Below are 278,409 nucleotides of genomic sequence, written 5' to 3' on the forward strand. Positions count from 1 at the left end.
ATGGCTGCTGTGCCCTTTGAAAATCCTGATTGGCAGCCCTCCTTCCTGCTTCCTCACACAGCATTGGGCTTCTGCCAGGTCTTTGCTGCCTCCAGTGCGTCCCTGCCTCTGACTTACGCTGAAATAATGGCACTGCAAAGTGTGTGGCCACTACTTCTGCCACATTTGTGGGATCCCTGCCTTCCTAAGTGCCCAAAAGTTCCAGGGACCCCATGGATCGCAGCCTAGTGCTCACATCCTTTTTGCCTTCAGAATGGTTAGCTTTACCCAGGGAAAAAAAAACAACTAAAAAATAACTTAAAAATACTTGCTTTTTTGCCCTGCCCAAAATAACAGCATGTTTTCTGGGTTATGTCAGCTCACTGAGCTGTCAAATACGCTTGAGAGAAATCAAATGTTCTTCATGGATGGTGTTGCCACACACTTCACACACACACACAGACACACACACACACACTGCTCTTTAAATCACCAAAGAGTAAGAGTCAGTACAAGATGAAGGGGTTGGCGTGCAGGCAGAAGAGAATTTTTTACATGCTCTCACTCATCCTTCCTCCAGGTTGAATGTGTGGGCTTTAAAAATCCATCTGAGTCCTGATTCTTATCGGTATCAAGCTGAGTAAAATATTGGTCGATCAGAATTCAGTAAGAAACTTTGCTGAGCAGGCAAAAGAGGAGAGTGGGCCACACGCAGTGCTTCCCCTGCTCTCCTGTCTCGGCGACGTTAATGGGCCGTGCAGTGACAGAGAAGGACACAGAGTGACCTCCAGATTGGTGCTCTAGAGCGAGTGTCTTATTTGGGGAGCTTTATTGAATTTTAGGCAGGTGAGTGATAGCCTTCCCACATCTTGAGCTCCCGTCAAATGTTTCCTAACTGACGGATGTCTTCTCTCATTTTAGAGGCTCCCTGGAGGAATAAATCCCATTCAAAAGAGCAACACACACAGTTTCTAATTAATTAGACATGTTGCCTATGAAGCTAGAATTCTTTATTAAAATATTTAAGTAATGCATTAATTTGAATCAGCATAAATGCCATACTTAAGTAGGCTGCTTATTTCAAACTCAGATATATAAACATAGAGATATAATCAGATATATTGCTCACTGATACTTAACTTTCTGGAGGGGCTATTCAAACCAGCAGGTCTTTACCTTATGGATATTCCTGGACATTTTGAAAATCTCTTGAAAGTTATCAATCCCACCCTATAGAAGTCCATCCATAAACAACATGTTGCTACGTTCTGAAAGTATACATGGATTTCCTGCAGCCTATTCATGAACCTCTCTCCTCCCCACCCCCAGAGTCAATGGTCCCAGGTAGAGAACCCCTGACTTGGTTCTCTGCCCCCAGTCCTACCTTAGAAACTGCGCTTCTCTCCCCTTGAGTTTTTGTAACATTCGAGTGCGGGCAAAATCCCTTCCCCAACCCCAAAACTGTTTCCAATCCTCAGGTTTAGCAATGTTTGGCATCAAAGCTCACATACACTTTCCCTTATCATGGTTTCAACTGTCCTAACAAATATTTCTTCCAATTTAATAAAGAATGAATGAAGCGCTGAGCATTGCATTCTTCACCTGCAGAAATAAAGCTGCTGATTACAATACTGACCTCGCAGGGTTGCCAGGAGGATGAAAGGGCACAGTGAGTGCAAAGCCCCTAGCCCAGTGCCTGTCACACACCAGCTAATAGAAACTATTCAATGGGCACAAGCCCGGCCAACTGCAGCACCGTGGACAGCTCCTCTGGTTTGCCACTTGGGGAAGGTCTCCCCAGACTAGCTGACAGCGGCCTCATCAGGCAGCCTCTCTCTGTGGAGAAGGACCACCTAGTTCTGAAAAGGGCGGTGGCCACTTGAACTGTGTCTGGCTGTCTTTAACAAGGAAATCCCCCTCTTCTCCACCAGACAAAGGGGTCTAAGTGCTCGGAGGTCTGGCCCGATTAAATACGGAAGTTTCCTTCCCCTGCCCTGTGGCTAAGTCCCCAGCTGACCATTCTTCACAGGTTCTTCTTCCCTCAAGTGACTACAGGGCTCTCTGTTCTGACCCCATCCCTAAGAATGTGTTTCTTGACTAATACCATTTCTCAAGGTAAGTAATCCAGCCCCACCCTCTACCTTTCTTGGCCCGATTTCTGGGTTTGGGGGCAATTTTCTACTACATTTGGGACAGCCAACTCCTAAAAGTGAAAATACCAGCCAAGGCACTATCTTTCTAAATAAAACAGGGGCTAAATGTTAGCAGGCGTCTTTGTCACGATGAGGCAGGAGCTGTGAGGAAGGTTGCACAAACACGGGGGCCTGCTCTTTGATGACAGTCATCAGCGGCTTGAGTTCCTGTCACTTGCTTCCCCGTGGGGCTGTCCGCGTAAAGGCACGTGCATCTGGGCCCATCCCCCACCCCTTCTGCAGACGGAGTTCTTGACTCCTCACTGCCAGCACCACTTGGTGGCAATGCTGGTGGGCACTGCAGTTATGCTCCTGGAAAAATACACGTTAGATTCAGAATTTTGTAAAGTGAGTGTCACTTCATCACTGGTGGACCTGGAGATTAAGTGCCTCCTCTGAACTTCCCATTGTCCCTGACTCTCGGTGGCTCCGCCCAACACTTCTGCATTTCGAGCTACTCTGCCTCCTGCTAAACTAGTTTGGTTAGTTGTCAGGAGTTTGATTATTATTCATCAACTTTCTCCTAAGGCAGGTCTTGTTACTATTTCCCTGAACAACAGTAATAGTCTCATGTCTGTTTTTCTACCTTTTTTCCCACCTTAAACTCAAAGCTGAAAGATTATTTTAACTAAAGTTGACCTAAGCCTACATAGCCCTGCTTAAAACCCTTTTTTTTATATGGCTCTTCACTGTGTACAAAATTACATATAACAGAGGTTATGAGGATACGTCCCTAATCCAGTGGGACTGGTGGCCTTATAAGAAGAAGAAGAGATGCTAGGGATGCAGGTGCACAGAGGAAAGACCATGAGGGGCACAGAGAGAAGGTGCCGTCAGCCAGCCAGAGAAAAAGTCTAACAAGAGAGCCCAAACCTACCCACACCTTGATCATGGACTTCTAACCCCCAGAATTGTGAGAAAGTAAGTTTCTGTTGTTTCAGCCACCTCCTCTGTAGTAGGTTATTACGGCAACTCTGGCTGATCAATATACAGCAAGAAGGAACCTTAGAAATTATCCAACCTGACACTTAATTCGTAGAGGAGGGGTCTGAGCAGCAGGGAGGGACGTGCCTTCCCCAAACATCAGTCATTTCAAGGCAGGGTTGGACCGAAAGCCAGTCGGGCAGAATTCCATGCCAGGACCTTGACAAAAACCCAGGAACTCCAACCTGGTGATGAGGAGTTAAATTCAACTTGGAAATGTGTTTTGTTAGACTTGTATCCCAATATTGGCTTTTAACTGAATTAGTTTCTAACTCTGAAAAATAAGATTTCACATTAATATCTAGATGTTTAACTTCTCTTGAAACCTCCGAAGAGCTGGCAAGTCTGGGTGCCATTCCAGTGTGGCTGTAAACACACTGGCTAAGCCGCATCCATCCAATTCTAAGGCATCCACACCCACCATCATGCTTTCTTCTCTCATTAAGTTACTGTCTGGCCCCATAAGTATTGTAATTATCAGCCTCTGCCCACGCCAAGCTATGTTTTGAAGGGAACACACATGGATATCAGTAACTAATCAATATGCTAACCCTCACAGGAAATCCATGCAGCCAGTCAAGAATTTGGAAACGAGAGAGTTCAGCTGTGAAGTCGAGCCAGAGTTGTGCAGAACAGAGGTAAGGGAAGTTGTCTTAAAGAGATGAATGTCCCCCGGTGTGCGGTACAGGGTAGGAACCTGACCATGCATGCGACACAATGTAGCCAACCATGGAAGCATAGAAAGTCGAGTCGGAAGCAAAAACTGGTGACCGCCATCCAAGCACCCTTCAGGAAGAGAGGGATGTAGTCAGAAATGCAGCCTGACCATTCCCAGGACAGGTAAGGTCCACTGTGCAGAGAGTCACCTCATCCTGTCTGCCTCGGGTACACACGCACCAAACCACCTCCTCTACAGACTCCAGTTTCCATGTAGAAAATTGCTAGGCCTCCGCCATGTCCCCAGGGATGGGTGGGTACTAATTTCCTTGCACTTCCACATACTAACTTTCTGATTGATTGTGTCAGTTTTGGGAGCATGAAAGGGCTCATACCTCTGAAGATCAATTTGACTCTCCGTGCCCTGAAAAAATCTAGTTTCTGAGCCTGTAAGACCGAGAGCCAGATGTTCCCCTGGAGGCCTCTTGGAAGCCAGCAAGCTGGCCTCCTGGCAAGTTTCCTCTCCTTCCCACCCCCTCCAACCCCGCCCCATGCCCATGCATATGGCAAGAACCTCAACTTTGGCCACATGGTCTCCCTTAAAAATAATAATATTACATAGGCAATTTAACAGAGGTCTTCTGGACACAATGCCTTCATGAAAAGGAGATACACTTTGATCTGCATGTCCACATGTGGCTATTTAAATTAATTTAAATGAAATTAAAGTAAAAATTCAGCCACACTAGCCACTTTTCAAATATTTGATAGCAGCCAGTGGAAGCTGTGCTGGGCAGCTGAGCTACAGAACATTTTTATCCTCTCGGAAAGTTCTTTAGGACAGTACCGACGTCAATGGTGGAACTCTGGTAGGAGGGGGAGATATGTGTGAACAGATGCACTTTGTGAAGGCTCTCAAATCACACCTCCTGCGTGTCCAGATGCTGTGTCTCTAGGTGAGGCTTTGCTACTTGCAAGTCAGAGGAGTGAGTAGCAGGAGGTTTAGGGCAGCCTCCCAGAAAGAGAGGTTAAGGTCATGCCTCACTAGCCCCCCAACTAGGGATGTAGTGGGAGGATGTTCCCAGATGCTTCATTACTCTGGCAGCTAAGTGCCTGCAAAATGCTAAACCTTGCACCAAGCTCCAAACCCCTCCTCACCAGGACCTGACCCTCACTGCAGCTCCACAAAGGGGATCCCAAGGACAGACAAAGACCAAGCACTCTTATCCAGGCGACCCTGCCCAGGCTTCCCTGCCAATTAGCTCATTCACTCTGCATCAGAACTCGGTGAGGATGGCATGTCAGGATTACTAAGGCCATTTTACAGATGACACTGAAGCTCAGGGGATTTAGACTCATTGCTCTTGTTAAAAGGCTGAGGACTTTCAGTGAAGCCAAGATTTGAGTTCTGACTCCCCAAACCCTGGCGTAGAGCTCATGCTTCTTGTGACACACTGTGCCCCTTTAGAAAAAGCTCCCAAGATTGCAAACCATTTGCCCAAGTGGCAGAAGGCTGGGATGCGTGGAATGGGACCCGGAAGGAAGAAGGATGTCTCTGTGTCACTGTGCTCTTGACGGCAAGGCAATGGATGAGGACGCAGAGAAGGTCCAGCTTAGATTAGAGGCGATGAGGACGGGAGATTGGGGGAGGGGGGAGGTGGAGGGAGGAGGGTTGCGGAACATTTCCCTTACGACAAGAGTTCTGCTTTCCAACCCATAGTGTGGGGATGGTGCTACTTGTCCCTTTCCAGCCACAAAGAGATGCTAGAACGATAGAGTGAAATCACAGAGGAGAAAATCATTGGGAAGATGGTAAGAAGCTCTAGGATTCTAAGTCTCCTGCTTCTCAGAACCCAAACACAAGTAAAGCTAAAATAACAGGCATTTTTTTTCCTCAGCCTTTTACTTTTCATGAAAGAGATAAATGTCAAAGAAATCAAGCTTACATCAGACAGATTATATATAAATTTTCCCCTGGGAGTCCACATGTCAGCAGAGGTTCAACTCGGCCTCCTGTATTCGCCCAGTTGGAGTCCTAAATAATGAGAATTACTCATAATGAGCTAACAGGGCCCTAGCAGACCTCGGTGGTCCTCCTGAATCGCTGGAAGCAGTCCTCAGATTTTACACAGTAGATTTCACTGTACTCTGAGTATCTGGACATGAGGAATCTGTGTGTAGTACAGATGATAGCCCTCTTTTAACAGAATATTACATCTTTCTAATTACTCTGAATGATGAAGATTTTATTTATTGCTGTAAAATTATTTGTTTTTGTCATTGACTTTTTTGAAAGGGAAAAAAACTCCATTTTCCTTAAGTTTTAACTTTTGGTTTAGTTTTGGTCATCAGGGTGGGTCATCAGGGACAATGCCTTAATAATATGGATGTGGGAAGTCTCACCTAATGACAGGCTTCCTGGGATAAAAGAGACGAACAGAAAAAGAAAACTCTGTGTGTGTGTGTGTGTGTGTGTGTGTAAAAAGAGAGAGAGAGAGAGAGACTGAGCCAACTGTAATGCGTCTTCTGGTAAATCCTATACCATCAAGTTCCCACCTGTGAGTGAAAATATTTCTAAGCCCCCCAGAGAGTCTACAGGGCTTGATCCAATTCTCACAAAGCAAAAGGCTACTTATATCTAATAGCTTTCTCAGCCACACCAATTCCAACATAAAAGAGTCTTCCGGAAGCAAAGGCAGGGCAAGTAGCTGACAAGACCAAACTTTATTGAGTGTAATGCTGTCTAGTGCAATTCTCCAGGTAATAATTCTTAGCTTTTCAGATGGTTCTCATTTCAGCTCGAACCTATTGATCTCCTGCCAGATAATCTGGGCAGCTGTGTGTGCTGTTTCCTAAGGTGTTTCAATCAATACCCTGTATTAATTACCCTTTGGCCAAACAAGGGTCTTTCCTTCTCACCTCTCCAGTTTCCCCCTTCCCGTGTCGTTAGAACCGATGCACACCTGGAGGTTAGTGTTGCGTTTCCAGGGAAGCGACACTTGCCCTAAATTGCATTCCTATGGTCTAAATGTTTGTGTCCCCCACCAGACTGGTATGTTGACACCTAACTCCCAAGCGAGATGGTATCAGGAAGCGGAGTCTTTGGGAGGAGATAAGGTCATGTGGGTAGCTGCCCAAGAAAACTCCTCTTCTTGCCTCCGAGTGAGATATTATATACAGTCCTGGAAGCCCAGGACCCAATCTTAAAGATTCAGAGAAGTTGTCCAGCCAGGTTCATTCTTTCACAGCTGTCATTTATAGGAAAAATCTTCTTGTCTAACTGAAGGCCAACTTGCTGCATGTTAATCTTGTTTCCACTGATTCTGTACTTAAGCTGAAACACGGTGACTCCATTAGTAATGAAAAGCGCAGTGGGTTAAAGGTGAGAAGATAAATTTTCATCTTGACTCCGCTGTCGTTAGTGGTAACTGAGACAAATCTCTTCATCTTTCTATGCTTCTCTTAGCCTTTGAGTATTTCACCAGATGAAAAATTATTGTTATTTAAGTGGTCTACAAAAAAAAAAATCCACACTTATTCCAAGGAAAGAATTTTTAATGATTATATCATAAAAATAAATTTTCTCTAGGTATGCCTGAAGATAATTATTAAATACAATACTTGCCCTGGCTGCTGTGGCTCAGTGGATTGAGTGCCCGCCTGTGAACCAAAGGGTCACCAGTTCGATTCCCAGGCAGGGCACATGCCTGGGTTGCAGGCCAGGTCCCCAGATGAGGGCATGCGAGAGGCAACCGATGAATGTATCTCCTGCACATCAATGTTTCTCCCCCTCTCTTTCTCCCTCCCTTCCCCTCTCTCTAAAAATAAAATAAATAACATCTTATAATAAATAAATACACTACTTCCTGCCACCAAGCCATTTATTTAACATGGTATAACCTTACTTTACTCAGTTTTTCCTCATAAGCTTTGTTTTCAGCTTTCTATAATTCTCCCTGCTCCTCACCAAAATGAATTTATTTTTCATTAACTTCCTTTTAGTATCGTTTCTAAGAAAATAAATCTTAGCTGTTTAAAGCCTTCCTGGATGTTCCCGCCCTGAACACTCTCTCAGAGCACTTAAGCCACTTGTGATTTCCTCTTCAATTCGGTAGCAACAAATTCTCTTAAATTTTCTTCACTTGAGAATGTCTTGATTTCCCCCTTCAGTCTTGAAGGATATTTTCCACTGGGTATACGATTCTTTTCTTTCAATGTTTGAAAAAATATACTGTCCCACTTTCTTCTGGCCTTCTTCTGGTTTACTATGAGAAATCTATGGTCATTTTATTTGGTTTCTCCTATGAGTGAGATATCATTCTCTAGCCCCTTTCAAGATTCGTTATCGTTAGTTTTCAGAAGTTTATCCATTTTACATCTTGCTGTGGATTTCCTTGGATTGTGGTTTACTCAGCTCTTGAGTCTATAGGTTTATGTCTTTTGCCAAAATCGGGATGTTTTCCACCCTTATTTCTTTGAGTGCTTTGTTACCCCATATCTTCCTCTACTTCATCTGGGATTCTGATGACATGAATGTTAGTTGTTTTATCAAAATCACACAGGTCACCAAGGTTCTGTTTGTTTGTTTGTTTGTTTTCTATCTCTTGTTGTATCTTCCAGTTCACCGATTCTTTCTTCTGTCCTCTCCATTCTTCTGTTGAGTCCACCCAATCAGCTCTTTTCTTTAGTTATATTTTCATTTTCCTTTTGGATCTTCTTTATATCTTCTGTTTCTTTGCCAAGACTCCTAATGTTTTTATTAGAGTATGTTCATAACTGCTCATTAAAGCATTTTTCTCATGGATGTTTTAAAATCTTGGTCAGGTCATTCTAACACCTGTGTCATTTCAGAGTTGGCATCCACCAGTCGGCTTTTATCACTCAGTTTGTGAACTTCCTGGGTCTTGGTAAGACGAGTGATTGTCTATTGAGACCTGGACATGTTTGTATTAAGTTCTAAGCCTTGGGATCTTATTTAAACCTTCTGTTTTAACTGGCTTTCTCTAATACCACTCCAGCTAGGGAAGAGGTAGCACCTTCTGATTTCTCCCAGACAGAGGCAAACGCAGGTTTCCCACTCAGCCTTTGTTGACACCCAAAGTGATGGGAGTGAGGGAGCTCCTCATTACGACAAGGAGTGGCAGGAGCTCTGGTTCTCCACGGGGTCTCCGTGAAACCCATGGCAGCATGGCCTCATTGCAGCTGGGTGACTCTCCACAAGCCCTCCTCTGACACCATGTTAGCAGGGAAGGAAGGGGAGCCTCATTACTGCCAGGGGGAGGCAGAAGTCCAGACTCCCAAGCTCCACAAGTGGTCCCCACAAATGCCATGGTTGCAGAGGGGAGGAGGAGGGAGAGTTGGTCACCAGGTCAGAGGGTTGAAAGTTCCAGTCCTCTACTTGACTTTGTCTGACACCACCCCTCATGAGGCTGGTAGTCAAGGCTACTCACTTGGCCTGTGGTGGTGTGTGGGGGGCTGGAACCATAGTTTTTCTACGATGTTTGGCTGGAATGTAGGTTGGTACTCTCTAAAAGTATTCTGTCTTGCTAGACTGTCTTTTTCCTGGTATTTTGGTCAGAGAGAGCAGGCTTTTGCTGGGGCTTTGTGTTTATTGGTATTTCTGGGTTGCTAAATTCTTCAGTTCCAAACCTGAGATATATGACATATAGAGAAAACTCAGGGAACTCACCACTGTGTTGCTCCTTGAGTCCCCAAATCCCTAACCAACCTGTCCCCTCTCTACTTCTCAGAGTCTTCTTCTGCTTGTGTTATATGAGGAGGGAACCAAAAAACCCCACCATTATCTTCTGGAGGGTGGGCCTCTCATAGTACAGGTGCCCCCCCCACCACAGATGAGTGTTCTAGGAGCCCATCTATATCAGTGTCCCAGCTGGCGTTGTTGTGAGAGGCTGCATGTGGCTTCAGTGAATTTCTTTTCTTTCAACGTGTTTGCCCATTTCAGGACGGGTGATTACAAGCACACCTGCCCACACTGTGCTGAGTGTTCAGCAGTTTTTGAGCAAAACCGGGATGACCCCCATGACCATTCACCCTCCCTCTTCACCCAACCTCACCCTGAGCAACTATTTTTAGTTCCTCAAATGAAAAAAGTCCTCAAAGGGAAATGTTTTGTTGATGTGGAAGAGGTGAAACAAAAAACAGCAGAAGTACTAAAAGGCATCAAACTGACAAGTTCAAAAACTGTTTTGAGCCATGGAAAAAGGTCTTGATAGGTGTATTACATCAAATGGAGAATATTTTGAAGGTGACTGAAGTTTAAACATGTAAGAATAAATAAATAATTTTTATAAATAAATTAAGGGTTTTGGGAGGTTGCCCCTCGTATATAATATCCAGGTTTTTAGATGTACTTAGCAGGATTAATAAGGAAAAGTATGTTTACTACTCCATCTTTCCAGAGCTAGATATCACCTATGGTGCATCTTTAAAATTTGAATTTAATGACAATATTTAAATATCAGGTTTCAAATAAAAGTCCAGAGATCTCGCTTCTCTTAAAATTGGAATATCTGGTAATATTGGGCTTATACTTTCAGAATAAAAACAGCTAGAGCTGCATTGTTCAATATAATCATCTACAAGTTTATGGCTATGTAAGTTGTAACGCAAATTAACTAAAATTAAACATATTAAAGTTTCAATTCCTCTGTCACACTAGCTACATATGACTATCTACCATATGGAACATTTCCATCCTTGCAGAAAGTTCTATTGCACAGGGGTTGCACATGATGGTGGTACTTGCTGGGGACGTGCCTGCTCCGGTTTGCCAACTCCCCACCACTTGGAACATATTAGGCCACGGCATTCATTTACTTCACATGCTGACAAATTTGTGTTCACAACCCTCAGCTTAAAGGGTCAGTAGGATTTTTGACGTATGGAGATACAAAGGCAGGCATAGCAGGTGGAGAGCACAGCAGGAGCAACGAACAGAGGAGGGAGCGCTATGGTCCAGGAAAGTCAAGATTGTTAAGTTTGGATAGAGAACAGAGGCAGAATCGGGAGAAAAGCAGTATAAAGATTAAAGCCTGGGCAGAAAGGTAAACAAATTCTAGTCCCCTCTTTAATTTGCCTCTAACTTGCTTTGGGGCTGGGCAACAAATCAGCTCGCCTGACCTTGGCCTACTCTCTCTTTTGCTCTCTATGTTCCAGCTGAGCTGGCTTTCTCTCAGGTCCTTGGATGTTCTAGGCAACTTACTTCTTCGGGGCCTTCACACTACCAGAGCCGCTGCCTGGACCATTGTACCCCGAGTTTCACCCTACATGCTGGACCAACTCCACATAACCAGCTCACCTGGGAGAACTTCCCTAGAACCTCAGCCAGGTGAGATCCCAGCCATTTGTGCTTATAGTGCTGGATTCAGCTCCACAGCACTCATCACATGGATGTGCATCAGCTACTGGAGTGGACACCTAGCTATTGCCTCTCACCAGCCCCAGGACCGTTATGGCTGTCTCTGTCTCGTTCACTGCTATGTTCTCTAAACTAGCAGAGGGACTCGCGCAGAGTAAACACTGAGCAAACGTTGACTGCATTCAGATATGGAAGTTCTTTAAACCTTGGTTTCTGCATCAGCAAAATGAAGCAATAGTAACTACTGCCCCCACTTACAAACAGATTAGGAGGGTCAAACAAGACAGAGGTTATTTTAAAATTAAGGCCAAAAAACCTCTAAACATTTTAGCATTGAAAGGAAAGCTGTTAAGTGTTAGTTATGAACCATGAGACTCTGGTGACCCTGTTAAAAATGGATGCACTTTAGAACTGAGAGGCTACATCATAAGCCGAAGCTCCAGAGTTGTTAGAAACTGGCTTGACAGTGAACTTTCCCTTTGCAATATCCGATTGGTTGCCAAATGTTTTGCTTGGCGTTAAATATTGTATAGCTTAATTTATTTTAACCTACGGCCTAATGAAAGAACATTTTTTAGCTAATTACCTCCAAGTCAATCAGAGTGACAAACCTTCTAGATTAGATCTCAGTTTCCCCATCGGTTAAATGAGGATAATAGTTGCTGCTCTGTCTAACTCACAGGTTTGTGAAGACCAACCAAGACACCTATGGGAACGCGATAGATAAATCAGAGTGCGCTGAGTCAAGTGCTTCCTCCTTATCTGCAAGCAGTGCTTGGGCTCCTTCCCCCAGAGTGCTGTGTCTGCAAAAGCGACAGGAATGGCCCAAGGCCAATGTGGGCTTTACCTTTAAAGAGAATTCAGAGTGGCACTGGAAGAATTCTGAATGCTGACCCCTGTGAGGCCAGGAAGATAAGAAATGCTGTGGCTCAGCAGATTGAGCTCTGGCTTGCAAATCAAAAGGTTGCTGGTTCAATTCCCAGTCAGGGCACATGCCTGGATTGCGGGTGGGTCCCAGCTGGGGATGTGTGAGAGGCAACCAATTGATGTTTCTCTGCCTCTCTTTCTCCCTTCTACTCCCTCTACAAATAAATAAATAAAACCTTTAAAAAAAAAAAAAAAAAAGGAAGAAGGAAAAGGAAATGTACTGTGAGCTTTGCTAGCCCCACCCAGCAACTTCAGACTGTCCAGGAAGCCTTGGGGCAATGACTGCCTCTGACCCACAACCAAGCACCAGGGGCTTTTGCTCCACCACCTACAGCTAAGAATGTCCAAGGCGGAGTGGAATGACTCCAAGAAGGTAGATCAGCTGAGCCTCATGACAGGGACAGCCTTTTATTTTATTTCCGCATCTCTGCCCCCACTTGGGACAAGGTGAGGCAGGCACATCGGCAGCAGTCACCTCTGTACAGCAGAGGGCAGTGGTGCCCTCATCAAGGTCCACACCCAAGCCAGCGGCCTGGAGGGGCGGAGTGAGCCCCGTGGGTGTGTGCACAGGGCAGCAGCGAGGAGCTCGGCCCTGCCCCCTTATACTTGGGATTCGTCCTGCCAATCCCCCTCCTGCCCAGCCCACGGGAACCCCCTTCCTACCTACTCCAGCCAAAACACATACTCACACACAAAGCCATAGACACACACGCATACAGAGCCACAATCGTACACACACAAGCACACGTACATACACACAGCAGGGATTTTCGAAATTAATCCCTACAAAATACTGTAGCTTAAGCCATTTAACAACTACATTGAACCAAAAAAGGGGGTGGGTTGTTGTTTAAGGCAGGGAGGCCGGCAGGTTTTTGTCACTAAGAAACGAGATGAGCCCACTTCAGCAGGCAGCCAGGAGTTGGTGTGACCGAGGGGCCAGGATGCTGTTGTCTAGAGGTCAAAGAACCCCACTCCAGCCCCCACTCTGCCACTGTTGGATGCGACCTGAGGCCTGTCACTCCTCTCCCTGTGTTCCAGTTGCCTCTAATGTAAAGTGGGATGTCAGTCTCAACAACCCATGACCACTTGCATTTCTGTGGCTTAGTGTCCACCCCCCTCACCTGCTTTCTTCATCTTTCTAATGGAAATCAGGGGAGCTGTCCCTTCGGTCCCTGAGAAACAGAGGTGCTCAAGCATAGGAGGCCAGTTGGACCAGGAGAGCTCCCTCCCTCCTGCCCAAAGGTACTTAAAATGAGTGGAGGCACCGGTGGGGTGCAGGGCATGGTTTCAAGGTATGTGGGTTTATCTGACTAAATTAGAAATCAGGAAAGAGGTCAAGGGAAGTCAGATGATGATTTTAAAGAGAACTGAATTCATTCTGCCTTTTACCTCTGCTGGTGGGATCCCATAGGAGGCTGAGCGGAGTTGGGGTATGAAACCTGCAGGCTTTCACTCTAGGAAATAGGCTTTAGGAGGATGGACTAAGGGCAGCAGGGCCAGGATTTAGCAAAATTATGAGGTCGGTGACACTTCTGTTCTGCGTTCCTCTCATCGAGGGCACCTTCATGACCCATTTTCGGGACAGCCATCCAATGGCTTCGTGACAGACACAACTCCCTCCTGGCTCCTCCCAGGCACGCTCTTCCCACCCCCACAAAACTGCCCTGGTTAAGCCTAGTTCTCTAGATGTCACCTGATTTCAATATAGGGAAATGCCTTTGGGTCCCTAAAAGCCACCTCATTTCAACAAATAGGTGTCCCTGTCCAGGTGGGGCCTGATCTATGCTAGGAGACAAAATAGAACATGGCCCTGCCCTCAAGGGGCAGCTCTAAGGGCGACGCTTGAGAATGTACCTTCCTGCCTCTGTTTCCTGACAATTCTAGGCAGTGAACTTGAACACGAGGGACTTGTGATCCGAGTTGGCTTTGGGCCTACCCTTCCACAGTTCTGAGTTGTCCAGAGGAAGTGAGCATCCTGCCAGCACCTGCACCCCAACGACTCCTTCGCATATGGAATCGAACATCTGAACCCGAGAGCTCACTGTGTCTTCTCCATTTTCGATCAAAGGGTCCAAATGTCCTGCTTATCAATAGTGCATTCGGAAATCTGTTTTCTTCTTTCTTTTAGGGAATTGTGTAAAATGTCCATTTGCTCAAATCAAAGCATTTCCAAGGGAAATAGCCAACTTGTTGACTTATTAAAAATAACAGCATAATAAAGGAAGAGATGGCTTATATTCTGCAAGACAATCAAAAAGTCAAGTCTTCAAGATCTTTTAACTTTCAAAACACAGTGTCCTATTGTGACAGAGCAGTAACATGCTCCCCATTTGCAACTGAAGCAACTGGATTCCCCTCTGTCACTCAGAAGCCTGGATAATCCGATAATCATTCTCCATTGTTCTGAAGATTCAAGGATGGGCCCTCTTCACAGAGCTCATGTCTTTTTTTTCTTTTTTTCTTTTTTTTGGTCAATTGCTTAGGTTTTCTTTTCTTTTTCATTCTATTACAATTTCCCCAATTTTCCCCCTTTGCCCTCCTCTGCCCATCCCACACCCCAGCTCCCTCAGTCAATCCCCACACTGTTGTCCATGTCCATGGGTCATTCAAACATGTTCTTTGACTAGGCCCTTTCCCTTTTTTCCACCATTATCCCTCTCCCCTCTGGTCACTGTCAGTCTGCTCCATGTTTCCCTGCCTGTGGTTCTATTTTGTTCATTAGTTTACTTTGTTCATTAGTTTACTTTGTTCATTAGATTTCTCTTATAAGTGAGATCACATGGTATTTGTCTTTCACCGACTGGCTTGCTTCATTTAGCATAATATTCTCCAGTTCTATTCGTGCTGTCACAAAAGGTAGGAGCCCCTTCTTTCTTTCTGCCCCTTAGTGTCCCACTGCATAATGCACCACAGCTCTTTGATCCACTCATCTACTGATGGGCACTTAGGCTGTTTCCAGCACTTGGCTATTGTAAATAATTCTGCTGTGAACATTGGGTGCATAGGCTCTTTTGGACTGGTGTTTCAGGATTCTTAGGGTATATTCCCAGCAGCAGAATTGCTGGGTCAAAAGGCAGTTCCATTTTTAGTTTTTTGAGGAAATTCCATACTGTTTTCCACAGTGGCTGCACCAGTCTGCATTCCCACCAACAGTGCACTAAGGTTCCCTTTTCTCCACATCCTCACCAGCACCTGCTGTTTGTAGATTTATTAATGATGGCCATTCTGACAGGTGTGAGGTGATATCTCACTGTGGGTTTGATTCTCATCTCTCTGATGGCGAATGATGCTGAACATCCTTTCATATGTCTCTGGGCCATCAGAACTCACGTCTGTGAGAGTTACCATGTTACTGTTCCTAGTGTGCTGAGTGCGGCCGAGAGGACTGAGAGTCACGCCCAGTGGCTCTGCCCCACTTATGTTAAGTGGGAGGCACCTGGAATGCAGGCTTTCATTAGAGCCCCGTGGAGGGGATGCGACCAGACATGTTGAGAGTGAGTTCTAGTCTCAGCCGGGGGCTGCCTCAGCCAGAACCTGAGCCAAGCACCCTCCTCCTCCAGGTCTCAATGTCCTCATCTGTAAAATTATGACTTTAGCTTGGAAATGGGTTACTTCTGAGCTAATCCCGGTTCATAACAAAGTTCTCACTGAAATGAGGAAAGATGAGGACTCTGCAGCAAGTTCCTCTTAGAGCCAAATCTCTTCAGTCTAAAAGACTGTCCTCAATCCTGATTTTAGGACTTTCTTACATATGAAGTTAAAACTTCATTTAAAAAAATTAAGTGTCAGTGCAAATAAATGATAGCTTAGTTTGGCTTGGTTTTGTTTTTACTGTCTTAACTTGACAAAAATGAAAAAAAAAAAAAACCCCAAAACCCACAACTCTTCGTCAGTCCTCAAAACACCTTCTGAATTATACTGGTCCACCAAATTGACAGGACCTGGCACCGCTGGATCGGGCGGTCTCAAGGCTCCCTTGCGGCTTGCATCCCCTCTGATAGCTGCACCTGCGGCAGGTAAGCTCAGCACCGCCCTTACTGAGAAAAGGGGTAGCTGTTTGTCTACCTTAACTTATTGATAGTTCTCAACTATGGTTGCACTTAGATTCACAAGGCAGCCTTTAAAAAATACTGAATCCCCAGCACCCCCACCCCCAAATCAACTGAATCAGAGTCTCTGGGAGGGAGACCCAAGCCAGAGGGCTTAGATAAAAGCTCCCCGGGCAGTGCTGTTAACATGCAGCCAGGAATGAGAACCACTAACTGAAGTATTCACAGGTCTGACTGTATGACTGACTTACTCTGGAGAACACATATAAAAATTCAGATTCTGAGACTCCACTCTTGATTTACTAAATCAGAACCTTTGTTTTCATAACACTTCGTTGCAGCCAGGCCCCAGACTCATACTTAGGAATCGCAGGTATCTCTTACGTGTTAAAAGTTGAGGGGTCTCTGGAAGGCTCATTGCTCCTCTACATGTCCTTCTGCCATAAGGGTCACATGTGAAACATCGACATTTAGGATCCACTCATTGCCCCATAACCTCCTCCTTTGGGATGCCTCTGTCCAGGAAGTCAACGACTTCATTCAATACTTCCATCCCAGACATCTCTGAATTCATGGAACCCAAGGAGGGATGGGCAGGTGATGCAGAAAGAGAAGGAGAAGTGCCAGAAACACAGGTTTCTCTGCCCACTTCTTTTCCCTGCCCGGACCAGGGTATGCCCTGTACTTGAGTTGTTCTACAGAGTTGGTAGCTGTGAGGAAGACCACCACACACACTCCTGCACAGATCCCCACATCCCCAAGCACAGTCCAGCCAGGACACTGGCCATTATGGGTCAAGGTGACTTCCCAATGACAGCATTCACGTTAGACAACTTGCTCTGAATAACAAGAAGTGAAATGTTCAGCAAAGCTCAGTTGTCTATGATTCATATTTTTATCAGTTGAAGCCTCCCTTTGAGATGCCGAAAACTTTGTTTGCTATGTTCCTAAGCAAAGCCCAACGGAGTTAGAAACCTTCACAAAATTATATTAAGTGTCCAAAGGCTTTTGCATGAATGAAGTGGTTGAGACAAAATCTACTATAAAACAGACCAGTGATAAATGAAAGCAAGGAACTGTAGCCAGAGCTCAAAGACTGTGCTTCTGCCTCCAAATCCCTGTGAAATCCTCATGAAAGTTCCCAGGGTTGAACTAACATCCCAGAGAGCTGCTACCTCCAAAAGGCCTCTAACCAAAAACGTCAGCCCCACAGCTCTGCTCTTCTTAGTTCAGCCTCCTAGCCCAGGGTTAGGACATCGTTGTTTAGAAGAGGAAGTAACAGACTGGAGGACACCAAGCTGACTCCCGAGGGAATAAGCATAGAGTCATTCATTCATGCATTCATTCATTCAGTAATAAGGGTAAGAGCCAGCATTCACTGAGCCCCTACTCTGAAAAAGGCAATATCCCTATTACTTTCAATGTACTAACTCATTTACCTCCCACAAGTATCCTTAAGATGGGTGTTGTCGTTAGCTACATTTCATACAGAAGGAAACCGAGACACAGGTGGCTAAATCAGTTCTAAAAGAACACATAGGTAGTCCGTGTTGGAGCCAGGATTCAAACCCAGCCTGGCCCCAGAAACATGTGTCAGGCACTGAGCCAGAGACTGTTGGGGATACAATGGTGGACAACGCCCAGAGTCCCAGGATGGTGATGGGCTAAGTCAGAGGCCAGAGAGGCAAAGGGAAGGGTTACAGGGGTTAGATCCCTCGCTGATCCACTACTGGCCTCGAGAAAGTCTCCTCCCCTCTCTAGCCTTAGCTTATCCATCTACAAAAGTTGAGAATGATCTAGTTATTCCCTAACATCGTCTTAGCTCAAAAAAGACCAGAAACACAAACTAGTAAACTAGGCAATGGAATGCAGTGGGCAGGGGTTTTTGTATTAGGAAGAAGAAGTGGTTTAAAGAGGGCAAGCAAACCGCAAACCCCAGAAAAAGGTGAAACTAAAACATTCTGTCCTTCCCTGGGGGATGATGATCTGGGGGCACCCACATAAGGCACCTTTCTGTGCAATCTGGACGCCTCGTGCAGGACCCATGGGAGTGCAAAGGGGAAAAACAGTTGCGGCTTTCCCTCTGCTCCCCAGCGAGTTTCCTTTAAATGATGTATCAGCTGTCACCATAAAGGGACGTGGAGTTGCAGGGAGTGTGAGGCAAGGACTTCGCTGGTCATTTCAGTGTATGTGCTCCAACAGCCGGCAACATCAAATGCCCACCCCCAACTGAAAGCGATGCCGCCGAGGCATCAGGGGAGTGCACTTGCTAGATACATAAACGTCTGGGCTGCAGGCTTTCCAGAAGAAGCGGAGCCAGAGAGAGCAGAGCCGTAGCTCAGAGTAACAGCGTAACTAGTGTAAGCAGAGGAAAGGACAAAGGTAGCCCTAAAATGTGCCCGGCCAGGCCTGTCACTGAGTGGGGCAGGTTGGTACGAGGACACCAATTATTTGGCCATGAACCCCTTTTTTAGAGCAATCTCCTCGGCTAACAAACAAAATGTGTTGGTCTCTCAGTCTCGCTCCAAGGTCAAAAATGAACGTTTTGTTCCATTTTTATTCCAAGCAAGAGATCTAATTCTAGGCCACTCTTCGGGCTTGGCAAAGCATAGCCAACTCCCGTCAAGACGTGCCGCACTTCTGTAGATTAACTTGGATCAGTTCCCATGACATCAATCCGCCTGGCACCCGAAGCTCCTGGCTGCACCTAATCCAGAGCTCCCAGCGGCCTCACCGCCACACACACCCCTCTTCTGTCCTCCTTGCCTCATCTCTCCTCTCGGCTGTCTCTGTCTGCTTTGGCCTCTCACAAAACTATCATGAACACCTTCAAGATGAATATATCAAAAATAATTTGGAAGTTTCTCAAAAACGTAGGCATAGTTTTACCATATGACCCAGCAGCAATTCTACATCTGGGTATATGCTCACGAGAACTGAAGACAAACGGCCCCCAGGGGTCCTGCAGATGGACAGCCACAGCAGTATTATTCACAGCAGCCCCCAAACTGGAACCGACCCAAATGTTCAACAACGGATGGACAAATAAACAAAATGTAGCAAATCCATACGATGGAGTACTATTTGGCCATAAAAAAGAATGAGGTACGTATACACCACAAGTGGATAAACCTTGAAAACATGCTAAATGAAATAAGCCAAATATAAAAGGCCACATATGGTATGATTCTATTTATATAAAATTTGTCCAAAGTAGGTAAATCTATAGAGACAGAAGTGTAGTTGCTTAGGCCCAGGGTGAAGTTGTATGGGCCTGACTGTTAAAGACTATGCAGTTTCTTTGAAAGGGAATAAAAGCGTTCTAAAATTAGGTTGTGGTAATGGGTGCACAGCCATGTAAGTATACTTTTAAAAAATGAGCCAAACCCTTTAAATGGGTGAATTGTATGGCATATAAATCGTATCTGAATAAAACTATTTAAAATGAATATATTGCTTAAATATATCTTATAATACGCTAAAATAAAGCTTACAGAGTATTTAAGTGGATTATATTCTTATACAGTCTTACAGAAAATGGAAGTGAAATTTTCTATTACCTCCCTCCTTCCTTTTCTCCCCGCAAAGAGATGTTCTCACAAAAGTGGGAAATGCTTGCCTGGCAGCTTTCACCTCAAATTTCAATTTCAAACAGATGTAAATCAGATATTTTTATGGCTATAGAGGTCCCAGGAAAAGGATATTTGTTCAGCCAAAAACAAGAATGATGGAAATTGGTATATATCGGGGGATTTCTTTATTTTTGGTGTGGTGTGATAAAATAGAAATTTATATCAGCTCTAGAAGTTTCAACCCAAAGAACAGCAAAAAACAGGAGACAGCCTTCTGACCTGGCCTGTGAAACATCTGCCTGCCGGGAGGCACGGCGAGCACCCCGGAGCTTCAGGGTTCCTGTGGCCGCTTTGCCGAGTGGGGACGAAGCGTCCCATCTGCCTCTCAGAGCCCAGAGGCAGACAGCGACAGAGACACGGAGGGTCTCCTGTTTTGTCTTCTTTGTGGCTTCCTGACTCCTTGGCAGGGTTTCTTTCAGGTTCAGGTACCTTTGGCGCCACTGGTTCTGCAGAACCATGGGCGCATGACCCTGGGCAGCCTGCTTGCCTTTGGTGGAGCTCCACTTCTCAGCAGGAAAATATTTCCCACCGTGCCACGTTGGAGGCTTGTTGTGAGAATCAAGGGAGATCATGGATGGGGAATGCTTTTAAAATTATGAAATACTTTTCACAAGAGAAGGTTTGTTATAACTAACCTCCGTCTTGAAGTAATGATAGCATTGGCTGTCGGGCATTAAGTTTCAAACATGCCCTGTCCTCTTGCAGCTTTCAATGTGGTTAGAGAAGTAAAATTCTCATACAAGTATCGGGTTCAGTCTAAAAACAACTCAAGGCAGTATTTAAGCCAAACACCAGAAGGCAGGTAAAGTCCTTATATTCGTTTTCTGTGGCTGATGTAACAGATTATCATAAGCTTGGTGGCTTAAAACAAAACAAATATATTCTCTTAGAGCTTTGGATGCCAGAAGTCCAAAATATGTCTCAGTAGGCTAAAGTCTAGGTATTGGCAGGGCTGGTTTCTGCCATAGGCTCCAGGAGAGAATCTGTTCTTTGCCTCTTCCAGCTTTTGAGGACTGCCAGCATTCCCTGGCTTGTGGCTACGTCACTCCAGTCTCTGCTTCCCCGGTCACATTGCCTTCTCTTCTGGTGTCAAATCTCCCTCTTATAAGGACATCCGCGATTACATTTAGGCCCACCCAAATAAGTCAAAATAACTTCGTCATCTTGAGAACCTTAACTCAATCACATTTGCAAAGTCTCTTTTGCCATGTAAGGTAACATTACAGGTTTAGGGCATCAAGAAGTGGATATTTGGTGGGGCATTACTCAGCCTACCACAGTCCTCACTAGCAACAATGATTGAAGAAGGATAAATCAACTTTGGCCAGGAGAGATGACTTAAGGAGAACAGACTTAGGATAAATTTAACCACGGATAAGAACTTGATCAAGAAGAGCATTAAATTTATAAACAATAAAAATGAAAGTAGGCTGATATTAAACACCATTTTTGAGCTCATATTGGTGTGAGGTTTTTTTTTTAATCTGTAGAGTGACCAAATTCCTCAAATTCTTGGTCTCTGTCTCAAGAAGTCCATAACGTATAGAAGAAACATGTCATAAGGTGGTAAAGGTACTGCCCTGTGCTTCCCACTGAGAAAGTGGAGCTCAGCAAGAGCTCTCTGGTCAGGGCAGTCTTCCTGGGAGAGGCGGGCCTTGAGTGCGTCATCATCCACTCTTTCAAACAGCCACGTGGGAAGGGGAGGGGCTGAGGATAAAGACAAGGAAAGGGTCGGCAAACCTGGTAAGACAGACATCACTGCAAACCTCGCCCAGAGCAGTTACAGTAGAACAATGGGACTGAAGCCAGGTTTCGGCAAGCTGGGGAGAGAATGGATCAGTAATAACTGAAGGCACAGGAAAGAGAAGTGGAGAAAAATAAGAATGGATGACCATCAGGAAGAGAGGCAGGTCAGAAAAGGAGTTGGGGGGCTGTTTTAAGAGAAGAGAAACCTGAGCAATGTGTAAGAGAGAAAACGCCAGGGGACAGGGCACAATTAGAAATGCTGGAGAAGGTGACGCTCATGAACTGCAGCCAGTAAAAACAGCTTTGGTTAGGAACACGTCCCCAGGATAGGAAGGTGGCGGAGAACACAGCTCCAGGGTCAGTCCTGAGAACAGCCCTCTCTTCCGCATCCGTCCCTTGGTAAGGGTGGGAAGGCTGCGTCTGCTTGGTCATGTTGACATTTTCCTAAAGTTGGCCGAGTTTGTTTAGAAACACTTTTCAGGGGGCCACAGGGGTGGGAGCAGTGAGTGCTGCCTTCCTAACCATCTCAGCCCGTCAGTTCTAATGAGGTGTCAAACTCATTAACACATGAAGAAGCCTGTTAGCTTTGGCTTTGAAGTTTTTATAGATAGTAAAACACTGTTCTTAGCTTTCTGGCTCATTTGCCAGCTATCTCCACCCTTTCCAATTCTCTCTAGGGTACAATGGGCGTAGGCTCTGGCTGGAAACTAGCACATCATCACTTTCACGGGATTCTATTGGTTGAAAGAAGTCACATACATGGTCAAGCCCAAAAATCAAGGGATGGGAAATATTCCCCTCCCCTTGTGTGAGAGGAACTGTGAAGACTGAGACAAAGTATGTACATGCAGGGAAGAGTAAAAGATTGGGTACGTTGGTACAATCCCCCACACTAAAGAAAATGTGTCTTACAAAGCTAACTCAGCCTTGTGAAGAGTAGGTAGAAGGAAGGTAAAAGTACAGGTAGAGAAACTGGCCTGGATTACAGTTGTAATTTATGCAGGAGATGACCAGAGCGTGAACTAAAGCAGCGACCATGGCAATGGAAGGGAAAACACACGGGGGACGTCTCAGCTGCTGCTCCACTGGGAGGGCTCTGATTCAGAGAAAAAACTACATGAAACCCCATCCAAGGCCACTGCTCGGTGATATTGATTGAGCCATGGTAGGCTATCAATTCCTAACATTTCTCCTGCGGGTTATGAGACATGCTATTCATCTCCTGTCTTCGATCCTGGGCAGGAGGATTCTTTGTAGAAAAGAAAAGTCTAAGAAATGAATGGGGGCCTGCGGGCGGCACAGAGCGAGAAACACGATACTACCACTGCAGAGGCAGGGGTCATCTCCATGTCTTCACTCCTTCCCTCCACAAGCGCTACAGTACGCAGGTATCACCACTCCCGCGGCACCTACAGTCTCAGCCACACTTTACGACGCTGATTATGCTCTGCTGTATTGTCCTTTCACCGCTTTGCGGGTGAACCTGGTCTTATAAAGGATCTTCGGTTTCTCGGCTACTGAGATTCCAGCTTCTCTGGTTGAATACACAGGATAAGCACAGTGAAGGTTTTCTGGCTTGACTGTCTTTTGTTCCAGTCACCCTCCCTCTCTCATGACGTCGTTATTTACTAATTTCTCCCACCCATGGGACACCTGCTGGGAACTGGATTCGGCAGCCAGATTGCTGTGTCTCGGGAAAGAACAGGCTGATGTCATCCTCTCGGGAACAGGCTGCTGTCAGTCAAGCTGCCTTGGTGCTTCTGAGCCCAGGTGTTTAATTCATTAACAGTTCTTCAGTTTTGTGACGAAATTAATAGCTCTACTCCCTGTAACAGTTGTTATACCTTTTTTAAGATACTGAGATAAATTGGCATCATAGAAGTGCAGAAGGCTTAGGGACAGGTTCATGTCCTCACCATGCCCCTTACTAGCAATGAAATGTGCATTGAACATCACGGAGCCGATTGTCTGGTGTGTGAAATAGGGGTACCGAAAACATTTGCACTACCGAGTGGCTATTAGGATCAAACAAGATAAAAAAAAGATGAAATTTTTACACAAATAGAAATAATACACTAGTATATTGTAAACGGTTTTTAGGAAAACGACGATCTTTCCCCATACCCCGAGGCCCAGCCCCTTAAGCCCCAACCATAATGATTATCACCATGGAGGTCTTCCAAGCATGTCTGATCCAATCTAGTTTCACTTCTGTTCACTGTGTTTTTCTTTCTAAAACATGGGGGGGGGGAATATCTCAGCTTATACTTCTTTTACGAGCAAAACTTTTTGCTGGGTGTGACATTCCATTCTCAGCACCACATTTGAGAAGGATACTGACAAACTAGAGCCAGTTAAGAGGAGAGGGTTCAAGACCACAAACAGATCGACACTTTGAAGGAAAAGGAACTAGGAAAAAGAACACTACCTTGGGGTGGAGATACAATGACAAATTCTCAGAGGATCACTATGAGTTTGGAGGATTAGAGTTTTTCTATAGGCCCTGGCTTACCTCAAGTTTCCTAGAAGACTCTATGTGAGTCCCAAGACAGTGAGAGTGAGGGAGAGGGACGTGAGCAGAGAAGGCATTCCATGTGATGGGTTAATATACTGAGTGATGCTTCATAATGAGGCATAAGGAGGCACAGCTGGTCATTTGTTAAGTGCACTTGCTCAGTCACACAGATTGTCCCCAGAGGCTCTGGCAAAACTATGCCTTGGAGTAACCTGTGGAAGGAGGTTAAGGAAAGGATATTTACCCTCCTGTCACCTGCTTTCCATTGGTCAAATCTGGCCCCACCGGGAGCTGACCCCCTTGTATTTCCAGGTTGCATCACCTGGCCCCTCGACAGCCAAGATGTGCTCGGGAAGTCAGATCTCACACCAAATTAATGTCAGACACCAAACCACATACCCAGGAAGATCAAAGAACACCAAATTAGAGTAATCAAAATAAATTTTAAAAACCACCCAGCACCTAGGCATATCATCTTCAAACTTTACAAAATCAAAGATAAATAAAATATCCTGAAAATAGCCAGAGGGGGAAAACACCTTTCCTATAGAGGAACAAACATTAAGAATTATCTCTGTCTTCTCCTCAGAAATCACGCAAGCTGGAAGAGAGTGGAGTGAAATATTTAAAATGTTGAGAGAACAAAACCATCAACCTAGAATTCTATACCCTGTGAAGTTATCTTTCAAAGTGAAGGAGAAATACAGACCTTCAGACAAACAAAAATCAAGAAAATTTGTTGCCAGTAGACCTGCCTTGCAAGGAATATTAGAAGAAGTACTTTAGAGAGAAGGAAGATAATATAGGTCAGAAAGAAAGGAAGAGTATCAAGAAAGAAATAAGTAAAGATAAAGTGAAAACTTTTATTTTTCTTAATCTTCATTGATCTAACAGATAATAATTTGTTCAAAAAGTAATAGTAGCAATGTTTTTGGTTATATTGATTATGTATATATTAGATGAATGAATGGATAGATAGAAATGTTAATGTAAGTTTATAAATAAATGAAATGAATGACAGCAATCATACAAGGGACAGGAGGGAGAAATCAGGATTCTTTTGTCATTATAAGAAACTCAAACTACTCGTGAAATGGCATAATGTTATTTGAAAGCAGACTCAGATTAGTAATAAATGTGTATTGCAAACCCAAGGGCAGCCACGAAAAAAAGTTCTAAAAAGGAGTATAACTGATATGCTAAAGAGAAAAAATAAAAATAATATAAAATACTCAATTGAAATCATAAAACCAGCCCATTTGCGTGTACTCTGGGGTCCAACTATTTATCACAAACACAGTTGCTTGATACCATTGCTCTGATATACACGATCATTACCATCTCTCGTATTCCTCTACTGCACATCCTTCCAAAGTATATTCACAGCTGTGATCTCACTTGATTCTAACAACTCTGTGAAAGAGAAAAGGCAACTCAGAGAGACGTGGTACACAAACAGATGCACAAACAGAGTCCCAGGAAGAAGTGACTACTCACCCAGTGAGTAGGCAGGGGGTCCTAACCTCTGGGTCGCTGCCCAGCACTTGTTACTCAGAGTCCTCACATTTGACTAGCCCTGAATGCTGATAATACGCAGCCCTAAGTCTCTTGTACCACCTACCCTGCCCTGGCTCCACCCTCTCTTGGGAGAGCATACCCAGCATTTCACAGGTGACACAGACTCACGATCACAAAATAGGGTATTGCTTGAAGGATACAGATGAGACTTTAAAGATGGAGTAATTGTGATGATAAAATAATGAGCCCTAAAATGAATAATAATATTGAGCTCTAAAAGGGACAATAGTATTGATCCACATCATCAGGCCTATGGGGAGGATTAGCTCACTGGCAATTGTGAAGAACTTTGCAATGGAGGAATACAAATGACGGCACTTTGGGGAGGTCCCTTGTCTTCCATGGGCCGACTGTCCCTGGAGTGATATCAGTGATGAAGACCTTCATCCCTATATTTCCTATGCAATTCTGTTCTCGTTACCTCAACCATAAGGTGAAGACTTGCCCTTCTTTTAAAAAAAAAGTGCAGAAAGCTTTGGACTTTGAGGCTCCTGGCGGGAAGCAAAGGCATGGGGGACATGACAGATGTTTTCAAGAACTCCGACTAGATGCAACAGTCTTGTCTGTGGCTACGGAAGCCACAGTGGAAGAGCAATCAGAGGTGGCTGGGAGGGGCTCTGCCAAGGTGGGCTCAAGAGAGGTCATATAGGAGGCACTGAGTTTGCGGTTGTGATCTGGAGTTCCTGTTTATTGCCCTCGGGGAAGCATCAGCTCTCACTCACTACCACAGCCAGCCTGCTACACATGAAAAGCTGCTCTACCTGGTTTCAGAGTAGGTGTTCAATAAATGCTAATTGATGGGTGTTCTGGTGTTTGTATGTGCACCCTGTGCCTACTCACAGGAATGCTTTTCCAGTGTTGCTGATGCTTTTCACTGAGCCATGCTGAGCCACTCTGTATGCCAGGCCTCGTGAAAAAAATGTATGAATGAATGAAGTGGTTTGCCCAGGGTCACACTGCTCGAACGTGGCAGAACCAAGATGGCCCCAGAGCTTTGGACACCAACCAGAGCTCCCTCCACTCTGCTGCCCTGTCCTCCCTAGCTTTGCAGCAAGCCAGCCATGTGGCTTTGAGGGGACTCTGATAGAAAAACCACACCCCTGGGTTTTCGCCCTCACTCTCACATACTACCACACTCACAACGCCTCTGACACCAGCAGTCAGTGGGTTCCACACACCAAGCAATTATCTGTGACACCAGCTGAGTGTCCTATAATTCAGTTCAATTCAATTCTGACACTAACAGAAGTTAGGGCAGACCTCATAGGTTGAGGTCTTAGTCCCATAAGACTGTCTCCTACTTTAAACACCAATTGCAACTATTAGGTCCCCAAGTTACCCACAACTTCTGTCCAACTTGGGTACAAATCAGATTCCCATAACCTGCCTCCTCAGATTACATCATTTTCTAGAACAGCTGATACAACTCAGGGAAACACTTACTTGTGTGTACCTATTTATGATAAAGGGCATGACAGAGGACACAGACGAACCACCAGATGAAGAGGCACATAGCGTGAGGTCCGGAAGGGTCCCACATGCAGGAACTTCTGTCCCCTGGAGTTGGGGTGCATAGCCCTCCTAGTATGCGGATATGTCCACCAACCCAGAAGCTCTCTGAACCCCAGACTATTGGGATTTTTACATGGGCTTCATCGCATAGGCGTGGTCAATTATTAACTCCATCTCCAGCTGCTCTTCTCTCTTCCTTCTCCAAAAAATGGAGGGAGGAGGCTCAATTTCCAAGTTTCTAATCATGGCTTGGTCTTTCTAGTGGCCAGCCCTGACCCTTAACCTGTCCATGAGCCCACCAAGAGGCACCTCATTAGAACAGACGTGACATTCTTCTGACCAGGACATTCCAAGGGATTTAGAAGCTTAGTGTCAGATGCTTCTATCACTCAGGAAATTACAAAGGTCTGAGGAGCTCTGTGTCAGGAACCAGGGTCAAAGACTAAACGTTAGGATGAAAGATTCTCCTAGGACTCCTCTTTAGAAAGATGTTAGCTCTGTGCCAAGAACCAGAGGCAGAGATCGATATGGATACTTCTTACTATTGCAAAGGGACTAATCTGTTCACCCCCCCGCTTGTTTTCACTTTCTCTGTGCCAAGCCCCTAACAATGGTGAGCCATTCAAGGGAGCCCATTGCACTAGGAGCAGCCGTTACGGAGCCCAGCCTCCCCAAGCCTCCTTTTGCACAGAAAAATAAGGTTCACTTTGGTATTCCAGTTGCTTGCATTTCCTTCCTATTCCCTCAATTTCTCCCTCCTCAGAGGCATTTTAAGGAAAAGATTTAAAATTGCTTGGAAATTGAAGCAAGATTGCATGGTTATTGATTCAAATTTTGGCAGGTCTGACTCAGAGCCGTCTCTCTCATTCCTATTACCGATTCTGATGGCTGAAGAGGTATTCGAAGGAGTTGGGCTGTAATCGAATGACCCAAGGACCCTCACCCACTCCCCACACATTCTAGCTGAGGCCTCATTGCCAAAATGTTAATTGGGATTTCAGTTTGCCCCTCTCCATTCTAGGACTTTGCTTAAACCGGTATTTTTGGTTTTATGCTCTTGTATCTTAACAGCAAACAAGAAACAACCTCTAAATATTCACAGAATGGCAAGAGCTGAGTTTATTTGGCAGAAAAACACAGTAACAGTAGCCTTGGAAGCACTCCTATTGGGGATGTAGTAGGAGATATGGCAAAAGAAACTCTATACTTTATGTCATCCTCTGCATAGACAGAGTCTGGATCTACTGCACCTTATAAGAAAAAAAAGATATTAAGAGACAATAAGATAAGAGTGATAAGAGTCTGCTTGTGCATTAAAGGGTTTGAGACATAATCATACAGACCTGAATCTACTTATTTTCTAGGCTTCCTTTAGCAAATTTTCTTTGCTTCGTTTCTATGGAAACTGGAAACCGCACACGAGCTAGAGACACTCAGTAGTCTTCCCTGGCTGCTGTGTCCATTTTAGATTTCTCTGCTTTAAGTGATATCATGTAACTACTAAGATTTTTTAAAATACTAATCCATACACTGTACTCTCAGAATCATTGCCGAGAAGGTCAGTGTTGATAGCTACCATTCATCGAGCACTTGCTAAGTTGCAGGACACATGCTGAACAATTATAGACTTTAACTCAGTCTCCCAATAGCCCTCTAGGTTTGGTATCTCTGTCAGAGTCCATCTGGGACAAAGAGAACCACTCTGGGTCTTACAAATGGAAGGGACTGAATACAGGACAGTAGTTATGCATGTGACCAAATTCCCAAGAGGCCAAAGGGGACGCTGTGATGCAGCTCATAGAGTAGCAAAAGCAGGAAGCTGGTGGAAGGGATGTTTCTCTCCCACTGGTACCCTGAGGCCTTCTGGGGGAAGTGACGATGCATTCTGCTCTTTGCAGGCATGGGACACTGCTGGGCAGCACCCAGTCTTGATCCCAGGAAAGAAGCAACTTGTGGACAACTGAAGCAGGCAGAGTGTAATCCCTCCTAGTTCCCCTCAAAGATTTTTCCAGAATTACTAACCTTTAAAATAGCTTTGCTATTCAAAGCAATGGAGACTTAATGACCAGGAAGTCTTAGGTCCCACTTTTTCACCACTGATATGAGACAGAACACATCTGAGGAACAAAGAAAGGGTACCTGCTGATTTGGCCAGGAGTTGGGCTAAAGGAAAAGGAGAGAAATCCTTGACCTCTGACTTCCCTGGGTTTCCTCCAGGGCCAAGTCCAGGCTCTGGGGGGGCTGATATTTATACAATTGTAGGGTCCTTCTTTAAGAAAAGGAATGCAAAGTGATAAATACAAACTTAGGTATAAAAGTGGTATTTTAGCTGTGGGTGGTGTTGCCCAATGGACTGAGCACCAGCCTATGAACCAAAGGGTCACCAGTTTGATTCCTAGTCAGGGCACATGCCTGGGTTGTGGGCCAGGTCTCCGGTTGGGCGTGCAAGAGGCAACCAATCGATGTTTCTTTCCCTCTCTTTCTCCCTCCCTTCCCCTCTCTCTAAAAATAAATTTAAAAAATATTGTTAAATGACCTTTTAAAATGAAAAAAACAGTTCACAACAAATCATAAAATTATAGAAAGCTGACAAGTCTCAAAACATTATAAAACCTAGAATATAATATTTTGGTTAGTTAACTGGCTGACACCTTTATAATACTTTTCCCTACATTTTTCATACCTTTCAATCATCCCTTCAGATAATAATAGTTCAGTGTTATTGAGAGGCTAGGAAACTAAAACGCAGCCTTTTCTCTAGCATGGTTAAGAGAGTTTCCTTTTTATTTTTGACAGTTCAGAAAAGTTCCTTTCAGCTTTACCACTTGTTAATTTGTAGCGCTACGTCAATTTTTAGGATTGTGGTCCAATGCAGAAAAACCTCAAGAAAATCTCTCGTGCACGTGAGCTACGATTTCAGGGCATTGCAGGCTTTCTTGGAGACCAATCTTAACTACCCTGTGAGAAGTCAGCGCTCATAATTCCTTGCCCCTGGTGTCCTTGCTTCTCTGCACTAGTGACTTGGCTAGAGGACGGTGGAGTATCTTGGATGCCACAACTTAACTAGATTATGAATTAACTGAACAACTCTTAAGTACACCCACCAAACCCAAGCTAATGAGTCCCCGACTCGCCTTCCCCTTAGGTACCTCCTAAGGATGCCCATAGCTGCTACAGAGCCACTGAGCACAAGGGGTGGTGACAGAAGGGATGTTGGCATGAAGAGAGACAGCAGTCCTAACCGACTGCAGGTAAAAGCTTTTACTTTTGCAAAATTTACAAACTATGCAACCAGGTAACATTGTTAGGGCCTCTTCCAGGGGGCCTAGAATGGGGGGGGTCATACAAGTGAGGAGCTCTGAAATTTAAAATTTAAGGTTTCTTAACTTCATGATCAATCTGTCTCTAGTTTCTTCCTCACTGTCATCTTTATCATTTTCATCATCATCATCACCATCATCATCACCATTACCATTATCATTATCCCTACATCCTGAAGCCTTTGTGGGGGTTACAGTGAGGTGATGCATACAGAGCCCCTGGACCATAACAGGCTGTCAATCTGTTACATTGCCCTCCATCCTCATTATTGTAGTTGGCTGATTCTCGGGAAGAGGTGAAGGAAGACCAGCATGGTTAGGAAGCTTTGCGGAGGAGGTGGGCCTCCTGCGAGGCCTCAAAGGCACTCCTTTGACTTTTAACACCTTCAAGTGTCTCTAGTCCTTTCAGCCAGGGACACGCAATAACCAATGCCCAGGACTTGGAAATCCAGACTGGGGTAGAGGGTGTTGGACAGGTGCATATATGCTACAGTGTCAGTCTGGACTAACGGAATATTCAAGTTACTTTAAAACGGCTTTGATTATCTTGCTGAAACTCTAAGAGTAACAGAGTTGTTTTTTTTTTAAAGAAGAATAAGAAAGAACCTCAATACTCTGTCTATTCAGGATGGTTTAGTTTCAAGAGATGTTGGTAAAGTGATCTGGACTACCTGCATCAAATTATTCTACAGAGAAAAGCTTTCTGGGGGGACACATGCACACACAGACACACAGAAAACAGGTTGGAGCTTTCCTTCTCAGGAATGGCTAAGAATGCAATTCTCTTCCTTACATTTTGGGACATTGACACTCCTCAGCCCATTGAATTGTACCAAGAAGTGGTACCAATGAAGGAAAGCCACGTTTCCATCTTCCCACAGAAAATCCAGTTGGAGGGACAGAGGGCAGGTGCCTGCCCAGGAAGGCAGTCACACTGCCACCCACCTCCTTCAGCGGCCAGTGCCCTCTACCCTCACCCACAGCAGGCGGAGCACAGCCACAGAGGCAGCCTTGCTGTGGAAGGAGCGCTGTGCACAGTGAGGACAAAGGTCCCCAAGGCAACAAGCTCATCCGTCTCCCCAGCCTGAACTACTCCCTCAGCCAGTCCCCTGAGGAAAGGATGGAAGACTCCTCACACCATTGAGAGACCAACAGGGAAAGCCTGGCACCAGGCACTAGCACTCCAGCTGACAGTGGGCATCTGATGGCCTGGGCGGGCGGCAGGGTTTAGAAAGGAGGGGCAGCCCCAGCACTGTGTCTGAGCCTCCCCAAGTCTGGTCTTCCACTGTGATTGTTTGGGCCTCTTCCTCCTGGAGCTTCCACAGCCTCCACTGAACTCCCACGCTATCTCACAATTCTGTTGTCCCAATCCCACCCCTCAGCCCGCCTATGCCACCCACAGAGCCTTTGCAGACCCCACCCATAATGGTCACTCCTTCCTCTGACCTCTCATAGCTTTTCATTTATTTTAAGAAATAAATTACTTGTGGCGCTGATTCTTAGTGAGAGATGTCTTTACTTCCACTCTGCTGGTTGCTGTCTTTCTACCACATTTATGCTCAACAAACACTTGCTGAATAAGTGAACTAATGACAGTTTGGAATCAGAGAAGATGGTCCAGGCACAGCTATGGAGAGGGTATCTGAGGAGGGCCCCAGGAGCATGCTGGGAAGCTCAAGGGTGCCTGAGGTGCTCTAGGGCAGCAGAGGCCTCGACAGGGCAGAAGAGAGGTACGATATGCAAACCCTGACACCCAGCAACCCCTGAAGTCTAGTCAGAGCCCTTTGAACTGCAAGTCACAGAAAGTCAACTAAAATTAGCTTAAGCTAGAAGGGAATTATTGGCTTTCACGGGTGGGAAGGACACTGGAGAGGCTCACAGAATGGAAGCAGGGCTCTAGAAACCAAAACCCCAGGAGAGAACCCCACTAAAACCCAAAAAATGCCTCTCATTTGTCTTCCCCTCCCCTTTTCTCCCCTCCTCTCTTCTCCCTTCTCCTCCCCTCCCCTCCCTGTCCTCTCCCTTCCCTCTCTTCCCAAATCTGAATTCCAGGTATGTTCACCTCCCATCACCCCTCTTTCTCCTCAGCTCCTTCTCTTTCTTCCTCTCTATCTCAATTTCTCTATGTCTCTATTTAATCTCCTTCTTTTCCATCAGAGAATTTCTCTCCACATGTAAGAAAAAATTGCTCCTAGCAACTCTAGACATAAACCCTCAAGGATTTCAAACTTAGAAAAACCAGCCTTCCACCTCCAACCAGAAGATTCCAGGGAGGGGCCTCGATCCACCTGGATTCTGCGTGTCCACCTCTTGGACAAGTCTTTGCGTCCAGGGTTGTGACACCATTCTGGGTCCAACAGTGTGATGAGAGAGGCCAGGGACCATGATTGACAGCTGTACCAGGGCTACATGGAGGGGAGAAACAAGAAGAGCAGCAGCTCGCTTCCCTAGCAAAGACAAGGGCCCTGGAAAAGAGCTCTTGGGAGGGACGAAGGAGAGGACTTGGAAATAGCTCCAGGCAAGAACCATGTTAAGACTAGGGGGAGGGTTTGAAAGAGGGACGTGGGGGTGGGTAGGGCAGGGGAGAGTAATGGGGGGAAATGGGGACAACTTTAATTGAACAACAATAAAACAAATTTAAAAAGACTAGGGATATATTTCCAGGCAGCAAAAGAAAGGCCCTCCGAAACTTTTGTGGGCTTTTGTTTCCCAGGAATGCCCTGTCTAAAATGATCTCCGCCCAGCAGCTCACGTCACACTGATGCAGATATCTTAAAATATCATATATGCTCGTCACTACTTCAAAATGACAGTAGATCCACCTCTAGATCTTGTTTTTAATGTGCTCATAATTAGCACATATGTTACTATAGCATTGTTTTGCTTTTTAACATTTCAACAACTGCATTTCACTGCTTCCTCTGTACTCCTATGCATTTCCCCCACGTTATAAAATTATTCTGTGAAGGGGTCCCTAGACTTCACCAGATTGCTAGAAGGGTCTGTGGCTATCAGTTCCCGGGTGTGATTTATTCCTGCTCGTCTTCAGCTCTCTGTTCCCATATGGAAAACACACTACAAAGTTACTGGGATTTCTGTCCAAGTGCAGGGTTTATTGGCTGTGACTTCACTGGGGGGTTATAAAGCTGGAACCTGCTACTTCGTTGTGGGATTCCCCATATGTTAGAGTCTGTGGTTTACTCTTGGGGAAGTCTAGTATCCAGCACAATCCTCTCATCACCCAGGAAGGAGACTTAGGCCTTATGCCCTATTTCCATCCAGCTCAGGACTGTTCTCTGCTGTTTCCTGATGGAGACGAACTGCTGTCTGGCTGCATGGACTGGAAAGACAGTCCTCCTGAGACAGACCTTCAGTCCTCCGCCGGTGTTCCGGCCTACCCTCTCCCAGCTTTGAGAGCTGGTTGGTGCCTCCAATTTTCTGAGTCTTTCTGCAATTCTTGGATGCAAGCTGGCTTGCTTCTTCTTAGCTTTCCCCTTAGCTTTTCTCCAACCGAAGTATAGGAAGAATCTCCTATAGGACCATGGCCAGCGTGTAAGGATGTCCAGGGTGAGCACTGAACAACTCCAGGCCATCTTCCCATCGTAGGCAATGGCCATAAATAAAACATCCCATTTCCACGTGCTGTGGTCACAAAGTACCATATAAAACTTCCACAATGAACAAACATGCAGTACCAATGGATGTCAGCACTAACTACAGTCTGAGGTTCCACTCTCTGGATCTCCAAATCACCATCATTCTAGGCCAGGTTCTATCACCAGAAGCAGGGACCTGGGTGCTGTGGATGCTGCAGGGTCATCTCCTGGCTGTTCTGTTTCTTCATGAGCCTCCACTTCCTCCTAAGGCCTGCAGCTTCCCCCAGCCTCTCTGTGGACAGCCTGGGAAGAATGTGCATGCTTCTCTCCTGATCTGGTTAGGAAATGTACCAACCCCTCATGGAGGACACAGCTTTCTCCTCCAAGTGCAATGCAGCTCTCCGTCTTCTGGCAGCTGGCTGCCTCCCTTGCACCAGCTCTGCAAGTGTGCAGCCCACCACACCTGGGCACTGAGGGCCCTGGAATTAGAGCCTGGACATCGGTTGAGGTCAGCCCCTACTCTGGCTGGGTGCATAAATTAAATATACAGACTAACCTTGTCCTACCTGGTATCTATCTTGACCTGTTGGCAAAGCCATAGGAAATTGGTCTTCAGAGACGTACACCCCATTCTCCACGCAACCACAGACCACCCACGTGGCTCCTAAATCTCTCCTTCAAGCACTAGGGGCATTTTGGAGACTGAGCACGTCCAACTGAGCACACTCTGTGCAGACGTGATGTGATGGCCATTCAAACACATGTTTACATCAACATGCAGCACACAGCAACCATTCATCCCAGACGTAAAGACACCAAGACACGTGAGCATGGGATATTCTAATAAAAGTCTTTCAGACGCCAACCTCTAGTCCTCTTGGTCGTAATCACTCTCCAGCGGTGCCACTTGTAGTATTCCATTTTCTTTCCCCCATCTTTGTATTTGTGAAGATAAAAGCAGTTTGAAATGAGGAGTCGAAATTACCCATTTGAGACGACTCTGTTAGAAGTTGAAATCTCTTTGTTTTTCTTCTTCATTTGTCTTCATATAAATACAGTGTTATCTACAGTTGTCTTTCATGATCAAAGATAATGGTGATACTTTCCCAAAAGGCATGGGAGAATGCAAATCCCCATCTACCTGTGACGACAGTGAGCCTTTGTATCATTTTGGCCAGTCCCATCTAGTATCTGATAACCTCTGTCGGGGAGCTAACAGTCCTGAAACCTGCCTAGCCCTGGTCCCCTAAATCTGCCCCCCACCAGGCACACTGTGGAGTACTTTGTAACAACAACTCGTTTCCTTAAGCACCTGCTAAATGCCAAGCACTGTTCCAAACAGCTTCTGCATATTATCTCACTTAATCCTCCTGAAATCCCCCCACAGTAGGCATCGTCAATAGCCCCATTTTACAGATGAAGTAACCGAAGCACAAGAGACTGAGCCATTCGCTCACACAGCTGGTAAGGGTTCAGGTCTAAGCAGTCGACCTGCAGAACACAGGAGCTGAGCTCGGACATGACTTCACCATGAGGCTGTATGAAGAGCCGTCATTCAGTAAGCTGGAGGCCAAGCAAGGCACAGCTCTTCACAGCTCATCCACAAACCCCCTTGAGAGATGTAGGGTCCCCAGGATAAAACAAGTCCTGATCCTCACGGCCTGCCCCCCATGGTGGCATTCTGCTGCTAATCAAGCCAGTAGGTCTGCACACCAACAAAATGTCCCTCTGGCCTGTCCCAGTTCTCTCCCCCTGTGCAATGCCGCCCCTCCTCACTCCCACAGATTCCTCTTTGAAAGCCGGCCCATGCGCCATGTGTCCAGGCGGCCCTGTGAGCTTTGACAGCCCATCACCTCCCTCTCTTCCCCCACCCCCGCACCCTCACACCCTGGACCAGTCCACATGTCCCTATGCTAATTGCCCTTTCCAGAGTTAACATTTCCAAATGGCAGGATAAGTTCAGAGTCATTTAAAGGAAAAATAGGCTTACTTGAGACATATTATGAAAATGTTGGGCTCTTTTTTTTACTTTCTTAATCTCATCCTTACTCTCCCTGAGAAACAGTGAGCTCAAGTGGCCTCCTGTTTATTGTTTTCCCAGGGAAGACAACTTCAGTTTGGTTCCCACTGTTTCATAACACGAGAGCTCAACTTACACGCTTCCAAACAGAGGGATGGGAGCTCAGCTTTGTTTTCTTCTTCCCTCAAGAAAAAGCCTCAATCTCAGTTGCAGGCTTAAACAGACTTAACAGCCCTAAGTCCCGTAAGCTCTGGCATGCCATAAATAGTCCTTTTCATCAGAAACTGCAAATCACAATTCTACTGTAAAAACCAGAGCTACTCGGAGAGCTGCCCGTGGCCTTGAGCATGGGGCCTTGCATTTTAGTGGCACTTAATAAAGATTTGTTGATGGATCGATTGATCTGGGGCTCCCGTATCAGGTGTAGCCTGAGTTTATTAGATTTTTTTTTAAAGGCACTTGAATTAAGATTTAAAACCAACTCCTAATGCACTAACCTCTCCATTCCTGTAGTCCTCTAGGCTTAGAATCATAGAACCTATTTATAATACATGAGTTTCAAAGCCCCTGTGGGGACCAGAGGGAAGAAGGAAGGCAGGACGGACAGCGGAGGAAAAGCCCCTCCCACATCTGGGCTGCGCCGCAGTGGTAAGTGGTGTGCTCACGATGGCCTGGACAAAATAAGAAAGAGACCCTCTGGATCGTCAGAAAAAAAGGAAGCCAACAGTGTGGTCCTGACTCCTGAGAGCGGAGAATCCAGATTCCAGCACTCCAAGCTCTGGGGCCGTAGGCAGGTCCCTGAGCATCATCCCTGTGCAGGGCTCCCTCATCCGCACCAGCACCCAGCTGTCTGTCGGGATCAAGTGAAGAGACATGTGCTAAGCCCCTGAGGTACTTTCTGGCATGGAGAAAGCATCGCTCATGTCTTAAACAATCGGTTTAGCAATACAGCAAAGGCAATTTTACTGTGCTTTTAATTTCACGAAAATTGAGGGGGTCCATATATACGAAATAGGGTAACTCAGCCAAGCAGAGTCACGGAACATTCCACTCAGTAGAATACCCTGCTCTTCACAAGCCAGACACGTGGGAGCTGGCGGGACACGCCGCCACGCTGCAGGCAGTAGAAACAAGCAGGGGTGAGGAACGCGTGGAGGTACTGGGCTCACAAAACACCAGGGCCGCTACTCTAAAATCATGCCATACATTTTTTACATGAAGTTACAACTCTGGGAACAGGCATGTCATAGGAGCGATTCCACCTTGGAGAAAAGCCCTTTTCATAGCAACAGGGAAGAAAGAAGGCGGACGGGGTTACTGTGTTCCTGATTTAGTCAGCAGATTTTAGCAAGAAAAATAAAGGGAGAGGGCTATATACAATTAGGAAGTAATTAAAGCCATGTAAACACAGCTGTTGATGGAAACACAGGTAAGGGAATTTTTTTTAAATTAAATGTAACATATCAGCAGGCAGAATGAAATGGATCCCTAGGCAGTGAAGAAACTTGTTAATGAAGTTCCTGAACTACGAACAATCCAGAAAAGTAAAAGTGAGTGAGGGCAAGGCAACTTGGCATTAAGTGTTGAAGTGAGCCTGGGCGAGGCTGACTTTTTGGGCGGCTGAGCAACTAACTTTCGGAGAAAGAGGAGTCATGAAAGCACACGGGTGGAGGTGGCAGTTTCCCTTGCCCAGCCTCCCTCTGTGGTTACGCCATCATGTTTTGAGGATGGATTATTGTCAGAGTTAGGATGACCTGGACCACATAAAGAAATCAATTCTGCGAGCACTTATGGAGCACCTCCCACATCCAAGGCACCATGCCAGGTGAGACACAAGAGGAACAAGACTGGTCCTGGTTCTTTGGAAACACCCAGACCGTGGGGACAATAGCCGTGAACAGAAGGTAAAAAGCAACTGATGCTGCGGTGGAGTTACCCGCCAAGCACAGGGACACGGGAGGAAGGTGAATTTCACCAAGTGTATCAGGAAAGGCTTCCTGCAAGAGGTGGCAATTGAGCTGACCTTGAAAGGTAGATGGGAAACATGCTTCAGGCAGGGTAATGGCATTCATTCATCCATTCGCCCATCCACCCACCCACTCAACTACCCACCTAATTAATAAATGGTTACTGGGCACTTACTTTCTGTCAGGCATCATGCTAGTTACTGGTGACAGAATTTTGAGTAAAAAGAGACAGAATCCCTACCCTTGGGGGCTACTAACCAAAGTGTGAAATCATCAGATGTAAACTGCAGTGTGGCAAGGACAGTCGGGGTGGCCCAAGGTTTGGCCTGAGGCTCTGACAGGAATGTGAGGCCTGGCAAAGAAGTCGGGGAAGGCCTTGCTGAGGACGTGATGGTGGAAATGAGATCTGTGGGGAGTCAGAGGCATCCAGGCAGAGAGAGGGGCTGGCAGCACTCCCGAGTGAGAGAGAGATGCTTCCAGGTGGGAAGGAAGCATGATGAGAATGAGGGGCTGACACAGTCCAGGAGGCTGGAGCATGGCATGGGGAGGGAGGAGTGTGTGTGGACATGAGGCCACAGGGGCCAGCAGAGGAATTGTAGGGTCTTGGGGGGTCTTGGTGAGAAGCTATCACCCTTTATTCTGAGAACAATGGACAGTTTTAGGAATGTTTTATTGAATAATTGGTGCAATTATTTGGAGAGGAGGTAGGAGGTGGCATGGTGAGCATTTTACTTTGGAAAGATCATGAGGCTGAAGTGCAGAGACTGGATTAGGGCCAGAGGGGACAAACCAGTGATCCAGCAAGAGACAGGGAAAAGGCCAGGACTGGTGGGGCAGCAGTGGGGAGCAGGAGATATCTAGAGGTAAGTCAACAAGACTACAAGCTCAATTATGGAGCTTTGGTAAGGAAAAGGGAGGAGTCATGGGTACCTTTGGCCTTCAGAACTGGACAGATGGCAGTGCCAGTCACCTAGATAAGGACCACAGCAAAGGGCCACTGTGATAGATAGAGATGAACTGTGGGGATTAAGAGCTTTGAAGGTGTGATCAATATATGTCTCCCCAGCAAACTATACATCACCCAAGAGCACAGCTCTTGGACTTTTTTTACTTAAAATTGTGTCCTTGGCAACTAGTATATTGTCTGACAGATAGCAAGTGATCAGAAAATGCTTGTTAATCAAGTAGCTAGTTGGTAGAATGGATGATTTTGGTTTTGGACATGTAAAGGTTGAGCTGCTTTAAGACACCTAAGAGGAAGTGTCAAGTAAAAAGTGGGATAGGTGGCCTGCAGCTCAGGAGAAAAGTCAGGGTGGGAGCTATAGACGCATGATTACCCAAAGACAGTACTTCGAGGGAGAAGACAAACAGACCCTGGACTCAGCCTGTGGGAATTCCAACAGGTCAGGGCCCGGTAGCGGAGGGAAGGCACACAAAGAAGAAAGAGAAAGGGCAGCCAAGGTCAGAGGAAGTCTTTCAAGAATGAGAAAGTGGTCAACGGTGTCCATTGCAAGTAAAATGAGAACTGAAAAAACACCCTTTGGACTTAGCAACACTGAGGTCATCAGTGACCTCTGTGGGAGCTGTTTTTGTGGAGCGATGGGGTGGAAGCCAGATTGGAGGGGGTGAGGAGTGAGGAGTGGGAGGTGACGACACGGTGACAGGCAGCAGACACAGTCTTAGGAGAAATTTGGCAGTGAAGAGGAGGAGAGAGTTGGGGTGGAAGCTGAGCACAGGCAGGAATGTGCCCAGCAGGTTTGAGAAGGGACAAGAGCCCCGCGTGGCCAGAGTGGTGGTCTTGTCCTTTTGTTCCTGCTCCAACATCCCCTAAGGAACAGACATCCCAGATCATTAACGGAAATCAGGATCTCAAGAGAAGGAGTTGATTTCACTGGGGTGATGAGCTTGATTTTGGGAGCTGCTGATGGGAGTAGGGCCTGTGTAGGGTGGCTGGAAATGTGGTCTCAGGCAGCATTGTCAAACTGCAGCTACTGATCAGATTCAGCCCCCCAACCTGCTTTTTTATGGTTAGCCCATGAACTAAGAATGGTTCTTCCATCTCGGGATGGTTGAAAAATAAAAATGAGAATAACATTTTGTGAGATTTAAAATGTAAAGGAAGTTCAGTGTCCATAATAAAGTTTTATTGGAACTCGGCCACACTCATTCATTTACATACCTCTACGGCAGAGTCGAGTCACTGAGACAGACTCATTGCCCCACAGCCTAGGATATTTACTATCTGGCCCTTTATAGAAAAAGTTTGCCAATCCTTGGTCAAGGGCATAGGGAAGCAATCAGAGTATCTTCCTGACAGTCAACATTATGGAAAAGAATCGAGTTAAAGGGGACCAGACGACATTGCACATTAAGGAAAACATGTGGCTGGCTATTTGTGGGGTACAGAAGAGATGGCAACAGTCTAATACCTCTGGGTATAAGATGGACATTTGTTCCTCCTCCACCAGCATGTCCCTCCTCTTGCTGATGTCATGAACAGGCCCCCCCAGGGCTCAGCATAAAGGACATGTCTTCTGGGAAACATCCCCTTTCCTTTTCCCAACTGAGTCTCCCAGCCGTCTTAGACAAAGCTTCTTGTGTGCCTCCTTTCCATCACTTATCACCATGGTAATTGAATAAGTATTTGTAGAATCCTTGCTTTACTGCCTGTCTCTCCCCCTGGACCAGGAGGCGCTGTGGTGTAATGACTAACAGAGCAGACTGCAGAGATACGCTGTGTGGCTCAGTCCTGGCTCTGCCATTGACTGGCTGGGTAACTGTGGCTCACTTACCCTCTCCTGGCCTCAGCTTCCTCATTACCAAAGTGGGGACAGTGAGCATCTGTACCACTCAGGGTTGTGAGGATGAACTAAGATAATAAGATGTAGGTACAGGGAGCAGTGGCTGCAATATACTAAGAGCTCAATAAATATATCATCATTAGGAACTGCGTGGATGAGGAGACTGTGTAAAAGAGTAGGAGAGCCAAAGATGAAGCCTGAAGTTCAGGACAACTGGGCAAATGGTGATGTCATTTCCAGAGATATGGAACACGGAATGGGGTGAGGGTTTGGGGGACTTGCCATGGGTGAGACGTCTGGGAGAGCCAAGTGGTAATGCAAGGTGGATGGGTGGATGTGGAGCTCAGCAGAGCTGGTGGGTGGGCTAGGGGATCGGAGGAATATGGAGAAGACTTGAAAGAACTAGGAGAAATTGCTGAGGGAAAATTGTAAGACAATTGAGCTGGGCTGTGATCTGGGCCTATGGAAACATGCTCTGGCATTTGTCGTCACTGCTGTGAGCTATTATTATGGTTATGTCCCTTGAAAACTGGGGCTAGCTTGTCTTGTTATGGACTGGATCTTCAGTACTTCTAGCATAGTACCTAGCATATAGTAGGTGCTCAATAAATATTTACTGAAAGAAAAAGTAAAGGAATGAAGGAAAGGAGAGAGACATATATACATATTTACTTGATTATTGGGTTGGGGGTTGTGGCAAGCGCTGTGCCCCACCCTGGATATCACCAGAAATCCCCATATATGTTGACAGCAACACGGGTGTCTTTCTGCCTGAGGACATTCTTTGGTGACAGGAGCAGGCTGGCCCATGCATGGGGCAGGCTGGAAGTGCTGGGGAGTTAACATTTTCAGGAAGAAGCAACGCTCAGCCACTGAAGAATGGCAATTGGTGGATAAATACCCAGCACACTCGGCCCTCCATCGAATGTTCTGTGAGCCATGCTTTTGCCAAGCAATTGTGTCACAGTAACCCCTGTAGAGTTCTGCTCCATTTATGAGCTCACTGGGTCAGTGATCCCCCCAGCAATCAGAGTGCAGGATAACAGGACTCCCAAACATCTGAGCCCAGGTCTTCAGAACAAGACAGAGGAAAACGTCATCGCTTGAGGCACCTGCTTGGGTCATAGCCTCCAAGCCTAGCCACGGGGAACCAGCTTCTGGAAGCCAGGCTGGCAGCCGACCGAGCAGCGAGGAAGGTCTGAGACATCTCCAACATGAAGTACCTGGTCACTGAGGGCAAGCAACCTCAGAGTCAGTTTCCTTAGCCTTAATTAGCAAAGGAACCAAACAGGCCATACCTCCCTTTGAGGTTTCCACAACTGCATCCTATTCTCTCTCTGCGTCTTGGTGGTTTTCGTTGTCCCATACCCACCCTGGTTTCACTTTGCTGTGACCCTTTGCTTATTACAATGTACGTGTCTCAACAGACACTAAATTTTCAGTGTCTGACACACTACAGGCCCTTAAAATATTTAATGAATGGATCAGTAAACCTAATCCTAAAATCTCTCTAAACCTGAGAGATTTCCCCATTTTCCTGCCCAGGAGAGAAATCATGATGGGGCTGCCTGTCCCACCCTATTTTCTTTGACTTCTCAGCTCTGACGTCTTCCTGGGTTTGGCAGTCATCTGCCACCTCCTGCGCCTCCTTCGCCCTTATCATTCTCCACCCAATATCTTTTACTCCAGTGAGCATATTGGCTCAGCTAATTCTTTGAGGCTCCCTTGGCCAACCTTTCTGCTCAACTGCTGGGCCATTTGTGACCTGCATGTAGAATAGATTCAGAAGCTGCACAATCATCTCTCTCTCATAGAGAGACTCAGCCACATGCCAGTGACTGGGCTCCTCATTAACTTGGCCTTGGGTGGATCTGTTATGATGGTTCCTAGACACAGTGACCAAGCCCGTGCCCTTGGAGCTCACACAGAAAAGGAAGAACGACCTCCAAACCTTATAGCTACGGCGCTCTGTTCCCAAAGAAAAGGTACAACCTTTCCAGGGCCCTGTCCCAATGCTGCGTTCTATCCCAGAACACCAGCGAAACATCCCAGGTGAGCAGACCCACGGTATTTCTCTATTTGTTCCTGTTTCTCCTTTCCCCCCTATTTTTCCAGTTTGGTACTTAGCACTTAGTGACTGTTTTAACTGAAGAAGTTTATAAAGTGGGTCCTAGAACTCTGCTTTTTGTCATGATGGAATAACTGGTACCAATTAGTCCTGCTGTTATACACTTTTATAATACTGGATAAAATTTACAAAACACCTCTTTAGACATTGGTTCACAGGACTATCACGCCTGAGAGAAGGGAAACAATTGAGGGGAGTCCCCTGGTCATCCTGGCTTCCTGACTAAAGGCACTTATTAGATCCTGGGACAGGGAGGAAGAACCCAGGCAGAGGATGGGAGCGTCCCTGAGCTTAAGAGGAAAAGTTAAGGGGTTGGGGTGGCTGGAATTTGAGGGACAGAAGGCCAAAGAAGTAGCAACAAGGACAGCAAGCTCCAGATACCTTCATTAGGTGCCCTTGTTGGTGTAAATAATAAACTGCGTATCGGTAAGGTGTGACTCCATAAGAGCACACAAAGAACAACTACTAGAGGAAAAAACTACAGGACAGCTACAAGCTGAACAACTCTTGAACTTACACATGGTTGCAAAGCATTCAAGTTCCAACCAACCAGAATGAAGAAAACTTGTTGAACACCCAGGGAATTCCTTAGAGGCCTTATAAAAGCCAAGTCTTAAATGTAGGGTTAAACTAGCACCACTAACAAGCCTAAGTGAGTATTTGCCAATAGGTGAACTCAATCTATAATAATGGAAACCAAATGAACAGTTGCTTGGGGTCAGCAGGTGTAGGGACTGACCGATAGGGGCGCAGAAGAACCTTTGGGGTGATGGAAATGTTCAGTGTCTTGGTTGGGGTAGCAGTTACCTGGGTGTATACATTTGCCACAACTTAAATGGAAAACTTAAAACAGGTGCACTTCACTGTATATATAACATACAGCATACAGTATATTAACATATGTGTATGTATTATATGTAAAATATTGCATAGAACATATATTTTTATACCTCAATAAAGTTGACTTTTTAAAGAGGTTTATGATCTTCAGGAGACTGTGATTAAAAAGACAGTCAAGTACCCACAGTCACGCACCAGCCAGAAGGGCATTCTGCACTAATGTATCCCGCACCCTCAGGCGTCATGGAGACCTAGGGAGAGAGAAGCTGGTGAGGGACTAGTCAGCATACATTGCAGAGGAAACCTGTCCAGGAGCGGAAAGGAAAGGCAGAATCTGTGCATGGAGAGAAGACTTGGGGTCTCCAAGGACAGATTCAGCACATGGAAGTGGAAATGTGGATGGCCGGCATGGGGGCCATGCAAAAGACTGTGGCTAATTCAGATGACGTTAGATATAAAATAGAGTACACCACAGGGTCTTGGAAGCAAGGCAAAGAATAGTCAGGGCTGAACATGGGCAATCTTGTGGGTCCTGAGTAAGGCATTGGCAGCACACAGTGATCTGTCTGTGGGCGGGGAATCCATGGCCAGGAACCCATGAAGGAGGCTCTTGCAGGTGTACAAGTAGAGATTGCTGGGGACCTGCTCTAGGGAGGTGACCTGGGACACACAGGGAGGAGTAGATCCAAGAATATTCTAATGAGCACAAGCCATTGGGGATGCTGACCCTGTCTTACAAAACTTTCTGAACCACAAAAAGGCAGCCAATTCCAGTGGATGGAGCCCGGAGTCTGAAGTCCACAGCCTTAGTTCCCAGGCTGGCTCTACTACAAATTTGGGCAAATTCACCCCAGACCTTAATTTCCTCATTTGTGATAGGGAGTAATGATTTTCAACCTGCAGGGTTATGGAGGGGACTAGAGGTGAGGAAGGTGAAGCATCTGGCACAAAGTATATGTGATGGACATTTTAATTAGTCCTGTGACTGATCAGAGATTCCTGGGACCACTACATCAGGTGTCTCCTCCTTTTGGGTCTCAGGGTGGAGTCACAACTACACTGGATGAATGAAAAGAAGAAAATTCATATACACATAAACATACAGGTAGGTATATTGGTCATCAAGAATAAGCAACACCAGGTATAAGTGTCACTCACATATGTGTTGTGTGTGGGCCACAGAAAGAGCGAGGCAGGTCCCTTTCACTAGATAACAAAGGGTCAGAGGGCCTGATTATGGAAATGTGGGCCAACGGGTTCATAATTTGAAGTTTCTCCACTGGGAGAAGGATGCCTTTTTAATTTGCAGGTTGACCGAGAGTAGCCTACTTAGCCCAACGTCTCTGTCACTAAGTGGCCTCCTTGACATTTTGAAGCAGGTAATGGTGGCTCTTGGGTAATCCTAGGAGACCACTGCTCCAGAATCTCGTCTGCAGGTAGGGGCCTGTGTCGGGGGTGTCGGGCAAGAGCAAACTTAATATAGTTGCTCAGATCTAGGGAAGATAATTTGCCCTGTATTGAAAGACACAGACAGGCACTTACTGAGCATCTACTGTTTACAAGGCAGGCACTGTGCTAGAGGTTTTACCTGGATTGTCTGGAGTAATTGTTCACTTATTCAACAATTATTTTTTGAGTTCCAACAGGCACTGCGCAAGACTCTAGAAATGCACTGGGAGCAGGGAGACCTGAGTAAACATCATGACCACAGAATGACAAGCACCCCCTGAGAGCGGGTCCAGGGCAGACCGCCAGTGCCTAACCCGGCCTCAGCCAGGGAAGGGGTGTGTATGCAGGAGTGAAGCGCTCCAGGCAGAGGAAAAAGCAAGCCTGGCAGTGAGAGAGACCAAGAGTTGCTCATGTGCAGAATAGCCAGCAGTTCCTAAGTTTGGAGCAGAAAAAGTACGTAGCAGTAAGCCAGCAGCCTGATCATGCAAAAGACTGGTCATGATGGATTCATATGCCTGGAATTTAGCAAAAAAAAGACACAGGATGCTCAGCCTGATGAACATGACCTCAGGCGATCAAGGTCAACATCAAGAAGATAAGTCATAATGCATACCCCTCACACGGTAGAATGACATGGCACTTGGTCTCTCTGGTCCTCCTCCCCAAAACACATCACCCCAGTCTAATCATGAGAAAAACATCAGACAGACCCAAATTGAGGGACACGCTACAAAACGCCTGGCCGGTGTGCTCCTCAAAACTGTCAAGACAAGGAACGACTGACAAGATGTCACAGCCTCAGAGAGGAACCTAAGGGAGCATGCCGACTAGATGGGATACGTTTCCTGGACGGGATCCGGGAACAGAAGAGGACATTAGGCAAAGACTAAGGAAATCTAATAAAGTGGAACGTTAATGATAATATATCAACATTAGTTCATTAATTGTGGCAAATGTATCATACCGATAAAAGATATTAATGTTTATATAACTGTACTAACTTCATAATTTTTTCTATGAATCTAAAATGAGTCTAAAGTAAAAGGTTTATTTGAAAATACAGAATGCCCAATTAAACCTGAATTTTTGGATAATTTTTTTAGTATAAGTACATCCCATGCAATTTTTGGAGCAGAGTTACACTGAAAAATTATTCATTGTTGGAAACTCAAATTTTACGGGTGTCCTGGAAACTCTGGCCTGCAATGGAGTTCCCCCCGAGAATGATGAGAAGAGCGGTGAGGAGCTCCTGAAGGGTCACAGGCAGGAAGGTACACAGTAGGTACACAGGCGAGGAAACTGAGGCTCGATGACTTTACCAGAGTGCCCAGCTGGCTTAGTGGGAGTCAGGGTCTGATCGTAGGCCTGTCTCACCCCAAGCCCACGTCTATGCATTACACTCCGATGCCTCACGAAACTCTTTGTAGAAACATCCACCAGAATTTACTCTTGCTGGCAAAGCATAAAAGAGAATGAAGAGCAGATGTTGTATCTGGAGGACTCCAGCAAAAGCAGATGAGGACTTCTGAGCACCAAAACCCAGGGCTTCCCCCAAACACAAGGCCTGCTGGGTACCAGCTCCCAACTGATGTCCCCTGTCCCTTTCTCTCTGCCTCTCACCATCGCGGTCAAACCAGACACACTCAGAGCCATGAACTGAGAAGTTGAAGGGCCCTTCAGGGCCATTCATCCAACAGCCCCCTGTGAGCAGCGTTACCACCCACAGTTGTCTCCATAGATGTCACCTCCTTGGTCTGGCTCTTAACCATTGGTTCCAGCTTGTGGTGGTCTTTCCCCATCTTTAATTCCCACTTCCGATGTGCTTCAGTGTCAGGAAGCAGCTAACCAAGCTAATTAAGCTATGTGTTAAGTAAGAGTCAATGGTCTCTGAGCAAGGGCCCAAAAGGCTCTTCTGTGTGAAAAGAGAAACTTCGTAATGTGCACTCCAGCTGCGCAGGGATCTTTCTGTCTTACCTCCTCCCATCTTGTTCCAAATAAATGCTACTGTTTTATACCTGCCTTCCACAGAGATAAGGTGAAGTAACTGCATTTAGATGAGCACAGCCCAAGGGTTGCTTTAGTTTATTTTAGTAGCACATAAGAGAAGGCAGAGGGGCAACACAAAAGTGACGTGTACTCAGCCAGCAAAATCTCCTGCAGGAAATTATTGACACCAGCCAGCTGCTTCAGGCCCCTGCTGGGCTGTTTGTCCTCCTCTCCTATCTCTCAGGGGACAGCCATCCCGCTGTGGCTTGCCAGCTCTGGCAGACAAAGAGGGCAGAGCTCTGGCTTCCTGCGTGCCTACCTCCAACACATCCCCCCATGAAGCCACCGACACACAGGGCCCTGCCGGGCGTGGAGGGTGGGAGAGAGTGTCCAGCAATCCTCTTTTCTTTAGAAATGGGATTGGAAATGGGGTAATCGTCTAAATGGGCAGTCCTGATGAGTCGATAAAGATAACTCCCATTTTTATTACGGTGATAAGGCTGCCTGAGCGAGCGTAATCCCTCTCCTGGGCTCCGGGAGATTGCCAGGCAGCCAGCCGCCACCCCGCCCTCCACCAGGGCTGCATTAGTCTGATGGGAAGAGGCACTGAGCTCTATACAGACTGCATTTCATAATGGCATTTAAAAGCACAGATCCTGAGGTCACGCTAGGGTCCCGGACACTGCTGAGCGAGCTCCCTGTCCCCTTGACACTGCCCTCTGGCTCCCCCGAACACAGATGGGGCATACGTGGTCCAAATGCAGGGCTGCCTTCGGTCATGTGAGTGAAAAAGGTGACAGGAAGGACTTCAATTCAAAATGGCTCACGGTACAAAAAAACCTCTGGGTTCTAGCTCCAGCCAATCCACTAAATGTTTTAGTTTCCTCGGCTGCCATTATGTGATTACGAAGGTCGTTTCCTGCTCCCCCGTATAGTAGACCCACAGATTCCTGACTCTGCCGGCCAGCCAGGAATTCCACCCTGACAGAGGATGTTTTAGGTTTTAAAGACTATTTTATCTTTTATACTTCCCTACTGAATTATAAACCTCCACTTATTAATGAACACCTTATGGGAGAGGATGACCCACAGTAGCTGGCAGCGAGGCCCTGAGGGAACAGGACAGGCAGGGGACAGGTGGCCCTGTGCACCAGAAAGATGCAAGGGGCTCAGGAAGAAAGGTAGACAAATACCCAGAGCCCACCATGTGGGGCCCAGCATGCAGGCAAAGTCCGCCCTGGGAACGGCTGAGGCCAAGGCAGGCGAACCACAGGTTAGGGCAGCCGGCTCTGCTGGTGGAGCTCAGGGATGGGCAAAACAAGTCATGACCCTGTGTGCCCCCTTGGCCCCACACGGAGGGTTGACCTTTCCTGTTCCCTCATTTACTCAAGCGCCAATCAGCCAGGAGGGCTTGAAGTGCAGCAAAATTAAACTGGATTTAGATTCAAAAGCTGGGTCCCAGCTGCAGGGTCAGCCTGTACATGGTACAGGACACTGAACAAGGCATGTCACCATTCTGAGCCAGCAAAATAAGGCGAGTGCCTGCCTTGCACCCTTCGTGGCCCCGCCTCACATGCCTCCAGGGGCGTCATTCCCATGGGAGTCTACATGAGTGGCACCAGCCAGAACTGGTATAGCCAGATTCGACCCTCCTTGTAATTAATAACAGCAAATGACATAAGATACATTAGCCATGATCCCTACCAGCACAACGGTACTACTATATTGGTCATATTCTAGAAAAGGATGCTAGATCCACAAAAGACATTCCCAAAAAGCTAAAATTTTGTGGCACTGGGTTTTGCTTTCTATCCAATTCAACCATGGCGGGACAGTGAAACAATTCATTTTAGCCTCCTAGCGCTGTCATGGTGGTTCAGGTGAGAGAAACCATAGGAAAGAACAAGGTAAGTAAGAGTTGTGGTCCCAAGCCCAGGATGAGGCAAACACCCTTTACTATGCATCTCCCTGGTCCCAAGATCACTCTGCTCTTCTCACTTTGTCCTTCTCAAAAAACCCTTCGTTATGAGACGCTCCCGGAGTGTCGTGACAGACTTCCCAGATCGGGACAGAAAAACAGGGACCAGGAGTGCCCAGCCTAAAAGGAATTTCCCAGGATTTCACACCCCCTCACACACAAACTCACCATCGGCTCAGGGCAGCAGGTCCCAAGAGTGCCCTTTCCTCTCAACCTTCCATGGGCATTTCTGCCTGGGAAAGGGGAAAGCCCTCCAGATTCCCGACTCTGCCACACTGCCCCCTACACCGCCAACTCCAAACCCCTTCTCACTCTTCCCGTACATCAACATCGTTCAGGTCAGGCAGGTTAGAAACGTTAAAATTGTGTAAAGCCCCTTCACCCACTACCTTTTGCCTGGCGCATGGGGTGGGGGTGGAAATGAAAATAGGAAACACTAAAAGCTTTTGTCCCTGCCTCTCTCTTTCTCCTTTCATCTTCATCAGCTGCCTCCTAATGTGGCTCTCTGGTTCTCAGACGCTTTGCACTCCACACTATAGTCCTCTTAGAGCTACTGCTCCTCAACACAGCTCTTGGCTTGTCACATCCTTGCGTCACGGGCTGCATAGCGCTCCTGTGCCCAGATGACAATATCTCAGCCACAAGCGTGCTCCCAGCCTCACCTCCGGCTGCTTCCTCCCATGTAGCCTTCATTTCTGTCCCACAGGGTGGCCCTCTCTATTCCTGGGTCATGCGTCCATTCACCCAGTGCATGATCAGATGAGAGTGGAAGGTGTATCAGGCAGTGTGCGAGGCCCTCAACGTGTAGTAGAGAGCAAACCCAGCCAAGCATCCTGGAGCTCACAACATTTCGGGGAAAACAGACATCAAATGACTACAAAAATGAATGTGTGCTTAGAAACTGTGAGACTTGACCAGAAAATGTGCTGAGGTGGCCAAGGAGGAAGTGCTAAGTAGTCTTGGGAATCAGAGAAGTGTTTCCTGAAGAAGGAATAATTGAGCTGGTGTGTGAATAATGAGAAGCAGGAATCAGGCCGATGAGGTGGGAGTGGCAGCAGCGATGGGAAAGAGGGCCCCAGGCAGAGGGCGCTGCCTGGGGCTGGGCCTGGGAGGAGCAGGAAGACCAGTCAGTGCCTCTGGGGGTGCTGGTCTGCGATGGAGCTGGGGGGTCGCCAGGGGTCAGATTATGAGGGGTCTTAGAGGCCCTACTGAGGACATGGCTCTCTATCCTAAGAGAAATGAAAAAGTAGTAAGAGGTGTCAAGCAGGTAGTTTGGGGAGCATGAAACACGATCAGATTTGCATTTTAAAATGCTTGCTCCAGCTGCTGTGGGTGAAGAGCTTGGGGACCCAGAGTGGATGTGGGGGCCCAGTGACGAGGAAATCACATCCATCTCACTCGGCCTGGGGAGCTGGGAATGGACAGTGACTCTAGCAAATGAATTTCCCAAACCAGAGTTTACCAACCAGATGGATAGGCGGTGCCCTGTGGAAAGATGGAACACAGAAGGGTGACCAGACTCCAGTGAAAGGATCCTGAGGTCAGTTCGGTACATAATGGGTAGAGGGAGACTTTGAGACCTCCAGAGGAAAGACCAGTGACAGACGGGGCTGGGAGGAAGACACACATTTCGGGAGCCATCTGCACAGAGATTGTGATGGAAGACGCGGACGTGACTGAGACTGCTCTACGTCACCACTGGTGGTCACCTTCTCTCTCCAGCCGCTCCACCTGTGCACGCCCCCCTGCAGAAGCGTGGGTCTCTGCTGCCTCACAGAACCCCTTAGGACTCTACCTGTTCTCACTGCTCCGGGGCCTCTTGTGTCATTTTATGGTCACTCCCTTACATGTTTTCCCCAGTAATGGCCCAAGAACACACTGGGGACAGAGACACATGGCTCTCCTCCTGATGTCCTCAACACACCAAGCTGAGCCTGGCTCTCGAGTGAGCAGTAAGATACAGGCCTCCTTTTCTGGCCCACTGCAAAGCCCAGGGCGATGAGGTTCTGAAAGTAAGCGAGAATGCAGGCCCAGACCCAAGAGCCTCATCTAAAGTCCGGTCCCAGAGAAAATGGTCCCGTTCTTTATCCCCGCTTCCCAGAAACCAAGATAGGCACTGAAAATTTTTAGAAAGAGAATGCTATGGATGTTTTCCCACTGTTACTATAGGTAAGTGAGCGATCGGATATTTATTGGGTATGTATTTCTCTTTTGTTAAAGCCTGTGCAAGGCGCTGACAGGTAAAGAACCAAGTAAGCTCTGTCCTCAGCTTCTAGCACAATTTCTTACTCAGAACCCAGTGCTCTGATTAAAATTCAAAACAAAGTTGTGCATTAATCCACATGAGATAGCTGTAAGAAAATAACAGCCTGAGTCCTCAGGGTTGTTATAATCTTAAGAAATACGGGACAAACATAGATTAAAAAGTTCACTCGATCAATACAGGCAGAGCCACCCTGCCCTGCCCGTGCCTTCTTCCATTAGGAAAAAGTACCCTTCCTCCAAGCAGACACAGCCCCTCTCCGGGTCACATGACTTGGCTGGATTTAACCTTGTCCCCCTGCCCTGGCCAGATACCCCTGTGCAGGGCACACCCTGTACATGTATGTGTGATGGGTTTTGTTCAGAGGGAGGGATCAAATTAGAATGGGCAAGCCAGAGCATAGGTAGAAATGACTGGGTAAGGGAAGAAGAAACACCTGCAAGGAAGGTCCAGAGGCATGCCGGTGACACATCAGGTTTGACACCTGAGAGGTAAGAAAACGCAATTGGAAAGTTTGGTGGGAGAGCGATTATGGAAGGCCCCAAGCACCAGGCTAAGGAGTTATACTGACCCTGTAGGAGCTGAGCATTGCCTAGGGGCATACCCTCTGTGATGATTAATTCTATCTGTCAGCTTGAATGGGCCTCAAGGCATCCAGATTAAACACTGTTTCTAGGTCTTTATGTGATGTATTCAGATGAGATTAGCATACAAATCTGTGAACTCAGTAACCTGCACTCCCAATTCAGGGAGGCATCATCCAGTACCCTGAGCACCTGAATAGAACAAAAGGTGGAGAACGGAGGAATGTGCTCCTTTTTCCCTGCTTCTCCACATGAGCTCATTTTATCTTCTCCTGCCCTTGGCCGGGGATTTACATTATCAGCTCCCCTGGTTCTCAGGCCTTCTGACCCAGACTGAATTACACCTCTGGATCCACAGGTAGGTAGGTAGGTAGGTAGGTAGATAGATAGATCCCATCCATTCTGTCTCTCTGGAGAATCCTATTATACCATTTTTTCCCAAAGCAGTCAGCATTAGGGCTCACCAAAGTACCCACTTGCATCCCGAAGGTCCTTGAAGGATATACTTACTAGACAAGAAAACAACTATATATCTGCATTGACACGAACCCCCAAATATTAAGATATAATCCCTTGCGTTTGTGGCCTACCTAAAAAGTATATTTTATAACCTATCATTTATTTGTGCAATAGTCTCACTTGATTAATAGAATGAGAAAACAGAACAGTTAAGGGCCTTGGCAAAGGTCAAGAGGAAAATCCATAGTGGCAACATTGGGACTGGGACCCAGGTCTGTCATCCAGCATCCAGCGTTTGGGACACAGAGCCTCCGTGTACTTGCCTCGGCAGGGTCTCTCTTTCACCAGCCACCACACTGACTGCTTGAGTCTGCCAGCCCTGGGTCCTTTCCAAGAAAAGACGGAGCTTCCAAACAAGCAGTAATGGCATTGATTATGCCAAGCCAGAGGCAGGAGATTCTGGATCATTTCCTTAAAACACTTGCTCAGCAGCACCCGAGTCCTCACCCCCGCCACCCCTCATCCCAAGAAAAAAACGTGTGTTAGGTACTTCATTAACATGAAGGGAAAAATAATTCCCTGTGGATTTTTGCAGTCTCATCTTCCTAGCTTGTCAAATGCCAGCAGCAAGCCAGTCCGGCTGCATTGTTAGCTTGGCTCTATCTTATTTTGTAGTGTTTTGCAGATTGCAGCGGCCTTTCCGGCTGCCCCCCACACCTGGACAAAAACATATCACCTTTGAGCTTCCTGGTGTATCATTCAAAAGATTTCCCTGTTCAACTTGGACTTCATAATACAGTATTGTCTTCTGCTATCATAAGCCATATTTATTTCTCCAAGAAGGAACATAAGAAGTTATTTTTATCACCATACTACAAGATATGTGATCAAAATGTAATTAAAAAAAGCTAAATGGAAGACTTTCCAATATGCCGTGCAAAGCATAAAAAGCTTGCTGTTCAAAAGCTAATTTTCAGCTGCCACATGTACATGCTCTCCCCTCCTTTTTTTCAGCGCCACCCTTTTGTTACTAAGGAAGTTGGAATGAAAGGAGATTTGTCTCCTTTTCTCAAAGCCCCATCTCTCACTGCTGAGTTTCTCCACACCTGAATTCACACATCTCCCACATCATGACAATTGCCTCCATGGTAACCACTCATGACATCATAAACACAATGTGATAGCAGAAGAAATAAGAGCTACTTAAGATCCTGTTGGATGCAAATGTCCTTTATGACTAAGGCAGGGGTCCCCAAATCCCTGGGCTGCATACCAGTACTGGGCCAAGGCCCCTTAGGAACCAGGCTGCAAGCAAAGCTCACCTGAGTTCCACCATCCAACCCCCTCCCCCACTGCTCAACCCCAGCTTCCATGAAATTGGTCCTTGGTGCCAAAAAGGTTGGGGACCTCTGATCTAAGGGACTCACAGAAACAAAGGGAATTTTGTCTTATGATTTTAGCAGAAAAGTAATTTTGAAATCTATTCTAGTATTTCAATATTTATTGGATTTCAAAACTTCTCACTGCCCAGGAGCCTATGAATATGGACAAAGAGCCGTGATACCGCTGAAATGGCACCACAGCACCTGCCCCCAAAAGCAAATCTGTGGGAACAGTGGATCTCAGCCTAAAGACATAAATCCTTAACCATAGTTAGATCTCACAGGTATTTGATTGTCAAAAGAAGGGCTCTTGGCATGGCTCCATGGTTTTATAAAGAACAATGTGTTCCTGAAAAGTCTTTTTCTCCTTCTACCCTTTCTCACCCAAAATAAATGCCCAAAGGCTCAAGCCAAAGTTAACAGCTATTAATAACTTTGTGGACAGCAGCCAAAAGAAGAGTGGACACACCATGAGCATGTGACATGTATAGCACACATTCACAGAGAAGAATGGAAGTGCTTTGTAGTGAGACCGTGGTGAGATGTGAGTTGAATGTTAACATCCACTTCACAGGCACTCTTCTCTGCAAACAGTCCCAGCTTTGGGACTCAAAATTTAATTCCAGATGCTATTGGGTAAATCAGGGCTCTCCAAACATGGATTTCAAGATGGGAACATCAAAGTGCATTACAGGAATACCTTGAGTTATTGCGTTTTGCTTTACTCCACTTCACACATCCTGCATTTTATGCAAATTGAAGGTTTGTGACCACCCTGGATCGGGGCAAGTCTAAAGGTACCATTTCTCCAATGGCATTTGCTCACTTCAGGTCTCTGTGTCACATTTTAGTAATTCTTGCAATATTTCAAATTTTTTCATTATTACTATATTTGGTATGGTGGTCTGTGATCAGTCATCTTTGATGTTACTGTTGTAATAGTTTGGGGGCCCCACAAACCACACCCAGATTAGATGGCAAACTTAATCAATCAACAATGTTTGTGTTCTGATTGCTCCACCGACCAACGGTTCTCTGGTTTCTCTTCCCCTCCTTGAGTATCCCTATTCCCTGACACAAAACAGTATTGAACTGAAGCCAATTAATAGCCCTACAGTGGCCTCTAAGTGTTCAAGTGAAAGGTCACATGTCTCTCACTTAAATAATTTAAAAGTGAGAAATGATTAAGCTTACTGAGGAAGGCTTGTCGAAAGCCAAGATAAGCCAAAAGCTAGGCCTCTTGCACCAGTTAGCCAATTTGTGAATGCAAAAGAAAAGTTCTTGAAGGAAATTAAAAGTGCTACTCCAGTGAACACAAAAATGAGGAGAAAGTGAAACAGCCTTATTGCTGATATGGAGAAAGTTTTAGTGGTCTGCATAGAAGATTAAACCAGCCATGATATTCCCTTAAACCAAAGCCTAATGCACAGCAAGGTCCTAACTCTACATAAAATTCTATAAAAATAGAAAGAGGTGAGAAAACTGCAGAAGAAAAGTTTGAAGCTAGCTGAGGCTGGTTCATAAGGTTTAAGGAGAGAAGCCTTCTCCATATCATAAAAGTGCAAGGCGAAGCAGCAAATGCTTATGTAGAAGCTGCAGCAAGTCATCCAGATCTGGCTGAGATAATTATTGAAGGCAGCTATACTCAACAACAGTTTCTGATGTAGAATAAATAGCCTTACATCAGAATAAGATGCCATTCAGGACTAGATGCCAGAGAGAAGTCAACACCTGGCCTCAAAGCTTCAAAGGACAGGCTGACTCTCTTGTTGGGGGCTAATGCAGCTGATGACTTTAACTTGAAGCCAATGCTCAATCAACTATTGCAAAAATCCGAGAGCCCTTAGGAATTATGCTAAATCTACTCTGCCTGTGCTCTGTAAATGAAACAACAAAGCTTGGATGACAGCACATATATTTGCAACATGGTTTACTCAATATTTTAATCCCACTGTTGACACTTAATGCTCAAAACAGAAGATTCCTCTTGAAATATTACTGCTCAATGACAATGTACTGGCCACCAACAGTTCTGATGGAGATGGGTACTACAAGATTAATGTTGTTTTCACGCCATACAGCATCCATTCTGTAGCCCAAGGATCAAGGAGTAATTTCAACTTTCAAGTCTTATTATTCAAAAAATAAATTTCATCAGTCTATAGCTGCCACACAGTGATTCCTCTGATACATCTGGGCAAAGTAGTTGAAAGTCTTCTAGGAGGAACTTACCACCTTAGATGCCATTAAGAACATTTGTGATTCATGGGAAGAAGTCAAAATATCAATGTTAATGGGAAGTTGAAAGAAGCTGATTCCAACTTTCATGGATGACTTTGAAGAGTTCAAGACTTCAGTGGGGGAAGAAAGTGCAGATGTGGTGGAAATAGCAGGAGAACTAGAATTAAAAATTGAGCCTGAGGATGTGACTGAATTCTTGCAATCTCATGATAAAACTTGAATGGATAAGGAGTTGCTTCTTGTGGATGAACAAAGAAAGTGGTTTCTTGAGATGGAATCTACTCCCAGCAAAGATGCTGTGAAGATTGTTGAAATGACAACAAAGGATTTAGAATATGACATAAACTTAGTTGATAAAGCAGCACGGTAGGGTTGGAGAGAATTGAGTCCAATTTTGAAAGAAGTTCCACTATGGGTAAAATGCTATTAACCAACATTACATGCTACAAAGACCTCATGTGTGAAAGGAAGAGCCAGCGGATGTGGCAAACTTCATTGTTGTCTTATTTTAAGAAATTGCCGCAGCCACCCAACCTGCAGCAACCACCACCCTCAACTCAATGGTTATCAGCCACCGACACTGAGGCAAGACCCTCCACCAACAAAAAGATTAAACTTGCTGAAGGCTCAGATAGATGATGGTTAGCATGTTTTTTTAGCAATAAAGTATTTTTAAATTAAAGTATGTAAATTTTTCAGGCATAATGCTTTTAATTGTTTAATGAGCTACAGCATATAGTAAATATAACTTTTATATGCACTAGGAAACAGAAAAAGTATTCACGTGACTCACTTTATTGAGGTATTTATTCGCTTTACTGTTGGAGTCTGGAGACAAACCTGCAGTATCTCAGAGGTGTGCCTGTGTTTGCGAAAACCACTGCGACTTTTCCCCCGCCTCTGCTCTCACAGATGCTATGGTAAAATTCAACCTGCTTTAATCTCTGTGATTGAAGAAAAAAGAAAGAAAGAAATGAAATGTGCCGCTTGAAGAGGAACTGAACTCACAATCTAGGAGTGCAAAAGTAAACACTACCCGATGAGCTCCTCAGTTTAATTACTGACCTGAGAATTTCAATTTACATGTCTTTAATTAGCCACAGAAACACTCACCTATTATTCTCTAAATATGAAATTTAAAAAGCAAGCACAAAATGGCGGGGGAGGGGGGAGGTTTATTTAAAGGACTCCAAGGATTAATCTTTGCATTCCTCTCATTTTCCTCCCCAAATTTGGGGATAAAATTTGTCGCAAAGTGTTTCTGTGAACGAAAACTAATTCTGACCGTTATTTTTGGCAAACAGAATTTCAGAAACACGGGGCTCTCATAGAAAGCTCTACAGAATTTTGCGTGAACGAAATAACACAAGCGTGTTTCCTCCTGAAATGCAGGAAATCAAACTGCGTGAATAATCGCTTGCTGACTGAATGAATGAATGGGTGAGTGAGTGCAAGTTTTAGGGCTCCTTTGTGTACCATACCTTTTGACATCCTTAAACTTTTACTTACATTTTTAAAGGGCTTTTTTATTTTTGCTTATCTATGTTGTGTTATCAGTTTGAGCTAACAAAAAAGGAAGAGCAAAATTAATTTTAATTGAGTTTAATTTCAAAAATGTGTCACTCCAGATTTCCAACAAGTAGAATTCTATAAATGACTGGGCATTGCCAAAGCTTCAGGAATCCTGAAAATGGTTGTAACTGACTTGTGAACTCACAATGACACCCAGGGAGAAAGCGCTTTTCATTGTAAAAAAGGCATAAACTTTTGATTAAGGCTGGAGCCCCTTATTCAACCCCACTAACAAGGTCAACAATTGTTCAAGCAGGTCTAACTGAGTCCCTGCAATGGGAAAGGAATTCTGCCAAATGCTTCAAGGGAGAAAAAGATGTCAGTATATGGTTCTTAAGGAGCTTGTTAGGAGAGAGAACACTATAGATATATGGAGCCTATCGGTTACCATCAACACAGCTTTGAAAATTCTAAGAAGCAGGAGATCACTTCTAATAGGGAGACTATTGTGGCTTCAGAGACATATAATAGTTCATCTGAGAGGATTCAGCAGGAGTCAACGGAGAGGCATAATATGTGCAATGGCCCGGAGCCAGAAATTTGGGATATAGTTAAAATAACGAGCAGAGGACTAGCTTTGTTGAGCGAGTGTTGTGGTCGGGGTGCAAAAGAGAAAGAGGATCTTGCGGATCAAAACCAGGGACCCGAGACTGGATATACTGACCGACCTATCATTCCAGGATCTGTGTGGGGGTCAGAAGGAAGAAGAAAAGCGATGCTAAGGACCCATCACGAGAGTTCTAAAGTTTAAGATAGACACAGTCACTGTGAGTTTTTCTGGCAGTAACCAAGAGAGGGAGGAGAAACATAGTCAGTAACTAAGCTGGGCTTTAAGGACTGGTTCAACTTTGTCCTGTTGGCCTGGAAAGAGTGTTTTGGGGTCTCCATAGGTGCAGAAGCTTTCACCAGGGAGCATCTTAAAGGCATCAATTTGCTTCTGACACTTACAGTTAGAATGCATTGGCTGCTGCTTCTGGAATGGCCACAACCCAAAGACAACTTGTTAGAAACCATTCGCCAGCCAACTCCCAAGTCTTCAGGTCTTCAGCAAAGTTGGGGACACTTGGCAGGTCCTCTGTCCCCAAAGTAATGAATATAAGAGCTTCGGGCTGGAAGTCAAGAGAGCAGGTGCTGGCTGAGCCTGGCCTGTACGTTAACTCCCTGTAGACGTTGGGTGAGCCTCTTCCTCTCTCAAGGCCCAATTTCCTTCATGAAATGAGCAGATTGGACAAAATACTTGCTTCTATGTCTTGCATTCTGTGAGCTGGGATCAAGTGACTGTCTCAAATTCATGCAGCCACATAAAAGTGTGAGCCAGGACCAGACCCTGTGTCTCCTGATCCATTGACCCAGTGCTCTTTCCACACTGCTGGGCCACATGGGCAGAAGATGTCAATGGTAGCAACATTCCTCGAGTGGCTCCTCCTTGCCAGTGTGTCTATACTCTATCTAGTTAGTCCTCACATCAATCATTTGAATTACATAAATTTCTCAAATCCCTTTAAGGATAGAAAACAAACACATAAAGATTAAGTCATTTGCCCATAATCACAAAATTAGTAAATGCAAAGGAGATGAAGTCAGACAGTCCAGTTCCAGCATGCATCATCTCCATCTTTACTCTGCACACTATACAGCAGAATAAGAAGCAGCAGAGCGACACATAAGGGACATGGAATCTTAAAATAGAAAACATGGCAGTCTTCCAGTGGTGAATTCACATTGCAAGTATGAGAGCTTTCGGAAGAAATATTTTGGTCAGTGTTGCTTGCCTGCATACCTTCCTTTTCCCTCCCCACTGATGACCATATGCACAGTCCCCGCTGGTTCATTTACAGCCCAGGGGTCTTAATTGTGGTCTGAAAGGACTATGGTAATGACCACATAGAAAATCAGGGGACAGTGGCCTCCTGGCTGACTCCCCCAGCTCATAAGACAAGGAAAACCGAAACCACCACAGATTTATTTTACTATGAAATAAAACCCAAGAGAAAGCATCCTCTTGAAATCTTCAGGGAGCCACGCCGACATCACCCCTGGGCACACAGGCACACAGGCAGGCTTCTGCAGCAGAACACATCTCAGATTCATTGCTGGGCCACACTAGGCATTATTTTAAATAAAATAAAGGGACGTAGTACTTAAAAACTCTAACTCTATACTCTGACCTGTGACATCTAAGATCTCTATTCTAGGAGGCTTATGAGTTATTTTTGAGCATAGTTCCCTATTACTAGAATAAAAAATATGTTAGTATGGTTGCCAGAACTCTGGAATGAAGCCTAGTAACCTTAGTTCTAGTCCAGCACTTTTCACCAACTAGTCACTTGACCTTGGATGTTCATTTGACTTTCCCAAGCCCTGGTTTCTCATCTGCAGTGGGAAGGCTGATCTTCTCAGAGTTCCATAGTTCTGTGAGGCAGTCAAGGACCAAGAGCCCTTGAACCATTGTGTTTTCCTAGCTGGATCCACAGAAAATTGTGATCCATGGGGATTAAATCGAAATCAGATACAAGAGGCCGTGGATGCTCTTCTGAAAGAGGAACAAAGTTCAGAAAAAAATGTGCGCCTCTGTCTGGTTCTGGAAGCTTAGCTTGGCACTGACCTGCTGTCAAGCCTTGGAGGCTCCTCAATCTGTCTACACAGCAGGGAGAGTGAAGGCTCCTTCCCCGGGGGGATGTGTGCATGAAGCAAAGCACTGCAATCCTTGGTGACCTCCCTGGAGGGAAGGTTTGCCTCCTTCTCGTGAAGAGCTTCAGCAGCACAGATAGTAGAGTACATGCAGTGATGAGCTGGGCAGGCATGGCTGAAAGTCGGCTATGAGACCACTGAACCTTTCTGGGGTGGGCACAGGAGCCCCCTCGTTACACTTCATGCTTCTGCCTCATCAGTCTCTGGGTCTGCCCACAGTTCTGCCAGGAGAAAAAAAAACCACCTCTGCTGCATTCTTGATGGCCACACACCTGCGTGATCTCTGTTTCTTTCTGTTCTTTCCAATCTGGATTGTATTTGCCAAAGTTTGTCTCCTTCTGAACCTCTAGGATCTTTCTAATGCTGTCCTATGGAAGCAGGTTCCTTTATTCAGAATTCAGTGTTATTTTCAATGCATAGAGTTATACTTAGATACTTTAACAAGAACTTCACATTTCCAGCTGTCCAAGAGTGGAAGGCACTGCTCCTGTTCATTAGTGCACTTTCCCTGGGCTTATAAAATCAGAGGACAGAGGGCCAGCATTCAGTGCATTGTAGCAGGGCTCCCGCAGGTGATAAGAGGGGGACCACATGGCCCAGTTTCTGCCACTAAAATGTAAAGCTCACGAGGACAGCAATATTATAGTCACTGCGTAGACGCAGCAACTAGTACAGCTTCTAACACATAGTAGGTGCTCAGCATATGGAATGAATGGATGGGATGAGTGAATGGATTCTGACTCTAAAATCCTAAGATCCTCTGATTCTTTGGGCTGTATCAATTGTACTCTCACCCTATCTCTGATTCTCACTGTTCATCATCTCCTAAAATCTCTTGCTCTTATCCCATCTCCACAGGTATCTGGTATCAGGGGCCTCCTCACTGGTAGACTGGCTGCTTTATTTCTTGATATGATTTATTTTAAAATAAAAATAATGGCTATCACATGTTAAATGCATGAATACATTAAACACTATGCTAGGTACTTCAACTGTATCATTTCTTTTCATCCACAAAACAACCCAAATAAGTCATATTATGACTCCCATTCAACAGGTAAGGAAAATGAGGCAGAAAGAGTATATGTCTGGCCCCCCTGGAAAGCTTAGCTTTGAACTCAGGCAGTGTGGCTCCAGAGGTAATGCCCTTAAACCCAGCCTTGCTATGGAAGCTTCAGCCCTGCTTGTAAGCGGAACATTCGCTACAGATCTCTCAGCCAGAGGAAAGGATGCTCCAGGTCAGTCAGTAGGCCTTCAGAATCATCTGGGGCACTTCATGCTCCATCAGGCTCGCCAAGGCCCTACTGGCTTCCTCAGATGTTCATTTCCACCTGAGTCTTTGAAGAGTACTCTTCATACAGAAGAATCCTAAGTGAGGGCAGAAAGTCTATTCAAGAGCAGGTACCAAACTCTACCTGGTCTCAGCTCAGACCGACAGGTGGAGAGAACTCAGTCGAATCAGATATTTACAGAAGCCTTTCATCAGCGCGGTACACCCAACACTTACTGGGCTTGGCCTGTCGTGGATGCTCAACAACTATTTGTTGAATTACTAAATAATTTATTAACAAACTAATGAATGAGTAACTTAATAAAAAATTCAAGTTAAAACCCTCCTTTTGGTCAGACAAGATGTCATTATTCTTTTGAAACATATTATCTTCAGTGTCTACCGTGTGCCTAGTGTTCCTAGCGCTATTCTGACCTTGATAGGAGACTGTTAATAGAGACTCCACAACAGGAGTTGCCGTTGAAGTGTGAAGCAAGGTTGGAAAGCTGGAAACAACGAGGCAGCAACATATTATAACTTTATAAAGGCATCGACACTACCCTGTGTCACAGGATAGTCACCTGTGTGCTTCTAGATTTTTTCCTATGCACTTAAAATAATCTGATTTGGGCAATATTGTCAAATCCATTTTAGAGGTGGGGAAACGAAGCACAGAAAGGTTAAGTCACGTGCCCATAATTACACATGTAGTTAGTGCTGCGCCGGGACCTGAAGTTAGTATGACTCCAGAAGCCAGTTCCTCACCTCTACTCTCCACACTGCACGGTGTGACACGAGTGACATGGGGGTGTAAGACAACACAGGGATGTTACAAATTTATACACAGGTACATCGCACATGTACCTGTGGTTTTCGTTTCATTTCTGTGTGTTTTGTCACGGATGAGGTCATACATTAAGTGCTGCTTTGTGAATTGCTTTTTCACACAATCTAGGTCTGGGAACTATTTCCATGCAGTAGCCTAATATGTCCATCTTTCCCGTTTACAGTAGCAGTGTGTTCTGTGACGTGGGCATTTATTTAACTAACTTTCGACTGATGGAAAATTAAGGTTATTTCCAGTTTTTCAATGACAATGCCTGAGTTTACATTTGGGGCTGCATGCACACGTATGGATGTTCCTGCAACAGAGATTTCTAGTAGTGAAAGTATTCGGTCAAGGGAAATGTACAGTTTTGCCCTGGGTTATTGATGGGATTTTTGCCCCCTGGGCCAAGGGCACAGTTAAGGCCAGTGCGATGTGGACACCAGAGACAGGCAGCGTACGTGGGAATCCACCTACTTCACACTCATACGTAGTCCTTCACACTTCACCAGGAGCCCTCCCACACAGCATCTCATTTACCCTCACAGTAAATTATAGAGGATGCTGTTCTCATTTACATGTAAAGAAACTGAGACCTAGCAAAATTAAGACACTTATCCAGGGTCATCCCAAGAATTAAAATCAGAGCTAGAACTAGAAGAAAATCTCATTTGTAATTAAGGCCTTGTACTTTAAAACCGCATTGGTATAATAAATTATACGAGTATATAATAAAACGTTTGGCTTGTGCTCAGCTGTTAAAAAATTCATGTATCCAAGTTTTTAAAAGTGAACAGTGTGAGCACAGTTAGACATTGCAAGTATTGAGGACAGAATGTATAAGTGAAGATGGGGGTATTTTCTAGCTCAGAAATACTATAATCTTACGATACTTGGGAAGTAAAAAGTAAAATGAAGAGAAGAGCCCTTTGTTGATAAAATGAGAACAAAAACTGAAGAGAGTCCAGAAAGGTGGGGGCGGGAATAGGAGAGGCCTACAGATATTGGTTCCAGGAGCCCCCCCAAACATTTGTAAAAAAGGAGCCCTCAGAACATATTCACTGTCTGTGGAAGCCAGAGCACCTCAGGCTCCCCCTTCCCACCTAAGAATAGTATTCAGTCTAGGAGTTTCTCCCTGAAACTGAAAGGTAGAAATGACAATTACTTGATCAGCAGAGAATTCCAAGTTGAATTATTCTCAAAGATAATTTACTCCAAGTAAAACATTTTACTGTTAAATATTATCTATTATTGAACAATAGGTATCATTAGGTAAGAGAATTTTGAAGAGACATGAGTAAGCTTCTCTGCAGAAATGAACACAGACATCTGTTCTTGATCATCTTGATCAGAGTAATAACAAAAGGAGCAGGAAACCTATAATGATGTTTTGATAAACTTACTCAGTCAGAAGCCCTAACATTTACGTGTACATTTCAACTAAGGGTTCTCCAAGGACTTACGATATCTCAGCAGCTGTAAAAGACAGACTGCCCCTGCCTCAGCTCCTTTCTCTTGGCCAGCACATAGTTTATACATAAATTTCTACTCTCCCCCGGTTGTGACGGTACAAATTGCAGATGAGCTCAATTAGGACAGGAGCAAAGACAGGGACTCATGTTGAATAGTGTCTCAGAAGATGGTCATCTATCTGTTCCAACAAAAGCTTTTGAAAACACGTAAGCTTTCACTAACCAGTCCTTGGTTAGGAGGAAATGAAAAAGAGGAAATGTGTCCCTTCAAGACACGTATTTTCTGAAAACCATATGGTTCTTAAGGAGAAGGTCTTGGACTATGAAAAACAGTTGGCAAGAGATTGCACCCTATTGTGCCATACCACTGAGAGTCTGGGCTAGAATCTACAATTTTGGCTTTAAGCAGGACACTCAGTGTCCTGGCCACCCTGTATAAAAGGTTGGCTGTGAACTTTGCCAAGAACTTATTCATATTTCAGCTCACCAAAATTTTTAATAATCATCTGAATTCCAAGCCACCTATTCTAAGGTCTTCTGCAGCAAACCATGGAAGATGAAGGCCTTCATTTTCATTTCAATGTCTCCTTTGAATGGCTCCAGCAAAGAGCCTCCTCTCTCTAGAGATCCTTGATGAATATGTAGCTCAGAAGGAGAGCAAATGAGGGGTTCAACGTGTGACAGGAAGGATGGAAACTATGACACCTTCGTAGGACTCTCAACAGATGCTCACTGCACAGAGGGCTTGAAGGAAGCAGGAGATTGTTGTTGCTGTGGCAACCATGCATGCCTAAGTGAACAACCAAATTAATAGTCCTAACAGGCTTCAGTGGCATCAACAGATGACAACACACTTCCCTTTCCTGGGGAACATGGATACTCAGAAGTGATCCTACTTAAATATGGTTCTCATGTAAAGGAAAACAGTGGCCAGTAAGAGCAAACAGACGGAATAACCATCATATACTTGCCACATAAACTTGTCTAAGCCAAGGGCAAGCACCATGTTATTTTGCCTCCCTGCTGAAGTTAAGAGGCACCTTTCATACTCCTGGGCCTTTTTGTGACATTCTATTTAATTTTATCACGCTACCACTAGTCTCCTACTGAGCTTTTGTTGTTAGCAGATAAGGCTAAGGGGGAGCTGAGAAGGAGCAGAACGGGATACAAAAAGGAAAAAAGGAAAAAGGTAAAATTAGCTATAGCGAATAATTGAACCCTGCTCAGCCTTAGGGAAGACACAATATGTGTAATTAAGTAAATTAATATGTTGGTCGCTGAATGGGCTATTCTAGACAGCAGGAAGTAAGTTTACACCAGGTAAGAACTTTTTTTCTGGATTAAGGTTATGTGGGCCACTGCTCTGAATAATGGATGAATATTATCCTTGGGTGGAGATAGGGAATGAGGGAAAAAAGCCTTCTTGGGTTGTTATTAAAAATCCATTGGGCTAAGCAACTTTGAGATCAGGAGAGATTCCTCAAGCAATTGCCCAGGACTGCGCTCTTAATTGAAGTGTGCAGTGAAAATGTGATGTAATGGCCTTCCTGATAAGTAAAATATTCTGATCCAATTCTGGGCAGGAATTTTATCCCCCAAATGTTTGTTATAATTATGTGACAGAATTGGTTTTTCCAGTAGTTGGAATGAAGACAGTATTTTAGGTTAAATAATCTGTCCAAAGTTTTGGGCAATGTCTACGTCGGGAATGAAGATGTCTATCCGGTAAATAGTAAAGTGGACATTTGAAGCCTGGTGTGTTAAGGAGCTGGGTCACAGGCATGGGTTAGTTGGGTTAGAATAGAGTCAGGCCAGCTCCACAAACACACACACTAATGCCAGTCAGCCCGCTCAGAATTACATTGCAGCTTGCCAGAAAGAGTAAGCAAAAACATACGATGAGCTCCCTGCAAACCCACCACGGCTCAGAGTACACAGAGCTAATGATGATTCAAGATGTCAGCTTGTTTTAAAAAGAATGAAGTATACACACCCATGCTTACCAATCCCATGTAACAAATGATTTAAGGTGGGGTACAGGGGTGGGGAGAAAATGCAGACAACTGCAATTGAACAATAATAAAATAATTTTAAAAATCAGCTAAACTGTACAATTAGGCAGACGGCTATATGTAAAAAGTCAGGAATATCAAGTCAGAATACAAAAGTATTCACTAAGGTTACATTTTGTTAAATAATATGGGTTTTTTCATAAATGTACTTGGTTTTAAGAACGACAAGAAAAGACAACTTTCTATATGTTTACTTTATGAATGTTTTGGTCCATTGATTTAATAACTCTGTCTCAGGATTTCAATTCTAGATACTATTTTTTTGTTTGTTTTCTTCAGCTTTCTGCAATGTTTTTGTTTGTTTGGATGCGTTTTTCATATTAAAGAATTTCCTCGAATAAAAAAAATGCTTTAAGTAGAAATGTGAGCACTAGAGAATGTGAGTTAGATTCACACAGTATTGCCCTTTATGATTTTACAATATCAGCCTGGACATACATTCATTTTGCAAACAAACAGGCAAATAAGTAAATCACATCTTCATCACACAGAAGCAAACAGATACATGTTCTAAATACCACACATGGAGTGGTAAGAGTCACACATGAGGATGAAGTGTCATCTTAAAAGTTCTTCCTGTTATTCTAAGCCTGGGATATATCTTATAGCACATATTTAGGAGATAATATAAAAGTAATGATATATTATTTATAGTATATATCTTCCATTTTAATGTCCTCTTTCTTGATCTGGGTACTGGTTACATGGTTGTATTCACTTTATGACAATTTATCAAGCTGCACACAATTTTGTAAATGTATATTAGACTTCAACAAAGTTCTTTTAAATAGTTACATGTTGTTTTAGAGCCAACACATTTATGGGAAGGTAAAAAAAGTTAGTGCACCAAGTAAGTTCATTATTTATTTAAATAAAAGATGTGAATTATATCTGGCTTGGCCACTAACTGGTGGTTAATTTGAGGCTCTCTGTGCCTCACTTTTCTCCCCCAATTAAAAAGGGTTGGATGAGCTACAGTCCAGTGTTTCCACCAGCTTCAGTGTTACCTGCCACTGGGTAACAGGCCAAATGAGAAGTGAGAATCTTTGGGTGAATCTGTCTGTAAAGCAACAGCCACTTCCTGGATCCTCTCTTTTGGACACAAGAGTTTAATGGGGAGAGAAAGTAAAAGCCTGATGGAGTGACAGCCCTCACTCTCCTGACTAGGCTGTGTCAGCCACAAGAAAGCCACAGTTCAGCCACGTAATTCTGGAGTCCCAAAGAAAGGAGAAGCTGCTGAGCATTGAAAGTCTGAAAATTAGTAAGAGAGGACTAACTTTTTCCTGTCGAAAGAATGGTGCACGCCCTGACCAGCATGGCTCACTTGGTTGAGTGCTGTCCTGCAAAGTGAAAAGGCTCCAGTTCGATTCCTGGTCAGGGCACGTGCCTGGGTTGTGGGCCTCGTCCCCAGCTGGGGTGCAGGTGAGAGGCAACTGATGGATGTTTCTCTCCCTCTCTTTCCCCCTCCATTGCCCTGTCTCTGAAAACAAATAATAAATAAAATCTTAATTTAAAAAATAGAGTTGTGCAGGGATTTCAGTGGAGCTAAGTCTAATCAAAGGGCTGTAAACATTTACTGAGCTTCTGCTGAACACCAAGCTTCAGGTAGCTGTTGGGGATGAACTGGCACGAGAAGCAGAGGGATCCTGCCCTGGGTCTCAGGAGCTAGTGGGGAATACAGACAAGTGAACAAGCAATTACAGAGGGATTTGCATGATAAGTGCAAAAGGAGGAGAAATGGAAGGCAAGCAAAGGAAGGGCACCCTTGAGGGGACAGGGGAGGGCCATATCGGGGAGCGTTTCTGGAGCAAGTGATGTCTAAGTAATGAGTAGAAGTAATGGGTAAACATAACTGGGTTTAGCTCACATGCTGGGAGGCCGTGCAGCCTAGAGTGGGCTCCAGAGTCAGACTACTTAGCATCAACTCCCTGTGCTACCACTTACTAGCTTGGGCAGTGTGAGCCTGGATAGGGCTCTTACACTCACTAAGCCTCAGTTTCCTTATCTGAGAAATAGGAGTCATAATGGTACTCATGGCTTGTTGCAGGGTTACAGGAAAGAATCCATGTAAGCCCTATTTAACATAGAGCCTAACTACTGATGCTTCTATTATCAATTGTGAGACAGATGTGACAGATGTGGGGAGGTGGCAGGTCATATTCCAGGCAGAATGCCTAAGCATAGATTGGCCCAGAGGGGACAAAGACTATGGCCACTTGGTGTCCTGAGAGAAGAGAGAGAGAGGAGGCGATGAGAGGAGGCTGGAGCAGAAGGCAGGCACCAGAGAGCAGAAAGCCCTGCACACCATGTTAAGGAGTTTGGGGTTCGTCCTGACGGAGTGAGGCACACTGAAGGGTTCTAAAAGGAGAGGATAACTGAAGGGTTCACTATCCACCTGTATCAACAGAGGAGAAGTGTGCTGTCCAGCAAAGGTTTCTTTTACCCCAGACTATTTAAGACTCTACACCCATTAGCCATTTTCCTCCAGAGGATGAACTCTAGCTGGAATTTAACAGCTCACTAGCATCCAAGGATTCCCTTCCCTGGATGAGCTGGAGATGCTCGACACTCAAATAACTACAGTTAACTCAGGAGCGGTGTCACCAAAATAATGTGATTCCGCTTGCGAGACCCAGCTCAGAAAATCAACACAGTGTATCTTCTCATAAGCCACGAGCTGCAATACACAGCAGCCCTCTCTTGAGTCATTAAACTTGCTCTATTAGGTTACAGAAAATCCCAGACAGTTTGCCCTGCTCTGGTTGGATTTTTGTGGGTCACACATCTCTTTTTTTCTCGGAGGGGAAAAGCAAGCGCAAACCACAGCGGCGGAGCCTTGGGTAATAAGGGGCTCAAGACACGCACTTCTCCTGCACTTCCCCTCTCTTAAAACCAACAGACCAAGGCTTCTCAGAAAGGATGTGAGAACTGACAATTCCATACATAAATAATCCGGGAGAAGAAGTAAGCAATAAATCTCTGGTGCAGACAACCTTAAGTGCCTCTGGGTAGTTTAGTGCCAACGTGCCGTGGACCATTTGTAGGGGAAGTGAGGCAGAGAGAGAGTGCCAGATGTCGTGCAAGTGTATTTGGAAGAGAATAATTCAAATCCTCCTTGTGAAAGGATGAATGACCAGTTAGCAACCAAAACCACACCTGGAATTATGGTGTGGCCCCTATCAGGCTACTGAAGCCAGAAAAGGTGGGGTATCATCACGAAGAGTACTGAAAGCAAAGAGAAAGCAAATCACCATTCTTCAGCCCTCTCAGCCAAACTGGAGGCACATCTGCTCCTGAACTGCTGTGTGGCTTTATGGCTTCACACCAAGAAACAGAAAACAGAACCGGCTGGCGTATTCACCCGTCTCCTGACTGTCCACCAGAGTCAAAGAAATCGCATAGAGTATTTCTCACACAGCAATGAGGTTTAAGCATCAGTAACAAATACCAGTGTGTTCACGCATTTAGTATTTGCTGCAACCTGGCTAAATGCTAGACGCCATGCTAGCAAAGGCAAGCGATAGCAAGGGGGAGGTAACACGCACTGACCTTGAGTGTTGTACGGTCCAGCAGATGAAATGGGACCTGGACATTAATTTAATGCAGGGCACAAAGTGATAAAAACCACAATGAAGGAGCAGATAAAGCATCCTACATATATTTAAAGGATCTTATGTTAGTAAATCATATATATCTCTTTTTATTAACCTCATTCATTTTAAAGCTTAACTTGGACGGTGATGGTTGCTGTGATTTTACCAACTGACAATTCTACTAATGCCCAGAGCCAGTGGTCAGTAATGATCAGCAGGTCACAGTGGCAACAGGAATTTAGGAAGCTTCTGAATGGGGCTCAAGTCTGGGGCCACCTCCGACAGTGAATATTAAGGAGATAGATTTTTTTTGCTGATGGCCCAGGGTAGAAGGGAGAACTCGGTCAGCTTTTGAGTAAGATCCGCCATGGTTTCTGCTGCCTTAGCCCTCAGGTTGCTCCGACAACTGCTGCAAGGTGCGGGAGCCATGCCAGAAAATGCTCCTTAACGGAGGAGAGCAAAGTTCAGGCTCACTGTCAGAATGAAGTAGCTGACATCCTGTTTCCAACCAAGTCAGCTTAGAGAAGCCATTTACTATATTAATACCAACAACTCCATCCGCCCCTGCTCTATCCCACGCCAAAAGGTACACATTGGATTTAGGAGATTAATTCTGCTTGCAGAGCTGCCAGCTCTCTGCAACCCTCATAATCAGAGTTCAAAAGGGAAATTGGTGGTACTGCAGAGGGCTCGAGAGATAAATGTTTTGGGGAGTATGAAATTTCCATATGCCCGAAGTAAGATGCCCTGAGGAAGACAGGTACAGAAAAAAAGGGTTTTCATTTTGCTACTTAAATACCAAGCCTTCTTACTGCTCACTCTCTCTCTCTCTCCCTCTGTGAGCTCTGATACAGGACACAACCTTACGTTGTTAGTTATCTTTGCAGTTTTCAATGTTCCCTTCACAGACCTCTTTAATTAATGCAAACAAGTAGACTCGCCCCATGCTCCATCACTTCCACCATCATATTTATTTTTGCCTCTGTGTGAGTCAGTAGAGGAAGGGGCATATTTATACAGGTGTCTCTCAGTTAATAGAATGCCTTTAACTGGGAATCGAATTCTTAAACATATTTCAGGAGGAAACAAATCACTTAAGACCACATATTTAAAGAAAATGAAGATTTTCAAGCACATGACATTATTTAAAATATTAGCAATGAAATTAATGAAGAAGTATTTATCTTTTGGGTTTCCAATGTATCAAGGTATGTTACCAGATGCTATAAGATTTTTTTTAATTTAATATATTGTATTTTCCCATTATCATGTAGTCCCCTTATATCCTCCTCCCCCAGCAATCACCCCACCATTGTCCATGTCCATGAGCCCTTTTTCCTTTTTGCTCAATCCCTCCACCCCTAAACTCCACCCCCCAGCTGTCATCATCCTGCTCTCTATCTACAAGTCTGTCCCCATTTTCCCCTTATTAGTTCAGTTTTTTCATTAGATTCCACAGATGAGTAAGACCATAGGGTACTTGTCTTTCTCTGACTGGCTTATTTCACTTAGTATAATGTTGTCTAGGTCTATCCATACTGCCACAAAGGGTTAAATTTTCTTCTTTTTTATGGCCACGTAGTATTCCATATTTAAAGAAAAAGGTCACATGTTTAAAGAAAATGAAGATTTTCACGCATATGACATCATCTAAAATACTAGCAATGAAATCAATAAAGAAGTATCTGTCTGTTGGGTTTCTAATGTATCAAAGGATGTTACCAGATGCTATGTAAAACTTTTCTTCAGTTGAATACATGGCCCCTGTCTTCAAGAAGCTCATCAGCTAGTTGGGAAGACAAGTTTTCAAAGATACACAATGTAGAAGAAGAATTAAATAGAAGACCAGTCAACATGTCTGCTAAGTCCAGAAAGTTTAAAGGGTGGAAAAGAACGAGTGTGAATGTTAATTGTCATTTGTTAATTGTCAAATGACATTCAAAATGTCATTTGAAAAGAGCCTGGGGTTCTTGTGAATGACCACGGCTTCAGGAATTCCCACTGTTCCGCTGACCCCTCGGTGAGACCGCATAAGGTTGACAGCCCTACTGGAAAGAGGTCCAGTGTTTGGGCTCAGTTTGGGGTATTTTTAGCTTTATGATTTATGCTAAATACACTATGACTTTTTAAAAAATATTGTAAATATTCTCCACCATCCAATCCCTAAACATGATTATTTTTAAACAGAGTTTCAATTAATTAAGGAATAGTTGTACAGCTGAAATCACATTTCATCAGGTTTATTTGAAGGACACTTGAGGTGAGTATTACCTTCTCTGGGTTCTCTGTAACAGTGGGAGCTACAGAAATCACAGACCTATTCTGGGCATCGTAAGATAAGGATGCTGTTTGGGAGAGGGTAGAAATTCCATTTTGTGCGTGCTTTAATTAACAACTGAACTTCTACCTTCAGTTCAAAGAAAGTTGAAATCTTAATTGTTAACCAAGATTACTTTTAAACCTGAGTTTTAAAATGCCATTGTTTGGGTCTCCTAGTTCTTTCTCTCCCTTCATCTCCAGCACGCACGGAGCCCAGAAAAGTGCATTACTCGGAAGAGACATCAAAATCCAAGCAGACCATCTGACTCAAGTGGCCAAGGAAGAAAAGGAACATCTTGAAGAATCACGAGGGATATGGCTGTTGTTATTGCTTCAAATCAGTCCAAGCACATGCGGCATTTTAAGTAAATTGTTTGCCTGGTTTGTGTTATTTTTATAAATAAACATAAAACTATAATCTCAGATGCATGGTGAGAATCCAGATAATTGTTTTTACTTTTATAATTGGGAGTCAGCTGTGCCTCAAAACAGCGAGTCTGAAAGGTGCTCTGGGGACGAGGCATTGCATGCATTCAAAGTAAGGGGGGTGGTGAGGACTGCGTCAGCAAGGCACCCGAGCACCTGCGGTCCCGGCGTCAGAGTTCCAGCCTTCTGGAGTCCCTGAGACATGGACCACGGGGTTCATATGTAGAAACAATGCAGGCTCAATTCTTTTTGTTGCTAATAACAAACTAAAGTGTCCCCAAACTATCCAGCTTCACATCCACACATGGAAATTATCACATCATAGTTCAAAGCCTCTAATTCTAATTGCTGTGCCAGGATTAGGATGATAACACACCCCATTCTGGATTATTCAAAGACGAATTATCTAGGCCAGGCACTTAAGCTTGTCCCTATTCCCTTGGTGTTCTGCCATTTGGTCATTTTAAGGTCCACTGGCCTCTTCACATGCAGGGTGAGGGAAATAATCAACCTGAAACTCAAATCGGCGAATTTTAACTTCCTGCCTGATCTACTAAAAGTTGTGGGATAGAAAAGGAATAGTTAACCTGACAACTGAGATTCTCTGTGTATTTGATTTATTCATAGCATTCTCCTTCTCCGGTGATAAGCTGACCGTGTGTCTTGAATTTAGTAAAATAACACTTGATTTTGTCTCTCTTACCTTCCTATTGTTTCATTCTATTGATTAGTTTTGTCCCTCAAATCCCAGTTCTTCCTCTCTTTGTCCTTCTCCTTTTCCTTTCTCCTGTCAGCAGGAGTTACATTTATTTACCAAATGACAGCCCTCTTCTTTCTGAGTTTGAAGGGGAATCCCTAGGATTCCCAGGCCTTTGCCATCACTCTTACCTCCTCGAGCTTTCCTGACTAGACCCTCAGTTCTACACACTTAGATGCTATCCCAAGCAGAGAGTGGGGTGCAGCCCAGTTACCCCTCCCTCAGATGCAGTTTTATCATGTCCTTAACCCCCAATCTGAAGTACTCACATAGATATTTAAGATAATCCACTATCCAGCTCTCCTCTAAATCCCACTCCCACTATGTAGCTCTGTAAATGACAAAATCCCTAGACAATAAAATATAAATCAAAGCATTACTTCTTTCCATCCTTCCTCCTCACTATTGGCCGTTCACCAGCCAAAGCCACAATAATTTCCTGCAACTCAAACTGTCACGAATTCAATCACAAGCTCAGACCACAGGGAGGATAGCTCCCTAGGGAAGAATATGCCTATGAATAAGATCCCTACAATTCACAGGATTCATCTTCCATTAGCTCCATGTGGGCACCAAACCCCTGGTAAGCCAGTAATTTTCTGTCCAACGTTAGAAACCACAGGCTCCTAGACATAGCCCCAAACCTGAAGGGTGATGACCAGCGGTCCTCCACACCCCTAGAGCCTAAAAAGTGTATCAAAATTCCAGGATAATGAGGAAGAGCAGAAGAAATCTGGTTACAAGTCACACGCTCATATTCTATTACACCAGAGTTCATAGTCTATTCTAGGCTGGTCTATGGGATGTGATGTAATGTGATGACTCACATATATGAGGTTCATCTGGACAAAGTCCAGCCATTGTTAATATAACGAGAATGGTTTGCGTGACATCAACGTAACCTGGCAGCCAAGGAGAGTGGACTGGAATGTGCATGTGTGAATAATGACGCCTTTACCATACTAATCAATGGGGGTGGTAGACGTCATTGAGTGAGCGTGTGTACTGTGTGGTCGTCACATTCAAAATGACTGAGTGAGCAGAGCAATGAATCTGTATCAAATTTTGCATTAAGCTTGAGCATTCCTCTGCAAAAACTATTTGGATGATTCAGAAGGCCGCAGCTATGGGCCACTGGTGATTGGCAGCTTCATTACGACCACATGCCCACTCACGCATCACATCTCGTGCAGTTTTTTGGCAAAACATTAAATCACCCAGGTAACTCAGCCCCCCTGCAGCCTAGATTTGGCATCCTGCAACTTCTGGCTTTTCCCAAAACTAAAATCACCTTTGAGAGGGAAGAGATTTCAGACTGTTGACGAGATTCAGGAAAATACAACAGGTGACTGATGGTGATTAGGAGAACTGTGTGAGGTCTCAAGGTGCCTACTTTGAAGGAGACAGACCTGTCATTGTCCTATGTACATGTTTCTTGTATCTGGTATCTTCTTGAATAAATGTCTCTATTTTTCATAGCATGTGGCTGGATACTTTCTGGATACTTATATACATACTGTACATACATATATATACACACACATATATATGCATGTATGTAGTTCAGTTATATATCTCTATCTCTATCTCCATCTCTCTCTCTATATCTCTATCTAACAGACACTGAGTGGCTTATGTGCATCGTCTCCAGTCATCACAGAAGCCCTGAGAAAGGTACTACTAAGATCTATTACACAGAAGAAACTGAAGCTCAACTTGCCAGGAAATGGCAGGGCTGGCTTCAAACCCAGATTGTCTGACTCCAAAGTCCATGCTCATTCTACTACGTTACCATACAGCCCAGCCCCTGGCTTTTGGTCTATTTATGTAGTCTTATCCCTGCCTTTCCCCATATCCCAAGTTTACGTCAGTCAAATGTTGTTATGAGCAGTCTATAAAAAAGCCTTCATTCCTGTGTAACTGACCACATGAGACCACCTAGGACCTTCTACTTAAGACCACTCTAAACCCACACAACCCCACTAAGTAGGTTATAGCTCCTTCTCAGGATTCCCCAATCTAGGCCAGACCCCCCGTTAAGATTCTTTTCCAGGTAGCCTTTTTATAAAGCCTACAATGAAGAGGAAGGGGAAAGAAAATAAAATGGTACTTCAGAAATGTCTGACTCTTTGTCTGATTTATCTATCAGTGTCTGGGATGGTCATGTTAAAATCTCCCACCATAAATGTGTATTTACCCAATTTTCTTTGTAAAGTCATACAAGTTCACGAGTTATATTTTCTTATAGATTTTTAATAACTCATTTCAAAGTGAGGCTCTTTATCTCTGTTAATGCTCTCAGCCTTAAATTCTATTTTATCTGCTATCAGTATTGCTCACCAGAATTTTTTTTGTTAGCATTTGCCTGGTCTATTTTTAAAATCTCTTTATTTTCAAGTTTTCTGTATTTGTTTTAAGTATGTTTCTTGAAAGTAGCCTATTGCTGAGATTTTTTTGTTTTTATCCACAGTTATACTAAGTTTCTTGATTAGCTGAGTTTGTTTCCACTGACTGAGATTAATGACATAGTTGGACTTAATTTCTATCATCTTATGTTATTTTATATTTACCAAGCTTTTTACCTACACCTGGTTTTATTCTTTCTTGCTCTAGTCTGGATTTTACATTTTTTAATTATTCGTTCCTTCATCTCCATCCCAGCAGTTTGAGAATTTTAGATCCTGCTTTTTAAATTATTTCTTTACACTTTTAGCACACATATTAAGTTTTCTACCTGAAGTTTATAATTCTTCAGTTTCTCTATTTTCCTTCGGAATTAGATTAGGAATTTAGCAGGCTTTAATTACCCGCCCAGCCCCTTTTTCCACCAGCCCCTTCACTGCCAGGTAGACGTTCAGTTTTATCAGTGTTTAGATGCATAAAATCAGTTGGTGTTGCGATTATTATCATCAGCAACCATTACTTAAATAGATTTACCACTACATTTTGTTAATGTCTTTGTTAATTATGCTCCTTCCTCTGGGTTCATTCTTCTTCTTGAAGTACATCCTTTCACAATCTACTGCAGTTAGAATAGCACTGGTCTTGCTCCACGTACAATTCTCACTATTTTCCCCTATTATTTAGAGGCTGTTTTCTCGCTGTCTGCTGGCATCGATTCACCAACGAGAAGCCTGCCTTCTGTGTAATGACTGCTTTGTAGGTAATCCGTCTTTCCTCCTGGTAGCATCTAGAGTTTTCTCGTTACGCCTGCAGTTGTGAATTTTCACGATGGTGCGCCCGGATGTAGATATATGTTTGTTTTTCTGTCTTGGCAATTGATGTAAATATTTATTCGGAGGACTCATGTCTTTCTTCACTCCTCAGTCCGGAAAGTTCTTAACCATTCTCAGCCGTCACTTCTGCCAATGATACCTCTCCACCTCTTCCTCTATTTTGTGCTTCAGAAATTACGTGAGATGTAGGTGGGAGCTTTCTCACTCTGTTATGCTTTCCAGCCCTTTATCTGTTTATCTTTTTATTTAAAAAGATCTAAAATGTCTGTATACAAGTACAAGTAACCTACTTTTGCCCACCTTTGTACATGTGACATTTAACATATTAGTTTCAAGTGTATAGCATAGTACAATAATTAGACATTCATATAACTCATGAAGTGATCCCCCCAATAAGTCCAGTATCCACCTGGCATCACACAGAATTATTTAATACTACTGACCATGTTTCCTATGCTGCATGTTATACCCTTGTGACAATATTATAACACCAATTTGGACTTCTTAATCCCTTCAACTTTTTCACCCAATATGGCAACCATCAGTTTGCAAAATATATGAAAGTAATGCTACATATATTTTATCCATATTCTATATCTAGTGAAAATATAAGCAGAATAGGGGATGGCCACACAGCAGAATAATAAAGCGGTGACTCTGGTAAGGAACATGGGGCGGGAATGAGAATGAAAAAGGAGGAGATCAAAGATTTATCGATAAATCATTACTTCTTTAATTTTTAAAAAAACTGTATGAAGCAAATACAACAAATCCCATCTGGAAAGTCTGCTTGATGGCTACATATGTATTGACAGTATTGTCCTCAGCACTTTCCTGTGTTTCTGAAAGTTTTTATAACTATAATCATATAATGATTCTAGCTTTCTATCAAGTATGAGAAGTTTACTAGCTACATAGAATCAGAATATCTGCCATTAAAAGAACACTTAAAGGAAATGAAATTGTACACATAAAGATCTGTGTGTACACCTACAGATGGATCCATACATGTAAGTGGCAGAGGTCCAGTCTGGTGTCAGACGTGCAAGGCCGGCATGTAGAAGAGTGTCTGGCACTGGATCGGTACTAGTTCAATGAACACATGCAGTGTGTTGCACTGGTGGGCGGGACCTTTAAGAGTCGATTTGTATGAAGGGCAGTTTGCCTCTGTTGTGCTGTGATTGCTTAGGAACGAGAACTCGGTTTTGCAGGTACATCTGAGGGTTCACCATGGGGAAGAGAACATGGTGCCTCGCCCAGATATATTGGTCTTTAGTCCAATTGAGGTCATCGCTTCGTGGAAAGAGGAAGGATGTCTAGGCTACAGAGGAAGTGACTTTTCCCCATGTACCCTGAATACAGCAATCGGTAGCCAAGTAACAAAGCATGTCACCCACTGAATGAGCATGAGTGAGTTGGAGAAAGCACATTTTCCCTACTTCCTCAGACCCAGCATGGCTTTGGTTCAGCAAGGACTCCGAGAGACTCCGATTTACTTTGGCACCTCAAGGATTTGCTACAGAAGCAGTACGTATTTCCACTGACAGAGCTCCATGGTAACCTGACAGGGCATGGCAGAGTTCTCAGTGTCTCCACATCAACCCACTTGCTCACAGAAAACGTTTACATACCACCAAAGGTGATTCAACAATAATTTATAGAAAGATAAAAATAAATGAAAGATACGTGACAGAGAGATAAACAAATATGCCCAAGACTCATGAAAATTCTCTGTTCAAAAAATGTCTTCAGAAATGGTTTACAATTAACTATGCTCCCTGTATAACAAACCTAAATATGATCATGGCAAGCAGACTACAGAGTGGACAGAAGGGAGCTTTGAATGCTTCCCGTTGTCTTTTCTTGGCTCCAAGTTAAGACGACCAGGATGTGGTTTCAATTTTGGATGTGCTAATTATGTTTGTCAATTGTGAGCTTTGCTTAATTATTTAGTCATGCAAATTTAACTTTAGGACTTTTTGCACATCTAAATCATTACTATAGCAATTAAAAGGCTGCTTTGATTAGCTCCTTTCAGTGTGTAGCACAGCACACTTCTGTCAACTTCCTTCTGACAATCTAGCACTTGGGCACTGTTTAGAGAAACTATAATCTCTATTTTGGGGAAAAATAACAACCAAGGCAGGTGACAAAAAAAGGTGGCCTAGCCGTGGAAGATAAGTCAACAAATGCTGGCACCATAAAATCAGTGAATACAGACTAGAAATTGTAATAGCACATGATTGGGAGGAGCTCCCAGAGGTGGAAGGAGTTGGTGCACTGAAGAAACCAGGAACATGTTTCTTTTGGGGAATTAGGTGCAAAGAAGTGAGTAGTCAGAGATTTATTTGTCTGGAGCAAAATCAATGCCAAGACCTATAAAACACCATAGGAACCAGGCTTGTTCCTGTCTGGGAGACCTAGCCTGACTCTCGTAATCACTAACAAATACTGTGGCCAGGGAAGCCTGCGCCATGTCAAGCTCTCCCCAAGGGCCATTTCATACTTGAACAAGCCCAACTGTCAGGAACATTTTATGATATTAGGTTGAACTTCCTCTTAACTGCTAAGTAGGTGTTGCATTCCCTTCTGAGCCACCTGTGGATGCTGTGTCCCTCTCCACCTGACCCACAGTGGGATTTAATACATACTCTCCCACCCCGCACTAGAAACGAGTAGCAAATTCAGGAACGAACACAGGCTTTAAGCCCCCCATTCGGAGCTATGTGTTAACCAAATCTTCCCATCCCTTCCCCTCACCGCCAGCCCGTCAGGCAGGATCACAGCAAGTGAGAGCTCACAGGTTATTCTACACCCATGATGTTACCAACACACAGATATAATAGCAACTATTTAGAGAATATGATGCTATTTCTCATTTTAAAATCATCCCCAGAGGCTAATAACGTCACACATCTGGTTTGTCTCAGAAAGTCACCAGCAAGTCTGATAAAAGCCAGCTGTGGAATAGAAAATAATATTTCATCTAAGAAGTGGATGATCCATGAGTGGCAACTGAAAAACCACCATTGAATGTTGCAAGGTACATTAAAAGGGAGGGGGAAATGGCTTTGGGTGACTCATAGAAAACTCAACACCAACAAGAATTAAAGGATGGAGAAAGGCGAGAGAGGAAAGAGTTTCTCAAGGAGTCGTCAATGATGAAAATACTTCCTGAGCATTTCCTGAGCACTCCAGAAGGAATTATTAAGGTATTGGTCAGGCTTAAACAAAGGTGGCCTTGTGTTTCAGAAGTCTGTCCTCAATACAGAAATTTAATAACTAAACCAACATGATTTGGATTCCACAGTTCCGTGATACTCCAAATCCTCCAGTACCCTGATGAAACTGAAATGTATTTTCAAGCTTCCTCAATAAACTGTCCCCTAAATACCCCAACTATGTGGATATATGTACACATATGTACTTAATACATTCCTATTAAATTCTTGTATATTTAGGACTTCTCAATAAAGACCATGCTAGAAGCTAGCCCCTCCCACCTGCTCAGGACCTCCCTCAGCAATTGCATGCACAGCGAGATGCACAAGCGCAGCATTACCTTCAATTTCCCATCCCGGGTCCCTCTCCTACACGTGTTGACAAACTCGGGCCTCTCGGCCCCGCATTTTCTCCAGCAATCACGCTCTCTCCCCTTCTGCCTGCACAGCCCTTCTCATGAAGAAGATGAACTAGTCTGTCTCCGCTGCCTCACTTCTCAGCCCACTGCCGTCTGGCCGCCACTGAAGCTGGTCCTGCTGAAGTCACCCAAGCCTCCCCACTTGCCAAATCAAGGGAAGACTTCTTGTTCTACCTTACGAGGTCTTCCTGAAAGCGCTGGACTACTGATTTTTCTCCCTTCTTGAAATTCTGCCTCTCTCTCCTTCCCTTCCTTTTTCTCTCTTCCCCCACCTCAGCTTCTCTCGCTGGCTCTACTTTTTCCAATATCTCCCTAAAAGTTAAAAGCCCCAGAAGTTCTTCCTCATGGTAGGTACATTCATCTAAGCCAGCAGCCTGGGACATACCCTAATATGCCATTGTCTTCATCCTCACATTCGGCGTATCTCAAGTCCTATTGACTTCACACCTTCATTTTCCACCGAGCCTCTCTGCTCTCTATCCTATTACCCAAACCGCAACTACAGCGAGATTTCTGAGAAGTGGTCTGATCAGATCACTCTCTTAACTGACACCCTACAGTGGCCCCCCATGAATTCTACCTGTGGATTTCTAACTTTTTAAAAAAGGAATACAGTGGTACCTCAGTACTCCTCGCTAATTCACCCCAGAACTTGTGACGAGTGCTGAAACCAAGTACCGAGCAAGTGACCAGTGATGAAGCATTTTCTCTTGGGGGGCATGACCCATGCAAGTTCTAGTGAGTGCAGTGAGTCCCGAGCCAGTTCCAAGTGCTGAAATGCTTTTTTCTCACAAAATGCAATGAGTACAGGATCCAAACGAGTTCTGAAGCTGACAAGTACGGAGGTATGACCGTATTTTCTGCACTAGGAAGCTACGAATTATGTATGGCCGCAAAATGCCTGGTGACCAGTATATTCTCAGTAAACAACTGTTGAGTAAAATGGAGTCCAACTTAAAACATGCACGTTTGTAACCCTGGCCAGTGTGGCTCAGTTGGTTGGGGCATCGTCCTGCAAACTGAAAGGTTGTGGGTTTGATTCCATGTTAGGGCATATGCCTAGGTTGCAGGTTCAGTCCCCAGGTGGGGTGTATACGAGAGACAACAGACCCATGTTTCTCTCTCACATCGATGTTTCTCTCCCTCCCTTCCCTTCTATCTAAAATCAATAAGCACGTCCTCGGGTGAGGATAAGGAAAAAAAAATGCACACATGTAAAATTGAATGGGTCCTATTGACACAGGGGTGGGAGCAACTGTCTGCCTGCTTGCCCTGATCACATCCCCACCCTCACCTCAGGCATCTCTGGGCATCCCCTGGAGTTCTAGGGCACATCTGGAAAACCAGAGACCTAAGAGATAAAGTTCAGGCTTCTTAATTTGGCTATAGCCCCTTGACAAGTCGATTTCTAACCAGCCTCCAACATCACTTCTGACTGCTCTCCGTCTTCACCCTTCACTCCAGCCTTGCCAGACTGAATCACTTCCACTGACTGCATGCGCCAGGCCTTTGCACACATAGTTCTTCCTGCCCAGAATACAAGCAACCCACCTTTACAGCCTAGAAAACTCCAACTTACTCCTCAAGTCCAGCTCAAAGATCAAGCCTTTCCTGATCCCATAAGCAGAATGCATCATTCCCTCTGTGATATATATATATCCTATATGTATGATCATTGTATCATAAATAAATAGAAACAATAATATATGATCTATATATCATACATATCTTTATTATAAACTTGTCACATTCTGAATCAATTTTTATTTACAGTTTTATCTCCTCTACTGGGTGATGAAGGCAAGAATTGTTTCTGATTTATGTTTGTAACCCAGGGCCTAGAAGAGTACTTACTACTCAGGAGGGACTCCATATATGTTTGCATAATAAGCAGTATTCTACTGGAATAAGTCATTCTTTTATATCATTTCCTTTTGTGATGACGTGGAGAATAAACAATTTTTAATCCTTTCTATCATTTTGTAAGTCACAGGTTGTCCCATGTTAAAAATTGGCCAGCTAATCCTCTATTATCTATGTTTCAGCAGAAATGAATCAGGATTTAAAGCCTTGGGGATTCACCTAAATATTTAGAGCTAATGTTAGTCTTTTTTATTTTTTTGTTAGTCTTTTTAATTGAAATTGAGATGTCTAAAAAAAAAAAAGAAATTGAGATGTCTGAGTTCTAATGGATTATTATAACTGTCCTTCTCTTGGGCACTATTGAGATAATGTCTTGCATCTTAGATTTTATACAATGAAATAAACAAGAAAGGAAAACCATGTGGATCATATTTGTCTAATGTGGGCAAAATCAACAGAGAACCTGATCCCTTAACAGATTCAGCCATCTCTTTAATGATATAAAATCAGAAATGAGAAACATCAGATGCAGATTAAAGGATATTTGATGGCAAAATTTAATTCAAGCTATGTACATGAGACTTTTCCCAGGCAATTAAAAAACATCCTCTAATTCTCCGTCATTGGTCTCCATAGTCAGTGTTTCTGCATCAACTTTTGCATCAGTTTCCTTATGATTCTGAAACACCAGTGTGTTGGTCTTCTGGTAGATGACCTTGTCTTCCACTTCGGGGCAGTTTTGTAATTACGTAGTAGAGAATCATATTCACCTTTGACATATGTCATTGCACCCTACTACAGTAACAAGCAGGTTACCTACCGTCTTATTAACTAAAAACTCTCTGCTATAACCCAAGACTTCCGCATATACCAACATAATGTACTGGATGTTCACAAAGAGGGCATTGCAGGACCCCCAAAGTACCCTCTGAACCGTGGAAGAGACATGAAATTAATCCCTTGCGTCTTTTTTCAAATCCAAGAGTACTTTATTGTATTCTAATCCCCTGAAAAAAAAATCACAATTTCTGTAGAGCATATACGGAGTGTGGATGTGTGGATGGGTAGAATATTTATTTTTGACACTCAGTCCACCAACCACGACCCACCATAGAAAACTTAATCTAAATTAGAGGTTCGCAAAGTGTGCTCTAGGGGCCCTTGAGAAAAATGGAGAACCTTTTGGGAGTCCTACAAAGTCAAAATTATATTTGTAGTAAATACTAAGATCATTTGTCTTGTTTACTCTCATTCACTCACAAGTTGGAGTTTTCCGAAGGCTGCACGATATGGAATATTGGGACGTATTAAATGCAAAAGCAAATATGAGAACCCAGCTGTCTTCTGTTAAGCCAGACATCAAAGGTATTAGCAAAATAGAAACAAATCCCCCTAATTTTTTGTTTTGGAAAATATAATTATATTTCATAAAAACATGTTATTTGTGTTAAAACGCAATGAGAAAATTTGGGATTTATTGTGTCTCTTGAATCTGAGGAGTCACATCTTTGATATATTCCAGGAAATTTCCACCTATTATCTCTTCAAACATTCCCTATTCCTCTCCCATTCCCTTCTCCATCGAGAACGCCAGTACAGTGTATGTTTGTCCTTTTCAAGTTCACATGTTCAATGTCTTTCATATTTTCTGTCCTGTAACTTTGTTCTGCACTCTGGGTACTTCCTTAGGATCTTTCCAGTTTGCTAATTCTTTTTACAACGAAGCTGAATATTCTTATTTAGCCCTTCTATTGCATTCTAAAATTAAATCACCATTTTTTTAATTTTTATAATTTCTACTTTGTATTTTTAATATTAGGTGTTGTGTATATATATGTTCTTAGTAACATTTTACTTCTGGTATTATTTCCTTAAACCTTTAAAAAGTACAAAACTCATTTTCTATTCACTATCTGATTGTTGAATCATCCAAAGATCCTGGAGGGCTAATACTGTTGTTTCCTCTGATCACATTCAGGAATAGAAACCTGTTTCTTCCTGTAGGATGCAATTTTGAGTTGTGAGTCTATGTTCAGTCAAGCCTTATATCCAGGGGGATCTTACGCAGCCGGGGTTGAAGACACAGGTCTGTAGAGGACTTGCATTGGCCTCTGTTAAGCGTTCAAGGTGCCCGAGGTAGTACATCTATATTAGAACTCCTAATCCACTTGAGGGCAGGCTGGTTATAAATTCTCAGAAGACACTTTTTTACCCACTGTAGTACCAGGCCAAGCCAGAGATTTTGCTTTATTATCTCCTTTTGCTGGCCATTTTTTCCTAGCCTATCTTTTTGTGGCAGATACAGTGCTTAAGGATTCCAGTTTCACGTGAGTCTTGGTTTCACCTTCATTCTCTACTTTTTGGGGCCCAAGGTCTTGTCCTCACGTGGCCATTAAACACTGAACGTCTTGGCTACCTAGGGCAGAAAGCACCCCTGCACACTTGTGGCTTCGACGCTTGCTTCCTCCCTTGGTTTTCGGCTTCTTCTCTTTCGGCCCCTGGGGATTGGCCTTACTTTTTTTGCAAGCTTAGCTCTACAGATGAGATAGTTGTTATATTTAGCACTCTGTGTGTCTTTTTAAAGAAGGTTTTCAGATTGTCTAGTCTGATATATTCCCCAGGTACATAAGTAGGTACATTTCTGAAAGGTGAAAGGCCCCTAGCCCTTGCCCCACCAATTCTCCTTCAAGGAATTTACCCTTTGGATAGAAATTTGCATTAATTATCAAAGTCTAAAATATACATAAGTTTTAATCCAGCAATTCTGCTTTCTAGATATGTATCCTACATATATGCCCACACTTGTACCAAATGCCATATGAATGATATTATTTGTTGCAGCAGGTTTAATGAAAGAATAAAGATTATGCACAGCCTGACCGTCCATCGCTGGGAGAACAGTCGAATAAAGTATTTCCCACAGTATTCTGCAACACTTAAAAGGAATTGAAAAGACCCATATCACCTGATATAGAAAGATGTTTATGGTGCAAGCTGCATGACTTCTTTATGTAAAAAATACAAGATATGCTTATATGTACTTACATATTCCTACAAAGCTTCTGAAAAGATACACAATTAACTGTTAACAGTATTTTCCTCCAGGGGTTGGAAGTGAAGCATTGTTATATAAACACTGATTCTAAATGACAAATGTGCTAATTTGAAATGATTTTTATCCATTTATTAATATCAGCCCCGTACTGCTTTATTATAACGAGCGGTACTACTGGAGGCACTCGAAAACAAAGTCCTTCTCTCCAAACTGTTCTGTAGCTCGTATCATCCACTCCCTGTCTATCATTCCTTGCCTGTCCTTTACCTGTCAGTTATCGTTCTAAATAATCTGGTTCTTTCTTTCCACTGACTTTACTAGGACACTTATTACCTAATGCTCTAACTATGATGGTGAGAGTGAAACAGGTAGATTTCTTACTCTCATCTGCCCAGAGAAAGATTTACAGGGTACAAGAAACACTTAAATATTAAAGGTCACACGAGTGCAGAAGGAAAGGAGGGCTCACTGAGAATTAAGTGAGAAGCCAGCCCTATTACTTTAGTTGTGTCACAGCTTGATCAGCAGGAGATACTGATTTCAACATCTGAGCCCGGATGTAGCTTCTGGCGGAAGTTTGAATTTTCAGAGAGCTGCTTAATTTGTAAGGACTAGTAGCTGAGATAGGCATTTGTGCAGCTGGAAACATCTTCTGGCAGGAGCCTGCAGGTTTTCCTTTGAACGTCTTCATTCTTTCTCGTGGTGAACTCTGGTGATGACAGAGCACAGCTTCCGTTCTAAATTCCCCAGTAGGTTTGGATGCAGAAATATGACAGAGCCCTTGTCTCTTACCTAGCCTTTCAAACACTAAACTGCTGCTTCCTTTTCCATTCTCCTTGGAATAGGCTTCATATTAGTCCATGCCGAAAGCTGGCCCAGATCTCATTCTACATCTGGACGGCAATTTTCCCCATTTTGTGATGCTATGTCATGAGTTATGTGTTCGAGGTATTTTTGTAAAAAATAGGTTGTTTTGATTAGAGGGATATAGTTATTTGTTTTACTGTTTTTGGTTTTTTGGGTTTTGTTTTGTTTTGAAAAAGAACAAAGAAAATGACCAAAAGAAGACAGCAGTTTTTCTTGTAAGGTGGTTATTGCCCCTTTGAGGTTATTCTGAGTTGTACTGCACACGTGGCCTCTGGGTGCGCACAAGCACACCAGCAATAGAAGGCATTACCTGCCTGTGACCAGTAGGAAATCACAGGAGAGCCGTGTCTTGGACTGGGTCACCCCCAACGAAGCTTTGGACCAGGACGCGAGTGCAGGGCACTTACTGAGGGGCATCCTGGGAAATAGGAGTGAAGGAGCAGGGAGAGAAGAAAAGCCAAGGAAGGATGTGTTATGGAGGTCACTGCTTTAGGCAAAAGAGCTCAACTCCACAAAGGCCTCTGAGAACTATCTCCCCTGAGGGCACTTACACAAGGCTCTGTCCAGTCCCGTGATTCACGTCTCTCCTGAGGGTATTAATTCTCCTATACCCTTGTTCTCTGGGTAATAGTAGACTACATTTTCCTGACTTTTCCCCCCAGCTTTATTAAGGTATAATTGACACATAAAATTTTAACGTATTTAAAATGTACAACATGATGATTTGATATGTGTATGCGTTTTGAAGGGATTCCTGTCTTCGAATTAATTACACACCCATCACCTCACATACTGACCTTTTTCCTTTTTTTTTTTTTTTGCAAAAACACTTGTGCACAAGTTCTACTCACTTAACAAATTTCAATTATACACTACAGTGCTATCAGCTGTAGTTGCCATGTTGGACATTAGATCCTAAAACCTCCTGTGTCTCACAATTGACAATGTACACCCTTTCACCAGCCTCCCTGCTATGCCCCCCATTCCTCAGCCCAAGGCAACCACCATTCTACTCTGTTTCTATGAGTTTGATTTTTTTTGTTTTAATTCCACATACAGGGTGGGGCCAAAGTAGGTTTAGAGTTGCTTATGTGGAAAGTAATACAATAGTTAATACATGGTAACACAAGAACAAACTCTGTGTTGCACATACACACAACCGTAACCCTACTTTGGCCCCACCCTGTGTGAGTGTCAGATGCCATGCAGCATTTGTCTTTCTCTGGCTGACTCGTTTCTCTATCCAATAGTCTGTTGTTAGTGTGCAGAAAGGCAAGTACTTTTTATATATTGATTTGGTACCCTACAATTTTACTGAATTCATTTATTGGTATTAAAAGTTTTTTAGTGAGGTCTTCAGGGTTTTCTACATATAATATCATGCCATCTGCAAACAGAGACAATGTTACTTCTTCCTTTCTAGTCCGGATGCCTTGTATTTCTTTTTCTTGCCTAACTGCTCTGGCAAGGACTTCCAGTACTATGTTGACTACAATGGTGAGAGTGGGCATCTTTGTCTTGTTCCTGATCTTAGAGAAAAGGTTTCAGCGTTTCCATATTGAACATAAGTTGTGGGCTTGTCACATATGGCCTCTATTGTTGAAATACATGGATGGCTTCTATGCCCAGTTTGTTGAGAGTTTTTATCATGAAAAGATGTTGAATTTTTTCAAATGCTTTTTCTGCATCTTTTGGGATGATCATACAATTTTCATCCTTCGTTTTGTTAATGTGGTGCATTATAGTGACTGATTTACACATTTTGAAACATCCTTGCATCCCTGGGATAAACTCCATTTGATCTTGGTCTGTGGTCTTTTTGATGTATCATTAAATTCAGTTTGTTAGTATTTTGTTAGGTATTCTTGCATCTATATTTATCAAGGATATTGTCCTGTAATTTTCTTTCCCTGTGGCTTCTTTGTCTGGCTTTGGTAACAGGTTAATACTGGCCTCAGAGAATGAGTTTGGAAGTATTTCTCCTCTTCTGTTTTTTGGAAGAGTTTGAGAAAAATTGGTTTTAATTCTTCATTTAATGTTTGGTACAATTCACCAGTAAAGCTACCTAGCCCTGAGCCATTCTTTGTTGGGAGGTTTTTGATTCTTGATTAAATATCTTTAGTAATAATTGGTCATTTCAGATTTTCTATTTCATCATGATTCAGTCTTAGTAGCTTGTACGCTTATAGAAATTAATCCATTTTCTCCAGGTCGTCTATTTGTTGGCACATAATCGTTCATTGTAGTTTCTTACTGTCTTTAGTACTTGTGTTATCAATTGTGATGTCTTTCACTTCTAATGTTTGTCTTCTTCTTTCTTAGTTGATCTAACTAAGATGGTCTCAGTTGGTCCATTTATTTTTTCAAAAAAAAGAGCTCTTAGTTTCATCTACTTTTCTATTGTCATTTTAGTCTCTATTTCATTTATTTCTTCTTTGATCTTTGTAATTTCCTTCCTACTACTGACCTTGGGTTTAGTTTGTTATTTTTCCAGTTCCTTGAGGGGTAAAGTGCGGTTGTTTATTGCTATAACTTCCCTCTTAGAACTGCTTCTGCTTCACCATACAAGTTTTGGTATGCCGTGTTTCCACTTTCATTTGCCTCAGTATGTTTTATTGCTCTTTTTAATTTCTTCTTTGACCCATTGACTGTCTGGAGCATGTGGTTTAATCTTCACATATTTGTAAAATCTCTAATTTCCTTCTTATAATTCATTTCTAATTTCATTCCATTGTGTTCAGAAACATACCTTAAGTGATTTAATCTTCTTAAATTTATTAAGACTTGTTTCGTGGCCTAACATATAAAATCTCCTGGAGAATTTTTCATGTTCCCTTGAAGAGAACATGCACCCTGATGTTGTTGGATGAAATGATCTGTGTTCATCTGTTAACTCTATCTGGTAAAATGTGTAGTTTAAGTCCAATGTTTTCTCATTGATTTTCTGTCTCAATGATTTACCCATTGTTGAAAGTCAGGTATTGAAGTCCCTACTACTATTGTACTGCTCTTTCTCCCTTCAGATCTGTTAATATTTGCTTTACGTACTTAGGTGTTTGACGTTGGGTGCACAAATATTTACGACTGTTATACCCTCTTGTTAAATTGACCTCTTTGTCTTTATATAATAACCTTCTTTGTCTCTTGTTACACTTTGGGCTTTAAGTCTATTTTGTCTAAGTACAGGTGCCCCTGCTTTCTTTTTGCTTTCACTTGGATGGAATATCTTTTTTCATACTTTCACTTTTAGTCTACGTGTTCCTCTTAAAGCTAGACAGTCTCCATGGACAGCATATGGTGGGTTTTGCTATTTATCCTTTCAGCCATTCTATGTCTTTTGATTATAGAATTTAGCCCATTTACATTTGTACTAATTATTGACAGGTATGGACTTGCTATTGCCACTTTTTTCATTGTTTTCGGGCTATTTTGTCATTCCTTTGTTTCTTTCTTTCTCTCTTGCTCTTGTCTGTTGTAATTTGATGTTTTTTTCTCTTAGTGGTATGTGTTGATTCCTTTCTCTTTATCTTTTGTGTATTTACTATTTAATTTTTGCTTTATGGTTACCATGAGGCTTACATAAAACATCTTATAAGAGTTTATTGCAAGCTGATAACAACTTAACTTCAAATGCATACAAAAGCTCTACATTTTAACATTCCCCCCACATTTTATGTTTTTGATGTCACAGTTTATATCTTTTATAAGTTTTATAAACTGTGAAAATATTTCACAGTTTATATTGTGTAACAAGCAAGAAATTATTGTACTTAAGGTTATTTTCAATATTTTGTCCTTTAACCTACCTTTATTCTAAAGTTATGTGATTTACCCATCACCATTACAATATTACCGTTCTGAATTTAACTATATATTTACTTTCATCAGTGAGTTTTATACTTTTATATGTTTTCATATTACTAATTAGCATATTTTCATTTCAGCATGAAGAACTCCCTTTAACATTTCTTTTAAGGCTGGTCTAGTGGTGATGAACTCTTTCAACTTTTGTTTGTCTTAAAAATTCCTTACCTTTCTTTGAATTCTGAAGAATGATTTTACTGGGTAGGGTTTTGTTGGTCGTCAGTTTTTTTCAGCACTTTGAATATATTAACCCACTCCCTTGTGGCCTGCAAAGATTCTGCTGAAAAATTGCTGATTGTTTTATGGGGGTTCCCCTGTGTGTAACAAGCTGCCTTTCTCTTGTTGTCTTCAAGATTCTCTCATCTTCAACTTTTGACATTTTAATTATTATGTATTGTGTGGGTCTCTTTTGGGTTCCTTTTGTGTGGACTTCTCTAGGCTTCTTGAATCTGGATGTCTGTTTTCTTCCCCAAGTCAGGGAAGTTTTCAGCCATTATTTATTTAAGTTTTCTGCCCCTTTCTATCTTCTCCTTCTGGGGCCCCTATAATGCAAATGTTAGCCCCCTTGATGTTGTCATGTAAGTCCCTTAACATATCTTCACTTTTTTTCTTCTTTTTTCTTTTTGCTGCTCTAAGTAGGCGAGTTCCACTGTCCTGCCTCAGCATTTGCTGATTCTTTCTTCCACTTGATCTAGTCTGTTGTTGAAGTCCTCAATTGAATTTTTCAGTTCAGTTATTATACTCTTCAGCAATGTAATTCCTATTCGGTACTTTTTAAATATTTTCTATCTCTTTGTTGAAATTCTCACTTTGTTCATGCATTGCTTTCCTTACCTCAGTGAGCACCTTTATTACTGTTATTTTGAACTCTCTATCAGGCACATCACTTATCCCTATTTCATAAGCAGTAATTTCTGGAGATTTGTCTTGTTCTTTTATTTGTAGCATATTCCCGGTTCATCATTTTCCTTGACTCTCTGTGTTGATTTCTGTGCGTCAGATAAAAGAGCCACCTCTCCCAGTCTTGACAGGCTGGTCTTATTTAGAAGATAAACTCTTTCAGTTAGCCCAGCCTGAGCTCCTGTTTATCTCTCAAACCTTTGTGATTGTCCAAGGCACCACCTTTGTTCCCAGTGGCTTCCAGTAGATAAGGGTGTGCCAGGAACCCTTAGTGTCTCAAAGGTGAGGATTGCAGTCAGCACTTAGATGCAGGCTGATGAGAAGCCATACCCTCAGGCAGAAGCGAGAAAAATATGTAGTTAACCCCTCCAGGGATACTCTGAGAAATGAGCATTTTTGCCCGCTTCCTCTGTACTGAGCCTGGGTGTACAGCCATTGGGAAAAGGAGGGCTGGTGTTTCTGCACCCATTTAAAAACTACTTCTTTGCTTGAAAGCCCTACTAGCCCTCAGCTAGGTGATCCAGGGGCTCATTCTTCAGGCTACAGCCACAAAAGCCGGGCACCTTTTTGGTATGTGTACAAGCTCATTCCAGATGATTTCACTTGCTCCTAGATGTGTGCAAATTAGAAATTGAACACTTTGGCAGCAGATTGTGAAGTTTACATCAATCTCCTTTCAAGGAAAAACTGAGAGGTGGGTATTTTTGTCTGCTGCATCTATGCTGGGGCATAGCCATAGTAAATGCTCACACATCCATTAAAAATGATAATACTTTGTTTTCCATAGTCCCATAGGTCTTGCAGACACAAGCGCTGTTGGTTTGGAGGTAGCTGTTTGGGGGGATCCATCCCTCAAGAGAGAGCCTTAAAATGGGGCACTAGATGTATGGTCCAAACCCTTTGCTCCCAAGGAAGAAGCTAGGAGTTGGAGATTGTATAGCAAGAATCATACATGGGTATGGGTATGATCTTTCATACCCATTTCAGTGTGGTCATTTTCTTAGTTGTGTAATGTATAGGAGCACTCACTTAGTTTCCAGATTGTTCTGACATAATCAGTGCATGTGTGGCTGTACATTTGGTGTACCCATGGGAGCAGGGATGTTCGGGAGCCTCCTATGTTGTTATCTCGGTCACTCCCACTTTGAGTTTTTGTTCATATCAAAGTCTGGGAGCACTGATACTGAGTTCTTTGGAGGATGCAGGTATGTTTAAACAGAAATAGCAAATTTGTCAGGGCATTTCCTAGCACACTGAGTAGAAGGAGAAGCCCTTTATGGGCTGGGGGAGGGTATCTGGAGGAGAGCAAGGAAGTAGAGACTCAGTGAAAGTCTACCTTCTGCCTTGCCATCTTAGACTCAAAACCCTGAAGTATGATGGAGACTCTGAGACAGACCTTGGGAAACATGGGTGGGCATGCGTGTGCTTCACTTCTCAGTCACAGTCCAGGGAGCTGCAATGTGAGCAGAGGGCCAAGGCAAAACATACTGAGAGGACAGCATTAATTTAAATCTCATTTCACTAATATCCAGTTAGAAAGGTGGGGAAAACACACAGTAATATGCTTCGGTTGCTATTCCCCCTAGATGGAGCCTTGGGTGCCACACCACCTTGGAACAGTAGTTATACGCAAGGTCTTTTATGGTAGTGTGGTTAGGGTGGACAAGGGTGGGGATGTGTGCCTGATTTGCCGGTCAGCGTTCTCAAGGCCTGTTGAGCTTGTTCAGGTTGGTGACACATTGCTGGCATGGCTGACGATGTGGAAGCTGGGCATGATTGAAGGCTGTCCACACAGGACCCCTTCCTTGTTCAGATAACACCGTCCAACTCCAGCTGGAGTGAAAACAGAGTTACTCTAGAACACAGTGGGCCCGGAGCAAACCTGCCAGCAGGACTTAGGTAAACAAAGCATCGGCGTCCTCCGCAATAAGTCAGACATCCTTTCCCCTCTGAAAGGTCTGAGGCTCTGGGTGCGGCATCCAGTGATGGCCTGGACCGGAGCTTGGAAGGGTGGCTGCTACCCTTTCACACCATTGGTGAGAATGTAAACTGGTACCGTGATTATGGAAAACAGTACAGGAGCTCCTCAGAAAAACTAAAAATAGATCTGCCATCTGATTCAGCAATCCCACTTCTGGATATACATCCAAAGGAAATGAAATCAGTATCTCCAAGCAATGGAATATTATTCAGCCTTTAAAAACAGATGGAAAGACCAAACGGGGGTAGGATCAAGGGTGGGAAGTGGGGATAGCTGGGGTGGGGGCAAGTCGTGGGGGGGGAATAGAGACAACTGTACTTGAATGACAATTTTAAAAAATGTGAAAAAAAAAGAGAGAAAATCCTGCCACGTGCGTGGCATGAATGAACCTAGAGGACTTGATGGTGAGTGAAGCAAGTCAGACACAGAGAAGTCAAACACTGCATGGTCTCACCGAGAGGTGGAATCTAAACTCACAGAATGGAGGGCAGAACGCTAGTTGCAAAGGACTGAGGGAAGGGGAAAATGGGGAGATGTCAGCCAAAGGGTACGAAGTTTCCATCATGCAAGATGCTTGAGCTCTGGGGGTCTAATGTACAGCACAGTGACTGTCGTTAACAGCGCTGTGTTGTACACTTGACATAAGCCAACAGCGTACGTAGATCTTAAGTGTTTCACCACACTCACTGAAACATGGGAGGTGATATATTAATTAGCCTGACTGTGGAGATTATTTCACAATGTATATGTACACCAAAATATTGCACTGTCTACCCTAAATATACAGTATTTATTTATTATTTGTCAATTATACCTCAATAATGCTGCAAAAAAAAAAGGAATGGGTTCTAATTTGTTCTCAATAACTAGCTCGTTGACCTTGAACCAGTCCCATCTCGTCTCCCAGCTTGTTGGCTTATCTGTAATTGACAGGGTTGCACTGCACCTTTGTCCTATGGTTCACCTGAGTGCTTCGGCAGGAAAAGCAGCTGGGCTTCTTTAGGTGACCGAAATGAATGAAAATTAGGTGGCTACCTAATCAGACCTCTCTTACATCCCAAATTAATCTGAAATGACTTGGACTGTAACTTATAGTCTCAAAGTGCTTGCTTCTACAGTTTTCCCCACTTGCTCCCTCCAGCCCATCTGAGGTAAGTAGGGCAGGTATTGTATCTCCATTAGTGCCCTCCTTGGGAGAACATACAACTCGCACCACGGGATCCATGGCAACAGCTCTCAAAGCATGGGCGTGGACCTTCTGCATCAAGATGTCCAGAGGACACCTGGGAGGTGAATTCTTGGGAGGTCCAGAACAGGCCTCCCAGGTCAGACTTCCTGTGACTGGGGGCCCGCAGTTTATTCACACTTATGGCAAACCATGCCCAGGTAATTTTTATACACCCTAATCTGAAAATCCTTAGCTTCCGGAGAGACATTGAAGGCCCTAATACGTGTCAAGCACACTATACTACCTGCTTTACATATATTCTTTCATTCAACTCTCATAAACACTGTTTTCAATAAACTTTTCATTTTGGCATAACTTTAGATTTATGAAAAAGTTGCAAAGATAGCAGTGATGGTGTGATCCTCAACCAGTTTCAGTTGCCTCATTATTGACATTACGGCAGTTAGCTTCTCTAAAAAGGAAACCAACATTGGTGAATTAGTGTTAACCGAACTCACATTTAGGATCTGGTCCAGGGCACCACATTGATTCAGTTGTCATGCCTTCTTAGTCGCTTAAGGAGACTTGGTCAGTGACAGCTTCTCAGTCTTTCTTTGGTTTTCACGACCTTGACACTTTTGAGGAGTCCTGGTCAGGTACTTTGTAGATTGTTCCTCAAATTGGGTGTGTCTGATGTTTTCCCTGTGATTAAACTGAAGCTATGGGCTTTTACAAAGAGTATCACAGTGGGAAGTGCCTTTCTCATCACATGTAACATCCACATTACATCGCTCGGCAATGGTAATACGTTTGTAACCCCCCTTCGACCAATTAGGAAACAGAAGTTTACAAACTCAGTGTCCCGCCGCTGCTGAGTGCGGAATTAGGGGAATGTTTAATTTTCTTTTTCTGCCACTTTGGTAGCAGGTAATTATTCAAGCCTTTTTCTCCCTCCGACCCCATAAAACTCTCCATTCCAGCTTAACTTGCCATTCCTCTGTGTTGTTTTATGCTCCTCTCAACCCCAAGTGGACAAGTTTTCCAAAACCTTCAGCGTTCAGCTCAAATCCAATCTGCTCTTTGAAACTCTCCATGGCCCCCAACATACTCTTCTTTGATGAAATCCTGCAGCACTTACTATCTGTGCCTCTAATTCTCAACTTTGCATATATTTTCTTAACCTATACCTTCCCAGGCTAAAGCAGAACGACAGTGGAGAGACACCAACCTGCATGCGAACCCATTTGCTCCTGAACTGAACGACCTTGGTATCCTAACAGCTGGTATCTCGCCCTTTTCAATCCTCCACACCGAAGTTGGAGGAATGCTTCCAGACTGCAAATCCAATTATACCATTACCTTGCTCTTCAATGACTCCCCCATTATTTATAAATTAATGTCCAAGTGTTTGACCCTAACACGTGCGGGTCATGATCTGACCCTTGTCCACAATTTACCTTATCTCTAGCCATCACCTCACACTCTGCCCCATAATATCCTGCATTTCGTTCATGGTGGACTGTCGGCAATTTCTAAGTTCCCTATGACCTTTCTGAGCGCTGTGCTTTGCACCTGCACTGTGATCAGTGAGGACACCGTTGCAGAGGACTCCAATTCAGACGGGCTGATAGAACAATGACAATTCTAACACCATGTAACAGGAAGCTGGAAAGTTGTGAGAGTTGTCCAGCAACTCAACAATGCCATCAAAGACCCAGACCTTTTTATCTCTGCCATCCTCAGAGGTTCTGATTTACCCTCGGGTTGGCTCCCTTGACAGTCACGAGATGACTGCAGTAGTTCTAAGCATCCCTTCCAAGAATAGCAATACCTAGAGACCAAAAAAAAAAAAAAAAAAGGGCTCTCTTCCAGTGTTTCCCTTTTAAGGGCAAGAAATATTTCCTAAAGCCCCCAGATTTCTTTTTATATCTCATTGGCTAGAACTAGTTCATATGCCTACCCCTAAGCTAATCAAACATGAAGCATGGAGCTATCATAATTGGCTTAAACCAATCGCCACTTACTCCTAGAGACAAGGACAGGGTCATCCTCTCTTGAGCCAAGTAGAAGAGGGGGCACCTGAGCAGAATCTCAGCTCCCCAAGAAAGAGAGACGGTAATGGGTGTTGAGTGAGCAGCCGGCCGTGTCTGTCACGCTGTTACTGTTTCCTTATCTTCCTTATCTTCCTCGTCTACTAGACAGACTCCTTCTCAACCTTTAAGATTCAACTAAAATATTATCTCTTCCAGGAATCCTTCTCTGATATCACCAAGCAGAATGGAATGCTTCATCCTCTAAGTTCCCGTATTGCTGGGTTCATACCTCTACTGTAGCACTTACCATATAGCTATAATTCTGACATCTTCCGGGAAAAAAAAGGAAACCTTGGGAGAAAGGTACCATGTTCTATTAAACTTTGAGTTTAATTTTGAAAGGAAGAGAGATGGAGAACAGTAGGGAGGAAGGAAAGAAGGAAGGACTTAACTACTCTGAGTCTCAGGCCGTTCATCTGTAAAATAGAGATCATTTTAATTCCTAATACGGTAGTTGTTTTAAAGATTAAATGGAATAATATACAGAAAGCACCCAATACAGCACCTAAGACATAGCTTCCTGTAAACTTTGGAGAACATGGACTCATCTCGTGTTTTTTAAATATCACCCTTCCACCCTTCATACACATTTCCCAACACAATACTTTGTACAAGTATAGTTGCTCAATGAATGCATTGATAGTACGTCCATCAAAAGAACACAAATTACTAAACAAATTAAACAACCAGCTCAGTTTTCCATGTCCAAATTTCTTCTATTAGACTGGCTAAGAGGACTTTTTAATAACATTTCCTAAATGTTCTATTAACAGAACTCTTAACTGAGACTCTCCTACAATCATCCAGAACGTTAGGTCTGCACTCTCCACCCCGGCAACCTTTCACTAGGCACTCTCGGTTTTCCACTTCACCCTCTTCAATATTCTGGGCTTCATTTCAGATCTGTCCTTCTGAGGTATGCCTTCCTCCCCTCCCTAACACTTCTTTGTTGCTAAAAATAGGTGATGTCCCTTTGGAGCAAAAACACTTGGCACATCAGTTGGCTTCTATGGATATAGCTTTATACCGGTCTCTGAGATTGGGGGATGGATGGATTAAATAAAGGAAGAAGCCCACAACCATCTCCTCTCCATGTATCCCTGCATTCCTCAAAGGAATTAAAAAATGTATGTAAAAACAGCAATATCATACTCATCAAAAATGCACAAGCTAAAGGTTATTAAGTGAGACTTTGCAGAATGCTAAAGAGTAAATAAAATAGCCAGCTCAGAAGATCACCAAAAAGTATTTTGAGGAAGCATTTGATTAAAGGGCCCTACAACCAACCCGACAAACTAGGACTGAGGCTGTTGTTGGTGACCACGATTTAATAAACACACTTCTAAAGGAAAACTGGAGCATATAATGGAGCCAATTTCCTTTAGATTATAATGGATTTCGCTAGGACTTCTCTCATCTAGGCCATCTCTTAGTACGATACTGTCAGCTTAGGTTCTGCCTGTACTCAGTTCCTTATACACCCTGTGCACTTTTGTGACATTAACCCTAAAACAGGCATCAGTATATTACCTGAAATGTTCCTCTCATACATCGGATATTCAACTGCTTTGAATTACTCTATCTCCCTGCAAGTGAAAATTTCCCATCAGGTACAATACCCAATCCTCTTTACATCTGCATATGTGTGAATGAGTGTGTTCACGGGGATGGATCCACGTCCCCATGGGCATCAAGGCGTGAACATGTTGTTGTGTACATTTACATTTCCATGTACAAATTTGTACATACTTGAAAATGAGTGTGCTTTTACCCCTGAAACTCATTTCTGGAGTTGCATTGTCCTAATTTCTTTGCATAAAAGTAGCAAAATTATAGAACAAACTAAAAATTGCTCAGAAGCCTAAATTTAAAGGTAACTAGCCCAATTTAGTACTCAATTAAATCCTATTCTGCTTAATCTATTAGCAACTATGTCAACCCACTTGTCAACTACTATCTTCTGTTTCCTCCATCCTCGACTCAAAAATCATTCCGCCTTCTCTTCCTTTTCTAGAGTCCATGCCAAGTTCCCTGACTGCTGGTCAGTATTTCACACATACCCTTAGGGCCATGGGTCTCTGGTTATCTATCAAAAAAGATTCCTCAGGTGTATAAATAGTCCAAAGAGTAAGTCACACAAAAATGAATGTGAGGGGAAGTAGCATAAAGCATTAGAAGTATTGTCTAGTGAAGACTGATAATGTCATGGAATCAGAGAGCAAAAAGAATAGATCAGCATCCTGATAACATTATCGCCGATGGGTTGTTATCCAGCTATTAGTCTAATATGACCAGTGGTGGGGAACTGAGAGCCATCCCAAGCATGCTTTCCTGATGTCAGCCCTCTCTCATACATCAAGGTCACATCTGTTTTCCTATAGTTCCTACCACCATCCAAGTATTTATCAAAAGCCCATTACAGTACTCAGTCTATGGAGAACTATCAAGCCACTGACCCCTTTGAGAATTGAATGAAAATGATGGACCATCTTCATAGAAAACTGAATGTGCAAAATAACTTTTCTTACGATTTCAACAAGTACACAGTCCTGTAAAATCCATCCATAGACTCCTTGGTTAAAAAAAAAAAAATCCTCACTATTGTTTTTGTATGAGAGAGAAATGGAGGAGAAATAAGCCATCATTTCCTCCTTCAAGGAGCTTCCTTTCTAATAGCAAATTCTTGTGACACATGTAATTGTAATAAGGCAGTATATGGGAAAGCACTAATTATACAGGGGGAACCAGAACATTCCACTCTTGCCTGTAAAGCCAGCTGGAAGTCCTTGCAAATGGTCACTGTGCAGTCACCTGGCACAAGAGCAATGAAGGCCTTTGCAGGGTTCTCAGGCCGTCACCTGGGGCCCAGCACCCCGAGAGCAGAGGAGGGTGCTGGTCATGGCCTGAGACATGGCACTCAATACATTTGGCTGAATACGTAAGGGATCTAAGAATAAAATGCTCATTGACCCGCCCCCCCAAAGAAGAAAGTTGAAGAGAACAATACAAATATTTGCATTAGCCTTCATGCTTCCTTAGGAATTAGCACTATGTCCACTTCACTTAATCCAGAAATGTCAAAGCATTTTTACCCAAAGCAAACCTCTATGAGGCATGTTTTAGATGAGCTAAGGAAGGTTAAAAAAGACGTATGCAAGGTCACAAAAGCCAAACCACAGATTAGAACCTAGCATGTTCTCCAAGCAAGTCTTCAATTTCTTAATAATAATGCCTTCTAACAGAGTAGTTGGACAGCTTTAAAAAAAGTGATTAATTTTCTCTGAAATCCAGATGTTACTCTGCTTTCTTTGTGTGAGGGTGACCTTGATGGCTCAGTAAGGAACTTCATCAAATAAGGTAACAGGAAAAACCTCTTAGCTGGTTCACAATCACTTCTCTTTGCTCTGTAAAACTGCTCTGTAATAAAACACAAAATGTTTTCTTTCAGCTGGGATTGTTGCTTTTAGTTCTTTGTATGTATGTTGTAGATTGTAAGGGTGGTTTTATTTGGGGTAGATTTTGCTTAAACAAAAGGATCTTACTTAAAGACAAATAATATTTTGCAAGGTCGTCAAAAAAGTTAATATTCCACCACCAATAAATGAAATATTCCTTTAATCCTGCATAATGTCTTTTCCCAGATAAATCAAAGAATTAGTAATATAACAAGAGATCAGAAAGCATGAGTTCAGGTCCTGGCTCAATGACACAATAATTGTGTGGCTTTGATCAAATTACCTCCATTTTGTCGCCAGTAAAACTAAGGTAATAAAACCTGCCCTATTGCCCTCTATGGTCGAAATGAGGTTTATGTGAGGTTATGAACATGAAAACAGCCATTTAAAATTCTGTATTAATGTTAAAACAATAGAGTTTCACCCGGGAGAGATGTTTACGCGGTGATAACTGAGTCTCTCTCCACTTGCGTAGTGTCAGAGTCTAGGGGTCAAGCTGAAGTGCTGGGAATAAGGATTGCGATGACCGCCATTCACACTTCTCTTTTACCTCCTACTGTGCTTCAGCCCGGCACTACGGAGTCCGAATCAGCCAAAAGGCATCCAAGGTGCCCCGAACTCCACAAACATTCCAAGCTATTTATTTTGGAGTAAGACAAAGGTAAGACATGTATAATCACTTGTTCTAAAGTCTGATGGCGGAGCAAAATCAGTCAGCAACTGAATTCAGAGATCCCAGGGTTCCCAGTTACTCAATAGCCAATTAACAGTTACTAGTGCACACCAGAACATAAGCACATCCTTACAATAGTGTTGATAAAGGAACTTGAGAAAGGGGGAAACAGTCCTTATTGTTAAAACGAACATAGACAGAATCGGGACGTTCAGAGAAACAGCAATTCAGAGGTGTAATCCTGAACAGATGGCTGCTCTCCACATGCCATCTCTGAAGGGGATTTTTTCAAGGTAAATAGAAACAAATGTTTCAGTGCACAGTATACCAAATAATAAACCTCACAAGAAGCATTTTCCAGCATGAAAAAAGATTCTTATTAATCACATTTTTATGACAAAGACGAAAACTGGTTTAGGAGCTAATTTAAGGGATTCGTTGTCATTCTATAATTACACTTATGAATAGACTATATGTTCTGTTACTTCTAAGATATTTAAGTCATTTTAAATCTGCCCATTCTATCCCTCCAGCTTAGTTCCTAACAACGTTAAGCCATAAAGGTAGATTGTCTACCTTTAAAATGTTTCTTTTATAACTAATAAAAGTCTGAGTGTGTTTAAGAGAACAGCATATGAGGTCTGTCCAGAAGATATCCAGCCATGTGATATGAAAAACGGGGACATTTATTCAAGAAGATACAAGATACAAAAAACATACATAGGACAATGACACCTCAGTCCCCTTCAAAGCAGGCACCTTGGGACCTCACACAGTTCTCCCAATCACCATCAGCCGCCTGTTGTATTTTCCTGTATCTCATCAACAGTATGAAATCTCCTCCCTTTCAAAGGTGATTTCCGTTTTGGAAAAGGCAGAAGTTGCACCTAATCTGGGCTGTAGGGGGCTGAGTCACCTGGGTGAGTTGATGTTCTGCAAAAAAACTCTGCACAAGATGTGACAGATGAGTGGGCATGTGGTCATGATGAAGCTGCCAATCACCAGTGGCCCATAGCTGTGGCCTTCTGAATCATCCAAATAGTTTTTGCAGAGGAATGCTCAAGCTTAATGCAAAATTTGATGCAGATTCGTTGCTCTACTCACTCAGCCATTTTGAATGTGACGACCACACAGTACACATGCTCACTCAATGGCATCTACCGCCCCCACTGACTAGTACAGTGAAATCGTCCTTGTTCACGCATGCACATTCCAGTCCACTCTCCTTGGCTGCCAGGTTACATTGATGTCACGCAAACTATTCTCATTATATTAACAATGGCTGGACTTTTTCCAGACAGACCTTATATACTGTTCTTTCATTAACTCATTTATTCAACAAACATATTTCAGGGGCCTACACTATGAAGGCATAAAAGACAGAAGTCACAATTCTGTTACTGACTGCATGGCATTAAAGACACCTTATAACTTCTCCTTGCCTCAATTCCACCATCAGTGATATTTGACCTGCTCACCTGACAAACCCTTGTACGAATACGCTCACTTATTAGTTCATTTATTCAACAGGTACTCGTGGAGCCGCTACTCTGTGCTGAGCACTGGCATGGTGCTACAGAGACGTTAGTAAATCCAACGGACGTGGGCCTGACCTCATGAGCTTAAGCTAAGAATTAGCAGAAGTAAACTAAAGTGAAAGGTCTTATTTGAACAGGAAAGTGAAAAGAGAGATATCCAAATGCAGGTGAGGTTCTAGAGAAATGGCAGGGATTACGAGAGAAAAACTTTATCAAATATGCAAAAAGGGACCACTTCCTAACTGCTTCATATCCATACCGACTCAAAACATGAGTTAAAGTACAATCCAAAATGTTTCTTCCTTAGGTATGTTTCCCCCCTAGGTAATTGTTCATAGTGACTTTGTTTCTTGGAAGGGAGTTGTTATGATGTAACGTTAAACACAAATGCACAAACAAAAGCAGCATTCTAAACAACACAGGACAATGTGACACAGTCTCCAGTCCAGTATTTCCCAAAAGGTGCTCACATAGACCAGTGCAAGACATGAAATTATTTTAGGTGGTATACAGATAAACTTTCTTAGTGGTTATTTATTTACTTTAATGCATCTCAGAGAAAACATACCCAACACATCAAAACCACAATTGCACTGATACATGAACTTAGTATGAGATGAGAGTATAGCACTGTAAAAGCCCACACATCATGCAGCCCAGGTGACTCCCGGGAGCAGGCTCAGGTGTGCACGTGAATGCTTTCAACCTGCCTTCATAACCTGAGGGACACCAGAAGTACAAGTGCTAGCAATAGCTATTGAATCTCTCATCCTGAATTCCATACGTATTGCTGCAATCTTGTCTGAGACAGGCCATACTGGGACTAAAAATAACAACAGCTCCAGAAATTCTTGGGAAAGGCTTCAGTGGCTCGGTCTGGGTGACTTGCCCCCTTAGAGCAAACAGTAGGGTCACTGGGATGAGGGTCACAAACTGGAAAGGCATAAAGCTTTGTTGCCCCCTCTGGAACCTGGGGCTGGGGTAACCCTACCTAACGATGGAGGAGATGTGCTTCCACGAGGGAAAACTCAGGAACTGCTCCTTCTGTGTATAATAAGGATAGCGACTGTTACATTATAGTATCAGGGTAAGGATTCAGTAAAATCTGAAGAATATGTTGCCTGACCGATTCAGAGACTAGCTCAAAGCAAGCGCTCAACAAACGGTGGTACTAATCCTAATAATAATTATTGTTTGTTAACCTGGTGATTATTTTGTTGTTGTTGGTATTGCTGTTGTTAGAGTAGTTTTCCAAAACAAATTTAGAGCCACGTTTGTTAACTTAATCGTTTAATCAACCCACAAACGAAGGAGAGTTGTTCGAATACAACCTTTGGGCAGTTTCCTTGCTTACATGTGTCAGTTAGGTCTCTGAACACTCAGGAGAGGCTCTTGCGGATACCGAGTCCTCTCTCCGTCCGCCTCTCTTCTCTCGTACTCTGTCCTCAGCACTCCAGCTTCCTCGGTCTCCCTGGATTCTCAGCTCCATCTCCCCACCCCGGGGAGCCTGCTGAGCTCCAGCAGGTTCCGCCTCCCTGTGCCCTAACCTGGAAACCCCTCAAGGTGGTCAGCCTTGACAATCAAGGGGTGACTTCTTTTGTTTCTGGTCTCCCAGGATTCACTGTCCTTTACCGCCTGATGTCCAGGGTCTTGAAAAACATTATTTCACATATTTTGCCTGTTGTTTCTCGTTGTGTCTGGGGGTAAACAGGCAGATCCGTTACTTCCCCTTGACCAGAAACAAATCTTCCCCAGGATCTTCCTGGTCCCCAGGGTTCCAAATGGCTCGGAATTTTTCTAAGCCACTGGGAGCACCTTATAACACATGTGACATAGCAATAGGAGGTCCCCAACATGCCCTCTGAAAAATTCTTCCCCAAAACGTTTAACCTGAATGTGAGGCCCAGGGCGACCAGGCCAGAGTGGGCCTCACAGAAGCTGCCGCCCTACAACAACAAGCGGCTCTCCAGCCCCTGGATTCTGCCTGTGCCCGGACCTCCTGTGTCCTCCTCTGTCCTCTCTATGGTGATCTGTACGTGAATTTATGGGGCTCATAGCATGGCATGCATAGGCACACTGGCGATGGCAGTATGGAAGCATGAATGCCAACCCCAGAGGAGGAAAACACTTTCCTCCATTGGCCTAAAGTGCACGTTGCTGATGGAGACATTGGTTTATGAATTTGTAAGGCACCCTGTTACCTTTGCCACAGAGACATCAGAGACAAAAGCAGGAGGCAAAATCTGGACTCTCCAAATTGCAGTGTGCTTAAATGGCTTACTAGCACAGTTCAGCAACCAGCGTGTTAGAACCTCAGTAGAGTTCTCCGTAAGCAGAAAGATAGGAACCAAAATGAGATTCTAAAACGTAGCAATGCTTATGATACTCAGAAATTCCTTATGGAAAAGTAATTTTCTCATGATCTGTTAAAATCGGGTTTGGTTGGTGATAGGATGGGCCTAGATCAGGCTTCCTAAAGTGTCACTGTCACTACCTACCAGAAAATTATTTAGGGGTAGATGTTTAAATGCAGATTTCTGAGTGCTGTTTTACAGCTACTAAGTCACAGTCTCTAAGGGTAGAGCCCAGAACCTTCATGTTCGGTAAGCACTCTCGGTGAGTTTCATGCACACTGATGTTTGAAAATAACTATAGGCAATCCCGCTGGGACTGGGCAGGATATCATGTCCACTCCATAGGCACTAAAAGGGGGAAAATCCAAATATGTGGGCAAAGCATGGGGGTCAGGGGAATCTGATGGTAAGCAGATGGTTCGGGTAGATCATTACAGGGGCAGAAGCAAGGTCCTTCGATGTCAACAGGTAGAAATCCAAAAGTGGAGAGACGTGTTAGGAGTCTGGCATTGGCAATAGGTAAAGTTCCCAACAGACAGATCTTAGCCATTAGAGACGTAGCCGCTTGTAGTAAGGATCTGGTTACACAGAGTTGGGTTTAAGGGTCGGGTGCTAATTTCCATGAGTTTGAGGGGAATGAAGTAGAAGTGCAATCCCAAAACAGGGTCAGAGTCAGATACAAGAGAACCTGAAGGAGGACTAGGACTGGAACCAGTCACCAGGGCCAAGGTGAGAGGCTGTTCCCTCGGGCCAGAGTTCGCTCAGAGAAGGACAAGCACAGAGACTGATTTGATGCTCGGTCACCAAGTAGCACATCTAGGGGTGCTGGGATTTTCCCTACTCGTGTCCTGGACCAGTCCAGGGCTTGTCACAAGGGTCAGACTGCCCCAGGGAGCTAAGAGTCCCTGCTGAAAGGATTGGAAAGAACCTCTCTGACTCACCTTCCCAAGCCCACTTAAATTCTGTTTCAGGCAAAGCCTCTGAATGTTGTCGAGGGGCGATGGTGCTTTCTCTCAGTATAACAGTGGTTACAGCTAACTGTGAACGACGCTGGTTCCTAAACAGAATAGCTCCCTAAAGGGAACCGGGGGCAAGTGGATTCTGGAGCCGACAGCAAGTTGTCCTCACCCCCAAGAAATTCTAAAATGTCAGCCTAGTCACTCTAGGGTAGAGAAGCCAGGTGTTCTCTGTTCAAATCTACGTTTCTTGAAAAGGGAAGATTACTTTTGTAGTGAAAGAAAAACTTTGATTTTTAGCTCCCTATTGAATAAACCCACACATCCTTGGTTCTTTCATGCTTAGAGACGGGCGTCCTTAGGGTTGTGGAAGCTTCTGCTGAATTCCTCCACTGACTCGATGAAACCCTCTCAGCAAGTAGGCAGGGAGCAACTAGTAACCACTAACCAGACACACTCAAGGGGTGTGGGAAGTGGAGAACTGGGAGATCTGTTAGAGCCGGTGCCAGAAGAGCAAGACCGAATGGATCTATGAAGCCTGCCGGCAGAAGGCCAGCCCCCTTGACAAGCTCGTTGCCCCTTTGGTTACTTACCCTTGGCTGTCTCATTCCTGGGTCCATGGAACCCCCTGGCTGTCCTTTCCCAGCATCGTGGATGTTCCCCACGTACCCTGTTCACCCATGAAGAAAGAGTGTGCTCTCAAAACCTACTGGGTGGTGATTATGAGCCATCACCTGCCTGCTGTGCCGGAAGGGACACAAGGCTGTCTGAAGAAAACCTTTCCTGATGGGCTTTAAAAGAATAAAGCCCAGTATATCTAACAGCGGTATCACTTCTAAGTTGAAAATCAAAGTCAAGCTACGGTCTTTTCATTAGATTGGATTGTTATGTGTACAAAAGTGTTACATTTTTTAAGCAAATGCCATAAGAATATGAAAGATTCATTCTTGGTTGGAAGGGAGGAAAAAAGAAAAGGGGACCATTTCAACAGTGGAACAGATGGGCTCCGATTCAAGGACTGAATAGATTTGTAATATTTTCTTGCTTTGCCCTCCAGAGGGGCCTGTAGCTCTGCCTTCTGCGGTCTCCCCAATGTCACTCTCTAGGTTCTCTGTCCACTCAACTCAGATTTAGAATTATGCATGCAGAAAGCAGAAGATGCCAAAAATTTAATTCCTTGATTGAGGAAACTGAGGCTTAGAAAGAGAATTGAGTTTCCCAAAGTTGGTTGAACCAAGACTAGAAGTTCTCTCTTGATTCCCAGTATGGTGTTCTTTTCACTCTGCTGCCTTTCTCTTTTTTGTAAGATTTTATTTTATTTTATTTTATTTTATTTTTTGCTCTGGATAGTATGGATTTTTTTCTTTTTAATTGAATTTTGGGGGTGACATTGGTTAATGAAATTCTATAACACATCATCTGTATATTGTATTGTGTGCTCACCACCCCAAGTCAAGTCTCCTTCCATCACCATTTATCCCCCCCATATCTTCTTCTATCCCCCCCCCACTTCCCCTCTGGTAATCACCATACTGTTGTCTGTTGCTCCTAGTTTTGAAAATTATTTTCACTTACTATTTGTCCAAACCTACAGGGACTGAAGCTTTCCAATATCATACTTTTTAATAGTTATATAACATCTTCCAACCTCTGGTTGTTATCTTTATGAGGGAGGGGTTGTTGCAAAACGTGGAGAACTTCGAATAATTATACACTACGATGAGAATCTATTCTATATTAAGAGCTAGAAATAATGCATTGGAATAAACATCACGGGGTCATGAATAGCTTGGATAAAGTTCATTTGTAATGATCACTAATATCTAACAAAGGGAGGTAAGATTACTGCGTAAACACTAACTACAATGTGAATGGTATAGTTGGCCTCGGTGCTATTTAAAAGAGTAACTTAGACATGATCCTCCAACCTTGGATCTTAGGGAAGTGGCATGAGCGGCAGAAAGACCACACACACTGTCTTGAAATTCAGAAAATTAAGGCGATCGTCCTGATTTTACAATTTACCAGCTATGTGATCTCGGGTAAATCATTTTACCTTCTCCAAGCTTGATTTCATTATGCATGAAATGTAAATAGAAAGCTCAGTTATTCCGAAGGGCTGTTAAAAGGGTCACTTCAGCCATGACTGGTGTGGTGCAGTGGGTTGAGCGGCATACTGCAAACCAGAAGTTCGCCGGTTCAATCCCCAGGCCTAACACAGAGTCCAGCACACAGTCAAGACACGATACATATGTATTACATACATAAAGGCAATAACAGGGAAAACATCATTCTTATCACTCTTTTTTGCTGAGAACATGGGGGCTGAGGATAAAGCTCAACATAGAAGTGGGGCAGGGGAGGCAAAAAAGAAGAAGGAAAGAAGATTAGTGCCACTCCTTCCCTAAAAGACACGCAGAGGTTGTGAAATCAATTTAAAAAAAAAAAAGATAATCAAGTCGACCAATCCCAAAGCCTGCCCTGTTTCTCTCCCTGACCCATTCATCCCCCCTCTCAACACGGGATCGCACCACTGACTTTTTTTTTTTTAAGATTGCCTGTGGGCATTTGCCTCATTAATTGCTGTCATTGTGATTTCACTGAGACACGAGTGGGTCCTCTCTTTGGTCATTAACAGGGCCGTTTTTAATCTACATTGGCTGAAACTAGTTCGAAGTCCTCCGCCCTCCATTTCCCTTTCTCTTCTCCCAGCCTCTCCAAAGGCCAGAGTGGCTGTGGGGAAAGACAACAGACTTGCAGGGACAGCTCAAGAGGAAAATCGGTTCCGTCCTTTTTCTACTTCAAGCCCTGAGTGATTCCAGCTAAAGGTCCTATGGGATAGATGCCTGGTTGAAAACGCATCTCTTTCCCAATTGCCCTTCTTCAATTTTATAGACGTGCTCCACCACACATAGGAATTTCATTGAAATGTTTTTCTCTGCCACAGCGGTCAGGGTTTTGCAGGCCTTTGGGGAACAGATAACACGCTCGAATGTCAGCCCGACTGAAGAACCACGCTACCCCACTGGAACACCATGTTCTTGGTACGAGGCAGACTTTGGAAACGCCCCAAACCACATGCACTTTAGACGACGCAGACAGGTCACCGAATTAAATCTGTTTAGTCTGGCCATACACCTTTAGCCTTCTCCTAATGAGTTTGAATTCATTGATAGCTTCACCCTCCCACCAGCCACACTTGTTACTGCCAATTCGAACTGGTTTTAACTGGGTTCAGACAAAATTCACCTATTCTTGCTTTCACACAGACAACTGACAGGAACAAACAAAAGCATTTCTATCTATAAAGAGCAATGCAGTAGTTAAGACTTTGGACCTTGCGGCTTACAGATGATTAACGAGATAATGTGTAACACGTATTTGAGCTACACGGGCAAAAGGCTCTATGAAGATAGAAAATACGATAAATAACGCAGGACACTGTTGTGCCACGAGATCTGTCTTCTGAAGGACTTCATAAGTATTAAATAAATATTATACAGACATGTACCTGCTAATCCCAGGTAGATTGAAAAGTACTATTATTCCCATCGATAAGTATCTCGGTTTCTAATGAAAGATTTTTCTAGGAAATCACAACAGGGACCACGGCTGTTAAGTAACGGCTTCCAACTTCCATTTCAGCTCCTGGTCAATCTTATCAATTTGAAAGCACAAACCCTAGCCCCCTCCAACATTCCACTCACTCAATTCAAGCTAAATGCATCCTTGTGGAATTCTCTCGCTACCCCAAATTGAGAGAAATCACGAAGCACACCCTCTCTGGAGTTCTTGAACCATCAAAGTACAACTAAAGTTTTTAAGACTGACCACATAATGGACTTCAATAACTTAAGAGCCCAATTCAATTACCTACAAGCCTTAATCTGTCCCTTCATTCAAGTCCCTTCCTTTAAAAGAGCACAAAACCTTCTCTTCCTTCCCACGGTGTCTTTTCGTCCTAACAATTATAAACAAAGAAACTATTTTTCTCATAAACTCTACAAAATAATAAACCAGATACAAAATTTAGCAAGGAATTTTCTGACGGGAACTTCAAAAACATTTGGCATACACTCTTCTCACACGCTCCTAAATGCCAATAAATCTCTCACTTGTGTGCTTAAAATCAGTTGGCGTTTCATTCCTCAGAACCTTACTTGAAAACAAGCCATTACCTCTTTGAACTCGCCCAATCTTCAACTTTCTCTGGAATCATTTATTCACAAAATTTCTATGAGAAAAATCAAAGAGTCTCAGAGCTGGGAAGAACTTAGACACACGATCTGATTCAGCCCTTGCCTCTAGACAGGCGCATTCAGTTTGGAATTAAAAAGGATGCTGTGGGCCATGGGCCACGCTTGGCTTTTGGGATATATGCGAAGTGATGACTCCTTTACCTCAAAGGAGTTTACAGACCAGTTATCACTTGAGGGAGAAGGTCTAATTGTAAAAATGACCATTTCCAGGCTTACCTCAGGCTTACTGATTCAGAGAGTCTAGGGGTAGGACCCAGGAATTAATATTTTAAAAAGCACCCTAGGTAATTCTTATGCACGCAAACATTTGAAAAACACTACTTCGGTACATCTGAGAGATACGCACAAAAGAATAGCAGTCGGAGAAATGCTGAACACGGGCTAACTAGGGGCCCTGTCTTCTAGGGACATAAAAAACATTTGATCAGCATCTTCCCTCATTAATGCCAGATATTAATCACAAAACCCTAAGCCATCTCTTAGTCTTACCCGGACATTCTTCTAAATTACATTCACCACTAAGTTAAATTGTGAGCTATCAATTTTATACTAGAAACCCTTAGCGCAGAAAACTAAAATCTCTAGTGATCTACCATTCTTCCTAAAATGCCTAATTCACTTGACATTTAGTTTGATTTCATTTGGCTCACGAACCACACATTTTAGCTTATTTTCTTCCCATGACAGTTGTGTTCATAAGGAATAGTGATTTTCATAATTTTTTCCTTTGACAGAAATACAAAAAAAAAAAAAAACCCAGTTAAAAATTTTTAAAAAATTGAATCCAGAAGCATGTGCAACATTCACAGGCTAAGAAAGCGGACTCCCAGCAGAGTCAGCTGGCTCATACAGATTCTGTGTAAGTCCTCGCACGTTGTGTGCGCAAAACTCACCTGGGGAACGGCTACAGTGCAGAATGCAGGAGCGTCTGACTCGGTCAGATAGGTAACTGAGGTTTCAGCACACACGCAGGTGATTCTGATGTGAATGGTTCTGAGAAAACATTCCAGGGATTTCAAGATATCAAGAATCCAAGCGCATACCTGTAATTCCCTTTAAGTTTAAATCAATATATTAAATACCGTAGGTTGTCATTACACGCATAGTTAACTAAAGTAATAACACAAAGGAACAAATAAATTAATTCAGTTCACCTAATGATGGCACACGTTCTGTAAGTCAGAGCTGGGGGGATTGTTTATCATTAATTACTTCCTCCTGAATTAGGAATCACATATAGTAAAAAAGCAACCTAATGTAGGCTTTTCCTAGTATTCCTCTTAGCACATAAAATATTCTAATTACCTTTTAATATTAAAAATATGTTGAACAATGTGTGTGGGGAGGCAAGGAGGAAAGCTCAGTGAGAACAGAATAAGGGAGCAGTATTCCCTGGCCAACAGCAATAATCAGAGAGATATAATTCTAAAGATCATATAAAATAAAACCAAAGAAATCTGATTATTCCTGATGTTAGGACTGTAATTTCCCTATTCCCACAGGAATTAGTCGTGGACAAATATTATGGTATTATCTAGTTACTAATAACTCACAGAGAACTGGGATGTTCTCAATGTCGCTTCCTTTGGGGGGAACCAGAATACAATCAAGTTCTAGAGTTGGGAGCTTTCTGTGAGTCTAGGAAGCATGGTTTATATGTTTACACAACATGTTCTTTCTCAAACAGTCCATGAGCCCGTAAAAGGTGCCCTGGCTTATTACTTAATTGATGACCATGTGACCTTGAATAAGTTATGCACCACCCCCCAGAGACTCAGTTTTCTCAGCTGTAAAATGGATGGCCAGGTTCATCTGGACTCATGGGTCAAGCTCTTTCCCCTGAGCCATGTGCTCCCCAACCACAGTGGCTAACCTAGCTTTATGTGAGAGCATCCCATGCGATCATTTTTACAAGAGTGCTCTGTAAGCTGCAAAGCACTCTTCAGACGAAGCGGATTACTAGTGTTTTATGAAGCCCGACTATAAAGATGCAAAGTGACCCAGAAAAAGAAAGCAGGGTAGGCAAACCTGAAATACAACATCTACAGTGCCTAGAACATTACTCCGTACGTGGTAGGTAGGTGATTAATAACTACTGCGTGAATAAAAAAACCACAAAAAACAGGTTTGCGTCTCTACCAGACTCGGGATGACCCCAAGAAGCAATCAACTTATCTCAAATCAAAGACAGTTTGATTCAACCATACAAGCCACCATGCCCAAAAGCTTAGATCTTAAATTAAAAATTCCTTGATGTGAATAGAAAGTATCAAATATCAAGATATAAAGTATAGCCCACTATCTCCAAAGAAAGGGCCATATTCTTACCTTTTCAGTCTTTCAGACGTAGCCTTGTAGGGATAGAAGACTCTCGGTGAGGTTGCTGAATTTTTTCCCTCTATCTGATAGTAACCCTAGTAAATTTATAATCGTCCTAGTCATCGTACGAGGAAATGACAAATTCTATAGAATGTGGGGTACCTCTGCTCTGGTTTGGATCTGGAAAGCTGACTTTTAGTGACACCCTAATTTTAAGCAAGCCGGGTTTATCCCCTAAAGCTCTCTAAACATACACCCTGGAGCGCAGGTGAGGAGGTGGGGTGGGGTAAGGATGAAGTTATTTACTTTATAAAACAATCCTTTATGAGTCCTTTGTCCTTTTCCTAGAAAAGGAAAATGTGCCTCAAATTTAAATACTAAAATTACATTACATACCACTTTTGACATAGCTATCCGTAGAATGAGGCAAACCCATACTGGGAAATAACAAATTTAAAAAAAAAATTCGGGGATAAAACTTTTTCTTCTGGGTGGGCCTGAACTGCCCCTCTCCCCTACTGCAAATGTATTTTTATGCAGGGTATCATTTCCAAAACAGGGGTGTGTTTTTTCTATTGTTAAAATGAAACAAACAAGTTTGCTTTCAGAGTTACACAAATGCCCAACTGTTAGGGAAAAAAAACGTTTTCCACTGGCCGCTTGCCTCTCCTGTCCCCAAGCAACCTTTCCTATTGGCCCCTTTCTTAGGGAGGTCCCCTGGGGCTGTGTGGTGGAACTGAATTTTGTGCAGTGAGAACTAGTTTCTCCCAAATCTCAGAGACCACCCAGAGCATGGCCCATGCTTGGCAAATGTGTGCATTTCCTCAGGACGCTGAGTAACTGACCCGCGTTCCTGGGTCTTTACTTGAAAAATAAAATAGATGGGGGAAATTTCTTTTAAAGATGAGGAAAGGAAGAAATTCATTTTATAAATTGCTGTTTCGGGAAGGGGAAGGACAAGAGAAATCAGTGCAAAGACCTCAACCAAGCTAAAGCATCCAAACCGTGCAAAAGCGTTTAAACTGTGTGTGGAGGGACTTAGCACTTGCTCGAAGCTCACTCACAGGAAAACCCGGCGCTTCCCCCCCCCCCCCCCCCGCAAAGCTTCCCGGGGTGGCAACTGTCCCCTGCGCGGACCCTGGGGCCGGGAATCTGGGAGCGGGGCTGCGGTGGCAAAGGGAGGCAGGGGCCCTTGGAGAGCAGGCCCGGGCTCCGTCTCATCCTGCTGTGTTCCTCTCTCCCCACAGCCATACTAGGTGCTCAATAAATGCTTGTGGGACGCAGGGAGAGACAAATCCGAGTCAGCCCCCACGCCTCAAGGGTGAAGTGTCCGGAACGCAGCTTTCCTGTGACCCAGTCCCGTCACTTTAGCTGAGGTCACTCGGCCTCGGCTGCTACGGCCCCAGCAGGAGAAGAGCACCCAAGAAGGCCAGCCGCTGGAGCCAAAATGGAGAGGAAGCCGGAGAGGGAGTGAGGCGGCGCGGAGCGCTGGCCTGGGGGCCCACCTGACCGCCGCCCTGCCCGGCGCTGCGGTGGACAAGAAGGCGGGCGCGGCAACAGCTCGGGGCTGGGAGGGCCCCGCCCTCGCCGGGGTCCGCACTCGACCACCGCGGGGAGCCGCGGGGCCGGGGAGCAGGGGAGGTGCCGCGGGAGGGCCGGCCGAGCGGTGCGCGCGCCGCCGCCAGCTGACGCGGACCCGGGCGCGCGCCCGCCCCCGCCCCCGCTCCCCCCCGCCGCGTCCCGGGGGCCCGGCGCGAGGCTCTGCTGACGTCAGCGGGCGGTCGGCCGTGTGGGGTGCGCAGAGCCGCTGGCGCACTCGCGCGCTGCGCTCGCCCCCTCCCCCGCCCGGGCTGTGGCGCGCGCGCTTGATCTCCCCTTCATTTTTTTCCTCCCCTCCCTCCCAGCCTCGATCTCTCGCTCCGTCTCTGCCCTGAGAACTCCCGGCTGCCCGCGGCTCCCCGGCCCTCTCCTCGTCTTCGGCAGGCTCCGCCAAGCGATGCGAGCTCTGGGAGACAGCGACACCGCCTCCCGCTAGAGATCTGCCCCCGGGGCCGGCCCCCTGCCCATCCCTGCCCAGCGCGCGGGGGTCGGCGAAGGCGCCGCGGACGCACCGACGGTTGAGGATCGGCGATGCACATGCACTAGCAGCACCCCCTAACTCACTCCCTCCACACCCCACGCCGCCGCCGCCGCCGCCGCCGCCTCCTCCTCCTCCGGCAGCAGCGGCAGAAGGACCCACCCTGCCCCCCACCCCACCCTCCGCGGGCTCCGGCTGCGGCTTCTGCCTCGACTATTATTTTATTTATTTTGGGTTGTGCACAAGCCTCAGTGCCTGCAGCCCGCGCCTCCTCGGACTGCGGGCGCCTCCTGCCTCGGCTCCCGAACCCCAGACCCCGGCCGCCCTCGCTTCAACACCCCCAGAGCCCCGCCAGCTGTCGCGAGTTTCCGCTGCTAGAATCTTGTTAGCAGCTGTCTTTTTGGGGGGTTCTGGTTTCCCGACATTTTTGTTTTCAGCGAAGCGGAAGATATCGTGATTTTTTTTTTCCCCCTTTGAGCCTAGGCTCTGCTCTCTGGGGGGGGTGGGGGGCGCGCCGAGCCGGGGAGCCTTGCTAGCGGAGTCGTGCGGGCTGTGGCAGGGAAGGGGCCACCATGGGATGTACTCTGAGCGCAGAGGAGAGAGCCGCCCTCGAGCGGAGCAAGGCGATTGAGAAAAACCTCAAAGAGGATGGCATCAGCGCCGCCAAAGACGTGAAATTACTCCTGCTGGGTAAGGACCGGGCTGCCACCCTCATCCCCCGACCCCAGCCACTCCGCATCCCCCCTCCGCCAGCTCCCCCTCTCCACTTGCGCCCGGGGAGACCTGGTCCCCGAGTTGGCACCACCATGTGCCAGGATCGCCCACCCTCTCGCATGCCTTACCCCTCTGCCCCCTACCGCGTTCCCCTAAACTGACACTCACCAGTTTTCCCCCCCCATCTGTCCCAACAGGGGCTGGAGAATCAGGAAAAAGCACCATTGTGAAGCAGATGAAGTAAGTCCCTGTGGCATTGAGATTTATACTTTTATTATTAAGAATATTTTTTAATCGCTTGTATTTCCTTGCTTACTCCACACTGCTCTCCAGGCCCGGTTTTTAATTCGTGTAGACACGCGCACACACACACACACGCACGCACACACACCTGGATTGGACTCCCCTCCCCCTCTCTGCGTTGATTCTGGGTCCCTCACCCCCAACTCCCGGGGTGGGTGTTTTGAGGGGACAGTGGGGGGAGGGCCGGGGAGCGCCTGTAGTTGTATGAATGACAGTGTCCGCCATATTGATCAGAACATCACACTATTGGCATGATTATGATCATTACTCTTGCTTGTGGAGAGTTTCGTTTGTATGGCAGCCTCCATTTCTGTCTCTGTGTCTCTGTTTCATTCCGTCTCTCACTCCTCCTCCTCCCACCCCACCCCCCCACTCCACATCCATAATCCCATTTCCCTTGCTCTTCTCCTGGGGCAGTGATTTTGAACTTGGTTAAAATATGGAGGGGACCCAGCCCTAGATTGCTGGGGTGGAGGATCAAGCGTGTGCTGTTCACGGTTTTGGTGCTGAATTGGAGGTTGTGGTTTCTGCCCCCCTCCCCACAAAAAGAGAATGAGGGTTAGAGGAAGGGGCGAGTGGTAGGGGAGGGGGTGGGTTTCTAAGTAGATGTGACTGGCACAGCTGTGTATCCAAAGCAGAGGTGGAAGGGGAACGCTGGCTGTGAGGCTGAATGCCCGCCCCTTACTGCCCCCCTTCCTCCCCCACTCTCCCCGCGTTTGCTGTCCTGACACTGGCAGTTTTCGTTTGCTGTGGCCTTTATCAGTGTATTTATTTACACTCTGCATAGGCCACGTTCCGTGTAATCTACCCACAATGCGGATTTAAGGCCCCACTTGCCGCCGCCCCCTTCTGCCTTACATATCAGTTTCCCCTCCTAATTAACTGGAGGTGGATTTGAGTGATGGTGGAAAATTAAAACAAAATGAGATATTCCTTCCCTTGCGCACTTTCTCAATAAGAAGCCTCGCCCTCCTTCCCACTCTCAGGCTCGCTTCTTGCCCCATCCACTAGGGCAGTTCCTGGTGAGCCCACAGGCAGCTTGCTTGGGGAGGGGGTGGCTTGCGGGGAAGGGGTGCACCCTCTGGAGCCTCCTGGCCCTGCTGCTTCCGTTGACCTGTCAGTTCCGGATGGCGGAGTTCATTAACACCATTTAGCGAGGATTCCACGTCGCTTTGCTGTGACACCTCCGTGCACACACAGCTCCTAATTAGGGGTTGCTGTGCAGTAAACAAAAATGATTATTTTTCAACTTGACAGAATAGCTGAAGTAATTGCATCCCGTAGGAAAACAATGGAAAATAAAAACCCCTTTCGTGGAAAGGTGGGTGGGAGACGAAGCGTGCTTGCGATTTCAGAAACAAGATGCAAAAATTCTTGCATGTGTAACAGGCATGACAAGCGGGTTCTAGGCGGCGCCATGATGGTAGGGAGTAGCAACTTGGAGACAATTTTCCCCATCTGCTTGACATGTTCTTATTTTTGTTCGAGAGGGCCCTGGGGCTTTCTTTTGCAAAGGCCCCCTCGGCTCGCCGCACCCCTCTGAGCCACGGGTAATTTGGCCTGGGGCTTCTCTGGAGCTTGTGCAATCCAAATGCATAGGGAGGCGGAGCCTGGGGAATTGCTTTTTGCAACAAGGTGCATGTTGCATCTGCCGGGAGCCCTTGCAGGTCGGTAAATGCAAGCACAGCCACCCCTTTCTCCCCAAGGGGGGCATTTGAAAACTTCAGAGTCTGTAATCTGCAGTGGCGGACCCAAAGCCCTGTAGAAGCCCCAGCTACCGGAGCTGGCTGAGGTTTCAGGCGTTGCGAGTGGTGGACAGCGCCCAGCCGAGGCCAGAAAAGTCGATGAGGCTCAGCTAGGAGGCTGAGCTGGCTTCGCAAGGCTCGGCGCCGGCTGGGCTCAGGGCTCGGAGGGACTCGGCAGTGTTCGGAACCCAGTCGGGGCTGGGCGGAGAGAGCCGAGCTGCTTCTTAGAGGGCCGAAGGCATTCGGAAATGCTCGGGGAGGAGGGAATTGGTTGCGGGAGTCGCGGGTGGTCTGCTAGTTTGCAAATTAACTTTGCATCTGCAAGATCATCTCCATCCCTGTGCTTCTTAAACATGCCCCATAAATTAGATTGGTTTAATAAGAAGTTTAAAAATATACACTGAGTCCCTCAAAGGGCGCCTAGCCTTTTTTATTCAAAGAGAGCTGAGGTCTCTGAGGAGATAGGTGTGCCATTTTAGAATGAAAATTCCTAGTTATGTACTGGGGCAGGAAATCTGAAATGAAGGCTGTATGTAGGCTTAAAGGTAGACTTTTCCTGGAAAGTCTTATGTGTCTCATATTTGGGGGCTGGCCGGGGGGAGGGAACCACACCAAGCTTTTAATGTTTGAGATGGTTAAATCAGGTATCTGAGCACGCCTTCTCTTTTTCCTGCACTTCCCCCTGGTCACCCCCCACAGGGGACCTTTTTGGAGAAAAATTTCAGGTAAAACTGAGTTTCTCTAGGTAAAACTATTATTATTATTATTATTATTATTATTATTATTATTATTATTTTAAACACACCAACTCTCTTTAGGAAATAGTCTCAGTTTGCCCAAAAGGCCAGTTGGAGCGATTTCTCCCCCTTGTACATTTTGCTAGGAGGGACCCTGGTGGCCTGTCCTCCTGAAATGTTCATGAATGGCAACTTTCCCTGTTAGGTCCTCCAGCTTGGCTTGAAATAAATCAGATCAGGGCCTTGTGCCAAGCTGGAGGCAGGACTTGTTTTATTAACCACAAAATGTGAAATTGGTGTCACTGTATCCTAGTGACAAATTCTTTTGAGTCCTCCCTTGCAGAGATGATTTTCCTGCTCACCCCTTGGCTGACAGTCCCTTGAGTTAGGAGGGTTGTCCTGTGGGTGGGCCTGGGCCTGAAAATCCAGATGGTACTCACAGAAAGCAGTTTCGGACCTGCCCGTACAATACGGTTGGTCGCCAACCTATCAGGCCATCCACACGAGTTACATAGGTTGCTGTTTTATTTTCCCCGGGCAGATGAAATTAGAGAGTCCTCCTTGGGTGATGCCCTGTAAGAACTTGATGGTTTCCTAATGGGGACTGCTGTTTAATAGCTCGGCCCATTGGATTGAGAGGGAGAGTATGAATATTCAGACATCTCCATATTCTTCTTAGTCAGCATTTCCAGGGGAGCAAAGAGCCGTTCCATTCAGCCAGTATGTCCATCCACGTTGTCGCGAGCTGATTAGGAGAAGGAATAGGCTTCCATACACACCTGTAATAACTGCAGCTACATGATAACGGACCGGCTGGCATATGCTGCTTCGAACAGTGTCAACACCCGTGTCGGCCTAGGAGCCTTGCAGAGAGACTGACCTTTGAAATGGCTTGGTTTGATACGTGTTGTAGTGAGGCACTTGCACCCACTTAAGAGAGATCACAGATTAGACTCGTTTTAAAAGCCTGAGTCTTAATACTTTATTAAAAATTTCATGTGCACATAGCTTTCTGGGTTGTTTTTGTTTGCTTGTTTGTTTTTTAATTTGCGTATGTGATTGTGAACTAATGTTTGGGGGGTCTGTGTCAGACCATCTAAAACATTTTCGTACTAAGAAATGAACTAATAATTGAAACAGCACAAATGTAACTCCACACATTCCGTGAGGAATCAGTCCCCTTTATGTGTGTGTGCCGTTGTAAGTAATTTTGCTTATGTGGAGGTTGCAGCCTCACCTGTAAATACAGTCTCACCCTTGTTGCAATCCGTGGAACTCTTTTAGTTATTCAGACTAATCAAGATTTTAAAAAGAACCAATTTTATTTAGTTACCAAAACCTTTACAGAGAAACCTCTTAAAGAATTATATTTTATGATGTGTGGAATCAACAGAGTATCGCTTTCAGCGACTTCCCGTTCTGAACAAATAGTGACAACTGCTTGGCCATCTCCCTGATGAAAATGTAGATGAACTGTGGGGTTGCCATGGGCACCACGGTTTGCCCTCATTTGAGGTGCTGCGTTGTCTGTCCAGGATGTCTGTCTCCGGAGCACTAAGTGGGTTTTTAGGAAGATAAGAGAGTTCGAAAGTGGCAATGAGGCATGGCCTCCTAGCTGCTATGCTTTACACAAATGGACACAGTAAATGGAGCACTTTGGATGCGTGTTCATTCCCAAGGCTCCTGCTCAGTGCCCTTGTAAAAGAGATTTAAGGATTTGCCTGACAAAGACATCTCGCTGGTCTGAAAACCCCAGCCCTTACCCTGTGATTCCCAGGACAGACCCCACCCTGTCAGGGAAGGCAGTCTTAAGATGTCACCTGCTGCCAAAAGCTGGTGGTTTTCTCCTACCAGCTCACCTTGGTATTGTAATCAGGTGTCTACGGTTTGGCTTGGGTTCCGGGAAGCTTGTGTTCCTTCAGCACAGCCCTGTTCAGCACCTACTAAGCGGTAGGCACGAATGGGGGTAGATGGCAACTTGTAGCCATCACTCTCTAAAAAGTGCAGCTGTCAAAAAGGGCGTTTCCTGCACATCCCCAAAGGGTCCCATGTTGAGGCAGCGTTCTGCTGAGAGCCACTCTTCTAGATCCATGGACCTGTTATTTCTGCAATCATCCTCTTGGCTGCTTTGTTCCCGCCCTCCCTCCCGTCTCCATGTTTATTCAAATGGATGCACCTTGCTCTCTGGAGGCGGCATGAGTGTGAACAGAATGTCAGATCAAGGAGCAGATGAGTTCTCCTTTGCTGATGGATGGTGCTCTCTCCCTCCTTGCTGTTCACTGAGCTGTAAATACCAGCAGACCTTCCTGCCAGAAGAGTAACAAACAGTCCACCTGATCTCCTGAGGAATCAGCTATGGAATTCTTGAGCCTCGGTTACCTGTTGGATTCTGAAATGGAGCCTGTCTGCTTGTTGAAAGTGTTGTTGCTGATTATATTAAATAGTGAGGTTTCGTGGGGGATCGACATGACTCAAAAGGAATCCAGAATTTCTGTTCTCTCTGTGTGGGGACAGACCCACAGCTGCTCAGCACCCTCTCTCTGTTAACACTGCAGATTTCCTATCAGCAGAACGAGGTCCCATTTTTCTGACATGTGCCCAGTGCATCTGGATGCAGGACTTGGCTCCCTGTCTCCCAGGGCGTTTTCAGTCTCGTTTCTTATGAAGCTAGACAGACCATTATCACAAGAGCACATCTTGAGCTGAAAGACAATAGACAAGCTGGGGAGGGGATGATTTCCAAGGGAAAATAAATCCTGTTGGAAAGGGTTAGCCCCAGCTCTGACCCTAGTGACGAACAACTTTGGATTTTGAAAGAAGAAAAATACATGTGCGTGTGGGTGCATGGACTACATGGATTTTCAAACAGCAGATGCTGTGAGAAGGGCACCGCGCTCCTGTGGCCGGCATCTCCATAAAAAGGCTGAAGGTGTTCAAATGAACTCCATTCTAAGGAGGGGTTCGAATTTGTATCACATTCTTATTTTATTGTGTGCCTCTCATTTATGCACAATCGTGGTTAGAAGAGAAAGCATCCAACAGATTAGTCATCAGCACAGAGGGGAAGGAGAAGAAGGAATAGTGGCCTGCTCCAGGTTCAAGGAAATGGGTAGTTTCTTCTTTAGAGAAGCAGCTCAGCACGCTTCTCTAAACTCCCTAAAATTGAAATGTGATTAAACGCATGCCCTCTGTAACCAAGCTGCCTGGCTTCACGCCTTGTCTCTACCACTAGTTAGATGTGTGACCTTCAACATGGTACTTACCTTTTTTGCGTGCCTCCATTTCTTTGTGTGCCTTTCTTTTTTGGTGTGTGCCTTCATTATAAAATGGGGCTGATAGTAAAAATAACTACCTAATAGGGTTCTTGTGAGCATTAAGTGATGTAATATGTGAAATGCCCTTATAACAGTTTTCTAGAAATCATACAACTCTACAATCATACAACTGTCAGCTCTAGTTTCTACGCCTTTGGTTGATTAGTGGGTGTCCCCTTCCCATGTGGAGTTCTCTTCTCAAGTACGTGGGACTGAGCTGCCCTGGCAGCTAGGAGGGGGGCACCGTGGGTCCTGCTCGTGGCTTCTTCCCCTTGCCTGCTCTGCAGCACCAGTTACATAACACCCTATGTTGTCATAACTGATGTGACACTTTTGATGGCGCAGCCGCTTCAGCCCAAGAGGCTGGACTGATTGTACAAAGAGTGGGGAAGAGCACTGGACGTGGAGTCCAAAGATGTGGCTCTGCTCCTGCCTCTCTGAGGGCTCTGTTTCCTGAAAAGTTGGACCTGGGCTACCCCAAGCTCCTTCCCTGTCCTCAGTGGTCGACGAAATTGGGAATTACCTTCGTTTTCAGGGTCTTTGAGGTCTGTAATGCAAGGTTCTAAATAGAAAAGCATCGATTATGGTTCCACCCAGCAGGGGTAGGGGTACCCATGAAAGCTCTTTTAAGGCCAAGATAATTGCAGAATTGCAGCCTCAACCACAAAGCTTTCTCAGCCAGGAAAGACATAGTCCTAAGAGGCATTTTGAGAAAACCACCTCTAACCAAACTTTTCATGCAGATGGGGTTCTCAGACCGAAGAGGAGGATCTGAAAGTATCCTGTTAGTAAGAAACAGGATGTTCTGGGAAGAGAGACCCAGTGACACATTAGAAGGAGAAGTTTGTGGCTTCCAGAACACTTAGAAATGGAGACGGCCCTGGTTTCCACCAGGTTGGCTGAACCCAGGAACCTGCCTGGGTTCAGGTGCCTACGGTCCAGCAACGTGAGGGATTACAGAGCAGTAAAAGGAAGGGATCAGGAGAACTGTGTTTTAACATTGACTTATTCTCTATTTTGACTTTGGGCAGGCCATTTAGCCCGTAATTCCTCTTTGAATTAGGATTCGGGCTTTCACCATAGAATGTCTCAGGCCTCTTTCCGGTTTCTAGCTGTAAGACACAGTAAATGCAGAGAGAAACCTAGAAGCCTGAAGTGCAGGGGGGTGATTGTGGGAGTATTTACCGCCCACAGCTTTTATCTGCTGAGCCATCTTTAGTTCTAATTTTCTTTACAGAGAAGAAGAAAAACACTGAGCTTTTCATAGCACCAAAAATTAAAGTAAAAGAAAATCCTGCGAGGCTAATAGTCAGTGCCCTGAATTTGTCCCCCTACTCTCCTGATTTCTCAACCAAGAACAGAGGAAAGAGAAAGGGGGGTATATAAGGGTAGGATATATCAGGAAATACATGGATAAGACTCCATGGTCCAGGATTTAGCCTGGGTTCTCTGCCTGTGTTTTAGCCAACAGACAGTAATAAAATCCCCATGCAGTAAAACCGACCCTGGGTCTCCTGCCTCCAGGATCTCAGAACACTCGTGTTTATTACGTGTTGTAAATTAACGAGTTGGTGATGTGTTTGTCTCCCTTGCTGGTCTGGGTGCCCCCGCCCTACCAGGGCTCCCTAAAGCAGGAATGGGGACTTGTTTTTGCTCATAATACAGCACTGAGCCCACTGTCTGGCACAAAGGAGGTACTTGACAAATAATAGGTTCAAGAAAAGAGAGAAAGAAGTGAGATACACCAGAAATGCAAACTCATTTCTACATGAGCCAGAATAATAACACTGAAAGCTCTTGACGCTCATAGGCCATGGTCGTCATTTTCAGTCCAATCCATTATCCCCATTTGTTTTTTCACACCAGCCTGTGAGGAAATACAGTCATCAGCTCCATCTTCCAGACGAGTGAGTGGGGCTCAGGGAGTAAGCGATAGCAATGCATTCAGATCACAGCAAGTCTAGTTCCAAAATTCACGTCCCTTCCATTCATTCTAACCCCACACAGTTCCTACTCGACCACCACTGGTGTGGGCAAGGGAGAGTATGCAGGCAAGGACCCAGTGCCCACCAGCAAGTGGGATGGCCCTGGCCTTGACGGAGGTTGGTAGCCAAGAATAGCAAGAATTTGGTTGGTGCTGGGTCGTCCTCATGTGTCCCACTGATTCTGACACTAGAGCATTCCCTAACCACCCTCTGTACAGCTCCCGAAATCATTTTCCATTCCTGCGTCAGAGGTGTGGGCCATTTGTAGGTGGCATCAGAGAGAAGCTGCCACCAAAGGCTCCGTCTCTGGTGGAAGCAGGTGGCTGGGAGAGACAGGATAGTGAGATATCCACCCATTCAACTATTCATTTTTCTGTCAGTCTGTCTTATGTTCATCCATAAGCATTTCCCGAGTGCCTACTGTGTGCAAGGCATATACGTGATGTCATGGAGGTAGAGAGGAAGGTGTCAGCCCCTGCCCTTGAGGAATTCAGCCTAAAGGAGGCTATGTGTAAAAGACGCTTACACTTCATGGCAGGAAGTGCCACGAAGCTGTGGGCGAACAGAGGGCACCTTCTCTGGGCAGGGAGTGTAGAGGTCAGCCAAGAGAAAACGACACACGGACTGGGTCTGAAAATCGAATGGCAGTTAGCCAGGTAGAAAAAAGGAATTCCAGGCAGAGGGACCAGCACATGCTAAGGCACTACAATCCGTCACCACGTGGAAGCCGCCAGGAATGTAAAATGATTTGGTTTGATTCCGTGTACAGTAGGCAGAAGCAGTGTCCAGAGGTGTAGGTGAGAGACAAGACAGAGATCAGACCACGAGGGGCCTTAACTACTGTGCTAAGGTCTTGGGACTTTACTCTCACTGTAACCAGATGCCCCCGGAGGGTTTAAGAAAGTGAGTGGTCGGATCAGTTCACACCTCATGTCTGGAGGTTAGGAGCCAGATGGGAAGTTATTTCTGTGACTCAGGTGGGAAAAGATTAAGAACTGAATTAAAGCAGTGGTAGCGGGGGTGGGAGAAGGAGACCGATTTGAGAGCTAGCTACTTGGGCAGTGGAATCATCGGACTTATTTGATGATAAATTGGAAGGGCATTGAGGAGGAACAAAATTGTCGAGACTGTAGACAAGAATGAGTCAGGATTCCTGGTCTGGGCCCTGGTGGGATGGCAGTGCTGTTCCCTGAGAGAGGGAGAATGAAGGAAGGAGAGGGATGGCTTGGGGAGAAAAACGATGACTTAGTTTGGTCACGTGGATGATTCCTGTGGATCGTCCAAGCACAGATTCCTGGCAGGCAGCTGCAAGGCTAATGTGTGGATTAGGAGACAGGACACACCTAGAGAGAAGGGTCAAGTGCAATTCTGTGGTGCTTGTGGGCAGGGAGGGCCACGGACACTGGTAATCTCACCAGGCCGAGTGAGAAGGCAAGGGAAGGCAGAGGGTGCATCCCCTGGCACATGCGCAGCCCCCTCCCCAGCTCCGGGAAATGGGAGTCTTTTAGGAAGAACAGCCTGTGAGAGAAACTGAGAGGGAGCCTTGTGTGAGATGGAAAGAAACCCAAGGTAGCGCAGTGTCCTGAAAGCCCAGGCAGGAAAGAATTTCAAGAAGGCGAGGAAGTGGCCAGTTGGGCCAGGTCCTGCAGTAGTCAAATCAGAGGAAGACTGGCAGGTGCCCACTGGGTCTGGGAAGTTGGTGGTGACCTTGGCAGAAGCAGTGCCAGTGGAGTGGTGGGAGAAAAGCCAGGTTGCAGTGGGAGCTAAGCAGCAAGAGGGACTGAGGAAACTGAGGCCCTGAAGGGAGACTCCTGGGAAAGGAACCTGGACTATACAGAAGGAAGGGGAGCCGGGGGGGGGGGGGGGTGGAGGAAGAGGACGGTATTAGGTTCAGGGAGGGTTTTGTTTTTATTGTTCATTTGCCTATCATGGAGGGCTATGGATCCACTGAGAAGCTATAAAGCAAGAGCCCGGGCAGAGAGAGACATCGAAGGCATAGGAGAGGAGGTGACAGAAGGCAGTAGAGCCCCTGCAGGGTGGGCAGAGGGGGACACAGACGTGGATGGTGGCCTGGTCGGGACCTGAATGTGCATGTCCTTCCATGAGACTGCCGGGAGGGTGGTAAGCCTGCGGAGGGTGTGGAGAAATCTGGGGGGTGGGAGGGTGGGGGCAAGATGTTGAAGGGGTTCCTACCGCATCGTTTATTTTTTCTCTGTGAAGTAGGGAGAATTAAAAAGCAGCAGCTTACCTACCTGCACGCAGAACACGGGTGATCTTTATTCTATTCAAAGTGCTCATTGATTCATTTACCCAATGTTTATCTAGCACCTAGTATGTGTTAGGCACTGATCTCCGTGCTTAGAGATTCGGCTGATGAGCAAGTCATGCCCCCAGGGGAATCGGGCAATAACTTCGTTAACAAATAATTGGGCATAGTAATTGCAGACTGTGAAGATCTTCTTGAGTCACACCTTTGGGTGAGGCCTTCTGCTGATCGAATTCCTGCCCTCAGAGAGTTGAATCATCTGGAGAAGACAGATCAGTGCCACAGGGCAGAGGAGACGCAGTGGTGGAATTTAATTTGCATGAGGGCTCAGGATTACACCTCGAGGCAGCCAGGTGGAGAATGGGAGTTCGGTGGACACCCGCTGTATTACTGTGCCCAGCTTCACTCACTCTAGGCTGTTCTGGTGGGGCTGCCCGTCACTGCCTCCTGTGGCTTGAAGATGGAAGTGGGCGTGACTCAGGGCTTGCCCTTCACAATATCCTATTCTCCTGGCCACAGTGACTGGCCCGGGGATGGGATGGGACTCAAGCCAGGCCAGTCAGAGTCCTTCTCTGAAATTTTATAGTTTCTATGAGAGGAAACTCTTTGTCTGGGATCCCAGCAACACCCTTGCTGGGTTGGACTGATGGGAGGCTGGAGCTGTCTGTGGCCGTGTTTCCACATCTCCATTGCTCTCTGCAAGGAGGAAGGTTGCTTATCGCAGGAGAGGCTGAGGCTTTGAGAGATCCGAAGATGGGTGAGGGAAAGGGGAGGGGGGAGAAAGAGAGAGCCAGAGGACACCTGGTGTTGTTGTTGTAATCACTGGTGTTGGCTCTGTGGACTGGACACTCATGTGAAGCAACAAATTTCTTCTTTTACATAAACCAATTTCAGCTGGAATTCTCTCTTTTACAACCAGAATCATCCTGATGAAAAAGGTCAGGGCTTCCAGGAAGAAAAAACAGTATGAGCTAAAGCACAAAAGCAGGGCACCGTCGGAAGTCGTGGGCAGCCTTCTGGAACCGAAGAGTGTGGGGGTCTGGGGGTCTGATTGGAAATGAGGAGCACAGCCAGATTGTAGCATTCCCTGGCCCTTTTGCTAAGGGGTATATGCTTTGAATACATTCTCCATGGTAGGGTAATAGGGTGCCAAGTTGGGGAAACTTGGAGATGGGATACCAGAGAAGAGGCTTAGGAAAAGAGAGATTTTGTTGTTGTTGTTGTTCAAATTAGGAAATTTGTAGGAACATCAGACGGAGGAGAGATTTTGGAGGCAGAAGAGATAAGACCCAGTGTCCAGTTGAACACGGGGAGAAGAGAGGAGATCAGGAAGTCCTCCCAGTTTTGAACCTGCGCGATGGAGTTAGGACACAGAGGAGCAGGGGGAGAGGCGGCAGAGAGAGAGCAAGTCAGACCACAGGTACGAATTCCAGGGCCTTGCAGGGCACCATGTGTGTCGTGCTCGCAATGTTCAGCGGCGTCCTCAGGAAGTCGTTGCGGCATTTAGAGGAGAGGTTGGGGCTGGAAGGAGAATTAGGCTCAGCTGCCCTACATGGTAGGGTCGTGAGAGGGGGTGCCACGCCCCTGGGGAGAGCACACCGGTGAAGAGGAGAAGGGGGCCCAAGAAAGGAGCCCCCATTGTAGAGGTGAGCAGGGGAACCTGCCTTCGGGAGACCCATGGGTACTTCCAGGTGGGGAGAGAGGCTGAAGAACAGGGGAGCAGGAGGAGTCCCGAGGTCCTAGTTTAAATCTTGCTGTCCGGCAAAACAGATGTTCTCATGGCGAAGGAATTCCCCGCCTTGTCCCCAACCGCGATAATAAATTATAACAAAATTAAGCTTTTCAGAAATCTAGTGCTAGTTGAGAAGGAAAACTGGGACATCAGCTCAGGGAATTGTGGCCACCAGTGCGTGTTGCATCCACGTGGACTCTCCACTGAGAGTGTGGAGCCCCGCAAGGTGGGAACTCGTCTCGTAACACGGTCAGGGTTTCCAAGTCCGGGATCCTGTGCTGCCCTCCGGCCGGCAGGGCTGCGGAAGACGATCCCAGAGCACAAAGACCAAACCAGCTGGGCTCCGCAGAGGAGCTCCAGCCAAGAAGAGCTGGGGGTCCCCTGCCTCAGGAGAGCAACAAGCCTGAGGGCACCGGGGCAAGGGCAGGAGAGGCACGGGCTCTGTCTCCAGAGCACTCTGTGGCCCCTTCAGTGGGGGGCTTTGGGGAAGGGCTGATAGAACGGCAGTGGGGAGACCCTGGTTCTGAGTAGCAGCCACTCCTCCAACCCTTCCCCCCACCTCGCCCCATGTCCTATGTGAGGCCTGTGTCTTCTTTGAATTCTTTCCTTAGAGTTTCAACCACGTAGACCTCACTGTTCTCTAACTTCTTTGGCACCTGCCTGTTTGCTCTGTGAATACCAATGACCGACCATGTGTTGGTGCTTTCTAAGTGTCTAGGGCTAGAGCTCTTAATAAGACCAACAAGGCCCCTGCCCTTGGGGACCTTACAGTTGCAGAGAAGGGCGGTAGGCAGTCAACAGATAAATGAGTAAGCAAGGCCGTTTCGTGTCACCATGTGTGCTGCCGGAGGAGGTGGGGCTGACACAGTGCAGAGTGGTTGGGGGAGGTGAGGGATAAGGAAGCGGGTCAGGAAAGATCCGAGGCAGCAGGATTCTCAGGCGCAAAGGCCCTGGGGCTGAAGCAAAAAGAAGGCCAGGGAGCCTGGACCACAGGGAAGGAAAAGTGACACAAAATGGGACTTAAAGAGGCAGAGAGGAGCCACCGTGCAGGGCCTGGAGGGCCAAGGGGAGGCACTTGGGTTTCACTCTGAACTCCATGGGGGCGTTGAAAGACAGAGCAAGTTGACCTGACTTATATATTAAAAAGATCCCTCTGCGTTCTGGAAGAGAGCAGAACCACAGGGACAGAAACCCCTTTCGTGGTTTCTAGGGGTGGCAGAAAAGAGAGATTGGCCACAAAGGGGCAGAGCGGAACTTTCGGGTGGGACAGAAACACTCCGTCTGCGCGGTCGCAGCGGTCACACACCGGTGTACACCAGCCTCTGTACAGCCGTGCGGAAGGCGGACAACAGGGAGGAAGTGTGGAAACGGGGCCACCGCCCAGTCCAAGAAGCATGTCCACTCCCTCTAGCCCATATTGTGTGCTGTTTCGGGTGGTTTCCTAAAATCAGTTTACTGATGTGTGTTCCTAGTTTTCCTGTTTACATACTTTCCTTGACAACTGGCGGGAACGCTTGATGTGGGTAGAAACCATCTGCTCTCGTGTGGGCCCATGGCAGATGCGTATTACATATTTCTTCCTTACATTCGAGTGGTGCTTTCAGGTTGGCAAGCTGCTTCTGCATTCACTGTCCCCTTCTAGCCTCACGGTAGCCTTGGCAGGCGGCACAGGCACGGCCACCTCCCCATTGCAGAGGTGAGAGAAAGTCAGCATCGCGGTGTCAAGGAAGCATGAATTTTGGCGATCTTGGCATTGACATTCTTTAAGCTGTGAGGTTGGGGGGGAATTACTTAATTTCTCTGAAGCTGTTTCCTAATCATTAAAAAGATGAAAAATAAACACGTCGCAGGTACACTGTGGGGATTGACGGAGGTAACACAGCTAAAAGCACAGAGTTGGAATTCACTAAGTAGGAGCCATTTATATCGTTTGTACTATCGGGGGGGGACATGGGGTTCTTTTAAGGTGATGTGGCCAGCTCAGCTCTTCTGGCTGCAGGTGCATCTCTGCTTCTGTCACATCACTCAGTACGTTCTTCCTGGTGCTCAGTTGATCGGTTCAGGACTGATCACTTTTACCAACTCCCACCCTTCCATGCAGCCATCGATTAATCCAGAACATATTTACTGAGCACTCACCGCGTGCTCGGCACAGGGTACAGCGGTGAGCCAAGACGGGTTCCGCCTCTGCCCTGGAGGGTGGAGCAGCCCTACAGGTAATGAGCATCGCAGCCAGCCAGCCAAGTGGTGGTGGATGCCGAGGGAGCACCCCCCTCGGAGGAACATGGGCAGGCTTCTGAAGGAGATGGCATTGACACTGTCTTTGGTTGGTGACATGTGTCAGTATGCATGCAAAATGTGTGTTCATATCACATGGTCAACAAGTGTTTTGAAAAGCAAAGGCTCATGTCACCGTCACTAGGAAAACAATCTAGGACATGGCTAGTACCCAAGAAGGACCCTCAATGTCCCTTCTTGGTCAGAGCTTCCTCCCTCACTCCCGTGACCTTGACTTTCGTGGGGTTTCCTTGCTTTTCTGTGGACTTTGTCACCTCAATATGCATCCTCTTGGAAAGGGTGTGGAGAAGTAGGGTGACAGTTGTGAGTACATGGTTTATTTTTGTATTATTATTCATAAATTATTGTGTTATTTTCCATATGAACAACTGTCAACCTACTTCCGCCGCACCCTGCGTATTCACTTCCTTGTTGTTTGGCATTCGTTGCTACGGACCAGCTATGATCATACCGCAGCTTACTTATCCACCCTACTGTTGATGTGCCATTGGGTTATTATGAGGGATGCTGCTGTGAGCACCTGTTTAGATATATATCCTGAGGCACATGTGTTTGTCAAATGTTCTTTGAGATGGAATTGCTGTCAACCGTATTAGATAATGCCCCAATATTTTCCAAAGTGGTTATTCCATATTATGCTCACGCTAGCAGAGAGAATTCCTACTGCTCCAAATCCTTGCTAGTATTTGATATTGCCACACGTCTTAATTTTTGCCAAACTGGTAGGTAAGTGGTAGTATCTTGCGGTGGTTTTACTTACTTATTCTAGATCACTACTGAGGTGACAGCTTTTTCTGTATTTATTGGACAGCGGATTTCCTTTTTTATGAAGCGTCTGTTCTTTTGTCACCTTTTTGTTAGATTGTAGTTTTCTCATTAATTTCCAAGCATGTTTTATGTGTTCTGGATACTAGTCCTCTCCCAAATGTATTCATTACAAGCATCACCTCCCATCCTCTGGTTTTTCCCTTTGTTAAGGGTGCACTGTGATAAAAAGATGTTCTTATTTTTACCGTGATCAGATTTTTCCACCTTCCCTTTTTGGTCAGTGTTTGTGTGTGTGGGTATGTGTCCAACCTAAGACATCTTCATCTTGAGATAAAGCCAAAGCTACGCTCTTTTTTCCCTCTTCAAAAAGCTTTGATGCTTCTTTTATTTTCTATTTTGGTGTTTAGTTCACCGGTAGTTGATCCTTATACATGGCATAAGATAGCAGTTCCAGTTTCCGCCCCCCCCCAAATTGTTAGCCATTTGTCCCAGCTCTGTCTAGAGAGATGGTCGTCTGGGCATCCCTGTGCCATAGAACCACCTGAATCTCAGTCAAGCAGCTCTTTGAACCCACTAATCGGTGTGGGTAGAATTGACATCTTTAGATCTTGCATCTTCTTGATCCGTGAGAATATTATGTTTCACCATTTATTCGGTTATCCTAATTTCTCTTCCAAATATTTGTGATTTCCCCTATAGAGGTTTTATATACTTTTTGTTAAATTTATAGGCTGGCTACTTAATCTTGACAATGGTCTTATAATTGCTTCTTTTTGTGAATTGCATTTTGTATCTGTTGCTGGTGTATAGAAATACGATTGTTTTTGTACATTGATTTTGTGTACATCAACCTTACTTAATTCTTGCACAAAGCCTAACGGTTACTCTGTAGATTGCAGGGCCCGGAGAAGGGAGTGACCTGCCCAGGTGCCCACGGTGACCTAGTAACAGAGCAAGGATGAACGTGCTCCCATTTCTCCTTAACGTCCCAAGGAGAATATTTAGGAAGGGTTGGGGGAAGCCATTGGGGGAGAAGGCAATAATATTTATTGAACGCCTATTGTTCAAAATGTTTAATATACATGATCGGGTTATTGGCTGTCTCTGTCTTGTCGATGAAGAACTGAGATTCAGAGAGGTTTTTTCCAAAGCCCTTGTTTAGGGCCACCTCTCGGCCCATCACCAAGAGGTCACCCCAGATTCGGAGCAGTCCTGTTGCCCTGTCACGCGTCCACCAGTCTGCACGCCTTCTGCATTCCGCGCATAGGCCCACAGAGCTCTCTGGGCCGCCGACCCTCCGCCGCGCTCTCCCCCAGGGCCCCAGCCCGTGCAGGTCTGGGGCTGCCGCACACAAGCTGCACTAGCACCCTCAGCATTGTGTAGGCCTGCTTATTTTCAGCTCTCGGGTTAAGTTCCTACGCAAGTCCCAAGATCAGTTTCCACCCCTGCCCCCCTACACAGTTCCCTCCCAACAGAGAAAATTTGTTCACAACTTGTTGGGTTCTAGGAACCAAATTAGGAGCTGCCCCGGGGCATCTTGCTTCAGCCCTGACTTGAAAATATGGCTGGGGTTTTATGAGCCTGCTGCGTAGCACAGCGGGCTGGAGAGAATTTATGGCTGCGGCCCTTCCCGGCACCCCTTCCCCGGGTCTCGCTGATGGTCTGGAGCGGCCTGCAGGCCAAGGGCAGGCTCGTGGTTGCCGGTTGTGCAGAGGAGTCGTGAAGTGGTCTGTTTGTGAACACAGCCCAGCAGGGCTCTCTGCAGCGTGACAGCTTCCTACTCTGGCCCGTCACAGGGTGACTGTAAATTATGCAAGCCCCGAGTGCAACAATGAGGGGGAATGGCAAAAAGAAAGGGACAAACTGGATGGCAGCCTGGATCCGAATGTGAGCGTGCGGCCCGAGGAGGCCTGGCCAGTGAGGGGAGGGACGGTCTTCAGCAATTGAGAAAAGCCAGGAAGTCCTGTCACAGGGCCACTGGTGAGAGTGGGTTTTACTCTTTAAACAAATGTAAATGTTCTTTTCAAACCCTGTTCACCAATTCTGGGAGAGTTTTAGAAACTGGGAGAGACATTTATGAAAGGAAGGAGTCATATGGTGCTAATAGAAGTAACTGAATGCCCTACACAGCATTTAGCCTTTGTCCCGATGGCCCCAAGTCATCATTTTTCGGTTATTTGTGCTAAAAATCAGCAGTGCCACTGAGGGCAGTCGCTGCGCAGACTCTCCTCCCTGCGCTCCCCACCACAGTCCTGAAACGATGCCGTGAACTTGGCTTTGATACGCTTTATGTAATTTTCCTGTCTCCTCACTTGCTGTCACCTGTCACATCTTGCTCTTTGCAATGTTCCTACCTCAAGCGCATTCCCCTTCTCCTCTGAATCTGCAGTGGCCTGGAAAACCCAAAGGCTGGGCTTGTCACAGCAGCGTGCAGGGCGAGAGTCGACAGGATAGAAGTGAGGACCCGAGGAGCTTCTCTAAGACTCGAGTGTCTGTGCTTTGGTGCCTGGGCTTGTCTGCATTTCTGCCGATTTGTGACCCGGGGTGAAGTATGTAAAAATGAAGTGACAACTATGAAATGCTCTACACAGATCAGGAACGGTGACAACGTGCTCCTGTTGTTCAGTCTGGTGCTCAGAGTTCTTCATCGTCCTTCGTGGTCCCTGGCAGGGTTTTGAGCCACAGAAATTGCTGGACAAATGGCTCCTAGGTCAGAGTGATGTGCTGTCATTTGTTACAAAAGATGCTGGGCCGGCTCTAGCAGCATGGAGGCTGGCGTGAAGAGTGCCCACAGCACAAGTGCTGTGCCGGGCCTTTCCTGGGAGATGACATGGGTGCCACACAGGGTCAGACTGGGTGACGGGCAGGGACGTCCCCAGGAGCCCTCCCCCACGGTGGGCACCCTGGGTATCTGCTCGCCTGCCTGAGAACTTAAGGTCACTCAGCTAAGCCAGGCCACACATGAATTTTTTCCAAGAAAGAGAGAATGTGAGCTCGGCTTTTTTCAGATGTTTGTGGCCCTCACACTCAAGTGTTTGAAACCACTTGGTAAAATTCTTTCCACTGTTATTGTTCATTCACTTTTTTTTTTTCACTCTGCAGATGTTTATTGAACTCCTACGGTATACACAGCACTGTTTTAAGTGTTGGAACTGAGCAAATCCCTGCCCTCGTGGAGCATTTTTACCTTCTAGTGGGGGGCGACGGACACCAAATAAGTAAAACAGTAGGTCACCTGTGATGAATTCAATGGGGGAAGGATAAAGCAGGAAAGGAGGTCAGGAATGGGGAGGGGATGTTGCAGTTTCTGAAAGCCGTCAGGGAAGGCCACACCGAGAAGATGAAACCAGAGCACGGAGCCGGTGGAGGTGAGGGAGCCAGCCCCGCACAGTGGGGAAGGGCGTTCGGCTAGAAAGTGCGGCGGCGCTAGGTCGGGAGCGGGCCTGGTGTGTGTGAGGAACTGCAGAGGTCTGTGTAAAAGGAGTCGGAGCGACCTGGAGAAGCGCACACCCCTATGGGTCCGTGGTTACTTGGAGTGTGGTCTCGCTCACAGGCGGGGTCAGAAAGGAAGCTCCATCACAAACCCACTTAAGCCTTTGTCTGGTGGGCGTGTGGACTGTCATTCGCCTGCAGCTATCCCCCTGGAGGGGTGGGGACGCGGGTGCCTATCTGTGTGTGCGGGGTGTGTGTGTGTGTGTGTGTGTGTGTATCCCGACAGGGGAGGGACACAGGAAGAAGGGAGTGACGTCGGAAGGACCAGTCACTTCCGGCTGGTCTCTAGGCGACAAGCACCCAGAGTATGGGCCGCCCTGTCTTGTTGGTCTCCTGGTGAGGGGGGCTTTCGTCGTGGACCTTGGCTCTGCCGCCTGCCCCCTCATTTCCCGTTCCCAGACCATGAGCAGTGAGGCTTGAATGAGCACAGCGGGGCTGGCCTGCAGACTTCATTCAGGGTTGCCGACCCTGGTGCGGCCTTGACCCTGGACACACTCAGCAAGCAAACTTGGGGGTCAAGATGCAAATTCCTGGGAGCCAGAGCCCCAGGGCCGGTTTCCTCAGGAAGTTTAGTGGCATACAGTGAACATGTATGTTCACATGTTTATTTAATGTGTTTTAGGACAAGAGGGCCCTAACACATCAAAGCCATGGTTTTACCGATAATTATGTTTAAGATGAAGTTAAAATAAGCAGGACACTTTTAAATAGGCAACAAAAACCATGGGGGCAAAAATGATGTTCGAGCAATACTGTCCTTAAACCTGCCCTCAGCATGGGGGTGCTGACTTCTGACCCGGGTCCCTGCCCTCTTAGGGACGAGCATGCTTTGCAAGAGCTCCTCCGCCATCCTGAGGAGGCAGGAGAGTGTCCCTGTCCCAACCCCAGGTCCATGAGTTGCCCCATAATTCCCACTTAGTCACCTTCTTCCCAGCACTTGCCTGCTGCCTGTCTGTCCCATTGCCCACACCTGACCTGGGTCTCCTCGCTACCATCTCGTGCTCGTCCTTTCTCTGGGTCTGTGCTGTAGAGTCTCCTTGGCTGTCTCTCAGAAATGTTGTTTTTGCTCTTCACTGCCCAGCACAGTCCCCTCAAATTATTTCTTTTCACCCTTTGCACTGGGTCTGAAACTCTCCTTGGTTTTGAGAGCATGCCGTAGTCCAGCCCCCCACACTGATGCTGAGCTGCCTCTCATCCGGTAGGATGCCTCTCTCCGGCAGCCGCCTACACCCCAGCCTCCGTATCTCCCCCATGCTGGAAGCTGAGGCAGATCCGGCCTCCGAGGGCCAGCTCAAGCCTCATCTGCTCCATGGGATGCTAACCCACAACAGTCTCTCCATTCTTTACGTTATTTTGTGTACGGTGTTTGCACCATGTCATCGGGGTTCTTAAAAATGTTGTCCTAGCCCCATAGAGATCATCCCTTCATTTACCATAGACCCGAGCGTGCGCACACGTGCGCCGTGTGACCAGTGCGGTCCCCCTTGCCACGAGCCCGGCAGAGGCTCTGCGCATGAGCTGTTTGGGGGAAGCTATGTGAGCGTCATGAAGTGACCAGCGCTGGCAGCAGCCCTGCCTGGTTTGAATCCTGGCCGTGCTGCCTTCTGGCTTTGCGGCCTCGCGCAAGTAGGTTTGGTGTTTAGAGGAAACAGAACAGAAAGCTTTTAGCCCGGCACCAGGAATATAATAACGAATAATTGTGGTTGTTACGTTGTACCGATTGGCAAACATTTGGACGGGCAGGCCTTGTTTCTTCATCTAGGCTGTAAGCCTCCCGTGGAGCGAGCTTCCATTCATACTCCTTTCTACCCCATAAGCCAGCTAGGTCCATGGTGCATGGTGACTATTCAGCGCAAATTTACATAACAAGTAGAGCAGCCCATTTATACCATTGTGGGCTTTCTCCTAAACTGACAGTTGGCCGTAGAGGTTTGCGCCATGCTCATATAAAGCTTCAGTAAACGTACATGGTGCATATTGTTTGTGTATTTAGGTCCCAGTAGATGAAGAGTTTCTGAGCCTATCAAACCCCAGCTCTTTACGGAGCGCTTACGGCGTGCAGGGTTAGGGAAGGGCTCTGCCGTAGGTCCCCGTGTTGAGGAGAATCCCCCGCTGACCACCCGGTGTCTTTTCTCCAGTCCCGGGCCTCTGCTCCTCTTCCCTCCAGGTCTTGGAACTTGCAGCTCATTCCAGCAGGTGCTGGGGCCAGTGCTAAGTGGTGAAGGCCCTTCCTTCCTATGCTTCTCCTGCTCGGGGCAAAACACTCTAGCAGACGTGATATCTTAACGGAGGCAGTGGCTTACACAGGACACAGGTCTACTAAAAATCCGCTGACTTGCACACCGAAGATGTACATGGCTTACTCTAACTAGATTATATCTGAAGTTTTAAAAAGGTAAGGTGTTTTGTTAAGCAAAGGAAGACCCGGGAACTTAAGCAGTGCCCCTCTGAGTCTCCCAGAGTCTGATTCTGCGGGGGGCAGGGAGTACTCTGCAGGGGAGGTGTTTGACCCCTCAAAAGAGAAAGGTCTGCCCCAGGCAGCCCCATTTCCCTGCTCAGCTGCCAGCATCGCTGCCTATGAACCTCCTTCCTCCTCCACACCTGCGCCTAGGAGTGGAGAACGGGGCGGAGGTGCCCCAGAGCCCACTTCAGACGCCCTGAACTGCCCTGCTCGGCACATGCACTCATGGCCTCAGCCCACTTTTTGGCACAAACCTGGCTGCTTCTGTGAAGCACGGGGTTCAAGTCCTGTCTCTGCCGCTGCACGGCTAGGAGTCAGCAAGTCCTTAGCCTCGCTGAGCCTCTGTGGTTCCTATCCCCGCGAAAACAGTGATAAGACCTTTGGCAGGGGTCTCACCCACCTGCTGGGCGTCACAGGGGAGGTCCTAGATGGCAAAGTCTTCCAGAGAACGTCGACAAAGTTTCATTCTGCCGGTGGAGAGCCCAGTTGTCAAGGGCAGTGCAGCCAGCGGTTCGGTGTGCAGCCGCCAGCGGCAGACTGCCTGGGTTCCTGGGCCCTGGCCCGGCCGCCTGCCGGCTCTATGACCTTGGCGAGCTGCTTGCCCTCCCGGTGCCTCAGTTGCCTCCGTTATAAAATGGAATGATGACAGCACTTCCCCACAGGCTTGTCTTAAGGACTGGCTGAGTCAATCCAGGTAAAACACTTCGCTCCGGCTCAGGTGTGCAGCTAAATCTGCCGCGGGCAAGGCTTTCTGCTAAGTCTTGAGAGCACGTTGTTATTAGACACAAACAGAAACGCAAAACAGAACCAAAAATCCAGAACAGGACTTGTTGAATATAACCGCTTCTTGCACTAGCTATGTTTACCTGGGCTCCTGGCTCGAGGTCGATTATTTGCTGTAAGTTTCTTTATCCCAAAACCTTTCGTCTTTCAAGTTTAACTAATAACGAAAGTTCCCCTGTGGCATGTCCTTGCCTTCACAGCTTTGCTACAGCATCAGCTGCGAGCTCTGTGATTTACAATTTGGGGGAAAAAAGTGACAGACTGGGGATTCTTGTTCAGTTCAAGGTGATTGCTGCATAGTCATTTTTAACAGGCCAGCCGATCTCGAGAACCGCTGGCAGCGAGGTCGCATGTGTATGAAATTCAGATCGCTGGCGACATGGGTGGAGCCTCTGCATCTTGCCGTTCTGAGCCCGCATTCCGAAAACTCCTATACAGCTGACGCAGTGGCTTCCCTGCTGCCTAAGGGGGCCAGTCGAGTGTAGGCTCTTTCTCGATCTGGTTTTTTCAGTGAGTATTTGTGGCACCCTGGCCTGGGTGCTGTGGGGAATGCAGGGAAGGGTAAGAGGGTGTTTACATGCATTCAGATTACTTTGTCATCAGGCATTACACCATGAGTTAGGCACTACGACTCCCTTTTTACAGATGAGAAAAGCAAAGTAAGGTTAGGTCAGTTGTCCAAATTCACTCTGTCGGGGTACAGGACCCTGGGTTGCCCTGTTCCAGGGTTACCGTTCCCACTATGTTACGTGTGAATGGCATCTCTTGGGTCTTAACCTTGAGTAGCTTAAAATCAAATGCGGTGGATAAAACATAGGAGTAAGTTGATAATAACACAAGGTAAAGCCTGATAAGGGGCAGAGGATGTGCTGTGCATGTTTCCAGGAGGGAAGAGCCACTTCCTCGGATAGAGGCAAGGGAGATGCCAAACTTCTCATAATTTGCGGTGAGCACTGCTGGGTTTTACATTTCAATCCAAGCATCCAAGTATTTCCTATATTCTAGAAATTTCCAAAAACAGCTACGAAGCTGTGCCTAGCCCCAGTGGAGCTAGGAAATCCTCTCAAATGTCTCGCACGGCTTCTCTCTTCATTTCCCCCCTGCCCTTCGCTGGAGGTGGAAAATGCCCCAATGCGTTCAGTAGAACGCTCTCTCCTGAAGCTGGATGCCCGACTGGCTCGCGCTTTCCTGAGCAAGGAGGTGGTTTGTACTGGGCCTCAAAGGCCTTTCCTGGTAGGTGGAGATGGACCACCACCCCCTTTTGGTTCTTGCAGGGTTTCGAGTTGTAGGGAAGAGCAGCAGAGGAGGCCGCAGAGAAGAGGAAAGTGGGGCATTAATGTTCTGTGGCAGTAAGTTTGGCAACAGAGGTTTCCAGCAGATAATTCTCCCATAAAGTGAGCGATCCTGATGAGGCCTGGTAGTGAACTTGGGGCCCAACCACACCATCCACTGTGATAACTGGCTCCACGAGCCAACTTGAGAAGGGCATTAGCCCTGTTCCCATCAGAGCTCAAGGGTGACTTGCTGACTCCCTGGTGCCCAAGCCCCTCGGACAGCCTCCAGGTGTGCCGCGGCCCTGCCTGCCTCTCCAGCCTCTTCTCCTTGCCTCCTCCTGTGCTTGAAACACACTGATTTCCCGTCAGTTTCTGAAACACACCCCATGAGCACCCTCCTTCATCCCTAGGCCTTTGTCCATGCTGTGCCCTTGTCCTGGAGCCCTTTTCATCCTGCTGTTTGGCTAAAGCCTCCACCATCCAGGCCTTGGCACAGATGTCCCTTCACAGAAGCTCCCTCTGAACCCATGGACCACTGGTGTTTCCTTCACACGTGGAACAGACCAGCCCTCCACCCCTTCCATCATCTTTTCCTTGCGGGAGTACACCCACACCGCTTTGCAGGTGTGAAAGACACCACTCGGAGGGAATGTGCTCAGTTCCTTGCCTCCACCCCCCAGCTACACCTCTGAGTTGACCTGCTCCAGAGAAAGGCCACGGCCCCCTAGGGAGACCGTCATGGGCTCCGTTGCTGGTGGCGATGCTGGTGTCCTCGGGGATGTATTGCTTGCTGCCCGATTACCCCGCCTGTTCCATCCCTCTAGGTCTTGGGTTGAAACCACCACATGGGGTTAAGATCAGTTATAATTAACCCTTTCTAGTCCCCTGCCTTTCTGTAGCTGCACTTCTGGCAGTGAGTACTCACCTAACCCACCCTCTCTGGCAGGACCCCGCTGTGGGAGGGAGCTCCCCTGTGCGGGAGAAGCCAGCCAGGCTCGGAGAGCTGAGCTGCCCTATGGCATCTTAGCTCTCGCTGACGCTTCCTCACAGCAAAATGCTTCCTGGGAGCCTGCGTTGTTCAGGTCACCGCATCTGCAATTGCTTTGAGAAAACCAGAGGTTGGTTGGCTTGTTTGTTTGTTTGTTTGTTTTACATCAGATAGTCAGGGATCTGTTCTTCTTTCACCCTGAGCCCCATCTCCCAGATAAAAACACACAGAGGAAAATTAACTCTTCCTAGGCCACACAACAAACCAGAAGTCAAGACCGGAGCCCACATCTGTCCATGCTTGCTGCCGGCCCTTGTCCCTTGCCATGCTCTGCTTTTTGTTTGGTTCTGATGTCCTCTGTTCTCTGGGAGAATCCTGAAATGAGTAGCCCCTGAAAGAGAAGCTCTGGAGGTGCGTACAGTAAAGGTCCCCAGGCAGTGGGGGACACCCGCCACGCGGCTCGTGTCAGTAGGGCCAGGCCCTGGTGCCTTGGGCTCTCCCAGGTCTGAGAATCTGAATTTTCAGAACTAGAGAAGGCCTTCCTCAGTCTGAAAACCCAACCAAGCAGAGGAAGGTTATGTGTCAGCCTGACGGTGAGGAATAATAGGGCTGCAGCGCGAGCCCCAGAAGCACAGCAGGAAGGGCAGACGGAGCCGCTCGCTGGCTGTGCTCCTCCACACCCACCACCTTCGTGAAGCCTCCTCATAGCACCCCCCACAGCCAAGCAGGGCACGTGCCTCTGGCCGCTTTTTGCAGGTAGAGAAACTGAAGTTGGAGGCAGACCCCACCTAGCCTGGGGGACTGCCGTCATACCCACCGGCCTGCAAAAACTCTCCCCCTCTCCTCCATGCGCTCTCTCCTCCCCCGTAAGGAAGTCACCTTGGAGGGTGCTTTCGAACGTTATTCTTATAAGAGTCTTTTTCTAGGAGCCTACTCAGGCCAGGTTCCATGGTAATTCCAGGTTTCTGGAACAGAATGATACTTGAACTTTCTCCTGGAGCTTTCAGAGCCTCCTGGAGGAGCATGGGGCTTTAAAACTGGGGTTCTTGATGTCTTTGGGTCACAGACCCTTTGAGAAACCACTGGAAGCTGTGAAGAGTCTCCTCGGGAAAAAAGGATCTTGCATCTTTGAATTTGAAGCAGCAAGTCTGCATGCAGGGGTTAGCGCTCTCCCAAAGGCAGCCCGCAGACCTGCCCCCCCCATATCCCCCAAGTACCCATGGATGGCAGATGGAGGGACTCTGGACCAGATAATGAGATGGTAGTGTTGTTCCTTGAGAACAGTTGTTCATTCTCCAAAGGCAGCTTGTCACCATGAACAGGGGATGGGAGCACGGGTATGATGTGGTCATTGTTATCATTTCGGCAAAGGCGTACACATGCCTGTGTCCTGTGGCCTTTAATTTTTCATCCCAGAGTTCGGGAGGAAAGCAACGCAGAAAGAAGGGTGGCCAGCACCAGCAATAGGGCTCCCAGAGAACATAAGCTCTCTGCTTCTGTGTGGGGCTGGCAAGACGCTGGCTGGAATGTGTGAGGACTTGGGGAAAGAGCTGGGAGTCGAGCACAGAAGTTTGCAATGGGCTTGAACAGCGTTTTTAAGAAAGCTCAATTTGAGATGAGCAGGAGGTTTAAAGCCTTTATAAGGTCTTCCTAAACGATGCTGACAGCTAAGAGTGGCATGCCCCTGCGAGTCTATGATTATCTCGAAGGAGAGATCTTTATGGAAACCTTATTAAGAACAGAGCATGTCAGTGGGAGGGAGGGAGCAGCAACGTGTTCACAGTTCTGGAGGGCAAGTGAGGCAGTCTCCTTGGTTTGCAACGTGCTTTGCAGTCCTTTTTCGTTATTCCTGCGGCAGACCCACGAGGTTGGTAGAGAACCCCCCGCTCCTCAGAAAGTATAGAACGCTAGGGTTGCTGCAGCAGGAGGTAGGGGGCTGTCCGTCTAAAATGTTCTTGAAATAGACCCGTGAGTGAGCCCAGGGTTTGCCCCTCCGCAGACAGGGTGATGTGATAATCTAGAGTCGAATGCTCCCCAAACCCTGGAGCCCTGCAGTTCCCTGGATTGGTGGCCTCCAAAAAGAGCATAAAAGCTATTTCCGCCCTGGCTGGTGTGGCTCAGTGGATTGAGTGCCAGCCTGCGAAGCAAAGGGTCGCCGGTTTGATTCCCAGTCAGGGCACATGCCTGGGTTCGGGCCAGGTCCCCAGTTGGGGGCGTGCAAGAGGCAACCACACACTGATGTTTCTCTCCCTTTGTTTCTCCTTCCCTTCCCCTCTCTAAAAATAAATAAATAAAATCTTTTTTTTAAAAAAAGCACTCCCCCTGTGAGATGTTATCACCCCCATGTCACCAGGCCAGCCCCACCGAAGGCCTGAGGCTCACGCTGGAGCCTGGGAGCCTGAGCTCCCGTCTCTGGTGGAAATTCGGAAACAGAGAGAGCCACGGGTCAGCCTAGGCGACCCCAAGCCTGGCAGAGCAGGCAGTTCAGTCCCTTTGCTGACACGTGAGAAACAACGTGGCACAGCTTTGCTGCTAGATTGCACGAACTGATGATGGGAACGCTGAGCGTAACCACTGTATTTTGAGCACTGGCGGCGTACCGGGAGGGCCAGGCGCGGTGAGCGGGTGTCCTGTCAGGCGCTGGCTGTGAGATGAGCGTCTTAGTGTGGCTGGGTGCACGTGCCCCCCACAAAGGCACCGCACACGCCGCGGCCCGGAGCCTGGCGGCCACTCCGATGCCACCTGGGTGTTTAGCCCCTCTCGTAGCCCCCATCGCTGCCGTTCCACATTACCACAAATGCCGTGGTTCAAAACAATACACATTTATGGTCTTAGAGTTCGTAGGTCAGAAGTCGGCTACAGGCCTCCCCAAACTCAAATCCAGGTGTCTGCCGACCGCCTTTCTTTCTAGTGTCTCTAGGGGACAACTTGTGGCTTATTCTTTGGGATTGTTGGCAGAATTCAACTCCTTGTGGTTGTAGGAGCGCCCGTTTCTTCCTGCTTGAACAGCTGAGGGCTGTTATAGCTTCCAGAGGCCGCCACGTGCCTTGGCTCGGGGCCCCCTTCCTCCATCCTCGGTGCCAGCAGTGGCGAGTGAGTCCCTCTCCGTTGCATCTCTCTGCTCCCTCTTCTGTCACCTGCATCTCTCTCTGACCCAGTTGGGAAAGGTCTTCTGCTTTAAGGACTCATGTGATTAGGTTGGGCCTATGTAATCGAATCATCCAGAAGAATCTCCCCATCTTGACCTCCAGAACCTTCATCGGGAGGCCAGTGGTCTGCCCATCACAGCGGCCTAGGGGCCGAACCTACCTTCGGGTGGTGAGGGCTGAGTGTGAGGCCCCGGCACAGGTCTGGGCGCGTCAGGGAACACTGACTTCGCGTTAGCTGTGGGAACTGTCACCAAACTCTTTCGTAGTTGAGGAAGCTGAGACAGAGAGATGCCAAGTAGCTTGTGCAAGGAATGAGACTCGCAGCTCCTTGAGAGAAGAGACTTCGTTTCCATCATCTCTTTTATTGCCCCATAGCACCTAGCACAGTGCCTGGCCCGGAAAGGCGCTCAGTCAATGCGTGTTGAGTGAATGACCAGAGCCGTGTTGAGTGACTTGTAGGAGCACCATTAGACTCGGAGGATGTCCAAAACAGAGGGACTGTCGGGAATCACCAGTCCAAGCTCCTCGTTTCACAGCTGGGAAGCTGAGGCTCAGTGGGGAAGAACCCAGCCTCAGGGGACAGGTAACGGCAGGCCCCCAGAGTGTAGCCTGTGCCTCCCTGGTCCGCAGTCTTCCTTGGCACCAGGCTGTGTCCACTTCTGCAGGGGCTTCTCCACCCTGTGGTCTCCACCAGACCCAAAGCCAGGCTAGTTGGATAGGGGCTATTGACTCTGGCCCCAGGCACAGGAACCAACGTTGAAGAGAGCCCCACCCTTCCTTCGCAGATGGCCTGTGGCAAGGCCTGTCAGCAGCTCTACCTGAGGCCTCTGTAGATTTCCAGAGGCAGCTCCCCAGTAGGACGGCAACCTGTGCTGAGGCCCAGTAGGGCCTGTGTGAATGCCCCTCTGCTCTGATGCAGGACTTCATGGCGTAGTCAGGGGACTTGGGTTTCATCTGCCCAGTTACACTCACAGCTTTATGGGACTGGGGACCGTTGGGCTCCTTGGAGCTCAGTTGCCCCACCTGAACCCATCTAGACCCCTCCAGGATTCCAAGTGACCCTGGGTTTCAGGCCCCTTTGAGAAGGATGGCTGAGAACATTCACATCGGCCTCAGGGACAGAGACACATGACTCTGTTGAGGCTGGGTGCAGCTTGGCAGCCAAGAGATCTTTCTGGGCAGCTGGTAGTGTCCTCTCTCTCCAAGGGAGCCAGCTAAGGCGGGATGGGGTGGAGCCCCGTGTCTCTGGGCCCCGAGGCTGTGCCAGGCTGCCCCTGACACGGGGCAGACACAGGCAAAGCCATTATGTCTTCACAGAGCAATGCTGTCGCATTGGAATTGGGTTTTGTCGTTGCATTTGCGTGTTTGAGGAGAACTGAGCAAAATCTGAATTATTCTTTCCCAGGTAAAAAAGTCAAGTGGCCCAATGTCAGGGGTGCCGGGCAACTCATCAGAGGAATGGAAGATGTGGGGGGCAGTATCTTGAAAGGGAAACTGATGTGTGTCCCTACTGTGCGCCAGGCCAGGGCGAGGCACTTTTGTATATTGCTTGCTTTGATGTACCCTACTCTCCTGAGGCAGGTGTGTTCTTCCCAGCTTTACAGATGAGGAAATGAAGGTTGGGATGTGGTGACTGTCCCTGTCACCCAGAGGGTACCAACTAGTTGAACCTGAGCTTCATTCGGTTGTCCGGTCGGCACCTGGGTGTGTCACTGTGCCCGGGCCTGATGGAGCTGGAGCTGACCTCCCTGCCTTCTGACGGGAAGATGGGGTTCATTCTAACAGAGAGGGAGTGGGGAAAACAGTGGCACAGTCCTGGCAGCCCCACGAGCCGTGAGACAGGACGCACTTATTGAGTGGCTGCTGTATACCGCTCCAGGCACTGGCTATATAGCTGTAAGTGAAAGGGGCAGAGGCCTTGCCCTCAGGGAGCTGCCGTTCTGGTTTCAGGCAGACAAAGACACAAAGAGTAGGTGGCAGGTTCCGGAAAAGAGCGGGGGAGCCGCTTTGGCCAACCTTGGCCAAAGTCAGGGAGGGCTTTCTAAGGAGTGAAATCTGAGCTTAGACTCCAGCGGTGAGAAAGCAGCAGCCACACAGGGGTCTTGGGGAAGAACTCCCAGGCAGGGGACATGGGAGTAGGAAGAGAGACAGTGGCGAGTGCGTGAGGACCTGGAGACAGGAAGGGGCGATGGGGCAGGCAGGGGCCCTCGAGGGTTTTTTCTGAGTCTGTGGAGAAGCCACTGGAGGGAGTTAATCAGAAGAGAGATGCGATCTGATTTATGCTTTAGAAGTTCGGTCTGGCTGCTCTGTGGAGGAGGAGCAGAGGAGGGGCAAGAGAGGAAGCAGGGAGAAGGCCATCGTGTCTTCCAGGTGGGTGAGAGGGGGCAGCTCCTGGGACCTGGGCTAGAGTCAGTACGCCTGCTTAGGAGCTGGACCGTAGGGTGCTGGCTGCCAGCGGGTGGAGGGGGGGGGGTGGGAGGGATGCCCTTGTGTGTGGAGTGCACTGGTTTGTGAGGTGTAACACCCCTGCCATGGCCGACTTGAAGCTGCTCTCTGACAGTGAAGGAAGCACGTCAGCTCCGGTGCACCCGGCGCAGCCAGCTCCAGCACAGTGCTGCTCAGCGGTGGAGGGAGGGCAGGCAGGAACCACGGAGCACTACACGGTCTTTGGTAGGAGCGCCTGGGTGGTTAGCAGGGACACCCACTGGGGGAAAAGACCAGCGATGCAGAGAGGGGGACAGGGAGTGGAGGGAGAATTCTGGTCTGGTGTGGCCATGTGCATTATTAATGCATATTACACATCAATTTCAGAGGTTCTGGTGCACTTTATCTTGTTTAAATGATAATCCTTCCAAAAGCCATCAGTTTGGTGGTTTCTTCTCCATTTACAGAACCATAAACTGGGGGTGAAAAGGGGCCAAGAACCTTATCCGAGCTTGCACAGCCAGGAAATGGCAGTTGAACAGGAACTTAGCTGGGTTCGCAGCCACGCCGAGAGCCTAACCACGGCACGTGCCGCCCCCAGAAACCATGTCATCGTCCGTCTGCGCCACATTTCCTGGGGGTTGGAAAGTGGGTCTTTAGAAAGTCTGGAAGCCTTCAGACCAAAGCCAAGACTGCTGAGTGGCTGCCCAGAGAGCACATCTTCCTCTCAGACATGTTGCGTGGGGCGTGGCTTTTTTGCGTTTCGTTTTCGTTCCTGTCCTTTGACGAGGGGGAGCTTTTCACTTTTCTTGTTTGTTTTATTGGCCTGTGCAGTGTTTTTAAAAAGAAAAACTACATGCAATTGCTTTAGATGTGTGTGTATTCTCTGGCCACCACCCCAGGCTCCCCTATTCCCTCCTGTCTCACCACCTGCCTGCTTTACACGCGTGTGACCTGGTTGGCCCAGGAGGCACTGCTCTGCAGGAGCCAGGTAGCATGGCCCCTGCCGGCTGGGTCTCTGCTTGGTCCTTGCATATCAGGGAGTGAGCCGCTTGGCTCCCGCCTCTACCCCCAGGTACCCTGCCCCTGGGGCCTGTGCTGTGTGCCTTGCACTCAGCTGCTCCCTTCCCAACCAGCACCAGCCACCAAAGGCATCATTGTTCTTCGGCAGTAAGAACTGATCTTTCTGACTCAGCAAACACTGAAACTCTCTCCCCGGCTGTATTACTGTTATTAGTTTGCTAACATAATGAGCCTTCGGGGTGTTGTTTCTCTCCACCAGCAGCCTTTTACCCTTTCTTTCTGGTCATATAATCAATGCTACAGCGCACTTCAGCATCGCCAGCTGAGTGGAATCTGTGGTCGGGAAGCCGGAGGGGAGCACCTGCCCGCCGTGGTGGCTGCCACCTGCCTGGCTCCCTTGGACCGAGAGGGCCGTGCTGGGCTTGATTACCTGAAGGGGCATAGCAGGGTTGACAGGGAAGTCTCACCCCAGAGTGGGCATGTCCAGGAGGTCCCGAGCACAGCTCCGGGGCTGGCGGCACTTTCCAGAGCCAGGGAGGAAGGCCCGCCTGCCTCATCTGGACAAGTCCGTGCATTCCCAGTGCAACCAGTTCCCCCAGAGGAAAGTTCCCCCAGTCTTAGGGCCCCAGGCAGGTGCACTGGGAACGCAGCAGGGCTGCCAGACATTTCTGATCAGGCACCTCTGTAGGGAAAAATGTGTCAGCCTATATCACATATATGTATTTATATATTTTAATATATTGATATTATGTATAAGTTATTATGTCGTAATTATGTTAGACATTTTTATAATATCATCAATATATATTTATAGTATGTAGATGAGGACAAATGGAAAACTGCAGGTTAACTAGAAACTGTGACGTCGTCTTCCTCGCCCTGTGGATCCTGGTGCTACACTCCCTCCCAGTCCACCCCCACCCCTGCCTCGAGCCCGCCGGCCTGGAGCTAGTGCAGCAGAGGGCACGCTGGGTGGTCAGAAAACTTGGTTCCAGGTCCCCGGCCTGCTAATTAATTTGCCGCATGCTGCGAGAACGTCTCCTTGCCTCCCTGCCTCACTCCTCCAGGCCTGTGTAAATGTCACTTCCATAGGTCTTTTCACGCCGCCCGCCCCCTAAATTAGGAGCCCACCCCACTGTTACCACGTCTTCCCTTACCTGCTTTATATGTGTTAACAGTACTCACTGCTACCTGACATATTCTTATATTTCTCCTTTGTTACCTGTCTTCCACCATGTACGCTCCGTGAGAGCGAGGATTATATGTTGTTCCCCGCTGCGTGTCTGGCACAGAGTAGGAACTCAACAAATACTTGTCGATGGAATGGATGCACCTTTTCTCTATATAACCTAATACTGCTTAGAAAACTTCTGTCATGGAAGAGAAATGAAACATGACCTTAATGCTTACAAGGAGGATGCAGAGGGTGGAGGTGACATCGTTTTGAGGAGTATCTGCTTTGATGGCAGATGCCGTTGTTGTCTTTACCCATGGGTGGGGGTCAGAAGCTGCAAGCAATTGGACCTCCGCTGACTACCAGGCACTATGCTAGGGATGATTGATAGATAGATAGATAGATAGATAGATAGATAGATAGACAGACAGATGGATGTAAGTGATTTCATCTTCACAGTAACCCAATGAGGTAGTTTCGTTATCTCTATTATATAGATTTTTTTAAAAAACAACAACATAAGGCCCAGAAACTCAGGGGCTTCTAATCCGAAGCACCTAAGGCCGTGGGTGGCACAGGGCGGGCACACGCCATCTGTGGGATGAAAAAAAAGCCCAACGCTTCACAATCCCAGAGCTTGTCAGGCTTTCCCACCGCGTCACCCTCGTGGAAGGGACAGCGAGTGTGTTTCCGGGAAGCTCTAAGGGAGTTGCCTGGCACAGCCCGCTTCACGCCCGGAGTTTCTTTGGCATCTGGCTTTTTATTATTTTAATTTCTGTGAATTTTCACCTTTCCTTCATATAGTAAAACAAACTCCTCTTGTTTGTTTTACTATAAAAATGATGCTTTTGATTACTTAGCCACTTACATTACATTTTTTTTTTAACCGTTAGTTAAAGCTGCCACTCTGCATGTACCCTGTGGGTGGTATGCTCCCGGAGTGAGCTTTGTGCACCAGGAGTCTCCAGCCCGGGGCGCAAAGGCCACAGTGGAGCCTCGTGTGGGGCCTGGTCTCTCCCCTGCCCGTCAGCGGGATCTCATGCCACTTGTCCCTGTGCAAACATGGCTTGTCCAGAGGACACGGGATGTTCACTTCCAAGCCTGAGCCATCTGTCGTTTCAGACCTGGATGGTGGCTGCACCTGGGCGCACGGGGCCTTCAGCAAACAGTGCCTGGCCCAGCCCCCTGATAAGGGGCTGCTTGCCAAGCCGAGTTTATAGCTCTGCCCTTCATCCCCAGGCAGAGAGTGTGTGAGGAGAGAATAAAACATCCCAGAAGCTGGTGGAACAACCTTGCTGATTCGTTTTATACAAACCAGAGGTCCAGTGTGGTATGTGAAATGGACCACTGAGAGCCCGCTAAGCTTGGATGTCAGAGAGCTAAGGGCCCTGGAGGAGAAGGACCCACTTCTCAGGACAGTGCTTCCATGACTGAGTTTCCCATCAACCTCCCTGACGAGGGAATAAAGGTGGGCCACTGACTCTCAGCTAAGGGTTCTTCATTCCTCAGGTCTTTGTTGGCCTCTTCCTGAAACCCGGCCCGTGTGTGTCCAGAGTCACATAGTGGTTTAGAACCAGAAGGGCTGTTAGACACCATCTGGCCCTCGAATTCCACAGATGGGAACCTGAGGCCCAGACACAGATAGGGAGGCCCTGCCCGTTGTAACACGCGTCACTCGTGCCCTGGCTGTCTGCGCCTTATAGAAACACCTGAGGCTGTGTTCAGCTGTTCCCGTCCAGTTGTCCCCCACCTGATGGATGTGTCATCAAGCCAGGACCCAAAGGCAAGGCAAGAGGTGAGGAGAACGAGGAAGTGGCCATAGAGAGGCGGCCACCATGACTTGGGCAGTTTGGCTTCCTCCCTATGAAGGACTGGCTTGGTCCCTGTGCAGACCCAGCCCAGCCTCTCCATGGCCAGGTCTCAGCTTCGAAAGCCCAGGGTGGCCGGCTCTGGGAGCATCGAGAGGTGGCTCCGGACAGACTCACTCTTACCCAGAGAAGGGACTCCCTTCACTCGGGTCTCTGCCCAAATGTCACCTCTTCCAAGAGGCCTTCTGTGACACCCCGTGTTAAAATAGCAGTCCTCATCACTCACTGTTCCCTTACACCACTTAGCGCTCCTGCGTTTATTTTAGCACCACCTCGCACGTGTCTGCTCACCGCCGCCCTCCCTTTCCAGAATATGTGCTCCCCGAGAGCCAGGTCCGCATCTCTGTTGTTTACTGCTGTATCTCCAGAACCCAGAAGAGTATCTGGCATGCTCTGTGTGCTTAATAAATATTTGTTGAATGAATAAAAGAAGGAATGGGGGATTGTGGAGAGCAGGAAGAGCTGGGCACAGTGGCAGAGTATTGGGAAGAAGGGGGCAGTTCTGGGAAAGATCAAGAGAGAGGGAACGGACAAGAAGGAACTGGATGGAACCAGGGGCCCTTGTGAGATGTGGAGCACCCAGAGGTGCTTAGGGAGTAGCCAGTAGTGGTGGGCACTGGGGAGGAGGTAGGAGGGGGATTGGAGAAATAGTAGGATTTAGGGGAACAACTGGGACGGGCTGGGTCAAGGAAGAGAGTGGGCACCTCCTTGCTTTCTGATCCACATAAATAAATCTGAACGCAGGCCGTGTTCAGGGGGCTGCTTCAGGAGGCTCATCTGTGATTCTTTCCAAAGTCACCAGGCTTAAAACGAGGCAGGGGCACCTGGAGGCGAGGATTTTTGAGTCTCTGGTAATCCCGAAGGGGCCTCTGTTACTTGGAGGCTCAATAGCCTTTTTACCCAGCAGGGCGGGGCCATTGGCAAGGCGGAGCCTGGTCCCAGGAGACAAAGTGTTTCTCAGTGACAGTGTCATCCACGTGGCTGCCCGCAAGCACGGTCCCCATTTGGGTGGCGGATCAGAGCAAGGAAGAGAATGTGGCCGCTGGAGGGGCCCCCAGACCAGCTGGCCCGTTCCCACCTATTGCGGAAGGGTGAATGGGACTGGTGCACGGAGCAGGCAAAGGGGCCGCCCAGGGGCACACAGCAAGGCCATGGCAGGGCCCGGGCTGGAACCTGCGTCTTTTTTTTTCAATTTCACTTTACTATTGCTGGGATTTTGAGGTCCCTCCCTCTGACAGCTTCCCCTACAAAAAAAAAAAAAAAAAAAAAGTCCCTAAAACCTTGACAAAGGCCTGATCCTGCTCTAACATGATGGGTCATCTCGAACCGTGTGAGTAAGGCAGCTGCTGGAGACGCTCACACACCTGCAGAGATGTGCCCAGGGAGACAAATGTCTCCAGGTAGAGAAAGTGGTTCCAAGGAGACAGGCGTTTCCCAGGCTCATCTGCCTTGGGATTCGGTTCCATGAGCTTCTAACATGTTGTAAACCTCCCCTCCTACTCCCCCCCCCCCCCCCCCCGCCACTAAGTGTAAGGTCAAATAAGTGTAGAAAATGCTGTCTCCTACACCCATGTAGGGGAGGGACACAGTGGACTTGAGCAAATTGAAGACTCTGAGAAGTCCTGCAGTCAAGGAAAGTCCCTGCAGGCGGCCCCGAGCTTCCCACACTTGTTTGACCTCAGAAGTCTTTCGTGTGAAAAACTATTGGCCTCGCACAGAGCCGGTCTTCCCCCAGCCACAGACCAACCAGATCGCTCACACAAGGCAATACTGAACTTTGCTTTTTTTATTGTATTCGAGGCTGGGTTTTTCTTTAATAGTAAAATGTATTGGAAAAATACAATGTACAGCCTCCTCCGAAGGGGTGGGGGTGGAGTGCCGTCCAATGAACTTTTTGCTCCTTTAACTAGAAAGACAGCTTCACAAAGACAACTCCTCTTCTTTATACCCCACGATGCTGTTTTTGTTGTCCTAAGGTAGCCTGCAGGCTCTTTCCATTTTGGGGAGGAGAGCAAAACATGTCCTCTACACAAATGGCTTTCAAGGCAGGCCCCAAATGATGCAGCCTTAGGCAGGTGCACCAGTGGCCATCCCACGGTCTGGGAGGCAGAGAGTACCACCGTGCGGAGGTGGGTGTGCATCCTGCATCACCAGGGAACCTTCGACACAGCATCCTCACCTGTAGGGTGGGGCGTATATAGTACCTCCCTGGGGTTGTCTTGAGGACTGTGTGAGATTAGCATTTGGACTGTAAAGCCAGTACTTCCTGAGCACCTACCCGAAATATCGTCATTGCAAGAATGGGATCCCCGTGTAGGCAGCAACTTTGTGTTGTCGGCTCCCGCACACCCAGTGTCTGGAACAGGGGATGGCGCAGAGTAGATGCTCAGTGAAGATGGGTTGAGTGAATGAAGGAGTGAGTGAGCAAACGAAAGGGTGGTCTTCCTCCCTGCATGGGAGCCAAGCAGGTTTCTGAGGGTCGGTTTCAGGCAAAGTAGGCACCAGGCTACCAGGGAGCTGCTTTCTGCAGAGGCTTTTCCTCCCTCTGCCCTGTCCTCTCTGTGTATGAATGAGGAGCCAGCACCCAAGAGGATGCAAGTCACGGGGTGGAACTCAGAAGCAGAGCGTGAGATGATTTCCTAGAAGGTGACAGCGTCACCTGAGTGTGTCGGGCCTCGAGGCTCCAAGCCTCGTGGATTCTATTCTGGTTCCTACACACAGGTGTGTGTTTGTCCGGGCCGGAGACGAGCACCGTTATCTTTGGAGTTTCGCAGGGAAGATGCCGCCTGTGGAGCTACTTCTGGAGGCCTTAGTCAAAGAGGGGCCAAGAGCCCCTTGGCCATCCTGAACTCTTGCCCCCAAAGGCTCACATTCCCTCTTCTGCGGGTTGGCACCGCAGACGGCATGCTAACCCTTGGCCTGCTGGTGTTGATTTTACCCCCACCGGAGGAAGCAGAACCAAGGCATTGCACCAAAATAAGCAGCCCAGGCTCTGCGCTGACCCAGCTCTGTCAGGAAACGTGATGCTGATTTGTCCCAGCCTCTCCACCTTCAGTAACCTCAGCTCTGCCTGGGCGCCTAAGCCCGGGGGTTGATTCCACTCCATTCCACAGCAGTGTGTCCATCCAGAGAGCCACACTGCATTGTTTTATTCCTAAAGGAGCCAGGGCTTACTCCCAAAGTAAGGACTGTGAATGGCCCTACCCTCCCCATCTCTGGCTGGAGGTGAAAGGTGACCCTCCAAGGAGAGTCTACCTGTCTCACCCTCCATGGCCAAAGAACCCAGTCACAACCAGTTTAAAGAGTGGCTCAAGCCTGAGCTAAACCTGTGCGACCAGCCAGGCCCATGGCCTCGGCCCTCTGGCCCAGAATGTCCTTAGGCTGGGGATGCTTGTGGTTGGGGAGGGATGTTTGTATCAGCTGATCCCTGGAGAGGGCGTGGATGCGGATCTTCCAGGCCTGCAGCTGAATGTCATCTTTCAGGACATGCAGCTGGAAAGAGGGGTTAGCTGTGATTCAGCCAGGCCTGCTGTCCCTCAGGCTCTCGCCTGGGGTTCTGAGGACCAGTTCAGAGGGTTCTCACCCAATGCAAAAGCCTAGGTGAGCCTGTGAACTGTTTCAAAGCTGACTCAGCGTCTCCCTTCTGCAGCTTCCATTTCTCCAGCCCCTGGGTCATTAGCTTCTCCTTTTCAGAGTCTTATTTGAGGTGTAGGACTTCTTGAGGGCAGGTAGTTCAGAATAGGACCAGCCCTCCCCTCCACCCCCAACGCTCCTGTTCTAGCGACCATACCGGGCGTGCGGGGGGGGGCCCTTTCCAATGCAAAGATTCTCCAAGAGAACGCATTCTGGCCTGAAGAATTGAGGAAAGCAGTCTACCTCCCTCTCCCCAGCCATCTGCCTGGGTCCAAAGCCCTGCCCACTTGGGATGGTGAGCCCACGGCCATCTGCAGCTGCCCTGCACCTGGCTCGTTCCCCTGCAAACGTCATGCGTGTCTCTCTCACCCCCAGCTCCTTGGGGAGTTAAACCTGGTGCCAGGTGCTTAAGTGCCACAATGCCGCCCATCCTCTGACCAGGCAGAGATGCCTGGCCACAACTCACAACTCTCCAGGTGCAGTTGTAGGAGGAGGAGAGGAGGGAGTATCAAGTTTCCATGCCCTCAAGAGGGCTGATGATGGAAACAAGGTCTGTGTCCTAGTGTTTGACTCTCTCTGAGAAATTCCAGGACTTCCGTTTGATTGCAGGTGGTTCGGGATGTTAATAAAAGTCTCCGTCTATGTAGACCATCCACAAACAGAGACTTAGAACCTTAGAGAGGAGAGGGCATGTGGCCCAGCCTGCTGATAGACGAAGGTGCTGGCGCCCGCAGAGACCGCAAGGGCGGCAGGAGGCTAGACCACCTGGAGGGCAGCCCAGGTGGGCGGCCACCACTGCTGCTCCAGCCTCCACCCATCTGCCATTTCCCCTCGGCTCCTGTGGGCCCCTTAGGGTCCACATCAATCTAAAACTTGTCCTCAAAGGCAGTGCTCATGGTGGAAAATTCCATTCTCCATGGGACCTGGATGGAGGCATGGAGCATGCCCTGCCCTCCCCAGGCCTCCCTGGCTGTCCTGCGTGGGGGCTACAGCCTCCGCGTCCTTCACCTTCCATGCTCATCACCCAGCTCTGTCCTGGGGCTAAGAAAGGGTAACTCACCTGGTACCTAGTCACTTGCCTGTTGGACTCAGGTGAATGTGCGGTGATTCTAGCAGGATGAGATGTCTAACTTCATCACTGATGTGTGTAGTTCTCACATCCGTTTGTAACACAGGGAGGGAAATGAGGTGGCACTTTACGTGACTCAGGTAAGCCTTTGTCATTTGAAATGATCACAACACTACCCTGGTTCCACCTGAGATGGTGACTGTTCGAGTGGCAGCCCATTTTGACATGGCCTAAAGGTAAAGTCCCTGTCAGCCCAGTCCCCGGCGAGGTCAGGCGTTCACTCTGCACCCCACTTCTTGGGTGAAGAGGAAACGATGTTCTGCCGTCGTCGCTTTCCGGATCTGTCCTGCAGCTGCTGAGCTGGAGGACCTTTGCCGGCACATCCACACCCATCTACTGGGGGGGAGAGGACAGGGGTCGTCTGGGCAACTCTGGCTGTAGTTTGACCTGAAGAATCGAACCTCAGGCACTACTTGCAGAATATAATGTGTTAGAGAAAGGAGAGCCCAGGTTAAATTGTACATTTTCTATCTCACACACACACACAGAGGTATCGTTCAGTTTGAATGCATGAAATTAACTGTCAGTGGTAGATTGGAAGAGAGTATGGGGAGGGCTGGTGCCCTCCTTGGAGACCCTAGAAATTTCCAAATATGACTTCCAAATAGGTCTGAGCGGCACTGGTCCAGGCCAGCCCAGTCAGTTTAGTTGTCAAGGTCAGAGAGAGAAGTACTGGTCTCTGGCCATCCTGGAAACAAACCTCCTGGCTCCCAGTCCAGTGCTCTGCTTCACTCCCCAAGTTACTTTTCTCCTGCAGTGACCTTTCCAAGCGGTCCATGACTCACCCGAGCAAACTGGTCACCTGGCATCACCGTCACACCCGCAGATTTGCTCCCAAACTCGGCGGTCCTCTGTAAGCATCACGTACCTTGTGGCTTTGAATGACTTCTGTTTGCTTCACAAAGTTGGACTTACCAATGGAGAATGAAGTGTTACCATTATTAAATATTTTCAGCTTCTGAACACACTCTGAAAAAAGCAGTCAGAAGCGCTTCCCCCAATGGCAGGGTTGCGGGAGTGTGTGGCTTTGTGCATTTGGATGTCTGTGTCTCGTTCCACCACTTCCTGCTGGGTGGCCTTGGATAACTTTGTCTGGGCCTCAGTTACCTCATCGAGCTATAAGACGGGGATAACAATAGAACCAATTGCATCAGGTTGTGAGGATGAAGTGGAATGCTCAGCACATTGCCTGGTACATAATAAGCACTCAAAGATTAGTTCCTAATGTCATCTTCTCCCTCTCTTGTGTTTAGATGGGTCTCTTATCATTGTGGGTGTTATCCACCAACACAAGTAAATACGGTGCAAAGAATGTGAAGAATCAAAGAGCAATGGCCCAGGCGTGTACCCTGACTAGGAATCGAACCAGCGGCCCTTTGGTTCACAGGCCAGCACTCAATCCACTGAGCCATATCAGCCACGGCAAAAGATATTTTATTAAGCATTTACTATGTGCCGCACACAGAGCTGCACATTGGGGTTAAGAAGACAGATGTGGTCCTAGCTTCAAGAATCCCACCCTTGTCAGAGAAGAAAGGCATGTAGTAGGGACGTACCAGGCTGCGGGGTGTTGCCACATGGATGCCGTGTGCTGGATGGGGGGAAAGCCATGCATTCTGGCGGCCACCCCACTGTTCGAACCAGAAGAACGCAACCATGTCCTTGGAATTCAGTCTGTGTAAATTTAACTCCAGGGGGGAAAACACAGCCGTTCCATTTCTAAACTGGAATCCCCCCCCCATGTGTTTTTGGGAAGCACAGATGCCTTGGTGTTCTCCCTCTAACAATAACAGAGATTGTTCGCAATTATGAATGGCTCTGGTTGACTTCAGCTCCAACAAAACCATGAATCATTTCGTAACTTCTGAAACTGCAGAGAAATAACAAACACTCTGGCTCCAGGAAAAAAAAATGGACACATTACAGAGCACAAAGTTGTCTAAATTAAAATGTGAGCCCTTTTTAGTTTGTTCATGTTGCAGCTGCACATTGCAAGGCCAGCTGGCAATGGATAAAAAAGCCAAGTTCAGTGTCCAGGTACCTGGGATACCACTTGTACAGTTTCATCTGCCTAATTCGTAACGAGCCACGATACAACTTCCTTTATCCATCTGTCCGAAAGCTTTGAGCCAGAAGCGTTATTTCCTACATTTTACCACATTCTGAGGAAGACAGGGTAAAAGGAGAAGCATGTGACGGAGGGTCTCTGTCATGGATCCCCATCACAGAAACCCGCATGCACAAACGTCCTTTGGTGGGGCCACTGTTTTTAGCAGACCTGTTGAATCCTCCTGATACTTGGCCACCAGATGGGTTTTCAAAAGGTGGTCCCCAAGAGGGTCAGGTCTCTCCGATCGGTGACAGCCTGTGAAGCACCCTGTGGGCCTGGGATCTGAGCAAGGCTGAGATACAGGTTGGCAGCTCTTTCTCTCCCCCTAATCTGGAAAGGTGCATCCTTTCTTCAAAAGGTGCATCCTGCTCAGAGACACGCAGGTGCTTTCAGAGGCGCGGCTGGGCTCTAAGGTCTCGGAGCTGAGACCCGATCGGGCGTGGAGGAAAACCATTCCACAGTCTAGAGTCCCGCTTTCCTGTCCTGTGACGTTCTTTGTTAACATGAGTCATGTCAACACAGCTGTAAGAATGGGCTGAAAAGATACTCCTTTTGGAAAGCAGGCTCAGGGTGCCATTGTTTCCCCCAGCGCCGCTCCCGGTGTGCCTTGTCGCCCCGGTGTGGAGATGCTGCCGTGCGTTTGTCCTTGCTGGGGGGCCAAGGCAGACAGCAGTAGCCTCGGACCCCCGGGCACAGCGTGTCCGTCCACACACACGTTTATTCTTAACAGCATTTGTGTTACACAATCGATACCTGTTTATCATAGACAAATTAGAACGCAGGCAGACTTTAAAATGGAAGAAGATAAATATGGCCTGTATTCCCACTACTCAGGGAGAGCACGGTGCATGGACCTGCACACTTCTTTCAATACATGTGCGCATGTTTCCAAACAAAAATGAGCATCAAACGGAACACATCATTGGTTTCCCCTCCTTACATTCAATATACACAGTGGACGTTTTCCTAGGTCAGCGAACATCAGTACATGTCACTTCGTGTGCCCTGTGGGTCCCTTGGAAGAGCTCTCATTTCTTTCTCCTCGCCTTCGGAGATGGAGACCATAGAAAGTATCCTTTACGCCCTCATCACACACTCACATCTTGGGCACCTTTGAAAGTTTTGCGCTGGCCCATTACAAACAGCCCCCCTGAGACCCGTCCCAGACTGAGTTGTGATTATGAGTATGTTCAGTCCATCAGCCATTGCCAAGGTGATGGCCAGCTTTTGCACCATGGAAACCATGGGAATTGCCCTGGTGCCCCTCAGAAGCACTGAGTAGGTTGTCCCAACAAAGAAGAAGGGACAGTGTTTTAGTAGAACTCCCTTTGGTAACTAGATGCTTTAACAAAAGCGGGTGGACCAGCATTCCCCTCCCCAGCCTAGGATTGAAAATCCCCCAGGGACAGAGAGGGCTCTGAGGACGGGCAGCAGCCCTCCCTGTCCCCAGGTGCTGGGCCTAAGTCACCACCAGATCAGAATATCTGTTTTCTTTTGGAGTCTACACCCAAAGATGCTGAGACACCATATTCTCCAGCATTTAACAAAGAATTGTTTCAGTGATGAATCCTAAAGATAATTACTGAATGTTTGTTATGGGTTGGGGATGAGTTAAGAATTTCCATATTTAGGGCCGATTGGCTAATGTGGGAAATACCGCATACAGTCCAGGGGCTGGACCCTTGCAAATGGCATCGTTCGTTATCACTGGAGCCTTCAGCCATGAACCTCCTTACCGAGGCAGACGAATAGGATTGTCATTCATGCATTCATTAAAGGACAGCAACACAGAGCATACAGCGCCTTAGAGTAGGTGACCTGGCAGAGTGTGGCAGTGCCTTTGGGGGTTGGGGCTCTCAGCAGACTGTCCTGAGCCCTTCAAAAAAGCAGCCCTATCTCCCAAAAGGTGCTCACAGGTCAAGCTTTTGAGTCAGAAAACAACTTGCCATTATCCCCTGGGGCTGCAGCGATGAATGAGTGAGTGAGTGGCCTGGAGACTGAAGAAGCATCAGGGTTCACACGGCACGCCCTGAATTCATGGTTGGGGCACAGCCAGCCCCTGATGTGGTCTCACAGAGGAGATGGGGACCCTTCCTCCAGTGCATCTGAAAGCCCCCTCTGCAGCTCCAGGGAAGTTTCTTCGCATTGGTTTCAGCTCAGTCTGTGCCGGGCTTAGGGGTGTTAAGAGTCAGGCTCAGAGATGCTCTCTCTTGTGGACACCACTCCCCCGAACCTGCCTGTCTTGTCTGGTTATGGAAGGCATTAGCTGTCCCCCTTATCCAAATTCAGGTTAACAAACCGTCATTGGGCACCTGCTCTGTTGCCTCACCTGCAGGCGTCTGTGAGGGGCAGGTCTTGGGAACCCAGCCGTGCTGCTGCCACGTCCCAAGGTGGGCCATGCGGGACTCTCGTACAGACCCCAGAGAGCTCTGACGCTGCTCCTGGGATGTGTCCCAACGAATTCAGTTCACTTTGAGGGTGACGACGCCTGGGGCCTGTGCTGCGATGCCACCATCCGAGGTGCCAGTGTGATCGAGCAGCAAAGCTGGGAGGTGAAGCGTCGCTTCTCAAGCCCCTTGCTCATCACCGATGTGGTGCAGGAGGTAACTGTACGTGGCACACCACGCAGTCACCAAGTGGGGTGAAGTGAGCCCCTCCGCTCTTCCAGTCCTTCTGATCAAGTCAGGGGGAGAGTTTCAGCTGGGCACCAGCACGTCTTTAACATCTTTCCGAGGACTTGCTAATCTTCCCTTTCAACAAAGAGCATTTTATTGTATGGTTTTGTTTCCTCTGTGTTTGCTTTCCTGCCTGTCTACTATTTAAAGCATGCAATACAGGTTATCCATTTAAGGCAGTGACTGATGTGAAGTTTGCTTTTTAAGTAATAAGATAATGTTTGTTTCTAGTACGAAGAATTAAGTTAAACCACCCAGCTAATCACTATGGTAGCATGTGCCTATGGCTAAAAGTCGTGAGGGTGGTCCTTGAGTGACCTAAGTTTGGGAAATGCTCAGTCAGACCTGCGTCTTGCCTCACCATGCGGTTCAGTGTCTCTTCTTGCCAGGGCAGCTGAGAAGGAATTTAGGTTGAGTGCATGTGGCTTATGTCCCTCACGGCAGCTCCTGATTACAGGCCTGTGCTCGCTGAACATGACCGGAGGTCATGCTGTCTGTCCGCTGGCAGAAACCCCGGCCCGAGCCTCAGTGGGAAGCTGCGCTAGGGTAAATGAAAACCTTGGACTTGGGAGTTGCTTGTACCGTACCTGAAAACGGCCAGCATCCCTGGGTGGTCACCGCTAGAGTTAGGGGGTACCAGGGAGGTCACTCAGCCCACTCTCCCGGCAGCCTCCGGGGCACAGTGGTAACAGCAAAAGCACTGATAGCAGCCATGTGTTGAACTCTTGCTACATGCTGGCGCTTCACCTGGGTTACCTTACTTCTCATAATGCGTGGAGGTTATGGCAGTAGTGGCAATCGTCCGAAAAGGACGAAGAAGAAGGAAGATTTTTAAGTTAATATTTATTGAGTACGCTCTTCAAAATGATCTACAGATTCAACGCAAGGCCTACCAGCATCCCAGATGCCTTCTTTGTAGAAACTGACCAGCTGACTCTAACATCCATATGGAATCTCGGGGCCTAGGACAGCAACGCAACCCTGAAGGAAGGAAAGTAAAGTAGGACTTAGACCTCCCGATTGCAAAACTTACCACAAATCAACAGTAATCAGCACTATCGTGTTGGTAGGGATATAGATCAATGGAATAAAATTGAGAGTCTAGAAATAAACTTACACATACATGGTCAACCGACGTTTTACAAGGGCACCACACCTACTCAGTGAGGAAAGAGCAGTCCTCTCAACAGTGGCGCCGGGGCAGCTGGATAGCCACGCGCGAAAGGACGAAGCTGGACCCTGCCCTCACACCATGTACAAAACTATCTCAAAATGGATCAAAGAGCTAATTGTAAGAGCAAAGCCCACACAACAGGGGTAAATCTTCATGAGTTTGCTAAGGCGTTCTTAGAGAGGACATCAAAAGCACAAGCAACAAGAGAAGAACAGGTAAATTAGACTTCATAAGAATTAAAAACCATTTTGCTTCAAAGGATGTCTTCCTAAAAGCGCAAAGACAACCCAACGAACGGGAGAACATATTTGTAATTCATATATGCAGTAAAGGGTTTGTCCCCAAAACATGTAAAAACCTTTTATAGCTCAATAATAAAAAGACAACTGTCCCAATTAAAACATGGGCAGAGCACCTGAAGAGACACCTCCAAAGATGATATACAAATGGCCAATAAGCACATGAGAAGGCGCTTAATATCATTAGCCATGAGGGAAATGCAAGTCAAAGCCGCGAGATGTGGCTTAACAGCTGCTACGATGGCTAAAATCGACACGCCGAGGCTGTGGCGAGATCAGAGCCCTCAACACTAACGGTGGGAATATGAATGGGCAGCAAAATGGCCAGCACTGCCTCGGACAATTAAACGCAGAGTTACCTTATGACCCTGTGGTCTGGCTTTATGACTCCATGGTTGGAAAACAGCCCAAATCGACAAATAGACCAACGAAATGTGGCATTTCCGTACAATGGAATATTATTCAACCACAGGAAGGAATACAGTACTGCTGTACCAGCGGTAAAGGCAAGGGTCCCTGTCCTTGGGGACTCACCAGCTGCTTGAACACAAGTACATAAGAGAGAAGAAAGCCCAGGACACACTGTCCGGGTAACCATCTCCAAGACTTAAAACTCGGAGACCTTGGTTAAGGCACAGCATCACCGGGCCTCTGTTTCCTCATCTCTTAAAGTGTGTCTTAGGCTAGATGCAAGGGGGCCCCTCCTACGGCTCTCAAAAGTAGTAATGCAGGTCAGTGGACGACCTTTAGCATTTCTAAAAAACAAAAAATTCTGGTAGAGATTCTATCTGTGATCAGGCCCCACAGGCTAACAAGACCGTGGAGTGTCTTTGCTGTTGGCTGGAATTACACCTGACCAGGCAGTAACCCCGGTTACCTTGGGCTGATGAGAAGCTCTGATTAGCAGTTACATATCTGACTCTGCTTCACAAGAAGAAGAAATTGAATCCTTCATCGCTGGAGAAGTGCTGTGTCGTGGAACAAGCCTTCATGGCCTGCGTTCTGTGGCTACTTGGTGGGGAAGACCAACGGCAGGCTGGGGGCTTCCACCTCTTTGCCAGACTGGGATTCTGCAAGGGCAGTTGACTTTCATGAGACTCACCCTTCCCTGGACTCCCAGCTTCCTCTGGTCACTCAGATTCCAGTGAAGGAGGCTTTCGTCACCACCCAGGAGGTCCCTGTGCAAGGCTGGAGCGAAGGAGGGCCGTAGGTTGGGGGGGCCGGCCACCACAGCCAGGCTGGGCAAGCAGGGTCCTCTGTGCTCTGGGCCACTACCACCTCTTCCCACTCCCTAGCCCCATCCCCAGGTGTGCCTGGGAGGTATAGGCCGCATTGATGCCCCCACAGGTCTCCTATGGCACTAGTGTTCTGGGGCACTCATTTTCAAATTATTTCACTAAAACATTTCCCATTGAGTACAGTATTGCCATTGGGATCAGACTACACTAGGCCACTTTGGACAGCTGGGCCGGGAAGGAGCCCTCAGACAACATTTATGTATGCAGATGCGGAAAGCCTTTAAAAAGGGGCTTCATGTGCCACTGTTGGTCCAGGGAGACAGGGCCTCCGGTAGGCCGATGTGGTCACAAGGACCATTTTTCCAGTTGTAGACATTGGCGCGCGCGCCTTCTCCTCTGTGCAGCTGCTAAATTCGGTTTGTATGGATTTGTCTTGGAATCACAGCCTTGGTGTTCCCTTTGATGCAGCCTGGCTGGGGTGAGGCCCAGGTCTGTTGAAGAAGAGTTCATGGCCCTGGCCAGCTAAAGGCTGGCATGCCCTGGGGCAGCCAGAAAACCTGCTTCACTGACTCATTCATTAACTCCTGAACGTGGCAGGCATCCCCCTAGGTATTTGGGAAGCTCGAAAGAGGTTGATGTGGTTATGTGCCTGACCCGGAAGGAGCTGATAGCTGTACCTAAGAAGGTAAATGTTTTGTAGATGCATGCACTAATCACCCGGATGCAAAGGCGGGAAATACTAGGGCCCCACGCAGGGCTAGGGCACTTGAGTAGAAGGAGCGTTATTGGGCGCTGGAGGCCCAAGGGAAGTTTTCTGGAGAAGACAGCATGTGAGCTGGCCTCTTAGGAGTCGGTAAGATTGGGGAGCTGATATGGTGTACTTTCTCTGTCAAAACATGGCCCTGTGAGAACAAAAAACATTCCAGTTGAGACACCAACAGTACCAAGTTTGGAGGCTGGAACTGGGGGTTGGTGGGGGTGGGGCGGCATTCTTTGAACATCACCAGGGTAAATCACTTCCCCTCCCTGCACCGGGTTTCCTGTCTGCAAATGGTGGGGCCGGTAAGACAGACAGTCAGCTGCTTTCTGCTCCGACATCTGAAAGGCTAGTCCAAGCCCCTTGTTTCTTCGGAGCGCCGATCCGTTGCTGCCACCCATGAGGTGCTCGAGAGGGGCACCAGAAACACCCAGGGAGGCCCGGAGGCCAAGCCACTTGCTCACCAGGTTCATCCTTTCACTTAGCAAATAGCGGGTACCTCTGTGTGCCGGGCCCTGCCCCGGGCACTCAGTGATGAGCGACACAAGCATGGCCTGTGCTCTCGTGGAGCTTGAAAGCTGTCTGGAGGACAGGCACAGACAAATGATCAAACTCACCAGTGAATCTTGTTATAAACTGTGAACAAATGCGGGCACTTTAGGAGAGAGACTAATGAGAGGTGTATAATGTATTGCTAGATTGGACGTGTTTGGGGTGAGAGGCAACAGGATTCAAACCAGTTCTTAGCCAGTCCAGGACACATTCCTTAATGGCTGTGCCCTGCTTCCTGCCGGCTGGGAGCTCTGCAGGGTCGCTGGTGAGTCAGGGACAAAGCCAGCCCTCTTCCCTCACAGCCTGCCTGCCACTCAGACTGCTGCCTCAGGGCACATCCCTGCCTGTGTGACTGAAGGGGACGTGAAACACCCAGACTGTCCTTTCCAGGCAGCTGCTCAGGCCTGACAAGTCTCAGGCCCTCCTGATGCAGTTGTTAAGCTTTCTCCGAAGGCCCAGTTGCAGAAATCCCTGCCAAAGTCTGCTGGCTGAAATCTCAAAGGGCATCAGTGAGGAGCCTCTGCTGTAGGGCTTCTGTGCCCGTGGCAGCACCCCCAGGTCACACCTTGAGCCCTCAGAACCAGGACCCTGTTGCAGGCGTCCCTGGGGCCTGCCACTGCCCAGGACTGGAAGGTGCTGGTGGATGCTGGATGATCAAGTTCAGTTGTCTCCCAGCTAAATGCAGCTTTAAGAAACTTCCCGGCAGGCGCCCAAAGAGAGACGGGAAACAGCAGGTTCATGAAGCAAAGTCCTGTCCCCCTGCCCAGGATCTTCCTTAGGGAGAAGCTCACAGCGTCACCACCCTCCAGCGCCCTGCTGCACACCTTGTCCTCTGAGCTCCAGGTTCCCCCTCACGCACCTCCCCGCCCCTGCCGTCTGTCTGTGGCCAGTCTGCTGCTGTCTGTCCTCCCCGCCCGTCTCTCCTAATCTTTCCTGCAGCCCTTTCCCCACGTGTGGCACCGTTGTCTCTTCCCTGGACACCAGCCTCTTCAAAAAGACTTCAGAGAGCAAAAGTTTGTTAACTGAATTACTTAATCAAACAGGCCTTTTTATTGTGTCCTATTTCGTACATATAAAGAATATGTGGCATCAATATAAGGCATTAATAATAAAATGCCCTCTTTGCCAAGTTAAATTTCCTTTCTGGCCTGACCCTAGGAGAACAGATTCTTTTCTTTCTTTTTTTTTTAATTTTTATTGTTATTCAATTACAGTTGTATGCCTTTTCTCCCCATCTCTCCACCCCACCCCAGCTAAACCCACCTCCCTGCCCCACCTCCACCCTCCCCCTTGGTTTTGTCCATGTGTCCTTTATAGTAGAACAGATTCTTTTCTTCCAGCCATTTCTTCCTCCTCTCCCCTCTATCTCATCGATTGTCCACATGCCTGCTGGAGCAATCGTTGCCCAGTTCAGCCCCCCTCAGTCACCGCCACACACACGTGCATACACACACACGTGCATACACACACGCATGTGCACACACACAACTCTGCACTGTCCAGAGCTCACGGCCCGGGCTGCGGCTGGCCGTCTGAGCAGACCAGAGCCGCCTGCGCCCTGCGCTCTGCCAGCACCCTGCCTTGGGGTGCACAGTTTCCTTTACCTGGAATAACCCCCACCCACAAGTCCCACTGTGCCTGTCACACCCACCTCCCCTTCCAGGCTGCAAGGTGTCACGGTTTTCCTGAAGCCGCAACTATTTCTCCAGTCAGCTGTGCTGCCTCCTCCTCTGAGCCCCATTAGAGCATGGCTGGCTTTTCTTTTCTCTTGCAGCGCCTCTGGCATTTTCCTGCTTTTGATGAAGGTTAGTTTTCTCCCGATCTCATCTCGCATGCTGGAGTATAAGCTTCTTGTGGGCAGCCGCAGTCTTTGAATTCACAGCGCCTAGGAGAATTCCTTGCACAAAATAGATGCTCAATAAGTACCTGAATCAGAATGACTTGAACAGTCCTCCAAAACCCAAGTCACATCCTCTTCCCTGAAATCCTGTAAAAACAGGCTCCCATTTGTCTCCCTCAGGAGGCAGGGGATCCTAGGGCAGGAGTGTGGTTGATTCTTGAGAAATACTGGCTGGATGAATGAATATTTGCAAGCAATTTGCCCAAATTGCTAAGGCAAAAAAAAAATTGTTTAAACTGTCTCACTTATCGATAAATAGCCCCAATGTAAAGATATTTGGAGTTTTGAATTAAATATGTAAAGACAAGGTAATTATGATGCTGAATGTCCACTTTCTCACATACCCGATGAGGGCCACAGCTCCCAGAGTCACTCACGAAGGTGTGACGTCTCTCTGCGGACGTCTCTGGGGACGCGGGAGTCTGAGGGAGACTTTGTGAGGACGGTCTCACTTGTCAATGCCTTTAACAAAACAAACTGCTGCTTTAAAACGACCGCGCTAAGAGAAACAATTCTTTGAAGCAGTTTTTAATAGTCTAACCCCTGTGTGCCTTCTAATCGTACTGGCATAACAAAGGTTAGCGGAATGAACACACAGGAACTGCCACCGCCCTTGACTGTTATTCCTCTTTTTCTGTGCTGTTCTCCCGTCCTGGTTCATATACAACAAAGAAACTTTTCTCTCTGCCAGAAGTGAAATCAGAGTGCTGATGGGATCCTATTACAAACATGAAACCTAATACACAAATTTTGTGGGCATCCACAATGTACACAGTCCCGTGCAGAGAGCAGCAGGAGGTGCAAAAGAGTTGGTCTGCTGAGCGAGTATTCGCCCAGTGCCTGCTCTGTACCTGCAGCAGCGAAGTACAGCGGTGAGGAGACAGAGCCCCAGCTCTCTCTGCGGGGGGGAAGCAGAAACCAAACATACAGCTGTTTGTGTGGAAAATAATACACTAATTAATGAATAATACAAGAATGAACTCTGTGTTTCACATACCTGCACCTGTAAATATACTTGTTCTCACCCCTGTGCAGGAAAAGTAACCTAGCAGGGCCAGGTAGGCTATGAAGAAAAAGAAAGCCAAACAAGAGGGATAGAAGGAGCTGCTATTTTATGATGTTGTCAGGGACATCCCCTTCAAGGCGAATTTAAGCGGAGATTTGAAAGACTTATGGAAGGGAGGGAAGAGTGTTCCCAGCAGAGGGAACAGCAAATGCAAACTCTAGAGGCCCCGAGGTGAAAGCACTTTTGACATGTTTAAGGATCAATCAGAGGCTTTGTGTAGCTGGAGCGCAGAAAGGCGCAGGGGGAATGAGCTCAGGAGAGAGGCTAGGGTGGGCCGTGTGGGGGGCCATGGTTAGGACATGGGCTTTTATTCTGAGCACAGTGGGAGCCCTTGCGAAGCATCGATCTCACTGTGGAGAACAGCCCAGGGACATGGACTAGAGGAAGGGAGACGGTCAGGGGACTGCTGAAGTTATTCGAGAGAGACTGTGGTGGCCCGGACCAGGGCAATGGTGACATAGGGAGGTGGCAGAGCAGTCAGCTTCTGGCAGTGCCATGAAGGAAAGCCAACAGGATTCCCTTTCACATGAATGGGAGGGTCAGAGAAAAAGAGGGGTCAAGGGTAAATCCAGGGTTCTTGGTCTGAATAACTGACAAAATGGAACTACTGCTCTCTGAGACCGAAGAGCCCAAGAGGAACCAGCTTGGGCAGCAGAGTCAGGGGTTTTGTTTGAGCACATGAAGCTACATACGTCTCCTTCTAAGTTCACGGTAGTGGCTGCCAGAACGTGCCTTCCTGTTCAACCCAAATGCGGCCTCAACATCTCCTCCACACTGTGCTTCAGGACCCACCCCTAGAATGAACACTGTCACTCTCCAGGGCTGACGGAGAACCCAGCAAGTGCGCACTGACTCGGGCAGGCAGTGTTGGGGAGATGGGCGTCCCTACGGACTGGCATCCTCTGCGGCAGTTCCCGGGAGCAGAGGAGCTGGAACTGAGCTTTCGTATCACTTAGGGGCTGTTATCCACAAGTGACAGAAAACCCAACTCGGAATGGCCTAAACCCTGTAGGAAATTATTAGCTCACAGATCAAGAAGACTGGAAATTACGCAGCGCCAAGGCTGCCCAAGGAAGCCTTCAGAGACCCAGGCCTTTCCGTCTTTTCTTTGCAGTCTCAGCGAGTTCGCTGGCTCCTTGTTGCAGCAGCTCTAGACGCTGTGGCTTCGTCACCTAAGTCCAGGGGAGCTGAAGGGCCTCACCCTGCCTCGTTTCAGAAGCCTGTATGTCTCGTTGGACAGATTTGGGTCGCATTATCTCTTCTTAAACCAGTCTCTGGATAGAGGACTGGAGTGACAGCAAGGGACAGGGGGAACGTGGATGGCTTGGCCACCAACAGTGTCTGCCCCAGCCTTGAATTGTCCAGAAGAACTGGTCCTGAGAAGTTGGAAGGGAGGGTGTCCTCCCTCGGTGGGCTGACACCAGGTGTAGGTGATGGCTCTTGGTTAGAAAGCAGAGCACGCAGGACAGCGTGTTTCCCTTTGGCAAACATAGCCAGAAACTGAGAGATTCTCGGTCATCCCTGCTTTCATTCTGATTGTGTTATCATCAGACCCTTTCGGTTACAAATCACAGAAATTCTGCCCACAATAGAGTAAATAAAACAGATACGCTTAGCAACACCTGTCACTGGAAGGCTGGGTCCCAGGGTCTCAAAGGTATCAGCACTCGATTTGTCTCCTCTGTTTTCCCTCATTAACGCTCTCAGACGGACTCACCGCTGACGGGTTCACCGCTCCCGGCCACAGGAAGGCTGCCTCAGCCTCTGGCCACCCAGAGACTCAGCTTCAAATCCCATGAAAAGTATGAGTTTGCTTCTGGGTATCCCGGGAAAAGGCTTACTGCTTGCATCTCGCTGATTCTGACCGGCTTGCATTCCCATCTCTGAACCAACCACGCGGCTTTGGGGAATGCCATGCACTCAGACCCCAACTGATGACATGGACCAAATGTTGGGGTGGGGCAGCGCCCCAAACTCCCAAAGCCGGCAAAAAGGTAGGAGGATACGAGGTAATCCCAAACAATAAATATCTGATCCAAGATTCTACCTGCAAATCCAAGAAATAGCTGACACGTTTTGTTTCAACATCCCTCAGGGTGTTTTACAGAATCACTTAACCCTCATAATATCCCCAGAAAGGCGGCTGGGTGGGAATTACCCCATTTTACAGATGTGGGTCAGAGACCTCAAATGATTTATTCGGGGTCACCCAGATAGGAAACAGCGGGCCTGGCCTTTGAACTGGGTCTTCTGACCCCAAGTCCACCGTTGTAGCCCACTCTGCCCACACAATTGCGCCTTACGGTTCTGACGAGCTGTGAATCTACATGCATGCCTGAACAGAGAAGTTCATAAACCTGTACAAGTAAAATCAAGTTGAAGAGTCAGCTCAAGGAGTTACCATCACTCGCAGGCTTGTGATATGTAAATGATAAAATAAAGAACCTCTCATTAAACTCAAGGGCATGTTTTAATAACAGCTAATTAACTTTTGCAAAACAGCAAACCTTTTCCCCTTCCACTGAGATGGGTCCTAGGAAGACGGATGGTAATATAGAACCCCAGGTGGTCAAGAACGAGTTGGATGTTTCTAACGGCCTCCTTTATGGGGAAGAGCTTGCCTGGGGATGAGACTCCTCAGCTCCCCCGCCCTGCCTTCCCCTTGCCAACACACAGGCCATTGTCAGCTGCCAGGCCTGCAGACCCTGGGGCAGGATTCAGTCTGGTCCTGAGGTTGGTACCGGAGCTTTTCCCTGCAGGAGTCATTTCAGTACCTACTGGGATCTCACCCTGAGCTCCAGCTCCAGGCGATCAGCCAGGTTGCCATTTTCTCTGATTCTAAAGCAGCCCATTAGCGTTCTGGGTGTTTGTAAGTACCTTTTCTGGGGCCCAGACAGAACCAGAGGGCTTTAAGCCAGACAGTACCGGCTACTGTCTCCAATTCTCTGAGGCCCCATCTTGGGGCAATACATTAGACTTGCTCCCTGCAGGGGAAGCAATGGGCTGCAATTACAGGGAGAATAGAACTCGTCCTCCAGCCTCAAAGCAGGGCCACTCTGAGAAGGATACAGAAAATTCTACCTCAAGTGAGCCAATCCGTTCAGGAACTTGGGTTTATGATTTATTGAGAACATGCATGAGGCTATGAGGTAAATTATAGGTACTACCCTCTGTACCCATTGGTTACCAGACTCTGGATGGCCGAGCAATAGCAGGACTGGGTGGGACAGACTCTGTGAACCAGGTCTTCCAACTCCAAGTCCCCTGGCTGACTCCCCCAACACCAGGCTACTGGCCGGACCCCCTGGAATGAGGGCGGGGAAGCGGAGCCTTGTGCGGTACTGGCCGGCTTGGAGGGGCACTAGGCTGCAGGAGAGCAGGGCCAGCGCCTCCTCCCCAGGGAGTCAGCGTGTCCTGGGGCACCCTGGCACCTTGGTCAGAGCACGGGCTTTGGAGTCTAACAGACGCCTGCTCCGCCAGTACTCCCTGCATAACCGTAAGCAAGCGAGTTCCTCTGTCTGAGCCTCCACGTCCTGCCCTGGGGCATGGGGATAGTAACAGCGGGTTCCTCGGAGTTGTGAGGACGTTCACTGTTCCCTCCTGCATCACCGGCCAGCGCCCTCCCCAGGTTCTCGGGGGTGTTGCTTTGGGTTCCAGCCCTCTGAGGGTCCGCGTCCTCACTGAGTTGTCAGACACGGAGCAGCTCATCCACATCCTGTCACCAGGAACATGCGAGTGGACTCGCAGACGCCCTCCACACCCATCCCCCTGGCCCAGTCCAGTCTGGTGGTACCTTCACACAGGCATTGGGTACACCCTGTCTTTCTCAGGGAAAGACACCCTACCGCTTTGGAGTGTGCTGGCCTGCCCCCCACCACAGCCCACAGGACCCTTCTGGCAGGTGCAGCCCAAGTCCCCCCAGGAGGGGCCGTGCCGGGGCTGGACTCTGAGGCTGCAGTGAGATGAGGGGTGATGGGCCGGTGTTCTTACCTCCTGCCAGGAGTGCATCTTGGGAGGTGCTCTTGCCTGACCTTTGAGTATCCAGCTGCCTAGATAGCAGCAGCCGCCGCCGCCATCTCTGGGGCCAAGTGTTTGAGCAGGGAACAGTGTCACCCCACTCCGGGCCCCTCCAGCCTGGCCCGGGGTTCTGGCCAGCTCTCCCGAAAAGGCTCCCTGGAGGCCTCTGGGTCTGGAGCCAGGACCCATCACCCACAGGCCTGGTCTCACCCGCAGCAGCGTGTGACTGGTCTTATCGCAGAGATTAGCAGGGAGGAAGCCTGGACGTGGCGTCAGAAGACTGCTGCTGGAGCCCCTGCTCGGCTGCCTGCCCGCCTGTGACCTTGACCTTGAGCAAGTCACTTGACCTTTCCAAACTTCTCTTTTTTTCACCTGGAAGATGGGGAGAAAAGAATAGCTATCCTTTCTCCCCGATAGGGCATGTGTGATGGCGAATAAAACAACCATAACACAGTGCTTAGTTGTTTGAGAAGCTTTTAAAGAAAGCCAGAGGTGACTGAGGAATGAAAAGACCCTTTACCATGGGGCAGATATGATCTCTTTTCAGACCTCTGGTGGTGGCTGGTGAAAGCAGGAAGGCACTCCCCCTGGATCGCCTGCTAGCTTCAATGCTGAGCAACGGGGTGCCCCCAGTTCCTCTCAGGTGCAGCCCCCACTAGGAGTGTGCCCTGACATGGAGGGTCTCCCCAGCTGGGCTCTGACCGAATGTGCTGCTTGCCTCTGTCGAGCTTGGAAGTGGAGCTGGGGGTGTGGGCGGCAGAGCGGGTAAGGAGCCGGCCTTGAGCCTCTGCCTCCTTCCCAGGCTGGGAGTGGGAGGGAGACGTCAAGTCTTCCTGGGACTGAGCTTCCAATTAAAAAAATACCCACCCCCCCAAAAAGCCCACACCCAAAACCTTGCTGAAACTGTAATTAAAGTCTGTATCAATCTCCAATGTACATGGGGGGATTTTTTGCAATGATCAGGGCTCTCGTTCAGGAACATAAGTCTTTTCTTCAGATCTGCTTTTACAGCCTTCGGTGAGACGTTTTTTCTTTCAAGTACAACGTGCCTTTTAAAGATACACACATCCTCCCGTGCAGCCTGCGACTTTTCACCAAGTGAACACGCCTGGGTACTTAACCCCCAAGTCAGGACCTAGAACCTGGCCGGCTCTACTCTTTACGTTGCCCCCACCTGGGAAAGCACTGTCCTGGCTTCCAACAGCGTCCATCGGCTTACCCTGTTTTTATTTTATGTGGATGGAATCACACTCTTTTCTTTCTGTCTTTCACTTGACGTTCAGGTTTATCCGCACTGTCGCATGTAGTTGTTCCTCCTCCTTGCTGTGCGTTATTATTTCACTGTGTGATTAACCACAATTGTATTTCTTTCTTCTCCAAGGGAAGGGGGTGATTTCTGGCCTTGAACTGTTACCAATAGCGCTGCTAGGAACATTCCTGAATATGCCTTTCGGGCACATATACACACATTTCTCTTAGGTGTTTGCCTTGGAATAGAGCTGATGGGCAGTAAGATTTTTGTAGTTTTCTTCGCGTAGATTTTGTAAGTTTCCTGTATTATTTATCCTTAGGTATTTATAGTTTTTTCACTATTGCAAACAGGCTGTTTTCTTTATTTCCTTTTTTAGATAATTGTTGCTAGGAAAAAAACTTGATTTTTGAATATTTATCTTGGATCCAGCCGCCTTGCCAATTCTCTTATTAATTATAATAGACTTGGTTTATAATAGTCTCTTAGGTTTTCTGGATACCCAATATCACCAAAAAGGTTGTTTTAACTCTTGTTTTATAACATCAATGCCATTATTTTGCTTTATTACATTAGTTAGCAGTAGATCATGATAAATAATAATGATACTACTCTCATCCTTATCTAGTTCTAGATTTTAATTGAAATGATTTTAGAATGTCACTATTTATAATCATACGTGCTGTTGGGTTTCGGTAAATACTTTTTATTTTGTATACCTAATGAGCTTCTATTCCTGGTTTTTAATTAGGAATAATCTAAATGTTGCCGAGTATCTTTTCGGCATTTATTGATGTGACCGTGTGGCGTTGTCCATGACGACCATTTGTGGTTGTCATAGATAATGCTGGTGAACCCCTTTGCATTCCTAGAGTGAACATGTTTAGTTGTAACATGTTTTTCTTTTGACACTTGGCTAGTATCAAAATTCGATAATTAAAAAAAATAAGTTTGTATAAATTTTAACAAATGAGAAGAGTGTATATTTTTCTTTCTTGTGCACACTTCTTCATGTTTTAGTAATTATGGTGACTTCATAGCATGAATTGAGGAACTCCCTATCTTTTAGAATGAGCTAAAATCTTTGAAATAACGTTGGAATTATCCGTCACTTAAACGTTAGGTAAAATTCACTGAATCTATCTGGCACTGAATACCCAGTGCCGTTTTCAATAGTAGATCTTTGATCATCTTTCCAATGGTTCCAATGGTAACATTCTTCTCGGCTCAGTTTCAGTCATTTATTCTCAGCAATGCGATCATCAGACTTTTAGGTTTGTGGTCATCGGGCTGCACGTGACGTTGTGATTTTGTCTTTCTCTTCTGGAGCTGTGGGTGGGGCTCCTTTCCCGTTTCTGACCTTTGCGTGCTCGCTTTTCCTCTAAATCTCTTCAAGGTTTTATTTTACTTATTTTCAGTTTTTGTGTTTACACTCCCCCCATTCGACTATTTTTAATCTTATTCATTACAGCTCTTAACTTTATTAATTTACAATTATAGTTTCTTTTGTTTGGGGGTAGGGGTTTTTTTGTAATTTCTTAAAAAGAAAGCCAAGTTCCTTTATTAATTCTGTTTCGTCTTTAAGCAGAGAGGCGTCGACTTTCCTCTGACCTGACTTTTGCTCCGTTCCCCTGGAACTGCCCTAGCGACATGTCCCAGTTCCCAGCACTGCTCTCTAACTGCTTCCAGACGCGTTGTCCTCCCCTTTAACTTCCCCTTTAACCTGGATTTAGCCACAGTGGGTTTCTTAATTTCTAAGTCAATATTTTTATTCTCCCCTTTTCAAATTTCTCATTTTGTTCATTGTGATCAGAGATTGTAGTCTAGGAAAGCTTTCCTTTGTAAAATTCGTTGAGCTTTTATCTCTGTGACCCAATACACGATCGATTTTTGTAAACGACCCAGGTCCCCGAAGGAGTCCATTCTGTATTCAAGGAATATGATGAGGTGCTGCGTATTTCTCATCATCCAAATTATATTCTTCATTTTCTCTGTTAGCGTAATTAAGTTTTGCCTGCAGTAGTTGTCCATTTGTGAAGCAGACATCTTTGACATTCCACACTAAAATGTTATGTATTTCATCCGTACGCACCTTATGTATCTAGCTTCTGTTGTTTAACGCATACAGGTTTCTGCCGGCTGCATCTTCTCCATGAAGTGGCCCTTTTATTGTTACACATACCTCTATCTTCTGCACTCTTTTCCAGGTAAAATCTCCCTTTATCTAAAAGTTGACATTCCTGGGGGGGGGGGAGGCGGGTACAGAGCAGAGGGGAATAAAGGGGAGGAAAAAATGGGACAACTGCAATAACACCATCAATAAAATATATTTTAAAAATAAAATAAAACAAAGTAAACGTTAGCAGTCCTGCTGTCAAATTGTGATTGCGTTTGCCTGGCATCGATTCGCCTATGCGTTCATCTTTGACACTTGTACATACCTTTATTTTAATTCGTTTTCTTACAAACATAATACTCTGGTTTCTCTTCAGATCGTATAAATCTTTCGCCTTTTACAAACATGTACCTCGGTTTGGGGTTTTGTTTTAATTTTTTAACCCAAGCTGATGTCTTCTGTTTCTTAGTGAGAAATGTAATCTATTAACTGATATACTTGATTTTATTTCTTCCATCTGATGGTATGTTTTTAATTTTCTTCCCCTGTTATTTCTGTGTTTTTCTTTCCTCTTGTCTGTGCTGGTTTGAGGTAGTTGCTTTGCATTTCATTTTTTTTTTCCCATGCCAATTTGGAACTTCTCTACTTTTCCATCTTATTAAAGGTTACATTCCTTTTCCCTTAATTCATAATCAAATACACATTGCTCTGCTATTACGTAAAAACAAGATAACACAAAATAACTATTCCTCCCTCCAATCTGCTCCATTTCCTCCTTCAGTGGGATGAGACCCTGAGGATTATTTCCCCGTCCCCTGCTTAAGATGAGACCTCAGAACATGTTCGCTCTCCTCCTCTTCTCCTTGATTTTGTCAGGACAATTTAATATTTTTAGCTTTGGGGGTGTGGTTGAAATTTGTCTAATTGTATGTCCGTCCTATTTTCAGAGTCCTTATTTAGCGGTTCCATCCCCCAGGGAGCCCACCTTTCTCCATTCAGGTTTAAGAGGGAGAGGAGGGGGCAGGGTTCGAGCAAGCTTCCGTACTTCTCATGGTCCCCTGAGCAGTGTGCCTCTTCCTCCACGCTGAGGTGTCTGTTCGGGAGCATTTGTTGTTTGCTGCTCTGAGCATCTTCCATAGGTGGGATGTGTGGGCGATAAACCCTGTGAAGTCTCGCGTACCTACAGATACCTTTTGCCCTGAAAACTGATGGGCAGAGTATTCAGGGGCCTTTGGCTCTCTCTGCTGACTAATCTGTAGACCGCATTCACTCTCTTCGAGCTTTAGTGTTTCAGATGAAAAGTTCAATGTCAGTCTGATCTTTTTTTTCCTTACAGGTAGTGTGTTCTTTATGTCTGGAAGATTTTTAAGTTTTGTGTTTAAACTCGAGTGAGGAATTTCACCAGGATAACCGGTGTGTGTGTTTCTTTCTGTCGTCATTCCTGGGACTTTGTGAGCCCCTTCAATCTGTGGACTCAGGTCTTCTATTTGTTGTTTAGTTACTGGCTCTGTTCCATGGGCTCCTCTTTCTGCTTCCGCAGCGCACAGTGTTCTCGAGCTGGAGCTCCCTGGTTCTGTCCTCCAGGTCTTTTTCCTCTTCCCTCATGAACTGTTCCCGCTCATATTTTTGCTCTAGACTTGGAGGTAGTCTTCTCATTGGGGCTTCCAGGCCACTGACGCACATCTCAGCAGTGACTCACCTACCGTGGCCGGGAAGACTTTGTCTGGATATGCAGAAAACCTTTCCCATCTGTCCCGAAGTGCTTTAGGGCACATTTTCTGGTTGACTTGTCATCTGTCCCCTGGAGCAGCTCTACTTCAGCAGGCATGTGATCTGCTGGGGGCATCTTCTGAAGCATATTGTGAGTGTTCTTTGTTCTTCGTTGGCCCTGTGGTTGTGGAGTCCAGAGTGTCAGCCTTCTGCTATGGAGTGGAGCTGGTAGGAGTAGAGCTGCCTCCTCCCTCTGGGGCAGTGGCGTTGGGGTAGGTGAGCAACCAGTCTGCTGCTGGAATCTGCTCTCCCTGGCCTCTCTGTCCTCCTTCTGCTGTGGGGGCAGGGAGAACGCAGCCCACTTATTCAGCTGCTTTTTGGCCTCCTGGGATTCAAGTAGACCTGGGCCGGTCAGGCAAAGCCAGTTTCAAACTCCCCTTCCCCCTGGGGTCCACAGGTCTCTCTTGGCCAGATTCTGCCCAATATCTGCAGCTTTTGATGCTTGCCCCTGAGCTCTCTAAAGCTGGTCTCCAAGTAAAAGGGAAAGATCCCCACACCAGTTTTTTAATCAGATTTCCTGTTTGTACCCCCATCTGTCCATTGGCCTTGGCAATTCTGATTCAGGATGGACAGGTAGATTAGAGAAGATAATCGCTTTCAGGTTGCTATCCCCTGTCATTCCCAGTCTCGGTTGCCCTTGGGTTGCATGAGACTGGCAACCGCCTACCCTTCCCTTCCTCTGGACAGGCTATTGCTGTGACTGGCATCCAGAGACCCTAACATCCCTCCAGCCCCCAAAGCCCCCTTCACTCTGTTGTCTGCTTGAGTCTGAGAATCAGATGAAATAAACACTGGATTCAATTCCGGAATCATGCTCCGAGGTCCCTCGCGGTGTAGGCTGGTCACTGCTGACGTCCCCCAAGATGATTTGCAACCGAGGATCGAGGACCGAGGACCAAGTTTGACAATGCTGAGTCCCATAGTGGGGAAGTTCTTTGTTCAGTTCTCCTTCAGGTCTTGTCTCTGATGGCTCCTTAACACTCATTAACCTCCCTTTTAACGAAAAGGAGAGAGCAGGTGCCATGCTCAGCGTCTCTGGTAGGCAACAGGATGTGTCGTTAGCAGGGTGGGGAATCTGACTGGAGGGGGACTGGAGGGACAATCAGTAGCCCATTGAGGGGCCTATTTAGTCTGCAGTGCCAAGCGTGGTCTAAGGAGGTGGTGAGTAGGGAGTCCAAGGTCTGAGCCCAAGGGTTCTCCATTGTTTAGAGACTGGATTTCTTCCTCATTGCCAGCTACTGCGTAGGACCCTTTCCCACTTGTTGGCTAAGTGCCTTTGAATTGGCTCGCTCGATAGGTTTGCTTCCCGTCACTCCTAGGCCATTTCTTGGCAGCCGAAGCCACGTGATTGTCATTAGTGTTCCATGTGTCTGACCGAGCAGCACTTAAGTGCAAACATGGATTGTGGCCAAGCTTCCAGCTGTGCAGGGCCTTCTGGTCAGCCGTCATAACCTGTCGGATCCTTGGGGTGTGTGGTCTGTTCCCCCGAGGCTGCAAAAGAGACGGAAGCAAGCTGGACCTGTTACGCCAGTGGAACCAGTGTTGACACTGAATGTCCCAGATTCGCTGGGCCTGTCAGAATCCTGGCTGTAGCCCATCTGTATCAGGGTAACAACCAAGAAAGAAAAATCTGTCATTAGCACAGCACGCTTCTTCCCTACCGGCGTGCTGGAAATGCTTACCCTACCGGCAACTCGGGGCCAGTGCCGCTCACCCGCTCTCCGGAGGGGCCGCAGTGCAGACAGGCCCAGCTGGCAGGAGACCCACAGGGGACTGTGGGTCACTGGAGAGCAATGGCCCTGCCCACAGCCCGCAGCCAATCAGGAAGGCAGATCAGCACATCTGATTTCCTCAGGAGAAGAGCAGTATCTTTTGGTGAGAATTCTCCTGATCTATAAACATTTGCTCCCATAAAAAAAATAAAACTGAACAGAAACCTCAAGGCAACTACAGGCCAAACAAAACACACCCCTGCCGGACCCAGCTCCAGGCTGCAGTTTGCAACCTCCGCTCTGGGCCAGGGAGCCAGCCCGTCCCTCTGACTCCCGTACGTCCCCCATTACTGTAAAATGGGGCCACTGCCAGGACTGCTGGGATGGGAGTTTTGGAGGGGACCCTGCTTCAGTCCCCGGTCCTGCTGCTTACCAGCTCTGAGACACTGATGTCCCTGAGCCCTAGTGCCCTCCTCTGTAAAATGGGGACAGCTACGTTAAGCATCCCTGAGGTTTGTGACGAGGATTAAGTGGGAAAATATACAAATATGCCTAGCACAGAGTTAATGTTCAGTCACTGAATAATGGTCGCCATTATTGTTGAAATAACATCGGTGAAAATGGTTTGGAAAGCGCCAAGGGAGTGTTGGGCGTCGTCACCGCTATGGGCAGGGGCAGACTAGCCAGGTGAGAAAGCCCCTTGCCCCGTCCCTGCAGCACAGGGAGTCAGCAGGTGGCCTCACTCAGCTTCCTCACCTCGATTTCGCTCACGAACGTGGCGGCAGCGTTGATATTCCTGAAGTCCTGGGACTCGCAACTGCTCCCGCAGCACATCTGTTTACGCGCTCTCCCACGACCAGCTCCAGAGCCCGGGGTACTTTGTGACCAGTGTGAGTCAGCAAGTCCCTGCTGGAGTTGGTGCAGGAGGGCAGCCTGGTTTCCGAAGGCATGGGCAGCTCCTCGGGGAGGCCCGTCCGTTGCAGGAACCACACACCAAAATCAGACGAGTACACCATCCTCTCACGCCGGGATGCTGCCTCCTTGTCGGGGAGCATCATCTACACCAAAGAAGCAAAGGCTGTGGTCCTTGCACTTACTCCGTGTTGGGGAGTGTTATCAGGTTGAATGCCATTCTCAGGAGCCCAATTTGTGTCCACACTGGATACAGAAAAACTGTGTGTATTCTCTGCCCCCTCCCACCATCTTTGCTGGTCCCTAACCGGACCCGCGCCCAGGCCGTCCTGATCAGCGTGCATGATGGAGCACAAAGTGCGGTTGCTGCGGAGATGACTCAGGACTGTCGTCCAGCAGTTAGCTCTGGTGATGGTAAGCAGAACTGTCCAGTGGTAGGGACACGTGGCAGCGTCAGGGTCTCCCAGGACAGACTTCGTCCACTCACTCACTGCTCACTCCTTCAGCAACCATGTGTCTGGCTCCCTGCACAGGAATCTGAGCTGGATTCTGCCTTCAAGGGGTTTTCGAGCTGAGACGCAGGTAGAGGGGGGAGTGGGGCAGACACAGTGCTGGGAATGCTCAGCAGAAGGGCGGGGCAGCGAGTTCATTGGATGAGGACTAAGCTCTGATACTGGAAACGTGATTAAAGAGGAGTAAGAGTCTCCATTTAAGGGCCCAGGGTGACAACAGAAACCTGGCCCCCTTCTAAGGTGGGAATGTCTCTCTCTTCCTGTCCAGTTGACCAGAGGTTTTGCTCCTCACCACCCTGGGCTCCTTCCTCTGAATGTGCTTGTGCTCACCAGTATTCCTTGGCAATTGTGGTCTGAGGGCTGTCCACAGAGCAGTCAGGAGCCGGGGCTCTCAGGAATACTCGTGTCTCCTTGCTGCATGACCTTGGGGAAGGTCATTAACTTCTCTGGCAGCCAGTTTCCTTTGACATGAAGCTGCACAGACGCTCACACAGTTTTTACTAAGGCTGGATGCCGGGAGGTGAGTCCAAGCGTTGTCGGGAGGACTCAGCACGTGAGTGTCCATGGAGGCCTTAGCACAGAGCTGGCACCCATGGGCGCCACAGGTGCCGGTCCTCGTTATTCTGCCCCAGCCCCAACCCCAGCAGGGGTGGCTGAGCGGCATGGATGAGAGGCAGCTTGGACAGTAGGCACCGTGCATTGTCCTTTGGTCTTTAACCTGAAAGCCCTAATGAGGAGGGCCTGACCAAGAGGAAGATTCTGAGGGTGGCAGCCTGAGAAGCCCATCCTTCTTGGACCGCTTGTCTGCAGTGTGAACCAGCCTTGGGCTTGACTCATTGACAACCCCTCCGCTGCCAGCCACTGGACCAGGGCAGGTCCCCCCCTCTGATGAGGCCACAATGAGGGACCCGGCACTGTTTGTGCTGCAGTTGGCCTCACCAATGAGCCACAGAGCCATCAGCTGAGCCCCGGTCCCTGCATGCCAACCCCAGTGGTGGTAAAAATAGGCCCAGAGGGCTTGGCCGGATCTGCTCCCCCTAGAGCCCGAGTGGATGCCTTTGGCCTCGAGCAGAACACACTGCCCACCCCGCCATCCCTAGAGAGGGCAATCAATGTCGGAGCCCACAAAGTGATTTTTATGGACTCTCTTTTTTGGGCCGCGACCGTAGCATAGCGGTTATTAATGAGGAGCTTCCATCTGCTTGAAAGGCTGGGGTGGGAAACCCAGGAGGCCGTGGCAGGGCTATTTAAATCCACCACACGGAGCCTGGCATCCTTTCTGGGCCACATCGGGGAGGGAGGGCCGGCTGGGCCGGGTTTCGCCGTGTCTCTGTGACCGTATTTCTCTTGGTCTGGCAAGACGCACCCTCACCTGGCATTCTCCCTCACTCTCTTTCAAAACCGGGACAAAGGGATGATGCAGAGGGACCCAGAAGAATGCGGCTCACGTGGCGTCGACCGGGAGGTCCAGAGGCCTGCCTGGGGGCACACGCGGCCCTCTTGTCCGACCAAGGTCGGAAGTCGGTGTGGCAGCTGACCACTGCTGCCTGGCTTGGGGGAGGCATGCGCTCCCCTGGAGAGGCATGTGGATTCAGACTTGCTTTTGGCAGACTGTTCCACAAGGATCTCCACCCCCCAGCAGAGGGCATGAGAAATGTGATTTCCCCAAGGAGCCCCGTGCCTGCGATCTGTACCTTCTGCCACAAACTCTCCTCAGCAGGGAACTGAGAAGGGTGTGTGCGTGTGTGTGTGTGTGTGTGTGTGCCCCTTTGTTTCAGAACAAACGCTCACCTAGAACCGGCCGCCATCTGGGGAAATGCTTGGGAGGCTCGGGGGCAGGTCTCCAGGCTATCTGCTGCGTGCATGCGTGCGTGCCAAGTGGTCTGACCTGGAGAACGGGGGTTTTTTTCATGCCCCTTTGTCTCTGGAGGTTGGTGGTGGTGTTTTGGTGTCTTTCCCTGCCCAGTCACATGGTAAGAAGAAGAAAAACAAGTCCTCATTTAAAAAGAACAGGCTGGGGAAAACCAAGAGTCTGTGAAAAGCCTTTCTAGGACGCCTGTATTTGTCATCTAGAAAAGAAGCAAGGGGAGTGACGTCCCTGAGGTTTTTCTGAGGACTGAGGGCAGCGGACAGTGCTTTGGGGTCGCTCGTCCCTGAAAAGCCTATGAGAGAAAAAGCCCCCCAGCCTGACCTGGCTACTATAAAGTGGGGTTAGAGTGGTGCTTTCCTGCAGGGTTGTAACCCTCAGGACCCTCAGAAGTGACGTGGTAACCAGATGCCCCCTTTCAGGTCAGCAAGGCCACGTGGCTGGTCTAGTGCCCTGCCGAACGTCCTTCCAAACGAACTCTGGAGGGCTGTTCAGGGCCTCTGCAGTCATCAAAACCCCCCACTTGCTAAAGAACAAGAACCTGCCTCAGAATGACCGAAGCACAAAAGGAAACACATTGGCTCATGTACCTGAGCAGCCTAGTGGTATAGTAGCTTCAGGCATGGCTGGATCCAGGTGTGTGCTGCACTGACTGGCCAGGCGTGGGTCAGGGGCTCACCCTTGGAACTTAGGCTATGGACAGAGAAAGTCCCCAAAGTGGGAGGCAGGATGGCACTCCAAAGGAAGGGAGAATAGGAGCTGGGCAAGCGAAAACAGCAGATGTCCACTCCAACCCCCATTTGCCGTTTACGAAGCTCCTCGCTCACAGGCGTATTGTGCAGTGAGTCACCACTGGCCCCCACAGTGACTGGTGAGGGAGCCGGGAGGGGCCCAGAAAGGAGCCCTCCCACGGACTGTCAGAGTCCCCACCGGGTCTGCTCAGGTGGCAGAGCCTTTTGCACTTGCGCACCTGGTGTCAGAAAGGCAGGCTCGGGTCCGTGGGTGCCTTGCCTGGGGGCTGTCCGCCAGAGAGAGCAGACTCTCCCGGTCCTTTCCATCTTTCCTGTGCGCACGAGAGCGCACGCAGGGGCTGATGAGCCTGGAACATAAGAGATGAACAAACACACTGTGGGCAGGAAGGCAGGAAGGGTTTCTTTTTCCCAAGGATTGGACAAGATGAGCAAAGCTCTGCAGCCTTGCTTGTGCGTTCTCCACAGAATCTAATAAAAAGCTGTGCCAACTGCCCCCCAATGGATAATACTGTCCATATATTAAACATAATGTTCTAATAGGAATACTTCATTTCATTATGTCAGCGGCAGAAGAAAGGGCCATCTTGCAGCTACCCTAATCGGGCAAATGGGAAAGCAGAATGTTCCTTTAGATTTAGGCAGTAAAATCGACATTGAACCAATTTGCCTCACTGACAGGCTTTTACTGTGTTTAATGAAAGCTCATGCCTTTACATAAGGCACCGTAAAAAGGGCTAGGAAGCCATAAAGCTCTCAGCCACGTCTTTGCAACATAACCGATGAATTTAACAGTTGGGTTTCAAAGAACAGCTTTTGGATTTTCCCAGAAGTGAGCGTGGAACAGGTGACCAAAGGTGGCTGTATGTCCTCACCCTGAGAAACCCTGTGAGAACCAACATGTGTGGGTTGAAGGGGTGAACCCACGCCGGCAAAGGGCAGGGCTGGGGGGTGATTCTAGTTAGTATCCCTGGGGAAAGGGCACGGTTCTGGGCCCTAAGGGAAGCCTCGTCAGCAGCCTGAGGTGGAGTCAGCACTGGCTGCCAGGGGTAAGAGGTGACGGTGGTGAGTCGGGGAAAGAAAAATGTTCACCCTGGCCCACAGTGGAAAGGCTACCTACCTTCACAGAAAGGAGCATATGTAGAAACATCACTTAGTGCTGAGCAAGTTGCCTGCTTGATTCAGCCGTTCAGCCAACATTCACTGACCACTCACCGTGTGCCTGGCACTGCCTAGGGCACCGTGGTCAGTGAACGAGGCGGCAAGGGCCCTGCCCTCACGGGCTCATGGCTATGTGGGGAGACAGGCGCAGTACAGGTAAGGCCAATGCACATATTAGGTGGTGGTACGTGTTATAAAGGAAATAAGGCAGGGTAAAGACAGGGAACGGTGGAGGCGCGGCTCTTCTTTTCTTTTCTCAATTTTTATTTTATTGATCTTCGAGAGGGAGAGGAAGTGGGAGAGAGAGAGAAAAACACAGATTTGTTGTATCACTTATTCACGCACTCATTGGTTGGTTTTTGGACGTGCCCTGACCAGGGATCGAACCCGAAACCTTGCCCTATCAGGATGGTGCTCTAACCAACTGAGCTCCCAGGCCAGGGCTGCAGGGGCCTTCTTTCAGCCAGAGTGGTCTGAGGAGGTGACCTCTGAGCGGAGCTTGAAGTCAGTGAGGTAGGCAGGTCTTTCTTTCAGAATCTCTTGTCTGCCAGCAGCCGCTTTGATCGTTTGCCCCGTGTTTTGTGAGCTGCCGTATCCAAAGGCTGCATTTGGAAATGACATGGACATGACCATGGAGCTTGGTTAGCCTGAGTGACACAGGGTGACCGCAGGGAGTTGACACAACCCAAGTCCAGAGCCGACACCTATCCTGTCCGAGAGGCTGGGGCAGCACACACAGGAAGCGACTGCAGAGTCCCGGCGACGTGTCCCAGCTCACGTCCACCGGTCAGTGGAGGAGCCAGGACCAGACCCCAGGTCTCCTGAGTGACAAAATTGGGGCGCAAGCTGCCTCAGGAAGTGGCAGTGTTTCCCAAAAACACTGGCATGGGAAGGGCCAGTGCCTGGAATCTGAGGGCGGATGACGAGACCAAGGGTCTCCTCTTAGGAGGCTGGCAGAGCTGCCTCGAAGGGTTTCCGGTAACCCCGAGGGGAAGCCCAGGCTGTGGCCCGTGGTGTAGACCTAAGGAGTGCTTGCCAGAGGCCCAGCGCTCCGGGGCCTTCTGCTGCCCGCTTCACCTAGGGTTGTGATGCTTGTCAGGGGCTAAGCTGCATTAGAACCTGGGTCTTCTGTCCTGGCTGGTGCGGCTCAGTGGATTGCATGCCGGCCTGCGAATAGAAAGGTCGCCAGTTCAATTCCCAGTCAGGGCACACGCCTGGGTGGCAGGCCCAGTCTCCAGTTGGGGGCGTTCGAGAAGTAACCAGTTGATGTGTCTCTTTTACATCAATGTTTCTCTCCCTCTCTTTCTCCCTCCTTTCCCCTCTCTAAAAAACAAATCAATAAAGTCTTAAAAAAAAAAGAACCTGGGCCTTCTGCCTCCAAGACCAAGGCAGATGTCTGTCATCTGAAGCCGGGGTCCCAGGGTTCAGACCAGCCTCACCACCGCAAAGAGAAAAAGGCACAGAGCCGCAGAAGGCAGCGCTTGGAGCAGCGCACCCACCCCCCATGGAATGGGAGCTGGCATGTGCCCCCCTGACCCCCGGAGAGGAGAGTCTTGGGAAAGGGCAAGGGCCACGTTGTTTTCCAGATAAAGGCAGCAGAGGCTCTGTACTGAAATCACAAGTCCCGGCCTTGCCCCTGGCTCCATCTGGTGACAAATTGGTAGCTGACATCTTTGCTTCTGGCCCAAGTTACCCCTTATTAAAAATGGCATCTTTGTAACAGATTTCTGCAAGTCGCCGTCCACAGAACACACACCCCCGTTCTGTGCCGGCCATTCCCCCAGGGGGTGCTTTGCCCGATACTGTTGTGTGAAAGTGCCCTAATATTCTATATTGCCCTAATATTAGAGTACAAGTTTTAAATATGGTATTAATTACTAAAGGATCTCATTTATGTTTTAGATAATTTCCCTCCTACTGTGCAACTTCACCCCACAGTTAAGGAGCTGGATTTTAAATTGGGTCTTTCTTCTTTTCAAAGAGCCAAGAGAACCCATCCGTGCTCACACGCCTCACTCCAGCCCAGCCTGTGAGGCCCAGGTTCGCCCTGCCTCTGCCGTGTACTGTCCCGCTGCATAGTTCTCTGTCTCCATCAGGAAAAATGGGCTCACTCCCCAGCAGCTGAATTTGAAGCTGGGAGGAGCCCCCAGCCACAAGCAACCCCAATGTTCACTGATAGGGACTTGGTTGAATGACTCAGAGCCCATTCAGATGACGAGACACCAAGCAGCCTATGATGACTGCTGGGTGACACGGAGCCACACAGTGTGAGGCCATTGCAGGAAAAACAGCCCGCGTGTGGGCTCCCAGGTAAATGGGCTGAGATACGCACCGGCTTGTCGGACGGTGCTTCCCTACAGGTGGCGGGATGATGGATGACTTTCTCTGCTTCTCTTTGCGTAGCTGTGTGGGTTGGAATCTGTGAGTGTTCCAAGAACAGGCCTCAGTCAGGGCTGGAGAAGTCAGGGAAAGAGGAGGGGAAGCTGTCATTTAAACAGGACCCACACTTCGAGCAGAGCTGCTGGCAGAAGTCAAGATGGTTTGGAAAGGTACACAGATGAACTTTTTGTTGCTGTTGTTAATTTTAATAGGTAACTGTTTTAATGTATATTAAGGAAAAATATAAGTAGTGCATTAGCCCTGTGTGATTGTCTCTCTGGCTCCCGCACTGGCCTTGACCTCCTATTCTCCCCATTACGGACTCCATTCCTCACCATGTCTCTAACACACAGGTGCCGCAGGGCCTTTGCACTTGCCGTCCTCTCTGCCTGAAATGCTCTCCCTCACCCAGAAGTGATTACTGATATTTTGTTAAGCATCCTCGCATATTGTCTTTTTCTCTCTCCCTCCTTCTGCCTCTCCGCGCCCCTCCCACCAGCACCATCGCAGACTCGTCGCTTTATACACACGGCTGCACACGACACACATCTTAGACTGAAACTGGTGTTTCCGATTTACACCCCTGGGCTGGCCCAGTGCTCTGTAGGTTCTGCGGAGCCCCTAGTCGCTGGCACGGGGCTCATTAACTCACTGGCACCTCACTGCTCACTGTTTGGTTATAAATGTGTCCTACGAAGCCAGGGTGTTCTTTTTCAGGTCTGCTGGAGAGGGGTGTGGCTCCAAGGCCACACCTTCCACCACCAGCTGACCAGGTCTCTCTGACCACAGGGGCCATTGTCGGTGGTTACATGGGTGCAGCACTGGGCACTGTCCCTAACCTGGGCAGCCAGTGTGGGCACCTCCAGCGATGATCAGAAATGCCTTTTATGACTTCATTAAGCAGCCCCCAAATCAGGAAATTCAGCTTTTCCACTCACTCCTCGGCCTCTGATGTCCAGCGGGTAAATGAGCTGATTTTCTGCTCCAGTCCGGACAATGCCTCACTTCCTAGCTGTGGCTGCGGCCGTGAACCAAGCTGCCTCCTCCCGGCAGGCAGGCAGGGTACCCCCAACGGCTCCCCAGCCTTCCCGCCCTATACACCGGGTCACTTCCTCTCTCAAGAGGGCAGACACAGGACACCCCATCCACTGCACTTGCTCCCCTGCCCCACTCCCCAAATACAGCGATCCCAGCTAAACTGATCGAGTGCTTGCTGTGCCCGGCACTCTTCCTCATGAGAGTGAATTCCTCTTGATCCTGACCATGACCCAGCGAGGAGAGTTCGTATTACCAGGCCCGTCTATCTCCCTGGGACAGTTGAGGACACTGAAGCACTGAGCAGTGAAGGGCATTGCCTGGTCGCACAGCTGAGTCTAACTCCAGGAGCTCCCCCTGTATCGGGACCCTTAAAGGGACTGTGGTGGAGGATGGAGAGAGGCCTGGGGCTGCGGAAAGGGTTCCGATAAAGGGAAGCGGAAGAGGGGCAGTTCACCCAGCCATGAGCTGGAGTGGAGAGTAATGTGTTCCAGCAGCTGAGGGCCTGTGAGTTCGTGAGTCCCCAGGAACAGGGAAAATCTGTGTGTGTGCAGGCACACTTGTCACAACCTCAGAGGCATCTGTGACTCAGGGGAGAATGGCTGCTGGGCCAGATGATCCTCTGAGGTCCCTTCCAGCTCCCAAGCCTGTGGTTCTGTGACCATATAAGGCCACTGTGCCTGGGGAGTCTCACTGCAGCTGAGTGCAGTCCTGCCTGAGAGGGGGAAGCAGAGAGCAAAGGGAGCCCAAGCCTGGGCCTCCTGCAGGGTCCCGGCAGCAAAAGGAGCCGAGGCCAGGGAGACCAGGGATCTCTCCTGGGTTGCCTCTTCCCAGAAAGCTCAGACCCTCTTGGGTGGGCTTGGTGCCACTCTCCCTCCCTCTCCCCACCTCCACTTGCGATCTCCCTCGTTGTGTCGCCAGGTTTCCCGAGTCCAGCTGGCGGCTCCGGTCCAGAGTCAGACACTCAGGCCTGCCGAGTCAGCCTTGGCTGCTCCTCGTGTTGCTTCTGGTTTGGTGTCTGGGGATGCTTCTCAGAGCCCCTGAGTTCTGGGTGGGCACCCTGCTTGGCCTCCCTTTGCCACGCTAGCTCTGCAGGCATGAAAAGCTGGTGGGTCCCCACCCTGACGGGCACATGCACACACGCACGCCTGCCTCCTTTAGTGAGCTCCTTGGAGAGGTCCCCACATGAGAGGGGACACACTCCTGGCTTGTGCAGGGTGTCCCACTTTCTCTGAGCACTGTCCACAGCCAGCCCCGTGCCGGGTGGTACAGAGAGGGGGAAACCGAGGTGTGATCATCTGACCTCCAAGGCCCGACAGGCTGGTGGTAAAGACAGAACATTAATAAACAAATCTGCTCAGAGGTGACCTCTGACTCCTGTTGTCATCGAGGTACGAAACATATTTCAGTCACAACTCTATTGGTTGTCAGTGACAGAAACCAAAGTCAAGTTAACTTACACAAAAATAAGGACTTGTTTGGATCACATCACTCAAAAGTGTAAGGACAGTGTCAGCTTCAGGCATGGCTGGATCCAGTGGCTGAAATGATGTCTCCGGGACTTGATTTTCCCCTCTGTCACTCAACAGTGTAGACGAAGATTAGTGTATCCGGTGCTGCAGCTGGGTGAGATGCCACTGGCTGTAGCCAAGGTGTCCTGTGCTCCCCCAACCCTGGCCTTGTCTCCTTCAGGACTCAGCCCTGGGCGATTGAGAGAGACCAGACTGCCCTGAGCTGTTTCCCCAACCTCCAACCAGACACCGCCTTTCCTTGCCTGACACTCCTTTGGCCGACATTGTAGGAAGCATTCCAATGCTCACTTTGTGTGTGAAATCTCTGGACTCTTGGGGAACCTGGATATAGGGACCCAGGGCAGAAGCAGCAGCCCCGCCTCTCAGCATCTGCCTGGTGGTCACTGGCAGGACGTCGAACGCCACTGTGACACTCAACCAGCTCTGTGACCTCGGGTCGGTGGCTTAACCTCTCTCAGCCTTGGTTTCCTCATCCATAAAAGGGGAATTAATAGTTTCTATCTCCTAGAATTGATTTGACTATGAAAAGAGATGGTACATGTAAAGCGCTTAGCACAGAGAGTAAGCTCAGTATGGATGATTAGAATGTGAACATCTCCCAGCCTTGAGTAAGCTTCGGGAAGGGCTCAACTTACAAGCTCCCTGATACTTGCTCCTTGCCGAGTTGTGGAGTCTCACCCTATTCAGCCAAAGACTCAACGGAACCCCTATTCAGACCCCTCCCTCTCTCTGATACCCTGCCCCTCAACTCCCAGCCGCCCCAGCCTTCCTGAACTCCGGCCTCTATCTCATCAGCTCAGTAAGAGCACTGTGCTCTGCTTGGGCTCTCCCTGTCCACACCGCGGGCTGGTCAGCACCCGCAGGCGCACAGCCAAGGCCCTCGCGGGACTCGCCACGCTTGCCTCCCTTCTCTCCCCGGTCCCAATGCTGCGCTGCCCACTCTCCGAGGTCTGAAAACGCCCGCTTCCTATATCTTGTCCAGTTTTCTAGTTGTTTACATGGGAGCTAGCGAGTCCCTTTGGGGTCCCCCTGGGGTGATGCCCCATGATCTAGGCTGGGTGTGTCCTCTCTCAAGAGACTCGTACAAAAACATGTCTCCGGCTGACAAAAATCCACAAAAAGTCAAGCGGGCTGTTCCGATCTGTCGCTGAGAGAACCCAGGATAAGACGCACCTCCCAGCCCCAAGTCCGATGTTGCAACCGGAACCATTCGTGTCCATCGCCCTATGAACAGATGAACAAAATGCGGTATATCCCACAAAAATAAGTGAAGTGCTGATACACGATACACCATGGGTGAGTCTGGAGAACACTGTGCTAAGTGAAAGAAACGCGTCACAAAAGACTACTTCTCACATGATTCTATTTGTATGGAATGCCCGGAACAGGCAAACTTATCAGAACAAAATGCAGCTCAGCCGTCGCCTACTGCTGGGGTGGGGGTGGGGAGTCAGTGCTCACAGGTGCATGGTTTCTTTGCGGGGGACACAAAGGTCCTAAAATCAGGTTGTGGTGGTCGTGGCCCGACCTTCTGAAAGCTCTAAAAACATTGGATTACACCCTTTTAATGGGTGTGGATGTGACTTGGATCTCAGTAAAGCTGTCTCTTTTTTACAAATTATTAGCGGTTTTCCCCTGTTCATGAAGGAATGGAAGGGGCTGCCGTGCGTGCGGGGGGAAGAGCAGTCTCAGCTGTTACATCGGATTGGTACACGTTTCCCACGGAGCTCAGTCTTGGACTGAAAAATGTGACCACTGGGGAGTTACACAGTTCGTTAGAGGGTGACTGACGTTGGGTGTGAGTCTCAAAATCCATACTCGCTCTTCTTAATTACTCCACCTGTAAGACGGCTCTTGCAAAGTTTGGGTTTTACCCCCTCTTCCTAGCTTCCTCTCCTATCTGGAACCCGGTCAGCAGGGAGCCTTACTGAGTGGCCACCATCTGCAGGGAGACAGGACATTCGGGCATGTGTGGCCCTAACCCTGATCTCGGAGGGACCAGAGAACAGGAGAGCAGGGAGCATGTGGCTTCTGCGAACTGCGATGTCACCTTTGTGGCCTCACTGTGCCAGCCCACCGGAGTAAGGGTGACAGGCGCCCAGACCCCAGGCACGGGTGGGAGAGCAGGCAGAACCCTTCTGCTGACTGCCCTGTTGTCCACGGTGAAGATGGTCCATTCCGAGCGCGTCCTCTTAGCTCCCATGACAGGAAAATGTATTTTCCCTTCGCAGGCCTCGTGCAGCGGGCCATCAGCTGCACCCTCCCGAGCTTTGCTCACAAATACTAGTGGCTGGCATTCGTCGAGTACATCATGTGTGTCCCTCCCGTTCTAAGTGCGTTCAAGTACTGTCAACACCTCGTCGACTGATGTTTCTTTCATGCAGACGTAGGGCGTATAAAAACACTGGAGTTCTTTTTCCACCACTCTGTGTTTCAGGTTCATTTTCAGTAATTCGAGCAGATCGTGCCTTCAGATCGTTCGGTCATTCTGCGCCCACGTGGGATGTAGCCCTGGGCCAGCTCGGCTGGGAGGCTGGCCCGCCTGGCGCTGGCGGTGCCGCGGGAGGACGGCGCGCTCATTGGCTGTGCTCTGTGTGCTCTCCCTCTAGGATTATCCATGAGGACGGCTTCTCTGGGGAAGACGTAAAACAGTACAAGCCTGTCGTCTACAGCAACACCATCCAGTCCCTGGCAGCCATCGTCCGGGCCATGGACACTCTGGGCATCGAATACGGTGACAAGGAGAGAAAGGTAGGCTGCTGAGCCCTGGGGCACAGCGACGAGAGACCCTGTCTCGGTACCCTACTGCGTCGTCCCAATAGTGCCGGGCTGCCTGGCAGGAACGAGAGAGACGGGGCCGTTGATGAGAGAGCAGGCCGGTCACCCACCTGAGCCAGTATGCCAGCCCAAACCTGGCCAGCGCCAACAGGGGCCTCGCTGGCAGGCAGCCTTCCCAGCGAGGTCGCCAACAAAGACAACAGCCACACAATGCCAGGGCTTATTTTGCAGATGAGAAAGGGCCAGTGACTGTCCTAGGTCGGGATTCTTACACAACATTGTACAGTACTCGCCCTGGGCAACTAGCTTGAACAGAGAAAATATTTCTCAAATCTAACAGCCCCCTACCCGGCCACCGGCCCCTCCTTAGGAGAGCTCTCCGTGCCTTGGTTGGGGGCGCGGCTGGGCAGCCATGAGGATTGGCTCTTTCTTCCTTCGCACCAAGGTACGTGTTTTCTGCCTCTCAGGGGTGAGTCTGAGGACATCAGGGCCCCCTTCCTGTAGGAAGTGGATGTCCTAGAACAGGGACTGTTTTTCACTTGAGTTTCCAGGCGTCTGACAAGTGGTGGCTAGAAAAAGTATATAAAAGCCTTTTATTTGCAAACATCTGCATCAACTGGGAGACTGAACTTTATACAGCTACACTGGCAAAGCTAAATTAAAGGGACAGCAGGAGGGAAAACGGCATCAGAGGATTCTACCCAGAAGCGGCTTTTGTCCTCTGGTGGGATTCCGAATCCCAGCATCCCTCTCCTGGTGACATGGAGTGTGGAGGGGGAGCAGGCGGGGCCCCCGAGTGCTTGAGCCCCACGTGGAGCCTGTGGATGCAGAGCCCCGGTCTCTGATCACTGTGTGACTTGCTTGTGCATTACACACATGTCCTGTCTTTGCTAACAATCACCTCCGTCCCTATCCTCCCCTTCTCTGGGTCAGATAAGTCACCTGTGACAGATAGCTCCCGATGTAAAATTCAGTACTTTATGCACCAAATTCCAATTCCACAGTACAGAGTCATCCCAGCTCAGGCTTTGGGCCATCCAGGTACAGACAGATTGGGTGACAGAGTGTGTCCAAGGCCAGCTGAGGGTGGGGACGCTGGGCACTGGCAGGAGGGCCTGTCCCTGCCCCTCCAGGAAACCGAGTCTGGAAGCTGGCTCTGCAGAGGAAGCCCTTCTCCCCCAGGGCACCGCTCTGGTGGGGGCCAGGGAGCCAGGGCCTGTGGAGAGAGGGGCGCCGCTGGTTCTCCAGCCTCGTTCCCTGTCAGCATTGGCCGAGGACTCCCAGTGAACGGGGCGCTGTGCTGGCTGCCGGGGTGTGGAATGAGCGCGGCGGGAGCAGTGCCGGGAGAAAGCAGACGGTCAGCAAATACCTACTCATCACAGCAGCCAAGGCGGTCATAAGGCTTCGCTCCTTCTAGCAGCGATGGCCACAGTGGTAACAAACAGCTACCATTTATCGAGCACCTACTAGCTGCCAGGCACTGTGCTAAGCACTTTACATCTATTAACTCATTATAACTAACACGGGCATTCATGCCCAGAGCAGGAAATGCCTGGTCTGATCTTCAGACCCGGGCCGGGCCCCAGGCCTTTGCTCTCTGTCTACCTTCTAGCCAAAGAGAGAGCACGGGGCCTGAGTCTCAGCTACCCGGAAGGCAGACAGTGCAAGAGGCTCAGGTGTCCACAGCGCGCCCCTACACACACACGCGTGTGGGCAAGCGCAGCCTTCGAGAACTTCTAAGAGAGTGTGTGCACTCACCGGCATGCCCACCCCCCAACCAACCCGGCCTTCCCCCAGAACTCCTGCCCTGATTATAACCCAGAAGAGTCCGTGTGACTTTGGAATGCTTTTCTTCTTTGGTTTTGGAAAACACTAGTTGTTCCTGTGGGATTTTTTTCCTCCTTTTTATTATCCTGAATAGAGAGATGATTGGGAATCTCTGGGAATGTAATATATTAAGGGCTACGCTGCAGGGCTCCAGGGGCGTCTGGGGCTGCTCCTCCTCCGTGTGGTTTCCCGGCCCAGACGGCGCTCAAGTAGGATGTCAGGGATGGCTGCAGTGGAAAGGGAGAACGAGAGCAGAGAGGGGACTCTGTGGAGAGCCCGCTGGGCCCGGTGGAGCTGGAGCCCAGCTCTGCTATGGCAGATGGCTTCATGGCAGGCCCCGATCCATCCCCGGGCCGGCACAGGCTCATCTGGCACAACCCTCCTGGCTGGCAAAGGCCTCCAGGCACTTGGTCACCTCCTTCTGTGTTGTGTCACCTGTGAGGAGCAGGGAAGGGACATTGGTCCAAGACTCGGGCCAAATTGGCGGGGCAGCTGGAGAAGGTACAGATTTGCTGTGTGGGGAGCTGGGCACAGGGACCCCCTTCTATCAGTCTGTGGGGGTGGGGGGACAGCTCCTTTAGACTCGGTAGCCAGGGAAGGTTCCCGGAACCCAGAAGGGAAGGGACAATCGTGATAAAAACTTGAATGTGAGAAGGAGCCAGCAGTTGGAGAACGAGGGGACAGCAGTTCCAAGCAAACACCAAGGCCCTGAGCGAGGGGCGAGGCTGGTGTGTTGGAGGAGAGAAAGCTTCTGTTCAGCCTGAACTGCACCCTGGGGCAGGGGAGGGGCCCTGAGGTATTGGACACCTGCAGCTCTTCCACCTGCAGCTGGCACATGTCGGTGCCCAGGTGCCCCGACCCCAGGGCTGGTTCTCCATCTCCTTACTCAGGTCCCCGGGGGCTGCCCACCTGGGATCTGTGGTTGGAATGTTGGGAGAACTACCCACTCTGAGCAGCCCAGCTTGGTTTCCTGGTCTCTAAAGAAAAGATCTCCTTCCCTCTCTTGGCTTCCCCTGCTGCCATTGTCCCCCCACCCATCATGGGGTATCTGACGGAGGAGAGCCCTGCACCCAGTGCCTGCTTGGGCCAGCCAGCTGTGGACTCTCCACTCAAAGAAGCATCTAGAAGTTTCCTTGCTGTACCCCATTAGAACGAACTGTCCCTCACTCCTCCTGGCAACTGGCTCACCACCTGCTCCGGCCCCCAGTGGTGGGAGGGCGGACTGACCGCTCCCTAGGCCTCTGTGTACCGTAGACCCGCCTGAGGCCACGTGACTGTGCGGGAGCCCACGCCTGAAAGAGCCTTCGTGTGGGGCAGACAGCAGCGACACCCCACCAGTCTGGGGCTTCCGCGCTCCATGCCCCAGCCTCACCAGACCACAGACCCCTCCCCAGAGACCACAGACCCCTCCCCAGAGACACCAGGCACTCCCACGCCTCCAGGACTTGTCTCAGGCCGCACCCTCTCCTTTAATGTCCTTCTCTTCTTCTGTTCCCGCTGTGCCCTCTCCCGCTCAGTAAGGAGCAGCTCAGCCCCCCTCTCTTCCCAGAAGATTCCCCTCCTTCCCCCGGACTCCAAGGCTCAGCTCCGTGCTTCTGCCACTGGGCATACGTCCCCTGCGCTGGTGTGGAGAGTGCTTGTCTGTGTCACTCTTTCCTTAGAGCAGCGACCCTTGCACGTTAGGGTCAAAACCCATGTGAGCAGCTGGTGAAAGCCGCGGGCCTCCTCTCCAGACCAGTACCCGCCTGCCCACGTGAGACTTTGCGTGCAATCTCAGGGGGCTCTGGAACACAGAGAGCCCACCCGAGGAGCCTAGACTAAGAACTCCTTTATCATTTAAGGTCTTTCTCTGCTCAAGGTCTATGTCATTCATCTTTGGGTCACCTCCTCACCCCAACAACCAACACAGTGCCCGGCACATAGTAGGTCTTCAAAAATAAACCCTTGAGTGGAATAGCATTTCTAATTCTTCCAGTTCTCAGGTGAAAAAAAGGAAAACTACCTGTAATTTCATCACTAAATGAATAGATGTTGGTTGAGTGCCTACTATGTGCAGGCTTTGGGCTAAGCCCTGTGTAAAGATTCAAAGGTACGTGAGATGGGGCCTTTAAGGAGCTGGTCATCTTCTTGGGAAGGCAGGACTCAGAGACCGAATGAGCTCAGTCATTCCACAAGATGGTCAGGGAAAGCTTCTTGGAGGAAGTGAGGCTGGAACTGACCTCGAAACAGAGGTATGGCCTGGCAGGTGTGGGCGAGGAAAGGAGAAGCAGGGAAGTGGGTTGGTGGTGACCAAAGGAGATTTGGTTGACAGAGGAGGCTTAGGATGTGGGCCAGGTGTGGGAAAGCTAGAAGGCCCCCTTAGGTCCAGGCTGGGTGGGCCTTGGAAAGAATGCCAAGGACTGTGGGGGGTAGGCAGCCATAGGGAGATTTCGAGCTGGGAGGGACAGCTACAAGCGAGCTGAGGGAACTAGCATGATGGCACGCATGGGACGGACCAGCGCAGGGAGAGACGGAAGGTGGGGGCGCAGGCGGGGAGGCCATGGTGATTGACCACACACCAGGATCTCGATGGAGGCTGGAAATGAGCACAGCAGAGTGGTGTGGGGGCAGAAGAAAAAGAGACTGGGGACTGGCGATGGGGGCAGAAGGCTAAGGGTCGGGAAACTGGCACTGTGGTGGGACCAGCCTAGGTGACTGGGGACAAGGCGAAAACCAGGAGATGGGGCCAAATGTGGCGCGTGAGCTCTCAGCCCCGCGGGTTTCCAGGTGGGGTGGTCCCCAGGTGGAAGGACTCAGACCTGAAGCTTTCCGGTTTTATGGTCCAGGGCCTGCTTTAAATTGTTAACACTAACAGGTCCCTGAGCAGAGGGTGCTATTGCTGTCCCCAAGTTTTACAAGCGACTTGCCCAAGGCCATGCAGTACCAAATGGGTGTGACTGTAGTACAGGAACCTAACCCTAATGAACCTGCAGTCCCCGTGGTTCAGGTCCAGAGCAGAGTCCCACCTCCGTGGGTACAATCAGGCAAAACATTAACTCATTAAGAGAATCCATATTTTCCCTAAGTCCCTAAAAATATGGAAAGGGACCCAAAGGACAATGCCCGCTGCTTTTCTCAGGTAGCCTTTCTGTCTTCCCTGTGTCTATACCCCCTCTCGCCCCCCAACTCCCCTGATCTGCTCCTCTGCCCAAGTTCCCCAGAGACCCTCTCTCCCACCTTATCCCTCCCTCCTCCTTTTCTCTGCCAATAAGAGGGTCCCTCTCTTCCTCTCCCTCCCTCCCTTTCTTCATCTCTTCCTCCCTTTTCCTCTTGCTTCCTCTCCCTCCATCTCTCCTTTGTTCCCCTCTCCTTCTTCCCTCCCTTTCTCACCTCCTCCTCCCTCCTTCTCTAACTTCTTTCCTCCTTCCCTCCCTCGTCACTCTCCAGTTCATTTTCCTGTAAACCGTCTTTGCCTTTCAAAGCTGAGTCCTTCCCCCTTCCTCCTTCCCTATCCTGGGCTACACATCTACATCACAGAAGCACAGAAGCACACATCTGGCTGAACTGTTCCAAACAGACGCTGGGAGACGGATGGGGGACTGGGCCATTACGGGGTTAGAAGGCCCACTTAGAAGGTCTATGAACCATCCATCCCATGTCAGTGGATGCACACACACACGCACACATATATAAACACGTAAGGGTGTATGCATGTGTATGTATAGAATACATTGTTAGCTAATGGGACAGGAGCGAAGAACTCACGCTATGAACTTGTGTGAGGTTTTCTTTCGTTGAAAATACTCCTGTTTACATGTTTTTTCACCACTGGTGCATATGCCTGTTTCTCTCACTAGATTAGAAAGTCCTTGAAGGCTAAAATGTAGATGTTACTTGTCTAGGGCAATGCCTGACCCGAGAAGTAGGGCCCTGTGTGCAGTTCTCACTCCTACCACACGTGCTTGGCCCTGGGCAAAGTATCGACCTTCCTCTGCCCTCAGTGGTTCTGTCTGTGAAATGGGCTCAACCCTCACTCCCTCCTCGTCCGTGGGCTGTAAGATTGAATGAGACGATGCCTGTAAAGGGCTTAGGACAGTGCCTAGCACACAGAAGGTTCTCAGTGCGCGTCAGCTCCTGTTCATTATTTGTGTAAAATTATTACGACTCATGAGATATGGGCTAATTATTCTCACAGCAACCTAGTGAGGAATGGGTGAGGTTTCATGTGCATTTTTTCAGGTGAGAAATGGAGGCACAAGGCTCTTAGTTGGCTGCCCAGGGTCACTGACCTGAGCAGGAGTGAAGATCCACCCTGGCTGGGATTTCTGCCGGGGCTCTTCTGCTCCTCCGAGGGGCTTCATGAGAGCTCCCCAACCCCACCCCAGAGCGGGCAGCAGCTCTCTGGGGAGGCGGAATCATATTTCACACTGAGTTCCCGGAACGTCATTGCATCTCTTCTGGTAAAAGAAATCTCGGCGTTTGAGTCACACGGGAAAGCTCAGAGCACTCTCTCTTTTTCCATCACGAAAATACCTGTGCCATCTCCACGGCGCAGCGCTGTTCTCCCTGCGCTTCATGTGGCTTCTGAAACAGACAGAAACAAGCTTGCTCTCCGGCCTGTGTCTACCCGAGAAGCCTCAGTGCTGGTTGGTGATGGGTCAGGAAAGGTGACCGGTGAAGGCCTCCTGCTCCCGCGCCCAAACCTAAGTCTGGGAGGGGGCTTCTGCTGGGCAGGGCATGTAAACCTGCCACATGCCAGGGCCGGGGCTCTCCAGCTCCGCAGCCCAGGCCCAGCCCTGCCTTGTCCCCTTGCCTGCCCAGATTAATATAGCTTGAAACTCCTCCACTAAAGACCATCCAATTCTGCAGCTCCATTTTGCAGATGGGGCAAAATAGGCCCCATGTGGCCCAAATAGGAAAGGGACTTACAGAGGGGATGACGTGGCAGACCCAGGAGGGGCACGTGCGGTTTTCTGAGTCACAGTTCAGCGCTCTCTGCATCGCACCGGGCTGCCTCACCCCGCATGGCCAATCCGGGGCCTCACTTTCCCTTGCTCAGTTGGTCAGTTAGTCATTTCACAAATACTTCTGAGCACTGGCACCCTGGCAGCTTGTGCCCAGCACAGCAAGGTTGGATACGAAGGTGAGCAGATGCAGGGCTTTCAAACCCGGGCAGAGATCACATCCCTGGTTGGAGAGGGCAGCTCCTTAATTCCCAGGGCTTCTTACAGCCCTATGTGTGGGTCAGAGGCGTGATGGGGTGGATGACTAAGGTGGCGTCTGGTCCCCCCAGCCCAGAGACCCTGCTCTGTGGGGGGCAGGGGCAGGTGGCACCACACCCCGCCAGCCCCTGGCTGCCCGTCCCGCCGCCACACAACATTCGTCCTTTACCGTACTCAGCCTCCTTCCCCTTCCTTATCTGCAGGCCGGGCCTCGGTGGCCTCCTGTCACTGCCAAAGACCCCTCTAAATGGGTGAGTTAGGATACTTTGGGTCGAAAATAATAGAATGGCTTATGAGAGAACAACTAACAACTGGCCCACCAATTAAGAAGTCTAGAGGTACAGCTGCAGGTGAGGCTTGATTCAGCAGCTCAGGTGCCGTCCCTGGCTTCTCCTCATATGTTCACTCTGTCCTGCCGTGTGGTCTCCACTGTAGACTCCACAAAGCCGCCCCCTTACCTCGCCAGGCAATGGTGGTAGCGGTGAATTCTTTGCACCCTCCCGCCACACCTGACCTGGGAGCAGCCCGAGACCCCAGGTGTGCCTGTGTGGTCTCTTCCCTGAGCAGCCACCCAGGTCCTGGAGGAGCTGCTCTCTCCCCAGCCCCAGCTGGATCACATGCTCATCCCTGAAGCAGTCACTGTGACTAGGAGAATGCAGTGTTCTGATTGGCCGAGGGGCTCCTGGGATGAGAGTGAATTCCCCAGAAGGAATTACCTGTTGGTGTTGGTTTTGGTTCTGGTTCCGGACTCAGCACATCCAGAGAGCTGCTGCTACCCACCCCAGCCCCCAGCCCCAGCCCCTGACTTCAGCCCTTTCTGGGTATTCTGACCCCTACTCCCTCAACCTCCAGCCTGGGCCTCAGTTTCCTCAGCTGCAAAATAGGGATGATTCTATACTTACGATAACCAAATGCAGCATGCTGCTTCAGACGTGGCACGAACGCGGTGCTGCCGCTGACCTCCACAGGCCCTTTCTGGCCCAGACAGCCGGCATGCATCGCCCAGCTCTGGAATTCTGGGTCTCTCGCCGTCCTCCCTCCCTGCTCAGCCCAGGAGTGCTGCTGCCCTGAGAAAAGATGAGCACTGGGAGCATTTGCCCTGTTGGACTCCCCTCCCCTGATATCTCTGGTCTGAGGTCCCCAGGGCACAGTCCTGAAATAGCTCACTGCCAAATTAGGCCCAGCTTTTCCAGCTCTGTAGACGTGCCCCCTCCCCCTTCTTCCCCAGCCCTCCGTCTTCCTTCCTTTCTCCTTCCTGTCACACTTCCCTGCCTGGTGCAGATACCAGCTGGTCCCCCCGTGAGAACTGGCCAAGGAGAGGAAGGCTCTCTCCCGGCCCGGCCCGGGGTGGATGCTGGGAGCCTGGGCCCGGCTGGAGGCTCTGCTGCTGTTTCCAGGGTCTGCATGGCGCACCTGGATGGTAAAGTACCCTGACCCCCAGATAACACCCCCCACCCCCCCACCCAGAATCAAGTCCTAGAGTTTGGCTCTGAGGCCAGAGCCGGGGACTCTGATGCCAAAGCATGGTCGCTCAGCCTGTTGGCAGGTGAGGCCACAGTGCTGACAGCCACGAGGCCTGGTCTGCCTGGTTGAGGCTTATTCTGTGCCCTTCACTGGCTCCTGGGGCCTTGCCAGCCACAGGGACAAGTGGGTGGAAGAGGCTCCATTGTCACCGTCAGGAGCGTGCTGGGAAGCAAGCCCAGAGCACGCCCTTGGGCAGCAAGTCCTAGTGGTTTCCAGGCTGGGTGGGAGGGGAGAATCAGGCCTGCCCTCTGGAAGGAGGCTGGTTCCTCTCGGGTAAAGGGGGTGGGGAAGCAGGAAGCTGCCACATGGCCTGGTGGGGTGGGGGTGGGGGGAAGGCCAGTATGGGGTCCGTCTTCACTCACTGCAGCTCTGGCACTGGAGGGGCAGGGGCCTGTTCTTCCTAGGGCCCCTGAATCTCAGCATGGGGGGGCTGGGCTCATTGGCAGGTGAGGGCCCACCCTGACCCAGAGGAGTGCTAGGCTGCAGCCCCATGGCAGAACACTGGCCCCTCGCAGGAAAGCTGGGCTCCAGAGCCAGCCCGGCTCCCTCTGGCTGCGTGACCTCAGACAAGTCCCTTGTCCTGCAGGGTCCTACAGAGGAACCAGCTAGCTTCTAAGATCCCCCCTCCACCCACCCCCACCATTTCAATTCTATCAGTTCTTCTGGCAGAACTTAATTGCTAAGTTTAGTTGATTGCCCAACACAGGGCTCTTCCTTCGTAGCCAAAAGAAAAGGAAACTCATTTCAGAGGCAGGGCCTGTGCACGCAGTTGGAGGCTGACTTGTCTCCAGGAGGGAGCTGGTGTTGGGACCGCCCACAGCCGGTGAGCGCCTGAGGTGGCTCCCACTGGAGGGAGCCCTCTGTGCACCCCCTCTGCCCCCCACACCGGGACCTTTGGGCATGGTGCCAGCCCGATGGACCACTGAGCCATGGGGATGACACCACTAAATCGGGCAGAAAAACACTGTCAAGTGCTGCCGTTGCTGCATCTGTGTCAAGGGTAACTGTGTCTCGGGGTGGCATGGGGAGATGATGGCCCATGTGAAGCTGTCAGGTTCGGTCTGATCAATCTGGAAGGCTCCCGGGGTGGTGGGGAGAGGGAAGGTGGATTTCGGGAGCTGTTTGCTTGATGAGCATGAGGAGGCAGAGCCCAGGGAGCAGCTGGGCGTGGGGCTGTGATGCCTTTGGGCACTGTCGCAAGCATGATGTACACGTTTCAGTGACCAAGCCCGGAGCACATAGGCAGAGGTCCCGGGTCACCCTCCGAACACCTGGAGCTCAGAGCAGTGAGAGGCGCAGCCACCGAGCAGCCGGCAGACCCTTGTAGTGCTCTCCCCACCCTGGTCAAGCCCCCAGACAGCTGCAATGCGCTTGCTCCCCCATTATCTTCGTGCTGGGCCAGAGCCAGCCTGAGCCTTTACAAATGCATACAAATGCATGTCTAGTCCCCTGCTTAGAAGCCCTAGTGCCGCCCTTGGCCCTCCGGATAGGGCCCCGCAGCCCTGGTCTGTCCTCCTGCCCCAGGGTGTGCTTCTGAAGCTGTAAATGCTGCAACCTCACCACCCCAGGGCTTTGCGGAGGACATCCTCCTCCCTCCCCGTGCCCGCCTCAGAATTGGCCTCCACTGCCCCCTCCTCTGGGAAGCCTTCCCTGCCCACCCCCCAAACTGGGCTGGGCCTTTGGTTCAGCCACTCCCAGAGCCCTGGGGCTCACTCTAGGGCCTTGTAACAATCAGAAACGAGTGTGCACAGCTGTTTGATCAGCGTCTGAAGACCACCAGCACGGAGCGCTCCCAGCACACTCACCGCATGGCAGCTCCACCCCGGTGCCTCCTCAGAACAACCTCAGGAGATACCGGCATTCTGTCTGCCCTGTGGGTAAAGCGGAGCCAGGATTTGCCCTCGGTGTGTCTGACTGTACATGGCTCGTGAGCAACAAGTCTGCCCCTGCTGTCCTGCAGGGTGAATGTCTGCTCTGGGAGGGGCCCCGTGTCGTTGAAAAATACTAAGAAAGCGTTGGTGCCTCCCTAGGACTACGTCCCCGTCCCCGTGTGGTAGCAATAGAAGCGCATTGACGCTGCAGAATACGCCCGCACCCCCGGCCCTCGCTGTAACGAACACCCTAAGATCTCAATGGCTCAGCTCAGGACAGGAATGGTTCTCGGTCAGCTCACAGTGCAGAGGGAAAGATGTGGGGTGGGGTGCTCTGGGGCGTGCCTTCAGGGTCGGGAGCTGGCTCCTTCTCTCTGATCTCTGGCTTTGCCAGCCCCTCCGCCTCAGGGTCTCCTGCTGGACTCTTGGCGTCAGGCCAGCAGACAGAGGAAGGACACATGGAGGGCTGTCAGGGAAGTTTGGGGGGCCAGGACACACTCCTTTGGCCAGAACTTGGTCACACCTGACTGCAAGGGGTTCTGGGAAATGTCCAGCGGCGACCTCAAGAAGAAAAGTCAAAATGCTCTTGTCCACAGGGGGCCAAACCAACATAAAAATACCCGACACTGGAGTGACTCTAGGTGCCTCCCATCGCTGCCCCTCCCAGGTCCCCTGCCTGGTGGTAGATTCTTGCTGCTGTCTCTCTCCAAAACACCCGGGTACTTTATGGTGACCAAGCTTCAGACACACCCCAAGTACGGACCATTTGATCATCTGTTCATCTGTGGTGGGCATTGGGGTTCTTCCCATTCTAGGGCCACTATGAATAACAGCGCTGGAACACCAATGGGCAGGATATCGTGGGGACCTGCGATTTTACTTCTCTTGGGGGACACCCGGGAGTGGAACTCCCAGGTCATATGGTGAGGGTTAACTCGATGACAAGTGCCCAGGCTGCCCTCCAAAGTGGTCATGCTATTCAGGACGCGGGAGAGTTCCTGCTGCCACACGCTGTCCTGGGCACCTGGCGTCATCCCTTCCGTGTTAGCTCTTCCCGTTCACAGGGAGTGCCGTTCCTTGTGCTTTTCATTGCCTTTCCCTGATGACTGCTGATATTTAGCAACTTTTAATGTGCCTTTTGGTCCTGCACCTTCTTTTGTAAAGTACCTGTTCACATCTTCTGTTCTTTTCTCTTAATGGGTTGTTCGCCTTTTTATTAATGAGTTGTGAGAGTTTTTTAAAGATATATCCTGGGTACAGGTTTGTTGTCGTCAGACAGATGTATTGTGGGTATTTTCTCCAGTCTGTGGCTTGCCTTTACCAGGAAGGTTTTTAAGTGGATTAACTACTGCACGTTGATGTGTTGCCTCTCAAGCTCCCACCTCTGAGTGTCCGGGACCCTTTCTAGTTATTTCGCTTTGGCTGTGCGGTGTCCTTCTCTGCAGGGAAAGCAGTAGTGTGCCGTAAAAGGGGAGCCAGTGGCCTCTGGGGTCAGGGAGTCCTGGGTCCAAGTCCCAGCCCCACGGCTTCGCCTCTGCCCCCAGAGTCCCGCTCTCCTGGTGTGTGAAAGGGGGACGATAACTAATCATCTCCTCGGGCCGCTGTGCAGATTACAGGAGATGATGACTGTGAAGCACCGAGTGAGCGCGCGGAAAAGCTGAGCTGTACCTCGTGGCACTCGGGTCCCTGAGGCCCGTCAGCACCCCAGCCCCGACCCGGGCCGCACAGAGCTGGCTTCTCCTAGCTTCCTTCTTTATGTCTCGAACACCACCTTCCTCCAAGTTACTCAGGCCAAAAACCTGGGACTTCTCCTGCCCTTCCTGTGTCCCACTTCCTGTTCCAGAATGGCTCCCACCCCTTCCCATCTCAGCCCAGGCCCCTGCCCCGGCAGGCCTCCTTACTTCCCCAGTGCTGCCAACGCAGTCTCCCTGCCTTCGGCCCTGCCCCCCCCCCTCATCCTCTACCCCATGTGCCGTGGCCACCATTGCTAAAGAAATCAGAAACACAGGGCCCCTGCTGTGAGTGTTTGGGGGACCCCTCGGTGAGGGCAGGGCTCTGCTGTCACTAGCTTCTCTGGTTATAAATAACAGGCTCTATTCTTAGCCCACCAGCAGTCAGTGCCCGCCCCCACCTTCAGAGCCGCCTCGGCCGTCCTCACTGGAGACAGGCCATGCCTTGGCCTTTGGCAGGACCCATTCCTTTGATACGTGATCAGAAAACTCAATTAAAAAACCAATTACTGATTTCCTGAGCTTTACAAGGGAGACATGAAAGTTTGATTAAGTTTGAATTCCTCTTTGGCTGATTGCCAGCCAAGGCCAAGTGGACTTGTGGGAAATTTTCATTGTTGATTCTGTTTTGTTTTGTGGCTGTGCTCTTGGTGGGTGGGGGGCACATTGATTTTGTGTTCTGGGGTCCCCCCCAACTTGCTGAATGGCTGTTCCCGTTGTGATGCATGAAATGTAAATCCCCCCAAAGACCCGTTGCCAGGGTGAGGGGCTCCAGAATGGAGCTCAGCTAAACAAAGCCCTTCAGTCTGGAAGCAGAAGCATTTGCTCCCCATGCAGAGTGGGGTTGGAGGGCCCCAACAAGGCTGCATTCAAGGGCGCCGCATGAACAGGCACACACCGAGTGGCTCGCTGGTCGCTCTGCAGCAGCCTCCGTAGTGTGTCTGGGCTCTGACCGCCGCCAGCCCCCACCCAAGGATCCAACGTGCCATCTCTGAGGCCGAGGATCAAGGGGTCAAACAACTACAGCCCCTCGGGAGGTTCCTCTGCCCAGGTAGTCACCTCTCCCCAGAGCCTACTGGGCCCCAGCAGCGAGGGCCCAGGGCAGGTGGGGGCCAGAAAGCAAACGTCTGTCTCCAGCCAAAGCAGTGGACCTTTTCAGATGCTTCTGGGAAACCACGCAGAGCCCGTGCTGGGCCTGACCGGGCTCTGGTCAGAGTCTGAAGGCGTTCTGGAAGCCGAGTTTCTTCTCCAGGGATAAAGTGAGAGAACCTCGCTTCTTTGGAAGCTGTCGCCACCCCAGAACTCTCCCTACAAGGGGCACATTATCCAAGGGTGGAGCTGGGGCCCCACTCATACGTGTCTCTCCTGTGCTGAAAATGCCCCACGTGGCGAAGGAGCCCTTCAAGTTTTAAAGACTTTTAGGTCTCTAGGAATCCTGGTTCAAGTACTGATGCCCCTGATGGGACAAGCATCTCCCAGTGGGAATTCGCCATCATCTGACTGAGAAAACAGCCCCTAGGAAAGGACGTGGGATTGGGGTGGGGTCAGGTAAACCCCACCTGCCTCCCAGCGAAGTCAAGGCCCCGCCCCAAGGTGACCCCTCACCCCAGAAAACGTTCACATGTGGGGTGTCCATGTGGTGCCCCGCACCTGACAAGCACGCACAGCCGGCCCCTCACCCACACAGCAGCCTCACAGAGGGCCCACCTTCACCCCCAGTTGCAGAGGAAGCTACCGAGGCTCAGAGAGGCCCAGTGCCTTGCCCAGCGTCGCACTGGTGGTGAGTGCAGATTCTGGACTTGGACCTGAGACTTCCGAATCCATCACAAGTCCGCTTCCTCTGCACACACAGAGGCCGCGGGCACTGTGCCCCCGCTTCTTTGATTGGCTTGCTTGCTTGTGTGTTTTTTTTTTAATAAGGTGAGCATTTTTTCTAGGTTTGAATTTGGGTTGTTTCCCGTGGGTTGTTTTTTTGTTTTTTGGTGTTTTTTTTTTTTTAAGAAACTGTTAGAGCTTCCTGGTGGAGTTGTAATTAGGAAATTCTAGGTTAGTCATCTAGCCAGAACTGACAAATAACCAGGCAATGCTGGGTAGAGCACGTTCTCCACCTCTTTAGAAATTCAGGTTTTGCTACGTTAAGGGAGAGGAAGATGGGAAACACATGTGCGGCTGTGCTGGGCCCGGGAGGGCGGGTTCCCTCCTTTATGTAGAACTAGACAAGTTTTTAAAAAGTTATCTTCGTGTAGGACAGTTTTTTCATATGTGCAGACATGAGGTAGTATGGCAAGGGGGGAATAGGGGAAGGAGGACACCGGGCCGGGGGCCCAGGATTTGGCAGAAAGGGGATTGGTGCCCGGGGGGGGGGGGAAGGGTTCCTGTAGCAGGTGCCTGGACAGACCTACTGTCGCCCCCTCCACCTGTAGCAGGTGCACTGCCGGGTGACCGTGGCGACAGCAGGGCACTGGCAACTCCCAGTGCACGGAGCACCGCAGGCCAGGCTCTGGGCCAGACACTGGTGTTCCTGCTCTATCCTAAGTGGCACCCCTCCTTTTAGTGGGGGCACGTGTACTTTAACGAGTCCAGAAAACAAGTCTGTAGCCCATCTGGCCCGTGATTGGCCAGATATTAGAACAAGACCAAAGTGTAGGGTTTGCTTTTTTTTTTGAGTCAAATTAAAGAAACATATATTATGCACAGAAGGCCAGGGGTCGTAGACGGATGGGGCAGGAATTATGAAAGCAGAACAGAAAGGACTGAGGTTTGGGAAAGCTTGCCAGATCCGTATGAACTAGGGAATGTGATTATGCTGGTTTTACAGAAAAGGAAGCTGAGGCTCAGAACGATCGAGTGACTTGCCCATGGTCACACAGCTGACAGGTGGCTCAGGGCCCAAGGCCCAGGAGAACATTCACACCTCCACATTCCAGGTGAAGCCCTTGGTGCTGGCGTGGGGTCGGCCAGCCTTCCCTGGACGCTGCATTGGAGAAAGCAAGCTTTTCTGGCTCCTGGTCAAGGCTTCTTGGAGGCAAATCCTCTCTGGGGAGGTGGGGCCAGGGCCTGCTTCCTCCAATCAGCCGCTTCCTATTCTCTCAAACTGAAGCCTTTTCAGAAAGGGCCCCTGTGAGAGCTCTGAAGGCCCTGGAGCTCCTCAGCCAGCTCCACCCACCCCCAAAGTGCCCTGCTCTCCTAGCTTTCCTTTCTTCCCTGGTCTCTCCCAGCTCCTCCTTTCATCCTTTCTTTCTTGTCTCTGAATCACTTTTTCCAATAAGCTGTCGACCTGGTCTATCGAATAACTCCTTGAATGATTTCGGAAAGCCTCCCTCTGATAACGGAAGTCTCAGAGATGGAAACACATTTACATTTACGGGGGCCCAACGTTTCAGAATATTATTAAATTTGCCTGGGGAGCGAGCAGAGTGGCCTCTTCCACACAGTAGAAACCGTGAGGGAACCGATCTTCAACGGGACGGAGATGGTCCCACCAGCCACTCTTTCGGGCTCGTTATTCACTGGGAGAAGCCGCCCAGCCGACCCAGGTGGTCAGAACAAGTCTTGCGTCTTCAAAGCCATTCGGGGCCCCGTGTTTTACGTTGGCCAGCTTCCCAGTTAGGAATTCTGGGGCTGCAACCTCAGAAAGAAAAGGCACAGCCCACCCGCCAGCCTACCTGCTGTCGGCCCCGAAGCCCAGTAACTGATCTCATCACTGCGTGTTGAGTCCTCACCCGACCTGCATCCCCAACTTTCTGTTTATGGCTTGCGCTGGCATTTCCCTCTTCTTACATGTCCCACATTATTAAAAACAGCTGCTTTATAGTTAATTGAATGAATCATGGAAAAAATACTTATTTCTGTCTATAAATAACTCCACCTAAAATAAATAAATTTTTTTTAAAATTCCACCTAAAATTCTTCTGGGAAAATAAAGCACTGTGACGAGCCCCCCCCCCCCCCGCACGCACCTCGTGCACGTCACCTTGACCCCCAGCCTCGGCGTGCTTACCATCCGGCACCATCTCTGGAACTCCCCCTGGCCTGACGCAGGACCTCCAAGGTCAGTCAGCAGGGTCCGTGGAGAAGGGCCACAGGAGTGGTAAGTGGCCCTGGACCACTACTTCTGCCACTTCCAGACAGGTTCACACGGTGGCGTCCCGCCTTTGGCGTGCCCAGCTCTGTGCCCGTCCCATGTCCGGAGTGGGGCACACTGGGGAAGACACAGCCCCTGCCCCACACAGAGCGATCCGAGGCTTGTTTTCAAGACTGACGCCCAGGCGCCTACTCGGCAACTAACTGGTGCAATTCAGAGTCCAATGTAGGACCTCAAGAGGGGAGCCAGGTGTGGAGTTGGGGCAAAGTCTTCCCAGAGCAGAGATGCTCAGGTGACAGGTGTGCCCAGGGATGCCTCTCCTGTGTTTGCTGAAGGTGCTGACCAGGTGCATGGCTCTCTATGTAGACCTGACGTGGGAAAGGGGGGCGGGGAGACCATCCTAGAGGAGGCCAAGCCTGAGTCAGCATCTTGGGCGCTGAGACCTGGGGTAGGGGTTTCACCCCCTGGGGCCAGAGAGCCCCTCCTGGCTCTCTTAGTGTCTGTGTGCTTGTTGCAATGTCGCCAGTGTGATGGCCGACGGTGACCTCGGAGACGGTCAGATCCAAAGAGTGGCACAGCTGTGGCTTGGGTGCCACTACTGACCGCCAGCCCTGTCCCGGCATCACTGTGGCTCCGTCACTAAGCCTGGCCCCCGAGACCCTGTGGGGCGGGCAGCCACCGCAGTGGGTCAGGGCGGGCCCTCAGGCTGAAGCCAGCACATGTCCCTAGTCTACCCAGGGCAGCTCCCTCACATCACAGAGCCCGGCAGGGAGGTGACCCGGAAGGCCACAGAGGAGAGACCACCTGTACTGCTCCCAAGGCATCTAACCCCCAGGTGCAGTGCTTTTTGGCTCTTTCCCGTCCAAGTTCATTCATTCAGCAAGTGCTAACTGAGCACCTGCTGTGTGCTCGACCTGGTGGTGGGTCCTAGACATGAGGGGGAGCCTGACACAGGGGCTCAGGTCCAGCGGAGAGACTGGGAAAGGTTCCCTGGACGGCTAGAGAGTTACGCACAGTGCCTCCCTCGTGGGGCGGGGCGGGCAGCGGTCCTGCAACCCGGACTGTGCGAGCCTCTCGTCCACCCCCCACTTGATGCTCAGGGGCTTTGCCCACCATGCTGGACACGTGTGTTCTCTTTGCTCCTTGCCGAAGGCCTTGCTCCAGATTCCAGTCTTGTCCCCAGAAAGCCAGCATACTGGAGATGTTCACCATTTGTTCAGTGGGCTCAGGGAGTCGCTGATTTTCCGTTAATGAGAGTTTTTATTGTTCAAATAAGGGCCATATTAGACGCATAGAACTTAACATCATGTTTTAACTTTTTGAAGGCTGGCTTTCCTGTCCATCATGTGTAACAAGAGAAGACTGGTTCCTCCCACCCGCTGAGGGGAGGAGCCCACGTGGGCATAATTACAGAGTTAGGCTCAAAAGTCCATTTCTCAGATCCTTTTCTTTTAAATGCAAGTGATAGATAGATAGATAGATAGATAGACAGATATCACCATATATATTGCCCCAACCTGGAACCGACCAGGGACCAAACCTGCATCCCAGGCACGTGCCCTGAGTGGAAACAGACCCTGCAGCCTTTTGGTTTATGGGACAGCACTCCAGCCAACTGAGCCACACTGGCCAGGGCTTTTTTTTTTTTTTAAGTGCAGGCAAACATTCTCCACTTTCCTGTAGTTCATGTTCTTTATCCCATTTTCATTTATGACATTACAAACCAGACAGATTCTCAAAAAGGAATATTAGAGGGTCTGGAATTAGATAATACAAGTCCCTCCACCCGCTGCGAACAGCCCTATATGTGCGTGATGCGGTTTCAGAATTTCACTGACCGCCCACCTCAGACTGCGGAGCTGGCCTGTCCCTGTCCCTGTCCCACTGCCCACGCTTGCACGCCTGGGGTTGAGTCCATGTTATTCAGCTGACACAGGCAGGCACCGAGGGAGGGTGCCCTCTTCTCCAGTTGCTCCAGGGCACCCAGGGCAGCCTCCCGTTTCTGTTCACAACCTGACGGGCTCAGCTCCCCTCCTGACGGAGCTGCCCTGTAACCCAACACTCCCGGGCTTCCTCCCGCTGAGCCAAGCAGAGACCTTGAGGACAAGCTCTGGGCAGGCTCTTCCCCCGGCCTTCCCACGACAAGGAGGTGGCCCTTGGTGCTTCCCTCCACGTACGGCCTAGAATTCATTCATCGCTTCTTTCCTTCCACAAGCAGCACCTGGTAAACGAATTGCTGTAGTCAACACAGCAGACACAGGCCCTGCCCTTGCGGGCCTCACGCTCTCCCTAGGAAGAGACAAATTAAGATGACATTTTAGTCTATGAGGAAACAAACAGATCTAATTACACCTCATGGTAGGTGCTGTTAAAGAAAAGAAAGCTGGCATGGGATCAGCGGGGGGCACCTGCTTTAGACAGGGGAAGGGTGCTATCAGGGAGAACTTTTTCTGGGGGTTTTATTTAAACTGAGACTGGACAAATAAGGAGCCAATCTCACAAAGATGTTCGGCGGCAAGACAAGCCAGTGCAAAGGCCCAGAGATGGAAATGAGGTTGTCAAGTATGTACAAAGCCTAGAAAGGGAACAGGGTAGCTGGCAGGTGGCAAGTGAAGGCAAGGTGCCGCAGGGTGAAGTTCAAGGGGAGGTAGGATCCAGGCCCCAAGGAGAGCCCCATTGAGGGCTGTATCAGTTTGCAGGGCTGCCATAACTAAGGACCACAGGCTGGGTGGCTCCTACAGCAGGAACTGATTTTCTCACAGTTCTGGAGGCTGAAGTCCGAGACCGAGGTACCCTGAGAGTGCGTTTCTCGGGGGGCCTCTCTCCTTGGCTGGTGGACGGCTGTCTTCTCCTCGTCTGCTCATGTGGTCTTCCCTCTGCCTGTGGCCTAATCTCCTCTTATGAAAACACCGGTCCTTATGGAATAATGAGGCCCGATGACCTCATTTTAATTTCATGACCTCTTTAAAGGCCCTGTCTCCAAACGCAGTCACATTCCAATGTACTGGCGATTAGGGCTTCAACACATGAATTTTGGGGGACACAATACCACCCATAACCGGGACCTTCCCTGACCTACTACTCTCTGAGAACGGGGTAGGTTTGTGGGTGCAGGTTCAAAGTGCCTGGAGGCCAGAGGAGACTGTGCCCTCTGTTGGAAGGCATGATTAGCGAGTGTTTAGGGGTGTCAGAGACATCGTGGTACCGAACTGAGACTTTCTCACCCACCATTAGTCGGAATCCTTGACAGAGAATTGGAGCGTGGCTCGGTTGGTTGAGTGTTGTCCTGCAAAGTGAAAGGCCGCCTGTTCGATTCCCGGTCAGGGCACATGCTTGGGTTGTGGGCCATTCCCCTGTTGGGGAGTGAGTGAGAGGGAACCAAACGATGCTTCTCTCCCTCTCCTTCTCCCTCCCTTCCCCTGTCTCTAAATAAATAAATAAGTTTTTGAAAAGAAGAAGAAAGAGAATTGGAAACCTTCCCAGCGTACTTCAGTGGCGTTGACGCGGGGTCCCCAGTGGCCCCCACTTAGGGACCGTCTCCTCCAGCTGTCAGGGCAGGGCAGCCAGTGGGGAAGAGAGAGACAAGCTGAGTGAGGAAGAGGGCTGGGGAGGGAAGTTGGGGTCCTGGCCAGGCACACCCAGGCTCCCCAAGGGGAAAGAGAAGCCCAGCAGTGTCGTGTGGAATGAAATGCGGGAGAGCACCTCCACGCCCCCTCAGACCGGTGTGTTTTCAGCCTCCAGAGCCAGCAGGCAGCCAGCCCCAAACTGCTAGCGGGTTGAGGTGTCTGCAGACCCGCAGGTCAGCCTCAAACGTTCCCTCCACCTTATGCTGGAGATAAAAATAACTCCAAGGAGGGAAATGTCCTAGAGAAATTACCTTGAAATTCAGAAAACATGAAACCAGGCTCCATCTAATTAAGATGACATTTTAAAGGGGGGGGGTGTGCTTAGGGGAGACCTGAGTGGCATTTTAAATTGCAAGCTGAGTGTGCAGCCTTCTCTAATTTTGGTTCTGAGCAAAGTTCCCAATTGGAACTGAAGGCCCGACTTCAAAGGCACTGCCTACTGCTGGCCAGCAAAGGGGGTGAAAGGAGCAGCGTGGGGCCTTGGGGACAATGTGGCCCGACTGGAGCAAAGGCTTGGGGGCCGCGGGGGGCCGCAGCCCTTGGCAGCCTGCTGTGCCTTTTAGGGGATCAGTGGAGCCGCTCCTGGGAGGACAGCTAATTGAGGCAGTGGCCTTGTCCTTGGAGAGTGAGCTTTTGTCCACCCCGGCCCATCTTGGCAGCACTCACGGGGCAGAGCTCTGGCCTGGGCTGGTCCCAGGCACCCTCCCATCGCAGTCTCCCCTGGTGCCAAAGAAGTAGGACCTCCCGGGAGGGGCCTTCTCCCTCTGAGGAGCCTGTGAGGCCCAGCAGGTGGAGAAGGCCTGCTCCCTCCCTCCCAGACTCAAGGAAGAGGCAGCCCCAGTCCCTTTCAACTTAGCAGGCAGGTGTGTGGGCCTCCATCTGGCCCAGGGAGACACCCAAGGCGCAGGATACTATTCTTCTGCTCCCTGGGAAAAGCAGGGAAAGCAGCCCCAGGTGTGTGAGGAGCTAGCTACCGTGGAGACTTTAGAGAGGAAGGGTCAGAGTTCAGACCTTTTGGGAAGCAAATGACCATTCTTGGGAATTAAAGGAGCTGCCCTCAGGGTCTGCAGCTTGTGGGACGGGAAGCACAGAACTGTGGGTAGAAAGAGGCTGTGTGTCCCCTCTGATTTCTTGGGTATGACTGTTTAGGATAAGGCAATTTTTTAAATGAGTCAATTAAGTAAATAGCAGTGGTGTGCTGATCCAGCAGAAATCTGTAGAAGGCGATGGGAGGGAACGTGGTGTTAGAGACCGTAGGAGTAGGAAACCGGGAACAGGGAGAAGGTGAGACCAGGTCAAGGAGCTGGTGAAGCAGAGGTCAGGTGGGGTCATGCAGCAGCCCCCCACACAGAGTAGGATCTTGGGTGAGATATCCGGCCCAAGGAGAAGGTGGCTGGAGAACCGAGCCCTCGGGGACTTAAATGTGGGTCAGTGGAGGCACAGGGGTCCACAAAGGGGACAGGAGGGCTCGGGTAGACTGAGGTGACCTGAAGCAGCGTCCACAGCACCCAGAGAGAACGGAGAAATGGACTTGTGGCAATAGGGAGGGCCCGGAGAGCCCCTGCAGGGGACAGAAGGGGAGGTGACAAGATGGAAGGAGGAATGGGAAGGACAGTGTCCTGAAGGAAAGCAGGGTCAGAGGAAAGGTTAGGATGGGGGTGCTATAACATGGGTGTATAGGGAGGTGACAAGAGGAGACCCCAGAGAAGGAATGGGGTGGAGGAGGTGGGGTGCAGACGAAGAGTCAGGGCCAGACCCCCACCTGCCTTTTCAGCCTGTCAAGTCTAATGTGGGATATGGGGGAAAGTGAGTTTCCTTTTGGGGGTTTTACTCGAGCTCATTTGGAGGCTGGATGAGGCCATAGAGGCTTGGGAGGGGCAGTCCTGGATTTGGTTTTGGTGGCTCCCAGGAACCGACTGTCCTGGCACTGTACAGGCCCTGCACAGTGGACAGCCCGTCTCCCTGGAGGACAAGTGTCCACTCAGCCACTGGGCTGCGGAGGACAGGTGGACAGGACAGGTGGGAGAGTGGACTCCCTCCCTCTTTCCCTTCCCACCCTCCTCCCTGCTGGCCTTGGGGCTGAGCACTCGCCCTCCAGCTCCCTTGTAAGAGGAGGTTGGCAGCTAGGAGACTGGAAGCCACCATGACAACAAAGCTGCTTAGCAGGCCGGAGCCCCTGGTGCCCCTGCACCTGTGTCCAGGCAATTTGGGGCCATCATTTCTCAACCAAGGTGAGGCCACAAGTTGACTTCAGGGGGTGGGGAGATGGGGAGAGACTCAAGGTAGCTGCACCCCCACACCCAAGGCAAGGAAGGCATAGATAGGTGCCCCTTTGTACTCTGGCGGGGGGGGGGGGGTGGCTCTCCTCCACACAGTGACGCATGGACTGGCTCCTTCCATCTTCTGGCACCGCCACCCCTCCAGGACTTTGTCATCGTCTGCCTCCAGGGGGCACACAGAGCTGGCACACTTCACACTCACTCTCCTTGGACTCCAGCTCAGTTACGATAGGCTTTGGCCTGCAGGACAGTCCCTAACCCAGGGGCCACCAGAGAGCTGAGATCCCACCTGCTTCCCCTTGCCAAGCCATGCAGCCAGAGGGAAGAACTCCTTTTTTCTAACTCAACCACCATGCTGTACGGGCTGGCTAGTGCCCTGGCGGGGGCTGGGGGAAGAAGGACGCAGAGAAGGCATGGAGGGGTGGGGGGACAAAGGAGAACAAGACCTGCCTTGGTGGGGAGTGGAACCTGAGCCCAGGTGGCACCAAGTGGCCTTCTCTGTGGCCCTGCCGTTCCAGAGACCGAGAGTCAGCCTGAGCCAGTGCACCATGCCCCCTCACTGGCCAGGGCCTCCACTGCTGACCTTCTCACTCAGGGACCCGCCTGCAGCACTTCCCCAGTGGAGGGCAGAGCGGAGGCCTCAAACCTTACTCGCTAGTGCATCTGACCTCCTTCCCATGCCCAGGTCTGTGCAGCCGGGACCTTGACAGACCCCATGTCCACAGTCACCCAGTGTCGATGTCAAGGACATGAGAATGGCAGTGGCTACGCCGGGAGCCATGCACCCTGATCGCAGGCCTCGGAGACTGCCAAGGTGATGGCACCCAAGCTGGAGCGGGTCCTGTCCATCTGGCCCTCAGCAGGATGCAGACCCTGCAGGGGTGCAGCTCTCCCCACCCCCTTCCTGCAGACATGACATGAGAGAGAGAACTGGCCTCTGCTCCTCTCTCTGGGCCAGGCACTGGGAGTCGAGGAAACTGGCATCCAGCCTGGCCCCACTGCGCTGTCCACCTCCTGCTCTGCCCAGGGCAGGCCCCCGGGACCTCTCTGCTTGGTCCAGCTGGTACACAGCCCCGGGTGCCACTCAGCCTCACCTGTGTTTTAGTTGATAGGAGTATTTGTCACCCTTGTTCTTTATACCTGTCGCCATCCCACCTGCCTCATGTAAACACTGTCAGCACCAACGTGCTAACTTTGGTTCCCCAGGTGGGCACCAGCCAGGTCCCCTCGGAGCTCGGTCCCTTAGCAGCAGGGCCGCAGAGAGCAGGTGATGGCAGCTAGAGAGCATCCCAGGTGCCGGCTTTCCCAGACCCTGCCCTCAAGGGAGAAGTCAGAAGGCCACCCTGGCCTGGCACTGCCCCAGGCTTGCTGGGTGACCTTGGACAAGGCCCCACCTCCTTCATCACGCCTCAGTTTTCCCCTGGGGAGATGAAGTGGTTAAACCAGGCTGCATGGTGATAAGAGCATGAGCACTGGAGCCAGACAGCCGGGCTTAAAGTCCCAGCTCTGCCACTTACTCACCAGGTGTCCTTGGGCCAGTCCCATACCCCTCCTGAGCTTCGGTTCCTCTGGCTGTGAAGGGGGACGATGGTAATACGTGTGGACATTCAATGAAATAAAGCCCAAGGGAAGTGCTCGCTAAACACTAGCTACTGTTATTATCTCTTAGGTGTCTTTCGTGTTCCTGTGCGTGTGTGCGTGTGTGTGCATGTGTTGCCAGGTCCCAGGCTCACAGGAGACACTGGGGAGGCTCTGGTCCTCTGGGCTTACTGGCTTGGCCATGCCTGGCCCCTGACCCAAAAGGTCTCTCCTCAGCACCAGCCCAACCCTGCCAGCCTTCCACCACCACTAGCCTGTGACCAAAACTCATAATCCTTGATTTTCTGACTGAGAGCTGTTGGCTGTAGCTTAAAGCCCCACCTCTCAGCCTGTGAGAAGGTCTCCAGGGGATCAGTCACACCTGGGCGGATAGAGGCCTTGTCCCCTGGCCCTGGCATGTGCTGGCTGGAGGGCCCTGAGAGACGCACTCACCCAGGCCCTCCAAGCTGGGATGCATGCCACCAATGGTAAGGTGGCAAACAGGGCCTCCACATTTACTGACCTGGGCTCACCAAGTCAAAGGGATCCCTTCCTCTGTCTCAGCCTGAGGACCTCACGTGGAAAGCCAGCCAGTGCCAGTCCGCCCTTCACCTGCCGCACCGCCCCCTTGTCCGCAGAGCTGGCCATAAGCCGCAGGGCCCTGCTGGGGTTCTGCTTTTGTTGTGGCTGTATGTATGGGCATCTTTGTTTGAAGTGCAACACTTCATACAGGGTTTTCGTTTATCGTAGGGACACAAAGTTTGTGCAGTATACAGTGTGTCTAAGAAAGGCAGCAAGTGATTGACCTCGGGTGGAGCAGGACCCGGGCAGAAGTTATGAAGGTGTTGGGGGTCAGTGTTTGGGGAATAATGGTCTGGTCTAGCGGTCCTCGAACTTTTTGGTTTGAGAATGTGACCCCTGGGCACAGCCCAGCCCCGACTGCCCATCTCCCAGGCACAGCCTCTGCCCCACACCCGCCTCTCTGTGAGGCCCAGGTCTTGCTCAGCAGTGCCTCTGTGGAAGAACCCTGCCCATGTCCACAGCTTGCCCCCTGGATGCAGGCTTGGGCAGGCAGGGCCCAGATCCCGCTGGCCACTCTGCCCAGCACCAGCCATGGGCCCAACCAGCCTGCAGTGATGGGACACTCACTGGTCTGGCACTCACTCCTCCCATTTAACTGGGCCAGGGCCAGGGGCGGGAACCACACCCATCACAGGGGCTGACAGGTGGCTTCCTAATGGAAGCTTTTAGGTGACAGGTGCTGGAACCAGTGACAGGGCAGCAGAGGACTCAGGCCACAGCCCCCTTACCGCCCCCCCCCCCAGCTCCCAGGTCTTGAAAGAACCAGCAGAAAATGCTGCTTCTGGAAGATCCCAGAGTTTGGGGGCTTAAGGGGGTGTGATCCTTTAGAAAATGAGGTCCTTCAGAAAACCCAAGCCCTTTCCGCCTCCACAGCAGGCAGCCTGGGCCCCAACCAGAGGAGGTTCTCAGAGGGCCTAGCACAAATCCCTGAAGAATCCGGAAGTTTGGGCTACCTTCTGAACCTACCTGGAGATCTCAGACAAGCCTTCTCTACCAAGGCCACAGGCCCCAACAAAGATGGGTCATGCGACAGAGGGAAGGACAGTCGGGGGGCAATTGTCCCTGATGCGTCCATGGCACCAGCTGGCGGGCTGCGGAGAGTCGGGTGGTACGTTCTCTTTACACCAAATATGAACGTTCTTAAGGCCAAGGCCCCACTCAGCAGTGGGTGTACAATGGGTAAATGAATAAATGGGTGGATATGTGGGTGGGTGGCTACATAGATCAAAGAGGAATGAGAGGAATGGGTGCACAAATGAATAATTAAGGGATAGACAGATGCTGTGGAAGGACAGGAGGAAGGCAGAGGGATGGGTGGGTGTGGAAGTGAGTGGATGGATGAACAAGGGTGGCTGGCGGGCTGATGATGTAATGGATGGGGGGATGGCTAAGTGGGTGGGTGCAGGATGATTGAAAGGCATGCACCCTAGCTAGGTGTTACACGGATATGCGGATGGATGGGTGGAGAAAGGATGGGCAGATGTGAAAGCAGGCGAGACTGGAAACAGCACCAAATCTTTGCTTCTGCTGTAGGATCTTTCCGGGGAACTAGGAAGGCTCCCTTCCTTCCCTAAGGCAAGTGGTACCCTAGGAGGTCCTCAGCTCCCCGTGATCTGAAACCCAAGATCTCAGCATGCTGTAGCAATGGCCTTGCTAAAACCCCTTCGCCCAAGCGAGGGAAGAGCCCCGAGCATGCCTGGTCCCCGGCCACGACATGCCTGTAGGGCCCCAATTACTGCCACTAACAAAGACACTTCACAAATGTCTAAAATGTTCCTGGGGTGGCATCACTTCCACTGAGAGTCACAACCAGGGAGTGATCGGCCAGCCCAGGGCCAGGAAAGCAGGTCCATTCCTGGGGAAGGTGAGGGAGTGGGCCCTGCTTTCCACCGCTCTCCACACCATTTGGAGGCCCAGCTGCAGAGGAAGGGAGGGGCACACCCCTGCGTGTGTGAGAGAGAGACCGACTGTGGCTGCTGCCGTTTCCCAGATGTAGAGGCCTGGGTGGCACGGGTCTGCCAGTTACTAAGTGCCCAGAATGCTCCCCGCCACTGCCATCTCCACCTGCTGGAACTGCAGTGCCCCAGTTGGGCCTCTGGCAGCTGGACCTCTTTGCCCTGTTCCCTTGAGGAACAGAGTCGGCAGCCCAGGAAGGCAGCCCTTCTCCTTGGGCCTGGCCCTGCCCTGCCCGGTCTCCAGGGCTCCCTCTAAGCATGGCCTGTGCACTCCTGCCCCCTGGTGGGAGCCGGGACCACTGTGAATACATTGCACAGGGTAGGGCAGGGCCGGGTGGGTGCTTTTCCTTGCAGCCAGAGGACTGGGTGCGTGTGTGCACTCACGCACTCACAATTCGCTTGGCCTGAAACACTAGAGACAGGGGGAGACTGAGAGGCCCAAAGCAGCTCCTCAGATGGAAGGGGTTATTATTATAATCACTGTGATTATTGTTATCAGATGATGGCACCGGCCCGAAGTCTCGTACACAGCAGGCCTATTCTGTGTCGGCTTGTCACTTGTGTCGGGGGGGACTTCATCTTTGCTTCTAATAACTAACATTTGCAGGGCTTTTTAAGTTGCAAAGCTGTGTCGCATCCTTAGTCTGTTTCAACTGCACAAACAACCCTGGGAGGCGGGAACCAATGAGACCAGAGGCTCAGACAGGTTAAGTGGTCTGTCCAAGGTCACAGGGCTTAAAAGCTGCAGAGCCAGGACTTGAACTCCGGTCACCTGAGTGAAAAGTCCTGTTCACTTCCCCACCATACTTTTGCGTCTCGCCTCTTGGGAGGGCAGAGGCTCTTTATCACGTGTCAGCTCCAAGCCCCTTTGCCGCCGATGTTTACTGAAAAGTCTGCGTTGCCCTGAAGAGAAGGGACACATTTTGAAGACCTGAGTGTTACGAGTGACATTGGGCATCCCAGTCTAGGTGACGAGTGCACCGGGCACCTCCAAGGCCCTGGCAGGGAATGGAAAATGTGGGGCCATTGTGGCCAGTGGCTCAGCTGGGCTGATGCCAGCTTTCCTTGGTCACCACATAACACCATTCCACCCCACGGTGGGGCACAGCACCGGCCACACCTCTGGGAAACGTGAGCAGGAGATGCTAGGGCAGGGGGCTGCCTGCACCCCAGCAGGTGGGAGCCAGGGCAGCAGGTGGGCCAGGCTCTGCCTGGGCCCCTCCTCCTAGCGTGGGGTCTGACTCTCAGGACCAGCTGGCTGGCTGGGGACAGCTGTCTGGACGGCGACTTCCTCACCCCTAGGTGCCCGTGGGCAGTCCCACTGACCGTGACCTGGATCCCAGGTGCTGCTGCCCAAGCACACTCATGACCAGCCCCCACAAGCACATGTCCTTGGGACAAGAGGCCCCTGGCCGGCACACCACAGCGGGGGACCCCTGGGTGCTGCCAGCTCAGGGGCATGGCTACCCTCACCACCACACTGGGCACCCTGCTCCCAGCAGGGGCCCAGGGCACCCGATTCTGGGAGGCACCGATGCTGGAGATGTCCCTTCATCCCCCTGCCCACCCCTTTCTCCAGCTGCTCACAGACACCGTGCAGAGGCGACCACGGGGGGCTCTACAGAGTCATGCCCCCCCCCCCCCCCCGCCCTGCACCTCACCTGCGCCTGGAGCGGCTTCGGGCCATTTACATGTCACCATGGTAACATATCATTGCACCAGAAAGGTTATACTGGCCACAATGAAAAGAAGCGTCCACACTGTCTTTAAGTCACTGACATGTTGCGAAGACCCCTGCGGGCATCCGTGGGAAGGCACAGCCTCTCCAGAGCCTCATGTCAGAACGGCCTCTTGCCTGTCGTGCACGTTCCAAAATGCACGGTGTGACCTGAGCCCCAGGCGCTGACATGTTCTCCTGACCCCTCTAGGCTCTGCCTTCCTTGGTGATGGCTCCACTGTCTCGCAGGCTTCCCTTTGAGAGCCTCTCTCCCCTAATAGCCCCCACAGATGTCCTGGGGCCGAGTGGGGCGGCGGGGCTGGTGGTTAGCCTGATTTGATAAATGTGGGTTCTTTGTCTAGCCCAAACTGCTCACCGAGGCTGGTGGGGTAGATTCGCGGGAACCCGGAGGCAGATCAGCCCCCCTCAAACTGCTCAGACAGACTGGGGGAAGGGGCCTCCCTTCAAAGGAGCCGGGGCGCCGGTGCCAGAAAACGAGGGAAGGAGGCCACATCAGCAGAGAGGGCAGTCCACCACAAAAGCGCTGAGCAGAGAAGAGGGGGCGGGCCGTCTTCTGCTCACCGCCACTCTCCTGCAGAGCTGCCTGTGGGAGCAGAGGGCGTGCTTTCTACAGAAGTTGACTCACACTCCGTAGGTCAGACCTGGGCCGTGTGGCCTGTCATACCTCACCCTGCCTGGGCTTGCCTCCTCACCCCACCCCCGGCTGGGCCCAGGCTGGCACCCTCCGCAGTCCTCCAGGGCACATTGCCTGGGCCCCTCCTTCCCTCCTAGCCTGACCCTGCACTCTTACCCTTGACCCTTCCCTTTGCTGGCGGCGGGGGGGGGGGGGGCGGGGGGGGGGGGGGAGGCTGGGCTGGGCACCAGTGAATCCTCAGCTCTGGCCTCACGTGACCGGGTCCTGTCTGAGACGCAAGTCCAGGGCAGTTGGCGGGAGCGCAATAGACGAGGTTCTCCTGGGGTCCAGGCTCTTACTGGCTGTGTGATCTCGAGCCAGTGACCTCCCCTCTGAGCCTCGGTCTGCCCTCCGTTAAGCAGGATGGCTACCTGATAGGTACAGATGGCATTAGACGCAGAGCTTGTCGAAATTGACAAGATGGGAATGGTTGGGGGTCATGGGATGGAGTGAGAAATCGGGGCCGTGCCCGATATTAAAACGCCAAGATCCACTCATCTCACAAACGCGGCTGAGCACCAACTCTGTCCTAAACACTGCGTGACCCAGGGTGTCGTGAAAAATCAGGAACCTGCTGCTGCCCCGGGCAACAGGCACCTGTGCCAGCTGTGACAGGCGCGGTGGTGTACTGTGGGGGCAGACTCTGCCTGGGGGCATCCGGGAGGGCTTCCCTGAAGAAGTGACATTTGAGATGGGGAAGGGCCAGGGAAGGGGTGTCCTGGCAGACAGAACACCCTGGGTGACTTGGGGAACAAGAAGGGCCGTGTGCTCGGAGCCTCCCGACAGGGCCCAGGTGGGAGCAGACTGAGACAGAGAGGGGCTTTGGAGGCCCAGGCCAGGAGTTTGGGATGTGGGCGTGATGGGAGGGCACTGGAAGCACTTAAGCAGGAGTTAGTATATCCGTTAGGGCTGGGCTTGACTGGGAATGCCTGGGACCCAGAGAATACGGACATGAATAGGATGGTTTATTTTAAATGAGACAAAAGAAGTCCAGGGGGAATGCAGTGCCCACAAAGTTGTCAAGGGCCTAGAGTGTTGTTTTTCAATTACCGTTCCGCTGTCCCTAAGGCGGAGAGCTTGTCTTCCTGATCCAGATCGGCAGCTAGAGCCCCAACTTCCACATCCAAGGAGAGGAGAGGAGGCACCCTCCCTTTAAAAAGACCTCGCTACACTTCGGCTTACCTCTTATCGGGTGGGACTTGTCACAGTGTCACACCTGGCTGCAGGCAAAATGAGGGGGCGCAGTCTTGTAGCTGGATGTCAGTTTGCCCAGTTAAACGTGTGTGCGGTTCTTGTCCTAAGGGCGGAGGGGAGAGCTGGGGTTGGGAGGAAAGTGCCAGTCTCCTGCCGGCTGCTGTGTGGGGGGCAGACTGTAGAGAAGCAAGAGGCAGGCAGGGAGCCCTTGGGAGGGGACGTGGGGCAGCCCGGAGAAAGGCAGCGGTGGCTTGGACTCGTGCGTGTGGGAGAGGAGGCGGGGAGAAGTGGACTGGCTAAAGCAGATTTCAGAGAAAAACCAACAGAATGCCGGATACTGGAGGAAGCCACGCAGCCAAGGACAACTCCTAGTCCAGGTTTGGACCCTTGGTGGCAACGTGAGCTGGGGGAGGCTGGAGAGGGACAGCTGGGGGTGGGGAGACAGCCAGCATAAGACGTCATCCCCCCCACCTCTCCTTGGTGAGGGGATGAAGCGGGGAGGACAACCCAGGCCCCTGGCTGACCACTGGTGAGTTCCCAGACCGCAAGTTCCAGGTCGCGTGGAGGAACACACAGCAGCTGAGGTGGCCCTGCAGAGTCCGGTACATCACACCCTCACTGTGGCCGCCCTATGAGGGGCCACGAGGCTGTGGGGGGCTCAGATCAGAGTGCGTCTCTCCCCCAGCAGGAGGCTACCTGCCCTGCCCACCCCGCAAGCCCTGATGCCCTGCTCACGGACCTGGCCTGAAGGAGGAAGCGGGAAGGCCTGGCCAGGTTCATCAGCTGTGTTCCATGCACAGGCAAGCACACAGTGAACAGGGAGAGAGCTGGTATTTCCTGAGGTCACCCCACCACCTGGGAGCGGCATTGGCACATTGGCCCCTGACTCATAGGCCCAGGCCCTGTTTTTAGCCTCAGGTGGGGTCATCCCTCCTTGCTCCTCCACCCCTGCCTCCCTGAGTCACTGTCTGCCTGGGGCACCCAAGGCCAGCTGTCCATGTTGATGCCCCAGGGAGCTCAGATGCTGACGACACTTGTCTCCAAGCTGGGAACCTGGGAGGCGGGGCCCTTTGGGTAGACAGCTGAGGGTCTAGGGACCTGCATCTGGGATGTGGGCTGGGCCTGCTAGCTTCCAAGCCCACAGTAGCCCCCTTCCCAGGACAGGCATACGGAGGGGGTACAGCTGCCAGAACCTTCCCATCGACCTTCTGCAGTCGACAGGCTCTGGCATGGAAACAGCTGCTTAGCTGGACAGCTGGATTCTGGAAAAGTCTGCCCAGCAGGCTTTGGTCCCACGTGCCTTTTGTGCAGAATCTCTTGTCGGCCGCAGATCCTCCAGGAGCTGACCTCATTTCCTTTGTGTGTCTCCTGCCCCAAAGGACACCTGCAAATTTCCAGCACCTCCCGCTCCCTTCCTGGGCCACGCGCCACGGGCTGGGGCACCTCTCTCTCCTCTGGCTCAGTCAGAAGGCAGAGGGTTGAAAGGGCTTGAGAGTAGCGTAATCGTCCAGTAGTAACTGTTGTGCCCATGAATTGAAGACCCCGACTCTGGGGGGCCGTGAGGTTAGGGGGATGGCAGGCCCGGCACGCCCCACCCCCAGCCACACCGGGGCCCTGTGTCACCATGCCAGGAGGCAGAGGCGGCAGTAGGGAGAGAGTTCTGCGCAAGGCTCTGTCGCCCAGAGAAGTGTGTGCAGACTCAGCGGACAGGTTTGCCCAGGGCCTGGGCTCGGGCAGCCACCCTGTCGTCCTGGTTTGGGTTCCTCTGGAAGCCGACCCAGAGGCAGGAGTTCATTTTGCAGGTCATTTCAGGAAGCACTGAGGGACAGGGAAAGTGACTCAGGGAATCCAGGTGTGGTGATGGGGCCACAGCTTCAGGCAGCTGGGGCTCCGACATCTCAGAAGTGTCTCCCTGTGAGCACAAGGGAGCCAGGGTATTTGCCCACCAACTCCTGTCTGTCCTCGGCATGAACTCCTGGACCGGGCAGCCCGCCACACACCCAGGAACAGAGGCGGGAAGGCAGCCTCCAGGGCAGGCGGGATGTGGACGGGGCTCGGCCGCAGCACCTGCCTCCTGCTCACCCGCTCCGAGCCAGACAGTGAATCAGTGCTCACCTCTGGTGAAGTATGGGTCTTCCTGGTAGGGTGTGTCGCCTCTGGTGCGGACCCCTCCGTGGAGCGTCATTTGCCATCAGAAGTGCTGTAGTAGGTGACAACCCCCAGCACCAGGTGTCTGATCCCAGAGGTCGGCCTTGGAGTCAGACTCCCGATCTGAGCCCCAGCTCTGCACCTTCCCATCTGTGAGTGCAGGTGAGTGCCTTCCTCTCTCTGGCCCTCAGTTTCCTGACACTTAGAGGGACCACTGTACTAGTTAGTTTTGTCACAACCGTGCGTCTCACACACCTCCCCCAACTCAGCCACTTCTTTTCATGCTGAAGGAAGGGGTTCAGCTGGGGATCTGAGACCCGGGGCGGGCTCAGCTCTGCAGTGCGTGCCCCTCATCCTCCTCCTGGATGAATGGGGGGGACTGGCATGTTCATGGTGAAGGTGGTGGCCCAAACGAACAAGACTTCTTGAGGACTGGGTGTGAAAGTGCCACATTTTTCCATGGGCTGGAGCGAGGCCCCGGCCACACTCACAGTCAAGGAGAGAGGCAGTATGTCATTCCCGGAGGGGGAGGGACTGCAAAGAGCTGGACAAAGAGCAAGGACACAGGTCCCATGAAGCCTCGGGCCGGGGTGCAGGCGCCCTCGGCGCCCCCATGAGGCGGCTATGAACAGCTAAGCAAGTACTGTGTGCCCAGGAACTCCCTCTGTAAACTGTCGAGTGCAGGGTGCTGGTCCAGCTGCTTCAAGAGCCTTGTGAGTCTTCAGGGCCCCCCCCCCTCCTGGTTTGGTGCTGGGTGCATGCATTGGTAGTCTTTGAAGATGGGAGACCCTGTTAGGTACCCAAGATGAGAGGCAGGGAGAAGATACCTGTAAATCATGGAGTCCTTTTAGGCAATTCCAGCGTAGTCTCCACCTCCGCACGTATGCCTGAAGCAAATGACAACCGCTCCCCACCTGGACATCGGGGGAAGGGGTGGGAGGCAGAGGAACGGTGGGCTCCCTATCTCGTTGTCCACCCCTTTATCCTCCCCCTTGTTTAACCAGTCCTCCTCACCTCCACCTCCAGGGAAAAGCAGGCACAGGTCAAGGGCAAAACATAAGTAACTAAAATTAATAAAATTAAGTTTTAACTTTGGGCCATCTGAGGGCCTGCGGTGCTCCAGAGACTTACTATTGGTGTTAGGCGTGCTCGCCCTGCGCACCGACTGCATCGCCGGCCTCTGAGTTCCCCAGGCCCAGGGCGCAGCTGCACTCAATTCTCAAAGAGCCAAAATACCCGGTTCCTGGGACTGGCTCCACCTGGGGCAAGAAGGATGGAAAATTACCTTAGCCAAGAACACTGACTGTTCCCCCCAAAGACTGTGGGGAAGCCCTGTCTCAGGATGAATGGAAGCAGGGCCAGAGGGGGGCCAGGAGGTGCCGCTGGCACTGGAGGGTGCAGAGCAGAGCCCTGCACAGAAACCGGAGGGCCGTGCAGGCGTGGTCGGAATCCCCCGCTGTAGAACATCCCTGTGGCAGCCGCCCGGAAGGCTGGCACAGAGACGTTCGTCCCCCAGAGCCCTCGCAAACCATACAGCACGTGTACCAGAGGCACAGGTGATGTCCGCATAGTGGCCTGCTTCTCCTGACAGGGCTCAGGGCTGAGCGTGGTCCTGGTGCCCTGGCAGGTGCCCAGTCAGGGCTTCTGTCCCCACCCAGCCTCAAAGCCACCACCCATCTCTCCTCCTAGGCCGATGCCAAGATGGTGTGTGATGTGGTGAGTCGGATGGAAGACACTGAGCCCTTCTCTCCAGAGCTGCTGTCCGCCATGATGCGCCTGTGGGGCGACTCAGGGATCCAGGAGTGCTTCAATCGGTCCCGGGAGTATCAGCTCAACGATTCAGCCAAATAGTGAGTGTCCTGGGCAGGAGGGAGGTGGCCAGCGGGGCAGCGATTCGGCGTGTGAGAGACAAGGATTGGTGGGGCAGAGGTTAGAGCCGCTGGGAGATGTTGGGCCGTGGGTGCCAGGGAGGAACAGGGAGGGGCTTCTCCTCCTGCACCTGGGATGAGGAAGAGGCCGGATGGGGCAGAGCAGCTGGGGGGAGGGGCACTGCCGGCATGCATCCCGGCTCCTCCGCCAGTCCAGGCCTCTGCACCCACCAGCCCTCTGCTGGACCACAGGAGGTTCACCCCTCACTCCCTTCAGCCTCCACTCGAACACCAGCCTCCCTGAGAAGCATGCCCCACCATCCTGTGTCAAATAGCAGGCCCCTATGGTCCAACCCCCAATCCCTTCTGATCCCACCTCCTGATGGGTTATAGGTCCCGGTGCTTGGCCTGCGCTGGCTGGGTGCAAAGGCCTGGCCTATCTCTGGGAGTGGTGGAAGGATGCGAAGGGCCTGTCCTGCTCTGTGACCTCGGAGCCTCCCTTCCAAGAGCACCAAATGGGAAGAGGCCCACGGACCCCGTGGCAAACTCTGAGGAAGTGTGGAAGGGCTGGCAGATGCTCAGGGGCCTCTTGGAGCAGGGACTCTGGGGCCAGGCGTATGGGTTCAAGGCCTGGCTCTCAGCTGGACAAAGTGCTGGCCTCCACTGACCCTCAGTTCTCTAATCCAGGGGCGTCTTACCTTTTGGCGTCTCTGAGCCACAGTGGAAGAAGAATTGTGTTGGTCCACACGTTAAATACACAAACACTAACAAAAACAATGAGCGAAATAGAGGCTTTAAGTACATTTATGATTTTGTGTTGGGTGCATTCATAGCTACCCTGGGCTGCCCGCAGCCGGCGGGCCGGAGGTGGGACACCCCTGCATATATAGAATATGCATTTCACTGGGGAATTAAGGATGAGACATACACTTGTGAAGAATAGAACCCGCCGTGGCCATGACTGTTTTGTCACGAACAAATGCAGCGTTATAAGCACGTTCGCCTTGTTCAGAAGTGTGATCTTGCACCCAGAACTGTGCGCAGAGCCCCTTGTGGTCTGAATCAGAGGCCCTCTGAGAAGGTGCGGCCACCCCCCAGCCCCACCCCTGGCCCTGGACAAGGTGCTGCCATCTCCTGCAAGGGGCACTGGCGGGGACTGGGCTCAGAAGGGGCGTGGCCCAGCAGTGCCCAGAGCTGGGTCCATGGCCCCCATGTGTTGCTGTCCCCAGCTACCTGGACAGCCTGGATCGGATTGGAGCCACCGACTACCAGCCCACAGAGCAGGACATCCTCCGAACCAGGGTCAAAACCACCGGCATCGTAGAAACCCACTTCACATTCAAGAACCTTCACTTTCGGTGAGGCCCAGGGGACTTCAGAGCCCCCGCCCCAGAGGCTGACCTGCCTGGGACCTTGTGTTGGGACAGGCAGTTAGATGGGAGAAGGGACCTGTCTACAGGCCTGTTTTCCACCAAGTTCAGGGTTGGGGTCAGCAGAAAGGCTTCCTGGAAGACGGGTCCTGGAGTAAGACTCTGAGGAATGGAGAGGTCAGACAGACAAAGAGAGGAGCCTGTCCCTGGGTGACCTCCAGGGAAGAGGAGGAAGCGGGCCACCCCGAAGGCCACCTCCTGGGGAGGGGTGAGGAGTGAGGGTGACTCAGCCCATCTGTGAGGCCCCAAGGACCCGCCTAATCGCAGAGCCATTAGGGAGCTTAGGGAGCAGCTGACCCACCCTCTCCCAGCACCTATGGGGAAACTGAGGCCGGGGGGAGTCAGGCTGTCACCAAGCACAGAGCACAGCTCAAGCCCATGGGCTCTGAGCGCCTCAGAATGGGGACCTGGGGTGTGAGACACAACTTCTCGGTCCCTGCAGAGGGCTATGTGCCCACCTGAGGTGGCTTCCACAGACTGAGGCCTGGAGCCCCTGCCCTGCCCCTCCTGCCTTCTAGGTATGATTTCTGGGTGTCGAGGTGGCAGAAGGAGAGGCCAGGAGGGGTAGACAGGTGTAAGGCCCTGTTTCCTGGCCACTGGCCTGCCTGGGAGGGCTGGGTTCCAGACCTCCTGCCACTGGCTCCCTACTCAGGTCCCACCCGTTCTCATATAGATGGAGAGGCTGAGGCTCTGCGTCCTGGCCCAGCCCTGGCAGGCAGCCCACCTACAGGGCCTTGGGTGCTACGCTGGGCACAGGTACCTCCCACCTCCCCTGAATCTGGGAGCATGCCTGGGTGCCTCCGACCCCCCAGTCACCTCAGTCTCTCCCGCTGTCCCCTCAGGAGCACAGGGCAGGAACCTGGGCACCAGGCTACCCCACAGGCCAAGTCCAGGAGTAAGTGCTCCACAGGGGCAGCAGAGGCCATCAGCCAGCCCCGAGCATTCCAGATGGTGGAGCAGGACCCTGGGGAGGCGGGGACAGACGAGAACCACAGCTGTTTCCTTGCCCAGAGCCCAGTCTGGTGTCTGCCTACAGTCCTCTGCCTGCAGGGCCAGGTTCCTGGGGTATGTGGGGCCCAGCCCCCACCCCTCACAACTGTGAGCCCACTGAGGCTGCAGAGCTCTTTGCTCAGGGCCTCAGGGTGGGAGATGGCTCTTCCTTGCCAGACACGGCCCTGCCTACCCACAGCCTCTGCCCACCTCCTCTTCCCACCACCCTCGTGCCCCCGGGGGTGGAGTCTGACAGGAGGCAAGGCGGAGGACAGGTGGCTTTTCGGACAGACCTGGCTCAGACCCAGCCCTCCACGCCAGCTCTCACCAGCACTGTGGGTACTCAGCCCCTAGATGCCTCTCTTGTCCTCCACGTAATAGGTGACAGTCCCTGCCTGCCTCCCTCCGGGCTCGTTGGGACTTTGCCCAGAGCACAGACAGGAACAGACACTGAGAAAGCCAGGCGCAGGATGTGCTCCTGACAGGAGGGCCTCACGGAGACGTGACTTAGGGGCCAGACGAGGCGCACCCCCAGGGAGACCCTGGAGATGTGCAGGCAGGTGTCCAACTTGCTGCATGGAAGCTGAGCCCCGCCGTGGGACAGACAGCAGAGGTGCCAACCTCAGCACCTGGAGTGGGCTCCCAGGGCAGCTCGGACAGGTGCCCGGCCTCTCGTCCTCCTGCCCCGGAGCTTGACCAGGCACCCCTACTTGCCTGGGCCCCACCGCCCACCACCCTAACTTCCCTGTCTTGCTGGCAGGCTGTTTGACGTCGGGGGCCAACGATCTGAACGCAAGAAGTGGATCCACTGCTTCGAGGACGTCACGGCCATCATCTTCTGTGTCGCGCTCAGCGGCTATGACCAGGTGCTCCACGAAGACGAGACCACGGTGAGTGGCCTGCACCGGCCCGGCCTGTGGGGGCCCTGAGAGGCCTGGACGTGATTGGCCACCAGGGCAGCTGGGGCTTCCGTCGTTGGGCAAACGTTACTGGTGCAGAAAAGGCAGCTGCAGGCCGGGGATGGGGGGCCGGGGGCAGACTGCTCCCAGATGCCTCTGCAGACTTGGGTCTCAGGCAGTAAGTGCCCCTTCGGTAAACACGGCAGAATCACAGAGCCCGTCAGGCCAGATCCGAATGAAGCCAGCCCTTAAAGAAATCAGGGTGCCTCAGGCAAATCGTGCATGAAAGACAGACAGAAAGCAATTCTTTCTGTTGGCCGCGCTGCTGCCCAGAGAGGTGTGTGGGGTGGGCGGTGGGCAGCGGGCAGGGCAGGCGGGCGGCAGGACGGAGGCACCTCTGGAGGAGGCCAGCCCAGGCTCCTGCCTCCAGTGTAGGTCGTGTTCGGCTGGGGCCTCAGAGGACAGACGGCCAGCCTGGCCTCAGCGGGAGTGCCCACCTGGCCAGGCTGCTGCATCTCCCCGTCCTGGTCCTGGTCTGCTGCTGGATTCGGGCAGCACCCTCTCTGCCTTAGTTGCTGTTACCTATCAAAGGGGGGTGACAGTAGTACGGACCCGTGGGGTCAGTGGTGATGGACGAAAGCCTCCGTGTGAAGTGCTGGGACAGCGCACCGCATTGGTGGTTGTACTGTCCCTGGGGATTGTCCTGGCTGGGGGTCCACTGAGAGTCCCCGTCCGGTATCCAGCCACACAGAGGTGGGCCTGTCCACACAGCCTGCCAGGGAAGCGGGCCTTGGTGTGGGGCACCCCCAGCATCGCCAGAGATGAGCCACAGCACCTTGCAGGAGTGGCCCCTGGGCTGGGGGTCACGCCTGTGGCACGGTCAGCTCCTTTGTCTGCAGCACTCACGGGCCTTGGCCTGGGGCCTCTCGGTTGGCACTGAGGTTGGAGCCGGGCCTGTCTTCTCTCTGGGTCTTCTTTTCTCACCATCTCTGCCCGCTGGTCCCCCGGGCTTAGGTGAAGATCTGTTGGGCTTTGGGGTGCCGGCTATGTGGGGTACAGTGCTACGCGGGAAGGAGCCGCCATCCTGAGGGAACTTTTGGCAGATTGGGGCTGACGCTGTTGCCTGGGTGGGTGATCTGGACTCGTGCCAGGAGCTGACTTGTCCACCCTGCCTTCCCAACTCCAGGCCCAGGGTTGGGGTTCAGCAAACCCCCCAAGCCCTGCCTTGTCCTGGCTGAGGCTCCTGGGGCCTCAGCCACACAGGTCTTTGTGGTAACACCGTCATCATTCTCAGTGACCACAGCAGGGTGTGACATCTGAGGACACTGGTGCGGAGGGTGGGCCGGGGATGGACACGCACCCCGGGCTGTGCTTGGACTCGCGCACGGGGGCCACCCCAGCTCCCCAGTCACTCTTGGTCCGCCACGTGTTTTTGAGCCGCCGTTTATGGTCTGATTGGCCAACCCTGTGGTCTGAGCTTCATCCACTCGGTTCTTCTCTTCCTGCAGGACCTGGGAGTGGGAGGCAGGGCTGTGTCTTTCAAAGATAGTGAAGGGCTGGAGAGTGGAGGGCCCTTCTCCCTGAGCAGGCCCCTCTCCTGGGACCTGCCTCGCCAGGCCTGCAGACAGCTCAAACGCAGTCCCAGGCCCATTGGTCACGGGCCAGGGCCTCCCCCGCACCTCTGTAGCACAAGGTGGGAGCAGAGGGATGTCTGGGTGGGACTGGCAGCCATGAGTATGGAGCTGCATGGCGCTCAGGCCTCCATCAACCATGGGGCTGGGCAGACGCCAGGCCCCGAGCCCAGGCAGCCTTCCGGCCTGCCTGCCCTGGCCAGCTCGGCCAGCCGTCAACACACCCCTCATCAGCCCTTGCTGCTAAGCAGGGCACAGGTTCTGGGGCTCTTGCCCTCCGTGCTCCTCAGCCTCCCTGCCTTTCCTGCTCCTGGCCCACTGTTCCCCAACCTCCCTCCTTCTCCCCATGTACCCTGCCCTTCTTCATGTGGGCCAGAGCAGAAGACCTTGGGGAAGCCAAGGCACATGGACCCAGGCCAGGGACTCCTCCTGGGGCCCTTTCCTCCCCAAAGCGGATAAGCAGTACGGCCCAGGACAGGGCAGCTGCCCCTCCTGGGGGCAGGACTGGGCTCTCCGACCCGACGACAGCCCGCGGAGGTGGCAGCTCGTGGCCCACAGCAGCAGGAGCGGCACCGTTGCTGCAGAACTAAGCCGACAACTGTGTATCTGGGATCTGTGGCCACGCTGGGAATCTGCAGAGCCAGACAGCTATAGCCCCAGGTCCAGTGCTGGCCCTGCCACTGTGACACAAGGCAGACGTCCCACTTCCTGCTCCTTGAAATGGTGACAGTAGGCACTCAGCCTCTGGAGTGGCTGTGAAGAGCGAGGACCTGCGCTCAGGACCCCTCAGGAGACGGCAGTGGTCGGGCTCGTTGTGGACTACGGACCCTTGGCCCTGAGAGCCAGAGCTAGGCCCCAGCCTTCTTCTCTGGCCAGCCCTGCGCGTCCCTCCCTGACCTGGGGTGAGAGTTGGCCGAGATCCAGGAACCCTGGGGCTGGAAGCTGCCCTCCCACCAGCCGGCCTCCCAGCCCACCGCACCCCGGGAGCCCAGGGCCTCGTCCTGTCCTCGTACCCTAGACCCACAGCTCCGGCGGCACTGGGCCTACTGCATCAGCACCACTGGCACCACTGCCAACAGGGCCTTAACTTGCCAAACCAAGGCCAAAACCATGAGCAGATTCTGAGAGACCCTCCAAGCCGGGCAGGTATGAAGCACCTCCCTCCGGTGGAGACCGTCAGCTGAGAGTTGAAAGCAGCAGGTTCTCGGGGCCCGCGGGTGACTTTGCTGTGATGCCTGCCCCCGCCCACTCTTGCATCTCACTCCTCACCAGCCACGCAGTCCGACTTCCCTGGGTGGCCGTGGCCTCTGTGAGCCTGCACGGGGGCCCAGGATGGACCGGCCTTGACCTTCCAGCCCCAAGACTGGTTGAACCAATTTTCCAGGGTTTTTCCCTCTCTCTTTCTCTCATGTTTTCTGCTGGGTTTTTATCTTCCTCTCTGTTTTAACCTGTCTTGCTGCGTTTCATCCTGGGGTTCTTCTGGCCCCTCTACTGAGAAACCAGCCCCAACACGCAGCTCACCCAGAGCCAACCCACCACCTAGCCACGGCCCAGCCAGCCAACCCAGTCCCCAACCACACCAAGGCCACAGCAAGATCACCCCCCAGATGCTGTCCCCCTGGTGTCTGCTTCCAACTCTGGATTAATTCGAGGATCTTAGTCCTCGGTTAATGTACCCCAACTGAATGCGTGCACCCCCACCCCCACCTGCTGGCGAACCCGAATGAGACCCCAGTAGAGAAATCTGCATGGCCCTCGGCTCCGTGTAGACGTGTTGGATGGTGGCGCGGCCCCCGCCCCTGAGTGCATGGTGCATGTCCTCTCTGTTAGCTGGTCACCTCCAGTGACCTCGCTGCCCCACCCCGGGTCAGCCCTCTTGGGGGAGGGAGGCATTGGGGGCAGCATTCCCCACCCTGCTCCACCCCACCCTGCCTGTGTGTGGAATGAAGCGGGGACCACGTACCGTTTGTCTTTGTGGGTCCTCCGTCTCCGTCCCTTGGTGGAACATCCGGCCATGTGGATGGACCTCTCCTTGGTTTGTCCCACTGTGTGGCAGCCGCGGTGGGCCGGGCCCTGCACGCCGGTGCTCACCGGCCCCTCCGCTCTGTTGCAGAACCGCATGCACGAGTCCCTGAAGCTGTTCGACAGCATCTGCAACAACAAGTGGTTCACAGACACGTCCATCATCCTGTTTCTCAACAAGAAGGACCTGTTCGAGGAGAAGATCAAGAAGTCCCCGCTGACCATCTGCTTCCCCGAGTACACAGGTAAGGATGGCAGGGGCCTGGCTGCCAGACGCCCTCAGGGAGCAGGCCCCCATCTGGAGCTTAGCCCCCTGTCCTGAGCCCTGTGGATGCTCCGGGCCTAACAGCAGAGACTCCGACATGAAACCGAAGGCAACCCTGGGGAGGCAGGGTGGGAGTGCTGGCTGTGTGACCACAGCAGCCTATGGGAGCCTCAGCCTGGTCGTCCGCAAACAGAGATTATCGGTGAGGGGGGCCACACCAAGATGGTGAGGGGCTCACCACCAGGCCCCTGGCTCTGCCACTCACAGCAGGTTATGGAACCTCCTGACATCTCAGTCTTCACACCTGTCAGATGGGGGCAGTCATGTGGCTGTCCAACCCTCGCTCACAGAGAGGCCGCAGGGTGGGCTGAGCGAGCTAGTGAGCGTGCAGCTGGCACAGAGCAGGTGCTCACTGAACGTCGCCGCCACTGCTGTAACTGTGGTGACAGCTAACAAAGGGCCTAACACCTCCCACACAGAGTTACAGGTTCCAGGGGCCTGCGGGAGGGGAGAGAGCCCCCCCAGCAGCAGCAACCTGGCCTCCCTGCGGGGGTGCTAAGGATGACGAGGGTGCTTCTGTTGGGTTGCCGTGGGTTCACCTAACTGTGGGCGGGCAGACAGCCACAGAGCAGCCCAGGTGCCCGCCTGCATTCCCGGATGTCCAGGGCCTGGTCGGGGAGGTGAGTGGCATCCCTAGCCTGACCACTGCCCCCCAGCCTATCGCTCGCTCCTTGCTCGAGGTCAGGCCGCCAGCAGCGAGCAGCCAGAAGTGGATGGGGCCCGGCAGCCCACACACCCACCAGCCAGCCTCCCCTTAATTACAAATTGAGGGTTCATGGACCCTCCCTAGTTGGCCTCAGCTGTGGCCTATCAGGCAGCAGAAGCAGGCAGGCAGGTCAGTCACGAGGATGGTTCGGGGCTGACGAGGCCTGAGGGATCACCTGTAGGCCCCGTCCGCACCTCCAGCCCAGGCTCAGCAAAGAGCTGAGCCTGGTGGCCAGTGCCATGGGCCTGAGACACTGGAACCCCTCCCAGGCTCCCCTCATGCACAGCGGCCACTACAGCTGAATGCAGAGGCTTTAAAAGCCAGCCCCGCTCCCGCCCTCCCGCAGAGGTCCGTGGCATCCCCGCCATGGCCCCAGTTCCTGGAGCCTTCCTGCCCTGCCCCTCCCCCAGCAGCAGCTGCTCTCCAGGAAACCCTCCCCCTGGGCTCGCCCAGGAGCAGAGCAACCTGGCACACCCCAAGGAAGGCAGCTAGTCGGGGAACCAGACTGTGCTTAGTCCCTGGGTGGTGAGCCTGGGGAAGCAGAGAGGCCAGGGAGGCCCACCTTGGCCTGCCTTGAGGGGTCCTGGACAGGAGAGGGCTGCGGGTGGGGTGTGCCTGGTCAGGGGCCGTCTGGACTGGCCAGAGCAGGGCCCCTGGGAGGAAAGAACGTTTGCATCAGGAGTCAGGTGCCAGTGCCAAAGGGAAACAGGAGTCCATGAACCGCTGCTCACCCTTAATACAGGTGAGGCGCGGTGAGGTTTGACACTCGTTTCCCTCCTGATTCCTAAACTGTGTGCATCACGGACTTGGTTTCATGCCCCGCTATTGACGGAGTGGAGCAGTTAAGGTTCCCTCGCTCCACCAGGTTTCTCCTTCAGGTTGCAGACAAGAGGCGCCCCCAGGCCATGGCCTCGCCTCACCTGCTCCCTCCTGGCTCCTCCCACAGGCCCCAGCGCCTTCACGGAAGCCGTGGCGTACATCCAGGCCCAGTACGAGAGCAAGAACAAGTCAGCCCACAAGGAGGTCTACACCCATGTCACCTGTGCCACCGACACCAACAACATCCAGTTTGTTTTTGACGCCGTGACGGACGTCATCATTGCCAAAAACCTGCGGGGCTGTGGCCTCTACTGAGCCCTGGCCTTGCCTCGCAGCCGCCCACCGCACTGCCCAGCCTGCCACCCCCACCCACTGGAACCAGAGCCCCAGCACCTCTCACGCACTTGACAGAGAAGCACAGCAGCGGGCACCAAGGCAGGAGGAGGGACCGTCCTCCACGGCCGCCCCGCCCCCTACAGCAGAGCCAGTGGTAACCTGGGCTGTCCAGGTGCTGAGTGCCTGCACCGCCCTGGGATGGGCCGCCCGCTGCCTGCCTGCAGCTCACTGGCCTGGGCTCCAGCTCCGTTTCTGAGTGTTTCCTCCTGGGGCGAGGGGTGTGGGGCCAAGGCCGCCATGTGGCCCTAAAGGGGCACCCCTGCACTTGGTGACTCGCACTCAAAGTCCCAGGGTCTCCTCCTGTCTTCTGGGGTTGTGCAGGTGGTAGGGGCGGCCTTGGGGCAGGGTGCTGGGAGGGGAGGGGGTCATGGGAACCACTGCTCAGCTTTTCCTGGGGTCTCTTGGCGGGGGAGGGGGGAGCTCCATCACCAAAAGCCAGGGTGGGACTGGGCCCAGGGCACGTGGGCCCAAGGGCTCAGACCATAGCAAGTGCCTCATGCCTCCCTCCCCGTGGATCTCAGCCCGAGGTGGAAGCCCTGCCTTCTCTCTCTCTGGGCCGTCCTTCCTTGCACACCCTTGGGGCTCCCCGTAGCCCTCCTGGGGAACTCATAGGTTGGGAAACAGTTCAACCGAGGACGTATTGCAGCAGCCTGTGGTCCATAGGGGAGGGCCCGAGTCCCACGGTGCCTGGACAGGGTCAAGGAGAGGGTGTGAGGTTGGGGGAGGGGTGCTGAGGGGAAGTAGCCCTGTGTCGACTGCTATGGGGCCTCATGCCTCATCCTTGCAGGCCCAAGGGTGACCCATCTACCTTCCCCCATCACCCGGTCTCCGGCAGCAGCTCCGGGTATCAATAGCCCAGGGTTCTCTTCTCAAATTTATAGTGAATCCAACTCGAACCGGCAGGGGCTGGATGGAGGTTCTGTCGTTGGGGAGGCTGGGGGTTGTGGATGTGGCTGATGCGCAGCTTCATTTGATACTGGTGAAGAAACGGGGGAGTGTGTCCCCAGCCCTTGGTCCTGCAGGCCCCGGGGGCAGAGGAGGGCCGATGGGCACTGCCAGGGGCCCCGCTTCTATACAGAGAGTCCTAGGAGCCCTTGGAGGGGCTTCGGCAGAGAGTCCCAAGCAGCAGTGGGTGGGTGACCTCCAGGGACCCAGGCCCGGCGGCCTCGGGCAGTGAGCACTTCTCCCTCTCACTCCAGGCTCCTCCCGCGGGCGGGTGCCAGCAGCCCAGGCAGACCCTGTGTGCTGCATGACAGGCTCTGCCTGGGGGACCACACGTGCCCGTGGGAAGCAAGGGGGTTGCCCCTGGAGAGGTCTCTAGCTCCCTCCCCAACCCCACTGCTTGGCCTTGTGGGAAGTCACAGGCCACCAGCCTGGTCCGCTTGGTCCTTTCACCTGTGGGCTGCCCGTGGGCCAGCCTGGGCAGTGGCAGAGGCCAGCCCCGGGAACTGACAGTCTCCACACTGTCATGGACAGCCCAGCCCAGGTCTGCCATTTTGCCCGACACTGAAGACATGGCCATCATTTCCCAGCGGTGTGACCTCAGGTGTCACCAGCTGTGCCCCTACTTCTGCCCTGGGACCCCATACCCAAACGCAGCAACAAGAAGGGGGAGGTGACCAAGCCCACCTCGGGTGGCAGAGTCACTGGCTCTGCAGGCCCCGTCCTTCCTGGTGGCCACATGCATGGCTGGGAGAGCAGGTTGCCTGGGGCCTTCCTGCCCCTCCTGCTTCGGTCTGCCTTCTCTCTCCCAGATGCTCTGTCCCGCTTCTTGCGCTGCTCTGGGCCTCCGGCCCAAGGGGTGTCTGTGGTTGCCTAGCATAAACCCTCGAGGAAGGGGTATTGGGGCCAAATGCCCTCACCGCGTCACCCACGCCTGTCGTCACAGACAGCTCCACCCTGGAGAGCGACAGCTAGGATGGCAGATGAGTTTTGGCTCCGTCGTGGGTGTAGGGGGAGATGTTGTGAGTGGCGTGACATGAGGCAGCCCTGTGTTTGGAGGCCGTGCTTCAACTCTGAGTGGCCCTGATGTAGTCGGCCAAGAGGAAACTGATTTCTAGGAGGTCGCCTTTACCAAAACCATGACAAGTGTGCCTGCCACCCCGATGCCCCAAATGCCCCCACAAGAGCCAGGTCTTGGCCTTGGCACAGAGAACTGTGAGAGGTCCTCAGGCTTTCGGGTCTGGCGGGGGGTGGGGCCGCACCCGAGGCCCCAGGAGGGGCTCTGTTTAGCCTGCGGACTCTGGTCTGTGTGGGCTCTGGGCCCCTCGACAAACAGCTTTGACCTTCTGGGTCCAGGGCCGCTTCCCATAGAAGCCTGATGCCAAGGGCCCCGGCCCTTCCTGTCTTCTCTGGCCCCAGCAGAGCCTGAGGGCCTGTGGCCACATGTTCCCACCAGGGAGCAGAGCCCAGGCAGAGGCCCACCACCGCACCTGGTGCCAGGAGGCAGCGCTGCCTCCCAGCCCATCTCCGTGCCCCACTGGCGGGAGCCAGGGGCAGGACAGTGCCCGGCAGCAGTGAGTCCCTACAGTCCCCCCTAGCAGGCAGCAGCCGCCAGTGCCCACCCCAACCACAGCCTCTAAAACCAGGCCCTCCTGCCCCTCCATTCTGCCAAGACAAGTTGATGGGGGTTGCTTACCCCTCTGCTCCAACCTAATGCATTCACAGCGTATGCCAGGTGTGGCTGGTTCTGCAGGTTCTTCCTCCTTCTGGACCCTCCCCCTTCCCCTTGGTCTGGCCCCGTGCACTCCTCAGTAAGTAAATCCACCACGATCCAGGCCTCAGTCTCCTTCCCCCAGACCAGCCCCCTCTTTGAGAAGCCTGGAGCCTCTGCTCTTCTCTGAGCCTTTTGGAAGCCTCAGGCACAACCTGGCACATTTCAGGAATGGAGGTCTGCAGCTACCAGGGATTCAATCAGGGGTGCCATGGACAAGCACCCCCAGACGGCTCCCCATTTTGGCCCACACGCCTTCAGAGTGAGGGTCCCATCAGCCCAGGGCAGTGAGACTGGACATACCAGCCAGACCAGGAAACAGGACCAAAGTGCAGGCTGTACCCTGTGATGGTGGTCAGGCTGCCCACCCCTCGGTGGGGCACGGGGGGCTCCCGGGGCTCCAAACAGACCCCACCTCGGCCACATGAAGGCCCCTGTCAAGGGAGGGGCGGGTCGAGGACACAGCAGAAGGAAGCCCCCCACCGTCCTCAGTCCCAACCCTCTTGGTCAGAGGGGCCCCTCTGCATGGAAAGGGTTCACCCTCAGGCCCAATGCACCAAGACACCAACGTGGAGACACCTCTTTCTTAGTAGAGTCATCAGTTCCACACCACCTGCCCCTGTAGCCCCTCCCCTCCTCCCCACGCCCCTCCCACCCTCGCAATTCCTGCTGCCTCCCCATGCAGCCAGGCCCTTCCCTACCTGTCTCTCCACCTGCCTCTGCCTTGGTGCCCACTGCATGTGTCCTCTTCCTCCCCAGGCCTCCTCCCCCCACCACTGCCGCCTTTCTGCTCCCCTCCCCCCTCCCAGGCAGGGTGGGCGTGGGTGCCCCTCCCTCCTTAGCAAACCTTCCATCTTAGTCTCAGAAGTCCTACTCTCCACCCCACCGCCCCACCCCAGCCCCAATTAACTGTAATTTTGTAAGTAGAGCGACTTGTGGGTTTAATAAATCTCTAGTCATTGTAATAACTTATGGGCTGCAGTAATGTATTTATTAGTCACCTACCGTTAATAAAAAGTGCCAGCTTTCTCTAGTGTGAGTGTGATGTGTTGTGTTGGTGCCCACGCTTCCGCCAGGCACTCCTGCACGAGCTCGGCCCTGGGGCCGGGACCGCGGGCCGACTGGTGGAGGGGCACGCCTGCTGGGGGCAGGAGGATTCTGGGTGGCTGGCCACCCTGCCCACCACTCAGGATTGTCAGGAGGGCCGAGGCTGGCCTTCCCCCAGCGGAGCCCACTGTGCTACCCTAGCGTGCTCAGTGTTGGCCAGGCCAGCACGCTGGGCCGTGTGGGACAGTTCTCCTACTGGTCTCAGCTCCGCTGAAGTCTGGAGCAGGTGGGGACTGAGAGGGGGGGTGGGGACAGGAAGGTGGCTGCTAGCAGGGGCAGGCAGGCACTGGGTGGGTGGCTGCTGTCTGGCTCTGACCCTTCCGGCTTCCTTCTCTTTTCTCGAATGGTGCCGTCTCCCATGTTGACTGTATTCTCACCTCTGTTTTCTCTGGGAAGCTTGTCAGGACAAGCTGTGCTCTTGGCTCCTTGGTGACGGGTTCGAGTCTGCGTGCAGGCTGTGGAGGGGGTCTCAGTGCCGGCGCCCCGTCTCTTTAGCAGCACCCATCCCCACTGCCCCCCACTCCCTGCCCCTGGATCTGCCCTTCTCTCCACACTTACCGCAAGGCCCTCCCGGGAACCCAGGTCTCACTGTGCCCTGTGTCCCCTGCCTCCCGTCTCCTCCGGGGCGGGCTCTGTCACTGTGTGCATCGTCTCTCCCCCACTGGACTGTGAGCTCTCGGGGAACGGGAGCCTCACAGCCCCCTGCCCTGCCCTTGGCCTCCAGGGAGACCCCATCTGCCGCATTATCAACAGGCTCCTTCATGTGTCCCCGAGTGGGATTGTGCCAACGACAGGCAGACTTTTGGGGGAATTGGTTAGCCAAGTGAAAGGACAGTGGCGTTTGCCGCAGAGCCCCGCTGGAGGAGCAGAACGATGACAGTTGTGACGCCCCCCACAGAACGGGGGGGGGCTGAAACCCTTACAGGTCACTGGTGATGAGGCCGTCCCGGGAGAGGTGACTGCAGATGTGCAGAGCCCGTCCTGACCCCCGTTTGTTACCCCTCCGAAGGCCACAGACCGCTCCCAGGGCCCGACAAACCCATTCCTCGGCCGGCGCTCTGGAGCTGGCCCAGAGCCAGACGCGGGCAGGCCTCTGCTTCGTGTCCCGGCTATATGTCACCTCTCCGTGCCCCTACGGGTCAGGGAGGTCAAACGACAGGAGGCAGGTGAAGTGCGGGTGCAGTGCTGGCGGAGTGTGGCTCGGTGACTATGGTGGACGTGTTGTGGCCTCCCTCACCCTCCTGCTCAGATAGAGGAAGTCGGCCATGGCAGCAGAGCAGGCAGCTCACCAGCACGCCCCCAGGGATGAGCCCACCTCGGTAACAAGGCTCAGTGATGTCCCGCCAGCTCTCCGCTCTTGCCTCTGATTTGGTTCAGTCTTCTGAGTTCAGAGGGAGACTAGCCCGGAGTCACTTCTGGGCTTGAGCTGGAGAGCCAGGGAGCTGGGTTTGGGGTGGCCAAGTTCCCAGGGCCAGGGCAGGACAGCTGCCCCTTCCCCCAGGGGGCTACATCTCATGAAGTCACCCTCCCAGGCAGATGGGTTTCATTCACAGAGAGACGTGCCCCCCCCTGCGCTGCCTGGCTTCCCACAGTAGGACATCAGGCCTCGTTCTACCCCGGACAAGTGCCCGGGGAAGAAGGGCTGCCCCCATGGGGTTCTGCTGTGTTGGGAGAGCCCACCCTGCACACTCGTTTGCTCGCCAGACTCCTGTGTACCAGGCAGTACTTCCCGGCTGCGTTGCTGAAACTCCCTGTGGGGTTGGACCTGGCTGAGTGTGACCCGCCAGAGGGGCTGTGGCCAGTCCCCCAGGACTCCTGCAGGCAGCCCCCAAGGTGTGACCTCCCTGAGACCCTCACCCCTCCCCAAGGACACCCCCCCACCCACAGATTGGGCTCAAGAGGAAAGGTCCGGACAAGAAGGGCCAAAGCCCAGCTGCAGCAACCCAACCTCCCAACACACACATTCAAGGAGACCCTCCCGTGGCGGGAGACTTTGCAGGAGAGCCCAGACCAGCTGGGCCTCAGCCTCACCCAGGGAGCGGGGGCTGGGCCGACCTCTGCCACTGGCCTCAAGGCGAGGGGTGCAATTGGGTCTGAAGGCTGGAGGTCAGAGGCCTGTGCGGTGTGGCAGATGACAGCTCTACCTGTCAGCCTTCCGAGGAGCTGCGGGGGCACGGAAGCCCCCCGCCCGGAGCTGAGTGGCCCAGTTCCTACCTCTCAAGCCTAACTCTCTCTTCTCTCTCCCTGTCTCTGTGTCTCCCCTGCACTGTCTCTCCTGCTCTCTCCCCCTCCCACCCGCGGCCGCAGAACCGCATGCACGAGTCTCTCATGCTCTTCGACTCCATCTGCAACAACAAGTTCTTCATCGATACCTCCATCATTCTCTTCCTCAACAAGAAAGATCTCTTTGGGGAGAAGATCAAGAAGTCACCTTTGACCATCTGCTTTCCTGAATACACAGGTGGGTGTCTCAGGGACCCTGTGCAGGAGGAAGCCCTACCCTGCCCGGGACCTTTGTCACCTCCAGAGGCATGACCCAGAGCCGCTGCTGGGCCAGTACTGGCTGGCATGCGGGAGTCTTGCAGGGCGCAGAGGAAAACACCAGGATGTGACCGGGAGGTGACGGGGAGCAGACGCTGTGGTCCACATGTTTTGTGACCAGGTGACTCAGGAGTGACATGGAGGGATCAGGAGGCAGAACAGGACACAGGCTCACGTCTTGCCCTTGTCACAGCTAGAAGGCATCTCCTGCCTCCCCCTGCCTCACCAGGAGCCTCCCCTTGCCCTGCCCCAGCAGCACTGGCCCCCCAGCACCTGGGCCTGATTAGAAAGGATGGGCACGTGGCCCATCAGTGGCCCCACCTTCTCCCTCTATCGTCGGGGCCCTGCCTGGGCCCCACCAGAACTTTACACCCCCGCTCCTGTGTTCTCCTCCACTTCCTCCGCCCCCAGTCTTTCCCCAAATCAAACCACTCCACCTCTCTGCGAGCCTCTCCTCCCTTGTCTGCCTCTCTTCCATCTTCACCAGGGCGCCCCTCACACAGTGAGGCTCTTTCCAGCTGGGCAGAGGAGGCAGAGGGATGGCTGGCCCTGGGCTACAGCAGACGGCCAACACAGTGCTGCTGGGACGCCAGAGCCCAGCCTTTGTCCCTCTGGGGCCTGGGGAGCATCCGGGGGGGCCCTTGCACCCTGCAGTACAGGATGTATCACAGGTCGGCTCAGCCAGGAGCCACCTGCTGGTGGCCCTGAGAGAGAGGAGGGCATGGGCTCAGCTCCCAGGCCCACGCAAGTCCCCGAACCCAGCCAGGTTCCAGGAGGGGTGAATGCTGGCCCTCCACCCTTCTACCCCGGGGATATGGAGACGGGCCCACGTCTCCTTCTCAGCACAGCCCATCTCCTCACTGGTGTTTGCTGCTTGTCAATCAGCAAGGCTCCCGCCCACCCAAGGGTACAGGGAGCCAGGAGGTGGCAGGCTCAGGTCACGCTCAGGGCAGGCTCAAGACATGGTCAAGAGCACGGTCTCCAGCAGACAGGGGACCAGGACAGCCTCTGGAGCCAGCCCACCTGCACCTTTGGACACCACAGGAGGAAGAATAAGGCCTGGGTGTGGGGCAGCCGCTGGGGTGGACAGAGAGAACAGGGCCAGAGCCAGCTCTGCACACTGGTGTCTTTTTTTTTTTTAATTTTAATTTTTTATTGTTATTCAATTACAGTTGTGTGCCTTTTCTCCCCATCCCTCCACCCCACCCGAACCCCCCTCCCTCCCCCACCTCCATCCTCCCCCTTGATTTTGTCCATGTGTCCTTTATAGTAGTTCCTGTAATCCTCTCTCCTCACTGTCCCCTCCCCACTCCCTCCTGACCATTGTTAGATTGTTCTTAACTTCAGTGTCTCTGGTTATATTTTGTTTCCTCTTTTCTTCTATTTATTATGTTCCAGTTAAAGGTGTCTGTCTTTACTGTTACTCCGAGGACAGGGGAGCTGGCTGTGCAGGAGGCGCCCTCTGCAGGGCAGCATGGGACAGGCCCCCGTGGTCCCCGGGCCCAGGAGGGCCCGGCCTGCCACACAGCTGGCCTCTCTCCCAGCCTCAGCAAGGCGCCCTGCAGGCCCAGGTCTGGTCTTTAGAAAGTCCTGGTGACCCATGGGTGACTCAGCAGCCAGAAGCCTGGGCAGGCCCCACCCTGAGGCTCGTCCTTGTCCCCAAGGCCCCAACCCTACAGGGGCTCGATAGCAGCCAGTCTCACTGCTGAGCAGTGTGAGGCACTGGCTGCCCCCAGAGAAAGTTGGTCTGAATTTGGAAAACATTTGAGTTTTCCAGAGCATCCAGAGGGGTCCAACACCACGTCATGGTTGAGTTCAAATGTCACCAGGATGGATGACAAATCACCACCAATGAAGTAGCCCCATGGGGTGCCAAAGCTTGGGAAGACACCAAACAGGCCGAAGGGGCAGGGGACAGGCGGCGGGGGGTGCGGTCCCTGAAGCCACTCCCAGGCACTTTCACCTCTATCAGTGTCCCGTCTTGGCACCCTTGGGACAGGAAGCTCCTGGATGGGGTCCCCTCTGGCACTGTGTCTAGCCCGTTAGCTGCCACTGCCTTGGTGGCTTCACTGCAGACTCACCACTCGTTGCTCTCGGTGCCTGGCTCGCAGTGGGGCTGAGAAGGAGGTTCTGCCCTGTGGGCTGTCCAGAGCTGGTCTTCATCCTGTCCCCCATCCCAGGGATGCCCCCCTCCCCCGGCCCCTCACACTGGCTTATCTGGCTGCAGAGGCCTTCCAGACGCCCAAGCCCGGCCTCTCTGTGTGGCTCACACCCAGCGCTCGAGAGCGGGGCATGGGACATTGTCCCGCACCCTCGAAACCGGATTATGTTGTTTCCAAGCTGGCCAGACCCCAGTGGCCCTGAGGGGAATCGGGCATCTCCTTCGATGGGCTTTTAGGCAATTCTGTGTCGGTGCCTGTGTTACGGTGTTTGGAAGTTGTCCAAAGGGCAGAGCCACAAGGGTTCGGGGTACGGCTGATTAAAATACTGTCTTTGCATCACCCACAGATATCCCCACCAGGCCCCAGCCAGGATCAAGGGGACAGCCGAGGAATTGTGAGGGATGGTGGGGCCTAGTTGGTATTGCATGCGCTGCTAGCACCTTAAGCTTCCCACCCAGGGGACACCAGTGCCCCCAAGTCTGGGCCACTCACCCAAGAACTAGGGCTACATAGGGACGTGCCCGGCCCTGCCAGGTGACTTCTCGTTAGAGGAAGCCACCCAGGAAGTTGTGCAGGTCCAGCTCGACACCCAGCACGCCCTGGTCACCAGAAGTCCTGGGTTCCCACCCTGCCAGGGGCTCTTCCTCGGATGTCACTGTGTCAGTTTTATCAGAAGCAGCGGACTGGTTTAGGGGTGAGTGTTGTGAAGGGCAGACCTGGGCGGAGCCTCAGTGTGCTCACCTAGAAGGCAAAAGGGGCCTCCTGTGGCCACTGTCCTTCCAGGGCTCCTGGGTCCCTCCAGTGTGGAAACAGACAAGACGACCTGGACAGGTCAGACGCCAGGCCAGCGCCGGGCCAGCGCCGGGCCGCCGGTGGTCCTGATGCGAAATGCGACCACGCCCCGGAGCAGGAGGCCTGAGTGTGGCCTGCTCCGTTCCCAGCCGGTCTCCTCAGCTTCCTGGAAAGCGCCACGGCCCACCTGTCTCCTTGGGGCCCCCAAGCTGTCCACCCCGGCTCTCACGGGGGCCTCCCCCCTGTCCTTTTCGTTACAGGCCCCAACACCTATGAAGATGCAGCCGCCTACATCCAAGCACAATTTGAAAGCAAAAACCGCTCACCCAACAAAGAAATTTATTGTCACATGACTTGTGCCACAGACACGAACAACATCCAGGTGGTATTCGACGCCGTCACCGACATCATCATTGCCAACAACCTCCGGGGCTGCGGCTTGTACTGACCTCTTGCCCTGTATAGCAACCTATTTGGTAATGACTCCGGCACTCCCAGAACAGCTTGCACACACACACACACACACACACACACTCTCTCTCTCTCTCTCTATCAAATGCAAGTTGGTAAATAAACTTCAAAGAGGCGTAACAAAGCTATATATATAAAAATATCTATTAAAAATTCTTTTTAGTTTGTACTAGAAAGAGCTTCGGACAGAACTGACCACCATCCCATAGGTGAAGGCGTTCCTGGGTCAGCATGTGAGCGTGCGTGCACACACTCACACACACACGTGGCAGTGGGCGTCCTGACTCGGGGGGCCGTCCTTGGGAGAGCAGCCCCGGGGCGGCACTCCCTGAGACCCACTTCTGCGAGCAGGGGAGGCAGAGGGGACTGGCGGGGGCCCGGCCTGTCTCTGAGACTGGGCGCCCTCAGCCCATCCTGCTCTTGTTCGAATCCCAAATCCTCCACAAAACGGCCAACAAACACCCTGACCACCTCCCTGCCCTACCCGCCAACCACAACAGGAAAACCAAGGACGCTGCTCATTTGGGTGGTGGTGGCGGTTAAATTTCGAGAACTTAGAAGAATCTGCTCCGCCCGACCCGCTGTCTCTCTCCCGAATTTTCTTTCTCCATGCTAGCACGGGTCAGGAAAGGGAGGCTCGGTGTGCTTTCTGAAAGCAGCTGAGGGGAGGGGACCCGCAGGGCGCGTAGGGAGAAGGGGAGAGATGGGGCCAAAGGGACAGCAGGGGCCAAGGAGAGGGCTGGACGGGTCAGGGCTCCCCGGACGAGGCCTCCAGGGGCCTGGGCTGGGCTTCCTTGGGCTCCTGAGCGTCCCGCGATGCTGCCCACCCTGCCCTCCCCCACCACGAGGAAAGCGTGCCAGGGTGTGTTGGTTGGTTGGCTGGTTTCTGAAGTCAAAGAAAATGGTCAGACTGGACCCCTTATCTCTCTCTCTGCAGACTGCTTCACGGACTCTTTGCTGTTGGCGTTGATCTCCTGGTAGCATGACCTTTTGGCCTTTGTAAGACACACAGCCTTTCTGTACCAAGCCCCTGTCTAACCTACGACCCCAGAGTGACTGACGGCTGTGTATTTCTGTAGAATGCTGTAGAATCCGGTTTTAGTTGAGTCTTTACATTTAGAATTTGAAAGGAAAAAAAAAAAAAAAAGAACATTTCTCACATGCTTTGTAGCTTAAAAGGAAAATGGAAAACTCGCCATGACATCCATATTTCTTTCTCTCTTTTTTTTTTGGGGGGGGGGGGTGGCGGGGATTAAAGAAACATACACCTGCACCCCCCCCCATCTCACCGCGTGGTGGATGGGGCGGGGCCAGCACCTCACACCACTCACACCCTAGCCCCAGCCCAGCCACTCCAGCCACATGCTCACCCCAGGTTTGTATAGAAAAAGCACAGTTCTCACGGCCCGTAGCTGCCAAAAGGAATCTGGATCACATGTACAAACAGAGCCCTCTAGAAAACAATTTCCCCGCCAGCCCCCTGTCCACAGACACCCTCTGTAAGATTTTTAGTTGGTTAGTCTTCATTTCTGTCCTGATGAGCCCTAGGTACTGCACACCAGGTCAGCTTTCACAGTCTCTGGGGGTCGGGGTTGCGGTCTTTTCCCCTTGACGTTCCTGCCTCTCTGTCTCTCACACGGATGCTCCCTGTGCGCGCACCCCTCCACCTCCTCCTCCTCCGTTCCAGTGGCCTGTGTCCGCTCTTTCTCACGTGGGGATGATTGTGCTGCAGATAAAAAGAACAACAAAAAAAAATTTTTTTAAATGCCACGAGATGGAAAAGAAAAAAAAACAAAAAAGTACAAAAAAAAAAAAGATGGAATGTAGTGTTTACATGAAAGCCAGTTTCCATGATCAGTCCTATGTCATTTCTACTTTCACTCGCACCCAAAACCCCAAACCTCTTCACGGTTTCACTTTTAAGATTTAATATTTGCTGAAGACCAGTCACAGCCATTTCAGATAAAGAGGAGGCAAAAAGACAAAACACAAAAAATTAAAAATACAGGAAAAAAAAAAACTTGGAAAAAAACAGGAAAAAAGAAAAAAAAAGCCCACGGGTCTTTCTAAGCCTTTCTATTCCCAATCGGTGAGGTTTCTGTGATATCTTACACACTGCCAGTCTACTTCTCTGATAATGGAAATTCATGTGTAGCTCAATAAAGAGAATGTTTGTCTGTATTCCTGAGTGTCGCCCTTGGGCTTTGTTCTGACAGGAAAGAGCAGGAGGGAATTGACTGGGCCACAAGCACTGGGGGGCCGGGGGGGCCAGGCTGTAGGTGGCAGATAAAGAATCCCCCACACCCTTCGGGGCAGCTCAGGGGGTTAGAGCATCGCCCGAATGCACCAAAGGTACAGGTTGGATGATCCCTGCTCAGGGCACCTACAAGAAGCAACCAATGGATGCATAAGTGAATGGAAAACAGCTTGATGTTTCTCCTTCTATCTCGCTCTCTTTCTTTCTCTCTCTTCCCCTACCCCAACCCTTCCTCCCTCTCTCTAAAATCAATTTTAAAAATTACTTTAAAAAACCATCCCCCCAGGACTTTCTCCATGTCCCCCATTCCCCCTCCCTGCTGCCATCAAGGGGAGCCAGCTGAGTGCAAGGAGGGCAGAGGAGGGGACTGTCTCGCTGGCAGATGTCCCTTCCTCCAGGCTCGCAGCTCCCAGCTCTTCCCCGCTCTCAGCTGGTTTTGCTTCTTTCACAGGGAAGAGTGGAACCAAGCATTGGAAAGTGAAAAAATGGTAGGGGGAGGGGTCAGAGGAGGGCAGGTAATCCCATATCTGCTGAAACAGGATTTCTTCTGTTCCCAGCTGTTCCACCGCAGCGGGAGAAGGGTGGTCCCAAGAATGAGGCCCAATTGCCTGGGCTCTCTGCCCCTGCAGGCTGAACACCCAAGGGGCAACTGAGGTCAGCACAGCCTGGCATTTGGAGTCTGATTCCCGTCTCTGCCAGGGGGCTGGCCTCACTACCTCTCCCCCGTTTGCCAGAGTTTTGCTGTAATAACTAGCAAGTCTGTTGAGACGGGGACCCGGGAGAACACAGCTCACCGAAGTCCTTGCATCGTGTGCATGGACCACTTACTAGCAAAGCAGGCACGTGTTACATCGTGCCATCCAGGGGCAGGAGGGCCTCAGGGGTCAGGTCATCGGTGTCCTCTCTGCACCCCAACAAATGGGAGTTCCCAGCCCTGGCAGTTGCAGTGGGCTCTGAATCTCATGGAGGTGGGGGTGGGGTCAATACCACTGCAGAGACCGGGGAATCACAAGAAGCTAGTTGGTTCTGATAACGAACCAACTGATCTGGGCAGCCTTGGACCCCCTTGGCCAGGACCAGCCTGCTGGCCAGTCAGGCCACAGCAGTTGCAGAAGAGGCCCACTGCCACCTCTGCTGATGGGAAGGGTGCACTCCTGGCCACGGCCTGGGAGCTAACACCGGTCAGGAAGACACAAACCACGGTGCAGGTGCAAAGCTGAAGGACAGTGACCATGCGCTCACGGCGTAGCTGAAGTTCACTACAAATGAGCCATGCTCCAGCAGGGTTCTTTCCCAACTTTCAGATGAGCTTCGTGGGTAAAATGAATAGGACTTTCTTTTTGGCCTTATCTTCCTTAAAATGGAAGTCAGGGAGCCTCGTTTTGGGGAAGGACACAGGGAGACTGGTTCATCGGAGAGGGGAGGATGGGGGCCGGGTATCACCACCTCTAAAAGCCTGAGTGACTCGTGTGCAGCGAGGTCTGGAACCACTTCTGGGTAATGAGCCCAGATGAGGCTTCCAGGCCGAGGGCCATCAGGGCAGGTGGCAGTGGTGAGTCCGTGACAAGCTTGTAGGCAAAGCCGTGGCTCCTTTGGCCTGTGGAGCCGTTTCAGGAGGGCGCTCGGCTTCCCTCCCTGTCATGGTGGGGGGGGCCCACCCCAGGAGGACCATGTCTGCTGGCTAAAGACAAAACAGCATGTTGTCTGCACAGCTCAAGTGGGAAATCAGGTCCAAGTGGCTACCTGGGCCCCTAGGATGTGTATCAACACATGTCCACATTACATGCCTCAAATTGTGTGTGTGTGGCGGGGGATGGGGGGGATCTGAGAATCCAAGATCTCAACAAAATAGGGCACGTGAGAAAAGGGAGGGAGCAACATGGACTACTTCCACAAGCCCAGAGAGGCAAGGGCAACACAGCCCCCGAGCACCACAGTGCCCGGCCACTCCCGGCTCCGCCCCGGGCTCGGGCACTGAGCGCAAGAACAGACTCCCAGACCCCGGAGACACCCAGGACAGTGAGAGGTCCTGAGACAGGGACCCAATGGGACAGGGGTCCAGCAGGCGCTCCTGCCGCCGCCCTGAGCACCTAGCCCAGCTGCCTGCAGTAAATGACAGAAGCCGAGAGTCAGGAGCGCCCAGAGAATGAAAATGCATTTTCCGGGTGCACTTCCGACTTTCCTTTTAGGTCATCTGAAGCTCTGAGACAGGTCTCCACTTTGACCACTCCTATCGCTACATTCCAGTGTTTCCAGGCCTTCTAAAATTGACTTCAAACAATTTCCTCTTTTCACACGTCTGAAACATTCACTGCCGTCTTAACGCGCACCACCTGCAAAACGTAGGGATGGAAGAAACCCTCCAACCGAAAGCGTGAACACGCAAAACCAAAGCGGAGCTTTGGCACCTCCGAAAGCACTGCCTCGGCTCCCAGCCACACACAACACAGTGACAACAGTTTGCTTTTTATTATAGTTCTTGGTTTACAATAAAAACAAATAGCTATGCTCTCAGCAAAACAAAACACGTTTTTTAAAAAAATCACAGGAATTTACTAACAGCGTTTCAAAGGTAAGGCTTTTGAAAGATTTATTGAAATAAATTACCTTGGCCTAAACATTTACTTCATCACTCTCTTCTCAATCACTTTTCAACATTCTAAAAACTTCCAGTTTAAAATACATTTAACTTTGCCAATAATTTTAGATAATACTGGATTCTCCCCTAAAGGACTACCAAAAAACTATGCTTTCAAACATTTAAAAAACAAAACAAAAAACTTAGTCCAACAGGACATGAAGCTGAACGCTGTAACCTATCACTGTGTGTTTCAAACCCTCAAAGTTAAACGGTAAAGAACTTGAAAAGGGCCAGGACCTGGGTCCCTCCAAGGCAGGTGGACTCGACATCTTACCTTTCCAAGTTCAATCAAACCAACAGGAACAAGGTTACGAAATGAAGGGCTCCGGAGGAGAAAGATACAAAAGATATCTTTTATTTCTTCAATAAAGCTCTCCAGGACGCCCTCGGCCATCTTGTAAGGCCCACATTTTCTCCCAGGACCAAACCCTCTGCCTCAGGCATCGCCCAATGCACTGATCAAGGACCATAGGCCACAAACCAACGCTGGCCACTGCATCCCTTCCGTGCTGCGCCCTCGAGTCCGGGGGCCGGGAAAGGCAGACAAGAGAGAACAGACACACGGGGTGAACTCATGAAACGCAGGAGCACCGGCATAAATGGAAATAAAGCCAGTTCGACTAGGGGTCAGAAGGGAAGTCCCAGATGTACTGGGACACAGGAGCCGCCTGTTCCCCACTCTATGGCCTGGGGCTGCTCCGGACATCAAACCCAGCACTGTCTGTCCAAGGTGCCCTGCCGGCCGGGGGCCCGGGCTCTGAACATTGTGGATGCCTCCCGACTAAGGACAGCCTGCGGCCAGCCAGCCCCTCCAGGGGTGCAGAGTGGGCTCCTGCTGCACACCTTGGCTCTTTCCGGGTCCTGGCCCCGCCCCCGTCTCCTGCCAGATGTGGGACTAAGATGCCAGCGTGTGCTGTGACTTGTGCACAGAGAAGTCGTCAAAGCCGCCAGCCTCGGGGTCTCCAGCTGCCCACTCCCTCCTGATCTGCCCCGCCCCAGACAGGTCCAGGCAATGCCAGGAGAAGTCATGCCTGGAGTTAAAATGTGCGGTGTTTCCAAAGGGAAAAGAAAGGTCACATAGAAAGTATTACAAAAAAGGATTAAATTTGCCAGCTGTCCAAACACTATGACGACCACATGCTTTATACAGCGGCGATGCAGTCAGGCCGCTTCTCCAAGCAGCAGGCAGACGAGGCCAGGCCTCCTGGGGGGGCGCACTGCTCGGGAGGCGGTGGCTGAGGGAGGCCAGGAAGCGCTAGGAGGTCTGCTGCTTCTGAAGTCTCCGTTCAGCAGCCGCAGCCAGCATCCTTCGACGCAAGGTCACAGGGTCAGAGGTCGTGCTTTCTAAGGCCAGGCCGCTCTCTGAGGCTGAGTCATCTTCAGAACTTCGGTTCAAGAAGCGCCTTGAACAAAAAGCAAAGGCTTGGCATGAGAGGCGAGGGACACTCAGCACACACACCACACAGTCCACGCTCACCTTCCACCTCCTCCTTTTCCAGGCACTTCCTGCAGCTGTCACCTGTCCCCGAGCAGAGCAGCAAATGCTCCCTGTGCCAGGGAGAAGGCTCAGCGGGATGCGGGTCAGCGCTCCCCACCCCGGGCTGCCCCCTCCCACATACACGCCCAGTACCCAGTGCCCATGCTCAGAAGGCCTGTGCTGGACCCCAAGCACGCCCGCCTGGCCACATGTGGGCCCGTCCCCAAGAGCTTCAATGGAAAGCCGTGGCGACACGGGGAAGCGGCTCAGATGCAGGGCTACTCGGCCAGCGTTCGCAGCTCTAGGTCTGTTCCTCCAGCTCTAAGTCTGTTCAACGAGTGCGATTACAGTGCTCCCTCCCACAGCTGTCACAGTAATCAGAATAATTCACATCAGGAGCTGAGAACACGCTGGCACACGAGTGCCATCCATAGAACATGGGTGACAGAAGTAGCTGCCAGAAGTCGCATCTGGCAGCTGAGCCCAGTATTACTGGACCTTCCTGTTATTCAAGAGAGGTTTGGAATCCTAATTTCTAGCTGACGTGGACGGCTTCCAACATTGGCCTCTGTCTGAAGACATGGCCGTGGGTTGACATGACAAGGGCCCTCAGGCCACGGGCCGGGGAACCGGCTTACTTGCGAGCCTGCTGCAGGAGGTCGTCCTTCCGCTGGACCAGCATGCGCTGCCTCTCGTCGGCAGACTTGGAGAAGCGGCTGCCCCGAGCCTCGAAGTCCTCCCCCTCACTGGGCTCCGCCTCCACCTCCACCTCGCTGAAGTCCAGCGCCTCCTCCAGCCGGGGACTGAGGTCCAGCGGCACGCGCTCCGTCTGCACACGGGGGAAGCGAGGAGCTGGTAAGGACAGCCCGCCCACCCTCCTGGGAGGACTCCCCACCTGGCCAGAGGACCCCAAAGACTGTTCGTTCTCCTGGACCCAAAGGGGGGTCCCATGTGTGTGGTGATGGCAGAGGTGGGCTGCTGCAGGGCGGGCCGCTGCATCGGGCCTGTGCGCCATAGGCCCAAAACAGAAGGCACAGCGGAGGCGCAGCGTCGGTGGAGCAGGAAAATGGTTACACAAGCACCTGGAGACTGAGCTCTCGGAAAACAGAAAAGGTATCTGCTAGTCTGCATTCTGGGAATTTCCTCTGATTCTAATAATTGCTCACTGCACAAATTTCACACCCTCCTCTGACTCTGAAAACAGTCAAGCAGCTAAAAAGGCTAAATTCTAAGGACCTCTCTAAGACAGATATAAGAGCACACAGCTGCTTGTGTGACAGAGCATTAAAGTGGGGTTCTCTCGGTCTGGGCTGCAGCTCCAAGGCCAGGACCGGTCCAGGAGCTCATCGATGACCCTCCTTGCTCGTACAACCAGACCCTGACCCTGGCCGCCTGGGGTCAGCACAGCCGCCACCTCCAGGAGCCGACAAATCTGATGTGGAAAAAGTGAAGACACAGACCTGTTTTTAGGCGTTCCTGGTGTGTGGACCTTTTCTGCCACCCACCCCACCACCTCTCCCCGCCTCCAGCTAAGCGAGTAAGGGGACTTCAAAAGAACAGGGTCACCTGACTCCTACTCCCTTGGATTTGGGGGACACAGGGACTGGTGGTAACTAACACACACCTGAGAAGTCTAGGAGGAAAAGACTGGCCTGTAGCAAAGAAAAAGACTGTCATCTCCAGGGAGTGGCCGCAGGCCCCTGGGGGCAATGCTGGCCACACCCCAGCACCGAGTGCTGGGCTAGCCTTAAGTACTGAGCTGGGCAAGGCAAACAGCCCCCTTTCGCCCCTTTGCCCTGCGCACTATGGACCAGTGAGGACCTGGATGGAAAGGGCAGCACTGGGGCCATCACCCGTCTGTTCCCGACCCAAACAGGCGCGCTCCCTGGTATGCAGGCCCTACCTGAGCGGAAGCTGCTCCCTCCTCCAGGTCCCCGTTCGACCTTTCCACAGGACTATTCAGTGCAGGTCTAATGCCATCTGGCCGCTGAAAGAGACAGCATGACAGTCACTACAGAGCCGTGCCGAGCCTAGGCACAGGTACCTGGAACACCTGGAGTGCGGGGGGGCTGTGGTCCCCGGACCGAGCCAGCACCAGGCCTAAAGAGCCAAAGACGTGGACACGCTGCTGGCCGGACACGGAGCCCGAAGCGCAAGCCTCAGAGTCACCCACGGGCTCCACGGTCCCCCTCCCTGCCAATGCCCATCACGGCCGGACAGCAGCTCCCACCGACGGCCCACTCCGTGGGAAAGTGCTGAGCTCTCACCTCGCCTCCTTAGCGTCCTGTGACACGGGGGCTGCTGTTCCCCTGGGTTCCAGGGGTGTGAGCTCCCAGCCAGACTGCAACCGCTCGGAGGCCCTGCCTGCTCCCCTGCAGCTCCTGGCACAGCAGCGCCGGCCTGTTAGTCTTCCCAGGCCAACGACTCCCCTGCCTGCATGAGGCAACACTGCCCCTGGAAGCAGCCCCCAACCAGTAACTGACAGGAACACTGTGTTCAGAACTGGACCCCAGGGGCCCCCACGAGGACCAGCTACAGTCACTTCGGTCCGGGACCTGCTGGGCAGCAAGCCCCCCACCAGCCACCTTCCCTCCTTTGCCTCACAGCCCCACCAGCTGCCTGGGTTTCCCGGTCCTAGGTGTGGCCTGTGAATCCGTGGCTTGGGGTCTGAGGCCAGGAAACCCAAAACCAACTGCAAGGTCACACAGGTGAGGACCAGTGAGCCTCAGCTAACACCCCAGCACACTTGACACCAAAGTCCAGGCTCATTCCCTCTTCAAAGAGTCCCAAGTTTTAGGATCTTATAGATTTCCAGGTTTTTACACACTGAAGTTAAGTCATTTCTTGGTAGATGATTCCCTGGTCCAACCAGAAAGCTTGCCTGTGAAAGGTTAATACTTCTTGTACCCATCAAAGGGGTTATAGATGATGGGCCAGGAAACTTGACCTTTTTAAAAAAGTCAAGAGCACAAGCCTCACATAGCTCTTATACCTAATGGGAGACCACGCCGACATGCAAAGCCCTCCAGGGACAGACGGTGTGACCTCCTAGACACAGGGGTCGGCAACGCCGGCCCGCCCATTTCCCTATCTCAGGGGTCACTGGAGCACAGCTGCGTTCATTTATTACACACTCTCCCACCCGCCTCCATGCTGCGACGGCAGGGGCGGGAAGTCACAGAGAGACTGTATGGCTCACAAAGCTAAAATACCTCTACCTGCCCTTTACCGAGAGAGGTTGCCGACCCTTCTCCAAATGGAACAGCACCCTGACCTCTGGGCTGGCAGGGTGGGCTGGCCTGCAGGGTCTCCCGCACAGAGAAAATGACCCAGACTCACTTGTTCTCATCTTCGCTGGGTCTGCTCTCAGTCACCACTCGGAAAGTCAGGGGAATTACAGAAACCCTTCTTCAAGCCATAAACAACGTCTAGTTGTTAAAGCAACTACGAAGTCTAGAGCATTAAATCTTTGTGAAGACAGACGCCATTCATCACGCTTACAACCCCAGTTCACCTGTGTGGGGAAAGGGACCTGAATCCGTCCTTCTAAAATGTTGTCCGTTGTCACTTCCACCGAGCGGGTCAGCTGGAGGTCCTGCAGCACAAGCGGGTAGGGGACTTGGGGGAACATTTCTTGAATCTGGTGCGCCTGCAGGAACACAAACACATAGAACACAGAAACACTCACCCTCGACTGGCACTCCCTGAGGCCACGGTGTGGGCAGGCAGGCACTGAACCTGGCGCTCCACCTTGGAAACCAAGGTGAAGGCCACCTCTACTCTGCAGACCACCATCCAGCTGCACTCCCTTCCTGTTTTCCCAGGATGCCAAACGGGCGACTCGAGACAACACAAATTTCAAACTAAGAAGACCACAGAAGCTCAGCTGGATGCCAAAACAGGCTCAACCAGTGGAGTCCAGTTTTTAAAAGCACACATTAATTTGGATATAAAAATGCGTTCTTAAAGGTAATAGTTCCAAAATAGAACAAGCTTCTGATACACAGCACACGGATGAAATTCAAATGCATTACGTTATGCGGAAGAAGCCTGACTCCAAATTCCATTTCCATGACACTCGGCAACAGGCACAATGAGGGTGGCTGCCAGGGCTGGGGTGGGGAGAGGAGGCGATTACAAAGGGGCCCCACGGAATTCGGGGCCGGGGCTAGAACCATTCTCCACCTTGATAACGGTGGTGTCACACAACTACACGAGTTTGACAAAACTCACAGGACTGGATACTAAGAAGGGGGAACTTACTATACGTAAATGATACTTCACTTTGAATAAAAAAGATGATAAAGAACGTGAACTGCTAGGACTGCCCTGGAGCCGCAGTTTCAAAGAGTCCGCTTGGCGCTATAGGGTGGGCGCGTGGCGGGTGCAGCAGACACGAGTCTCAGCGGACCACTACCCACGGTTCCATCAGAGAGGCTCCAGATCACGTTTTCTGGTTCTGCGTATTTCTTTCACAGAGCTTACGGTCAAGGTTCTGTTTGTGGAAAAGTCCCAATGACCAAAAGACAAAAAAAGGGAAGGGAAAACAGCAGCATCAGGGATACGGTGAGGCCTGCTGCAGGGACGGTGGCTCCCCAGGAGCGGCCGTTAGAACTGTGCGAAGGCAGGGAATGAGCCTCCACGTGGGGGCCGACAGCTGTGACCAGGAGGAAACCTCACAAAGCTCTGCGTGGAGTCGCTGCTGGCGTGGGAGAGGGCCGGTGCACAGCAGAGGGCCCGGGGTCCCCCAGGTCCTGGGGCCCCTCAGTGAGCACACGAAGGTGCGTGGGTCACTTCTGCCCACGTCCAAGCAAAGCGAGCGGAGAAGAGGCCATAAAAAACCCTGACGTCCAGGTAACGCTCACCTCTATTCCCCATAGCACGCCCTCATTTCCCAAACAAAACAATGCCCGAGGTTCATTTGATTAGACTAAAGCTTTTCTCCCAGAAAACCCAGGAAGTTAAATATCGGACCTTTATAAAAAATGCAAGATCCTAGTAAATTAGCTGTGCTTTAGCATAGGCCATTCCACTCTATCACAGACCTGGAGGGAGAACACCAGGGCCCGCCTGAGGACCCCAGGCACACACACCACCGCCAAGAACATCCCTCTGGTGTTTGCGAGGGAGCAGGTGGGGTGTCCCGCCCACGGAGCCCCCACAGCTGCCTGAGCAAGTCTGCACACGGAGCCTGCCATGAGGCAGCCGGGGCCGCGTAAGGTCCCTGCCCGCCGCGGCGTCACTCTCTCTGCAGATGGCCCAGCTGAGTGGCAACGCGGTTCAGTGGACACTCCTCTGCAGGTTTTGAAACTTGTGAATAAATGACTTATTCAGAAAGGTTTGGAAAAACGCTGTCCCAACACTGCAGCCCCATCGAGCTGCCCCGGCTTCTCCGCCCCCTTTGTGACACACCCTCGGCCTGTCTCCTTCTTCAGCTTCCATGTGTGCTTCAGCCCACGCGGTCTTGTACAGGACGACCAGGGCCCGGAAACGGCTCGTTCCTAGTCCCACGTCGTTCTCCTCCAGGCCTGAGCCTGACTGCCAAGAATCCCCACAGGCCTGACTCCTGTTCCATCCTCCCCCACCCCATCGCCCCGGCTCCTCCCTCTCTGCCAGGCCTCTGCCCTCCCCTTTGCGAGCTGCTCTCTCTCCCTAGAAGAGATCCAGGCCCCCGCTTTGACTGTCAGCGACAGGTTAAAACCCCCAAATGTGAATCGCCAGTGTGCCTCTTCCGGGCCGTCCGGAACAGCCTCCGTGACGTGAGGTCTCTGCGGCTGTCTCCTGGTCATCACGACAACAGGACACGGAGCCCCTGTCCTCGCCCCTGCTCCTCCCCACCCCCATCCTGCCCATCGAAATACACGGGACTGCCACCCGCCTGGCTGCTTTCACTCCCCCACTTCCCTCAGCCCACTAACCCCCACACCCAAATCAAAGCCGAGTCACATCCTGTCAGTTCATCTTCTAAAAATACTGGGATCTGTCACTGCCTTTCACCTCCCTTGCATGTACCCCATCCAAGCTGCCGGCTTCTTCTGCCTGAACGGCAGCAACAGCTTCCCGCCTGGACGTGCTGCTTCCATTTTTGCCCCTTATTAGCCACTCTCCTCCCGGAGGCAAAACCATTCCATTGGTCCCCTGGATGGGACAGAAAGCCTTGCGTGGCCTTCTAATACTTTCATTACAAAATTTAAACTGGACTGTGGGCTAAATGCCCCTGCACGCCCTGGCTCCACGACCTCAATTTATGCCACAGTCTCAGTGCCCGGCTTGCTGGGTCCCGGCCACGGCCACAACAGCCTCTGTTCCTACAACTTTCTCGCCTCGTGGCCTCTCGGTTCCAGTAGTGGCACCCGGTTCCACTACTTCCTCCCCACCGCCACATCTCAGCTTAAACACCGCCTCCTCAGGGAGAAATGCCCAGAACGCCCCCTCCAAACAGCCTCCACCCAGCCCTGCCCCCCACTGCCCCCTGCCTCCACAGCACCCGGCAGCACGATCTCGTCGGCGTTCACAGTCAGTCTGCCCAAGGAGAACAGCGTATGTGCAGAGCAGGGCGCACACCTCCCTCGTTCACACAGCAGGTGCCGGGCTCGCTGTCTGCACAGCACGTGCCTGTGGCAGGAGCAGCCTTCCAGTACCAGCGTGCCGACTAAATACACTAAGGTTAATGAATACGCGAGCGTGACCGATGACCTTCCTTCCCAAGTGGTCCTGGCCAGGCTTCCCCACGCCAGCCAGAGGCCCTGCTCCAGCAGGACTGACGTCGCCGGCGTGTCAGCTCCCCACATTCACTATCACAAGGAGCACTAAGTCTCAACAACAGGCAAACACATTTCTTCTACACTGGAAAATAAAGATGCGCACCATATGGCAAAGCTTTAGAGAACGACAAAGAATCCTGAAGTAGCTGAACAATACCCTTAAGCTAATAGCATGCCTCAATGTCTCCAGGTGTGTGTGTGTGTGTGTGTGTGTGTGTGTATTTATTTTGGGGAGGGAGAGGATGGGAGTCAAAAAAAAAGTTTGGTAGGCCTAGCACGTTTTTAAATAAAAGGCACATCATTCGCTCCAGTCAATAATTTTCCTGCTATCTTTGGCTAAACTCCGGAGAGTCCAAGATTGGCCTAGATCAGCAATTTTCAACCAGGTGAAAATCGCTGGCCTAGCAGTGCCCAGCAGTGCCTAGAAAGGGTCAGCTTATCTACCACACAAGTAAAATGAAAGGTGGTTTCCAAATCATTTTCAAAACTTAGAACACAGGAATCTGAGCTATCCTAGCGAGTAACCACGATGCCCCTAAAAGAACCCTGCCCCTCTCCCAGAGTGAAGCGCAGACCGATGAGGCCCTCCCCGCTGCACACGTGTGCCAGCGTCCCTTCCCCTCCTGAGGTCAACCAGCTCTCGAAGCAGCCGGTCCTTACCATCGCATTGAGCTGGGAGTTGCTTGCCTGTGTGATGCCGAGAACATTGGTGGTGTGCATCACTTCAACCGAAAAACTGGGCAGCCAACTTGCGATCCGGGACCCTGAAACGGAGAGACCCGGCACACGTTTTAGAGACCTCTGAATTTTTCTCTCCTCGCAACTAGCACAGAGCATAAACATGAGTGAGGTGGCCGTCTCGGAGAGCTTGCCCAGCAACATGTACCCACTAAAAACTGGGTACTTGTCTACTTACTAAGGAGAAATAAAGTCGACATTTCTATTTTATTTTCATAAAGTAATAGATTACATAGCCAGGACCCATGTCCGCCATCGGCTGGTGTATTTCAGAAGACCTACCTGGTAGAGAGGCCTTGATTAATAGCCACCAAAGCAGCCCCCCTCCACCCAGCCCACCCTTATTCTCCCGAATCGAGCAGAATGCCCGGTTCACAATAACCCCTCAGCGCTACCGAAAGTTTCTGAGCATTTTCGATTAAAACTGAAATATTATATTACACTGGCCTGTACAGGGCAACTTGTAACTAGAAGAGCATCGGCCCCCTGGCTGTGGTTTTAGAGCCTGGAACCAACTAACCGTCGAAGTGGAAGAAGTGATTGTGCTGGTTTAAGCGAGGTCGGCCTTCAGCAGCTGCGACGGGAACCAGATTCTCCTCCAAGTTCTCCCCCTGACGGTCCTCCCGGCCACGGCTGCCGTCGGCGATGTTCAGGGACATCCTGCACGTCGGGCAGGAGGTGTCTTGCTCCAGCCAGGAGCGGAGACAGGAGCTACCGGAAGGTGCAAAGGAAGATGCCCTTAGCTCGGCTGGTGGGAGTTCACCAGGAGCGCGCTGACTGTATCAAAAGTGTTATAATTTTACTTTTCTTGACCACTCGGTGAGATTTAAATGTTGAGGAACATCTATCTGTTGACATCACCTCTTTGCCCTAGTTCACTCTCATGTGCCTCTAGTAGGCCCAGCTGTGAACGGGAACTCGTTAGCACACACGGTCATCTACCAAGCTCATGGTCACGACCTTCTGCATACGACTTCATCGCATGGCTCGCCGTCTCCCTTTCCAGCTCCATCTGAAACTCCACGCGGCTGAAATGCACCCTCCACTCCTGTGACCTGTTCTCTCAGGCTACTGTCACTGCCCGCTAGCACTGTCATAGCCTGGGCCTTCTCTTCATAATCCCGCAGAGCACCACGGCCAGTCTGGGGTAATATCCCCACTGCTGTGCTAGGATTCGCCCTGAGCCCGGGCACCGAAAGCACCCGCGTGCCCTGGACAGAACACCAGTGCCCCGTGGCCCTCCCCGAAGCACCTACTTGTGGAAAAGGTGTCCGCAGGGCAGCTTCCTTGCAGCCTGCATGGAGTCCCAGCAGATGGCACAGTCGTCGTTATTGACAGCCAGCTCCTCCGGAGTGGCAACCGCGAACCTGCGAACAACAGACCGCGCCGCTGGGGTCAGTTCCACGGACTCAGCCCGGTCATTTTAGATCTTTAATAGTAAGTCATCTTTAGGGTGAAAGAGAAGAACAGAAGGAAAAAAATACAGTAACATAATAAATGAAGAGGACGAGTCGGCCTGGGCGACAAGGGCCCGCGCTCACTCACCTGGCCTCCATGTTCCCAACGACATGCAAATAGTTCTTGTGCCGGCGGATCCTACGCTGCACCTCGTGAAACAGGTAACGCAGCTGCATGAAGATGACCAGGCTGGCCATGGACAACCAGATGTTGCCGAATAACTGGACGAGGCGGGAAGAGAATAAAACACGCAATGAGAACGCACGGGAGCCACTGGGGACGAAGGCAAGGTGTGCGGCAGAAGCCCTTCACCGCTGGCCAAGATGACCCTGAGCGGCGCGTTCGCCGCACGGCCCTGAGCGAGGTGCCCGCCCGCAGGCCCAGTCACCCCATCACCAGGGATCACTCCTGAGGAACCAACCAGAAATGTAAAAGCTTTGTGCGGAAAGATGCACATCCACAGAATTACAAAAAAGAGAACCAGGAAACGAGCAAAATGCTCCGTAGGGGATTAGGTTGTAAGCGCGTATGTGTAATATTGTACAGTTATTAATTATACTTACTATATTACATACTAATACTATATTTTACATGTAACATTTTTAAGGGAAAAGAATACTTCAGTGAAAAAAGCAGGCTAAAACTACCTTAAGAAAACGAGTATGTGATTAAAAAATTATGTAAAGATATACTCTCACAAACAACTGAATACAATCTAAATACCGCATTGTTGGGGCTGGTGAATTAAATCATCATACATCTGCGTGACAGGCTTTTTATCTCGATGGTATTAAAAGAGTTTAGAAGAGCAGTTACTAGCATAGGAAAATGTTCATAATACATTAGCTTAAAAAGCTATACATGGTTTTTTTAAAGTATGTTTTCAAAGTTGCTTTCGAAGGCATTTAGAAATGTGCTGTGTCTAAACCAACTCTTCAATGCTACTTTGATAGGCGTATAACGCAAATAAAGTGCCCACCGAATACGCTGATTCTCACCATTATGAGATCACGGGAGTGCTCACCAATGAAGGAGGTGTTCAACGGTGCAATCTCTTGCACACCAAGGTAAAACATAAACAATGAAGTGGGTAGAATTAAGAATAAGCACATGGTTTTTTATTACAAAGATGGAAAACTTACAAACCCATGAAGTAGCTTACTCTGCAAGAACTCCCTTCACCATCTATAAAGTAACCACTACATAACAGAAGCCACAGAAACTACGGGGAAAGGAATCGCCTTTACTTTATGCCAAAAGAATTAGCTTTTGACTTAGCAGACTAAGTAAGTCTCCCAGGAGCTTCGGCGAACTCCTGAGCCAAACTGGTTCCAGGACGCTGCTTTGTCTCAGTGGCAAAAAGAGGGGTGGGCACAGCTGTGTTCGTTCGCATGGTCTTAAAGTGGTTCATCCACCCATGTTTCCCCTGTTAATGCACTAACCGGGCTCCCTGACTCTGGACAACGAGCTCCTTCTGAGGAAGCTTACCAGCATGTGGATGTGATGCATGAGGTCCAGGGACAAGAGAGTGAGCTCCATGACAAAGTCCGTGTAATAGACGTACGTCCCCTTGCCTTCCCACGTCCCTTCGTGATTGAGGTCCCAAAGGTGGATAACGTAGCTGCAATGAATACAGAAAAATCGTCTCCATGTGTTTTGTTACAACTGAATTTGGTTTAAACACACTATAGGGTGGTTACACGTTTACGTATTCTATGCATGTTACAGCTTAAACTCAACTGTATAAACAGACCTCAACCACCTCCCTCCCAAGTTCCACTCACCGTAAAATCACATGAGCAGTCCTCACGGTGACAAGAAGAGACTGTAAAAAAGATGACATATTTTTTCTTTTTAGTAAAGTTTAGGACTCCTCAGGCAAACTTACTTTGAATGAAGTCAAACACGTCTCTGTTCAGTTGAAGAGCAGCCCGTCGGGGTGGGGGAATTGGGTGAAGGCGGTCAACAGGAACAAATTTCGAGGGGTAAGTCACACAAGTATGGGGGACACAATGTCCGCCGTGAGGACAACAGTTGACACTGCTGCGGAGCATGCTTGAAAGTTGCAAAGAGAACAGACCCTAAAAGTTCTCATCACAAGGAAAAAATGTGTTGTATCGGCAGAGATGACAGGTGTTAACGGAACTTACTATGATACCCATCCCACGGTACACGGAAGTCAAGCCCCCTGCGGTACACCTTGAACTCACACAGTGCGGCATGCCCACGCCCTCTCAGGAAAACCAACCATTTTGCTTAATCTGTTTCCAACTCCCAAGGACTATTTTCAGGACCTAGCATCCCAACTTTTATTGAGCCCTTTTCTACTGACAGGTCACAATCTCTCACACCTGCTCCTCCCTGAGGCTGCCTTCTACGATCTGCAGAGCCCTTCCAGTAGTGCGGCGACCACTTCTGTCACCCAGCGTTAAGGGACCACAGCTGACTGCCTCGGAGGGTATTTTTGTGATACTCGGTGTAGGACGGTGTGGATACCGCCGACCCAGACGGGGGGCCTGCTCTCCACACAACGCTGTGTGCACGCCCTCGGCCCACACAGCAGAGAACGAAGGAAATCGAGAACGAAGTAAACCCCTCCTGGCGTTTGTATTATCGAAATTAGTATCAAGAACATTTTCCTCTTAACTTACCAGAATAGAACTGTTAAATTACTTATGTTTGAGATTAGGAAACTTTCAGTTATACATGGAAAATATTTTACCATACATAGAGGAGAAACACCATACATATAAAAATATAACTGAGCTCAAAATAGCAAATCTATCACATGATAAACTACCTTAAAAGAATAAACAGTAATGAACTAAAATAAAAATATGTACTGTATAGTATGACCCAATAGACCTAATTTAAATGTCTTTATTTTTGGGTATACCTTGTTCAAAGTTTGGCCTAATATTAAAAATTAGATAATGAAAAAAGAAAAACATGGTATTATTCAAATGATGGCTTATAATAAAACCTATCTAAAATAAACTAATCAACACTAGTCAGTGTAAATGAAGTTTTAGACAGATGTTTTGAGAGGAAATACAGTTGTATGCTTTTCACATACAGAAAGTATTCAACGAAAGTTGCAATGTTGTTAGTAAATACTTAAATGTTCCCTTTCTGATTTTATTTATGCTACTATGTAATACTCTGAAATGAATGCCATTAATCAAAATAAAGTTTAACCCTATTCTAACAAGTTCCCAGTTAGTTCAAATTTAGTGTTTTTGATATTCATTAATCAGCTTTAATATATTTACTAATATATTGAACTGATATATTTTTTCACTAATAGTAACACCTGTGGGCAAGATAAAAGCATTCGGTCTTTGGCCTAAGTAAAACAGCAAAGTCGCTGAATATAAGATCATACAGAAAATCTTGACTTCTACTGAATAGAAATTGGTATTTTCAGAAAGGTTTAAAAAGCAAATTTTAAAATATACACGAATATCAAATTACTCTTTGAAAATAATGAATGAGGTTTACATACTCTGTTACCCTATGAAGCCCTGACTCAGGCCCCCTCTGAAAACCACCGCCAGGGCACTGCCTGGCACCGACGCCGACCCCTGCGAGGGAGGGGAAGCACCGTCCTCCCCGGGAGCCGCTGGACGCGGGCTGTGCACCAGCTGGTCCGGCACCTTCGGCAATTCACTTCACCCTCTCATGCCTGCTCCCCCGTTCGTGCACAGGAATAATAAGACGAGTAAATACATGTGAAAATGGGTCGACGCAGGTACTTAGAATAATTCCTAGTATTTAGTGAGTACTACGTAAATGATGGCAACAGCAACCACTTTTAATTAGGCTGCAGCAAGGATTACATGAAGTCACACACACGGAAGCCTTCAGTACCCATACCCAACACAAAACAGAATTGAAAAAATGCTTGTTAAAACGAAAGACCAAATACCCATCAGCCACTTCAGGGGAAGAAGTGCCCTGTTGATCCTCCTCTCGCTTCCTTGAAAATACTCAGAAACGAAGCCAGAGCAAAAGCCCGTGTTGCCTCTTACCTCCGCCGCCATGAAGGCCAGCGTGTGCATCCCGTGGGAGTAGCTCGTGACGCACCGGGCCACCGCCAGCCCACAGCAGGACAGCAGCATCACGACCAGCAGGGACAGCACTCGACAGTGGCTGCTCATCGGCGTGGTGGGAGAGAAAGAGAGCTGCAACATACACAACGGGAAGGAAGCTCATTCTTTGCCCCGGCAGTGGTAAACGTCCATGAGAAACCCAAGGGTAAACTTGGTGGCTTTGCTCGGGGGGTCTGTTTACCAAATGCGAAGCACAGAGAAGCATCCCATTACCAGATGGCCCCAATTCTCCACCCAGCCTAAACATGAGTATGGGCTGACCTATAGAGATCTTTAGCATTTAATCTACTGACTACGACAATATACATTATGTGTTCATCCCAAATGCTCAAGGATCCTCCTACCAGTGGGATTATAAGCCTCCAGAGGTACGTTATTCCTGTAACCTTCAACAGGACTCGGGACAGCGCCTCCTCCTGCTGGCTCTTTCTTGATCTTGCTCTAGCCCTCCTCCCCCAAGTCCACTGGGAGGACGTTTCCAGTCTGTTAGGGCTCGGCCAACTGAAATGCAACCCGGCCGCAGATCTGCCACTGTTATAATGCTATGTTAACAGTATGCAAGGAGAGGCCACAGCTTGGAAAAGAAGGCCTGGGGCTGTAGCTCCTGAGCAGGAAGGTGTCTAACTGGACAGCAAAGCAGTTAGAGAGGTCAGAAGCTCCTGTTCCTGACCTTGAATGGGAGTTCAACCGTGAGAGAACTATAAAGACTCTGAGGCTGAAAAGAACTCACAGGGATGTCAAGAGCCCCTGGCGCATGTGGACTGGGTAAAGAAGGGGCAAACACGGCCCTGGAAGGGGTGTAACTGCAGGGCAGAACTGCAGGTTCACCAGGTTCCGTGGAATGAGCCTGGGGGCACTCAGGAGTGAGGGTGTACCTGCACAGCTCTGATCTGAAGCCAAGAGGCAGGTCTTGTGCTCAGCCGGAAAAGGATTCCCTTCTCCTGGGACCAAGGCAACCAGAGAGCTAATTCAGTCCTTACCCGGGTGGAAACCGTGCAAACTAACCAGAAAGAAGAGCCCCAAAAAACAGAGTAAGAGGGGGGGAAAATGGAAGGAGATTCCAAGAGAAAATATCTGGAAGACAGCAGCTTTTATACAGTTTATATATTAAGGTTTCTTGCGTTATGATCAAAACAGTTTGTGCAGGTGAACTGACCCCCGTGGGCTGTAACGAAACAGGACATTGGGTAGGGAGGGAACCTCCCCAGGACCCTCTGGTTCCGCACTCCCTGGATGCTGCAGAAAGTCCCTCCCCACTGGCAGCGGAGACCTGGATGCAGGAGGCTTCCTCTCGGGAGCTCCCCCGTGAGTGTTGCGGCCCCTTCACGCCACAGAATATAAATCCGGCCAATGCGTGACAGAGCAGGCAAGAGCTGGGCTGAAACTCACGTATTCGAACCGGTCCTTGCAGAGCTGCACCATCAGATGCAGGAACACCAGCCCGGCGAACCAGAGGCACCACATGACCACCTCTTCCACCGTCTGCACATTCAGCACGCCGAAAATGAAGATGAACTTGTAGAAAATAAAATTCCAAAACTTGTCTTTGAGGTGCTAAAACGGAAAATGTTCGCGAGGGTTAGTACCAGCACAGCTAACCCATTTAAGAGACGTTTACCTAACAAAAGCTGGGTTCTGTGGAGAACATATCTGGTACTCAGCTCTAACACCCGTCCACAAGAAAATAAAAGGGAAAAACTAAGCCCTCTGAAGAACAGAGGTAAGACACCCAGAAAGGAACCTGCGGGCTCTGGGTTGTCATCCTAACTCACGTAAGGGCCGTTAGCCTTCAAGAGGGGAGTGACATTAGTCTAGCACCTTATGCATTAAGTGATGCATACACTTCCAACACAAAGTAAAAAAGAACGGTGAGGGTTACAGGGATCATTTTTATGTCTGCTCTCTGGATTTTAAAACAAATATAAAAGATTAGACTTTTTAAAACATCCTTCAGATGGAAAAATAACATCTGCTCATTGGGCAGCCGTAGTCAACAAAAGCCCGAAAGCACGCACCACGAAAACGAGGCGCTAAGGTCTCTGTGCGGTTTCCTCCCCTTCCTCCTGCGCGCCGACGCCATCTGTGCTTTATCTCACTCGTTGTGCCGGAAGAGCCCCACCAAGGCCAGTGAGTGTTCTCTGAACACTCTGTTTTAGTGGTTACAGATGGCCCTGAAACTGTTTCTAACTTTCCACCGTTTGGAAAACGTTGCAATGCACATATCTCTGTAGGAGGTTCCATTTCTCCAGCATCACTGAGCCACCCACCCGGCTTCCAAAGAAGTGGTGTCAGTGTCTGAGATCTATGACCAGCATCTCCCTGCTTCGTGGCCCTTCCCTGCACTGAGGACGTCCAGTTCTAAAGACTTTACTGAAAAAGCACAATGAGGCGTGTCCAGCCATCTACGGCCAGGGTGGGACAAAAACACGACTTCTAATTCGTTGCGTGACTTAACATCCCCGTGCTTGGGATCCCCACCTATAAAATGGGTCTTTTAACAGAGGCTTATACCTCACAGAATCGTTGGGGGAACTAAATAAGTTAATATACGTACCACGCTTAGGCAAGTGCCATAACAGGCATCAAATGCTTTAAAAAATGCCTGGTTCTGATCCTCACTTCACAGTTTATTTAATATTTGCCCCATTTTAGGTAATCAATGTCTTTGCCTCGAGCGCTCACAGAGCAAACCTGTGTCAGTTCTATTGAGTCCCAATTCAAAACGGTGTTGAGTAAGTGCTACCAGATGACATTAGTCCAAAAGTCACCAGAGAACAGCATGAAAAATGTTCTCTCTACTGAAACAGCCACACACAGAGCTGAGCAACAAATGTGCCGTTACCACTGCCTCTGGGTCATGTAAGAATCTCTGCAATACGCCAAGGCTGTTTTCTGTAAATTTCCAACTGATACTTAACATTTTAGAAAAAGAAAGCTGTATCTAAGGCCCACTGGTGCCAGCTCAACCCATCAGCAATTAGATGGCTTGCCTGGCCCGACCAGTTTCTGGCCCACAAGTCAAAAGTTCTTCTTGACGAAGAAAGAAGCATCAAAAGAAGCTTTTGTGTCCTTCCAGAAAAAAAAAAGGTCTACATTCCACTGATCCCATCGGGGAGACTCTGGAGTGGCTGTTTTGGAGAAGGGGCGATGCTAGTGAAAAATCTCTGGGAGAACAGTTCTGCTCCCAACAGCACCCAGGAGCTGAACCCCCCCACAGCCAGTGCACTCGGCTCTAAGCTGGGACCGCGGCTGATCTGACAGCGGAGTTGGGCCGAACGGGTGAGAAAGGGTGAGGCCACTGCTACACTTTCAATGGAGCAGGTTCCTGGGCCTTGGCAGAGATAAGGGAAAGTAAATGGTTTTGTTTGTAAGTTGTTATTTTAAAGGCCCGTTCTAAATTCTTATTTTAACATGGACCATCCTATACTCAGCCACTAAAATCTTTGGGGAATGGCCAATCTGCACAGGATCTTGTAACACAATTCTTCACGGAACGTATGTCCTGCTCACCATGCCTTCTGAGAACAATGCTGCATCGGGCTATCTCGCCTAAAAACAGAAGAAACCACCTAATTTTCTGCTTGAAGAATAATCCTAATTTACTTTTTCCAAAGGGGAAAAATTAAAATCTCTCAGTGAATTCCTTTGGAGTAGAATCCGTCTTCTAAAGAGGGACATTTCTGATCATTCAAACTCAAATCTGTGCCTCTTTAAAAACTACATTCATACGAGTCATGGGGAAAACAGCTACAAAGAACGATGTTGGGGCAACTCGGCCACCCTGAACACGGACTGTGGGTTACATAAAACATTCCGTCGATGCCAAATTTCCCGATTTTGACCATTGTGCCGTGGTTGTGCAAGAAAAGGTCCTTGCTCTTAGGAAATACATACCGAATAAAATCTTTAAAAAAAAAAGTACATACATACTCAAGTATTTGGAGGCAAAGGACTATGATGCGCACAGGTTACTCTCAAACAGATCAGAAAAAATAAGTACATATAAACAACAGGTAAATGTTAAGTGAGATAAAATGTTAACTATGAATCAATTCCTTCATGGTAATCACACAACTTTCCTGCAAATTTGAAATTATATCACCTGTGTAGTTAAAAAAAAAAAAAAATCCTGATGGCAAGACCCGGCCCTTGAGGTCTGGACTCACCTGTCTCTCGCTCACGCGAAGAGGGCCGAACACAATACACTGGATGAGCTTAGCCACCAACATCAGAACACAGCAGGCGGTGTTGACCAGAACCTGTACGCAAACCAAAGAGAGAAAGTTCATTTCCTCCTGTTGAAAGTGAAAGCAGCCCCACAATTTTGTATGACACACTCAGCCATCATTTCTAATGACTGAGCCTTTCCAGTTCTCTGCCAGCCAGGAAAGGGAATGTTCAAATGTCACCTCTCCTAAGCGCACACTTTCACAAGGCGGTGTGGGAGGGACAAGGTGACAGGGGGAAAGGTGCCGATACAGGCCCTCCAGCCGGCCCACGTTCCCCCTCACTCTTAACCGAACTGTGTGTAAACTTTGCACTGTATGTAAAAATGCATGTGCCTTATAAACTGTAGCTACCTCCCTGGTACAGCATTCCCTACATTGGGATGTTGATAGTCTCAAAGAATGAAGTTGCTTTGCTGTCACGAATAGTAAAATCCAGCACTCAAACAGCCTGCCCTGCCCTGCCAACCAAACCAAGAACACGAAGAACTGAGACCAAAATATATACGTGTATTTTACAATACATTGTCACGGGACAATCAGCCGGCCAAAAGGTACCCTCTGCTTGGCGTCGGCCTTGAAGTAAAGGTTCTGGGACATTAGAGGAGATTGGAATTGAAAAACCAGTGAGAAGGAAGAAGAAAACTGGCCCGAGGGGCTGAGAACGGAAAGGCAACCATGGGACACCCATGCGGAACCAAGGCCTCCTTCAACCCGAGCGGGGGCGCCTCGCTGTTTTTTACAGTATTGGAGATGGGCAGCCTTATATTAAACAAACCCAATGCTACTAATGAAAGAGTGGGCTGGCCCTGACCACAAGGCTAGTAGTGTGTGCGGCACGACACATCACTGATGCTCACGTGATCTTTACAACACTGCGTGACGCGAAAAAGCCAGCGGACCTTGATAAAGACGGTAGAGAGGACTTTCAGCAGAGCCAATGAAAACAAACACCGACTCGGTGTCAAGGCCACGTCCCTCTTTGATTCACTAAGTTTGCTTGACATTGGCCATAGTCCTCTTCCCAGGTCATTTTCCCCTCTACTTTGAAAAGCAGCAAATAAGTTTCTTAAAAAAAAAAAAAAAAAAGGAGAAAGACGAGCCAGAAGAGAGTAATATAAGGACGCGAGCTAAGATCCTTCAGGCTCCCCTCGGCACGTCATATCGTCTGCCCTTTGACAGAACAGACCTGATTCATTAAAGAGAGATTCAATCATGTTTGCCTCTAGTCTGCCCGCCTAATAGGGCAAGGAAGTGTGTGACATATTTTTAAAGAACTGAAACAAAAACAGTTCTGCTGAAAAAACGGAAACTGTTCTGGTAATTATATCCAAATAACCAGGGGGAAAAATCCCAAATTAGTTATCCAAAACACCCTAGATCCCTAACTCAGGACTCCCGGAGGAACAGCCCCATTCAACACATCCAACAAATGCTTGGAATCCTCATCTTTGACGAGATGATGTTAAAAAGGTTCATCTCTAAACCAGTCAATGGAAACCTGTCCTGTTAATTAAGAAAATCAGCCCTAAGACAAAACCACAACCACAGCCCCTCGGGGCACATCCCCCAGCTGAACGGGGTTTTGAAAATCAGCCAAACACACCCCAACCTAACTAAAAAAGAATTCTTCCTGCTTTTGCACACAGGCATATGAAATAAAGAAATAAATTCAACACATTTAGCACCTACACTCGGAGTGAGATTAGGTCACAAGACACAGAACTTAGTAAACATCTAACAGAACAAGCAGGCTGCTGTTAGAGCAAAGAAAGAAATCAAATTTAGGGCTGCTTAGTAATTTCTCTATCCAACACAGCAGTCCTCAACATCGTGGACTACAAAACAAAAAATAAAGTATTATTGGCTATTTCTCGGGTAAACTTTTTTAAAGTTTTTCTAAATTCAAAAATCAAGTGTAAAAATTTTGTATCTTTGATTTACCAAAAAAAAAAAAGCCAAAAATAAAATGCCCTCATAAATCCTATCACCCACATGTAACCATTTTCTACTTTAATTTAAACAAAAGAGTTAAATATTAGCCAGGGTAAGAAGTGTGGACCCTGAGAAAGAAGACACCTACTAAGAAGGGCTGCTGGCGGCTAACTGGGCTCAGAAGGAAAGGCAGAGCCTAGCAGCCATTTCTACACAGGGGCCTCTCACAAATGGCATGTCAGGGAGAAGCCTGGACTAAGCTGCCTGCCTGCACGGTGTTCCTGCCCGGGGGGCCAGCCCTTACGAGGCAGTTCCTGGAATTGTGTTTCAACCCAAAGTGCTGAGGCATTCCCGCTCTAATCCGAGCTGCTAGGCTACATCCCCATCAGCATCTTTACCAATCAATCACAGCAGCTCCATTCTGACCAATCAGGACAGTGCCTTCTGGGCCAATCAAACTGTGAAGATTTGGAGTCCTCATTTGCATGAGGACAGAAAGGCAGCTCCCATCCAGCTCACGGAGCTCACTTTCTTTTCCCGCTAAAGAGGGAAGCCGTGCTCCCCTGCCTGCAGCTGGAACCCTGAACATCTCGCCAGAGCACAGTGGAGCAGGCCCAATGTCGGAACCGGAGCAGGTGGAGCAGACCAGGCTGGAGTAGAACAGAGCTGTGTACCCAGAGAAGGGCCCTGCCCCAGGGACACCTTGTCCAGGGACACCTTGTCCAGGGCCGCCCCCTAGCTGTGCTGCCCCGCAGCCAGGCCGCTCCATAACCGAGTGTAACACTGTGTAACACTCCACGCTGTGCTATCTCCCAGCCCTGCTGTATCGCAGTTGAGCGCTCTGCACTGAATAAAGTTTCCTTCTTCACTGCACCTCAACTTGGCATTGAACTGACGCCAACTACCATCAGCTGATAGCAGGGGGGAAAAAGGCTTGAAAAGGTATACTGATATTAGAAAGGGAAGTTATGTAAAAAGAAAGAACCATTTGCAAACTTTATAGAAAAGCTACTACTACACAAGACTCAAAGCAACCAAAAATTATTTTAAGATTATGATATAGTGTTTTTTTCAAAAAATGTAATTATTTATTCTATGCCTACTTATAAAAAATGTCTTCATTGCACAAATATCATGTCCTTGCAATAAGGACACAAATTCTCAACTTTAAAGTCGACAAAGGCTTGAAAAGTTGCAAATATGGAAAGAACATCATTTTTGCATTCCTCGTGTAAAGGCAAATCCCAAATCGGATCCCACTAGGTCACCAGTGACCTTCTTCCAGAAACAACACTTCAGCCCACATTCAAACCCCCAGCACCTTCCTGCCTCCAATGACCACAAAGAGGCCACTCCTGGCACGCCTGGTCTGAACCAGCCCTTGATCCCCGCAGAGCACAGACAGGCACTTCCCTCATTTCCTCGGCTCCCTATGGCTAATTAACTTCCCCCTGTGGGCAGATTCCACTCTTTAATGTAAGCAGATGTACGTATAAGTGGTGCACTGGAGCAGTGTTTGTAACAGCAGAAAAACAGAAAACACATGCCCATTTTTCTGCTAATAAAGCAGAAGGGGGAGACAAATTCAATAATGGAACACAATGGAACCAGGAAAACTAACCCGGCAGCTCCATATTCACTAGTGTTGTATGGAACCTTCAAAATAACTTGCTCACTTAAAATTTTAAAAAAGCGTGCAAACGTGATTACTATGCTACTTTTTGTGCAAAAGGACGATGTACACATATACATTTGTGTGACACACAGATGTGAACTGCGTCCAGCACCTGGCTGGCCTTGGTCTTCTACTTAACATCAGCACTGATTACAAGGGGCTGGTGACAGCCCTTCCTGTAGAGGGAGGCAAGGCGCAGGTAGATGGGGAGACTTGCTTTTCACTACGTATCACTTCTGTGCTTTGCAACTTTTGCACCCTAAAAATGCACTATTTGTTATTGTTTTCAAGTTCAGATTCTATTAACTCATCTGACTGACCAGTCCTGAAATTCCACATTATTTTCTCATTATATGATGGGAGACTGATGAGTAACAAACCAGAACGGGGGCCTGAGTCACAGGTTAACGTTGTAACACAGGGTATTTCTACTCTATTGAGAAACCTTTCTCAAATCTATAACACTGTAAAAAACTTGACACAATATATTTTAAAACCTCAGCAAATGCCGTGCGTCGTCAGGCACCCAGGCCTCCGCTCTGGGGCCCCTAAAGAAACACCCCCCACCAGAATGGTTCTACTGCTCGACCTGAGAAAACAGAAACTAAATGACAAGACAGGAGGGCCTGGAGGAAAAGAGAAGAGGCTTGGTAACAAACGGCTTAGCCACGGTGATCGATGAGTGACCCTGGAGGTAGTTTCCATCCTGCAAAATGCGGGCCACCGAGGGGCATTATTTATGAGCTGGGGATGAAGCGTGGTTGAACTACCAGGAACTGCTGCGAAGACATGATGAAGAAGGCTATTTCCTACTCTCCTACTTAACACCATTTGTCTGTCTCCTCTCCTTAAGGACAACTGCAATGTACGCCCCCCCGCCCCGCAGGCTCCCAGGGACAGGGACAAAATGCCAATAAAATGCAAAGAGGCATTTTTCCCTGTATTCCTCTTTCCCCAGGGGAGAGAAGTGAGATGACAACACCACACACGTAGGCAAAGCACATAGGCAAAGCACGCGGCACACGTATAGCAGCGGTCAAAGAGCAGTCTCCCTCCCCGGCACGGAAGATGTTCCCTTCGTTTTGAAGTCGTTTCGTGAGGCTTATATCCTATTATTTAAGAGTTTTGTCTTTCTCTTCAGCTGCCCCAATATTTATGGAGCTAACACTTTTCTCTAATTTCCTTTGGAATAGGCAATCACACGGACTCAAGCCTGGTACATTACTTTCACTTCTGAAGTTGTATCATTAGGTGAAGACGGGCTCTTTAAAGCAGAGTCAGCAACTTGTTCTCCAGGGGCCACCAGCCAGTAAATACGTGGGGCCACACGCTCCGTCACAGATTCCTCCTTTCAAGACGTGAAAAGCAGCACGAGCTGACAGTGTACAGAATCAGGCCGGGCCTGAGGGCTACTGCAGTTCGCCAATCTTGGCTCTAAGTGGTCGGCTCACTTTCATCCACTTTTGTTTCTGGTGATTCCCCCCCCCCCGCCCCCCCCTCCGGGCATTGTCTATTTAAATTATTTGATTTGCATAGAATTAAGTCAGAACCTTAACATTTGTTTCATATTTCTATTTCTCCATTTTACCATACCCTCTCACGATTTTAGAAGCGAGTCCATACAAAAAAAGAGAGAAAAGAAGAAAGTAACAAAAGTAATGAATAAGAATAAAGAAGTGGAGAAGCTAAAACATCTAAAGAGTTCAAAACAATGATGGAATGAATCAAGAGGTACTTTAATGGAACTGACATTTGAGAAAAAATGTAAACTAAGGCTAGAAATGAATAACAAATGAAACCTAATCTGGAATGAAACTTCCAGAAAGTTCTAGAAAGACATGAGAGAACAAGTGATCAGACGGAGGCTGAGTATTTGTCAGTATAAGGACCCTGGTACCTCCTCTCCAACCTATTCTCTGTGTCCACACCAGAGAGCCCCCTGGCACGACTTCCTTGGAGGGGAGAGGTCTTAAGTCACTACATCTCCTGGCCTCATTCCATTCTACAGAAATCCATCTTCCCCGCTGCTGCCATAGACTGTCCCCACGAAAAAATCATGTCATCAAGACAGCCCCCCCCACTCCCACTGCAACCCTTCAGCGCACAAAATCAAGTCCGTGCTCCTGAGCACAGCGGGCTACGTCGACATAAATGGGCAGAAGCCCCACACCCCATCCTCTCCCTCATCAGCTTCTCCACCAGCCGTGCGCCTAAGACCGCCTCGGACATTAATCAAAACGAAGGTTCCAAGGCTCCAACCTTCTCCCTGAAGCTGACCCCCAGGTAGAGCGCGAGAAACTACACTTCGCAAGTGCCCCACGTGAAAATGAGCCAGGTCGCCGGAGGTCCACGCTTTCAGAAACATCCCTTCAGAGGCGTTGCCACCTCTCCCCTTCTCTCGCACAGCAGGGCCACTTGCCCTGCCTCCTGAGTCTCCTGTTCACCTTCCCAGACTCACTCTGGAATCAGAGGGTCCGCCAGTTCCATTTCCCGGCCGGGTCATCGACCTCTCTGCACCTGGAGTCCCCGCACCGGTCTCAGGCTGTTTTCTCTACCTGGAATGCCCCCACACTACTTGCTGAGGTCCCACGCATCTTCCAAGGCTGAGTTCAAATGCCTCCTTCCAGGCATCCCTCCCTAGGCACCAGTTCCTCTTTCCTCCAAACCCCGCCATGTTTTCTTGGTATGTCTATTACCACTTAACAAATGTTGCCTTGGATTGCTTTTGAGGGGAGGGGGGAAATGTTCACAGCCATGCCCTCCAGAGTGCCCCAAATAGTACATTAGAAAGGTTTAACTTGAACTTATTCATCGAAAACCTCCTGCGATGCCACCAGACCTATATGCATCTACAGGGTGCTCTGCAAAGACACATTTTAGAGATTTCAGTTGTCCAACAACAGCTAGCAGGATCTGTACACCAGCAGGACTCTTTTTTGTTCTGTCTTGCCTGGTTTTTAAAAATGGAATCTGAATGTCTTTGGGCAGGGCACGGAAAGGATCCACTCTGACCAAAGGCCAAGGCTACCTATCCCTCCCTGGAGGACGTCTTTGCGATCCTGACTGCTACTCTGCCACCGAAGCAGGGAAACTGGCAGTGCACACAGGGATGGTCTGGGGAATGGGGGCAGGCCCCGTGGAAGTCCGACAATCAGAAGGACGATGAAAAAAAAAAAAAACAGTAAGGTCAATTGAGAAAGGAACAGTGTATCAACAGACAGGAAGACATGATAAACTTGCAAAAGCAAGATCATTGTTGAAAACACTAAGAAGATAATCTTTCCTAAAAGTAATAATTTTCACAGGAAAAAAAAAAACAAACCTCAACAGGCTTTGTTTGTTTCATGAAGAGGTGTGTTAGTTAACCTTGAAATTTGAACATGGGGTTTGTTTAAAAAAAAAAAAAAAAAAACAACCTCCTGGGGGGCGGGGTGGAAATCATTAAAGGATACTAGCACTTGTTATATAAATACCATAGTGGTTCCTTTTCGACGCCTTATTTATATCCTATACTTAAAAACTATGTCAAAAGCCATAATCTTAACATTTGGCAAACGCACTCTTCACAACACTCTGTTTACCCGCTAACTCAATGCGAAACTAGAAGTGAAATTAAGAGACGGGAGTGGAGTTCTTCTGGATTTGGTACCGGGTCGGGCACAGCAGAGGAAGAATGGAACTCCACCCCCACCACCTTCGGCTAATCTCTTCATCAGAAGGACCCGGGGACTTAATCCATGGCCCCCGCACAAAGTTTACAAATCCCTCTGCTTCCTAATGCAGCACAGTGGGATTAATTACAACAAATGAGCTGCATATCATCTGTACACGTGGAATATTAATCTCAGTCATTTACAGCCTGCTCTCGGCCCCCAATGGGAGCTTGCAAACGGAGACCAGCCACAGTAGGCCCCGGCGACAGACCTCAAGCCTGGAGCAAGAGTGCTGAGCGCGGAGGGGTTTATGTAAGAGGCATTCAAGGCCAGGGCGGAAACAATTCTTCAGCCAAAATAACTGTTGATCTGCCCAACCTGAAATTATCTATTGTAATAAGCGAAACCAGCCTTTCTGCCTGGTGGAGGCTGCTTGTCGGGCACTGGCAGACGCCTCGGAAACGCTGTCTTCAAGTGCATCGCTAAAGGGAGGAATCCTGAGCCGAAAGGGTGAACCGCCCCTTGACTGGCAGTGTTTTGCTGTCTTCAGACATCAAAGGAAACGGTCGTGAATCATCAGGTAAACGCAACAGGAAGGGAAGGTAGGTCTGCTGGACCCAAAAACTGCAATCACAGACTAAGTGGCAACAACAACAAAAACTTGTGGCGCACGGCCTCTCTCCGGACAGGAGTGTCCACGCACACCCAAGCGCCCCCAAGTCCCCACACTCAAAGCCCGAGCCCCGCCCGGCCCCTCCTCCACCGACCCCGCGCGCCGCAGCCCGCCCCCCACCCCGCGCCCCGCCCCGGCCCACCGACTCGGAGAAGCCTCCAGACTCCCCTCCAGGCCTCAGTGGAAGAGCCGGCAGCTGGCTGGCCGAGCCCACTCCCCTGTGGCGACCCCTGCTCTTTGGGGCCTTCCGGTTCCCGCCCCGAGATCCTTCAGAAACGCCCACCTTACTCCCCCCGACACCTAACCCCCCTCGGCTCCCGTCCCCCGGGTCCCAGCCGCGCCCCCCCACCCCCCGCTTCCCGACCCCTCCCTCCAGCCCTCGGCCTCGGGGCGCCCCTCCTCGACACCCCCGATCTCCTCCCCGCCCACCCTCCACCCCGACCTCGCCGTCTCCCCCGGCGGGGCGCCCCTGGACCCCGCCCCCCCTCGCACTCGGGGGTCCGGGCAGAGGGGGCCTTTGCCCCAGCCACGCCCCCCGCCCCCGACAATGGGTGACACGGCGGCCCCCGCGCCCCGCCCGCTCCGCCGCGGCGGCCCGGGCAGCCTCGCTCACCCACACGAACAGGCTGTCGGAGAGCAGGTACTGGGCCACGTCGCTGACGCCCGGCCCTCCGGCGCCCGGCCGGGCGACTGCGGTCGGGTCTGGCTGCACCGGGGCCGTTATGGGCTCGGGATCCCCGGGCCCGGGCCCGGCCTCGGCCTCGGGCTGGCTGAGGGCGCGGTAGGCGCTGACGACGGCGCCGAGCAGGGCCAGGCCGCTGAGGCCGGTGTAGGTGCGGAGGCTGGGCCAGGGGAAGCGCTCGAGGAAGAGCAGCGGCATGGCGGCAGCGGCGGCCTCCGGCCCCCAGGCCTCCCCGCGCTGCGGCCGGGCCCCTGCGGCGGCCTCGCGAACGGCGCCCACGGGCTCTGGCGTCGCCGCCGCCGCCGCCGCCTCCTCGCCGGGCAGAGCCGGGCCGCTCCTGGCCGCTCGCACCGCTCCCGCTGCTGCCCCTGCCGGCGCGGAAGAGCCTCGGCGGGCTCGGGGCGGGTCGCCGCCTCCAGCGGGATGCGGGCGGGACGGGCGCGAGGGCGCGGCCTCCGTCCCCCGCCCCCAGCGGTCGCGCCGCCGCCTGGCCGGGGGAGGCCGCGGCCGCGGGCTCTGGGTCCCCGCTCCCAACATTAGCTTCCGCCGACGGCCCAGCTCGGCCGGGCCGCGGACCCAACGGACGCCCGCCCGGGGCCGAGCCGACGCGCGTCACTCGGCTCCGACCGCCGGGCGGTCGGGCCCAGGTCGCGTGGCCCGTCCTCAGGACGCGGGGACCTGGGCCACCAGACGTCCAGCCGCTTCATTCCCTTTAAGCCCCCTTAGGCAGGTCACCCCTGAGCACCCCTGTGGGCCCAACAGCTTCCCTGGTGGCGCAGATGGGAATCATAGGAAATGATAGAGGACCTAACCCCCAAAGGCGATTAATGGAGTCTTAAAGTTGTCGCCAATAAAAAATGGTCAAGTTTCTGCTGTTAAACTGGTAGCCTCGAGCAGTCTAAAACGAACCTGATTTAGCAGGAAATAGAAATGTTTCCTCCTACACCAGGTAGCAATGTAAAATGGCACCACTACTTTGGAATATAGTCTCAGTTCCTAAAAAAAAAAAATGTTCCACGTAAGAGTGACCATTTAACCTAGCAATTCCACGGCTAGGTGTATACTCAAAGAGACGAACACATACACGTCCACAGAAAACTCGTACACCGATGTTGACAGCAGCATTATTGTACTAGCCAAAGGGTGCAAACGACCTTAACGGCCAAGGGATGACTCCATAAATCAGGGACACAGCGGCATTTTATTCGGCCCTAAAAAGGAGGGCAATACTGACGCCTGTGCTACAACCTGGACAAACCCTGAAAATGCGTTCAGTGAAAGCAGCCCAGACACACAAAAGGCCACATGTTGTGTGATTCTATTTACGTGAAATGTCCGGAAGAGGCAAATACATGTATAGATGCAGAAACATAGATTAGTGGTTGCTTAGGGATGGGGGCATGAGGGAACTGGGCAAGCGCAATATGGAATTCTCTTGAAAGTGATGGAAATGTTCTAAAATTGTGGTGATGGTCGCACAACTCTGCATATACTAAAAATCATTTAATTGCACAGTTGAAATGAGGAGGTGTATCTCAATATGGGAATTACAGCTCAATAAAGCCATTACAAGACAAAACAAAAATGAGCTACCCAGAAGAAGTGTTTTATTCGGCAGGGGGGGGTTATTCTTCACTGTATTCCCAAGGGCTGCAATAGTGCCTGGCCCACAGTAGGTACTAGTAAGTTACCGTACTTTGCCACGTATAATGTGCACTTCTTTTTGCTCAAATTTTTGAGGGGAAAATAAGGATGCGCATTACACATGAATAGCACTAAGGATGCGCATTATACATGGCGAAATACGGTATTTGTTGAATCTTACAAACTTTCAAAAGGACTAAGTTATCTTCAAGGTCTCTTCTATGCCTAATATTCTAATTCTAAACATCTGTTCATTAGAAAACAACAACAAAAACGATCTCTCAAGGTTATGGCCATCCACTTTAGAATTGTGAAAAACATCCTACTCAAGGGTCCGTGATGGAACATAACAGTTCTGCTTCTGGCAAGGAGGGGGCAAATGGTTACCACATGCACACACTTTTTGTACACGAGGCTTTTATGAATATCAGACTTCAGTTCTCTTTGGTTCTCCACCCTCGGCCACTTGATTAACATGCCAAACTTTCAACTTTATTGGTAAAAGAAAGCTTTATTTTGAAAAAAGATAGTAATAGTCCCGGGGAGTATTTTAAGTGTTTTACTTTATCTGAGCCCCTATAATTTCTAAACCATGCTATCAGATGACCTATATTCAATCCAAGTCGCAACACAGTTACAAATACCACACCAAACTTGTCCTGCGCCCTCGGGGCCTGCTGCTCCCAGATCTGCCCTCATTGTATTGCAATACCCCACCATCATGAATTCCAAAGTGCTCTGCTGCTTCGGAATTAGGCAGTCACCACTTTCTAAGTTTAGCAAAGCTCTAGACAACCAGTTTTCTGGAATAACTTTGTAAAGTATGCAACAATGACTCTACTTTTGGTTCTGACTACGTAAGATCTATAGTCTAAATTAATGGTAAACTTTTAGAAGCTTGAACTTCCTGCAGACTCACTATGAGAATAGTTGAAATTAACCCACTGTAGTTTTGTTGGGGTCTTTTGTTTTTTTTGTTTTTGGGGGTTTGTTTGTTTTTTGCATTTTTAAAGGTTTGTGTCTGGATAGGACATTAGTGTTTGTTCTACCAACTTTCCTCTCCCACCCCAAGAAGATGGCCAGGCTTTTGCACGTCCTTCTCTGAAGGTTTGTTTATTTTGTTTTGTTTTTTCCAAGGACATTTCTTAAACTTCTCAAGTCAACCGATGTTTCTGGTTCTTTGTACTGGATCCCACTCCTTGAGATGACCTGGGGAGGAGGCAAGACACAGGAGGGATGAATACTATGCCCAGAAGGCTGGACCAGGGAGGCAAGGCGCCAGCCTGTAAAGGGCTGGTGGGATTAAAGTATCTGTGGAGTCCACAATGGCTAGAGCTCTGCCCACCTCCTTTCATTCCAGAGTACCACTCATGCCCCCTGGATTGATCCCGGTGAGACTTGGGTAGGCCCCCCACTCCCAATGACTGAGAGACTGATTTTCCTGCCATGTTTGGGAGATGGTAGCTGATTTGGTTTGATTTAAACAAAGAAGTGTGTCATTTCAAAAAAATATTTGAAATCCTTTCATATTCGTGATCCCGTTTGATTTTCGCCATGCTGTGAGACAGGCTGAGTGGTTTGTTAAGATTCTCAACGTCCTAGGGAGTGAACTTCATTGTCTAATCAAGCAGCCTTCGACGAACTCCCATGGAATTCTGGTTTGACCAGAGGCGTCACTACGATATCCAGCAGATGAGGGAAAGCAACCAACTTCTCAAGTTTGTATGGAAAAAACTACGTCAGCCAAGATGGAAGCACAGGTAGACACACTGTGCCTCCTTGCACAACCATAAGAAGGACAACAACAAATTTCAAAACAAAACACAACCAGAACGGCCAGAAAATCGAACTGTATGGAAGTCCGACAACCAAGGAGTTCAAGAAAAAACATTCACCCAGCCCAGTAGGAGGGGCAGGGACAGGCAGCTGGGCGGAGAAGATTCCCGGCAAGGCTGCAGCTGGTGGGTGAGGCCGCAGCTGGTGGACCAGGCAGTCCCACATTAGTGAGCAGATAAACCAGGAGGAACAACTGGGGAGCGAGACAGACCACACAACCCAGGGCTCCAGCCCCAGAAATAAAGCCTCAAACCTCTGACTGCAAACACCTGTGGGGGTTGCAGCGCCAGCAGAAGAAACTCCCAGCCTCACAGGAGAGCTCGCTGGAGAGACCCACAGGGTCCTAGAACGTACACAGGCCCACCCACTGGGAATCAGCACCAGAAGGTCCCGATTTGTTTGTGGGGAGTGGGGGAAGTGACTGAAAGCCAGCAGAGAGGGGAGCAAGCAGCACTGGTCCCTCTCAGACCCTCCCCCACACACATCACAAAGCAGCCTTGTGGTTGCCCCGCCCTGGTGAACACCTAAGACTCCACCCCTTTCTACGAAACAGGCCTGCGAAAACAAAAAATGGCCCAAATGAAAGAACAGATTAAAGCTCCAGAAAAAATACAACTAAGTGACGAAGAGATAGCCACCCTATCAGATGCACAGTTCAAAACACTGGTAATCAGGGTGCTCACAGAATTGGTTGAATATGGTCACAAATTACATGAAAAAATGGAGGCTCTGCTAAGTGAAATAAAAGAAAATGTACAAGGAACCAATGGTGACGGGAAGGAAACTGGGACTCAAATCAATGGTGTGGAGCAGAAGGAAGAAATAAACCATCAACCAGGACAGAATGAAGAAACAAGAATTCAAAAAAATGAGGAGAGGCTTAGGAACCTCCAGGGTATCTTCAAACGTTCCAACATCTGAATCATAGGGGTGCCATAAGGAGAAGAGGAAGAGCAAGAAATTGAAAACTTATTTGAACAAATAATGAAGGAGAACTTCCCCAATCTGACAAAGGAAACAGACTTCTAGGAAGTCCAGGAAGCTCAGAGTCCCAAAGAAGCTGGACCCAAGGAGGAACACACCAAGGCACATCGTAAGTACATTAGCCAAGATTAAAGATAAGGAGAGCATCTTAAAAGCAGCAAGAGGAAAGGAGACAGTTACCTACAAAAGAGTGCCCATAAGACTATCAGCTGATTTCTCAAGAGACCTTACAGGCAAGAAGGGGCTGGAAAGTATTCAGTCATGAAAGGCAAGGACCCACATCCAAGATTACTCTATCCAGCAAAGCTATCATTTAGAATAGAAGGGCAGATAAAGTGCTTCCCAGATAAGGTTAAGTTAAAGGAGTTCATCATCACCCAGACCTTATTATATGAAATGTTAATGGGACTTATCTAAGAAACAGAACATCAAAAATATGAACAGTAAAATGACAACTCAGTTAATAACCAAACCTAAAAACAAAAACAAA

The 278,409-nt window shown here is 49.8% G+C and overlaps 2 protein-coding genes and 1 long non-coding RNA gene across 4 annotated transcripts; 1 reads left to right on the forward strand and 2 right to left on the reverse strand.

The window, feature by feature from the left end:
- Nucleotides 1–113,165: 113,165 nt before the first annotated feature.
- On the forward strand, nt 113,166–243,345 carry GNAO1 (G protein subunit alpha o1). 2 transcript variants are annotated; one of them, XM_024551427.4, is made up of 9 exons: nt 113,172–114,152; nt 114,374–114,416; nt 188,114–188,255; nt 221,982–222,142; nt 223,390–223,518; nt 225,341–225,470; nt 237,506–237,659; nt 240,954–241,169; nt 242,102–243,345. In XM_024551427.4, the coding sequence occupies exons 1-8, from the start codon at nt 114,035–114,037 to the stop codon at nt 241,139–241,141; spliced, it is 1,065 nt and encodes a 354-aa protein (XP_024407195.1). In that variant the 5' UTR covers nt 113,172–114,034; the 3' UTR covers nt 241,142–241,169; nt 242,102–243,345. The 2 variants fall into 2 exon arrangements, with proteins under 2 accessions (XP_024407197.1, XP_024407195.1); XM_024551429.4 differs by lacking the exons at nt 237,506–237,659; nt 240,954–241,169; nt 242,102–243,345 and adding exons at nt 229,224–229,377; nt 231,110–235,261 and having other exon boundaries at nt 113,166–114,152.
- Nucleotides 158,334–168,646, reverse strand: LOC123478790 (uncharacterized). Its single transcript, XR_006654120.2, has 5 exons — nt 168,484–168,646; nt 163,772–163,889; nt 163,179–163,424; nt 159,858–160,050; nt 158,334–158,488 (listed from the first exon to the last, which is right to left on the reverse strand). It is a non-coding gene; the product is annotated as an uncharacterized lncRNA (long non-coding RNA).
- Nucleotides 243,346–245,875: 2,530 nt separating the features above from the next.
- On the reverse strand, nt 245,876–273,866 carry AMFR (autocrine motility factor receptor). Its single transcript, XM_053915111.1, has 14 exons — nt 273,387–273,866; nt 264,778–264,870; nt 262,001–262,165; nt 260,531–260,683; nt 258,284–258,324; nt 257,988–258,120; nt 256,587–256,720; nt 256,298–256,408; nt 255,562–255,752; nt 254,964–255,067; nt 251,054–251,188; nt 249,443–249,526; nt 248,178–248,368; nt 245,876–247,465 (listed from the first exon to the last, which is right to left on the reverse strand). The coding sequence occupies exons 1-14, from the start codon at nt 273,651–273,653 to the stop codon at nt 247,318–247,320; spliced, it is 1,950 nt and encodes a 649-aa protein (XP_053771086.1). The 5' UTR covers nt 273,654–273,866; the 3' UTR covers nt 245,876–247,317.
- Nucleotides 273,867–278,409: the final 4,543 nt, after the last annotated feature.

The sequence above is a fragment of the Desmodus rotundus genome, chromosome 12 (assembly GCF_022682495.2).
Source record: "Desmodus rotundus isolate HL8 chromosome 12, HLdesRot8A.1, whole genome shotgun sequence".
NCBI lineage: Eukaryota > Metazoa > Chordata > Mammalia > Chiroptera > Phyllostomidae > Desmodus > Desmodus rotundus.

What these genes read in the sequence shown, in the direction of transcription:
- GNAO1 (XM_024551429.4), top strand. Translation starts at nt 114,035, where the DNA reads ATGGGATGTACTCTGAGCGCAGAGGAGAGAGCCGCCCTCGAGCGGAGC. An exon ending in CGTGAAATTACTCCTGCTGG is followed by an intron (nt 114,153 to 114,373) that starts GTAAGGACCGGG and finishes CTGTCCCAACAG; the next exon opens with GGGCTGGAGAATCAGGAAAA. An exon ending in TCCACGAAGACGAGACCACG is followed by an intron (nt 225,471 to 229,223) that starts GTGAGTGGCCTG and finishes GCTCTGTTGCAG; the next exon opens with AACCGCATGCACGAGTCCCT.
- AMFR (XM_053915111.1), bottom strand. Translation starts at nt 273,653, where the DNA reads ATGCCGCTGCTCTTCCTCGAGCGCTTCCCCTGGCCCAGCCTCCGCACC. An exon ending in TGGCCTTCATGGCGGCGGAG is followed by an intron (nt 258,325 to 260,530) that starts GTAAGAGGCAAC and finishes TCTTTTTTACAG; the next exon opens with TCTCTTCTTGTCACCGTGAG. An exon ending in TGCATCACATCCACATGCTG is followed by an intron (nt 256,721 to 257,987) that starts GTAAGCTTCCTC and finishes CGCCTCGTCCAG; the next exon opens with TTATTCGGCAACATCTGGTT.